This window comes from Martes martes, assembly GCF_963455335.1.
Source record: "Martes martes genome assembly, chromosome: 6".
NCBI lineage: Eukaryota > Metazoa > Chordata > Mammalia > Carnivora > Mustelidae > Martes > Martes martes.
The window spans coordinates 55,939,365-56,227,722 of NC_137893.1; the positions used below are offsets into that span (position 1 = coordinate 55,939,365).

A 288,358-nucleotide genomic window follows, 5' to 3' on the forward strand; every position below is an offset into this window, starting at 1 on the left:
TTTCCTCTTTGGTGAGGGCTCTTCAATGTTATTTGCCTATTTTCTAATTGTATCATTTGCTTACTGATGGATTTTGAGTTATTTATGTATTTTAGATACTGGTGCTTTGTCAGATACATGGTTTGTAGTTTGACTCTTCATACGATGTTCTGCAGAGCAGATTTTTAATTCTGATGAAGCCAACTTAGCAAATTTTCCTCTCATGGGGTTGTGATTTGGATATCAACTGTAAGTAAACCTCTTTGCCAAAAGTCCCAAAGATTTTGTCCTATGTTTTTTCTAAATGTTTTTTAGTTTTATGTTCCCAAGTTAAATTCGTTGTCTATTTTGGGTTAAATCTTGTCTGAGTCAATAGGTTTAGGTTGAGGTTCTTTTATATTTTTCTTCTCTCTCTCTCTTTTTCTTTTGCTTATGGAATTCCATTTGCTCTGGGGCCATTTTTTGCAAAGCTATCTTTCCTCCACTGACGTGTTGCATACTTTTGCACATTGGTCAAAAATCGGTAGGGTATATTTGTGTGGATCTCTTTCTGGATTCTCTACTCTGTTCCATTGATCTATTTTCTACGACGTTGACAATATTTCATTATTTTGGTCATGATAGCTAAGCAGTTTGCCTTAATATTGGTTATAGTAATTTCTCTCCTGTCACCATTGTTTTAGCTGCCCTAGGGCTTATGATCTAGAGAATTTTGGGCACATGAAGACAGAGATGCTTCCTTGACTGAGTACCAGCTGTAGCTGGGTCCCTCCCACCAGCTCCACTAAATGCCTCGTATCTAAGTGAAAAAGGGGAGTCACAGGCCCTGCTAGGAAGGACAATGTTTCCTTCAGCTGTTTATTTGTAGTGGGGCTTTCAGCTGGTTATCCTTGACAGTGGTGTCAGCTCACCTGTCTTTGTGAGAGAGATTCCTATTCTAACAAGGAGAAAAATGTGTTGCAGGAATTCTCTGACTTCAGTGCCTCCAGTTCTTGGTCACACAGCTTCAAAGGATGAAGAGGTGAACCAGAGGACGAGAGGTGGGCAATAGAGCAAGGTTTATTGAGCAAGAGCGCAAAGCTCCCAGAGACAAAGACTCCCGAGAGGGCTGTCCCTGGAGTGTCTACATTTAGGGGTTTTTATGAACTCTTTTGTGGAACTAGCTTAAGCAATCAGGGTGTGCTGAGTCTTGCCAATCAGGGCTCTGGTCACATGTCTGTATATCTATTAGGTTAATGTCTATGTGCTGATGGTCATTTTTTGCTGACATCTGGCATCTTATGCTTTAACTGTCCCTTGCCTGTGATAGGGACAAATGCTCTGTGGTTAATTGTCTTATTTTAGGACATTTTGCAGAAGTGACTTCTGCAAAGGCCGCAAAGCAGAATGCTAGAACGGTCCTGTCGAAGCTGCAAAACCAGATATCAGTGCTGTCTGGTCTTAGCTTCCTGACTCCATATTTTCTTGTTGAGGATCCCACCCTGACTATGGAACTGTCCAACTCACTCCTAACTAAATGTACCTAGGTGACTTTCCTCTTCTGGTAATTTGGTGATCAGCAAACAATGGGTCTGGGTGGTCTTTCTCTGTTGTGTGGGGAGCAGAAAGATGCCTGCTTCTGTACCATTTCTCCAGTATTAAAGCCCCAAATCAACTCACTTTCTCACCCATTGCCAGGGTCCCCTTTGGTTGTCTGGGGCATCATTTCTAGACTCTACAGTTGTGCTTAGTAGAGGATAAGGATAAGGTCAGAAGTCAGAATCTATCACACAGATATTTTAAAAAGCAATAGATAAGCAACTATGTTTTTCAATAAAGAAGATACTGGTATATCAAGAACAGCCCTTGACCCTTTATACAGAATTGAAGAGAAATTTCAGAGCCTGAAAAATGTGTGCCATATCCCCAATTAACTGATGTTCTTGTGCTTTATTAAAATGCTTAAACTTTTTTCTTTTCCTTTTTTTTTTTTCCTTTGACAAAAATAGAGTCTGGGCTAAATTCCAATCTGAATAAGTACACTGATCTTCCAAATTCCCTTGGCAGTGTAAATCACATGCAGTCTTCTTCATGTTCTGTCTTTAACTAGTGGAACAGGATGGCTGTGCACACTGAGATAGACGCTGAGTTCTACTGAGAGCTGCCTGGAGATGAAACACCTTTCGATGAATCCCCTCCCCCCCCACCCCAATTTACACCATCACCCAAGCCTGCAAACTGTGTACTTGAAGAAGCACTCTGCTTCTCTCCCTGATTGAAACATCCTTATTTTCCTTGCCATTGTTTTTGAATCTGTTTCATACTTTTGTGAAAATAAAGAGATCTGTTTGCTGGGGGAAAAAAATCATGTTGACATTTCATTTGGATGAGTGTACCAGCACCTGCCAATGAATCCGCACCTACCTCGGTCCTTTACCCTCCCACATGGTAGTTCTGATGTAGAAAATGTTGGGGTTCGGAGCCCACAGCCAAGAAAGAATTCTTGAGATGTTTTTGGGCCAAAATGGTGGTTTTATTAAAGCAAAGGGATAGGACTCCTCGGCGGAAAGAGCACCACTGGGGTTGTGAGGAAGGGCTGATGCTCTACCTTGCAGCTGGGGGAGGAAAGATGAAGGGAAGTTTCCAAAGGGACTTTCATATGCTAAAGAAGACTCCCGGATCCTGCAGGCCTCGCTACTGTCCAACTAAGGTTGTTCTTCCTTCTAGCAAAGCATTAACATGAAGACAGTTGGGAGTTTCCTGAAGGAAGCTTACACTCTGCCTGCCTCAAGGACTTGTCCATGGGCTGCAGGTATTAAGGACGTTTTGTTTTATCTACATTTCCTTCTGCCTTTTTTCCCCATAAGTAGAACTGAAGAAAGTATCTCCACCTTTCTTTCTCAACTGAACACCTTCCAGTTAAATCTCTTTGCACTTATGTCCTTAATGACTGCTGGCCAGAAGCTCTGACCCCATATGGTATTTTGTATTTAGATGCCACTCTATTTTTTTTTCCCAAAAGATAGAATCTTAAAAATATAGAATTCTCAAGATGTCCAACTCGATCTTTTTAAGGACAAATGTAAATCAAACAATTTACATTGTATTTAAGAACCTCCAGGGAAGTAAGTTTCATGATGTCTTTTGCAGATACATTCTAATATTGAATAGGTTTATTTCCAAGTAAATTTCTACAAGTAATGATGGGGTTTGGGAATACAGGTGAGGTTCAACGGGGTGAGGTCCAGAGCTGACAACTAAGAAGGAATTCTTGAGACATCTTTGGTGCAAAAATGTGGTTTATTAAAGCACAGGGACAGGACCCGTGGGCAGAAAGAGCTGCTGCGTGGTTTTGAGGGTTGGTTGATTATATACTTGGGAGTTGTGGGAGGTAAGGAAAAGGAAAGTCTCTTTTCTTTTGTTTTTAAGGGCGATTTCAAAAGAACTTTCATATGCTAAAGAGGACCTATAAGATACCAGAGACCTTGCCATTGCCAATTTAAGGTTGCTTTTCCTTCTAGCAAGGCATTAACATGAAGACAGTCTGGAGCTTCCTAGAGGAACATTACATGTTGCCCGCTTCAAGTATCTGTCAGTGGCTACAGGTTATATTAACACTTAAATGTATCTACATTTCCTCCTGGAATTAGGCCATTGATAGAAATGCTTTGTTCTTTGTGTGTGTGTGTGTGTGTGTGTGTGTGTATGTTTTGGTCACCTGATCTTTATTTTATGTATTTATTTATTTTATTTATTTCTTTTCAGCATAACAGAATTCATTGTTTATGCACCACACCCAGTGCTCCATGCAATCCGTGCCCTCCCTAATACCCACCACCTGGCTCCCCCAACCTCCCACTCCCCGCCCCTTCAAAACCCTCAGGTTGTTTTTCAGAGTCCATAGTCTCTCATGGTTCACCTCCCCTTCCAATTCCCCTCAACTCCCTTCTCCTCTCCATCTCCCCACGTTCTCCATGAAGTGCTTTCTTCTTGTAAATTGCTGAGACATTTGTAAACTGAGGAAGACTTGAATCGAGTCTCGCGGGATTGTGATCTCTGTAAGTTAACTATTTGTTTTTCCTTTCCTTAGCTTTAGGGCAGCCTAAGGAATGTCACTTAAATCCCATGGGGGTGTAGGGCATTGTGGGGTGTCAGCTTCTGCTTTGTCCTCATCTTGCCTTCTGTTTCCTCATCAGTATTATAGGCATTAATGCATTCTTCAAAGAAAAAGAATAATTTTCAGTACTATCCCTTATGCTAATGAAAAATTGAAAGTAAATTTGTAGAGCAGTAATCATTAGAATTTTATGGGCTGCAGACTCCTTTAATAATCTGATTAAAGCTATTTTTTTTTCACCAAAAGAAGATATATATAATTGCAGGAGGCTCACAGGTCACCTAAAGTCCACCCAAAGCCCCAGGTATAGAGCCTTCATTCTGAAATATGAGTAGTTTTTGATGAGGGAACAGAAGGCTGGCTGAAGACAAAGCAAAAGCTGACACCCTGCAACCTTCTCCCACCCCCACTCCTGGGTGGGACATATGTGCCATTCTTTAGGAATCTCCCAACTGTTTGTTGTTTTTTTTTTTTAAGATTTTATTTATTTATTTGACAGACAGAGATCACAAGTAGGCAGAGAGGCAGGCAGAGAGGGAGAGAGGAGGAAGCAGGCTCCCCACTGAGCAGAGAGCCCGGTGCAGGGCTTGATCCCAGGACCCTGAGATCATGACCTGAGCCGAAGGCAGAGGCTTAACCCACTGAGACACCCAGGAGCCTCAAACTTAAGAAGAAATGAAATCTCTGGAGATATTTTTGAGTAACTCATAGATTTGAAGAAAAACCCCAGACCAGAAATGACTTCAAGTCTTCAGCAGATACTAATGATGACTCAGTCATCATTAGTCTCATGATGACTCAGCTTCAGCTCTTTTGTTACTACTACCAAAACAGCAGCAGACAAGGATGCAGAGTAGGCAGAAACAGGAAATGCCCATTATAGAAGCCACAGACTTCTGAAAAGAATGGGAACGACTGCTTTATCTTCAATGCTATTTAATATTTTGATTATGACCACAATTATACTCTTATTTCTTACTAACTTATGCCTGCATGTAACATATGTATATGAATTTTGAGGAACTGGGATATGAAGCCTGGTCAACCTCCAAGAAGAACTTTCCAACAACCACTTCACATGTGCCCCAAGAGTATAACAGACAAGAAGATATTCTCAGAAGATGAAACCAGGGGCCATGGATATCAACTAAACAGACCAGTCTTTTTAGAGTACAAAGTCAGACCTGATCATGGACTTCCCCACTTCTTGAGGGGTGGGAAGGAGGCCTTCACCCTGTCTATACTGAGGAATTTCAGAGTTGCTGTGAAGCGCGTGCACGTGTGTGTGCACGTGTGTGTGTGTGTGTGTGTGTGTGTGTCTGTGTATCTTCCATTCTTCTCATTTCCGAATGAGAGTGCTGAGAGTCTGATCCACAGTTACATACCGGGTTTGTGTGAGAGCAATGGGTAAAAAAACAACAAAAAAGGGTGTTTCTCTGGCCAAAGACGAGAGTAAACACCAGGGACTATGGTTGCAGGATTGCAGGGTTCTTGTCTCACAGAGTTGAAGAATGAATCTCATGGACACAAAACGGTGAAGTGAAGTGAAAGCTTATTAAGTGAAGCTGAGAGTAGTAAAGAAAGCTCTGTAGAGTGAGAGGGGTCTGAATAGGTTGCCACTGAGGGCTTTTAGTGCCAGTCATTTATTGAGAACTGATTGGGAAGCTTGAGGCTTTTGAGATTCTAGTGCCCTCTTGGTTTGTTCCATTATCTCTTGTGCAGCTCTATCTCAGGGTCTCCACCTACCAGGAGCAGCTTCAGAGCCCAGTCAGGGGGTCGCCAGGAGCCTCCTATCTCTTCTGCCTATACCTGCCCCCCTTCCCTCCTCATGGGATAGGATCTGTGGGCAGAAAGAGCTGTAGTGGGATTGTGAGCAGTGACAGATTGTATACTTTTTAATTAGTGGGGGTAGGGATCTCACAACTCTCCAAGGAATGTGGAAGCAAGGCTTTTAGGACATCGAGGGGCCAACTGCTGCCAAGATAAGGTTCCTTTTAAACATTAAGGCACAAAAGCAGCCCCGAGTTCCTTGAGGACGGTCACACTCTGCATGTTTCAGGGATCTATCCCTCGGCAAAGCCAGCTGTAAGGAGATTTTAATTTAAGTTCCATTTCTTTTGCCTCTGTTTCCCAAATCACTAGTAACAGTTTGGAATATTTTTACTTTAATTGCATGAACATGATGAGCTCCCTGGTTGCATTAGTGGTACATAAATTAAGGTCCTATTTGGAAAATGAAGCTGTGTTGACTAAACTATGATACATATCTTCTGTGAATACTGCAGAATACCATTGTTGACAACCTGCCATCTGGTATTATCACAGTCTCTTAGGGGTGTGAATCTTTTTTCAGGTCCTATAAACTGTATTTTTCAATATTTTCACTTGAAGGCTAATCTGATACATTTTTGAAAACGGTCATAAGCATTGCTTTAGACCCATTTTAACATCAGCTTAATAGCCCACATAATGGGAAATAGTGTAGTTTATCTGATTATAATCTACTGAAAGCCCACTTTGTAAGGTTTTGTGCTATGACTTGTGGGTGATTAAAATGCATAATATATGACAATTACATTATAGTCCTTGCACAAGAAACATAAAAGCCATTGTACAACAGAGAGATGAAATCCTTACACAAAGTATTAGAAATGGCCTTAATGTGACAAGCTAGTTAAACAGTAGTGATGCAACAGAAGAAATAAAGCTTATCAGACAAATCTGAAGCATCCAAGTTCCTGAAGGCCAAGAGTTGTTGAAATCTGTAAATCATATATGAGTATCTCATGAGGAATTTTAACCTCCCTTCAGGACATTTTTTTTTTTTTTTTTGGTCATATCTGCAAACCACAAATGAAACTCTGGATTTCCCCCTGCTTTTTTCCTCTTTGTCTTTATAGAGCCAGAGATGATTTAAATGTTGATAAATGAAAAGCAAGAGTAAATACAAGCAGTCTGTATGAATCATAAATTGGAAAGCAGCTTTTGAATTCAAGTTAACTCTTTCATTTATTTAATTTATTTTAAGATTTTATTTATTTGAGAGTGGGGGGTGGGGAGCATAACAAAGAGAAAAGGGGCAGAGGGAGAGGGAGAAGCAGATTTCACACTGAACAGAGAGCCCAACACAGGACTCCGTCCCAGGACCCCGGGATCATGACTTGAGCCGAAGGCAGATGCCAGGCGTCCTCAAGTTGACCATTTTAAAAACTATTTCCACAGAGTCTTATTTTAATAGCTAATGATTCAGAAGATTTGCTCCAGAAATGATGGTCTTAGACAAAAGTTTAATATCTGCCAAAAGTTTAATGTTTTTCACACATTATGGTGTAAAATATGCCGACTTTGGGCACCTGCTACTCCAGAAGCAACTAAAGTTAAAAATCGGCAAAGTTCATGAAAAAATACAGGAAAACTTCAAAGTTCCTTCAGAAAAAATATACAGCAAAAATTTTTTTATACTATTAATTGTATAACAATTTAATCAGTAATTCTATCACTAATCAAATAGTCATTGGTGAGTTTGTATCTAATATGATTTTAACCATTCACACAACTTTAATCTTCCTGTTGAAAACAGCATGAAAATTTTCTATTCAAATCTGTAAAATACTATAGAGATGTTAACCAACTGAGCCCAGTTTCACCAATGAGCTATATTGATTTATATTATTCAACAGTTTAATAGCTAGCTAAGCCATTACTGTGTAACATATTAGTTTGGAATCTTTTTCACAAAGGCAAACATCATTTTTAATGAAGTTTCTTTGTATCTGTATAAATATATCAACCACCCACAGTTGAATGTGGAATGAAAAAGTTATCCATGTGCCATCTGAATTTCTGATTCTGAAATCAATGGTTTGATAAACATTGAAAATAAAGGGTGTCCTTATATTTTATGCCAGATGGGAAAAGGATTTACACATTAGGTAAGTGAATTTTTATAATCAATAAATAATTTATAAAATGATTAATTAATATAATTAATTATTAATTATAATTATATATTAATATATAATTACTATATTACTATATATTAATTATTAATTATTTTAATTAATGTAATTAATAAATAATTTATAAAATAAATTTTATAATTAATGAAACGTATTAAAAATGGTTGGTTTACATAAGATACCTAGGAATAAATCTAACCAAAGAGGCAAAGAATCTATACGCAGAAAACTATAAAGTACTCATGAAAGAAATTGAGGAAGACACAAAGAAATGGAAAAATATTCCATGCTCATGGATTGGAAGAACAAATATTGTGAAAATGTCTATTCTACCTAAAGCAATCTACACATTTAATGCAATCCCTATCAAAATCCCATCCATTTTTTTTAAAGAAATAGAACAAGTAATCCTAAAATTTATATGGAACCAGAAAAGACCTCGAATAGCCAAAGGAATATTGAAAAAGAAAGCCAAAGTCGGTGGCATCACAATTCCAGACTTCAAGCTCTACTACAAAGCTGTCATCATCAAGACAGTATGGTACTGGCACAAAAACAGACATATCGACCAATGGAACAGAATAGAGAGCCCAGAAATAGACCCTCAACTCTATGGTCAACTAATCTTCGACAAAGCAGGAAAGAATATCCAATGGAAAAAAGACAGCCTCTTCAACAAATGGTGCTGGGAAAATTGGACAGCCACATGCAGAAAAATGAAGCTGGACCATTTCCTTACACCACACACGAAAATAGACTCAAAATGGATGAAGGACCTCAATGTGCGAAAGGAATCTATCAAAATCCTTGAGGACAATGCAGGCAGCAACCTCTTTGACCTCAACCGCAGCAACTTCTTCCTAGGAACATCGCCAAAGGCAACAGAAACAAGAGCAAAAATGAACTATTGGGATTTCATCAAGATCAAAAGCTTTTGCACAGCCAAGGAAACAGTTAACAAAACCAAAAGACAACTGACAGAATGGGAGAAGATATTTACAAACGACATATCAGATAAAGGGCTAGTATCCAAAATCTATAAAGAGCTTATCAAACTCAATACCCAAAGAACAAATAATCCAGTCAAGAAATGGGCAGAGGACATGAACAGACATTTCTGCAAAGAAGACATCCAGATGGCCAACAGACACATGAAAAAATGCTCCACATCACTCGGCATCAGGGAAATACAAATCAAAACCACAACGAGATACCACCTCACACCAGTCAGAATGGCTAAAATTAACAAGTCAAGAAATGACAGATGCTGGCGAGGATGCGGAGAGAGGGGAACCCTCCTACACTGCTGGTGGGAATGCAAGCTGGTGCAACCACTCTGGAAAACAGTGTGGAGGTTCCTCAAAACACTGAAAATAGAGCTACCCTACGACCAGCAATTGCACTCCTGGGTATATATCCTAAAGATACAAACGTGGTGCTCCGAAGGGGCACGTGCACCCGAATGTTTATAGCAGCAATGTCCACAATAGCCAAACTTTGGAAAGAGCCTAGATGTCCATCAACAGGTGAATGGATAAAGAAGATGTGGTATATATACACAATGGAATACTATGCAGCCATCAAAAGACATGAAATCTTGCCATTTGCGATGACGTGGATGGAACTAGAGGGTATCATGCTCAGCGAAATAAGTCAATCGGAGAAAGACAACTATCATATGATCTCTTTGATATGAGGAAGTGGAGATGCAATGAGGGGGCTTGGGGGAAGGTAGGAAAAGAAAAAATGAAAAGATGGGATTGGGAGGGAGACAAACCATAAAAGACTCAATCTCAAGAAACAGACTGAGGGTTGCCAGGGGGAGGGGGGACGGGAGAGGGTGGTGGGGAAATGGACATTGGGGAGGGTATGTGCTATGATGAGTGCTGTGAAATGTGTAAACCTGGCGATTCACAGACCTGTACCCCTGGGGATAAAAATACATTATATGTTTATTAAAATAAAAAAATTTAAAAAAAATTAAAAAAATGGTTGGTTTATTTGGATAAACAGATTTTTAATTTATGGATTGAAATTATCATACAATGGCAATTTGTTATATAGGTTCACTTAAAAAATAAATCATACTGTGTGTTGATGCTGCCATCTGTGCCCATACCAAAAACAAGGATGTTTAGCCTAAGCATATGCAGTCTTCAATATGTAATGAAACTGTTCCATAAAAACACACCTGTGGTTGGAAACTATTTTATCTAAATTAAGATGAATAGAATTTGTTTTATAATTGATTAGACAAAAAATACTGTACCAGCTTAAAACAAACAAACATCAAAACAAAACATCCTTCATAATGTTAATTTCAGAAATGGGAAGGTCATTGAAACTTTTATTAACCTGTTATTAATGATCCCACTTGGGATATAGCTCAGGGCATGCAGTTTCTTCTCTGAGGCAAATTCCATTACTATAGGGCTCTTCTTTCCACTTCCCCCTCTACTTCTCTATTTTCCAAGAGGCAGTAGATAAAAGGGTTTCATTGAAATGAGTCAGAGACACAAGATAAACATAAGAATACCATGCAACATGTTTTTAATGTTTGAAAATAGTCTATATAAAACAGAGGGCTCAGAGACTAGAAATCTTTTTTGTTTTTGAAAGCTTGGTTTCTATTTTTTAAAAGATGTTATTTTTTTATTTTAGAGATAAAGAAAGTGCAGTGGTAGAAGGGCAAAAGGAGTCGGGGGCTGGGGGGGATTCTCAATCAGATTCTCAATCAGATTGAGCCCCCAGCAGGGGGCTCTATCTCACAACCCTGAGATCATGACCTGAGCCAAAACCAGAAGTCACACTCTTAAATTGATTGAGCCACCCAGCCGCCCTGAAAACTTGATTTCTAAAAGCCAGTTAAAAGTTTAGTGAGGTTGTCAGCAATTTTCTGATTCATTTAAATGAAGGCTGTCCTTTCTTACATTTCAGAAAACACTTTAGTGGACACTTTGATTTTGCAAAAGGGAAAGCCACAATCCTATTCTTCAGTGGAGGTGTTAGAGACACTGAGATGTTAAATTGCTCTTGTAATGATGTTTCATTATCACCAGAGTTGCACCCTGGGGATTATTACTCAGAAGCAAGCCTTTGACTGCAGAAGAAAAAGATTTTTCTCTGCTCTTACAAGACCCCTGAGAAAGGGGATGGAGAGTTGACCTTGAAGTACTTGGGAAGACATAAAGAGGTAGATGATAAGAGATGGAGAAAGAAACTGAAACTAAATGAGAAACCATAAATTTGCCAAAGACAATGTTCTGGGGACTGTAGGAAGTTGGTATACTTTATACACACACCTTGGTTAACTCAGTCAACACAACTGAGGGTCTTTATACTGCTATGCATTCTAATGGAGTTATTTATTAACTGTTATCCACAGACATTACTATCTTCAGCTTCTCAGTAATCTTTACTGTTCTTCTACATGGAGGTGATCTCAGTGGGGACAGTGGAAGCCCTCTAGAGAATATTTAGCAAAATGTAGGGGCAGTTTGGATTGGCCCAAGAATGGCAGAGAACTACTGCTATTTTTACTGGTTGAATGTCAAGGATGTTAGATATCCCCAATCTTCAAAAAAGTCACATGCAACAAAGAATTATCTTACCTCTCTATGATTTGAATGGCCCATCATTCATGTAGTCTGAAAGCAAATTAATGATTCAAGAACCTAACTCTGTAAGGTATTTAAAACAAAAGTATTTTTTTTCAAAGTTTTAAAGTTCAGTGAATGTTTCAAGGAATGCATCTACACTCAAGGCAGTGTAGGCAGATGAAACATTGTTATCTTTGAAAATTTACCAAGGTTGTTCACCATTTTGAAAAATGTATCACCAACGGCAACCCCATTCTAAACATTTGAGTGACAATTACAAACCACGCTTAAATCGGTCTGCATTTATTCGTACATACTGCATTGTCAGTGATTCCAAGTATAGGCATGAACATTGCACTTGGTGTTCTGTGTCCCATGTATTTCCAGTGTAGTCACTCCAAGCATTTATTTATATAATAACATTTATAGTATCTTTTTACAAAATATTTTGATTTTATTTTTCCTTTATTTTAAAGATCAGACACTATATTTCTTTTTATTAGAAAATACTTTGTTAAGTCTACCATCTTGCTACCTTTTTTCTATTCTTACCCATTTTTCTTGTACAGAAAAGTTTAGAAACAAAGCAAATATTCATCACAGGAGAATTAGTTGAATCAATGACAATGTATTTTTGCCATGAAATATTTCACAGTAATTAAAAAGAATGAATTACTTTTGTCTCAAAGAGATTTTGTATTGTTTGGTGTGAAAAATCAAAACACAGTCAAGAATGTATAATAAAATGCCATTTTGTAAAATAGGTCATGATATAAAATGTTGATGTACGATTATATCAGATGAGTGAAAAACAGAAATATTTATACCAGGTTGTTATGTATTATTTTGTGGGGTTGGAAGATCACAGGGTGATGAAAAAAAGGTTAGGCAAAGAATAATAGAGGAAAAGTGCATGTGTTTGCATATTTAAGTAAAATTATATATATATGTATATATAGAACTAAACATTTTAAAAAGATTTAAGTACACAAAAAAAGGAAAATCACTTATCAAAGAGGAATAGCTTTTTTAAAAAGGTCTTATTTATTTATTTGAGAGAGAGAGAGTGAGAGTGAGAGAAAGAGCATGAGAGGGGAGAAGGTCAGAGGGAGAAGCAGACTCCCCGCGGAGCTGGGAGCCTGATGTGGGACTGGATACCGGGACTCCCGGATCATGACCTGAGCCAAGGGCAGTGGCTTAACCAACTAAGCCAGCTAGGCACTCCCAGCTTTGACTGATTACAATGTATCACTGGAGTTTTTATCTCAGGAAGGCATGAACTGGAAATGTGCTTTTGGGAGAAGCCCATTTCCAGTTACATGTCTCAGTTAATCTACTGTAGTTTTCTAAAACTGGTGTCATAGAACATGCTCTGTGACTTACACAAAACAAAGTGCTGGGACTGATGACAAGGGATGTATTTGTGGTCACTGTCTTTGTGTCTGGGTGACCTGACTGTCAGGATTCTGAGTTCAAACACTTTGATTGAGCTTAACCCACAACAGCTCTCACCCAGTGAAGGACATTTCTGGAAGTTCAGCTTTTGGGGGGGGGGGGACACAAATCTGAAGCATATTTTAAAAATATTATAAAGTTACAATATTTTTTTATGGTTAGAAACAAAATTTCCTCTAAGGACCATAGTTATTTTTCTTATTGTTCAGTCTTCAAATGCAATCCTGTTAGCTCATTCATGATCTTGTTTAACTGCTTACCAAAAATGCAGCAATTCAGAGGGAAACACATCAATGTTACTGTATCTTAAATATTTTGAGGCACTTTTATTGAAATTAGAAAAATTGAAACTCTAATGGCTACTCAAATTAAAGTTTCCTGGGAGAAGCCAACAATTGAACATTAAAACGCAGGAAGGCATTCTAAGAAGGAAAACCTAAAACCTTGTCAGCAGGAAAGTTTATAGATCACAAAACAAGGAAAGAGAGAGACAGAGAGAGGAAGAAAAGAAGGGAGGAAAGAAAGGAGGAAGGAAAAGGGGGGTTTTCCTCTCCAGAAAAAGGCAAGTATTGGGCACCTGCTGGTTACTTCTTCTTTCCTTTCTTTTTTTTCTGTGTGTCTGGAGACCCCGTCTTCTCTGGCTCCACTGGACTTGTTGCCTCCTCCGCAGCCAGAGCTTCTAATCTTAGGCGCTCAGCTTCCAGCAACTTGTTTCTATACTCTTCCCGGATATCGAAGATCTTCTGTCGGGCTTCATCTAAAGAGTCCTATTCCAAAACAAAATCCTAAGCAATTAAGATTTACTAATAAAAGCTCATGGTCCCAGAAAAAAATTAAACAACAACAACAACAACAACAACAAAAAATCCCCTTATCCCTTCCTCATGCCAATAGATTTCTGTGGCAAATCACTGAAGAGAGACCAAAAAAAATTCGGTTATGGTCTCAAATGTTTATCAACACATGAAACATGAGAGAGCAACAAAGGGCACATGAGATTTTAACAAAATGGTGAATAAAAGCATCAGTAGGAGAAAGAGACAGAAAGGTGAAAAGACAGGCAAGAGTTCAAATATAATCTCTAGAAAACACACAGCTCAGAGCAACTCTCACCATAATTGTGCTAAGTAAGTTACTGTACTAGACCTGATGTACTGTACTAGTGAGTTACTTTTACTAGACCTGATGTACTGTACTAGTGAGTTACTTGTACTTGACCTGATGTACTGTACTAGTGAGTTACTTGTACTTGACCTGATGTACTGTACTAATGAGTTACTTTTACTAGACCTGATGTACTGTACTAGTGAGTTACTTTTACTAGACCTGATGTACTATACTAGTGAGTTACTTTTACTAGACCTGATGTACTACACTAGTGAGTTACTTTTACTAGACCTGATGTACTGTACTAGTGAGTTACTTGTACTTGACCTGATGTACTATACTAGTGAGTTACTTTTACTAGACCTGATGTACTATATTAGTAAGTTACTTGTACTAGACCTAATGAAATGTGTTTGACATGTATTTGAAGGACTTTCAAATACCATCACCCAGTTCACTGCTTATCTTTGTTATCGTCAGTTTGGCTCTCGTTCAAATTTAATTTTAAATGAGAGACCACATCTTGGTCCAATTCTTACTTACCCCTACCCTCTCCTCCTAGATCAACTGATTCACTTGGTTTTCTCCTACTTCACTAACTGCTCCTTGTCAGTTGCCTCTGCTGACGTCCCCTCTTCTCCTTTATTTCTTAATGAGGAAGTGGCCATGTCTTAAATCTTAGACTTCTTTCCTTGGTGGTTTTATCTAGCCCCATGGCTTTAAATTCCATTTCTACACTTATGGGTCCCCTACTTTTTTAATCTCCAGCCCAGATCTCGCTCCTAAATTCCAGAACCATATAGCTAACTTTTATTCAGGATCTCCACATGACTGTATTAGATATTTAAGAATGCCTTTTTTGGATACAATAGGTATATCCAAAAATGTCCCAAATTGAAATCCTTGTCTTTTCTTTCAAGCCATCAGATCCAACGGCAACTCAACCTGATCAGTTGTTTAGCCAAAAACCTTAGAGCATTTCTTGACTCTTTATTTTCTCTTATAGTATACCAGCAATCCATCAAGAAATCCTGATTCTGGTTTCAAAATATATATAATTAGATTTGTATTATAGTTTATATTTTCAAAAAGAAGGGTAATTTTCAAAGCTTAATGTCAGCTCCAGGCACCATCCTAAAAATGTTCACAAATAAAGCAGTGATATAACCAAGTCCCAATGTAGCTTTCCTAAGAAGCTTTGGCTTTCTCATTTCATTTGCATTTCTGATAGTATGAGCACAATCACGGTCCATCCTGTTGATTGTTTCCTGTTTCAAAAATGATATAATTTAAAAAAAAAGATTAATGAACTGATGCTAGCCAGAAGAGAAGCATCTAGAAATGACTGTTTTGTCTGCATTGCTAAATTCTTTGATAAATTTTCTGGTGGTAGAGATGGTGGTAGAGATTATGGAAGAGATGAATGTCAAAATGAGACTTTTTTTGAAGCTTTTGGTGAAAGAAAATTACTGTATCCACCACAATAAAATTGGCTTCGCTAAATCAATTGTGCAAGATGGTAGTAGTACCATATTAAAAAGAGAGAGAAAGTCATCTAAAGGATTTAGGATAAAGTAAGTTTAATATAGGTCAGTAATCTCTTGAGGATTGGTATCTTCTTCTCCCATCTGATAAGAAATGTGATACTGACAATGTTTCTATTAAGTTTGATTCAACCAAAACTAGGGTTTTTGTACCTCACACATCCTCTTCACATTCAAACTAAATTCTATAGAAGTTAAATTCTATAGAAGATAGATTTAAAGTGTGCACATATTTTATATAAACATATATGCTTATATATATTTTATATGATAAATAAATATTTATAATATTTATAAATAATATGTATAAAATAAACATACTTTTCCATATTAAATCAATAAACGAAAACACATATAGGGTGATTGCTTTAAAGAAAATAATAAGGCCAGGCATGGGCCTTCAGATATTGAGGGGTGCTAACTGTAAAAGGGTAGCCAGAGAAGATCTCTCTAATAAAGTGGCAATAGATACAAGATCTCAGAAAGTAAAGGTGTAAACCATTTGGCTCTCTAGAGGGAAGAATATTCCAGGACGAGGTTAAGAGCAAGTTAAAGGCCCCAGAGGTGGGAACATGTCTGGCTATTAGTGGAAAGGTGAAGTCAGTTTGGAAAAAAACAAAAGAAGCAAAGCAGATAGAATTATGGAGGAAAAAGATCAGAGAGGAAAGCGGGCACTAGATTATATAGATTATATAGAACTCTAGACACCATAATAAAGACTTCTTTTTCTTAATGAAATGTGAAGTCATTACAGGAGTGAAATTTTAGAGATGTACTATGTACTATGTACTATGCACTATGTACTATGCACTATGTACTATGATCACCACTAGTGCAACTCATAAAATATTTGCAGTTCTCCTCCAGGCATAAAGTAGCATAGCACTCTTAGTATTAGTCTTAGTTTCAGTCTGCTAGGGCTTTTGTTACAAAGTGCCACAAACTGGGTATCTTAAGGAACCGAAATTTATTGTTTCAGCATTAGTGATGCTAGAAATTTGAAATCAAGGTGTCCGCAAGGCTAAGTCCTTCACTGTCGTTTTATGTGACCATGTGACTAGCTTTGACCAGTGAAATGTGACTATGAAACATAAATGTGATGAGAAGGGCCCTCTGCTGACCTTCCCTGTACATGCAGCTAGAAGGAGAAATACTCTTCTATTGTTTTAATCCAGGAGTTGGTAAATGAAGGCCTGTGGAAAAATCTGGCTCATTGCCTATTTTACTAAATAAAGGTTTACTGGAACACACGTAGGCATTATCTTTGACTGAATTTGTATGAACAACAGCAGAGCTAAGTAGATACCACACATGACCTGCAAAGGCAAAAATATTTACTATCTGGTCCTTTACAGAAAACAAGTTTGCTAACCCCTGAATTAAGCCACTGAGACACTGATGCTGTTTGTTACCACAGGATAAAATCATTTTCCTGATGGTTACAATCATTTTGGTTTGAAGCAGTGACTCCATTGTAGAAGAACAAGATGGTAGCAGTGAGATCAGTCAGGAGGCTGCGGCGATAACTCTGAATAGAAGACACCAGTGGTTTGGACTAGGGTGGTAGGCATAGAGAGAAATAAAAGTGATTGAATTATAGATATATTTTCAAGGTGATGCTGACAAGTATTGATAATGGATTAGGTGAAAGAGGTGAGAGAAGTCAAGGATGTCGCTGAAATCTGTGCTCTGAGCATCTGAGAGAGTACAACTGCCCTTCCTGGGTGGGGAATATTGGTGCAGGTGATACGTTTGGGTTGATGTGAGAAAGAGGGCAAGAATGATAGAATCTGGATTGGCAGAGGTTGGCTGAAGACGCCTACTAGACAAGCAAGAGGATGTGCCAACTAGACATTATTCTAAGCCTTTCAGGGATTCCATGGAACAAATTGGGTTGATTATTTTGAGAGCTTTTCTGCTACCAGCTTAGAATTTGGCTGCCTTAAGTCTCTTAATACCATCTTCACCTAGCTCTCTTTACCTTCACACATATTTTGTTGTTGTCTTTCTCTCTCCTTCCTCCCATTTTTGCGGAGAGATCCTCAATACTGTATTTTGGAGGGTTTTAAGGAAATAAGTGAAATTTGGTGTGTTTCACCGATCCTCCATCTTTTCTGAGGAGTTGGGAACTAAACGCTTTCAAGACTGCTTTCCACCCAAGTCCTATATGATTCTATGATATCTTTTTAACATTATAAGAGAATGTGTCAATGGTACTCTGTGTGTTGAGACTCACCCGCATCTCCCCATACATCTCCAGGATTTTATCCTTTACTTTAAGCTGTTCCTCTTGGTCAATGTCTCGAACGCTGAGGACTCTGGTCCTATACTGGCGGAACTGATGAACCTCCTCTGCCTTTTGCATTGCCTGATGCTGGTTTAATTCCTCTGTTTGTAGCATAGGGTCATAGTCTATTGTTTTTCTATAAAAACATCAAAAGAGATGCATAACTCATTTTGGAATGCTGGAATTCAAATAATTTAAAATCATATGAGCAGTGAGGTGGTCTGAATCCAATCAAATGTTAGGAATAGAAAGGATGAACTTACTACTTTTTGATGGGCTATTCTCTGTTTGTTGAGTCACTAATATTTTAGGAAACAATTCTAGGAAAGTACAAGGAAAATCAGATGCTTCATCTGATGAAGTGTTCATGGAATTGGTGTTGAAAAGTATGAGGCTATTTGGAGGTTTTTCCTTTTTTAATTTATGCAGCTAAATAATGTTGAATATATTTTCAAACTTATAAGTATGCTTGAGTAACTCTCTCTCTCTGTTAATCCTACTGTCTGGTTCTTGATAAAATTAAATGTACTTAAATAATGCCAGCAGGCATAGTGGGAATTTTCTGCAGCTCAACTCACCTTAATCAACTTACAAATTAAATCTTTACAGAAAATATTCAAATGCTTTTATGATTGACTTAATCAAACATTTGTTAAATTTGAGGGGTAAAATCATGTACTCCTAAAAATTTGAATACACTGAAGTATATTAAGCATTTAAGTTCAAATTTTCAGTTGTTTAGCAACTGCTTATTCATGTATCCAAAATTCTGTGAACACAGATGCCTACATGAATCATGTTTATTAAAACTTACCGTACATACTGAGTTAAGTTTACACATTCTAGTGCTTTGCGAATAAGTCGTGGAGACATTTCCAAAATTGTTGGGGATCGTGAATGAGATCCTGTTAAAAAAATAAGTCCCAGGATTTCAAAAAAAGAATCAACACTGTCTATATGACTGTTATTTTAATTAAAAATAATATCTTCTGTTTAAAAAAACATTGATTGGACTTGTTAATATGATTTTAATGTGATTCAATGCAACTTTATTAAAATATATTTCGTATTTATCCTCTAGCTGGTGTTACTATACTTACAGTTACTTGAGGGAGATGGCAAAGTGAATATACTCTATAAGAAGAGTAACAGAATATTACCACGCTGGTAGTTAAATGGAGATGGAGACAAGAAGTAAAAATCATGCTGTATTTCATCATAAACAAATTAAATGACCCAATTTTAAAGTGCTTCATTTAGAGGTAAAAACCATCATAAACACCATCAGGGTGGGATATAAAAATAATTACAACACAGTAGTCTACTTTAAGAAACTTGCAGATCCAGTGGAGTAGGCAATATATAGCAGGCAAAACAGACAATCAAGTTAGCAGGAAATTTCTACTCCCGAAACGCATATGAACCCACAAGAACAAACTTAATAAGGAGATTTTAGAGACTAATATTAACCACTCAGACTTTACAGGACATTTAATTTCTTTTTAAAAAAATTATTGGAGTACGGGCACCTGGGTGGCTCAGTGGGTTGAAGCCTCTGCCTTCAGCTCAGGTCATGATCCCAGGGTCCTGGGATCGAGCCCCACATCTGGCTCTCTGCTCAGCAGGGAGCCTGCTTCCCCCTCTATCTCTGCCTGCCTCTCTGCCTGCTTGTGATCTCTCTCTGTGTCAAATAAATAAATAAAATCTTTAAAAAAATAATAAATAAAAAATAAAAAATTATTGGCATATAATTTACATGCCATAAATTCACCCATTTTAAAAGTGTAAGTTAATGCTTTTTCATATGTTTACAGAGTTGTGTGACCGGCACCAAAATCCAGTCTCAAAACATTTCCATTCTCCACGTAAAATCTCCTGTGCCTTCTACAGCCCTTCTTCATTCCGATCACAAGCCTAGGGCAGCCATTGATGTACTTTGTCCCTATAGATCTTTCTTGGATATTCCATATAACTAAGAGTGGTAAAATGACATCTAACTCTTTAAGAAACTGTCAAATCATAGTGTTTTGATTACTGTTAACTTTATAATAAATTCTGAAAACATGAAGTGAAGATCTTCCCCCTTGTTTCTTTATCAAAATTACTTTGGTCATTCCAGGTCTTTTGCATTTCCAAGTAAGTTTTGGGATCAGGTTGCTAAATTCTATAAAATGTCTACTAGAATTTTGATGGAGATTATACTGAATTTATAGATCAATTTGGGGAGAAATGCCATCTGACCAAATTGAGTCTTCTAGTCCAAAGCATGGACTGCCTCCTTTCTTTAGATTTTTAAAAATTTCCTTTAGTGACATTTTGTAGTTTTTGGTATACAGGTCTTACACTTTTATAAATTTATTTCCATACATTTATTACTGACATTACTGTGAATAAAATGGTCTTAATTTCCTTTTTTGATCACTCATTGATATTATGTAGAGATGAAAGTAATTTTTGTATATTAATCTTGTATCTTGTACTTTTTATTTAGTTATGTGCCTTCAGAGTTTTAACATGTCTTTTAATTAATTTTCGGTTTATTAGTGCTTTGGGGAAGAGGTTATGTTAAGTCCTCACTTTGCCATCAAGACATCTCACACCCACAGACTATTTAGTCTTACTTTTTACACGGGGTTGTGATCGCCTCCCACAATATTGGAAAGTGCTTAATTAGTAAGAATTTGTTAAAAGTGATCACTCATTCAGAAATTCAATCTAATATAAACCTTTAAAAAACATTTTAAACATGATGTACAAATTATTCATTTAAAAAAAAATACATGAAGACATGGTACATGTGAAATAAAAGAATATCCCAATTCAATTCTATGATGAAAACATCAATTCAATCATGTCTTTCATTTTATAATATAAAACATTCCTGAAGAATTAACATTTTATAATATGTTTTTCAGGAACCAGTAGCCAATAACTTTTCTTTTTTCATTGTGATGACTATAGGATCTTAGAGTTCTAAAGTTCATTTGCTTTTCTTATGAACATATCTACTTATGTTGGCTATATTTTTGGCATTTCAAACATGAGTTGATTTGATGAGACACTAACTCTGCTGACTTTGACTGGGAAGTAAATACTCACTGATTAATTAGATAGTTGTGTTTTCTTGCCTTCTGCCAGATAACATATATTTAAACAGAAGAGGGTGTGGGAAAGGGGCAGAGAAGTTTAACCTTCATGTTCTGGCTACTAAACTCTTTTGTGTCAGAATAGGGTCTGAGTGTATTATGACAGCCTTGTATGTTTCCAACAGACTAAGGGAGAAAACTTACTTCGTCATAGATAGTCTAAAAATCGCTGTTCAAGGCATAGTGATTGTGAAGCCTGTGGAAAAGATGTGGGAATAAAGACAAAGATCACCTGCAACGTTTGTAAAAAGCATTTTCTAGAGGCTCCCAGAGGTAAAGGGGAAGTGGAAAGCAATGTTTAGATTGTTGAACTTGACAATGGCTTAGGGGTGAAATCCATAGTAATATCATTTCCATGTGCCCTCTGGTACTATGAAGGAAATTGTTCTAAGTTACCTACTGTATGAAAATAGGAAGTAGCAAGAATAAGGTAGGTTTTTTTGTTTTGTTTTTAGAGATTTTATTTATTTATTAGAGAGAGAGAGAGAGAGAGAGCATGAGTGAGGTGAAGGGCAGAGGGAGAAGCAGACTCCATGCTGAGCAGGGAGCCCGATGTGGGACTAGATCCTAGAACTCTGGGGTCATGACCTGAGCCAAAGGCAGATCTTAACTAAACGAGCCATCCAGTCACCCAAGAATAACACAGTTTTGTGGGAATTACAAATTTCATTTGGAATAAAGAGACCAGATCATGCAAAGTTCTCCCAGGGTCTGTAATCTCTTACAGGTAATGCTTCTCCAAGAGCGAGGGCTAATATGGGGCACCAACAGCAGAGGTAAGAGCATCACATGGAGTTCCAGAGAACAGCTGGACAACCAGACCCATTGTTCTCAAGCAAGATTCCTTCTACAACCCCCGTACCCAAAGTCCATGGCCATGTTTCAGTGCTATAAGAGGTCCTGGAAACCAAACAGCACACCTTTTCTTAGAGGGAGAAGGGGTCGACTTTTCTTGATATTGTGTGAGTAAATTTATATTTTATTTTACATGTAATATAATATATATATAATATTATACATATATTATTTATATTCAATAAAAGTGATGATAAAACACATTTCAGAGTGTGTTGAAGACATTTTTGGTTGAGGACAGGCCACCTTGGCCTCAGTTCTCCATTTCCACTCACATTTACCTTTCCTTCCTGTTTCCTACCCCCTCCTTTCCATCCCAAAGTAGACTCTTACACAGTGCTGTGAACTTTAATAGAAAGGTCTAAAGACCGAAGGCCAAAAGTGTGAAGAAATGAAGAGCAGGAAAGCTGACACAGAAGCGGTCCCTCCCAACACACTGGTCTGGGGCTCTGCACAGAAAATGAATCTACACCATGATTAAGGGGACACACTGACCAAGGCTGGAGTGAAGAATCATGATTACATTCCATTTTTACAACTTAAAAAAATTATTTTGTTAGCATATAAACAAGTTGACCTCCAAATGTAATTAGATTTTCATTTCACAAGTCTTTAACCAAGTGTGAGGAAAAGTTTATGTTCCATTAGAGATCACAATATGTAGAATGAAAAGAACTAGGATTTGAGTCCTGATTCACACCACATTGTTTCAGCTTCCTGCCCTCACATGAGACATTTATCAATCAGTTAAATTTTGAGGCAGAGATAGCAGTATATGCTTTGTCTAGTTCACAGAGGCTCCAGTGAGATAATAGATACAAAACCACTCTACAAATTAAATATTAATATAGAATGATAGCTGTTATTCTAAATAAGTTTTAGTGTTACATCATGTATGTCATTATTTATTAAACGAGTGCCTACTTTCAAAATATTGGCTAAAAAATGGAATCTCCTACCGCAGTAAAAGAGCCCTTTGAATTTTGGAATTTTCCTCTTCCTTGTGGAACTCCTTCAAGGACATGGTTTAGCCATAAGCAGTTTTTAATTTAAAAATTCCCAGACTGGCTTAGCAATTTTGAGAAAAAAACCACTGTTGGTGTTCCTGAGGATGCGTCCTTTTGAAATATCTTTCTTACCTGCCTGGGTTCTGAACAAGTAGAGAAATAAAGATTAAGATTTTTGCTACTGATACAGGTATAATTGGAGAATGTAGCTTCATATGAGAGACAAACGGGCCACAGTCACAGAACGCGACAGCCAGCTGACGTCTGCCATTCACCTCACCACCATAGGTAGTGGTTCCAACTCAGGGACAAGCAAGGGACTCAGGATCCCCTATGGGCAGCCAGATTTATTGTTTCAACCACAGAGGACACTTAGTCCCTTAGCAATTTAGTCCCTTCATCCAGGAGTTGCTCAGAGGAAATCCTTCCTTAGGGAGACTGGCATGGAAAGACATATTTCTCTGTTAAAAACTTCCATAGAGGATTTACATTTATTTTAGTGAACAAATACGAGTCCCCACTATACAAAAATGAATGAAATCAGTGTGGCTTGTGCACCACTGAAAACTCTCCTCCAAAATTTTAGAATCCAAATATTTAAAATTTGTTATAAAAGGTAAAAAGAAAGTATACCATGAAGCCTATGATAGATTAAAAAAAAAAAAAAAAGGATCTGTGTTTGGTGACAATGGCATGTGTGGTCGCTGCAGTTTTATTTTTAGTGTTTGTAGGCACATGGAAGTGTACAAAAAATACACCTGCTATGTGTTTTTTGTTTTTTGTTTTGGTCCACTTCTACCTTTAAGTTAACTACTGAGCAATGAGGTCATTGAGCCAATTATCAACTCTGATAAGCAAAATGAAGACCTATGAATCCAAAATATGTATTTTTCTAGCTATATCCCTACACATAACATGTGTTTTGTCAGCGTCTTTCCAGAATTTTTACTGCCAAGAACATATTTTTCCTACAAACGAGAACACCACTTACTGATCTCCTTCCGCATGCTCTGCTCCTCCTTCCCTGCTGGGGACGTTCCTCCACTTTCGCTGCTCCCCGATTTGGAAAGATCCTTCAAGCCCTTCCCCATTTGCCACTTCTTCCACAGCATATTCCCTGACGATATGACATCTTTGTTATCGGAACTCACAGAACTCTTTGTGTCTGACTCTCTTGTGGCACTTGACAAAGTTTCAACTACAACACGACATGGGCGTTAGCCAAGATGAGCTTGTATTCTATAAAATCATATGCAGAAAGTAACGAGGGCTTGTGGGAACCAGGTTTGGAGCTGACTGGAAAGCTTTGCCACCTCTAACCAGAGCACTAGCAAAAATAATCACTGGTAGCCTCAGAAATTATTGTGGATGGCCCAGACCACCAATGTGTCTGGAAGCATACCTCAGGATACAAAGACATCACATAAAAATGGAGGCTTTGGGGAGGTGAGACATTGCAAGTGGAAATGGGATCTCTGAATGCTGGGACCACTGCTAGGGTGGGCCCTGGAGGAGGTAGCAACCTGCCTTGTATGGGAAATGTATGTGAATGGGGTTCTCTCTGGAGAGGAAGCCCTGTGTCTAGGCACTTGTCTAAAATCATCTTAAAATAGAGGTGAGAAGAGCTCTTGCTTGTGAAGTTTCAAAGCTGGGAAGTTTTTCCTTAATGCTACAATTCTACTCCCACTCTTCTAGATCTTTATGCCTGGGGGAGAAAAAACTGTGTAAAACCTATCACAACTTCCACATTATACAGACATTCTCCCCCCAACTTATCAATTGCAGATAATTTAATTAATGTTATATTCTGCTTTGAATAAAAGGTGATAATAGGTTAGTAATTGAAAGCATGGAGAAATGTTAAAATAAATACACATTTTAACATATTATTAAAATTGATGTACCCTTTGGACAAAATGGATAAAAAAATTAAAAATAAATTTATTTTAGGAAGCTTAACTTACATAAAATAAACAAATTTCTTCTAAAACACACCTTAATAATCTGACGAAAGAAGAGTTAGAAGAGCTTCATGGTGAGGGATGGAAAGTATATACTGTATTAGTCCAAATATATGAAGTTCAAGAACAGGCAAAATGGAAACAGGGTAATAGAGGTCAGACTAGTTGTTACTTTGAGGGAGAAAATGGCTGACAGAAGGGGAATGAGGAAGACTTTGGGGATGTTTAAGTGCTTTATATCTTGATAATGGTGGTTCCTGAGTGTGTACGGATATAAAAATTTGTCAAGTTGTACAGTGAATATTTGTGTCTTTACTGCGTGAATGTTGTAGGACAAGGTCAGCCTCCTCTGAGCCTTGCTCTCAACTAGGCCTCTCCTTGGTTTGTGAATTCTAGTTTAGGCAAAGAATATTGCTGGACTAATTTATCAAGAAATGCCCCCCATTCCCGCTTTGATATTCCAATCCAGCTCCTCTCTTCCCCCTACCCTCGATATCTAACCAAGTTTTCTGGGTAACTTTCCACCCACTCCGTACCTAGTCACTATAAAACCCCACTTGTCCCTGCTGTATTCAAAGCTGAATTCAATCTCTCTCTCTCCTACTGCAAGAGTCTTGACCCCTATTGCAATAGTCTTGAATAGTGTTCCTTGTCATTTTTAACAAGTGTCCTGTGCAACATTTTTCTTTTGCATATAACTTAATACATTTTTAAAAACAATAATAAACTCTAATAAAATAATAAAATTTAAAATAATGAGATGATAGAATCATAATAAAACCTATTCATTTTTGTATTCTCGATATGACATTAGACTTTAACACTTAGAAAAGTGAGTACTTTGGGAGTTAGAAATATTTCAAAACCTACTCTATCACTTTTTAGGTCTGTGACTTAGGAAGTTTGGTGACTCTCTGAGCATTGGTCTCTTTATCTGTACAAAGGAATAATAGTGTCTACCTCATAGCTGCCGTAGGTTAAAAGGAGATAAAAAGTTCTGTGAAGAGTACCCATCCCAGGAAACAAAATCAGGGTGATATTTGCTGTTTATACTCTTTATATAAAAAGTTAAGGGACATTTTCATTATAAAAATCATTGAATTGCATTCCTAAGAACATAAACATGGAAAAGCATGGTTGGGGATGTTAACGTCTTCAGCCTACCTGGGCATCCCAAGGAGGTTATAGATAGGGGCAGTGAAGGGTTAGTGAAGGTGCTCTGGCGTCATGGAGAGCTATCTGCAAGCTGGCCTGTCTCTGGGTATCTTGTGAATTTAGCAAATTGCAGAGTAAATCACTCTGGGCCTGTGTCCTTATTGGTAAGCCAGAAATCATATTATAGATTACAGATTATAGTGGATTCATGTGAGTGTTCCATGAAATAATTAGTATTTTCAGTTCTGGGCCCACAAGAATCACTCAATAAAAGCAGTTAGCTTTATCTTATTGTTATTATTCACAGCTATTGTTACTAGAAAGGTGCCAGATTAACAGTCGTGGGCCTGCCTTTAAGTTCACACACGGCTATCTTGACCTGGGCTTCACTCTTATTTCTGCTTTCATCTTTTCTTAAACGGAGAAAACCATATCTGCTTGGGGAGAAAGCAAACATCTGCTTGATTTAAAAAAAAAAAAAATCAGAATCTATTTTCCTATCCTGTAGAATCCTCTGTCTTTTAAGAGGTGCAAAGCACAGCTCCGTGCTCTGAGGGGGCTGGGGCAGGGCTCACTGACCTTCCTCCAGCGCTTTGGTTTGGCTCTCAGACACAGGCATGCTGTCCGCATCCGGTATTTTCTTAATGAACCGGCTGAGGTAATGCAGGCGAGCCTGGGAAGCCTGAAGAACAAACACCATCAATGAATGGCCCAGGCAACAACACTTCAAGGGTGCATGAAAGAAAGAGGAAAGTGAGAATAAATAGGGCAGTTTGAACTAGGCCAGCTCTTATTATCCAAAAAACTCAAATTCTAAGCCATCCATAATTCTGACAGTTCTTTCTGAGAGCTAACAAAGAAACAGTCTTAAAACGGATACACAAGGCATGCAGCCTTAGGTCCAGTTGCTCCCGAACCTTTTTCATCTGGCTTAATAACCCTGAGTAGGGACATGAAACACATATGAGTCATAATGGTTCACTACAGCGATGATTCTTACATAGAGTCGGGAGGGAGATGTGAAGTATGTATATTCCACAAGGGGCAGCACAGGCTTTTTATCCACGCAAGGCTGTTCAAAGTACATGAAAACCCATATTAAACATGCTTATGCTTTCTTACGTAGGAGTGTGAGGACAGACATGGATCCTGATGAGGGAACAGAAGGCAAGCTGAGGACAAAGCAGAACCTGACACCCCACACCTCCACACCCCCCCACCCCCGCCAATGGGATCTATGTGACATTCCTCAGGCACTTTCTGGCTGCCCTAAAACCAAGGAAAGGAAAAACAAATAGTTAATTGATCGAGATCACAATCCTGCAAGACCCAAGTCTCCCTCAGTTTACAAATGTGTCAGCAGTTTATAAGAACGAAGCACTTCTATCAATAGCCTAGCTTCCAGAAGGAAATGTAGATATGTGGTTATAAGCCTATTCACAGATACTTGAAGCAGGCAGAGTATAATGTTCCTCCAGGAAGCTTCCAACTATCTTCATGTTAATGCCTTGCTAGAGGGTAAAACAACCTAACTTGACAGTCGCAAGGCCTCTAGTATCCTGTGCGTCTTCTTTAACAACAAAAGTTCTTTCAGAAACCTCTCTTCTTCCTTACCTCTCCCAACCCCATAGTATACAGTCAGCCACCCCTCACAACCTTGGGCAGCAGCTCTTTCCGCCTATGGGTCCTGTCCCTGTGCTTCAATAAACCAACATTTTGCACCAAAGACGTCACAAGAATTCTTTCTTGGTCATTGGCTCCAGACCTCACCCCACTGAACCTCATGTATATTCCAAAACCACATCAATACAGCCCACACTGCGTAAAAGAACGAGGGAACCCACAGTTTGGGCCAATAAAGTGGCACCATCATGTGCTTGGCTTTTGTGAGTCATCCGGTATCAGCCATTCTGCACATTTCACAATGTGTTTAAATATGGTCTTAACATGTAGTTAGTGAGTGTCTAACAAAATTCCAGATACCGTTCCTAAAGGAAAGACTATGTGCTTTCACCGTCATGGCTCTCACTTCAAACCGGTGCCTAGGAATGGAGAGTTAAAGAACAACTTTTCCAACTCAAGTGACCTTGATAGCTCTTCCTGGCTCAGTCATCTCCCAGGCTTGCTTCATGGCTCGGATTTCGTCTGCTCGTTCTGTATCCTTTTTCACTTCAAAAAATTCTGCTTCATTGTGTTCTGTGACCAACCTCAAAATCCAGTAGGGTTTATTTGGGTCTTCTTGTTGAGGGTGAACAGTGGATATCTGATAAATAAAAACCTTCGGGTTAGGTATTGCCCTCCAGTCAAAAGGGTCTGGATTTTAGCTCGCGACCCATAATTTCACTATTAAGTATGTACCCAGGAGAAGTGAAAACACATGTTCACAAAAATACTTGGACAAAAAAATTCATTACAGCTTTATGCTCATAATAGCCAAAAAAAGGAGGAGACAATATAAATGTCTATCAATTGATGAATAGATAAACAAATTATCATATATTCATATCATTGAACACTACCTTAACAATAAAAAGTAATAAACTATTGAAGTATACCACAGTACAGATGGATCTTACAGATAGACATCATACTGAGATAAAGAAGCCGCGCGCAAAAGAATACAACTTGGGTGATTCATTTGTTTGAAATTCCAGAACAGGCAAAAACAGCTGCCTGGGGTGAGGTGTGAAGATGACAGAGTCCATTGCAAAGAGGTTTGAGGGAATCTCAAACCTTATGGAAATGATCTATACTTTATACCTTGATAGAGATGTAGATTACAGCATTGGATGCACTAGTCAAAATTCATTGAATTGTACAATTAATTTCACTGCATTTCACTAAACACAAATTTTATCTAAAATTGTAAAGAAAAAAATTCTAAATTACATTTAGAGTTATGTGGCACCTCTTTACAAAAATTAGGGTAGGGATAGTTGATCATGCCAGGTGTGGATACACTGGATAAATGAAAGTATCATTTTGATATCTTCTAGGATTATTTTCATTTTTATAAGCCATAAACTGGGAGCAGATTGATTTAGGACTTGAAATATCTGGATGAGTGACGTTCATTGGTGACAATCTGGTAGGGAGAGAGATTTGAATCTAATGTGGTTACTAGCACTTTACACATGATTGAGACAATTGTCAATTATTCATGTTGAATAATGCAGATGGGGAAGCAGGGATCGGTAGGGCCACTGAATAAAGTTGTTGTGGGCAGTTTGGTTTCAATGTTACCAAAAAGATCTCCTTGCTTTCTATAATATTCCTCTAATATTCTGATGAGAACTTAAATCTCACAATTGGAAATTCTTTTCTCTCTTACTTTTACAACACGGTACAAAAGATTTTATCATCTTTTATATTGTTTGATAAATGAGTTAATCAGAAACTCTGGGATCAGGAAAGGGAGTATGATGAAGGACTAGGGGGGCACTGTAAGAGTTTATGGATTGAGTTAAGCTTATCTGTTTTAAATTTCAATTTGTTTTAAATTTCAATAATTTATTTTGTTGATGGTAAGAATATTTTTTCAGTGCATTCAAATAATTGATTTCTTAACACTAAATGACAAACTGGAGCTACAGCTAGAAAAGTTAACACACAACATTATCTTGTTCAAGAGGAACAAAATACTTTCTTGAAACCACTTCACCTATATTTTCTAACAAAACAATGTTAAAATAACCTAATTTTAAAAAGAAAACTGTATCTGGTCCTTTCAAAAGTAATAATCCCTTGGTAGAGAAACTTCTCTTTTTCTGTATCCATTTAGATATTACAATAAAAGTAGCATTTGGATTGTAAAATGTAGCTAGTGAAAACATAAGTGATGTAAATTTAAGAAGAAATTAGCTTTTCCACATGAAATAAAATCAATGATCAAAGAAATTCAACATGATTATGGTAATTAAAGTAAAAATACAAAGTATAATATAATAGTTTTCAGTTTCTTTCCTTTTTTTTAATATATATATATTTTTTTTAATTTTCATAAACATATAATGTATTTTTATCCCCAGGGGTACAGGTCTGTGAATCGTCAGGTTTACACATTTCACAGCACTCATCATAGCCCACACCCTCCCCAATGTCCATTTCCCCACCACCCTCTCCCGTCCCCCCTCCCCCCCGCAACCCTCAGTCTGTTTCTTGAGATTGAGTCTTTTATGGTTTGTCTCCCTCCCAATCCCATCTTTTCATTTTTTCTTTTCCTACCTCCCCCCAAGCCCCCTCATTGCATCTCCACTTCCTCATATCAAAGAGATCATATGATAGTTGTCTTTCTCCGATTGACTTATTTCGCTGAGCATGATACCCTCTAGTTCCATCCACGTCATCGCAAATGGCAAGATTTCATGTCTTTTGATGGCTGCATAGTATTCCATTGTGTATATATACCACATCTTCTTTATCCATTCACCTGTTGATGGACATCTAGGCTCTTTCCAAAGTTTGGCTATTGTGGACATTGCTGCTATAAACATTCGGGTGCACGTGCCCCTTCGGAGCACCACGTTTGTATCTTTAGGATATATACCCAGGAGTGCAATTGCTGGGTCGTAGGGTAGCTCTATTTTCAGGTTTTTGAGGAACCTCCACACTGTTTTCCAGAGTGGTTGCACCAGCTTGCATTCCCACCAGCAGTGTAGGAGGGTTCCCCTCTCTCCGCATCCTCGCCAGCATCTGTCATTTCTTGACTTGTTAATTTTAGCCATTCTGACTGGTGTGAGGTGGTATCTCGTTGTGGTTTTGATTTGTATTTCCCTGATGCCGAGTGATGTGGAGCATTTTTTCATGTGTCTGTTGGCCATCTGGATGTCTTCTTTGCAGAAATGTCTGTTCATGTCCTCTGCCCATTTCTTGACTGGATTATTTGTTCTTTGGGTATTGAGTTTGATAAGCTCTTTATAGATTTTGGATACTAGCCCTTTATCTGATATGTCGTTTGCAAATATCTTCTCCCATTCTGTCAGTTGTCTTTTGGTTTTGTTAACTGTTTCCTTGGCTGTGCAAAAGCTTTTGATCTTGATGAAATCCCAATAGTTCATTTTTGCTCTTGTTTCTGTTGCCTTTGGCGATGTTCCTAGGAAGAAGTTGCTGCGGTTGAGGTCAAAGAGGTTGCTGCCTGCATTGTCCTCAAGGATTTTGATAGATTCCTTTCGCACATTGAGGTCCTTCATCCATTTTGAGTCTATTTTCGTGTGTGGTGTAAGGAAATGGTCCAGCTTCATTTTTCTGCATGTGGCTGTCCAATTTTCCCAGCACCATTTGTTGAAGAGGCTGTCTTTTTTCCATTGGATATTCTTTCCTGCTTTGTCGAAGATTAGTTGACCATAGAGTTGAGGGTCTATTTCTGGGCTCTCTATTCTGTTCCATTGGTCGATATGTCTGTTTTTGTGCCAGTACCATACTGTCTTGATGATGACAGCTTTGTAGTAGAGCTTGAAGTCTGGAATTGTGATGCCACCGACTTTGGCTTTCTTTTTCAATATTCCTTTGGCTATTCGAGGTCTTTTCTGGTTCCATATAAATTTTAGGATTACTTGTTCTATTTCTTTAAAAAAAATGGATGGGATTTTGATAGGGATTGCATTAAATGTGTAGATTGCTTTAGGTAGAATAGACATTTTCACAATATTTGTTCTTCCAATCCATGAGCATGGAATATTTTTCCATTTCTTTGTGTCTTCCTCAATTTCTTTCATGAGTACTTTATAGTTTTCTGCGTATAGATTCTTTGCCTCTTTGGTTAGATTTATTCCTAGGTATCTTATGGTTTTGGGTACGATTGTAAATGGGACTGACTCCTCAATTTCTCTTTCTTCTGTCTTGTTGTTAGTGTAAAGAAATGCGACTGATTTCTGTGCATTGACTTTATATCCTGACACTTTACTGAATTCCTGTATAAGTTCTAGCAGTTTTGGAGTGGAGCCTTTTGGGTTTTCCACATATAGTATCATATCATCTGCAAAGAGTGATAGTTTGACTTCTTCTTTGCCGATTTGGATGCCTTTAATTTCTTTTTGTTGTCTGATTGCTGAGGCTAGGACTTCTAGTACTATATTGAACAGCAGTGGTGATAACGAACATCCTTGCCGTGTTCCTGACCTTAGCGGAAAAGCTTTCAGTTTTTCTCCATTGAGAATGATATTTGCGTGGGTTTTTCATAGATGGCTTTGATAATATTGAGGTATGTGCCTTCTATCCCTACACTTTGAAGAGTTTTAATCAGGAAGGGATGCTGTACTTTGTCAAATGCTTTTTCAGCATCTATTGAGAGTATCATATGGTTCTTACTCTTTCTTTTATTAATGTATTGTATTACATTGATGGATTTGCGGATGTTGAACCAACCTTGCAGCCCTGGAATAAATCCCACTTGGTTGTGGTGAATAATCCTTTTAATGTACTGTTGGATCCTATTGGCCAGTATTTTGGTGAGAATTTTCGCATCTGTGTTCATCAAGGATATTGGTCTGTAATTCTCTTTTTTGGTGGGATCCTTGTCTGGTTTTGGGATCAAGGTGATGCTGGCCTCATAGAATGAGTTTGGAAGTTTTCCTTCCATTTCTATTTTCTGGAACAGTTTCAGGAGAATAGGAATTAATTCTTCTTTAAATGTTTGGTAGAATTCCCCTGGGAAGCCGTCTGGTCCTGGACTTTTGTTTGTTTCGAGATTTTTGATGACTGTTTCAATCTCCTTACTGGTTATGGGTCTGTTCAGGTTATCTATTTCTTCCTGGTTCAGTTGTGGTAGTTTATACATCTCTAGAAATGTATCCATTTCTTCCAGATTGTCAAATTTGTTGGCGTAGAGTTGCTCGTAGTATGTTCTCATAACTGTTTGTATTTCTTTGGTGTTGGTTGTGATCTCTCCTCTTTCATTCATGATTTTATTTATTTTCGTCCTTTCTCTTTTCTTTTTGATAAGTCTGGCCAGGGGCTTATCAATCTTATTAATTCTTTCAAAGAACCAGCTCCTAGTTTTGTTGATTTGTTCTATTGTTTTTTTTAGTTTCTATTTCATTGATTTCTGCTCTGATCTTTATGATTTCTCTTCTCCAGCTGGGTTTAGGCTTTCTTTGTTGTTCTCTCTCCAGCTCCTTTAGGTGTAGGGTTAGGTTGGGTATTTGAGACCTTTCTTGTTTCTTGAGAAAGGCTTGCACCGCTATATATTTTCCTCTCAGGACTGCCTTTGTTGTGTCCCACAGATTTTGAACTGTTGTGTTTTCATTATCATTTGTTTCCATGAATTTTTTCAATTCTTCTTTAATTTCCTGGTTGACCCATTCATTTTTTAGAAGGATGCTGTTTAGTCTCCATGTATTTGCGTTCTTTCCAAATTTCCTCTTCTGATTGAGTTCGAGCTTCAGAGCATTGTGGTCTGAAAATATGCAGGGAATGATCTCAATCTTTTGGTACCAACTGAGACCTGATTTATGACCCAGGATGTGGTCTATTCTGGAGAATGTTCCATGTGCACTAGAGAAGAATGTATATTCTGTTGCTTTGGGGTGGAATGTTCTGAATATATCTGTGATGTCCATCTGGTCCAGTGTGTCATTTAAGGCCTTTATTTCCTTGTTGATCTTTTGCTTAGATGATCTGTCCATTTCAGTGAGGGGAGTGTTAAAGTCCCCTGCTATTATTGTATTACTGTTGATGTATTTCTTTGATTTTGTTATTAATTGGTTTATATAGTGGGCTGCTCCCATGTTAGGGGCATAGATATTTAAGATTGTTAGATCTTCTTGTTGGACAGACCCTTTGAGTATGATACAGTGTCCTTCCTCATCTCTTATTATAGTCTTTGGCTTAAAATCTAATTGGTCTGGTATAAGGATTGCCACCCCAGCTTTCTTCTGATGTCCATTAGCATGGTACATTGTTTTCCACCCCCTCACTTTAAATCTGGAGGTGTCTTCGGGTCTAAAATGAGTTTCTCGTAGGCAGCATATTGATGGGTTTTGTTTTTTTATCCATTCTGATACCCTGTGTCTTTTGATTGGGGCATTTGGCCCATTAACATTCAGGGTAACTATTGAGAGATATGAATTTAGTGCCATTGTATTGCGTGTAAGGTGACTGTTACTGTATATTGTCTCTGTTTGTTTCTGATCTACTACTTTTAGGGTCTCTCTTTGCTTAGAGGAGCCCTTTCAATATTTCCTGTAGAGCTGGTTTGGTGTTTGCAAATTCTTTCAGCTTTTGTTTGTCCTGGAAGCTCTTTATCTCTCCTTCTATTTTCAATGATAGCCTAGCCGGATATAGTATTCTTGGCTGCATGTTTTTCTCATTTAGTGCTCTGAATATATCATGCCAGTTCTTTCTGGCCTGCCAGGTCTCTGTGGATAGGTCCGCTGCCAATCTAATGTTTTTACCCTTGTATGTTACAGACTTCTTTTCCCGGGCTGCTTTCAGGATTTTCTCTTTGTCGCTAAGACTTGTAAATTTTACTATCAGGTGACGAGGTGTGGACCTATTTTTATTGATTTTGAGGGGCGTTCTTAGCATCTCCTGGATTTTGATGTTTGTTCCCTTTGCCATATTAGGGAAATTCTCTCCAAATAATTGTCTCCAATATACCTTCCGCTCCCCTCTCTCTTTCTTCTTCTTCTGGAATCCCAATTATTCTAATGTTGTGTCGTCTTATGGTGTCACTTATCTCTCGAATTCTCTCCTCGTGGTCCAGTATTTGTTTGTCTCTCTTTTGCTCAGCTTCTTTATTCTCTGTCATTTGGTCTTCTATGTCACTAATTCTTTCTTCTGCCTCATTTATCCTGGCAGTGAGAGCTTCCATTTTTGATTGCACCTCATGAATAGCTTTTTTGATTTCAACTTGGTTAGATTTTAGTTCTTTTATTTCTCCAGAAAGGGCTTTTATCTCTCCAGAGAGGGTTTCTCTAATTTCTTCCATCCCTTTTTCGAGCCCGGCTAGAACCTTGAGAATTGTCATTCTGGACTCTAGATCTGTCATGTTACCAATGTCCGTATTGATTAGGTCTCCAGCCTTCGGTACGGCCTCTTGTTCTTTTTTTTGAGGTGAGTTTTTCCGCCTTGTCATTTTGTCCAGATAAGATTTGTTTTCTCCTGCTGTGGAATTCCGCTGTTCTTGGTGACTGAAGTTGGTTTTGGATGGGTTTCTTGTTGATCTTCTGGGGGAGGGGCCTGTTGTAGTGATTCTCAAGTGTCTTTGCCGCAGGCGGAACTGCACCGCCCTTGCCAGGGGCCGGGCTAAGTAATCCGCTCGGGTTTGCTTTCGGGAGCTTTTGTTCCCTGAGCGCTTTCCGTAGAGTTCTGGAGGACGGGAATGAAGATGGCGGCCTCCCAATCTCTCGGCCCGGAGGAGCCGAGAGCTTGGGGTTCCGCTCCTCAGTGCGCTCTCAGAGCAAAGCGCCCAACAGCCCTGCCTCCCTGGCTTGCGGTCGCGCCGCGAGGAAAGCAGTCAATTGCTGGAGCTGGAGAAAAGCGCCGGGTCGCTTTCATCTCTGTGGCCTCCGGCCGCGCTCCGAGCCCACCCAGCCTGCGACCGGCACAAGGTAACCCCGAGCTTAGAGCTCACTCCTCGGCTTTGTCGCTGTAGCTGGCTTCCCCGCTCTAATACCTGTGAGCTCTGTGGCACTCAGACACCCCCCAGTTCTTCTGTGACCCCACGGGACCTGGGGTTATGCTGACCCCGCCTGGGTTTCCCCCCAGTTTAGCCTCTGGAGCGATGTCTCCCAATGGAGCCGACTTTTAAAGGTCCTGATTTTGTGCTCCGTCACTCCGCCGCTTGCCGGGTGCCGGCCCCTCCCCCCGGGGTCTATCTTCCCGTCGCTTTGGATTCACTTCTCCGCAGGTCCTACCTTTCAGAAAGTGATCGATTTTTTGTTTCTGGAATTGTTGCTCTTCTTCTCTTCGATTTCCTGTTGGATTTGTAGGTGTTCACAATGGTTAGATAAGCTGTCTAGCTGATCTCCTGCTACCCAATGTCGTCTCAGCCTGCTACTTCTCCGCCATCTTGACTCCTCCCCCTAGTTTTCAGTTTCTTGTTTGGCACATGTATTAATACATTTTAAAACATGAAAAGATAAAACACCAAGGTCTACCAAACAACTGGCACAATATTAAGATTCCAAAACTTAGTTATTAATATCCTAAAAACCCAATTCCGATATGAATTCTGTAACCAAGAATACATTTGGTGCTATGTAAACTGATCCAAACACCATCTTTTTCAGTATTCCCCAGAATTCAGGAACATTTCAAAGTTAACTCAGGATGAATCCCACAATTCCTTATTAAATGGTGGATTTTCTGAACAAGCTTCTCATTTTTGATTGTATATGTGCACATTTGTCACAATTTCAAAAAGAATGGAAGGCCACCAAACATGTTAGTTTTTTTTTTTGTTTTTTTTTTTTTAATTCTATTTATTTATTTGACAGAGAAAGAGAGATCACAAGTAGGCAGAGAGGCAGGGGGAAGCAGGCTCCCCGCTGAGCAGAGAGCCCGACGCGGGGCTCGATCCCAGGACCCTGAGATCATGACCTGAGCCGAAGGCAGTGGCTTATCCCACTGAGCCACCCAGGTGCCCCAAACATGTTAGTTTTTAGTTTTATCCAGTCATTAATTTTCTGTAGAATTACTTTTTCTTGACTTAATATTTTTGCAGGATTTTTCATTTTTTCATTTCCTTATTTATTTTGTTATGTTAGTTACCATACAGTACATCATTAATTTTTGATGTAGTGTTCTGTGATTCATTATTTGCATATAACACCCACTGCTCCATGCAGTCTGTGCCCTCCTTAATACCCACCATCAGGCTAACCCATCTCCCTACACCCTCCCCTCTAAAACCCTCACTTTGTTCCTTGAAGTCCATAGTCTCTCATGGTTCATCCCCCACTCCGATTACCCCCCCTTCATTTTTCCCTTCCTTCTCCTAATGTCCTCCATGCTATTCTTTATTTTCCACAAATAAGTGAAACCATATGATAATTGACTTTATCTGCTTGATTTATTTACTTATCATAATCTCCAATCCCATCCATGTTGATGCAAAATTTGGTATTCATCCTTTCTGATGGCTGAGTAATAGTCCATTATATATAAGGACCACATCTTCTTTATCTATTCATCTGTTGAAGGGCATCTTGGTTCTTTCCACAGTTTGGCTGTTGTGGAAGTTGCTACTATGAACATTGGGATGCATATGGCCCTTTTTTTCACTACATCTATATCTTTGGGGTAAATCCCCAGTAGTGCAATTGCTGGGTCATAGGGTAGCACTATTTTTAATTTTTTGAGGAACCTCCACACTGTTTTCCAAAGTGGCTGTGTCAACTTGCATTTCCACCAACAGTGTAAAAGGGTTCATCTTTCTCCACAACCTTTCCAACATTTATTGTTTCTTGCCCTGTCAATTTTTGCCATTCTAACTGGTATAAGGTGATATCTCAATGTGGTTTTGATTTGAATTTTCCTGATGGCTAATGATGATGAATATTTTTTCATCTGTCTGTTAGCCATTAGTATGTATTCTTTTGAGAAGTGCCTGTTCATGTCTTCTACCCATTTTTTTGACTTGATTGTTTTTTGGATGCTGAGTTTGAGTTCTTTATAGTTCTGATATATATATCAGCCCTTTGTAGTGTCATTTGCAAATATCTTCTCCCATTCCATGGGTTGCCTCTGTTGTGTTGACTGTTTCCTTTGCTGTGCAAGGTTTTTATCTTGGTTTTTCATCAAGGTTTTTTGTTTCCCTTGTCTTTGGAGACTGTCTTGAAAGAATTTGCAGTGGCTAATGTCGAAGACGGTATTGCCTATGTTCTCCTCTAGAATTTTGATGGATTCCTCTCTCATATTGAGGTCTTTCATCCATTTTGAGTTTATCTTTGTGTATGGTGTAAGAGAATGGTGAAGTTTAATTTTTCTGTATATAGTTGCCCAATTTTCTCAGCACCATTTACTGAAGAAACTGTCTTTTTTTTTTCCCCCACTGTATGATTTTTTCCTGCTTTGTTGAAGATTATTTAACCATAGAGTTGAGGGTCCATATCTGGGCTCTCTCTTCTCTTCCATTGGTGTATGTTTTTGTGCCAGTATCATGCTGTCTTGGCGATCACAGATTGTAATACAGCTTGAAATCAGGCAACATGATGTCCCCAGCTTTGTTTTTCTTTTTCAACATTTCCTTAGCAATTTGGGTCTTTTCTATTCCATACAAATTTTAAGATTGTTTGTTCTAACAATTTGAAAAATGTCATTGGCATTTTGATCAGGATGGCACTGAAAGTATAGATGGCTCTAGGCAGTATAGACATTTTAACAATGTTTATTCTTCTGATCCATGAGCATGGAATGTTTTTGTGTCTTCAGTTTCTTTCATGAGTGTTCTGTAGTTCCCAGAGCATAGATCTTTTGCCTCTTTGGTTACGTATATTCCAAGGTATCTTATGGTTTTGGGTGCTATTGTAAATGGAATCAATTCTCTAATTTCTCTTTGTACAGTTACATTGTTAGTGTATATGAAAGCAACTGATTTCTGTTCATTGATTTTGTATCCTGCCACATTTCTGAATTTCTGAATTACTAGTAGTTTGGGTTGGAGTTTTTTGGGTTTTCCACATGAAGTATCATGTGATCTATGAAGAGAGAGAGTTTGACTTCTTTGCCATTTTGAACACCTTTTATTTTCTTGTTGTTGTTGTTGTCTGATTGCTGTTGCTAGGACTTCTAGTACTATGTTGAACAACTGTGGTGAGAGCGGGCATCCTTGTCATGTTCCTGATCTGAAGGGAAAGGGTCTCAGCTATCCCTTATTGGGAATGATATTTGCTGTGCATTTTGTCATAGATGGATTTTATGAAGTTGAGGAATGTTCCCTCTATCCCTATATTCTGAAGAGTTTTAATCAGAAAATGATGCTGTATTTTGTCAAATGCTTTTTCTGCATCAATTGAGAGGACCATGTGTTTCTTCTCTCTTCTCTTATTGATTTGTTCTATCACATTGATTGATTTGCAAATGTTGAACCACCTTGTATCCCATGGATAAGTCCCACCTGGTCATGGTGGATAATCTTTTTAATGCACTGTTGGATCCTATTAGCTAGGATCTTGTTGAGAATCTTGGCATCCATATTCATCAGGAATATTGGTCTGAAATTCTCCTTTCTGGCGGGGTCTTTGCCTGGTTTGGGGATCAGGGTAATGCTGGCTTCATAAAAAGAATCTGGAAGTCTTCCTTCAGTTTCTATTTTTTGAAACAGCTTCAGGAGAATAGGTATTAGTTCTTCTTTGAAAATTTGGTAGAATTCTCCAGGGAATCCATCAGGTCCTGGGCTCTCGTTCTTTGGGAGGTTTTTGATCACTGCTTTAATCTCGTTACTGATGTTAGTCTATTCAGGTTGTCAATTTCTTCCTGTTTCAGTCTTGGTAGTTTATAGGTTTCCAGGAATGAATCCATTTCTTCCAGGTTGCTTAATATTGGCATATAGCTGTTGATAATATTTTCTGATAATCATTTCTATTTCCTTGGTGTTAGTCATGATCTCTCCCTTTTCATTCATAATTTTATTAATTTGGGTCCTTTCTCTTTTCTTTTGGGTAAGTCTGGACAGTGGTTTGTCAATCTTATTAATTTTTTCAAAGAACCAGCTTCTAATTTTGTTGATGTGTTCTACTGTATTTCTGATTTCTAATTCATTGATCTCTGCTTTAATCTTTTTTTTTAAGATTTTATTTATTTATTTGACAGACAGAGATCACAGGAGGCAGAGGGGCAGGCAGAGAGAGAGGAGGAAGCAGACTCCCCACTGAGCAGAGAGCCCCATGTGGGGCTCGATCCTAGGACCCTGGGATCATGACCTGAGCCGAAGGCAGAGGCTTTAACCCAAGAGCCACCCAGGTGCCCCTGATTTAATCTTAATTATTTCCCTTCTTGTGTGTGGGTTAGGCTTAATTTGTTAATGATTCTCCAGTCTTTAAGGTGTAAAGACAGTTTGTGTGTTTGGGATTTTTCTGTTTTTTTGAGTGATGCTTGGATGACTATGTTTTCCCCCTTAGGACTGCCTTTGCTATAACCCATAGTTTTTGGACACATGTGTTTTTGTTCTCATTGGTTTCCATAAATTGTTGAATTTCTTCTTTGATTTACTAGTTGACCGAAACATTCTTGAGCAGGATGGTCTTTACCTTCCAAGTGTTTGAATTTCTTCCAAACTTTTTTCTTGTGATTGACTTATAGTTTGAAAGCATTGTGGTCTGAGAATATGCAGAAAATAATCTCAGTCTTTCGGTATCAGTTGAGACTGGATTTGTGATCCAGTATGTAGTCTATTCTGGAGAGAGTTCCATGTGTGCTCAAGAAGAATGAATATTCTGTTGTTTTAGGGTGGAATGTTCTGTACATATCTATGAGGTCCATCCAGTCCAGTGTGCCATTCAAAGCTCTTGTTTCTTTGTTGATTTTCTGCTTAGATGATTTGTCTATTACTGAGAGTGGAGTGTTAAGGTCTCCTACAATTAATGTATTATTATCAATATGTTTCTTTATTTTGGTTAACAGTTGGCTTATGTAGTTGGCTGCTCCTATGTTGGGGCATAGATATTTACAATTGTTAGATCTTCTTGTTAGATGGACCCTTTAAGAATGAAATAGTGTCCATCTGTATTTCTAACTCAGTCTTCAGCTTAAAATCTAATTTGTCTGACATGAGAATTGCTACCCCAGCTTTCTTTTGAGGTCCGTTGGCATGACAGATGGTCCTCCATCCCTTCACTTTCAGTCTGGATGTATCTTTAGGTTCAAAATGAGTCTCTTGTAAAAAGCATATGGATGGGTCCTGTCTTTTTATCCAATCTGCAACCTTGTGCCATTTTATGGGAGCATTTAAGCCATTCACATTGGGAGTGATTATTGAAAGATATGATTTTATTGTTAATCACGTTGCCTGTGAAGTCCTTGTTTCTATAGATTGTCTCTGTATATTTCTGTTCGATATCACTCTTGGGATCTTTTTCCTTTTATAGAACCTCCCTTAATATTTATTGCAGGGCCAGCTTAGTGGTAATATTGTTTCAGTTTCTGCTGCTCCTGGAAACTCCTTATCTCTCCATCCAATCTGAATGACAGTCTTGCTGGATAAAGAATTCTTGGCTGTATGTTCTTCTCATTTAGTTCCCTGAGTATGTCTTGCCAGTCTGGCTTGCCAGGTCTCTGTGGATAGGTCTGACACTATTCTGATGTTCCTCCCTCTGTATGTAAGGAATCTCTTCCCCCTAATTGCCCTTACAATGGTTTCCTTGGTTCTAAGATTTGCAAGATTTACTATTACATGCCAGGGCATTGGTCTGCTCCCCTTGATCTTGGGAGGGGTCCTCTCTGCCTCTAGGACACAAATGCTTGTTTCATTCCCCCGATTAGGACATTCTCAGCTACAATTTACTCAAATATATTTTCTAGTCCTCTCTCTCTCTCCACCCCCTCAGGGGTCCCAACAATTCTGACAATGGAATGTTTCATGGCATCATTTATTTCTCTAATTCTGTTTTCATGGATTTTAAACTGTTTGTTCTAGGCCTCCTCCTGTTTCTTCTTTTCCATCAGTTTGTCTTCTAGATTAGTAATTCATCCTTCTGCTTCATTTACCCTAGCTATTAGAGTATCTAGACTAGATTGGATCTAATTGATAGCATTTTTAAAGTTCTGCCAGATCAGTTCTCATTTCTGCCCTTAGAAAATCTATGTTGCCATTAATAGTTTTCTCCATCCTAGCTATTGTCTGTGTAACTGTTCCCCTGAATTCTATTTCTGACCTCTTGCTTATATATCCATTAGTTCTGTGACAGAAGTCATAGTCTCTGGTCTTTCCTATGTTGGGGGTTCCTCCTCTTAGTCATTCTGTTGAGGGGTGTTTGAAGGATTGTACAGAGTCCAAATTATTGACCACAAGCCAAGGAAGATGCACTTGTTTTATAGAGAGCTTAGGGTTGTCAGCCTCTTGTTCTTCCAGTCCGTCTTCTGGGGGAGGGGATTGCCATGCTGTTACTCAGGCAACCCTCTTTGGGTAGAATTGTTCTGCCCCCTGTGGAGGGGGAATGGGCTCAGTGAAAACCAGGTTTGGGGGACTTTTGCTCTCTGGTGGCTTTCTCTGGTAGCTTTTTGCATCCCCCACCCTGAGAGTCAGAGCAGAAGTGACTATACCCAAACCTCCGTCTCAGAACAGAGAGATTGCAGTCTGCCTCTCCATGAGCTCTCCAGGCTACACTGTCTCCACTTCTATCTGTGCTGCCAAAAACCACAGCATCCTGGTTGTGAGCCCCATAGCAGCTCTCTGAGCTCTTGCTTCCAGGTCCAGGCATGTCTCTGTCCTTTGTGCTTCTAAAACCTCCAGCCACCCTCAATTCGCAAGTGTGTCCCTGCAGCTCCAGGTTTCAGTCTAGGGTGCTGCCCTAAAGTCCTTTCCTCACTGCTACCAGTCTGTGAGTCTTTGCTCAGTCCCCAGTATGGGAGGCTTTTGTGCTCCAGTGGCACAGGATCCCAGAGGCTCCCTCCCCCTTGCATTTATCTTCCAATGTATGCCGGCAGAATCATGGATCCCTGCTTCCTACCTCAAGACCAACCACCCAAAATATTCTGTTTGTAGAGATCCAGATATATCTTCTTATATCACAAGCTGATTTCGTGGGTGTTCAGAATGGTCTGGTAGATATCCAGCACAATTCAGGGGACTGGTTAAAATAAGGTCTTCTACTCCTCTGCCATCTTTTTCTTTTCTTTTTTTAAATTTCTTTTTAGGTACCTCAACCCTTCCAACTTCAGCTTTTCATTTTGACTTTCATCTAGAGGTATGTTTTCACACATTATAGGACTAAATCTACAGTAGATATCAGGAAGTAATAAATCATCAAGTTCCGTATGGACTTCCATATCTATAGCAGTTTGTAACATTAGACAGTTTGGTTTTCAAACTTATGTATATCATGGTATCTCTCACATGTCTCTTATAATGTCCAGTGCCTAGGGATACTATGTACTTATGGGACATCTGGCCAAAGATGTTTATGCTCATGCAGTGCTAACACTTACGAGTTATTCAGAAGCAAACCACCTTGATGAAGATCGTTTCCCAAATGTACACTTTGCAAAGTAGCCTGGAGTAGCAGATGAGGTTCAAATGTCCTGCCACATTTTATACTGACAGTTTCCCAAATAGTGAGACTTGACTCTGAAGAAATGACCATAGTTTCTGAACACAAAAGCTTTTGGCATTTTTCCTCTGTTTATCATGGTACTTACTACAGCTACCACAACACAGCTGGGACTTCTTACTCATTCAATCATTAATTCATATCCCATTCTAACCTTAAGAGTACTTCCCCACGTTTGACTCATAAAATGCCTGGCTCCAACTCATTTTGACTGCTTTAACAATGACATTTTATAAAAAACATATGTGATGCTAATTTTTTATAAAGTTCCTCACATTCATCCAGGGCCCTATGAAACAACCCAAATATGCAAGCTCATATGGCCCTGTGCTTATACCTCCAATGCAGTCAAGATGCTGAGGAACTGGGTTCTAAGTAAGTTCAACTAATTTTCAAAGTATCTGAAGAGCAACCACATCCCCTTGCTCCTCTGCCATCAGCTGTGAGAATTTGGATACCTCTCTTTTCACTGGCTTCATGTAGCCAATTAAGGCCTGAAGAGCGCCATTCTTATATCAGTTGTAATAAATATAAATTAATTCTTTCTACAAAATCCTCTTCTTTTCCCTCAAGACATTCCAGTAGATAAAGAGTCAGCTCTTCAATCTATTAATGCAAAGCTTTGGGTCTGCTGTTCTTAATGTTTGAACTAAAGCTCAGGTTCTGTCATTAATATTCACCCTTGTACTCTTTTCTTGCTGAAGAGATAAATTCTTTCTCTCCTTTGCTTGTTTGTCTTTGCCATAGTCTGCTCAGCTTTGATCACCTGTTTTTATTCTTCTGACTCAATCATACTTTGATCTGGGGATAAGCCCACCAGTATAACTGGCTATTAGTCTTGTACACCTTCAATGGGATAAGAAAGTAAGTTTAGCAGTACTTTGTTTAGTTGAAACTGGAAGAATCTCAGCTGTCCCAGTGGGGCTTGCAGGCTTGTCCATAGCGTATAAAGAAAATATGAGCATAGCTTCTGTCAGTCAGGATGCTAGGATCTGGAGAACTGGATTTTTCTTCTTCAATGTGTTTATCTTTAATTTCTGACTTATCCTGGAAATGTTTATTTTCCTTTTTATGAGGCATTTTTTCCCTCACACCTGAGGTTTGAATTAGTGATTTGATAGAAATTGGAATGACTCTTCAAATTTTGTGGTAACAATATTTGTATAATAAAAGGCTTTACTTCTGCCTATCTTTGTCTTCATTCACACTATGACATCCCCTCACCAGAAGAGTATTTTTTGCTGATTGAACACTATATTTCTTCAGAGATTTGATGGTTTGTTTAATGTTTTTCTGTTTTAACCAGCCACTAACTGATTTTTTAAAATACTCTTAAACTTCTTTTACCTTGAGCTAAATGTGAAATCACTACATTCTGACAGATAAAAACAGCCTTCAAAACAAATTTCAAAGTATTTTTTAAAATAGGACATATGTGTGGCACCTGGGTGGCTCAGTCGGTTAAGCGTCCAACTTTTGATTTCAGTTCTGGTCATGACCTCAGGGTCCTGAGACTGAGTCTTACATGGGGCTCTGTATGCATCTGCTGGAGATTCTCTCCCTCTTCTTCTCCCACTGTCCCTTCCCTGACTTGTGCTCTCTCTCTCTCAAATAAGTAAATAAATCTTTACCAAAAAAAAAAAAAGTAAATAAAAATAGGACATAGGGATAATCACTTTTATAAGTCCTTTGGGAGCTGAAGTCCTACGTTTTAAAATTCCGATATGTAAACTATAGGTGTTTGAAGAATAACAGGATTTACCATAGAATCTGCTTTCGTATGAAAACCTCTTTGCAGACTGATGTGACTTACCCTCCAATAATCTTTGGGTGAGCACAAAAAAATGCAGCTTTTTCTCCCCTTCCAAGACTCTTGTTTCATGGGATGCAGGTTGCAACTTCTGCAGCCTTGGCAATTTGCCTCTTCCCAGCACTGACATTGACTAGGTCAGCCTGTACCAACTGAATTCCAACACAAGGGAAGAGCCCCCACCCAAGGGGCTACCCTTCCCCCCACCAATCAGTTCCATTCTATTCTCAGCAGAGGTCAGGTTAAGCTTCTTTATTTCACCATGTTTCCAAAGCAGACTCCAACTAGGAAATTAAACTTTGGTGGGGCACCAGAGTGGCTTGGTCTGTTAAGCACCCAACTCTTGGTTTCAGCTCAGACCCTATCTCAGGGTCGTGAAAAGAAGCCCAGCATCGGGCTCTGCACTCAGCATAGAGTCTGCTCAGGACTCTTTCTCCTTCTGTCCCTCCTCCCCACACATACATTCACATGCACTCTCTCTATCATATAAATAAATAAAATCTAGAGAGAAAAAGAAAGAGAGAAAAAAAAGACAGACAGACAGACAGACAGACATGGCAACGCAAGTGGACAGCTTTTCTACTACTGAAGTGTAGGACATGATCAGTGCCTCTTCCCCTAATTTGTTAATTTCCCTTTAAAGTCCTATACTAGTGGTACCACCATCCTATTCAGTTGATTCAGCTGTAAACCTGAAAGATATCTTTTATTTTTTCTTGCTCCTTATCACCCATTTGGGATTAATAACTACATAAACTACTTGTTCCCTTGATAGTTCTTTTTTGTCGTCTTCTTCCTTTCTAACCTGTACCTGATACAACTTGCCCTCTTTTGCCTGGACTACTGCAGTCCTTTCTTGAGTTATTCTCCCCATCCCCAGTCTTACCCCCCCTTAAATGTATACCTTTAAAAGCCACCAGCATATCTGAAATATAAATCTGATCATGTCAATACGTTTTTTTAACCTCCTGTCTCCCATCCCACCCCCAGCCTTGCTTAGCCTAAACAGTGATGACAAATGTTGGGAAGATTTTATCCTCATAGGAATTTTGAGTTCAGTGTTTTTAAATAACCTAAATTTGAGTATCTTTAGGCCTAATCTCACGCTCCTCAACTCTGCCCCCACATCCTCTTCTTTACCCCTATCATTGCAATTATCTAATTGGCCCTGAAGGAATTTGGAATGACCTCTGGGCTGTAGACAGAATCTCAGCCTCTTAATGAGGCTTAAAGGCCTTTCTCTTTCTGACTCTTATTTACCTCTCCAGCCCCATCTCTCATACTTCAGTGCTGGAAAAAGAAAAACAAAACAAAACAAAACAGAACCAGAAAAACAAAACACAGAGATTATGTTCATTTTCACCTTAGAATATCTTTGCTCATTGACTCAGGTCTGGATTTGGCTCCTCTAGGAGAAAGAGGGTAGAATAAGTACCTCTTCCTCCTACCACTTCACATGCAATATTTAACATTAAAACTCTGTTTACCTTCAGTCACCTCCATTAGACTGCAAGTTCTTTGAAGATAGGGACTGTATAATATTAATATTAGAAACCCAAGGCCCCCAAACAGTGTCTTATACACATACATGTCTTAAAAGTTTGATTAATTATTTTCGATACTGAACTGGGAAAAGCAGCTTGCAGAAGGTGTCCAAGCAATGTCCTTAAGGTTATCTAGATGGTTGCTAGAATCAAGGAGGTGGAATTTTTCAGTTTTGTCCTTGGGAGAGAGAGACAAGTGGGGAATCAATGGACATGCACTTATTAAATGACTCCAATAAGAAAAAGGAGCACACCCACCTGAGGCTCAAAGCGAGGGGCTTGTTTTTCTTTGGCTGTCTTGTCTTTCTCCGAAGACTTTTCCTTGCCTTTCCTTGTTTTAGAAGTTCCTGAAGATTTCTGCCCCTCACTAATAGTATGGGAATCTGGGCTTCCCAAGGTAACTAATTCCTCATGTTTCTCTCCATGAGCTAGAGAGACATAAAAATGGAAACCAGTGAATCACAACAATAAAATCATGTCATGCAGGAAAAGGGGAGCAAGTCAGTAAAAAGTTGTTAGTTGAAGAGGTTTGGATTTCTTTTATTTTTTAAAGAAATATTTTATAAAGATCTGTGTGACTCTCTTTTACAAAATTGAGAGATAATTCACATACCATACACCACTGAAGTGGAGAAATCAGTAGGTTTTGACATATTTGTAAGATTAGGCAAAAATTATCACTATCTAATGTGTTTCCAATCTGAATGCTTTCAGTACATTTTCTTACATAATTTCCTTGGCCAGGATCTCCACCACAGTACTGAATGTGTTCATCTCTGCTATCATATGTATTATTCTCTTCCCTCTGCTTCCTCAAAGGAGGATGTGAAGGGTTTTATGCCTTATGTTCTAGTCATTCTTTCTACATATCCAGTGTCAGAGGAACAGATAACATTTGTTGAATCCTTACTATGTTTCTTTCTTTTTTTAATTCTCAAAGTGCCCCAACAGAGCAGAAGCAAAAATTTGCTTACATTCCCCCAGCTGTTGGGAGTTGAGTTAGCATTCAAGGATGAGTTCAAAGGACATGTTAGCCCTTTCAAAACTGGAGTCTGTAAATCATCCCATTAGCAAAGTTAAATAGTAATTGTCAAGAATGGCTTTGTGCCAGTTATTAGCTACTTTCAAATTAAGGCAGATTATCCTGCATGACTGCAAAGGGACTATAAGTACCACAGTTTTACAAGGGGGCAACTTGTCTGTCAACAATCCCAGCTGCTGTGAAGTGTTGTACTAGGGAAAATCTTTGGTTATGAAATCAAATGACTTGGAGGTGAATCTTGGATCAGCCACTAAATAGGTTCACTTTGGCAGATTTATTACTTTCTTTTGATTTTGTTTTTTCCTCTGTATAATGGAGATGTTACTACCATGCCCGTGGGTTTACAAATAAACTATATAGGTCATTTAAAATAGGATTATACCTGGTATCATACACACTGGGTTTTAAGATATTAACAAATGTGAGCTGAAATTGAATCTCAAACAGCCCTAATAAGTATTTCTGGGCTCTCTTTTTCTCACTATCCATAGGTCTTAGAGTTTGAATTATATATGTAGGTGTATTTGATTCCCTTCAAATTAACATATTCTAATATTCAAGTTTACATATGTGAGCACATAGTGTGGTTCCAGGCATATAGCAGGGGCACATCATCTTCTTTCTTTACTTTATGAATATATAAAATAAAATAATTTCCTTATTCTTTAATGGCATACAGTATAGTAACCTTCTCTCCCATGCATTGCAAGTTCTCTAGAGGCCAGAATGTCATTATACACCTCATTTTGATCCCTAATCTCACCTAGTATAATTCTGAATTCATAGTATGTATTCATGATCAGATTGTTTAACTTCAGTATGTGAAGCTTTTTAGGGAAACTGTATGTGTTGAGAGCAGTAAGGTATCAGTAGGGTATAAGAATAAATATCCTACTAATTCAAAACCTGTGAAAAACGTGACCTCACATTGCATATTCATGTAATTAGAGGGGTTCTAGAGTAAATGACCATTGACATAAACTAATACACCCCTTGCAGAGAAGAAATGCTCAGGCAGTATCTGTTGAGGAAATGAACTTGAAAAGACCTTTAGCTTTATGACTTTAGTCGTAATAGTTTTCTTCTTATGTTACCTTACATTTATTCAGAATAGGAGACTGAAATCTTCAGTGAATAATAAGACATAAAAGTTACAGAAACATATTTTTATGACTAAAATTCAGATTTATGTATCCAGGAACTAAAAACTGAATGGGATTAAAACATTAACATAATTTCTAAACTAGAATAGTTGCTCAGGATAAGGTATACATTTACCAAGTGTGATTGTACTTAGTAAATGTAAACAGGAAAATCTTTAGATGATGGATAGATAGATAGATAGATAGATAGACAGATAATAGATAGATAGATGATAATCTCTTGGTTTCTTCAAAGACCATGAATTGGAAACACCATGCATACATTGTGCCTAAGAAAGAACAATATATCATTAATTAGAGCTAAGGAAATAGTGTTATAGTCATGCTAGTAAAATTGGGTGGCACTTTAAAACAAAGATTTTGAGAATGATAAGCAAAGTACATATGTGACTTTACAAATAGACTAGAACCTGAAAGGCCCAGATCAGTAACATAAAAATGTAACATATTGGCAAAAAGAAGTTAAAATAACAACACAGTTAATTATGTATGAGGTAGTTGGTATCACAAAGTGTTACTTGCTCCAGATCCTCCAATTTCTATTTCTTTAAGAAAAAGTCACCTGTCTCAGCAAGGAATTTTTACTCAAATTTAGGTATTAAAATACACTAAAGGTGGCACTGTTGTCTCATGTTAACCAGAGGACAAGCTTCCTAAACATTTATAACAGAAATATTCTGAGTTGAATGCAGTTATATTTTAGGCCTTACTTTTTTATTGTGAGTTGCAAAGATGTGAATTTTTAGAAAAAATTATATATTTTCTTTCTCATAGAAATTAAATGTTAAATTTAAATGAGTAAATGTGGTGATATTTCCACTGAATTCAGGATATGCATAAAATTTTAAATTAGGGCACCAATATACTAATGAAAAAAATTGATTAATTTCTTTTTGATCTAAAGTATTTATAATTGGAAAAAGTAAGCTAAGTTAATAAGTGAAGACATTAGGGAGTGCCTAGGTGGCTCAGTCAGTTAAGAATCTGCCTTTAGCTTGGGTCATGATCCCTGGATCCTGGGATTGAGCCCTCTGCCTCTGCCTCCCCACCCTCTCCTAGCTTATGCTCTCTTTCTTGCCCACTCTCCCTCTCTAAAACAAATAAATAAATAATCTTTTTTAAAACATTGAAGGTATTAGTCACGATTTTTCTAAAATACATCATACCCGGATGTCTGGGTGGCTTAGCTGTTAAGCTGCTGCCTTCAGCTCAGGTCATGATCCCAGGATTCTGGGATCCAGCCCCACATCAGGCTTCCTGCTCAGTGGGATATCTGCTTCTCTCTCTGCCTCTCCACCCCACTCCCTAGCTTGTGCTCTCTCACTCTCAAAAAAATAAAAAAATCTTAAAAAAAAAATACATCATACCCTTAAAATTGAAGTTTGTAGGTCTTAAATTATAAATATAATTGACACATGTAAGTTGACATTGATATGTTTTCATTTAAACAAGCTGGCTGCCTAAAAATTCACATTTATAAATGTGATACTGATTATTCTGAATTCAAAAGCTGCTTGATTTTCATAAGATTGACCAACATGTGCTTTTATAAGAGAAAAAAATTTCCTAGTTCATAATACAATTCAATTCTGAATTTATTTGCTGGATGCTTTCAGCAGCAAATGTATGATACAATGCAACATGTAATTTAATTTTGGTAGCTGCCCATTCACACATAAAATTGTCAAATGTTATGTCAAAAAAAGAAGATGCAATTATTCCCAGAGACTTCTTTTCTAGTTGGGTACCTAATAACGAGAATACCATTTTTGTGAGGGCTACTTGGTTCTAGAAACTTTACATACATTATCTTGAAACTTCACAACAACTTTGAAAGATAGGAGTTATTATTCTAATTTCTCAGGTGATAAATAACTGAGTTTTAGGTAGTCTAAGGAATTTTTGCTGCTATGCTGTATTTCTCCACTTAAGAGTAACTTCCTTTTCTTTTCCTTCTTTTTTTATTTTTATTTTTTATTGAGGTATGATTGACATAAAACACTATTAGTTTCAGGTAGACAACTTAATTTGATATTTGTACATGTTGCAAAATGATCACCACCGTAAGTCTAATAAATGTTAACTTACAAAAAACTTATATTTTATAATTTATATATTTATAATTTTGTAACATTACCCAACTCTATACTTTACATTATACTATTTCATGAATTATACTACTGTGTTTATTTCAGATATTAATTTTTTAGTTTCCTCTGGAATTTTAACATTTATCCATTAATATACCTAAATGCATTAAATATGGTAGTTTATCATATCGGTTTGTTTACAGAACCCAATTTGTGTTGGACAACTTAAGGTGAGAAACTTATTAGATCTTCAGGGAAAACATGGTAAGACCCTTTATGCGAACTTGTATGTTCAATAAAGAAATACAGACAGTTCCCTAAATAAAGACACTTATTGAGGACACAATAAAGGCTTGAAATTGGTACTACCATGTATTATTATTTTTTCCACCCAGACACCCTTAGTAGATAATTAACTACCATTCAAAATCACAGCTGTGCCAGTAACTAGCTGTGTGACCATGGGCAAGTTTCGTGAACAGTATGCTTCAGTGTTGTCATATGTAAAATGATAGTAGTGATAGCATCCACCTCATAGGTTTATTGTGAGGATTCCTTCATCAATTGACAGTTCCTACATCAATTCCACATAAAACCTTCACAAACTTCTGCCATAAATGTTACCCACTATAACCTCTATGAGCATTTGTACTGTGTCAATGTTACTAGTTAGGAAGTCTTTAAAGGACAAAATGGTAGAGTGGAAAGGTTCTGGGCTTTCGAGTAGGTCAGATGTAGGTGAAACTCTTTACTCTGCTTCTTCCAGCTGTGTAAATGTAGGCAAATTATTTACAGCATCTAAGCTTCATTTTCTCATGTGTAAAATCAAGATGGTAATAATTCTCTCTCAGACTTTTTCTTGAGAATGGAGGATAATATGTGAAAAAGACACAGTACAATAAGAGGCCCATAATGGCACTAAAAAAAAAATCATAATCATAATAATTGAAATTCTAGAGCCCTCCAGTGTTTTCTTTTTGCTTACAAAATGCAATTATATTCTTTTCGGTTTGTTTTGTTTCATTTTGACTAAAATAGTAGGCGCTCATTTAAAACTTCTGATTTATAAATTTTTTATTTTAAATTAAATTTTGCCATTAGATACTATTAATATAAATGAGACATAACTGTTTCAACATATTGGTATATACTCTACGTTTTTTTTCTGTGTGTACCCCTTTTGCTCTGGGACCCACTCATGTATTTTTAAAGAGTAGTGACAATGTAGGGTCACCGATGTCTAATAGTAGATGAACTGTTCATATTAACAATAAAGAATTTCCGTGAGCTAAGCACAGGAAAGCATTTCTGGATCTTTCTTCCCCACCCTTCCTGACCTAGGTGAAAAGGGGAATGGCCTTGAAGAGTGGGACACGCGCATAGGGCTTTCCTGGTCGCTCTGTTCCGCATATTCCTCTGACAGGAATTAGTATTTCTCCAGCCACACCTTACACTTGGTAGGAGGCCTTGTCAGTCAGGTGTGTCCGAAATAGGCTCCTGCAGATCTTTTGAGACACAGTCTTCTCGTCACTTTCACTTCCACAAAGTTCACTTCCCCTGCTTGGTATTCTTCAGGACTTCATCATACAAACTATTCAAACCCCATCCCTCCACACACACTCATCTCCACTTCAAAGTGTCATTTCTTCTTTTTCTAAAGATTTACATAAGTCTACATAATTCACACAACTTCCATATACTGGGAACAAATTTCTAATTATTGAAGAAAATACACACAGAAATTTTTAAAACCTGCATTTGACTAGATGAGCATATTTGAAGGTATTTTGTACCTTTTTAGATATTAGAAGTTCACCTTGGAGAGTTGGCAAGAAAACACCTCATTCACTATTCTAACAGCATTATTCAATGGGGTGCTACATTTCCTGAATGGCTTAAATGTTTTCACAAATATCTCCTTTATTAGTGTGCATTCTTCTACCTTGCTGGAACATTATTCAGAAACAGGTGTTCCCCACGAACAAGATCCCCACCTGGATTTAGAAATATTGTTTCTGTTGTTTCCTTTTCATGATTTAAACTGGGATTATTTATTCCCTGTCATGTGGGTGTGAGTTCACACCGATCATTGCTATAAACAATAGTTAACATGACTATTTTGAGCTTGTCAAGATAGGCATAACAGAATATTCAAATATAGAAATCAGAAGTATAAAGAGCTACAGACAACTCATGAAACAGCCCACACAGGCAAAACAAAAACAAAAACAAAAACCTAGGATTTGATTCTCATTCTCTGATCTGTTAAAATCCCTGATACCCCGAACGGTGATGTAAAATCTAGTAGTACTATACATTTTCCTTGAAAAACAAAAAAAGCAATAATATCTTTGCAGAACACACATCATACACACATGTCCACACAAAACAGTGCTGCTTCTCTATTATTTTGATTTATTTTTATAATTATGAGTATTTTATTTGCACATAAATCTTTAGCATAAAATATTTAATCCAATTCATATTAAGCAGATACTATCCACTTCTTTCGGGGGGGAGACAGAAAATCACCCAGTAATTTGCACTATCTGTTATTTCAAGCATATTTCTGTTGATTTATATTGGAAAAATATCTAGTTTTTTTTTTTTTAAGCACAGTACAAACTATAAGATTTTGATTTGGACTATAGAGAAAATGGAGATAATAATTAATTTAAGGGGCTTTTCAGCTTCCATATGCCATTTATTCATATCATAATTGCAGTCTTTTCTGGTAGACAAGAATTCTAAATTGAAGTCTTATCTGCTCTCTATTCCGGGTATTCTCAGTGGTGCTGGGCAGTGGGGTATTGCTTCTTGGAGGAGAGGTAGAGGCAGAAGGAAGAAATGTTTCAGCAAAACTCACATTCTGTGAATTTACCTAGGGGATGTGGGAAAGGATATCTGCCTTAGGGGATTTTATATACATCACTAGTAAGCAGTAACACAGTGCCTCATTCAAGAAATAAATTCTGAGCTCCAGGGCACTTGGCCTGGGTGAAACATACAGCACATATGAATAGCAAAGAGGTGGCAACAATGTGGTTCTGGTCTCACCACTTTCTCTACATGTGTCCATGCTAGACACTGATGAAAGGTCGCAACTCTTTCTCGCTGATCCCAAAACAGCCCAGAATCCTTTCAAGACCCCAGGCCAGGATGCCATTAGAAGTGAAATACTCCTGCTGTTTCTAGCATTGCACGCTCGTGCATTATTCAATAAACATTTACTAACAGCTTCTACCTGGTTCTAGAGATGCAATGATGAGGCTGAGGCAGAGTCCCTTTCCCAGTATGAGAGGGGCAGTGGGGAGGCAGACAAGTTCAAGATTCCCGTAGAATGCATGTTCTATGGATGCACACAATACAGTGGAAAGGAAATGGGGACTCTCAGTGTCGTTAGTTTTACAAATTTTCTTTGGCTTTGATGTCTTGCCCTAGAATTGTCCCTTCTTACAAAGATTTAGCTCAGCAATAATAGCTTTCTTTTAACTTTGGTGATAAACCTCTATCAAGCCTTTAAATGAACAGGTACATGCAGTTAGTATAAGCAAGCAAATGCGTGAACAGGGTTTTTGACAATTAGTAAATAATATCAATAACAATAATAAGAGTAGCTTAGATGTATCCTTTCTTTCACTTACTTGACAAATATCATGGAGTGATTACTGTGTGCATTGTCTGCACTATGGATAATGCAGGATTGAACAGGTAATAATCCATGGAACTCCCTGACCTCAAAGGTATCGTGTTCTTATAGGAAATACTGATGACCCTTGAATAATATGGATTTTGTTTTTGTTTTTTTTAAGATTTTATTTATTTATTTGTCAGAGAAAGAGATCACACAAAGCAGGGGGAGCACAGCCAAAGGGAGAAGCAGGCTCCCTGATGAGAAGGAGCCGGATGACCTGAGCTGAAGGCAGACCCTTAACCAACTGAGACACCAAGGCGATCTGAACAATATGGGTTTGAACTACGTGGGTCCACTTGTGAATATCTTTTTCTAATGCATTGAACTCCCTGCTCAGGAATTTTGAGAGTAGCTTGTATTTGAAAAAATAAACCTATATACTTTTTCACTTGGAGATTCTCCTCCTCTTAAATATTTTAAGAACTAACCTTTAGGGTTATACTATCTCAACAACTTAGACAAATATAATTTTATAACAGAAAAGTCTTCTATACACTTCTTAGATAATCATCAAGTAATTTTTACTAACTGGACTAAACACATTTAAACTAGGCCTAAATAACCATATATTTTTAGTTCTTACTAACCGGGCAGTAAAGATTTTGAGACATAATCAATTAATAAAGCAGAAAATGCCACCGGATATGAAATGTAAATTGTAAACAATAATGTTTTAATAATTACATGATTAATTTACTATTAAATATTTATATAAAATACAACGTATATGACTAACATTTAGGAGAGCATACCTTTGCTATCACTTTTTTCCAATTCTTTCAATGCTTGAACAAATGTCTGCTGACTTTCAGTGAGAGGCCAACTGTCGTACAATACCAAACACTGTATAATGTACTTGTTGACCTGTGAAATAAAACGCAATGTTTAAACACAAACAATAAGAATAAATAAAGCATATGCCTAATAAGCACATAATAAGTGCATAATTTTCTATATCACACAATCATAATTTGGTCAAATACTATCAGATGTTCTCCAAAATTTTGTAGTATCACAGTCTATAAAATTTATCCTCACATCCCCACCAACACCTGCGTTTGTATAGTCTAGTGTTTATAATTTTTGCATCCATGTTTAAAAATAAAACTTATTCACTTTATTTTTGTTCCTTGTCAGTTTGGGAGTCAGGATTACAGTAATCTCTTTAAAAGGATTGAAAAGTTTGTGTTGCTTTTCTGTTTTCTAGAACAACTTACTCCTTGAAAGTCAGTTAGATCTATTCTGTGAAGCAAGCTGGGCCTATGACTTTTGGAAAGGTAAAACTCTGATTATCATTTCAGTGTTATTCTTCTTCATTATTATTATTATTTCATATTGTCTATCTTCTCCTAAAGTGGTTTGCCAGTCCTCTCCCACCCCAGGCATTTGTTATGTCTTTTTTCCTGAAGTCTTAAATTCACCAGCATAGAGTTGTGCTTAATAGTTTAATTAAAAAAAAAAAAAAACCTGTTGATTGCATTTATACCTCCACCCTATTTTTGTTGTTCTGTATTTGATTTATTTACATTTTCTTTTTTTTTTTTTTTTCTTGCTTAGCTGGTCTTACAAGAAGCCTGTCCACTTAATCATCTTAAAAAAGCTTAGAGTTAATGCATCTTGCTAAATTTTGTTCTCTGTTTTACTAATTTCTACCTCACTTTTATTAAAACTTTTTCTTCTTTTTTCTTTGAGTTATTCTTTTGCTCTTTTTCTAAGTTTTTGTTTTGATAGCTTAGCTCATTTGTTTTTAACCATTCATACTTTCTGATGGATTAATTTGAAATTCAACATTCCACTGAATGCTATTTTAGATGTCATTATAAATTTTGGTTTGTATTTTTTAGTTGTTACTGTGTTCTTGGTATTCATGATTTCTTTTTTTGCTGTTCTTTGTAACTGAAGAACTATTTAGCATATTCTCTTTTGCTTCTACATTTATGGGATTTTTAGGTTGTTATTTACTAATTTCTATATCATTGTACTACGTTCAGATAACATCTATAAAATATAGTTTGGTTTTTATTGAGGCTTCACATGTGTACTATGAAAAAGTATATTCTCAATTTAGTAAGTAAGTGTTCTATATAAATATCTAAACAATAAATACTTAAATTTTTCAAATCCTAGTGATCATATGTATTTTTTCATCTCAATCTATTGGTTTCTGAGAGTTGTTTATTAAAGTCTTCAACTATTAACTAACTTTATTTTTCTCTGTAATTCTAAACAACTTTTACTTTTTATTCATTGAGTCTGGACAGTTAGGTTATGCTGTATTAGTTATGATCATATTTGCTTGTTATATTCTTCCTTTTATTTTTACACAGTATCCTTCAAGAATTCTGTGCCCTGAGATATTAATATATCATCACAGTTCTCTCAGTCCAACTTTAAATTTTCAGTTGCATTTTGTTTAAAAATTGTCACTTTAAGACTACTTATAGTTTAATCTTACTTTTTAATCTAACTTTAATTTTTTATTATTTTAATTGGTTAATATTTTGTGTTTATTGTCACTAGTCATACTAGGATTTACTTTTAGCCTCTTATTTTTATTTCTTTTTATTTATTTATTTGTTTTGTTTCTGATGGATACATCATTTTTTTCTGAAATAACATGAATTACCCTTTATTTTACATATACATATATATGTTTTTAACTTAAGATATATACAAATTAGTTTTTATTAATATGTGACCTTTTTCATAATTAGAGAGCCTCATAACTCATGTAACATTAGATATTTACATCTACATTTTAGAGTCAGTATACACACTAAACTTGCTATTTATTTTAATATCTTGGCACAGAGAAACTATTAAATAATGTTCAATCCCTTGATTCTGTTATACACTGGAGGCAATGAAGATAGAAAATATCATATACATATTGATAATGCTTAGGAAAGGAATCATCATTATATTTGTTAGATTTTTAGGAGTAATACTATATTACTCCTAAATGATAAGAGAATCACCAAAGGATTCTATACCTGCTGTGCAGTACTAGCATTTTCTTCTATGGTGGCCAAACTGACAGCTTCCTCCTCCAGAATGGGCTGCCCAGGGTCTACAATTGCACTTGCAGGTCTACCCTTATAGGATTTCTGACTTCCCTGGGTAGATTTCTTCTTGCTGTACAATTCTTGCTCCTTCTTGGATGCAGAGTGCATTAAAAGAACTTGTTTGCTAGCTGAAAAGGAGAGATTTATCACACTTAAGTTAAACTGTGTGAAATGCATAGTTATGACTGACTGTGTTCTTTAGGTATATCCTTTTATAAGACACTCAAAGGAACAGGTCAATTTGTTTTGTTTTAATGAGATAAAAAGCAATATCACAGACTCTTGGGAGATATTCTGGTCTTAAAGAAACGTAAATAATTGCCTGTGACTTGCATAGAACAATGCATATTCTGAGAAACCACTGATTGCTTAAAGAATGTACAACAATTCCACAATTTTTCATTCATTTTGTGTCACTTGAATGACACTAAACTAAGATACATTCTGACTTCTTCAGTATGTGTATGTTATTACACTTATGTAAGACTCCCATTTTCTTTTTCTCTATTCATTTTTTTTTAATTAAAAGATAATAAAACTACCATTTGGAGGGATAAAAATAGAAATGTGCCCAGTGTAATTAATTGATCAAACATATACTGAGAGAAGGTAAGTAAATGACAGAGAAAGTCCAGTTCTAACCATGACAAAATAATGGGTATTGGATTTACTCAAAGCCATGAAAGTATAAAATTGGGTAAAATGTATAAACAACTGTTTTCAGCCATTAAACAATGTGCAGCCCAGGACTGTAATCCTTGAAAGAAATGAAACATACGAGATCTGTCCACTTCCGCAGATTTCTGCCTGTGAGCACCTTCTAGACCGTTGCACAGAGAAGCAGAGTCCAAACAGTGAACAGCAGTATTGTCACATTCGGGAAGCAAGATTATAGTTTGAGGCTCCTGAGACAACTAAAATTTGTGAGGCAGGGTACCGGGGGCAGGGAGTATGGCTCCCAGAAATATACATAAGGTATCCACTTGGGTCTTTAACTGAATTCTAAACTTGATTTGTACAAATACCTAATGGTGCCTGGTAGACAACTCCCAGGAGATTGTGAGCTTAATGGAGATTCTGAAGTTTGTACAGTGTTGAAAGATATTGAAGTTCTGCCAAAGTATGAAAATTTAATGAAAACACAGGACATCAGTTGAGACTCAACAAAAGCTATTCTTTAAGCTAGTACAATGCTAACCCTAGAGTAATGGAAGCTCTAGACCCAATTTAAGAAAGCTTAGAACAAAGTCTTGAGAGGATTAAGTTAAGCTGTCAATAAACCGCTTCCTAGAGCAAAATTAAAAACTCTTTAAATGAAGAGAGCGTAATCTTGACTCTTAGCAATGTAGCTTGTACTATGTGCAGCACACAATCAGTCTGATATGTGAAGAAGCCAAAAATATGAACATAATTTGAGAAAAAGTTCAATAGAAATAATGACACAGATGTTGGAGTTAACAATAAAACAAAACAAAAAACTTTAACAACTGAAAACTTTAAAATAGCTATTAGAGATGTGTTTAAGGGTTTAAATGCTCCCATAAAATGACACAGGGTAGCAGATTGGATAAAACAACAGGACCCATGCATATGCTGTCTACAAGAGATCCATTTGGAACCTAAAGATACATCCAGACTGAAAGTGAAAGGATGAAGAAGCATGTTTCATGTCAATGGGCCTCAAAAGAAAGCTGGAGTAGCAATTCTCATATCAGATAAATTAGATTTTGAACTAAAGACTGTAGTCAGACATATAGGTGGGCATTATATCATTCTTAAAGGGTCTATCCACCAAGAAGATCTAACAATGGTAAATATTTATGCCCCCAATAGGGGAGAAGCCAAATACATAAGCCAACTGTTAACCAAGATAAAGAGTCATATTGGGGCACCTGGATGGCTCAGTGGGTTAAAGTCTCTGCCTTCAGCTCAGATCATAATCCCAGGGTCCTTGGATTAAGCCCCGCATCAGGCTCTCAGCGAGGAGCCTGCTTCCCCCTCTCTCTCTCTGCTTCCCTCTCTGCCTGCTTGTGATCTCTGTCTGTCAAATAAATAAATAAAATCTTTTTTTTAAAAAGGAAGTAAAAAGAGTCATATTGATATGAATGCATTAATAGTAGGGAATCTTAATATGCCACTCTCAGTAATAGATCATCCAAGCAGAAAATCAATAAAGAAACAAGAGCGTTGAATGGTGCATTGGACCAGATGGACCTCATAAACATATACAGAACATTCCATCCTAAAACAACAGAATATTCATTCTTTCCAAGCACACATGCAACTTTCTCCAGAAGAGACCACATACTTGGGCACAAATCAGGGCTCGACCGATACCAAAAGACTGAGGTTACTCCCTGCATATTCTCAGACCACAATGCTTTGAAACTGGAACTCAACCACAAGAAAAAGTTTGGAAGGAATTCAAACACCTGGAAACTAAAGACCACCCTGCTTAAGAATATTTGGATTAACCAGGAAATCAAAGAAGAACTTAAACAATTCATGGAAACCAATGAGAATGAAGACACTTCAGTCCAAAACCTATGGGATACAACAAAGGTGATCCTAAGGGGGATATACATAGCCATCCAAGTCTCCCTCAAAAAAATTGAAAAATCCAGAATATACCAGCTCTCCTTATACCTTAAAGAACTGGAGAATCAACAACAAATTAAGCCAACCCCACAAACGAGAAGGAAAATAAGATTAGACCAGAGATCAATGAGATAGAAACTAGGGATAAAATAGAACACATCAATAAAACTAGAAGCTAGTTTTTTGAAAGAATCAATAAGATTGATAAACCATTGGCCAAACTAATCCAAAAGAAAAGAAAAAGGCCCAAATTAACAAAATTATGAATGAAAAGGGAGAGATCACAACTAACACCAAGGAAATAGAAACAATTATCAGAAATTATTATCAACAGTTATATGCCAATAAGTTAAGCAACCTAGACAAAATGGATGCATTCATTGAAACCTATAAACTTCCGAAACTGAATCAGGAAGAAATTGACAATCTGAATAGACCAATATCTAGTAACAAGATTGAAGCAGTGATCAAAAACCTCCCAAAGAACAAGAAGCCAAAACCTGATGGATTCCCTGGAGAATTCGACCAAATATTCAAAGAAGAACTAATACCTATTCTCCTGGAGCTGTTTCAAAAAATAGAAACTGAAAGAAGACTTCCAGATTCTTTTTATGAAGCCAGCATTACCCTGATCCCCAAATCCGGCAAAGACCCCGCCAGAAAGGAGAATTTCAGACCAATATTCCTGATGAATATGGTTGCCAAGATTCTCAACAAGATCCTAGCTAATAGGATCCAACAGTGCATTAAAAAGATTATCCACCATGACCGTGTGGGATTTATCCATGGGATGCAACGGTGGTTCAACATTCACAAATTAATCAACGTGATAGAACAAATCAATAAGAGAAGAGAGAAGAAACACATGGTCCTCTCAATTGATGCAGAAAAAGCATTTGATAAGATACAGCATCCATTCCTGATTAAAACTCTTCAAGGTATAGGGATAGAGAGAACATTCCTGAACTTCATAAAATCTATGAACTCTATGAAAAACCCACAGTAAATATCATCCTCAATGGGGAAAAGCTGAAAGCCTTCCCTTTGAGATCAGAAACATGACAGGAATGTCCACTCTCACCAGTTGTTCAACATAGTACTAGCAACAGCAATCAGACAACAAAAAGAAATAAAAGGTATTCAAATTGGCAAAGAAGTCAAACTCTCCCTCTTTGCAGATGACATGATACTTTACACGGAAAACCCAAAAGACTCTACCCCAAAACTAATAGAACTCATACAGCAATTTGGTAATGTGGCAGGATAGAGAATCAATACACAGAAATAAGTTGCTTTCTTATACAATAACAATGAAAATATAGAAAGGGAAATTAGAGAATTGATTCCATTTACTATAGCACCAAGAATCATGAGCTACCTGGGAATAAACCTAACCAAAGAGGTAAAGGATCTGTATTTGAGGAACTACGAAACACTCATGAAAGAAACTGAAGAAGACACAAAAAGATAGAAGAGCATTCCATGTGCATGGATCAGAATAAACATTGATAAAATGTCTATACTGCCTAGAGCCATCTATACTTTCAATGCCACCCCAATCAAAATTCCACCAGTCTTTTTCAAAGAGCTGGAACAAACAATACTAAAATTTATATGGAACCAGAATAGACCCTGAATTGCTAAGGAAATGTTGAAAAAGAAAAACAAAACTGGGGGCATCACAGTGCCTGATTTCAAGCTTTACTACAAAGCTGTGCTCACCAAGACAGCATGGTACTGGCACAAAAACAGACACATAGACCAGTGGAACAGAGTAGAGAGCCCAGATATGGACCCTCAATGTTATGGTCAAATAATCTTCAACAAAGCAGGAAAAAATATACAGCGGAAAAAAGACAGTCTCTTCAATAAATGGTGTTGGGAAAATTGGACAGCTATGTATAAAAGAATGAAACTCAACCATTCTCTTGCACCATACAAAAGATAAACTTGAAATGGATAAAAGACCTCAACATGAGGCAGGAATCTATCAAAATCCTAGAGGAGAACATAGGCAGTAACCTCTTCAACATCGGCCACAGCAACTTCTTTCAAGACATGTCCTCAAAGGTAAAGGAAACAAAAGCGAAAATGAACTTTTGGGACTTCATCAAGATCAAAAGCTTCTGCACAGCTTTTGATATAGGAAATAGTCAACAAAACAAAGAGGCAACCCACAGAATGGGAGAAGATATTCACAAATGACACTACAGACAAAGGGCTAATATCCAAGATCATAAAGAACTCTTTATACTCAACACACACAAAACAGAAAATCACGTCAAAAAATGGGCAGAAGACATGAACAGACACTTCTCCAAAGAAGACATACAAATAGCTAACAGACACATGGAAAAAATATTCATCATCATTAGCCATCAGGAAAATTCGAATCAAAACTACATTGATACCACCTTACACCAGTTAGAATGGCCAAAACTAACAAGACAGTAAACAAGTATTGGAGAGGATGTGGAGAATGGGGAACCCTTTTACACTGTTGGTGGGAATGCAAGTTGGTGCAGCCACTTTGGGAAACAGAGTGGAGACTCCTTAAGAAATTAAAAATAGAGCTACCCTATGACCCTGTATTTGCACTACTGGGTATTTACCCCAAAGATACAGATGTAGTGAAAAGAAGGGCCATCTGTACCCCAATGTTCATAGCAGCAATGGCCACAGTCACCAAACTGTGGAAAGAGCCAAGAAGCCCTTCAACAGACGAATGTATAAAGAGGATGCGGTCCATATATACAATGGAGTATTATGCCTCCATCAGAAAGGATGAATACCCAACTTTAGTATCAACATGGATAGGACTGGAGGAGATTATGCTGAGTGAAATAAGTCAAGCAGAGAGAGTCAATTATCATATGGTTTCACTTGCTTGTGGAGCATAAGGAATAACACGGAGGACATTGGGAGAAGGAGAGAAGAAGGGAGTTGGGGGAAATTGAAGGGGGAGACAAACCATGAGAGACTGTGGACTCTGAGAAACAAACTGAGGGTTTTGGAAGGGAGGGGGTTGGGGGATTGGGTGACCTGGTGGTGGGTATTATGGAGGGCATGTATTGCATGGAGCACTGGGTGAGGTGCATAAACAACGAATTTGGGAACACATACACACACACACACACAAATTAAATTAAATTAAATTTTTAAAAATCATAATTATTATTATGGCAAAAAAAAGAAATGTGTTCAAGAGTTTAAGAGAAAAGATCAACATATTGAAAGAATTAATGGTGAATATCAACAGAAAAATGGAACAGAGAATCAAAAAATTCAAGATTGGACTATATCTGGTATCTGGAATGACACATTCCTGAATGCACTTTTTTTTAAAGAATTTATTTATTTATTTATTTATTTATTACTTAACAGAGAGCATAAGAGCACAAGCAGGCAGAGCAGCAGGGAGAGGGAGAGGGAGAAGCAGGCTCTCTGCTGAACAAGGATGTAGGCCTAGATCCTAGCATCCTAGGATCATGTCCTGAGCCAAAGGCAGACACTTAACAAACTGAGCTACCTAAGAGCCCCATTCCTGGATTGACTTTAAAAGCACATAGTTAAATCAGAAGAAAAGATTAGTAAACTTGAAGATAAGCAATCAAAACAATCTAAATAGAAGCATAGAGTGAAAAAAAAAATGAATTGGGGCTAACTGCCTCTAGTATTATATTGTAGTGGGTGGAATGTGATTCACCCAGAAAGATAGGTCTCTCCAGAATGTGACCTTATTTGACAGAAGGGTATATGCTATGATTAAGGTAAGGGTCCCAAGGTGAGATCAACTTGGATTAGTATGGGCCCTAAATCTAATGATGGGTGTCCTTAAAAGAGAATGAAAATGAGATGACAAAAGGCCACACAGAAAGAAGAAGGTTATGTGAAGACAGAAGCAGAGATTGCCAAAGGTGTGCCATCACAAACCAAGAAATGTGAAGAGCCACCAAAAAATGGAAGAGGTAAAGGAGGATTCTCTTGTAGAAACTTTGATGGGACAAGAGAATCCTCCTGGCCTTGACGACACCTTAATTTTGAGTCTGTGACTTCCAGAACTATAAGAGAATTAATTTTTGTTGGTTTAAGCCACTCAGTTTGGGGAAATTTGTTAGAGGAGCCTTAGGAAATTAATACAGATATCAAGTGATCTAAAGTACATGTATTCCTAGTCCTACATGGCACTAATATAAAAACAAAATATTTAGGTATGGACTTAAGAAAATATGTGTAAAGTCAATACATTGAAAGTATAGAACACTGTTGAGAGAAATTAAAGACCAAAATAGGTTGAGAGATATACTGTGTTCATGGGACCAGCAAACTCAGTTTATTCAGATGCCAATTCTCCCCAATTTCAACACAATCCCAATCAAAATCTAAAGCTACAATTTTCACGAAAAGGTGGTGTTGGACTAAGAGGAATATCGACTGATTGAATATCAGTTAATCAAAATAGAGTTCCAAAACAGACCCATGCACACATAGTCAACTGATTTTTGACAAAAGTGTCAAGGGAATTCAATGTGCAAAATAATGGCTTTCCAACATATAGTGTCAGAACAACTGGATATCTATATGGGAATAAATAGAACCAGATCCTCTACCTTACATTATATACAAACATTCAAGATGGCTCATAACATTAAACATAGATGTTGAGATTATTAAATGTATAGTATAAAATATGACATATAATATTTATGACCTTGGATTAAAGAAAGATTTCTGAGATAATACACAAGCTGCACTAGTAATTGTTTTCTAAATGATGACTGACTTCATCAAAATTAAAAGTTCTTAAAAAGTTACTGCTGGGGAACCTGGGTGGCTCAGTCAGTTAAAGGTCTGCCTTCGGCTCAGGTCATGAGTCCCAAGTCCTGCATCAGGCTCCCTGCTCGGTGGAGAGCCTGCTTCTCCCTCTCACTTTGCCCCACCCCCTCTCAATCTCTCTCTCTCTCTTGCTCTCACTCTATCTCAATTAAATAAATAAAATCTTTTTTTTAAAAAAAAAAGCTATTGCTAAGGAAATGAAAAGACAAGAGATCGTCTTTGCAAAGCAAATATTTGATGAAGATGTGTATCCAGAATATATTAAAAAAGACAACCCATTAAAAATATGGCCATAATGCATGAATAGATACTGCAATCAATGAGTTATACATATGGCCAATAAGCACACATATGGCCAATAAGCTCAACATCATTAGTCAGAAAATTTAAACCACAAAAGAAATAGCACTACATACCCACCAGGATGACTAAAATAAAAAAACATTGGCAATAAATGTTAGCAAAAATATGGAGAAACCAGAATTCATACACTTTGCTGATGGGAGTATAAAAGGATGGAGTCCCTTTGACAAATTTTTTGGCTAAGTCAAAAAAGATAAAATATACATATGTCAAGCCATGGCACGTTAATTCAACTCCTGACTATTGATTCAAGAAAAATGAAAATATTGTTAAAAAAACATATACAAGTATGTCTCTAACAGCTTTAATTATTATACCCTAAAACTGGAATAAACTCATATGCCCAATAAAAGAATAAATAAATAAAGTGTCATATTTCCATACAGTGGGATAATACTCTGCAATATAAACAGAAATACAGTAGCAACAATAGGAACGTATCTTAAAAACATTATCCTGAGCTTAAGATACCAGTGCCAAAAGAGTGTTTGTAGGATTTCATGGAGTTCTAGAACAGGTAAAATTAGTATACTGTGATGAAAATGTGAACAGTGGTTACCTCTTTGGGGAGGTGGGAATTGAATAGAAATGGTCTTGATAGATCTTGTGGGTAAACAGAAATGTCTATATCTTGTTAGAAGTGTGGGTCACACTAGTGTATGCACTTACCAAATTCATCAAATTAGATTTGTGCCTTTTCCTCTATATAAATTATACTTTGATTAGCAGTTAAGAATGAATGACACAAAGTCTCTACCCTTGTGAAGTAATTCCTTCATTACTTCCTTCAGACATTAAGTCATTCATTCAATCCATCTTTTAACCATGTATAAAAAAGAAGAAAATTTTCCTTAATACATGAGAATCTACAAATCAACCAGAAAAAAAAGTTAATTCCAACAGAAAAGCAAGCATAACACACAAAAAAATTTTGAAGGAGAAAATGTAAAAGGAATATAAATAAGATATATAAAATCATACATGCTCGAACATCACTAACTCTAAGTATAATATAAATCAATACTTTTAGCAGTCACATTGATAAAAGTCAAGAATACGATAACTTAGAATAAAGGATAAAATAAGGTCAGTTTAGGCAAACTCCATGGAGGACAATTTGACAATATATACCAAAATTAAACTGTACATACCCTTGACCCCAGAGTTCTACATCTAAGCATTTATCCAATATATATGCATATACAAGTTCAGACAAGAATATACATGAGTTTAAAAAAAACAAACAGCATTCTTTATATAAATATAAAATTAAAGTTATCACAAATAACTATCACTAGGTGACTGACTACATTAATTATAGTATATCATCAACAAAATTGAGCCTTATACAGCCATATGAAATAAAATATTTTACTATTCGTAATCCATAGTACTTTCTCAAAGACCCAATTTCTTAGATTGTAAAATCTGTGAAAAATTCCACATTTGATATTAACCCTATAGCATGAGTACTGGTATAAGATTTTATTCTTAAAAATTATATGAAATAGGGGTGCCTGGGTGGCTCAGTCATTAAGCGTCTGCCTTTGGCTCAGGTCGTAATCCCAGGGTCCTGGGATTGAGCCCCGCATCAGGCTCTCTGCTCAGCGGGAAGCCTGCTTCTCCCTCTCCCACACCCCCCTGCTTGTACCCCCTCTCTCACCGTGTCTCTTTCTGTCAAAAAATAAATAAATGAAATCTTTTAAAAAACTGTATGAAATATACTGACATTCTTTCAAATTCTCGTGAGATAAATCAAAACCTGAAGAGCCTGTATTTAAGATTTTGTTACTGGGTCACTTCAGAGCCTTCTAAATCTTTGCAATGGAGTTTATTTCTTCTTTAGTACAATAGAATGTTTGCTTACAGAATAAATATTATAGTCTGCCATATCCTATTCTCCTACAAATATTAGGTCACATACACACACACATTTTTTTTACATGTATATTGGTGGAGGTACTCCAGAAATACAGGTCATAAAGAATTCATAAATGAATATATTTCTAAGAGAAGCAGCTAAAAAATGTTTAAAAAGAAAAAGGAATTTCAGTGTCTGCTTATGTGGTTCATAAATGTGAATTAATAGCATCCCTTTAAAAATGATAACCTGTTTGAAATCTAAATCAAGAAATAATCTAACTCACAGTAACAATTCTATAAGTATCTATGGAGATATTTTAAAATCTAATCTGTGAAACATAAAGAGTCATGAGTGAATGGAAAGAAATAGTTTTTACTTGCATTTGAATTCAGTACTATAAAAGTGTCCATTCTCAAATTAATTAATCTACATAGTCAAGGCAATCAGAAGGAAAATGGTAGATTTTTACATGTTTGAAGGGAATCCAAAAAAATTATACTGAAGATCACAAATGTAAAAATAGAAATATCTTATAAAAGAAGAACAATCTTGGATAATGACTGTAATTTTGGATTAATTTCTGAATTCTGTTCCGATTACCCTTCTACTCCATTTCTGTCCCTTTCTTTGCCATAAGTAAACTCATAAAATTATTTAAATGGTTATGTATAATTTTCTTGGAAATAGTAACCTATGAAGTGAAATAATGATGACCTATGTGACAAACTATAAGCAGTGTTAGACTCTACTAATTTGAAGATTTTATTTATTTATTTGAGAGAGTGGGGAGAGAAAGAGAAAGAGCGCACAAAAGTATGAGCAATGGGGAGTGGCAGAGACAAAGGGAGAAGCAGGATCCCCCCTGAGCAGGGAAACTGACACAGGACTTGACCAAGGCCCCTGGGATCATGAGTTGAGCCAAAGGCAGATGCTTAACTGACTGAGCCACTCAGGCGCCCCTGACTGTACTATTTGAAACAAAGGATTTGCTGTTAACGAGTTATATAATGAAAAACAAAAACAAAAAAACATGAGGCCACAAATACCATAGGAGTGTTGGTATGCTATGCCTGCTAAAGTTTTGGAATTAAGGTATCCCTGCATGAAGCAAACTATGAAATCTGTGTAGAATAGATTAGGACAAAGAAAACAGAGTCAATTTAAAGAGTAAGAGCAGCATTTAGACTAGCAAAACTTAACAGTAGTTTGACAGTCTTAACATATCAAAGGAAAAGATATAAATGGAGTGCAGGCAGATTTGAATGAAAAACCACGTGTAGTAATGCCACTTGAGTACTGAAAACAACCCTGGGTATCTTCAGGGATGAAGGGCAAATGATGGGAGAAAAAGGAAACAGGATCAAAAGAATTGTTTAATTTGCAATTGTACTCAAGTTCAGTCTTACTAATCTAATACAGTGCATTTCCCACTTCCCTGTGCCATTATAGTGTGAGGTCTTTAATTCTCTGGTCCTCCAAATTCTTATTCATATTAGAAGGGAATATTCCTGGGCTACAATGACAACTCACATATTGTTTCTGGGCTTAATAAGAAAAAATAAAGAGAGCCCTGCTTTAGGGGCATCTATTCTAAAAAGGACAGAAAAGAAGAAGAAAAAAAGAAACATTCAAATATTAGAAGACAGGTAGAAAGTCATTTTTAGTAATTTGCTTATACCTTAAGATAATCAACATAAGCACTATTGGGAATGAGAGTTCAGGAAGGATATTGGCGACAAATTGTTATGCAAAAGTCAACTATAAGATGTAATCAATTATTTATGGATGCTGGGTTGGCTCAGTCAGGTAAATGTCTGACTCTTGATTTCAGCTCAGGTCATGATCTCAGGATTGTGGGACTGAGAACTATGTAGGGCTCTGCACCCAGCTGGGAGTCTGCTTGAGATTCTCTCTCTCTCTTTCCCTCTATCTGTCCCCCATATATGCAGTCTCTCTCTCTCAAATAAATAGTTATTTTTTTAAGATTTTATGTATTTATTTCAGAGAGAGAGAGAGAGCACAAGCAGGGTGAGGGATAGAGGGAGAAGCAGACTCCCCGCTGAGCAGGAACCCTGACACAGGGCTCCATCCTGGGATCCGGGATTATGACCTGAGCCAAAAGCAGCCATCCAACGGACTGCGCCACCTAGGTGCCTCAGATAAATAAACAAATCCTTAAAAAAAAAAAACAAAAATATAGTCAATTATTTTTAAAAACATAATGGCAGAATTCAGAGAAAGCACAAGGGACTTACTGTTCTCTTATTTATAATTTTCTGTTTCAAAATTTTCTACATTGGGCAATGTATTATTTTTATGGCCAGAATCATTACAAAAATAATTGAATACGTATCTCAGTATCTCTGTCTTCCATTATTTCAGAAACAATTTTATTTTATTAATTAATAGTTCTTATGACTTATATTGAAAGTAATGATTTTAAACGTTCTGTTAATTTTTATAGATAGAGTATTTCTTAAAGAATGAATTAGGGATAAAAGAACAGTGAAAACTCTCAAGATAATAAAAATGTTATTTCTTAATCAGAATTCTAAGAAGGTACATATAAGAAAGTCTTTAAAGTAGAATTATAACTATCTATTAATCTTCAGAGACTAATCTGACACACAAATGAAAGTTTTAAAAAATATTTTACTATTTAAAAAATAGTATCAAGTTTTACAGATATATTTACAAATATAAATAATAGCTTGTTTTCTATTTTACCTTAAATAAAATAATTTAAAATAAGTTGCATACACATAAATACTTATTTATAGATCTAAATAACACATTTAAAATATTTTATTTATTTATTTATTTATTTGACAGAGAGATCACAAGTAGGCAGAGAGGTGGGCAGAGAGAGAGGAAGGAAAGCAGGCTCCCTGCTGAGCAGAGAGCCCGACGCATGGCTTGATCCCAGGACCCTGGGATCATGACCCCAGCTGAAGGCAGAGGCTTTAATCCACTGAGCCACCCAGGTGACCCTAAATAACACATTTAAAAAGGCAAGAGACACACTTACACTGAGAGCTCACAACTTTTTCACTCCCCAAGAAGTTGATTGCTGGGATTATAGCATGGCCTTTCCCAGTGGAGCTGACAATAATTTCCTCATTTTCTAAGATCTGTAGCTTGATGAATACATCTGGTTTAGACGTGCGTACCTGTACTGTAACAGGATGCGGTAAAGCAACTTTAATGGAATACCTATAAAGAAAAACATTTGACTTACAAGCAGTTTGTTGATCTTTCCCTCATGTCAGTAGAAGAAACTGTATAATTTGCTAATACGGTAATCTAAAATAAATCCATTGTGTAAAATTGACCCAAATCCTGGAAACGTTATTGCTATTATAGACTGTGACAAAAGATCTCAATACGCTATGGTAAAATGAAATAGCATAGGACATTTATTATCATCAGATCCCAAGCAGGAAACGTAACTTTTTTTTAGATACGATAAACACTTATAAAACATGAAAGATCTGTGAACTACGGACACACCAAAACTTCCCATTATACCCTCCTCTCCAGTTGGATACCTGACAGCATCCTTCAAAGCTTCACTGTTTACCACATTTCCTTTAATTCATAAAAATACAGAGAAATCAAAATTAGTATCCACCACTTGTACTCTCAACCTTTACCATTACAAATTGGAAACCTTTTACAAAAAGACAAAACGTACAGTATAGCACCATCCCAACCCTTCTCTTGACACAACTGAAGACGTTTTGTTCTGTTTCATTTTTTATCTTGTTGGGGTTCTTTTTCCTAGTTTAGGTGAATCTTCACAAATGCTCAGGACCTTATAAACTCTCAACTGCTCTAGAAATTTGCTTTTCTAAATCTCGTCTTTCTCCTATATCTTAAATCTCCCCTTCTTTTTTTCTCCTTGTCATCAGTTTTTGTACATGTAAAGGTCTCACCCATCTTTTAACAAAAAACCAAAGCAAAACAAACCAAAAACACAAACAAACAAACCTTCAACCAACCCTGAGGTACAGCCTCTGCTGATTTTTTCACTCCTCCCCAGCTTGACATCAAAGGAGAGTTGTGATTGCCACTGTCCACAACCCCGTCTCTTCCTATTGGCTCACGATATTCTACTCAGTCCCCAATAGAAGTGCTAACCTCACTCTTGCAAATTTCAGCAGCTTGTCACCACCCTGTAGAAATTTCAGTTCTCATCTTTCTTGACTTCTCAGGAGAATTTGACAAGGTTGAGTCAACCCTCATTTACTCTTCTTCAAAAACTCTTCTCTTACAAGTGTAGCAACTTCTGTACCTCCTATTTGGGTGCTGTTGTTTTTTAGACTTCTCTCCCATTGACATTCCTATAAGTATCAGAGAATCTTAATGTTCTGTCCAAGTCTGACTGTTATGGGGCAAACTTCCCTGGGCATTTCCATGGACAGAAACAGAATAATAGTTTCCAGATTTGTGCCTCCAGCCCCACTCCTTATGCAATATCACTTGGACATTTCCCTGGCCTATCCATAATTAACATCTAAAAATGAACTAATTATCTTTCTATTGCCCAACCTGCAAATGGGGTTTTCTCCCTGTAACCACTATCTATGTAAAGGACATTTACTGTCCCCTGATCCCAAGTCAGTCCCCAGGAGTCCCAACCAATCAGGACTGTCAATTTGACTTCCTCATGTCTTAAAACCCTTTCTCTTCTCTCCAGATCCACTGTCACTGCCTAGTATGGTTTCATTTGTGCCCCACTATAAATGCTATGTTGGAGTCCAGGACCTGGAGTATCTGCAGTACCACACAGTGTCACCTTTTTTGGACATTTCTTTCTGAGGGAATCAAGTTCACATGAGGTCATTAGGGTGGGCCTTAATCCAATTTAACTGAGAGATGTCCTTACAAGACAGGAAATTTGGAAACAGAGACGCAGGGCGAATGCCAAGTAAAGATGAATACAAAGACCATGGTGATAAGTATATGTCAAAGAACACCAAGGATTATCAGAAACCTCCAGAGGCTGGGAGAAAGCATGGGATAGCTTGTCTCTCACAACACTCAGTAGGCACCATCCCTGCTGATACTTTGATTTAGGTCTTCTGGCATCCAAAACCGTGAGACTGTGAGACAATTGATTTTGGTTATTGAAGCCACCTACTTTGCCACTGTGGAATTTTGTCACGGCAGCGCTAGCAAACGACTCTGCTGACAGGCTCCTGGTTGTCATCAGAACACACCTGGGTTATTTCAAAGCTTCTTCTTGTCTGGTTCCTCTGTCTCCAGTTACGCTGCCCTTTGTCCATTCAACACACTGCAGTCTTTTGAACTTTTCGTTCTTCCATATTCTGTATTTTTTATGATTATATATAATTTCGCAATAATATGGTTCTAACAGCATTTCTGCCCTTAGAAATTATATTTATATATTTGTATATTTTTCAATCCATGCTTTGCAGGCATAATGTCTCAATGCAAGTCTATTGTGGCTATTTCTCTTAAAACTCCTCAAAGCATGTTTTGCCTCTCAGATAAAGTCTTGATCTCTTGCTTTATGAGGCTCTTCAGGAAAGGGTTCTGCCTGCCTCTCTGCCCTTACCCTTGCCAGAGGCCCCTAGAGCCCCACTTTGCAAACAAACGTCTTCAGTTCCCTGAAAAGGTCATACATTTCTTAATTTCTGAACTATCACATTTGCTCATGAAGCAGTTCCCGCCTCACTTTGCCCCCCACTAAGCTTCACAGCTTTAGGACCAGCTTCTAGGACTAACTTAGATGTTGGGTTAAATATCACTCATTGGCCTGTTAGTGGTCCTGCAGTGTGATACAGTGGCCTCCTGCCAGAGTAGTTAAACTATCTTATCACAGTTGTAATTTTTAATTGCTTATATGTTTCCCTCCTACTTTTTTCCTTTTTTCCCTTGCTTTCTTTCTAATAGCCAATGTGCAGATATATGACAAGAGGCAGACAAATTAAAAAGAGAGGAGAAGTGACTTGGGGGAAATCAGAGGAGACAAACCATGAGAGGCTGTGGGCTCTGAGAAACAAACTGAGGGTTTTTGAGGGGAGGAGAGTGGCGGTTGGGTGAGCGTGGTGGTGGGTATTGTGGAGGGCACATATTGCATGGAGCACTGGTTGTAGTGCATAAACAATGAACTTTGGAACACTGAGAAATAAAATAAAATAAAATAAAAAGAGAATTTTCTGCCCCAGCTATTAGCCCCAGTTCATATGTTTTCTTTCAGTATTTTCTCTAAACTTTTACCTACATGTAAAATATATAAACAAATATAAAAACAAAAACAAATGCTGGGTATATACTGTATATATTGTTCTATAATTTAATTTTACTACTGATTTTTTTTTAAGATTTTAATTATTTATTTGACAGAGAGAGACATAGAGAGAGAGAGGGAACACAAGCAGGGGGATTGGCAAAAGGAGAAACAGGCTTCCTGCTGAGCAGGGAGCCCAATGTGGGCCTTAATCCCAGGACCCTGGGATCATGACCTGAGAGGAAGTCAGCCACTTAATGACTGAGCCACCCATGCGCCTACTACTGGTTATTTTATAATACAAAAATACATGCTAGTTCTTTAAAAGACAAAAAGTTTTAAAACACAAATAAATAGGAGTTAGAGGGGGAAATTAGCCAGAATGCAGGAAATTATATTTGTACATATATTGTAAAATAGACTTAGGTGTTTCTTTAGTAAACAAATTTACCAATATACATGGAATCTTTAAAACATATAATCTCTTTAAAATAATAAATCTTTAGATAATAATCAAGAGTTACTTTAATATTTATAATAAAGTACACCTATCACATCTCTATTAATACTACAGAAAAAGTAGAAATGGAAAGTTTGTAACAAAAAATAATCAGTAAATTGTATTTTCCTACAAATGATTACCACGTAATCATGAAAGAGTTCACAAAATGCCTTAATGGCACTGGGAAATGTGCACACCATAATGTTAAGTAAAAAGGTCAGATTATAAAACTTTAATTATGTTATGATTTTAATAATGTTAATCTGTGACTAGAAAAAAACACCATAAGAAAATATAACAAGATACTAACAGTGATTGTTTCTAGGTTGTTTGATTACAGGTGACTTTTACTTCCTCAATAATATAGTCATATATTAATAGTTAAGTGTGGTCAAGCCCTGAGCCCTGGGCATATCTAGAGACCCAACCTCTGTAGACACAGCTGGTGAAGGACAACGTGTTAGCACCCAACTGGTGACAAAAAATGCCAATTTGGGACATTTCCCTTCTGTCATATACTTATACCTGAATAAAATTTTCTTATCATTAGGTATGTAGTAATCTCTGATTTCCTTTATGGTAAAAGTGTTGCATGGAGACTCTCGAGATAGGCATGGGAGTGGATTACAGGACCCAATGATGCGCAGTTTCCATCGTGAGGACTGTACGTATGTGTCACCAGTAAATGCTTCGGCCACAAATGTGTAGCCTTTCTAGAGGAAAGAGAATTAGACAGAAGTAAGGCTTACTGTTACTGATCTCTCAAAGGTACAACACATGGCTTCAGAGTAGTAAAATGCCTTATTATCTTGATATACATGAAGATCCCAAGAGCTCTTGATAAAAGAAAATCACTAGCATTACATTTTGGAAATTCCTCTTAGAGGATCTTACATGTTTTCATAGAAAATTAGTAACTCTAACACTTTTGTTTGTGCGGTTCTCAAGCAATAACACAAAATGTGTAACTCTGACATATGATTGTTAAATTTTCTTCCAATTCTGCCAATGTTGGCTAAGGTAGATTTTTATCATTGCATCACCCTACAGTAGCCCAATAACTTCCTAAGAAATGTCCCTGTTTTTTAAATACAAGATGAGGAAAACAGAAGCATTTATGGATATGTAGTTCCCCTGGGATGACAACTGACAGATAAAGCTATCAAGTTAACAACAGATCTGGTTCCAGGGAACCCAGATAGGAGTATGGAGATGAGCTCTTTAGGTTGGGGAAAAGAAGCAGCTAAATAACCTGGGATAATATCATAGTGGGTAATAACTTGGTTCTGTATAATTGGATATCCATCTGGCAAAAACATCAGTGAAGCAAGAGCATGATATCATAATGAGATACAAAAGTTCAAAGTAATTCTGAGTTTGTGATTCCAAACACTTCTAATAAGGAAGAAAAATATAGATTTGCATTCCAGTCAATTCTGATGCAAAGGAAACTCTCTGATGTGTTTAGATTTCCAAAAATAAAAAGTAAAAATATATAAGACAGAATGAATTCAACACATTGCAATAAACATCTAGGAATATTACCCAGAATTTCTACACTCATAATGAGATGAGAATTATAACACCAATAAAGACCTTTTAACATTATTTTTGGGGAAGGAAATAAAGGAAGATAAATTCATATATTCTAAAGTATTTTTACTTGTATAATCACAGATTTATTGCAATTCTCATTATTTTTTGAGCTTGTAGTACTAATTTGCATTCAGAAGCAAAATAAAAATGACATGACTCTGATTTTGTGTTTTTTCTAGGCTCAGAGAATAAGTTTGAGAGGGAAAAAAAGAGTTATAAAATGGTGGGATAGATATTGATAAGTGAAAGTCTAAAGCTAAACCAAGGATAGGGTTTTAAGAGAGAACCTGACTATTCTAAACAACTGCAAGGCTCCTGAGTAGCTTACTCCTGAATACTTACATATTTGCAAAAGACACATGTAATAAAAGACTGTTATTCAAAATATGGAAAAACTCCTAAAACTCAACAATAAGAAAACAAACAACCTAGTTAAAACTTTTAACAGATTTCTCACCAGAGAAGATATACAGATGGCAAATAGGCAGACAAAAAGATGCTTCATATTGTATATTATCAGAGAAACTCGCCAATGAGGATACAGAGCACCAGGAACTCTCATTCATTGCTGATTGGAATGAAAAATGGTACAGACAATTTGAAGGACAGTTTGGTGGTTTCTTACAAAACTACACATATTCTTATTATACAGTCCAGCAATAGTGCTCCTTGGTAGTTATGTCAAAAATTTATGTCCACACAAAAACTTGCACACAGACGTTTGTAGGTGCTTTGTTCATAATTACCATGACTTGGAAGCAACCAAGATGTCCTTCAGTAGGTGAATAGGCAGATGAACTTTGATACAAGCAGCAGTGGAGTATTATTATTAAAAAGAAATGAGCTATTAAGCCACAATAGGAAAAATCTTAAATGTATGTTTTTTAGTGAAAGAAACCAATCTGAAAAGATTACACGCTATATGATTCCAACTTTACCACATTCCGGAAAAGGCAAAATTATGGAGACACACAAATGGTCAGGGATTGGGGGAGGAGGAATACATAGGTGGATCACAGAGGATTTTTTTTTTTTTTACTTTTATAAGCACATTTCTTTTTTTTTTTTTTATTAACATATAATGTATTATTAGTCCCAGGGGTACAGGTCTGTGAATCACCAGGTTTACACACTTCACAGTACTCACCATAACACATACCTTTCCCAATATCCATAACCCAACCACCCTCTCCCTACCCCCCTACCCCCAGCAACCCTCAGTTTGTTTTGTGAGATTAAGAGTCCCCAGAGGATTTTTTAGGACTATGAAAACACTCTTTATGATACCATGATAACGGACACATGTCATTTTACAGCCATCCAAACCCATAGCATGTACACCACCAACAGTGAACCATAATAAAAACTAAGGACTTTCGGGGATTATAATGTTTCAAGGTAGGATGATCAATATAATAAGTGTGCCACTCTGGTGGGGCTTGTCGATAATGGGAGAGGCTGTGCACATGTGGGAGCAGGGTGTATATGGGAAATCTCTGTATTTTCCTCTCAGTTTTGCTGAGAAGCTAAAACTGCTCTCATTTATTGCTACTAAGAGTTGCAATGAAGTCTTAAAACCCTTTCAAGGCTTTTTTTTTTTTTTTAGAAGATTTTCTTTATTTGAGAGAGAGACAGAGAGCACAAACAGGGGGAGCAGCAGGCAGAGGGAGAGGGAGAAGCAGGCTCTCCACAGAGCAGGGAGCCCAACATGGGGCTGGCTCCCATGACTCTGGGATCATAACCTGAGCCAAAAGCAGAGGCTTAACTGACTGAGCCATCCAGGTGTACCAAAACCCTTCTAAGCCTTAAAAAAAATTTAAATTTCAATTTTAAAAAGCCTCTTAAGCAATTCAAAAGCGCAATTAGGTTTTTTGTGGAGTTAATGTTTTTAAAAATTTATCATTCATTCCTATAAACCAGTATTTATTAAATAAGTATGCCTTAATGTGTGCGAAGTAATACCCAGAATCATGCGCTGAAATGAACTTTGAAAATCAATTACAACCCTAGTTCAAAGAGAAAAATGAAAAGATTCAAAGCCATATAGGTAAAGAATGAAAGAATGAAATCAGAGCCAAAACAAATCTCCCAGTTTCCAGTGTGGGTGTATACGCCCTTTCGTTATGCTTCCCCTCTTAGAGGAAATAATCAAAAACACAAATTTGAGATACAAATAGAAAGGCAACATGATTTGAGAGGGATCATCAGAAATCAAGGTCTATCATGCTGCAGGAATAATGCGTCAAGTGTTTTTTAACACGTGTAGCCCTAGAAAAGACTGGGGGTAGTGGGTGACCAGGGCCCATGTAAGCACAATCTTCTGAAATATTTAGGGATGGAATTAAAAACCCAGTGGGAAACTGAGACAACCAGCTAATTTGATTCAAGAATTGGACTAAATGAGTCCACCTTCACCTCCATTTCCATTTTAAGGATTTGTATGATTTTGTGATTTTAATAGGAATTTCCAATGCTTTCCTTTTGTCATATTTTCTTCACAGAGAAAGAAAAAAAAGAGCTGAAAGATGAATGTTCTAGCACTCAAATTAAGTACCTTGGGCTGTCAAATAAATGGGACTTCTACAGAAGAAGACCAGGACCCTATTCCTCTGTTAAGTAGATTGAAAAGCACATCTGCTCTACCTGCTCCTGGAATCCTACTAAGGTGCTGGCTTCTCACTGCCAATCTAACATGTGGGGAGAATAAATTTTACACATACCTTATTCTTGGTATAATGATAAGGCACCACTCTTTGGAACACCTTTGGCACTTGTTCCATTGTGTCATTATTAACAATGTGGAGCATACAGACTGGAAGTGTAGTGTATACTTTGGGAACCAAAATCATATCTTGAGGAACCAAAAATGTTTCTCTGTAATTAAAAAGAATGAACTTCATCTTGACGTGAATCATACAGAAAGTTTGAAATTTGGTTTCAGGCAAGAAAGAAAAAAGTCTAAAATTTCAAATAACTACACAGTATACTATTGTCTTTTTTTAATTATTAATATACTATTTTGTAATGTAAATGCAAGCCCTTTAAGAAATCCCATTTTATAGGTAATTCATGACTTTTACCTAATATGATATTGCTTGAAAATTAAATAATTTCTTTCTATACTGGTAACACATCAATTTATTATGTTTATCATACTTGTAAAAATACTAATAAGCTTCACATTCTCCATATTTTATTTAAAGAAATATGGATAAAATTCCTGTAATATCTCATTTATGCATAACAGATGGGGAAGAAGTGTTAAGTTGTGAAAACAACCTGTAAATTCATACTTTCACTACTACCATAAATAAAACTCTACACATATGACTATTGCATGCTATTTAAAGATGACATCATATACAGATTTATGATAGACTCACCTGAATACTATAAACCAACTATTTGGTAGCTGGTCTGCATAAGTCACAGTATAGTCAGCAAAAACAATCTTAGTTTCTTCATCTTGATAGCATGGATAAGATTCAATAGACTTGCACTTGCTTTTAAACATTAGTCTAGAAATGTAAAAATAATTTAAGTTCCAATGACAAAGGCAACTTTTAAAATAAGTTTTTATTTATAAAAAAAGAAGTAGGCAAAATAACACAAGTATCACAGTCTGTTGTTGGCTGGATTGAGACCTTGATCAAAGGCTGTGGAGTTCATAGTGCATGGCACTCAGTTCAGGGAGCCCATTCCAGGTCAACCATGAAAGATGTCTCTCAAAGGTCTCTAAAGTTATCTGAAGTTCTTAATCAAAGGGGAACTTAATTCATGATCAAGAAAGTAATTACAGTTTAGAGGTGGGAAATCAGCACCAAAGCTCAAACTACAAGGGTAGGAAAACAGAAAGAAGCAAAGTAGCAATGAATCTGGGTGAGGGCCACTCAAGGTCTGGAATTGTCATCGGAATCGATAGTAGAATGAATTTTAAAGTAAGGAATGGATTTGTAAAAAAGAATTAAAACTAAAAACTAAGGCCATGATTGAGGGGAGAATGTCAGTTTTCCTTTTGCGTCATTTCTGGCCCATAAGAGAGTGGTAAGTGCAACTGGTTAAAAGAATTATGGGGTGAGATTTCTCCATGTTTGCCCCTGGAAGGCTGTGGCATATTTCAGAGCCTGATGGAAGTCATGTGAGAGACGCTCTAGGTTCTTTCCCTTCCATGGCCAGGAACTGGATCTAGCTTCATTAGCATCAGCAATCTAGGGTCTTTTGTATAATGTCTATGGGAATCAGCTGGGATGGAAGCCTTAATGGCCATAGAAAATTGTTCTGTACTAGAGGTCTAGACCGATCTAGAGGTGTTCCTGCCTTCCAGAAGGCAGATGGCTTGATTGTACCATCAGTGAGAAGCAAAGCTGTGGAGATTCTTATGGGGGATAGGATTCACATGCTTCATTTGATCATTGATCTTGATGATGGGAGGAAATTGACAGATTTATATTTGGGAGAGTTTTAAGCCTTTTAGGTAAGTTATGAGAACAAAGATTGACCACATATCCTGGTTTGCCCGGAGTGGTCCTGGTTTATACTCATAATCTTGTCATAGTTATTAATTATTTCCCTCTGTCCCTTTTGTAACTGTCCCTCTGTCCCAGTTCAAATGATAAGTAACCTGATCGCCCTAACTGAAAACTATAGTGTGGTGGTCTGTCAATGCAGGGCACCATTGCCAATCACATGGGGGCTGGCCTAATTCAAATGTGGGTGTTGGCTGAGCCAACACAACTGCTAAACAGGCCACTGAGGGAACTGACTGTAATGCGACCAGTTCCCATTCTAAGACAAGGGAGGGATTTAGAGGTATTCCAGTCATTGCTCCCATCATACATTCCATATTTTTTCATAAGCTTCGGGAAATTCCAGTGCATATTGGGCCATCAAAACTCTGATGCACTATATTGAATGACCCAGAGAAATATTCCTGACCGACTTGAAAGATTTTCTTTTAACTTTACATCCTAGCACAGAAAGAAAGTTATATCAGTAAACTGAGCCTTGCCCAAAGTTCACTTGGGAAAGTTCTATGCCTTAAGATCTGAGAGTGTTAAGGCTGGATTCCAGGACCTCAAAGTTCCCCATTTAGTGGTAATAATAAAGTAATATTTATAATTAATGCTCTGTAATGAGCATTCTGTAGTTTGTACTAAGTACTTTTCCTGTGTTACCTTAACTTATCTTTGTAGCCTTATAGAAGAATAGTACTGTGAGATAGATATTGTTTAGCCTATATTAAAATTATTTCCCTATATTAAATATTATTAATAAAAATATTTCATATTATTAATAAAATTTTAATTTTAACCTTAGAGAGGATAAAAGGCTTACCCCAGGTCACACACCTGATAATAAGTAGATTGGGAGTCTTATACTGAAAGATGTGTGCAAATCAGTCAGGCTGGATGATCAGTGTCCATGGGCCGGGATTAGGGTGAGGTGAGTAACACACTTACCTTAAGGGTTAGGCAAGTACTGTATAGATTTTGATTTTTCCCATGTTTAAAATTTTGATATTTGGTTCATCATGATTGTTTTCATTATTTTTAAGGTTATTTTACATTTTGATATATTTTCATATATAATTTTCTATTTGTCTGTTGCTTATAAGTAGAAATCCAATTGTTATTTTATATTGACCTTGTCTCCAGCAACTTTTCTTAATTCTCTCATTAACTCTAATAATTTTTCTGCAGATTTTAAAATATTTCCTACTTATATACTCATATTGTCTGTAAACAGTGGTGGTTTTATTTTTTCCCTTCAAATCCTAATGACTTTTATTTTGTTTTATTGACATTTTGTCCTCAGAATTATTCCGGGGTTATTGTGAATGGAAGTTATCAGGCAGACATTTTTGTCTTATTTCTAAACCCTAGAAAATGCTTTCAAAATTTCACCACTAATCATGTTTGTAGTTAAGTCTTGAAAATACCAGATACCAATAACATATTAATGAAAGACTTCTCTAAATTTTTCTTTTCTAAAAGTCCAAGTTTTCTAAAAACAAAAAGATAAATAAATAATTTTGAATTAATGTTAAATCCTATCAAATACTTTTTCCAAATCTATCAGGAGGATCAAATGATTTGTTGCTTTTCTGTTATTGTACTGACTTAAAATGATAAATCTTCTAACCTTAAACCAATATTATATCTCTGGGAATGAGAGGCCCATTGAATTATAAGGCATTTTCCTTTTTATTTAATTCTAATGTTGATTTTTGAATATTTTATTACATATTTTTTGCATCTGTTCAAAGGGTGATTGGTTTGCAATTTGAAGAAGGTGACTGGTTTGCAATTTCATTTTTTTACGGACCTTGTTGAATTTTTTAAATCAAGATTATGAATTGGTTAGTGTTTCTTCTTTTTCTGTTCTCTAGAAGGTTTGTGAGATTAATCTTATTTCTTCCTAAATTCACTAGCTGTTCATTAGTATATTGCTAGAAAGGGTATCATGCATTCCTCCTCTGTTAGCATTTCATCTAAATTATTCCTTTTACCATTTCTGCATAATGCTATAACCTTAGAACTCTTTAAAAACTTATACCTAACATCTACTTTTTTCATTGCTTTAGGTCATGAATTTACTCTTATATGTAGCTATTTGTTGATTGCCCTTTGAAGATAATATGCATTATTTTTCTGGCTGATTTGAAGGTTTTTCTTTTGGTCTTTTTTTTCAGTAGTTTGACTGCAGTGAGTCTAGGAATACTTTTCTTTGTAACCTTTCTGCATGGAGTCTGCTTGCAGTCTCCTGAAAACAAGAGTTGATACATTTTACCAGTTTTGGAAAGTTGTCAGTTACTATCTTTTTACAGTCCAGGGCTATAGTGATGATATTTGGACTTTTTGAGCATAGTCCATATGTCCCTTATGCTCCTTTCTTACTTCCCATTCATTTTCTCCTAGGCTTCAGTTGGGATGCTTTTCTATTGACTTATCTCCAAGTTCACCAATCTCTTCTTTGGTTCTGACTAATCTGCTGTTAAATCTACAAATAAATCTTTAATATAGTTCTTAAAATCATCATTTATGTAATTTCCATTTGACTCTGCTTTATTAATCTAAACTTTTGATCCAGTTTTTCTTATTCTTTATTTTCTTTGGCATTACCAATACAATCAGGTTTTGAGATTTTGCTTGCTAACTCCATCACCAGAGGCTTTGCTTCTTTTATATATGTCTGTATGTGCATAGATAGATAGATAGATAGATAGATATAGATATACACAGATATATATAAGTAATTTATAATTTATAATTTCTTAGTTTTGTTTAGGTTCTCCTGTTGCTCAGATATGGTTTGTGGCTACAATACAGTTTTGCTGAGGCTCAGTCTACTTCCAGTTTACCCCTGTTTCTAGAGGGTTACTGTTCAGAGATTTCAACTGACAGTTTTAATTATTTGCTGGAGTCCCCTCCCCTAGTAGGTCCTAAACTCTGACTGTGGTCACATCAGCACCATAAGACTTCAGGAAACTTTGCTCTGCTTCTCAGAGGTTTTCTGTTTAGAATCTTAGTTAAATATAGTTAAGATAAATCAAAAGCAACGAGTACCATAGAAATGCTTCAGATAAAATATTGTGGAAGTTCAGAAGTGGTTTCTCACTGTGGTGATTAGGAACACTCAATGCACATGGTAATACTTGAACAGGAACTTGAAGGATACCAAGATACTATAATAAGAAATTTCACTGTACTGCTTTACCTTAAGAGAGAAACTGCATACTGTTCTATATTTGGTTCCAATATACTCCAAACTTTTTGAAGAGTATCTGCAACACTGGCATTTTCTTTTGTATCTAAAAATAGTAATTAAAAATAGCAATATAAAAACGGCAAGATGCCTGAAAGATCATCTTGTTCAAAGCTCTCCTTTTACAGATAAAGAAGCTGAAATTCACAAGGTGGTATCCAAAGCCACAGGCTTTATTAGCAGCAAAAGTTTGCTAAAATATAAAACTATAAACTTCCAGTCAACAGCTCTGCTCATCAATTTGTGCTGTTTCCCTTCATCTTCAGTTTAAAAATCACAAAGTGTTCCTTGATCTAATTGAAGAGTCTCATCAAAGAGTTTATATCAGGAGATCTTTTGTCACCAAAAGTTCCTTATGAAAGTTTTTACGACAGAAAAAAATAATTCATCCGATTTTTCTAAAAAACAATGGCTAGTGGGATCCCACTAAAGCTCAATCCCATAATCCACATTTGTTTAGGAGTAAATGAAAATGGTAAGAAAAATGCAAATACATACTAGCTGGCTCAAATTTAACATGTCAGAAACTGACTTTTTCCCAAAATATCCTATTATAATTTCTTCATAACACTTACTAGCATCTGAAATTGATATCTTAATATATTTACTTGTCTATTGTATGTCTATCACCACTAGAACACAAGATTCATCAAAGCAGAAACTGTCAGTTTACCTGACTTCAATAGAGTCAAAAATTAGGACAGTGCTGTGCACACAATAAATATGCAGTGAGTGAAAGAAATGCATATATTATTAATTATTAAAACATTATTAAGTTGTTCAAGTTTTTAGGTCTCAAGAGAAAGAAAATAATTGTTTGAATATAATTTTTACAGCATATGTGGACCAAAAATATATTTTATTGTATATTTAATTTGATAAATCTATCTTTACTGTTTCTAATAGAATAATAGCAAAATCAAGCAACAGTAATATTTTTCTCTCACACAATTATACAATACAGTTAATTTATTTTACATTTGTGTATCTGTAGTTTTCCCTGCTGAGATGGACATTTTGATTATTCCCATTAAATACTTCAAATAGAGACACTTTACAACAAAATGTTTCAGTACATTCAAAGAATTCTATTGGATGGTGCATCTGGGTGTCTCAGTCAGTTAAGTGTCTGCCTTCAGCTCAAGTCATGATCTCAGAGTCCCCAGAAGGAGCCCAGAGTTGGGCTCCCTGCTCAAGGGGTTGTCTGCTCCTCCCTCTCCCTTTCCCCTGACTTGTGCATTTGCAAGCGCTCTCTCTCTCCTCTCAAATAAATAAAACCCTCAAAAAGAATTCTATTGGAGGTAAGACTTTTCTTATGAAACAAAAACTACAGAATGAAAATGATTAAATATAATTTTGCCTCTGCAGTGTTTTATTTTAAGCTGAAAAAAGCTAAAATAAAATAACCTTTTTCACAAAAAGTTTATTATGTATACCTAAATAATTTAATAGAATACCCAGATAATTTGATTTAACAGCTAGAATACACTGCAAGTGCATTCTGTGTACTCTAAATGTATGCCACGCAGACATATGAAAGCTTCCTTCATTCGGCTCATTCATTCACTTACCCATTCATTCATTTATTTCTTTGAAAAATGGTCTGGAAATATAAAAATATCCATGACTTAGCTGAAGCTGACTGCTGTAGCATTCTGCTAGGCATTGGAGATGTATGGAGGAAAAGATGGGCTCTCTGTGTTTCAAGACTCACAACAGACTGGGAAGACACAGCTGATCTTTCACTGACTCATTTATTCTTTCTTCTAGCACATATTTCCTTGGTGCTTAATCTGTGCCAGGTATTGTGGTAAATTCTGGGAGCTAGAGAGTAAGGGTGCTGACATGTATTCTGACCTCAAGGAATTTCAGTATTTATAGAGTTACAAAGAATTAGCCCAATAGTAAAGTAAGACAACCCCAAAATGTTTTTCCTTAGCACACAAATATTCATTCTTACATACACAAGTTTATTTTATAAATGACTGGAACATGATACCTGGTGTTCTAGCTCTCATAAGTAATCTGACATAAGTCCCTCTCCACATGGCTTGAATTTTAATCGCTGCTGCTACTTCCTCGGGAGAATATTCTTTATCACTCACTGGTAGAGAATATTTAACATCGACCCATTCCACTGGAAAGAGAAAAAAATTTTGGACTGAAGTTTAAGTTAAAGTATTTAATCCTTTCCCCAGTTTTCAATGCCTTTAACTACTAAAGTCCCCTGACATATAAAGTGCCACAATGATAGATTTATCTTTATAATTAATATTGTGCTCTGCAGGTGGCCCTTTTTTAGAATGTAAACACTCTGGAGAAGGGAAACACTACATATTGACCCATGAGTGAGCTACTATTAATTCTTCTGTGAAAACAGTGAGGGGTTTCTCTCAAAATTGAAAGAAATGTTAAAATTGCACGACTAGAGCATAGGGAGAGCGGGAAAGGAGAGTTACTTGGATCTGAAGATCTTCCCAGAATTCCTCAAATCATACCATAAATGTTAGCCACATTCATAGTCTTTCAGGGCAGAAACAAAGAGAACAGGGAAATTCTGGGCTTCCCTTTCTCTTCTATAAGCCTAGAAAGCCCTTTGCCAAACAAGTATCTAAACTATTCAGTACCTAAAGAAACCTCTTCTAAGGAGAAATTGAGTAACTCCAAATCCAAAACCATAGCACGAAATGCAAATTTAAAGTTGGGTGGAGGTTTTGTTAGCTGAGTTTTTTTCATTAAGCGCCATAAAGAAATATGAAAAACCTGAAAAAGATAAAATATGTTAGTACATTTTTTTAAACCAAGAAAATAACATTACCTGGCCAGAGAAGCTCTAAAGAACTTTAAATACTCTAAAAATAAAAATACATATTTCTCAGATGCACAATATAACAGATTTTGAAATCTCACTCACCCAGGAAGAGAGCAAAATTTACTTATCACCTTACCATTTCTAATTTAATAAAATTCAATCACTATAACATTTATAATGTACCCTCAATCAGAATATAACTGTTTAAAGAGATATAGTATAAGATGAAAAATATGGCCCATGTCCTTAATTAAGCAAATTAAATATTATATTTCATTTGTTCTAAAATGTCATCCACTGTAAGACACACTATTGTTTCATGTGTTACCAAAAAAGAAAATATGCTATTTGGATTTTTTATTACTTTCTTATTTTCATCTATGACTACTTACTTCCTACTGAAAAAGCTCTTTCAGATTTGTTTAGACAGAGCTTTTCCATCATTCATCACACTGAAACACACATGAAAAAATAAAATAAGCTGCCTAAGATTTGGTTAAGTATTTTGAAAACATTCATCTTCTATTAATCTTGCAAGTCACTTTTTAAAGATATTTAATATGTGTGTTTTCCTATATAATTTTGTCCTTTATGTTGTCAAGCTTTGAAGCACCACTGCCTAAAGTGCATTCTACTTTTGTCTGTCCCTGGGGTTTCATTCAAACCATCGACCCCCTTCAGTAAGTGCTGGTGCTGACTCATTCCTGATCCTACCAAAGAAGACCCACAGAAGGTTTTTAGATGATAACCAGAACACATATTCCTTCTTCCAATTTTATTTTCATAGTTTTTATCTTGAAATTCTGAGATTCCATTTACCCAGTCTTTCCACTGAGAATGCCAACCAAGGCCCAGCACCTTGCTGCTGGATTACTTTTAGCTACTTATTTGTCCACAGGGAGTAATGTGCTTGGTGGATTATATAAGGTGCCTGGGACACCATTTGAGATGATTTTTAGCCACATTCTCTTCTCCTTCTCTCTCTTTTCCCTGGGCCCCAGAGGTGGGGAGGGGTGTCAGTCTGGTGTGGGGAAAATCCCTCTGCTATCTTGTTTCTTTCAGAGGCTCTCTAATGTCATTTAATTCTCTTCCCACAAGGATTAGGCCTTCGTCAAACAATACACATACTTCTTTTGAAACAGTAACAGTATGAACCCTTATGAACATGTCCATGTGTGTGCAGAGAATTCTGAAGGCTACCTGGCCACCAATGATTATAAGGAACCACCAATTATAAGACACACTCTGATTTCCTTCTTATGTTAAAGTGTGAAAAGAAATGTGCGTCTTAGAATTGGTGAAATACAGTGCTCTTCAAAGACATATGATTATTGTACTTCCTGCTTAGTCCACATTTTCTGACTACTTCTCACCCCTCTCCATATGTTTAGAGACAGGGACTTAATCTCATAATCTATATTTGTAACTGCCCCATCAACTGACAATGGCAGATAAGCCTGCAAGAAACCATCTAACCCATGCTGAGCAAATCATTGCTCAATTCAATCATTTGGTTGAATAGTTTGAAATCAGAATCAAGACATTCTAAACTGGCCTCATATGGGAAAGTGATTCAAGTCAGGAGTCGGTTTTTCCATGATATGTATTTAGGAGTAGAGACAACATGTCTACAAGGAGAAAAACAAAATGAAGAGGATATGTTCCAAAGGCTGTCTATCCCCTCTTTGAAGTTCTCCACTGAGTCCTTCCTATCCTTGGGTGTCAAGACCTCCCTATATTCTTATAATCAATTAGCACATCTAACTCCTTGCTATGACTTAAATGAGTTAGATTTGATTTTTGTGCCATGCTAACAAAATGCTCTAAGTATTTCAGTGTCTAAGATAAAAATAAGAAAAATAACTGATTATATTAATCCTCCTACTCTCTTACACTTTAAGTGTTCAGTGTCCTTGATCATGTTGGTGTTCTACAGGATATCACTCTGGGTTCTGTGTGAATGTTGATGACAGCAGTGAACTCAGACCTAAGGGCAGGAAGGGGCCATTACTCTGACACCCTGATTAAGACACATACATGTTAGAAAGTAGGGAATAATCTTCTCACAGATTCATGGATTCACCATATCAGTGATTTCAGGGGTCTAGAGGATTAGGCATGCTGGGACATCCCTTCTAAGGTAAAGGATAAGACACTACATTAAGAAAGAGGCCAGTTCTTCATAGTCTTCTCTGGAATTGCTGATAAAATATTCTGCTTTGGGGAATATTATTCCAATCATTTACTGAGTGACTTAGAAGGCCTTCAGGTTTGAGCAGAATCCAAAGCAAAAGAAAGATCTCTAGGAGATTTGAGCACTGTGGGAAACAAAGAAAGATCACCTTGTCCAATTGTGGTATAAACATGCTAATGAAAGACCTCCCAGAAAACACACTAATGTTATTCACTAGTGAGAGGGTCCTTATCTGTGGAATAATTACCTGATCCATCTGGAATTGTTTATGGTAGACAAATTTGAAATTTATTGATTTATGGGATGTGGCTCTAAAAAAATGTCACACAACTATGTAATATAAAAGTGTAAAAGTATTCAAAAATTTAAAGTATTTCATTACCAAAATAGCTCCCTTTTGTGTAAGTGAAGCATGCGCAAAGGTCCTTTACATATTAGATCTGGCCTAGCGACAGCAGACTCATGCACAAGTAATGTGGGTGGCAGGGACAGGAACTACGAATGGTTCCAATAGTTTGGGCTCTCTTTTACCCAGGCTTAGCAATCTGTCAGTAGCAGAAACGTTAATACAAAATCATCTTCTGGGGATTCCAGTCAGCCATGTGGTGGCAAGTTTATTTCAGTGGGCTTTTATCAAGGAGGTACAGAAGCACCAAGGAATGTCCCAGCAAATTCAGACATAATTCTTCCTGTCCCCATTTGTCCTTCCTAGCATTGACACTTACCTCAAATATGAGTTTGCTTTCTCTTTCTTTGGGGCCTCTGTCCAAGGGGTTATGGAAAGTCTTATTTACAAACATTAGATCCAACCTAACATCCTCTTGGACCAAGATCATATTATACAGAGAAGATTTAACCACTGGAGAATGTCTCAGACCCAATGGGCCTAATATATACTGTAGAAGGAACTGACAAAATTCCTGGTAAATTGAAATGGCATATAAAAGTCTCAGCTAAGAGGCCATCCTAGGGATGACATCTTATAGAACTGACATGATATCTTCCAGGGCACGGTATACATGAACAGAACCAAAAACCAACATGTAGTGCTATATCTGTAAAAGCTAAGACATACAGGGCTCAAAAATTAGAAGTAAGATTGGCCTCTCTCACCATTATTTCCAGTGGTCCATTTACAATAATTAGTGTTCTCTGTCCCAATAGGCAGTTTGCTAAATTGGAGGACCTAATTCCTAGGGATGGAAGGCAACGGATGTTTCCATCAAGGAACACGGTATAATTTACAATAAACCTAAGTTATGATATAGGCCTGGTTGCTTTGAGCTTCTCATTTTGGTATGCAAATAGGAGAAAAGGAAAAAATATAATGTTGTGTGGGGAGAATTTACCCTGACTGTCATGAAGTGCTAGGGTTTCTACTCCATAATGGGGACAAGAAGAATTATGTTTGAATTCACTGGGACACTTCTTGGTGCTTCCGCAGTAAATGATTAATCACAGCCTGAAAAGAGTAAGGCAATCAAGGTCTTGGGCTCATCAGGATTAGAAGTCTAGGTCACCCACCAGGTAACAAGAACAGCTGAAGCTTTGGATGGAAGAAAGGAGAACTTTAGAATGGTTGGTAGAGGAGACAGATGTTGAATACCAACTATGGCTTCAGGGCCAGATGTAGCAATGGAGACCACAACTTTCTAGTCCTATGATGATTTAATTATTTGCTTATTTTTAAGGTTTGGGAATACTGCCTTAAGCCATCTAGAACCATCACCTTGAAGAGTGGATTGATAACAGAGTTCACTTAAGCGGGGAAATCAGATTGGTTGAAGAGTAAATCATGGCAGGTATTTCTCACAGATTATTCATGCTGTAGGTGAACAGTTCTCAATTAGGGGTGAACTGTGTCCCAGGTAGGGTTGCCAGATAGAATACAAGATACTATAAGGGCAAATACAAATTACAAAAGAAAGGCTTAATTCTCTCTGTGGAAAATAAAAGAAGAAACTCTTTCCTTCCCTTTTTCTTAGACACCTCTTTCAAAAACTTACTATTGCAAGTTCTTTCTTTTTCTCTGTGAAATGTATGTAAGTCTTTTTTAAAGGCTAAATTTTGAATATCACCTACTATAAGATATATATATTTTTTGTCAAATGGAAATTATCCTTCTAGAAACATCATAACTTGGATGTGCTTACCCTGAAGTGCTGTGTAGTTAATTCTTTATTGTGGAGGGGTACAGGGTAGTGAGCCGCTTGTAAATCCTTCGTAGCCACAGAGAGTTTACCCTTATCTTTGAAACTAGCAATCACATTTCCAACAGCTTTCAAAATCGTTAGAGACTGTTCTATAAATCGGTAGCTCTCCTGTGAAGACAAAGCATAGCAGCCAGCCTTACTTTCTTTTTCATTTTTATTTACGTGTAATTAAGCTTACACAAATTTAATTTCTGTTAGTATATTAAACCTCTTCTATATAGTTGATTCAATAGTTATTTATGAAGCCCTTGCTTGATCAAGGCATTTTCCTAGGGTCTATGATCTCAAAGATATAAAACAAGGGTTATAATTCCTGCTGTAGTGGGGACACATGGGAAGGACGCCTACCTCATACTGGGAGCCAGAGGAAATTTCTCCACAATATTGATACCTAGACTTAGTCCCAAGAACATCTAGGAATTACTTTGACACAATTGTGTGGGAATGGAAAACTGATGGGCAGAGAAGAGTTCAGGGAGAGAGTGATAAAGATTAAAAAGATAAGAGGGTGAAAAAGGTAAAAAGACAATAGGATGAACTGGCTCCCTCTTGCTTCTGGCTCCCTCCTGCTATTGACTCTGAGGAGAAAATAAAAGCAAAAAGGGGATAGGGATATGGAAAACAGTATGGAAGTTCCTCAAAAAATTTAAAATAGAACTATCATCTATTCTAGCAATCTTACTTTGGGTATATAGCCAAAGAAAATGAAAACAGGACATTGAAAACATATCTGCATCCCCATATTCATTGTAGCATTATACATATTAGTCAGGACATGGAAAGTGTCCATCAGTGGATAAATGGATAGAGAAGATGTAGTGTGTGTGTGTGTATAGATAGATGTGTGTGTATATATAAATAGAGATGTAGTGTGTGTATATATATTATATATCTATTACACATAACTATATATATGTTTAGCTGTAGTATATATGTGTAATATGTACACATATATATTTTATATATATACTTTATACACACACACACACACACACACACACACACACACACACGGAGACAACGGAATATTATTTAGCTGTGAGAAAGAAGGAAATCCTGCCATTTGTGACAACATGGATAGATAGACTTTGAAGGCATTATGCTAAGTGAAATAAACCAGACAGAGAAAAACAAATACTGCACAGTATCATTTATGTGTGGAATATTTAAAAACAAACTCAAAAACAGAGGGTAGAAAAGTGGTTGTCATGGGCTAGGGAGTGGGTAAAATGAGAGGTCCATGAAAGGATGCACACCTTCAACTACAAGATGAACAAGATCTGAAGATCTACATGTAAACCATAGTGACTATAGTTGATAACACTGTATTGTATAATCGGTATTTGTTAAGAGACCAGAACTCAAATGTCACCCCCCCCAAAAAAATGTTGTTAACAACAAAAAGATAAGTATGAGAGGTGATGCTTGTGTTAATTAACTAGATGGTGGGCATCCTTTCACAATGTTTATGTATATCACATGAACACAATGTACAGTTTGTATAACTTACAATTTTATTTGCCTATTTTACCTCAATAAAGCTGATGGAAAAAAGAAATTGGACGTCAAATTGCAAATCTGTAGGTCAAAATCAAAAAGAGAGTCAGTGTGGGGTGGGGGTGGGGGCGGAGAAAGAGGAGGAGAGAGAGAGAGAGAGAGGAAGAGAACCCTGAGAGGAAAAGGAGTTTACAGATTATTTTGATCAGTGTGTAGTGGGTAGTTGGTGGCTAGAGGAGGAGCTACCCAAAGCAGAGGGTGCTTTGAGACAGGATGAGGAGGGTGAAATTGTGAAGTGTTTCCGCTCCTTCCTAGGGTGCACCATGGTGCCATCATTGTTCCTTGGTTCCCTGCAGAAATTGTGAGGAATGGCCTAGCAGCTATGCCAGGACGGTACAGATCCCCTGCTGGGGTGAGTGGATGAAGACAGATGCAACTGAATTGCCCCCTTAATGCATTTGCCATTCTATTACCTTCTCCCCCAACCTCTGAAAGCCTAGAGAAAGCATCTTCTCAATGGTGTTTCTCCCTGAGGTGAAGCCATGACCAGAAAAATTGGTTAAAGGGCAGCACTGGGAGTGATCACGTATGGCTCTGAGGAGTTTCTGTCTCTCTGCTCTTGGACTAGTCTATCTCTTGTTTCTTCATTAGAACTGAAGAATAATAGGGCCTGGTTTTCAGGCCCAGCAATTTTTACAAGATGGAGGAACTGATAACCCCAGGAAAAGATGAGTTCATAGACTAAAATAACTAAACATTTATAAAGTTAAGTCACCTAAAGAAAGAGACAACCTGGATAATCCATACTACCTGAAGCAGAATCTTTTTTTTTTTTTAAAGAAAACAAAGAAAAAATGAAATAATTTAAAATAAGCAAGACAGGGGCACCTGGGTGGCTCAGTGGGTTGGGCCTATGCCTTCAGCTTGGGTCATGATTTCAGGGTCTTGGGATCGAGCCCAGCATCAGGCTCTCTGCTCAGCAGGGAGCCCACTTCCCACCCCACCCCTGGCCTGCCTCTCTGCCTACTTGTGATCTCTGTCTGTCAAATAAATAAATAAATAAATAAGATCTTAAAAAAAAAAAGAATTTAAAATAAACAAGATAAATATAATTAAGGGAATAAGAGACATGTACTTATAACATTGTAAGACATGTTGATCTTCCTTCTATTGAGCAGGAGGGAGAGGACAGGTGAGAAACAGCACAGCAGAGAGGGGGCAGCCATGGGCAATCCTATACAGCCACTGCCCAGAGAGGCAAGAATTCATGACTAAGCATATCTGGGCCACAGCAACATTAACATAAAAGAGCTGCTCCTGGGACGCCTGGGTGGCTCAGTTGGTTAAGCGGCTGCCTTTGGCTCGGGTCATGATCCCAGGGTCCTGGGATCGAGTCCCACATCGGGCTCCTTGCTCAGCAGGGAGCCTGCTTCTCCCTCTGCCTCTGCCTGCCTCTCTGTCTGCCTGTGCTCACTCTCTCTGAGAAAAAAATAAATAAAACTTTTAAAAAAAATAAATTAAAAAAAAAATAAAAGAGCTGCTCCTGAGGCATCTTGTTGCTACCTGGGTCCAGAAGTTTACTGAATGGCTGAGAAGATCCTGCTTCATTAATATGAGGAGGTGCTACATGGAGATGGGTTTGGTAGAGGGTGTAAAACTGAATTGTGCAGCAGGAATGCCCCACACAAATTGGGCCCCCAAAAGCAGCAGGCAACATATCTAAATAAGATGTCTTATGGGAATCATCTAAAACTAAGACAGGATCTCAGGGGAAATGCTGGGTTCATTTACAGTGTTTCTTCTTTCAGATGCTTCAGAACAGAGGAGTAAGAGAAACTAAGAAGAGGCCAAGAGAAGAAGAGATGAACAAGAATGACAGAATTATCCATGGATCCTCTCTCCCTGAATTCCAGAGTCAAACACTCCAAATTCCTTAGGTCAATGAAGGGGTACAAGGACCATATGATACCATAATTTTAAACTTTAATTAAAAGGTCTGCACTGACCCTCTATACATCCCAAACGACCAATATGCTATGGGATCTACCAAAAATGTGGATGTGACAGGGAATTCCACAGAGCAGAGGTGAAGGCAGTTGTTGGAGAAAAACTAAAATTATTTTATTTGTATCTCTACAGAGTTTAGACTATTTATTATACATAAATACATTTGAGAGGAGTTTCTTAATTCTTAATTCTTAGTTCTTAATTCTTAATTAACAGTTTTAAAAGGTAAAAAAAAAAAATGGGTGAGGAATATGATTTAGTTCCAAGTCTTTGGAAAAACACACACACACACACACACGCACGCACACAAAATCACGGTTGCTTAAACACTTACGGGCTCAAAGTGGGGTAGCACAACATCTTCATCTCCAACAACAAAAGTCACCATGCTGCAGATGTGTATGGAATGTCCTACTGGAGAGTATGCAGTGAAGAGTAGCATATGTCTCCTAAAGACAATGGAAAATATATAAGGACCAGTGGGCTCCTTTGTTGTAGTTCTAGCCTCTGTTAGTTGCTTGATGACACTCTGTGCTCAAATGAAGTCAAACATTAGTGAGAGTTGAATTTTTTAACACAGATGGGATAAAGACCTTTTAATTTTCATTCTGAAAGAATCATCAGAGGTCATGGGATATAATTGCATTAACTATATAGGACAGAAAGTAGTTACACTAAATGATGAACTTGACCACGAGGGAAATTTCTGCCATACACCGCAGTCACATCACAGGAGATGAGTCTCGATTTTTCCCTAACAATAATTCATGGTGCTTAAGGCTTTGTAGATTTCAGATTCATTTCATAGTCATTTCCTCACAAATGTGTCATTTCACCTATGTTGTTTGTGCCTCTCCTACCAGGTTGTGGTATCACTGAGAGCAGCGATGCTCATTTCTCCTCAGTTACTGAGCACTTGGAACATACTTAAAACACTCACGCTGATAGATTAGGTCCTGAGGGAAACACTTGGATATATATAAGAAGGTTCTTTATTAATTTCCTGTTTTTGGTTGTCGTGGTGGATGAGCACTCAGACAGAATAATGACTTCTGGGAAAGTCTCTCTATGACAAAGTTTTTAGGGTAGAAGTGAGAAACTCTGAAGTTCTAAAATTTATTATTTTCTAGGAATACTGGGTGCTTGCCACACATTATTTTAGCATTTGATTTTGCTGTGTAGGCTTTGCTTTTTCTATAAGAGCTGTTGCTTTTCACTGATCACATAGAATTAACATGATTGATCTTAGGAAATCCAGTAAAAATATTTATTTCATCTGAAATAGGAAGTAATGTTTTGAATTTTAGTTATCAAAATCAAGAAAGCTTCAACTCTGCATATTTTCTTTAAAATGGAAAATGTTATCTCAGTCAAATTTATCTTAATTAAAAATAAAACTATAGGTAAGATTAAAAGCAAACCACAGGTTAAAAATATAGAAACCATAGGGGAAAAAATGCTATGTTTGTCAATCTGTTTTTAAATAAAATCATAGTTCTTACCAAGGGATATAAGATTTACCAGAAAACAAAAAGGATTGTTTAATAAATGAATTTTAAGAAATGCTATTTTAAACCATATTCTTTCTTTTTTCTTTTTTTTTAAGATTTTATTTATTTATTTGGCAGAGAGAGAGACAGTGAGAGAGGGAACACAAGCCGGGAAAGTGGGGAGAAGCAGGCTTCCCGCAGAGCAGGAAGCCCAATGCCAGGCTTGATCCCAGGACCCTGGGATCATGACCTGAGCTGAAGGCAGATACTTAATGACTGAGCCACCCTCTGTGCCCCCAAACTATATTCTTCCTTAAGAAATTACCAGACTTTGACAATCATGAGTATTCCAAAAGGAGATTCACTGACCAGCATTTCTTCAATTTCTTTGTTCATGGAATTATTTTTCTCAAGAATCTTAGTGATAGCTCTGTTTCTTACAAAATCACTTCTGGAGACAATATTCTAGGTCCCATATTGTTTACTTATTTGGTAGCCAGTGGTTTACAAGGCTTCAAAAAATTCTTCATATGGGAAAAATGAAGTCATTCCATACCCAACAGGCAGGCGAACCACTGTAGCCTTAGTAGCATATGTATGAATCTTTGTAACAAGTTCCCGAGACTTCAGAGATTTCCAAGAAACTGATTCAGCTGTAAGCAGTCCAGGCTCTATTTGGGGGCTGTCTTTTGCTAAAGCTAGGAGGAGAGGAAAAATGTTAAAATTTGACTGTGACAGTTTAGCTGGCCTTTACAACATTAGTAACAATAACAATATCAGGAATTAGAGATTTTCTGAAAATATTCATAAAACCCAGAGAAAATACTCTGGGTAAATAACTACTGGAAATAACACTGGTGAGACTCAGGTCTTCCTCTCTGTCCGTTTTTCCTCCTCAGAATCATCTCTCACTAAAGAAACCAGGAGTGGGAGAGTTAACAAAAGTACAGACAAGACTATCCCATTTAATCATCTGTGGCAGAAATCACAATATCTCTCTAGATGCAGTTTTAAGGGGGAAAGACACCACATCTGGGAAAATAAAAGATTTTCCTAAGATAGTGGCAAAGCGAGATCAAAATATCCCATTGTTTAATCGAAGTTTTTAATTTTGATTCTTAGCTTTGACTATGTGTAGAAAAAGCAAATAATGGACAAAAATTTAATTTTCATATTAAGTGTTCCTCTTAAAATGAATAAAGAATATTAACTAATTTTCATCAGTATCTAAGGCCAAAAGACTTTTTAAATTAAAAAAAAAATGTAATTGAGACAACATCGACACAAGACATTTTATTAGTTTTAGGTGTATGATGTAATGATTGCTATTTGCATATATTGTGAAATAATTACCACGAAAATTTAGTTAACATCCATTACTACACACAATTACAATTTTTTTTCTTGTAATGAGAATCTTTGATTTACTCTCTTAGCAATTTTCAAATATACAATATAGTGTCGTTAACTATAGTCACTTTGGTGTACATTACATCTTCAGGAATTATATTTTTACCCTATTTATAAGCTGAGCATATAAGGGCAAAACATGACCTGAAACACCTCCACACACATCGAATTTCAACGTTTGAAGACATGGTGTGGCTTAGGAGTTATTAGGTAGTAGATATACTAAGCTTATACCACTGAAGTTTGGCAAATTTTTTCAACGAATACTTATTGCCTATGGCTACACTAGACACCATTCACAACACTGGGTATAACTGAGTGGAAAATCATAGTCCCTGCTGTCAAAGTTGGTAGGACATTTAATAGTCAGCATTCAGCAAATTTTTATTGTACCTCCACAGTGCCAGGTATTATAAATTTAAACTATAGATAATTTGATTTTGCTGTTTAGGCTTTGCTTTTTCTATAAGAGCCATAGCTTTTCATTGATCACATAGAATTGACATGACTGATATTGGGAAATCCAGTAAAAACAGTTATTTCATCTGAAATAGGAGGTACTACTTTGAATTTTATTTATCAAAATCAAGAAAACTTCCGATTATCCATGTTTTCCTTAGAAGGGAAAATGTGATCTGCTTAGCCAAGTTTATCTTAGTTAAAAATAAATGTACAGGTAAAATTAAAAACAAACCATAGGTAAAACTATGATTGGTAAGGGGGAAAAAAATGCTGTTTCCTAGCCTGTTTTTAAATAAACAGATTTAACTTTAACCTAACAGGACAGAGACTTGAAGAATGATGTTTTGTGCATATGTGCAAACATGCAAGGGGCTTGTCTCAGAGAGAAGCAATAATAGTCCCTCCATGAGAGCAGGAGGGAAGGTGACCAGTATTGTGAAGAGCTCATTATGGGAAGATGAGGTAGGTCATTCTTGATTTTTGTCTATCCCACCAGTGGAAATAGCAGTAAGGTCATTAGCTAAAAATGTACAAGGATGAGAGCAACTGTTGGAGAGATCTGGAGGTTTGAGACAGTCTTCCATGAGGACAAGAGTGGAGAACACATGAACCAGGGAAACATCGGCAGTGCTCAAGGGCCATTTTGAAGTCTGTGGCCCTCAGTTGAAAGTGAGGCTAGCTGATAGGATTATTTTTTTTCTCTAGTCACATTTAGCTGTTCTGATGTACACAGGTAAGATGCAGAGTTCATCTGTTGAATCAACCAATATCAGGGTTTTGCCAGGAAAGGAAGCTGAGAGGGAAAGAAGAGCAATCACACTGAGGTGTGTCCATGGCTACCATTACAACGGCTGGTCATGGACACTGGGGATGAGAGAAATAGGGACATGAGGAGAAAGAGGACAGAGAAAAGTAGGAGGGTCAGTAGATGGTGGTCCCGGAGGAGTCAAAGAATTATAAGAGTAAGGGTTTTAGGAAGAGTGAACTGGAGAGTCAGGTCCTGTAGTCAGAGCCTGAAATGGAGAAGTTTGAGATGACACAGTGATTGGCAGGTACCTTCTAGAATATAATTATGAAAACAAAGGCCAAAGTGGGATGGCATAAAAGAGCTTCAGAATTGTCAAATCAAAGAAAGACTGCATGTTTTTTAATAGATTTTAAAAGACTCAAGAATGATGACATGTGGAAGGGGGGAAAAAAAAAAAAGTAGGTATCAGGCCGAAGAGGGGAACACAGGACTAAGACAAGGAGAGGTGTAGGTGGCAAGAGTGAGCATAACCCACAACGTCTGAGCAGGAAGAGCCTCTTGAAAGGTGATGTAAGGAAGACTTTCTTAGAGACTCTGGAGAGGAAATAAGTTCCTGCATCTACAGCTTAAACATCTTGTATTTCCCCTGGACTGAATGAAAGTAAGCTGGGATTTAAGACTATAATTTACACTGAAAAAAATTTTTAAAAATTTAAAAAATTTAAAAAGACTGTAATTTTCTCAAAGCTCTCTTACCTCCAGATTCTCCCCATCGTACCAATGCAGAAAAGCAAACCAGCAGTTCAATAGGTTTTAGACTATCCACAAATAGATAGTAGGGCACACGTTCTTCTGAGAACTGCAAGAAATCAGATGAATCACTGAATTTAGTATTAGTCTATTAATGTTGTATTTGCCACTTGTAATAATCATACAATACCTAACATTTAGAGAGAACCTACTATGCCCTAGCCACCATGATAAATATTTCACAGCTTTCATGATACGAAGAAAATCACACTAGGTAAATGTTGGCAATAGTCTATGGAAGATGGGTCTGTAGGACCTGTGTTTAAGATTGGTTGTCCCATCACAGAGAGTCAAAACTCTTCTCCAAGAGCAAAGAAAATGGATATGCTTGTTCTAGAAATAACAAATGGAGGAGACAGGGCTGGAAGCTGAGCAGTGCTCAAAGAATATATATTTGTCCTTGATAATAGGCCACAGAGTAACCTTTGCAGAGAATGGAAATGTCTAATGGGTTCTATTAAGGTATTTTGTAGGGTGGTATGTGATATAAATGCTTTCATCCTTTTTTTACAGTATCTTCAGAAATACAACCATTGAACACCAATGTACCAGGCTGGGTTTTTGTTTTGAAGATGCAAGAGAGTACTGAGTAAAACCAGAACTTCCCTTGAAGGACAGCCACATAAGGGTTACATGAACATGAACTCAGTCCATCCTAAATGGGTACTATTATATGCATGATCGTGGATGGAGAAACTGAAACACAAAGAGAATAAGTAATTTGCCAAAGGTGGCAGAATTTGCAAATAGCAAAGCTGAAGAGTCGAAAGTAGGTCTTTCTACTGACCAGCTCCAGGACTGGTCTTTGAGACTATTGTACTTTTATTGCCTCTCAACTGACTGGTGCTTCAACATAATTCTGACTGATGGCATATAGTATATGTATACTGTATGTATACTGTATACTGTATGTATAGTAAGTGTGTTAAATTAATTTCATTGCTATTATAGATTTAAGCTTTCATTTTATTACACAATGATATTTAAATAAACAATTAAAGTATAAAAGAAAAATCTCTAGTGATACTGTGAAAAACACAACCTTGTTATTTAATCAAGTGTGACAAGATTGCTGGAAATGCTCGATACAACATGACCATGTTTTAAATGATTGCTTCCCCCGATATTTTTCAATAGTAAGCACTTGCCATTTATCTTCTTTGTTTCCTTCTGGCTGCCACACATTGGTTATAAAGGCAGTTGTTGCAAGTATTCACTCTCTAAAATTATGAAGGAAGCTTGGGTTTGCCAGCCTATCTGTGCATGCTGGAGGAGGAGTTTCCGCACAGAGCTTATTTGCTGCCCCACCTTTACATTGAGCACCAATGGAACATCTATAGAATGTGCTGGAAGGGGTCTCAGGCTCAGCTGGCAGTGCCTGTGGTCACTAAAATCAGGAATGCCTGGCCTTAGACCACAACCAATCCTTCCTTTCAGGTGATCCCAAAGGCTTTAAGTTTGGATTCCAAAGCCTTCTAAGAAAAAATTGTTGTTTTCTTATACCATTGATGTTAACAAAAAAATTCAGGAGAATGAAGAAGGGACTGAGAAATCTATATTTACATCACTTTGTAAAAATAGGATCAGAATAAAGAACAGTTGGCCATTGTGTTACACACACACACACACACACACACAGGCACGTGTGTTGGGATAGTGGTGTATAGCAAATGCATAACCAAACTGCCTTTAGTAACAATGACCGCCGACACTGATTATCCCTTGTTAACAATAGGCATTCTTCTAAGTGTTTTACATACATTCTCTCCATTATTTCCCAACCCTATCTATAAGGGCTCTTAATGCAATAATTTCATAGATGAGAAAATGGAGGCAAAAAGGAATGAACTTAGTCAGATCCCACCCCAAATGAAACATGAATTCAAAACCAGGCAGCCTCGTTCCAGGCCACCAACCTGGCAAACCTAGTGAGAGGGAAGAACTAGTGACAAAGCAGAGGCTTCACATCAGGCACAATTCTCAGGACGCTTGTGCCACTTACCAGGTGGGTGGTCTTGGGCAGTTTACTCAGCCTTGACCTGCCTCAGTTTCCTTCCCTGAAAAATGTTGATCATAATAGTCCTTTTCTAGGGTTTGCTATGCAGAGTTAATACAGTAAAGAACCTAGTGCAGGCCCAACAACAGAGTAAGCACCTCTAAATGACTTCATCTTATTATTGCCAACAGTGTGAATATGGAAATATGCTGCAGTGACCTGTAAACTGTATGTTATTCTCACCTCATACTCTGGATTCGGTTATTCCTGATTAGCAGTGTTTTTATCTTCAAAAAGTCAAAGCATTCCTCTGGGTGTCTTTATAGATAAACTCCAGAGCTAGGTTGACCATTTCTCCCTGCTACCTTCCCCCCAGGCACTACGAGGGACCCGATCCTTACTTTCAGAGCAGACATCCAGCTAAAGAGCACCTCATGAAAAATGCACAGAAGGTTTTTGCTGCCTGGATTTTCATCTAATATGAGTGCAATGAGAAAAGTCATCTCCAACACTTCTTTCTTCCCCCACCTCTGCACAGGCCTTATAGAGATGTGCCATTATCACTGGGGGCTTGAACGCTCCCCTACAAGCAACATAAGCGTTTCAGTACAAGCCAGTTTCCTAGACTATGTTTCATAGTTTTCTCCAAAATGCCACACGATATGAGATTTGTTAATTCAGTCATTAATTTTTTATTGAGTTTCTGCCTTATCCCAGGACCAGTGTTGTAATAATATACAAAAGGACAGAGTCCTTCTTAAGATGTTAACATCAAGCTGGTGGGTGGGAGGAGGAGCACAGAGAAGTAATCAGGCCATTGGGACAGAGAAGGGTAAGTACAGGTCACACAGAGTGCAGGGTACTTGACCTAGACTCTGTGGCCAAGGAAGAAAGTCTCACAGGGTCAAGGACATTGATGCTGTTATGAAAGACTTCTAGCATTAGCCAGATGAAGGCAATAAAGATGAAGGGGAATGGGCGCCACATAGACAGAAGAACATGGACAAAAAAAGCAGAAATGGTAGTAAAAATGTGCTTTTGTTTTAGGAATAGCGTGCAATTCAATAGACACTAATTGAAATCAAATATAGTGAATGTATTTGTGCTTCAGTTATTCATAAATCAAACATTTTTAATGTGAATTTACATAATAATGCAGCTCAGGATTGAACATAATCAGATGAATCGTACTTGGAGATACAAGGTAGCAGAATTTTGCTTATTGTCCGGATAAGAGATCAGTAGAAGACTCTAGGAATTGATTTTGTTAATATAATTACGAATTTGGAAATGCTTGATAGATTTCAAGGTATTTTGTACTAGCATGATTTAATCAAAATTTGCATAAAAGGAAAGGAGAAGAGATCATAATATATTTACCTTGAATTCTGTTTTTTGAAAGCTAAGACAATATGAATTGGGCTTGTGGAAAATATATATGTTCCTGAAAAACATTATTTATAACAGGTTACTGTCATCATATGCAATGAACTAGTACTACATGCTAAGTTTCATAGCATCAAATGATTACAGGCAGAACAAGGTAAAGACAGATGAAAATTTTAAAAAAACTTATATAACAACAACCCAGGAAAATAGTGGTTGCCAGGGGCTGAGGGTGGGGGAGATAAGAAGAGGTTGGTAAGTGGATACAAACGTTCAGTTATAAGATGAATAACATCTGAGGATCTACTGTATAACAAGGTGGCTGTTCTTGATAATACTGGATGGTATCACTGAAACTTGCTAGGAGAGAATAACTTAAATATTCCTGCCCCTCCCACCAATTGGCAAATGTGTGAGGTGTTGTATGTGTTAACTCGATGGGGAGAATCTTTCATAATGTATATTGATTCATCACCATGTACATTAAGATATAATAAATATACATTTATTATATTTAGATTTAGATATATTTAAGATATATATTTATATAAACATATATATTTAAGATATATAAATATCTTATAATTTTATTTATCAATTCTAGGTCAATAAAGCCAGGGGAAAAGAATAACAACTGCATTGAATTAGTTGTCCGAAGGAGACAAAAATGATCCCTCTCAGTAAATAAACTATCTTTAGCTTCATCAACAAATAAGTCTCTGAGGACGAGCAGACACTGGCCTGAGAGCTGTTTGGCTATTATTAATATTCTATGTGGACCATCAATTCACTTGCTTTTCTCTCTAACATTTTTACTGGGTATCATATCAATATCAGACTAATATTGGTTTAATTCTTTTGAATGATAGGTAAAAATTAACGACTTGTACATCCACTATATTTAATACACATTAAAAAAACTTATACTTACTGAAAACAAACACAGAAGTCTTCAAAATCCAACCATATTTCTTTAGAAACATTATTATTTATGGTTGCAAACTCCTCCTGTGATTTATCCTGTGTTGCTGTTGTCAGGCTGACCAAATCTCTTTCCAAACTTAATCCTTCCCCCTGATGGGTTGCATCATTCAATCCAAGGTCTATCAGTTCGTCTGTGCACAGCAGAAGACAAACGTGTCATTTGCACCTACATCATTAAATATTAAGTTATTGAGATATGGAAAATTATAGAGGACAATTTGCATACTGAATTCTACTTTTGAAAAAAAATGTTTCCTGAGGCAATCATTTACATGCAAGCCTCAAATTTGGGGAGGCTCCTGCAGAGACACATTTTCATACACCTAGGAGAATGTAATCCTAACTTAAACAAATAGCAGAGTGTTCAAAACTTTTGAAATCACTTTCACAAATTTGTGTGACCATTCTTCACAGATTATAAAGATACAGCAGAAATTATCTAGTTTAAGTATTTGACAACTGCTATAGGCAGACAAGTTTGTGTAAGAGAGGAAGAGGGAGGGGTAGCTTATGCATCAGAAGAAAGGAGAACAGAGAGCTATTGCAACAAATACATTTCAGAAGCCATTTAAATGCTCCCACATCATTAACAATTCTACATCTTATTTTATGTTGATCAAGTGATGTCATAAAGTTCTTATAGACTTCTTGAGTCAAAATGTTACATATGTACATGCCACATAACACTTCTTTAGATTTGAGGATTGGCCAAGTCTATATTTAGGAACTGAGGAATTGGTGATGGTTTCCTTGCTTTGATCATCAAGTGCATGTATGAAAACACATGAACTGTAGTCATGGGCCCTTTATCAGATATCTTTGATTTTGACTTTAAGAATGAATTTAACAACAACAACAACAAAGAATGAATTTAACAAGTGAGATTATCTGAGTTTTCTAGCGCAGAGCAGATTAAAGTTAACACATCAGAGGAGACACTGGAGACAGGCCACCAAGAGCCAGGAGAAGGGACCTCTAAGAGCTATCAAGAAGCAGAGATCCTTTTGTGTTTTGATGTTTGTGAAAGTCATGAGAAGATTATTAATTTACCTTTTCCAAGTATAGCTTGTGAAATAATATTACCCTGTGAAATGAAAGGAACACGTTAAGAATCCATTTATAAATTCAGCAAAACATGTTAGCTATTTAAAGAACCAATGCTTTTAAAAGAGTTAATACTGTCTTTTAATCATTGAAGAAATAAATTTCTGCAAATAGTTACTAAAACACGGTGAAGCAGAAACTTTGTTTTTAACCTCAAAGTTCAAAGATGTGAATTTAATTCAATAATTGCCTGAGGATTTAAGTTTGTGAAATTAAAACCCAGAATATGAGAGTTTATTAAATAATTGAGTCTTAAAATACAAGTTAAATTAAAACAATAATATCCTCAAGTAGTTATTCTGCTTGGTATGAAGCACCTGACGTGATTACAGATCAAATACAATGAAATGAGATTATAATTGGCAGCTAATGTATGGAAACTAGAAAGGTGTGTTTCAAATTATAAAAATGGTTCCTCCAAATTTAAACAGGGAAATGAAGTTGAATTCATTTGTGCAACTCCATTTCCTCTGTGACACAATTAAAATATGTATAAAAGGTTAAACGGTACAAAGTCATTCAGACATAATGGATGATGGCAACAATATTTTGGATGATGTAAAGAGATACAGGTGATAACAGAACAGAGCTACCTGAGAAGCAAGGGAGAAGCAAGCCCATCCATGCCTTAGGGCCCCAGAAATGATTAGTGGGCATCTGAGAAGGAGAGAATGCTATACAGCCTCATATCAAAATACAGGAATGGGTTAAATGACTATTTAAGGAAGAGACAAGTCCCCATTTTGCTATAATCCTTCATGATTTAACATCTAGCCTTCTTCTGCCTACATGGGACACTGGAAATTGCTTAACATGGAGAAATTTAATGAGCAATCTCCAGACCTGGGTTCGCAGGTACCGTGGGAAACAGAGCTACTCTAAAGAGAGGAGAGGAATTAAGTGAAAGTCCACGTGCTGAACTTTGAGACTCTTGGCTCCCCTGCGCTGCTTGGCTGTAAGAACACTGATGGATAAGTGTGTGCCAATCCCTGTGACCCATTCCACCCCAGGAAGGAGATTAGAAGACTCTTAACTGGAAAAACTGACCAAGGCCAAGGAAAAACCCCCAAGGAATCTACATTTGGAGCTAATCTCACCCCCAAATGAAGCTCATTTATCCCCCAATTATCCTAAATTAATTATCCTACTGGCTGACAAGCTCTAGCCATTCTATAAAGCCACCTCCAATCAGCAGCTAATTAATGTCATGAATTCCTTGGATATATATGTGCAACAAAGTATCACCAGACAATCGAGGAAGGAAACTTAGATCAAAGATAGAAACTAAAGTGTGTGGGTGGAGAGATTAATAGAAAACAAAAGCAATATATAGGGATACATTTTTAAAATTGGTAATATCAGAAAGATCAGAGAACATCCATCTACAAAATAAGAAACTTCTACAAAAAAATACAATGAAGAATGAGAGCTCTTAGAAACTAAAAACAGGAAAGTGAAATAAACTCAACAGAAAGTTTGGATGACAAGGTTGACACAAAGACAAAGAGACTAGAGCTATAAATCTTTTAGAAGAAAACAGGGGAAAAGCTTCATGACATTGGATTTGGTGATGATTTCTTGGATATGATACTAAACAACAGCAATAACAAATGTAAAAATAGATAAGCTGCACTACATCAAAATAAAAAACTGTGCATCAATACCATGAAGATGCAACCTGTGGAATGGGAGAGAATATCTGCAAATCATGTATCTGATAAAAGGGTAGCATCAACAATATATAAAGAACTTATACAAAGAACAACAAAAATCAAATAAACTAATTTTAAAATGGGCAAAGGACTTAAATATTTATACAAAGAAGATATACAAGTGACCAAAAAGCATATGAAAAGATGTTCAATATCACTAATCATTAGGGAAATGCAGATCAGAAGTATAATGAGTTATAACCTCACACCCGTTATGATGGCTACTATTATAAAAAAATAAAACAGGAGTGCATGTTGGTGAGGATGTGGAGCAATTGGAAGTCTTGTGCACTCCTAGTGAGACTGTAAAGTGAAAAACTGTATGGTAGCTCCCAAAAAATTAAAGTAGACTTATCATGTGATCCAACAATTCCACATCTGGATAAAAACCCAACAGAATTGAAGGCAGTATCTCAAGGTGATATTTTTACACCCATGGTCAGACCAGAATTATTGACCAAGTGTCCATTGATGGATGAATGAATAAACAAAGTGTGATATGTTGATAGATGATAGATAGACAGACAGACAGACAGACATGGGAATTTCTTTTCTTTATTGTCTCCACAGTAATAATCCTTATATAGCTAGAATATAGATTTAACAAAGATTTCTTAAGTAAACGAATCTGGAAGACAGGAAAGTGAAGGTTTGCCATTGTGAGAGAGGACAGCAGTGCTAAATACTTATCTTCCACAACGAGGGGTAATATCTAAACTGATAGAGAAGAAATAATAGAATCCATCATTGAATAAATATATAACTGTGTCTGCCATATGCCAAGCATTTTCACCAGTGCTGATAAAAAACAACAACAACAACAGCGTGTGTGCCTACTATTTAGAAATGTAGAGCTATGCACCAGAAGAAACACTAATAAAAGAGATTAACTCCAGGGAGGAAGACTAAGGGAATAAGGAGGAATAAGACAGATTGACTATTTTTATGGTGTTCCTGACTCTCTAAAACTACTGCTTGGAATAGCTTAAAACTAAAAAAAAAAACTTTTAAAAATGTTCAAATCTATTCATTCTCAATTGTTTGTCTGCTTTTCAACTAATACTAAAAAAAAAATTGCTCACTTAAATGCAATGGTGTGCCTCGCAAGGTATCTTATGCCATCTAGAGAGGTGAGTAGAAATGAACTAGGGTTCAGTCACCTAATGAAATATGATGCAACTTTAAGAATAGAGACACTCTTCATGTATAGATATGAAATTATCTCCAGTACTTATTAAGTAAAAACTCTTTTGTTAAATTTTGAATAGAAGAAGGGAGGTTATGGAATATTATCTGTGTGTTTCTCTGAATTTGCATAACAAAATGCAACAAGTGTCCTACAAAGTGCAGAGCAGTGAAAATGGAGAAGTATATTAATAGAAACAAGAGTTCTTCATCTATGCCTTATATTTTTATTTATTTTTTATTTTTTTAAAGATTTATTTATTGGAGAGAGAGAGAGCATGAGTGGGAGGAGCAGAGGGAGAGGGAGAAAGAATTCCAAGCAGACTCTGTGCTGAGCGTGGAACCTGACATGGGGCTCAATCTCACAGCCCTGAGATCATGACCTGAGCTAAAACCAAGAGTCAGATGCTTAACTGACTGTACAACCCAGAGGTCCCTTATATTTTTATTTTTGAACATGTGAATATATACCTATTAAAAAATAAATACCCTTTGACACTCACCACACTGGCAAAATTTGAAATATTAGGTAATACAAGTGTTGGCCATGATGCCTTACAAAGAAATTTCTTATCTAGAGATTGCAGAAGTGGATATTGATACAGCTGTATTGGAAAATTATTTAGCATTTTGTTATAATGTCAAATGGGTAAATGCCCTATGACCCATCAAATATGCTCCCAGATTCACATTCTGGACCAGGACTTCGTAGTCGAGTGTCCTTTGGGGTCCAGAGTTAAAATTTCAGGAATCCATGAACATGGAGAGTGTTGGGGTCTGTTATCAAAGGAACAAGACTGAGACGAAGTGAAAGTTATGCAAAGCCTTATTCTATGCCAAGCATTAGAAGTCAGACTGACCAGCCAGGGCCACCTCTGAAGAGAGCGACCCCCTCCCGATCTCACAGGCTGGTTTTATAGGGCATAACTGCAGACCCAAGGTACGTGGTTTCTATTGTTAAGGCGTTTACTCCTGGAATCGATACCCGGAACCATACCAGGAACTACGGGGGCATTTATTCCCAGAATGAAGTCCGTGGATGTAAACAACAATACGGCTACTTAGGCAATATGGAGTTGCTCTGTCTAAGCAGGCCCTAATAGTTAAACAGGTTTTAACATTAAATTGGCCCTAACAGAGAGTTGAAAAAAATTCATCTTCAGTCCAAGTTCAGCATTTTCTTCAGTTATCAGTTTATCAATGGAGGTAAGTAAGCCACAATATTATTAGCAATAACTGTGACTTTATGGAAGAAATCACACTATTTTACATATAATTACAGTTGTTGCAAATATCTTCAAATGTCACATGTGTTGATCACTACTCTGAAATTGCAATTATGGGGCCCATTGTTAGGTTTCAAGTAGTCATGTGTTACTCTCTACAGATACTTCCGTGACCTGCAGCTGGCCAACCATTTGGCAACTATACTTAGCAGTCATTCCTCCACCAAACAGTGACGTGATGTGTTCTCATGGTGCTAACCCAAACAGCTATTTTGTTTTCCACCGTTCCCTGTCATTGATACTCAACTAATACACAGATGCAGTTATTTTCATTGTGTGCTGAAGTTTTACAAAATTGGCAACAGAAGCCACAGCACATAAAAGGTTACAAACTCTGGAACTCTGGAAATGTTGGAGCATGTGTACAGGGACATACAAGAATGGTCATGGTACCGCTACTTACCATAGTAAGAAACAAGAAGCTCCCAATGTTCATAGTGGCAATGTCCACAATAGCCAAACTACAGAAAGAGCCAAAATGCCCACTCGCTGATGAATGGATAAAGAAGAGGTGGTATATATGTACAATGAAATATTACTCAGCTGTCAAAAAGAACGAAATCTTGGCATTTGCAGCAACATGGATGGAGCTAGGGTATATTACACTAAGCAAAATAGCCAAAGACAAATGCCATATGATTTCACTCATATGTGGAATTTAAGAAACAAAGCAGATGAGCTTATGGGAAAGGGGGAAAAAAAGAGAGAGAAGCAAACCATAAGAAACACTTAAAGACAGAGAACAAACCGAGGGTTGATGGACAGAGATGGGTGGGGGGTGAGCTGAATGGGTGATGGGCATGAAGGAGGGCACTTGTTTTCATGAGCGCTGGGTGTTACATGTAAGTGATGAATCACTAAATTCTACTCCAGCAACCAATATTACACTTTATGCTAACTAACTAGAATTTAAATAAAAATCTGAAAGAAGAAAAAAGAAACAAGCAACAATTACTATAGCCATTAACAATGTGGCGATTAAAAAAAAAAAAGGTAGTTTGGTTATATATTAGATATCTTCAACCAGTGAAATGAATGAACTGTGACATACAACAACAGGTAAAGCTCATAAACTATGCTAAGTGAAGGAAGTCCCAGAGGAATTAATGGGTCCATTTAAATAAAATTACATAACAATTAAACTAAGGTCATACTGTTTATAAAAGTATATACGTAATTGGCAAAATTAGAAGAGTATGGGTTTGGATGGCTGGGGACTCAGCTGGTCTGAGTCTGCCTTCAGCTTGGGTCATGATCTCAGGGTCCTGGGGTTGAGCCCTGCATCCAGCTCCCTGCTCAGCGGGAAGTCTGCTTCTCACTCTCCCTCTGTTGCTCCACCTAATTGTGCTTTACTGCTCATGTGCTCTCTCTCTCGCTCTCTCTCTCAAATACATAAAATCTTTTTTTTTTTTAAGATTTTATTTATTTATTTGACAGACAGAGATCACAAGTAGGCAGAGAGGCAGGCAGAGAAAGAGGAGGAAGCAGGCTCCCCACCGAGCAGAGAGCCCGATGCGGGGCTTGATCCCAGGACCCTGGAATCATGACCTGAGCTGAAGGCAGAGGCCTTAACCCACTGAGCCACCCAGATGCGCCACATAAAATCTTTATTAAAAAAAAAAAAAAAAAGGGAAGAAGAAGATTATGGGCTTGATAAACACCAAACTCTGAATAGAAGATAGGAGATGCGCAAGGGACTTCTTTTTTTTTTTTTTTTTAAGATTTTATTTATTTATTTGACAGACAGAGATCACAAGTAGGCAGAGAGAGAGGAGGAAGCAGGCTCCCTGCTGAGCAGAGAGCCTGATATGGGGCTTGATCCCAGGACCCTGGGATCATGACCTGAGCCGAAGGCAGAGGCTTTAACCCACTGAGCCACCCAGGTGCCCCACACAAGGGACTTCTATAAGGAATGAATATGTCACTTTATAATCTAAAAAGCTTATTTTCATAACATTCTTTAGTCTGTTCAATTGCATGTTATACAGTCTTTTGTGTATAATATATTTCACAAGTTAAGAAAAGATATTTTATAAGTAAGAATTGGGCTGATAATAAGAGTAACATAGTTAGTTACCTGAGAAACTGCTCCTGTCAATTGGCTTAAGTCTGGCTGGCTAATGGTGGCGGTTTCATCATTTTCGGTAATGGATGATAAATCAAATCTAGGAGGTACCCCTTTCTTAATAAAAGACTGTACAAAATGGCTAATAAAAAAAAGAAACTTTTGTTATCCTAATTTCTTATTTGAAGTTACTAATAAATAACTGTCATTTTTTAATTGAGGTATAACTCCCATATAACACTATATTAATTTCATGTGTACAACATGATGATTTGATATTTGTATATATTGTGAGATGATCACAAGTCTAGTTAACATTCATCGTCACACATAGTTGCAATCATTTTTCTTTGTCATGAGAACTCTTAGGATCTCCTCTCTTAGCAACTTCCAAATATACAATACAGCATTGTTACCTGCAGTCGTCGTGGGCATTATATCTCATGACTTGTGTATTTTATAACTGAAAGTTTGTACCTTTTGACCCCACTTTACCCATTTTATGTACCTCCTTCCTCTGGCAACCATCAATCTGTTCTCTGTATCTTGGGTGTTTGTGTTTGGTTTTGACTTTTTAGATTCCACATTTAAGTGAGATCATATGGCATTTGTCTTTCTCTGACTTATTTCACTTAGCAGAATGTCCTTAAGGTCTAGCCATGTTGTCACAAATGGCATGATTTTCTTCTTTTTTATAGCTGACTGATACTACGTTGTATATTAAATAACAGCAGTTTTGTCAAGAGTAGGAATTTCTGATTTTGTTCATTTTATCATCTCCTTTTATATCTAATAACAAATTCTATTTCCTGTTAAAAACACTGACTTGCCTTCTACACTACTGAAGAAATAGCCAATAGTCAATCCTTTGTTGTAAAACTTTTCTGGAATGCTATTTTAAAACTATGGTGGTCATCTTTAAATGTCGATGATCAGAATGTAGGAATTTGACATTTACACTTGATTTAACTCAGTATTAAAGTAATGTATCAGTGAAATGGGACTCAGAGTCAGAAATCTGAGTGAGTCTTGAACACTTGAGTTTATAACTGTGACATTCATACTAGCTACAGAAGTGTAGGATATTTTCTTTCAAGTTATTGCTGACATGACCTTGAATTGCCATTGTCATTCCTATGAGTTCACAAGCACAATAAAAAGACATTTGTTATGGTGAATACATTTTAGGTTATGTACTTCACAAAGATAAAATTAAGTTTCATGTATACAGATTTCCTATGCTTTCTTTTTTTTCCTTCACTTGTTTTCAGTGAAAAGTTCTTATTGGCCTCAAGCTAACCATGTCTGATTTACCTGAAACCGCCACTAGAGGGTAGCACAGACATATTTGTGAGGTTCTGATTCCCACTAGGCGGGGAGCCAAGAATGGGCAAATTTGGTATGTTGCTAACAGAGACAGAGTTCCAGGGAAAATCACTTGTGATAGCAGTCACTCTCAGGGACTTCCAAAAAAAGGGCTTGCACTCATGTTGACCTGAGAACTCTGACTGCACAGCAAAGTAGGACAAGGGACCTTTCTTTCATGTAGGATGAAATGTCATTCACATCTTTGTTTTTGGCTCTGCTGGATTGAATAAAGCCAGGAAACTCATAACGGATTCAAACAGTGACTAGTTGAATCCAATCAGGTGTCAGAGTCACTTAGATCTGGGTTTTAGACTTCTGTCCACCTTGACCAGATAATGAAGCTGAAAGAAAATATAAGAAAATCGAGTAAGGGAGTAACTCAGGGAATTCAGGCTATGAAACCAACCTATGCTTACCAACACAAAGATTGTAAAAGTCTGGGTCATGAGAAAATTTGTCCTGATAGTCTGCAGCTCCAGCTTTCAAAATCTACAAAATCTCTGATCAATATGCAATCTCAATCAGTTGAGAGATGATTAAATGTTACTTGGAATGGAAAAATCATTTAGTGGGTAATACTAAGTATAAAATTCAGAAAAATTATGAAACACTAACATTTTTATATTAAGTTCAGGAAAACTCTATGTAGATATGCTATTTTGTATTTGTAACATATGAAAGAACTTAACATGTTACATAATCCAACAAATTAGGCTTTAAAATGTATGACATATTTAATTTTAGCGTCATGATTAAGTTACGACATATAAGAAAATTTTGGTTTGTAAAAACTAATAGCATATATAGGAAAAATAAAGGTTCTCAAAATATCTGAGTTTGATTATTTGAACTTTAATAAAGATTTAAATACTCGGCAAGTTTTTATTTGCTATGACTTTTGTCTTTTAAAGTTCTTAGGGAGATAACAAAACATAGTGATGTAGCAAATGCCATCTAAAATATTTAAATAAATTTCAAAACTAAGTATATTTAAATCTTTTATGGAAATTCATAGATTTAAGTATAAAATAAGATTTCATGAAGAGTTGAAACAAAAGTTTGAAGAAAACTGGGTTTACAAATTTGTAACTGTAACAAATTTTTGAAATCAAAGTAGCAGCAAACCATGTTTTCAGTTGATAAATCTGTCCCTCAAGGCTTGACATTACTAACTGCCAAGGACTATCCAGAGGAGTGCTACCAAGGGATCCCTCCTAACCCCCTTCTCAATGGTCAGTTGTTGGTACACAGAACTGACAGGAGACTTGACAGTAACTGCTTTGAAGAATCTAATATTTTCAACTTAAATAGAGTTCATACCATGTCAATTAACTGGCTGTGATGTAAAGAGGCTCTAAAAGTAAAACAATGCAATGAACTGACTTCTGATCTCAAGTTTAACTACTCTTCTTCCTCTGTTTACATTCCTGTCATGGATCTCGCTACGTCCCAAGAAAGCTAACCCCTCACTCTTGGTCACTGTGTGACCTATAATATAAGCTATTCAAAATGTTTCATGAAGTTTTACTTAAGTTTAAAAGACATTCAACAATGGACCAAATCATAAGTGTAAAACTTGCTGAAAAATCTCAAAGGAAGCATGGCCATGTCACCATGATTCAGATCAAGAGATACTAATGTTGCCAGTGCCCCCTGAGCTGTGCCGAGTGTCTCCCAAGCACGGCCGGACCTCCTCGCCATCAAAAACCACCGTCATGACTTCCAAGACCATGGATTGCTTTTTATTTTTCTTTGCATAATGTCTGTTAGTAGGATAATTAAAAGCAACCCGTGTACCTTTTACACCACACTTCTTTGGTCTAATAATTTTGTGTGACATTCATCCATGTTGGTTTGTGAGGCAGGACTTTGACTTTATCCCTACATATCCTTATACCCTATCTGTCTTTGGTTCTACCCGGATGTGTCTAGTCGCAGGTTTTTTTGTGTTTATGTTGCTTGATGTCAGAACTTCCTGATTGATTCTTGACTTGATTTTATTTCTTTTTTACTTTAGGATATTTTGCCATTATATTTTTAGTTTGTCATTATTCTCCCATCTCTCTATTTCTGAGACCCACTGGCAAATATGTTGGTCTTTTTCAACTTGTCCCTTTAGTTTTTATTGTACTTTTCCTCATTTATTTATTAATGTTTAGTCTTAATCTTTCAGTCTGGATATTATCTCTGATCTGTTTTCCATTTTGCCAGTTGTCTTTTTTGCTGTGTCTAATCTGATGAAACACATCTGCTGATTCCTTACTTTCAGTTATTATTGTATCCTTTGAATTCTTGAATTCCTCGAATTCCTATTTTTTTAAACCATTTTACACATTATTATTTATCCTTATGCATTACAATGTTATTGATGGATAATTGAAGTACAGTTAGCTGCACAAGCTTAGACTATAAATTTGGTAATCTTCGACATCAGTATATATCCATGTGTTAGTTACTTAACACTGCATCACAAATTACCACTGTTTTAGTGGTGATAATCATATTCTCCCCTTATATCACTCACTAATTCTTCTCATTTATTGCTATTTGTGGACTTGCTGTTCACTTCTCTGAGCTCATTAGAAATTTTAGATTCAGGATGATAGTCTTTATTTTTATCCCTTTTGCCATATATAAATATTAGTATATTTGGATTTCTCTTCCTCCTCTTCCTCCTTTTACTTCTTGATTGTCTTTGTTGTTCTACTTAGTTTTTTTTTTTCCCCCTAAGACTGACACACTTCATCTCTCTGGTTTCCATGACAATCCTCTGCTCTTATGATTTTATGATTTCATTATCAGGTAATAACCAAAAGCATTTGTTAGTGTTAATGTTTAAGTAAAACAAAGTACTTTACTTTTCTAAAACAGTAGCCAAAGCTGTAAAGCCGGGTATAGTTAAGCTTTATTTTTACCTGTTCAGGATTTATCTTCTCTACTTATTACTGTGAAAAAAAAATCTAAGAATATTGTTTCCCTGTAATCAGCGCAGTGATACAAAGTTTAGTACATCTGTCACCAAAGCATACATTTCTAACCACACCATTCACAAAATACTTCATTTGTCAGCAAGATGTATTTGTGGGAAAGAATGTTACATACGTACGTTTCTGTTGGAATGGTAAATGGAGTCATCCTATAATTCAAGAACGGACTTGAAATTTCAAGAAATTGTTCGGGCTTCTCTGTTATTAATTCTAAAAGAAACAGGTAGTATGATGTACTTTTTTTAATCTTCTAAGATTAAATGCATAACTTAACATCTATTATAGTACTGATTATATTAATTATTTATCCAACAAATTTCAAAAGAGGGAAATAGGAATGTACTGGGATACGTGGGTTTTATATTGAAAGGCTTTATACGTCCTGCCAATATTAAATATTTAAAGTCTACTTCTCTATTGCTTTCCAGACTTAAACGTGAAGCAATCAAGTCTCAAGGGAGAAAGTTAACAATGTCTCCTTGTTATTACTAGAAATTCCTCCTTTTTTTTTTTTTAAAGATTTTATTTATTTATTTGACAGAGAGAGAGAGAGCATAAGCTGGGGGAGCAACAGGCAAAGGGAGAAACAGACTCTCACTGATCAAGGAGCCCAATGTGGGGCTTGATCCCAGGACCCTGGGATCATGACCTGAGCCAAAGTTAGACGCTTAACAGATTGAGCTACCCAAGCATCACTCACTGCTACTTCTTTAAACGTTTTACACTTAAAACTGTGTTATTTTAGTTGACCTCTGCAATATAATTGCTGAAACATGAAGAGGAAATGCAGACTAACACCTGGAGATGGTAGTAGAAGCACAGAAAATGTAACAAAGTGAAGGTCATGGGTAGAAGAGAAAGCAGTGGATCAAGAAAGACCTCGTGGAGACTCCTGAAGGAGCCTGAAATTGATTTACAAGGAAGAAACTCTCAATGCATATGGCACAGAGCCCAAGCATTCCATGGTGGTCACTGAAATTAAACATTAGAGATGATCGTTTTAACAAATGCTTCTCCAGCAGTGGAAAGGGTAACTATTGGAGAAAAAAAGTGAAGCTTTGATACAAGTACATAATTTTTTCTCCTTATTCCATGGTCACCACTAAAATGATCTCTCCCTCTCTCTCTCTCTCTTTCTCTCCCTGTTAATTTTCCCCTTAAATATTAAACCCAATACATAGAAGAAAGAAAGTTACAGGGTGCCTGGGTGGCTCAGTTTGTTGGGTGACTGCCTTCCGCTCAGGTCATGATCCCAGAGTTCCGGGATCCAGTCCCACATTGGGCTCCCAGCTCCATGGGGAGTTTGCTTCTCCCTCTGATCTTCTCCCCTCTCATGCTTTCTCTCACTCTCTCTCTCAAAAAATAAATCAAAATTTAAAGAAAGAAGAAGAAGAAGAAGAAGTTTACAGGGTGAGACTTGAGGTGGCATACCAGTTATGGAATTCCACCAATTTTAGATTTTTCTTCCCCAGCTTGCATCAGAGCCATCATTTACCTAAAATGACATTACAATCAGTAGTGAAATCAGGAAAGGTCTGTAGGGCCAATATTTTTCGCTTCATCCAACTATTCTTCAAGGCTCTGAATGAACAACTGTTTTCAGTGTGGCTCTACACACTAAGTAAAATATAGCATTTAAAAGCAAAAGACTTTCTTTCAGGTATCAGGTGAAAGCTGATCTTTGGTTCAGAAAGACAGAGAACAGGAAAGAGGAGGAAAGGGAGGGAGGAGGGGGTGTGGGAGGGAGGAATAAAAATTGGAAAGTTCTGTATCGCAAGCAGGCATCAACAGCTCACTGCAGAAGCTCAAAGGATGTAAAGAAATGGAATAATCAAGCAGGAAAGAGGGAGGCAGATAGGCCTAGTTAAAAAAAAAAAAAAGAAAGAAAGAAAGAACAAAAGAAAAGAAAAAAAAGAATTGACCGTTTCTTCTTCCCTCCAAACCAGATTATTTCTTTAGTCTCTGTTCTTTTCTGGCAAAGATAAAACACATTGTGCTAGAAAATCTTTGCTACCTGATGTACTGGTTGTATCATGTAAGGCAAAAAGCAAATGTGAGGAAATACATGGTTAACAGTTGTAATTTGTATTTTAAAAACATGTAAATTATGGTTGGAAGTAGGAGGCAGGGAACAGGTAAATATTCCAATCTCTGTGGCCATGGCAGATTTAGGGTTCTGAGTGCCACCCAGACTTCGGGATTACATCATAACCCAGGGATGGCCCTCTGGTCACCGGCAATGGGGAATCAACTCGTCTTGAACTGGTAGCTGGAGCCACAGGAAACACCACCAAGAGAAGGTATAAGCCTGACTGCAGGGCACCAAAGGCTTAAAGGATACTTCTGAGCTTCCCAGTGATGCCATTAGTAAGCGGGCACGAGGCTTTGCCTTCATTGTTCCTTAGGGTATAACAGACCTGTTAACGTGGCCCCTAACACAAAAACCTCTAGAATGTGATATCCCCATTGCTGGAGGAATGCAATTAGAAAACAATGAGCAATCAGCAAAGACAAAGGGAGAACATGCAAAAGCAAGGAGACAAACACAAAAGACATTTAAAAAAAAAAAAAAAAGCTTTTTTGAACAAAGACAATTAAAGCGATTAAAGTGTTTTGGAATAAGAAAGATGTACATATCCACAGGCACAGAGGCCTATATATAGATAAACAATCCATGACAGGTCAATTCTTTATCATCCTTTATGAGAAACTGCAAGTTCTAAATTAGGCACAGAAATGCAGTAGATGTAGCCTAAATTAAAATTGTGAGCTATTCTGCCAAGCCATAATTTTTAAATTATTATTTTTTTCCTTTTTTTAATCATATCTGCTCAGATTCATGCTTCCATGTTAAAATTGATTTTTTCTTTAAATGAATGCCCTCGCTCACATCATTTGCCATTCAAACTTGGTGCTCATGAAAAAAAAATAGAGTAAGAATGAAGACTTGGAGGGAAGAAACATTGAAGGATTTGGGATTGTGAAGAATTTAGATTGTGAAAAAGTTAGAAGTGAACTGAGAATAAGAGCCAGGTGGACACAGTCCCCTGTCCCTCTCACCCCCCACAGCGTCAGGAACCTCTTTATTTCTAGCCCAACATCCATTCAGGGTGGCTTAGAACAACATTCACATAGGAGCCAGTCGGGGGCAGAAGTTCCGTTCCTATATTCTAAACAAAGGTCAGCTTCTATTCTAAACATAAATCAGTTAATTCAAAAGTTATGTTCTACAGGGCACTCTAGAGTGATTTCACACCAGTGGCTTAAATATGCTCTTTACGTCTTTTCTATTATTTGCTACAAACCATTTTCTGTCACAATAATGACATTACCCTCACCCAAAGAACGGCCTGGATATAGCTGGTCAATTTATTTATTTTAAGGAAACCATTTTTTCTTTTTCTTTTTCTTTTTTTTTTTAAGATTTTATCCATCCATATAAGAGAGGGAGAGCACAAGCGGGGGCGGGGGGGGGGCAGCAGCAGGGGGAGAGGGAGAAACAGACTCCCCCGAGGAGGGACTCCGAACTCGGGGCTTGATCCCAGCACTCCGAGACCGTGACCTGAGCCAAAAGCAGATGCCCAACCAACTGAACCACCCATGTGCCCTGGCTGGTCAGTTTAGATGCAAACCAAACTGCTCAGCTTCTGACATGTAGATAATTGATCCTTTAAAGACATAAAATTTAGATATAAAATTGAAGGTAGGATTTAGGTATAATGTTAGGTGGTTTGTCTTGATATACATCTTTCATTACAAATGAAATTATTAGACCTTCATGCAGAGAAAGGCTTGTTAGAAAGATTTGCAGACAACAGGAACCATACCTTGAGCTTCATCTGTTATAACAGTTTCCTTTTTTTGACGAAAGAGTTTCCAGGCAGGTACAGGAGGTGATTTCGGAGGTGCTATGAGGGGGCAAGATCTAGTCCTGGTTACCAGCACGGGGTGGCTACAGATGTGCGAGAGGCCGTATTCTCTCAGCTTCTCCGCAGAACCAGCCTAAAGGGCAGAAGGCACATGTAAAGGGATACACGCAATTGCCTTGCGCATTTAAATAAACTACTTTTTTGTCGTTACAAGAATACAGTTACCACAGTAAAGTGGTAACAAAGGAAAAATAACCTATATTTCCACCTCCTAACATAAGCACTATTACCATTTGTATTTCTCTTCATGTTTTTATTTTTCTGAGGCCCCCATTTACTCTTATACAAAATGAGAGACTAGAGCTAGAAGCCACTTTTCAGTTCTAAAAGTTTAAGATCCTCTGAGATTGGGGAAAAAGAAATTTAGCACAACAGTTTTGGTCTAAAATAAATTAACCTTATTACTATGATCAGTTAAAGCTTTGATAAAAGTGCTTAAAATGTGAAGTTTTTGTTTGTTTTTTTAGTCACTGGCAACCGCTACATAGTATTAAAGAAAAAAAACCCACTGCACTTAGTAGGTCAGGTCAATGTGGTGATAGCTAGTTCCTTGTCTGTAGCTTACACCCTCATCCTCAAAAAGAGGCTCTCCCACAGGAAATCCCCATGATCTCTCCGGACAATGGAGCCAGTCATAGAAAGCCAGAGGAGAGAGGTTGTCCCAAATCCTGCCAAATCAAGTAATTCTCCAAGATGCTTCCCCTATGCAACCATTCAGATCTCCTAAAGCTGCTGTGTTGCTTTGGAACAATTCAGAATCATGTTTAAAGAGAACTTCAGTTACTCACTGATGGCTGAAATATGCCATAAGAAATCAAAAAGTCTGTGAGAGTTAAACTAATATATTCTGTAGCAAATTCTGGCATTCGCAGTCTAAATGTTGAAACATTTAAAGTAAAATAAAATAAGTACATTTAAGTCAGTTTTGCCAATAACTATTTTTCTTCCTAGTGATTTTGCATTATTGATTTCTCTGCAAATAGCAATGCTTGAAAATGTAAATTTATAAAACAATCATTTAAATGAGGACCAAAACCCATCAATTAGCCTGTTCCAAATTATTGCCTCAGCCAGAACATGTCTTGCCCTAGTGATTTGTTTCTCTATAGCTCAATCTATACTTCCGGGAGAAGCAAAATAAGTGGGGTGTCTGTGAGATAGAACAGTTCTTTCTGAATCCAGGGATTAACTAATGATTGTAACAATTAATTAATAATTAGAAAGAGCTTATTAGTGCACTGTTGAGTCCAGAAAAGCCACTTAAAAGTGCTAAAAATATGCCAAATATAGAGGAAAGTGATTCAACGTTTAAGGGGGGAAAAGGCCTAATTAAAAAGCAGAGGAGTGGCGTCTGGGTGGCTCAATTGGTTAAGCATTCCACTCTTAATCTCAGCTCAGGTCTTGATTTCAGGGTTGTGAATTCACATCCCATGTTGGGCTCCATACTGGGTGTGGAACCCACTTCAGAAAAAAAAAAAAAAAAAAGGCAGAGGAAATAGTTACATCTCCTTTATCCTTTTGGTGAATGTTAGCAATTTCTTGAAAAAAAAGTGGAAACCTCTGGTATTATAACGGCTTAAAAATATTTTCTCATAGATATTCTAAAGTCTAAACCTTTTTCTACAACTTTTACCCCGACAAGTTCAAAAGTTTCCCATCACTCAAAATGGGAATTTATGGGAGAATTTATTTATGTTATTCAATAAGCAATGCCTCGGGATAGTAACCAAAGAAAGAACACTATAAAATTTATACTTGAGGGGCACCTGGGTGGCTCAGGTATTAAGCATCTGCCTTCAGCCCCATGTGAGAATGCCTGCCTCTGTGAGAAGTCTACTTCTCCCTTCCCCACTCCCCCTGCTTGTGTTCCCTCTCTGGCTGTCTCTCTTAGTCAAATAAAATCTTTAAAAAAAATTTTTTTTACTTCATCTCCAAAATAGAAGCTCTGCTCAAAGTGGTATTTATAAACTGAATCATTTCCAGATACTTTATTATTCATTAAATTTGGTCTATACATCTCAAATCCTTCTTTTAATGCAACCAAATATTGTAGATTCTTTACTCTTTTTGGAGCCATAAAGCATCAGGAAATAAAGTTATTTAAAGCATTTGAAAATGTAAGGTCTCATGTCAAATAATTAAGTATAGTATTAACACCTATGGTATTGTTTGAATAATCCACAAAAATACTAGCTGGATTTAAGGAAAGTAAGCTGATTTCTCATACTTCATTTTATTTCTAACATATTTTAAGATACTTCTGAATGATGTAATAATTTATAATAATTTGGATAATAGTTATATTTTGATATTGAAAGACTTTGTTAAAGGACCTCATATTTTCTTAGATTAGAGTTAGGGGCAGAGAGAGATTTAGAATGGTAAATTTTCACTCAGATGAAACCCTGAGTAGGCACTCGAGAAATATTTTTTAATATTTCATGTATAGACTTATATTAGAATTTTCCTTGCCCACAAGACCCTTTCACCCCTCTGGCCCATCCCACCTCAAACATTCCTTTTTTTTCTAGCCCCAAGGTGGGGCTAGAACTCACAACCAACTGAGCCAGCCAGATACCTCAAATCATCTAAAAGTAGGAGTTTGAGCAAGTGGGTGGCTTTCTTAGAAATTGCAGATTACTTATTTAAATAAAACTAAAACTCTTTAGAATATCCAAAAGCAAGAAAATGGGGTAATTCATGCCATCTTATTCCTTTCCAAGTTTTCTTTCTCTTGTATTCTGGACCAATTCTATCAAGAAATGTGAAGTATTGCCTTTATTTTACTTATTGGTCTCATTGTCTTTGGGCTATAATTTTTAACGACGTACTGCATTTAACAAAACTCTATTAGAATTCTTTTTCTGTTGATTTTTCTTTAAAACATTGTATCTCATTATATTCTGATTTGGCCAGGAGAACTAGATTAACCTAATAGCTAATGGAAAAGAATCAGCAGGTAAGTTAGGGAGACCGTGAGGCTATAGCCAGTTTATTACAGCCTTGAAGTTGATTTATCAATATATATCAGTTTCAGGTATACAATACAGTGATTCAATAATTCACCCAGTTCTTATCACAAGTGTGCTCCTTAAGTCCTGTCATCTATTTCACCCAAGAAACAGACTCTTAACTATAGAGAACAAGCTGATGGTTACCAGATGGGAGGTGGGTGGGGAGATGGGTGAAATAGTTCATTTGATGTTATTACAGACATTGGGCTAATTCCTGAACCTCTGGGTCCTTTAAGCCATTTTCAACCCCCAGAGGAAGGATTTATAACACTTTGTAGGTCCCGACTCCCTCCCACATCTCGAGCTGCCTCTAGTTTTCTCCCCTTGCTATTTGCTCAATTTCTAGTACTTCTCTGAACCCAGTGAGCTCTCCTTTACCTCCAGACTTTCCAAAAGAAACATCTGCTTTGAGCACACTTTTTCCCATTTATTACGCTAACTTCCTCCTTTGGGAAGACTTCCTTAGTCAACCATTAGAAAGATGTGTTGCTGCCGTGTGCACCATATTCATTTTTCTGCTCACTGACTCATTCAGTTAGTCACTCATCCAACACACATTATTTGAACACTATTTCTATTATACGCCAGATACCTTGTATGATCTCTGTTGTACCAATTTTCTAACTTTATTACTCTTGTTGGCTTGTCTGTCTTCTTCATTAGACTCTGGGTTTTGTAAGGAGGGAATTTTGTTAGTCTTGCTTGTTACCAGGTCCTCAAAGACTTCATTGTTTAGCACGTAATAGGTAATCAATAGACGTGTGTTGAATTAACAACAAACATGGGTGATCTTTTTCGTCCTTTAAATTCAAAACTAACTTTGTGTTTAAATATTAATTTCTCAGTAGGACAGCCAAGAACTTTTATATTTTGTAGTTTTGATGAAGGAGCAGGAGGCTGGCTGAGGACAAAGCAAAAGCTGGCACCTTGCACCCCCTCTCCACCCGCTCCCCTTGGTAATATGCGTGACCTTCCTCAGGCACCCTCACTGCCCTAAAAGAAAAACAAATAGTTCACTTGCAGAGATCACAATCCTGCAAGGCAGGAGTCTCCCTTAGTTTACAAATGTCCTTGAGATTTACAACAAAGAAGTTACCTTATCAATAGCCCAATTTCCAGAGGCACGGAACTCAGTTCCTCAAGCCCTAACCTCACCCTCCCCTCCATAAAAACTGAAGGAGGCTGAGGCAGAAGGAAATATAAATAAAGTTAAATTTCTTCTAAACCCAAATCTCACTAACAAGGACGCTTGATAGCAAGAATGTGACATTCCACCAGGAAACTCCCAATTGTCTTCCTGCTAGTGCCTCATTAAAGGGAAAAACGGCCTTGGCTTAATAATAACCCGGCCTTCAATATCCTGACAGTCTCTTTACCCTGACAGCCCTTCTGAACACCCACTTTGTCCTCACCTACCCAACTCCTGTGTATATAAATCAGCCACGCCTCACATCCCCAAAGCAGCAGCTCTTTCTGCCCCTGGGTCCTGTCCCTGTGCTTTAATAAACCACCATTTTGCACCAAAGATGTCTCAAGAATTCTTTCTTGGTCATCGGCTCCAGAGCTCAGCTCACCGAACCTCACCTAGGTTCTAGAACTTCATCAGTTTTAAAAAGTGTTGGAGTACTTCCCATTAAGAGACCACGGCACTCCCCAAAGCACAGCTCTGGTCATTTTGCAGTCCATGGTGTTAAAACTCTGGAATACGTAAGACAACAGCTGGGCCAGTGCCACATAAACTTTTACTTTAAAACTGAGGCCTGAGATAGATGGCCAGCTCAAATCTGAATCCGGTGGGAGGTCAAGGAAGCACACTTGGATTTAGCCAATGACTAAAGTTAATTAACTTTGAATTAAAATTAGAGAAACTGCCACTGCCTCTACATTCGTAAAGGCACGTTGTGCCCTGTCATCTTGACAGTATTACCCCTGTTAAGTGACAGATTTTCTCATGAAGAAATGGTTTCTATTCAAAAAGGACAAAGGAGCAGGAAAAGGAAGAGAAGGTAGAAGAGGAGAAGCTGGAGGAAGGAGGAGGGAGAGAGAAGGAGTGATAGAACATTATGCTGCCTGGGCAAATGATCTAGAAGATAAATATACTGTGTAGTAAAGTGCAATGAGCAGCCACCTGGATGATTTACACTTCAACCAAACGGTCATTGAATTTTTACTATCTAGCTCTTTCTAACTAACCCACTGAACATTTATGTTTATATCACTACACCATCTAGTCTTCTCATGCTTTAAGTGAAGTGATTTCAGAGCACATGGAAATCTTTAACCAAAGTGCTGCATGTCTGGGAGTCCCCCAAGGGGTTAGGATTCGGTAAGCTCCAAATGCAATATTGTGTTTGTCTAAGCAGAGTGAAGAGCAAGTAATCTGGTGGACTTCACCCTTTCCAAAGGGAAGGAGAAAAATGGTTTTTATATCCAATCCAAGTCTGGTCGGTTGCACCCAAAGTGAAAGAGGCTCACCTGCTTGTATTAGAGTCTCATCCTGAGGGGCCAGTGTCTTATTTCATACACACACATGTAGGTGCCTGCTGGAACATTCTCCAGGAACCCGGGGGTGGGGGGGGGGAGCCAGCTTTGCACTCTCCCTTTGCCTGCTCCAGAACACCAGTATCTCCTGGAGGATGCTTTCCATAAGCCTCTGATGTCTGATCTTTGTAGCTGCCACCCAGGGAATGCCTCTTCACCGCCTGGCTCTGGAGGCCAGGGAACTAGCATTCCTGGTCCTATGGGACTATAAGAACTAGTGACACCCAGAAAGGAGCTCATATTCCCATCCAGTGCCTTGATTTTGTGACTGCTGCCAGGGGACACCTCTCCAACCAACGGAGCTTACGCTTGTGGCTTCCACCAGACTATAACCAATCGAGAAAGAGTTGTTAACCAGCTGCCACCCCTGGGGCACAACGAGAGGCAACAGATCCAGGAGGTCAGTCTTTCCATGGAGGAGGCCTATTAAGTAGTCCTCCTGGCTGCTGCCTGAGGGGCAGATTTCTAATTCAACACACATCATGGGACTGACAGTGATCCTTCCCAGAGACCTTGGAGGACAAGCACTATCTTTGTTCTTTCCCTCCACCACACTCCAGAGTCCCCGTGTCTCCTGCAGGGGGGATTTGCACAAGACTGGTGCTCTGCTTTTTATGGGTGGCACCCTGATTTTTGCAGCTACCACTTTAAGGAAGCCTCTTGATTGTCTGGCTCTGGTAGCAAGTGGTGGTTTGCATTCCTGGGTGCCACAGGACTGTGGCAAGTGGAAAGATAGTCTTTGGCAGGCTGTCACCCATGGGCACTGTGCAGGGGCAAATTGAGTCTGTAAAGCAGGACTCTTGGCTGGCCCTGGAGCCTCCCTGATGCAGGCTTCAGGGACATCAGGTTAGGCACACACCTAGTGAACTATGGAGCTGCCTGCTCTCAAGGAGCACAGGCTGTGGACACCGTCTTGGACACTCCCTCTGCCTTGTTGCCACTCACTGGGATCTCAGAAAAGGGCTTTTTGATCATTTGGAGCCCCAACTTTCTGTGGCTGCCAACCAGGGGACACCACCAGAGAGCGTGGCCACTTGCAAGCCCTAGGACTATGTATATTTACATACTTTTAAAAGCTGCTGCTTAGGGGTGCCTGGGTGGCTCAGTGGGTTGAAGCCTCTGCCTTCGGCTTGGGTCATGATCCCAGGGTCCTGGGATCGAGCCCCGCATCAGGCTCTCTGCTCGGTGGGGAGCCTGCTTCCTCCTCTCTGTCTGCCTCTCTGCCTACTTGTGACCTCTGTCTGTCGAATAAATAAATAAAATCTTAAAAAAAAAAAACTCAAAGGAAAAAAAAAAAGAAAAGATTTATTAAAAAAAAAAAAAAAAGCTGCTGCTTATAGGTCTGACTTCCAAATTGCCTGAATCTAAGTGCTAAGATCCTCCCCTTAGGGATGCTGACAGGTCTTAGCACATCCTCACTGATGGGAGGCTATTAAAAATATGATAGCTTCTACCCAGACAAGCACAAAGGTTTAAGTGACAACCAGAACTGAGGCAAGGTTGAATGACAAGCTTCGTCTACTGCGTGGAGCCACTCCTTCAAGACTGGGAGAGATGGTTGTTCATCACCTGTATAGAAGCTAATAGAATTAAGCAAGATAAAGAACAGAGGAATATGTTCCAAAAGGAGAGAGAGGGAGAACAAGATAAAAACTCAGAGAAAAACTTCAATAAAAGGGAGATAAGTAATTTGTCTGATAAAAAGTTTAGCATAGTTGTCATAAAAATGCTCATTGAATTGGGGAGAAAAATGGATGAACACAGTGGGAACTTCAACAAAAAGATGGAAATATAAGAATGTACCCAAGAGTAGTCAAAGGGCTGAAGTATACAGTAACTAAACTGAAAAATGCACTAGAAAAGTTCAGCAACAGACTAGAAGAAGTGGGAGAAAGAATAAGTCAGCTCAGAGACAAGGCAGTGGAACTCAAACTATTAGAGCAGCAAAATGAAAATGGAATGATGGAATATTAGTCAGCCATAAAAAGAATGAAATCTTTCCATTTGTGATAACATAGACAGACCTCAAGGGCATTATGCTGAGTGAAATAAGTCAGGGAAAGACAAATACCACATGATCTCTCATATGAGGAATCTGAAATAAAACAAAACAAAACAAGCTCACAGAAATAGAGAACAGATTGGTAGAGTTGTCAGAGGCAGAAGGTGGGGGGTGGGAGAAATGGGCAAATATATATTTACTTAAATATATATATATTTAAATATAAATACATGTTTACTTAATTTACTTAAATATATATACATGTTTAGAAACCTAAATATACCATACCACTACTAAATATTATGTGGTCAAATATTTAACATCATGGAAAAAATTAATGATAGAATGTAAAGTGAAAAACTGGCTTCCAAAATTTAATATATTCATAAAATTTAATTCCACTGTGTAAAACAGTATATACACATATTTATAAAGAATACATGCACAGAAGAAAAAAATCAAAGGGTATATCCCAAAATGTTAGCATTGCATATGTCTAGGTATTTATACTATGAATATTTTAATTCCAGTCCCTTTGTGTACATTTTCTAAATTTCCTCCAAATTGTTAGACTTACAAGAAAAATCAATTAACACTTTTTGTGTATATTATCTAAAGATTACAGGGAGGTTATAATAATAGTTTACCAACTGTGATTGTGAATTCATTTAAATCATCTTATGTTAAGAAAATATTTATGATCTGTCATGGAAAGGTAATTTATTATTTTTTAGATATGTTTATATGATTCTTACTGAAATATATAACTCATATGCCTTTTCTTTTGTTTAGAATGGAAAAAATGATACATTTTTTTAACAAGAAACTATTGCAATTATCTAAGATAATTTTGAATGTTCCAGGTCCCTGTGTTCAAGAGTCTGATATTTTAAAGATAAATAGACTGAAATCCAGGTATAGAATTTAATTAAATTCTGATATACCTTCTACAACAACAAATAATCTCTCTATTTCTCTCTCCCTCCCCACCGCCCTCTGTCTCTCTCTCATCCACCTACTCATACACACACACACACTCTATCACATACTCATACACACACACACACACACACACACACACACACACACCATAAACGGTACTGTGCTTCCTGGCCTTGAGCGCTTACCATTTTTTCTAATGAAAAGATCTTTTTTTCAAACAAATATAGGGGTGTAAACGTAGCATATACAACCATGTGTGGAGATTGTATTGCTGAAGAACCTGTAGAAAAAACATATACCATGTCATGGAAATTCTAGCCAAATGGGTCTGTCAGTAGATCATTCCAGATTGTTCAAATTCCTTAATGAGCACATCTTTGCATGAGAAAAATAGGCAAATGACTGTAAATGCATTTAATAAATGTTGAATGTCACATATGCATCTATTTTATAGAACATCTCATTAGTTTTGCTTTCATCATAATAGCATTTAATTGCTTAAGAAATCATTTTATGTCACTATAAAAAAGTTATCAAAAAACTCTAGCTATTAGTCAATGTCACTTATAATAGTCTACAAATGATTATATTCAAAAGGAATGATTTTAAAATTAAAATATTTTTAGCTTTCATAAATAAAACCTTATTTTGAATTTAAAGCAGGCTAGAACTTTCTATGTCATTTCGAGAAGAAAGAAAACAGATACATTTGGCCAGGAAGTTCCTATCTATCTATCTATATCTATCTATCTATCATCTATTTCCAGGATAGTTAGCATACAGTGTTGTATTAGTTTCAGGTGTACAATATGAGCTACTTAATATTTAATATTTCTGAGCATCACTTATTTTTTCACATATTTCTTAACAGACCTGAAATTACTATATCTGATTCAGTATGCGTTTCTTCTTTAAAGAGTCTGGCTAAAATGGTATAATTTATTTTCCTCTATTATCTTTATTTTTAATTAAAAAGTTTGTTTTATCCCTTTAAAAATTCAAGCACTAATATTGAACTGTATTGGATATTTATTAAAGAATAATATTTTTAGAGCCACAAAATACAAGTTAAATATGAACCAGGATCAATCTAGAAAAGATTAAAATGTAAAATATATGAAACTTATGGAAACATATTTTTACATTTTTTAAATTTACATATTTTAAATTTAAATTAAACTTTGTATATTTTTCATGGAGTAGAGACCTGAACCTAGGAATACACACACACACACACACACACACACACACACACACATATATAGTTTATTTATACAGAGGAAGGCATATACTAACATATATTTATATATACTAATATGTAATTATATTTTATATTTATATAGTTTATGTAAATATATATCTATATTTATGGATATTTTATAATGTGTCATATAATATAGATTGTATTTTATGCAGTATGTTTTATATATTATAATATGCTATATATAACAATATGTAACAGATTGTTATATGTTAATACATAACATATACATTTATTAGTATATGTACTCCTCCATGCAAACACTTCTGTGACTGTTGTACCATAAGAACTGGGACAACGGCTTCTGTGGCACATGCAAGCTTTGCCCCCACATGCATGTGTGTTGATTTGAGAGTTCAACAATTATGGGCAAACTCGAGCAAGCTTATTTAGATACGTCTAAACTGGCAATACACTTTTATATTCCAAAGTTGTATTTCAACTTTGTAAACTCCAAATTTTCCCAACATTTTAGGAGACAGCTAAAATAGCTATTATTCTAGAATACTGAAATCTTACAATCTGACAGAGACTGCAGTGAGTACTGTACATCTGATGAGGGTCTTGAAGCATGAAGTGACCATTTGAATTTTTCTTTTTCCTTTTCTTTTTCTCCATTTTTACTCTTTTTCTTCCCAACATCTTTTGCATCTGCTTTTTCTAACATATTAAAAATATATATGATAAATCTTTTAACTACAAAATCTCAAATTATATTGCTTATTCAGTTATTATGTTGAAAAGGTGGCCAAAACGATAATGTTATTTAAATGCAAAACAATAGCCACAAATTTCCCAAAACACTACTCACCTCTAATTAGAAACATCAAAATAAAACAATAGAAAACTTTGAAAATTGGCAATGTACTGCCAAAGACATGAAGAATTATTAGTTATTGACTATACATTATTTTGCTAAATGGAGATGATCATTTGAATATAATAAATATTATATCTAACAATATATAATTTTATATACTATATGTAATCTTAGGTTAGTTTTCTTATTTTAGAATGAGGCTAGTTTTCTCATTCCTCCTCCAGCGTCATAAGATGTATATCTACTGTTTTCTCACAGAAAATGCTCTTTCCACATTCCCTCATCTTCCTCAAGAAATCCTTCTCATCTTTGCAAACATAGCTCAAAATTCCTTAGGGAATTCTTCCCTGATGCCCTAGACTAAGTATGCACTCCCGTACTTTTCTGTATTTTCCTTCAAGGCTCATGTCTTAGTATATAGTAATGGTTTTTAGATTTAAAATTAATGTCAGTCTCTCTCACTAATCATAAGCACTAGGAGGTAAGTTCCACATCTGATTTTGTTCACCAGATTATTGTTAGTTCCTGGAACATTTATTGGAATTCTACTCAGAAAACAATATATCTGAATGGATGGATATACATATGTTAATTTGTGATACATGAAAAAAGGTTTCTAAGTTCAAACTAATTTGAGATATGCTAGGTAAAACAAATTTAATCAGCCTTCTTTTTCCTTTTTTCTTTCATAAACTAATGCACATTAGGTCATTTAAAGAAGGGCTTATGATAGGCAGATATCACTCATACACTTGATCTTGGTAAACTCTTGAGGAACATTTATAGCAATAACTTCTGTATGGTAAACGCTGGTAGATAAGATCTTGCTAAGGAAAAATTTGGGCAAAATATAAGATTTCATAAAACAAATATTTTAAAGATTATTATAGATGCTTTTGAGGTACAAAAATCTGAATACATCCTAGTATATTTAATTCTACTTTACTATAAAAGCATTATTATTCATATGCATAGTTATATGAAATATTTTAGAAAATATCAAATTATTATTCAATATATTTCTCACTTTAAGATCCTACACTTTATAAAATAACTTGACATTATTTTATTTTCAAATTTGAACTTCTACCTTACAACAAATGGTCAGCAAATCAAAACCCATACTGTGTCTATTTTGCATTTCCTTGGTGGAAGAAAAAAAGACAAAATAGGACAACTTTCCCCTTTGCAGTTTTTCTCCATTCCATTCTACATATAACATATAAGGAAGTGTGTCTGATGGAAATTGATGCTTAATGTGTCTTTCTATGTTAATACTACATTACTTCAGTATCATCAAAATATATAGTTGCCCTTGATTTTTAAAGAGAGCAAAATGTGGAATAATAACTAACATCTAGTAAACAACATTACTAGTTCTAAAATCCTAGAAAGATAAGATCCTAATTATTTTCACAACACAGCAGATGATAATGACAATAAATAATCATTAAATTCAGCAATGAATGTAAATTACTTATACACAATATCCATATTGAACACATGAATGACATTGTAATATGAAATGTCTTACCCCTTGGAGCTTTGTCACTTTTCTCAGGTACCTTTAGAGCTGTCGTTGAACCTTCAGGTTTGAATTCTTTGCTGTCCTTCACTGGTTCCTTTAACTTGGCATCTAACATAGCTATTTTGCTTTCAGAACTGGACTCAACTGACAGCTTAAATTCAGGCAATATTTCTTTCAAGAGCTCCCATACTTTGTCCATATATCCTGGGCTTAGATAAAACACATCAACATTAATTTCCAAATCAAAAAGAAATAGAAAATCTTAACAGACCAATTACTAGCAAAGGTATTGAATCAGCAATCAAAATAATCCACAAAAACAAAACTTCACTGGTGAATTCTACCAAACATTTAAAGAATAATTAATACCAATTCTTCTCAAACTCTTTGGAAAAATATAGAAGGAACACATTCTAATTCATTTTATAAAGCCATCATTACTTTGATACCAAAACCAGATAAAGATACCACAAGTAAAGGAAATTACTAACCAAAATCTCTGATGAGCAGAGATGCAAAAATCCTCAACAAAATATTAGCAAATATAATTCAATAACACATTAAATAAGTGGGATTAATTCCAGGGATGTAAGTAACTAAGATTCAACATTTGCAAATCTATGTGGTACACCACATTAAAAAGGAATGATAAAAATCATAAGGTCATCTCAATAGATGGAGAAAAAATACTGACAAAATTTAATATCCATTTATGATAAAAAAAACTTTCAGCAAAGTGGGTATAGAGAGAACATACTGCAACATAATTATCACCATATATGACTAGCCCACAGCTAATATCATACTCAGTCAACTGTGAAAATCTAAAATCTTTTCCTCAAGATTAGGAACAATACAAGGATGCCAACTCTCACCATTTTTATTCAATAGTATTGCAGTTCTTAACCAAAGCAAGTAGGCAAGAAAGAGAAATAAAAGGCATCCAAATTAGGTAGGAAGAAGTAAAATAGTCACTATTTGCAAATGATATAATATACACAGAAAACCCAAAAGATGCCACCAGAAACTATAAAGCCAATAAATGACTTCAGTCAGGTTGCAGGATACAAAATCAATATACAAAAATCTGTTGCACTCTATACACTAGATGAATCATCAGAAACACAAATAAAGAAAACAATCCCATTTACAATCTCATTGAAAGGAGTAAAATACCTAGAAATAAATTTAACCAAGGAGGTGAAAGACTTGTATACTTAAAACTATAGGACATTAATAAAAGAAATTGAAGATGACACAAACAAATGGAAAGACATTCTGTGTTCATTGACTGGAAGAATTAATATTGCAAAAATGTCCAGACTACCCAAAGTCATTGACAGATTCAATGCAATCCTTATCAAAATTCTAATGACATTTTTCAGAGAAATAGGAAAAACAATTATAAAATTTGTATTGAACCACAAAAAAACTCTTAATAGCCAAAGCTATTGTGAGAAAGAACAAAGCTGGAGGCCTCACACTTCTTGTTTTCAAACTATGTCACAAATCTATAATGATCAAACAATATGCTATTGACATACAGACAGTTAGATCAACGGATCACAATAGAGAACTAAGAAATAAGCCCATCTATATACAGTCAATGAACTTATGACAATGGAGTCAAGGACACACAGTGTGGAAAAGATAGCCTCTTCAAGAAATGGTGTTGGAAGAATTGGACAGCCATATGCAAAAGGATGAAACCAGACCACTATCTTACACTATACACAAAAATCAGTTCATAATGCATTAAAGACTTGAATGCATGGTTTTATATGGTTTTACCATAGAACTATAGAAAACATAGGTTTCTTGACATTGGTCTCATATTGTTTTTTGTTTGTTTGTTTGTTTTGGATTTGACTCCAAAGGCAAGGGCACAAATACAAAAATAAAAAGTAGGGCTATATCAAACTGAAAAGCTTCTACATCACAAAAGAAACCATCAACAAAACGAAAAGGCAACCTACTGAATGAAAGAAAATATTACCAAATTGTGTATCTGACAGGGAGTTAAAAATGTATGAAGTACTCATACAACTCAATAACAAACAAAACAAAATAAAATGAACCAAAAACACCAAACTCTCCAACTAATAAATGAGTAGAGGATCTGAAAAGACAGTTTTCAAAAAAAAACCCCATATGGATAATCGAAGATACATGAAAAGATATTCAACATCACTAATCATCAGGGAAATACAAATCAAAACCACAATGAGATTTTACTTCATAACTGTTAGAATGGCTGTTATCAAAAAACAAGAAATAACAAGTATGGCAAAGATGTGGAAAAAGAAACTTTATGCACTGTTGTAAATTGGTGCACCCACTATGGAAAACAGCATGGAGTGTCTTCAAAAAAGTTGAAAAAGAACTACCATGTGATCCAATTCCAATTCTGGAATTATCTGAATAAAAGGAAAATACCAGTATGAAGAGATATGTGCACACCTGTGTTTACTGCAGCGTTACTTACAAGAGCCAAGATATGGATAAGGAAGGTGTGGCATATTATATATATGTATTAATATTACTCACATTATATATATATATATTTATATTTATATTTATATATATAATGGAATATTATCAGCCATAAAAAAAGATTGAAATCTTCCCATTTGTGACAACATGGATGGATCTAGAGGGTATAATGCTAGATGTAAAAAGTCAAAGACAAATACCATATGATTTCATTTATATGTAGAATGTAAAAGACAAAACAAACAAAAGTATTTACCCCAAAGATACAGACATAGTCAAAAGAAGAGCCATCTGTACCTCAATGTTCCTAGCAGCAATGGCCACAGTTGCCAAACTGTGGAAAGAGCCAAGATGCCCTTCAACAGACGAACGGATAAAAAGGATATGGTCCATATATACTATGGAGCATTATGCCTCCATCAGAAAGGATGAATACCCAACTTCTGTATCAACATGGACAGGACTGGAGGAAATTATGCTGAGTGAAATAAGTCAAGCACAGAGGGTCAATTATCATATGGTTTCACTTACTTGTGGAGCATAAGGAATAACATGGAGGACATTGGGAGATGGAGAGAAGTGAGTTGGGAGAAATCGGAGGGGGAGACAAACCGTGAGATACTGTGGACTCTAAGAAACAAATTGAGGGTTTTGGAGGGGAGGGGGTTGGGGAAGTGGGTGATCCTGTTAGTGGGTATTAAGGAGGGCACATATTGCATGGAGCACTGAATGTGGTGCATAAACAATGAATCTTGGAACACTGAAAAAATAAAATTAAATTAAAAGAAAAAAAAAGAGTTCTTGAGCCAGAAACCTGAAAACAAACAAACAAAAGAAAACAGAAACAGACATACAGATACAGGAAATAAACCATTGGCTGTTTGAGGGGGAGGCATTGGGGTGAGGTGAAATTGGCGAAGGGATTAAGAGGTCCAAATTTCCAGTTATAAAATAAACAAGTCATGGTGATGCAACATATAGCATAGAAAATATAGTCAATAATATTGTCATAACTATATTGTAAGATGGTGATTAGACATCACGGGGATCATCTAGTAACATATAAAAATGTTGAATCACCATGATCAATGCCTGAAACTAACAAGATATCGTATGCCAATTATATGTCAGTTTTAAAAAGCGAGGTGACCAGTTGCTCTATTCCAGATGAACTATGCCAACATCAGAGAAGTGTGCCTAAGAAACTAATCATCGCTTCATTTGAAATCATCTTCTTATATCCAGAGACATATCATTGATTGTGTTTCTATTATTATATGGAGGGTCAAAAGGTTTTTTTCTTTCTTTTCAAAAGGTAAAACTGCACTAATTGAAGGAAAACATAAGAGACAAGGCCAATAAATGTATGTAGACCAGTGCTTCCCTTCGGTACTCCCACAGGAGAGTGGAAGGGAAGGTGTCTGTTGGAAATGCCACAGAACACTTTCATCCTAACTGATCTTCACATGGGAAAAAGTTCTAATAGTCAACACGAGCTTGGAACTTCAGCACTTTAATTCTCCTTGACCCCTGTAAAACCATGAACACTCCTGCAGGTCCCTCAGAGGCTTTCTCTTCACATTCTAATACTTCCTGGTAACAGAAACATCCCACTCCTGAATATATCATGTGGCACTGAGAATATTGTTCTCCTGCCCTTACTGGGCCTCTCCATCCTTTCCTTCAGACAAACCCAGTAAAGACTCAGACCAAGTGAGAACACTCTCCATGAAACCCTACTGACCCCTGCTTGCCTCCTTGGCTGATGGTAATCGCTTCCATATTTCAACCTAAACATTTCTTGACAATCATCTATGTAGTATTTCATGACATCCTTTTCATTTAATAGTACATAGGTATGCATAAATAAATTTTTCAATTTTATAGTATATTATAATTTAAAACTATATGAATAATGTGACAGAATACTCATGGGAAAAATTATAAATCATACATAGATCAAAGTATGTATTTTTTTTTTTACTTTTTAGTTGTATTTAGAAGAAAATTGATAAATTTGAATGCTTGGATCAGTCTCATGTATTCTTCTTAAGAATTTTCCCTGTTTTCAAAGTTTAACTATTAATTATTATACATATATCTAGATAATATTAAATAATCTAGTGATAGTCACTAGAGAGGGAAAGAAACTTACAGTAATTATGTGTCTATAGTACAGTAGCTACTTTTTCTATCATCTACTCACTTATCTTTGGAACAACCATCTTTACATATCCCCACTTTACAGATGAAGAAACTGGGGCCCAGAGAAATTACATTACTTGCAAAATTCACAAACTTGAAACTGAAGTGTCAGAACATAAATCTAGCTATATAGTTCTAACTCCAAAGCTCAAGATTTCCCCCTTTATATCATTTTCATAGAAATTGCATAGCAACCAGAAATTCATGCAAAGAGTATGTCTAAAACTTCTCAAAATTTTTATCATGAATTTTAAGGTAGTCTATGAAACACTTTTCAGTTTTCATGTATGATTCTGGCAAGGGATAATTCACAATTTCTAATTGACTAATTTTCTAGTTGTAAATTATTTTGATTTCCTATTTCTTCACCATCTTTCAAAAGACTTCTGAGGATTTCATGGCTTTGCTGTATTTACTCACTGTCACACAGGAAAAATTAAGGCACAATTATAGGCATTCCATCAATGCTGAAGATAAAAATTTAGAAAAGTCCAGTTTTAAACCTCATTTTAAACCTCCCTCCACTAACATTACCCATTGCATTTCAAGAAATATTCTCTTTGCTTAGATATCAGAAAAGGATTTTCCGTAAGAAGACCTATCTAGATCATTCCCTAAAAAACATGATCAGCTCTCCCTTCAGGAAAGCAGTCCCTTGAGGAAGGGGTCTACTTTTCTTTTCTTTCTTTCTTTTTTTCACCCTGCAGATAGGTTTATTTGAACCAAGCAACAGCTAGTTGAAAAGATGCTTCAGATGGTAGAATCCAAGTTACTGGGGACTGAATTCAATCTCCTCTAACCTGGATCCTTTGAGAATGGTACATTTCCAATAAAAATCAAAGATTGGAAATGATCCAATAACTATGCTATGGATTTGATTTTATAAAAACCAAACTACTCTGGGCTTTAGTTTCCGTATTTGTAATGACACATACCCAGCTGATGAGGCCATATGAATGATTAAATATTTTCAAGACTGTGGTTTTTAATTAGAGATACTATATTAAAGTACCTAATGCCTAGTAGGAGTTTCATTATTATTATTTCCTAATACGTGTGGCTAATTAAAAGTTGCCTTTATGTTTCTGTATTGAATAAGTGTAGTAACTGTATAAGTATAAATGAATGCATGTAAATAGTTTACCATAATAAAGAATTAACATTGTTTTCATATTTGTAATCCAGATATTTAAAGATTAAATTCACAGTTTTTTAAGGAAACAGAATTTATCCTGAAATTCTCAAGGAATTTTATAGAATACTATGAAGTAGTGTTTTCACAAACATTTTGTAAAATATGTCATTTCGTGACATTTTCTTAAAGATTAAGAATGTTTAATTCAAGAAACATTACATGGGAAGAAAGAAAAAAAAATATATGAAGAAGTTAATGGTAAAACCTACTGGAGAGAGATCACTTCTGGTAACCATCCTGTGAGTGCGTGGATAACAGTGAACTCCCCTAGTTCTCTCCTCTCTGCTATATGGATGCTAAAAAGGCAAATGCACAATAGCATAGTTAGTAGCAACGATAATAATAATAATAAACAATGATATAGCCATAAAAAATGTCGGGGTCATAGTGGTTACCTATTAGGATACAAGAAAATACTATTGCAAAAGCCAGATGATTTGTTTTGTTGAAGTGTTTAAAGAGATCCAAAGATAAAATTTCATGTTTATTTTAGAAACATGCTATAAACCTTATTTTAAAAAGATATAAGTTAATATTCATGTCATATACATAAAAGATATTCACATATATTATAAAATATGTAAACTTGGATTATATATATTTCATATATTCAGTATACTAACATGTTCTTTAAAAAATAGAAGTGTCTTTTATCCTTGTGATTTCAGTTTTTATTCTTTTTTTTTAAGATTTTATTTATTTATTTGACAGAGAGAGAGATCACAAGCAGGCAGAGAGCAAGGCAGAAAGAAAGGGGAAGCAGGCTTCCAGCTGAGCAGAGAGCCCGATGTGGGGCTCAATCCCAGGACTCCGGGATCATGACCTGAGCCGAAGGCAGAGGCTTAACCCACTGAGCCACCCAGGTGCCCCATAGATTATGAATTTTGATGTGTCTACATATGTCACAGATAACAAAAGTCTCTTGGGGTAGTTCACAGTCTAGTCTAAACTCCTCCGTGGATAATCCTACTTAGGAAACAACTGGCAAACCTCATAAAAATAATGTTCTGTCTTTTGCACAGCCCACAATGATACTGACATAATTACTGAACATTAATTTTTAATGTAGAAAGATAAAACTCATTTGAAAATAATTGCTATATACTATTAAACCTGAGGGAAAAATGTATAGACAAATATAAATTGTACCACACAGTTCAGGTATCCACTAGAATGCCTCAGAAATGTCTTAAATCTAGTCTGGTCCTTTATTTTCATGCTGGATTTATCTATTTTTAAAAATAACAATAATCCTATTTCTTAGGTTGCTATAAAATCCTATGGAACTGTAGCTTTAAGAAAGACAAATTGCCACTTCAATTTTCCAGGTCACAGTTTTAACACTTCACTGATATTAATTCAGCTCTAATTCTCAGAAATTCAAGTTAGGGAATTAGGGACGTGAGGAACATTATTTTCTTTCAAAACAAACAAACATAGCTGTCACCAGTATGAATACTTAGTACTATTCAGCTACCTAAAAAGATCTGGGCTGAGTTCTTTAAAAAAAAAAATCATTGAAATTAAGAGTTGTGAGCTGGGTGAAACAAATTCCAAACAGAAAATCAAGGGTTGGTGAGAGAAAAAAGAGATGACAAGGATGGCAGTAGGAGTGGCTGGTTTTGTTTTGTAGCCACGGGAAAGAGAAAGTAAGGGGAGCCAAAACAAAATCCACAAAAAGCAGAGCAGAGGTCTGATGACAGACAAGGTTATGTTTCCTGAAGGGGAGGAGTCTGAGATTTGAGCAAAGGGCTGAAGTGGTCTCTGTTAGAGCATGTGGGTGTTCCATTGAGAATGAGATGCTCTCACACCCTGTAGGAGGGTGAAGGGTATCAAATTCAAGCCAGTGCCATGTATGTGAGAATTCTCCCACTGAGCAATGATACAAAGTTGCCATGCCTTTGCAACACAAGCATCTAAACTATGTTTGCATGGCTAGGGTGGGGATGGATTGGACTAGGGTGTCTGTAGGTGGAAGCCAAGAGAATGAATGCGGCAGACGTGTCTCATACACGTTAACGCACAAGACACGCAGGAATGGAAGATGCAAGCAGATTTCACAAGAGTACTGAAGCAAATATGAGTACTTTTCATCACGAATGTATTAAAAGGGACCAATGCTACCAAAAACACGAGGAACATACTGACATCCCTCAGAAGAGTTCAGGTGTTCAAGATTAGTAAATTATTGCTGCACATACAGAACCTAACATTTGAACTGGACCCAGGATATATTATTTTGTATTTAGATGAACCAATATATCCCCCTACAAGCCAACTTTTTTCTCACACTAAGCCAAAATATTATTTCTCATGATCACTCGCCATTTGCAAGAAAGCATTGGATATAGAATAATTTTTGAATATTTTTTCTTGGGAGAATGCTATCTTATTGCTGGCTAACCCAATATTTCCAATTAGTGATTTTGGCATATTCATTTTTATATTAGAACATTTATATTGTTTTGAAAGAAAACTCCTTTACATTGATTTAAAAAAAATAAAGCTATGTGATATAGATGTATAGCTGTCTGTTGTCTTTTTGTTTCTATATGAGTGAGTGATTATTCTTCCTTCTACATACTCAACATTTGCCAGCTTAATGATAGCTTTACACAGAAGCATTGGCCAGAGTTCAAATTCACAGGTTGTGGCTGGAAGCAACAGATTGTTGTCTTCATCAAAAGGCAGAAAGTCATCAATAGTTATCTTTCTCCAGCAACCCTAAACAGGAGAAAAAAAGGAATGCATCAGTGACTAACATTATTTTCTCTCATCCATTATTGTACAACACTGATGTGACTTTTCAGTGTTTTTTAATTTTACCTTAGCTTCTTACTTCTAAAGCCTAGCATACTGGTTGGTCTTCAATACTACCATGGCTGGGAATTTGAGTTGATTATTTTATGTAATGTCAGCACATCCCTCTCTATATCAACAGATATGTTGATATCATCATGTCAAATATGTCACAATTTCTGAGGTCTTTTTTTAAAATTATTTTATTTATTTATTTGACAGAGAGAGAGAGAGAAAGAGAGGGAACACAAGCAGGGAGGAGTGGGACAGGGAGAAGCACGCTTCCCGAGAAGGGAGCCCAAAGTGGGGCTTGATCCTAGACCCTGGGATCATGACCTGAGCCAAACAAAGGCAGATGCTTAATGACTAAGCCACTCAGGCGCCCCTTTCTGAAGTCTCATAAACATATTCTTGGGTACCCTATCCTACATAATGCAGTAAATTAAAGAGTTTCCAATAGCAGAACCAAAACATTATACAGCCATAGATAAGTTTGGCCATAATTAAATAACTCAATATAGTCATAACACAAATCACCCAAATATAAGTAATTATTGATTATCCTACTAGAGTCAGTTGATATTAAACTTCTAATTACCAGATTGCTTCTGCTCCTAATTAAAGATCTAATTCTTAACATGAAGTTGATTAATACTTTCTTTAATAAAATCACGATATATTTTCCTGTATACATATGACTTCACAATTAAAAGTTTAAGACAAATGATAACATTAGTGATTATGAAGTCAAAAAACTATATATTTTTTTTAGATTTTGGTTTTACATGTGAAATTTCATCATGGATTTATTCTTTTGCCCAAGAAATATTTTCAGCAGTGGTGTGACCACTGTGAACATAAAAATCTGGAAAACATCTGGCCTAAACCATTGCATTGCTTCGAGTCTAGTGAGGGAAGACATATACGCAAACAATATCAAACATAATAGTTCAAAGTGTTCTAGGACCAGAAAAGAAGGTGTGACAAATATAGATTGTGGAAGTCTTCACAAGAAGTTAACATCTCAACTGAAGATTCAAAGAACAGTCCACTTTTCACAAGTAGATAGGAGCAATAGGGTGAAACATGGTCTCTTTGCATGGCACATGTAAGTCTGAACTCATATTGCCTGCCTTAGTGGTTGCATGTCTTTCTTTCTTCCCTAAGAGTTGAGGTAGGGCAAGACAGGATTAAACACTGGATTTTAGCCACTCTCTCTTCTAATTTCATATGATATGACCCAAAAGAATACCCAGTGAGATAAGTCAGACACAAAGGACAGATATTGTATACTTCTACTTATATGACATACCTGGAAAAAAGCAAATTTGCAGACAAAAGGCATGATAGAGGTTACCAGGGACTGGGTAAAGAGGAGGATGAAAAATTACTGTTTAATAGGTATAGAGTTTCTGTTTGGGATGATGAAAAAGTTGTAGAAGGAGATAGTCTTGATGGTTGTACAACCTTGCAAAATATATAATGCCTCTGAATTGTATATTCAAATTGTACAGTTAAATGCTAAATATTACATCATGTATATTTTACCACAATAAAAAACTAATAATAGCAGTTCCCTTTCTACACTTTAATTTTCAAAAAAAATTTTGAAGGAACCAACTGAATCCCTATGAAGGAAAAGTTTTAAGCCAACATAGGAACTTAACTTAAACCAGTTCAACAAATGTCATCTGCTTCCAGCTAATCAATAACATATCTCAATTGAGAATGCTTTGATTGCTAAATACCATTGAGCTGTAGTCTAAATAGATGTATTACATGGTATGTGATTGCATCTCAAAACAGCTATTATGAAAAATAACTGGGAAATGCATTCAGTATTATATATCTAAAACATAATTTAACTAGATGTCACAATTTTCTTAGGAATTTTTTTGATTCCTTGATATTAATGCATTGGTTGGGTTGCTTCCTTAAAGTTTATGAAGAAATTAAATATTATATATATAGGGGCACCTGGGTGGTCCAGTTGTTAAGGGTTTGCCTTCAGCTCAGGTCATGATCTAAGGGTTCTGGGAACCCAGCTGGTGGGGCTCAGCAGGGAGTCTGCTTGTCTCTCTCCCTCTGCCCCACCCCCTCACTTATGCTCACTCTCTCTCTCAAATAAATACTTTAAAAAATATATTACATGGGGCGCCTGGGTGGCTCAGTGGGTTAAAGCCTATGCTTTCAGCTCAGGTCATGGTCTCAGGGACCTGGGATGGAGCCCTGCATCGGGCTCTCTGCTCAGCAGGGAGCCTGCTTCTCCCTTTCCCTCTGCCTGCCTCTCTGCCTACTTGTGATCTCTGTCCGTCAAATAAATAAATAAACTCTTAAAAAAAATTAAGAATATATTACATATAAATATATAATATATAAAAGCATATAATGTAAATATATATAAGATGCCATCATAGAACATTGAGTTTACTTATTTGAGTCCTTCTCATAGAACACTGAAACATTTTTACAACTTTTTTTTTAACTGCATGTAAAAGATGAATATTGGGCAGTTTTTACTGAGATTACTGTGTTAGTACCACATAATTTTAAATGACTATCAAAATATCTAATTACTTTACATGCTTATGAAGAAGGATGCCTCCTTTATTAGTATAAATATAAATTACAAAAAGTTATTTTAGAATGCAGTCATATTGGAATCTTAATATCTTCCTAGGTCAAGATAACTAAATACCTACATAAATTTATATCCTCTTCCTCCTATGACTATGCTAAAGGGATAATAAAAAATGCATTTTAATTAACCACATCAATCACAATTCCAAAAGATCAGGGACAGAGATTTGAGCAAGTAACTTGAATGAGCATAATTAGAGCTGGGACTGCACTTCCCCACCTTCACGAGGGTAACAGGTGGTGCCCCACCCATACAGCGCCTGAAGGTGGAACTCTGACTTCCTTGCCTGTCCTGAAGTAAACAAGGTGGTCTCTCTCCCCCATGGAGTCAGGGGGCAGAATTAGGACTTCCGTCTTCCTTCTGCAGTAAGGAGGAAGTGCTTTCTGCGTTAGTAGAGCCTGTTGGAAGAACTCTTATTTCCCCACTCTGCCCATGCAGGAATGAGGCAGTACACTTCTCCCTCCTCTGGTGGTGCTCAGGATACTGTGGGATGGAGTCTTATCATCTGGATAACAAACAAGAGTGGCAGAGCCAAGTAACATTGCATAGCCTTTATAAACTAAAGTAACATTTGAAACACAGCCCAGGGAAGTGAGCCAGGATGTGTACTCTGAATCTAAACAGGTTGAGCACGTGCTAAATAAAAAATTTAATTAGAAAACAGTCATAAAATAGAACACTAAAAATGTCCAGGAAACTATCCAAAATTACTCATCATGCAAAAACCAGGAAAATCTAAATTTCAATGAGAAAACACAGTCAACAGACCACAATGCCAAAAGGACAGGGAATTTGGAATTTTTAGTTAAGAAATTTAAAGCCAATGTCATAAAAATGCTCCAGGAAGCAATTATGAATACTCTTGAAACAAATACAAATAGAACATCTCAGCAAAGAAGTAAAAAAATGTGAAAGAGGAAACAACCAGAAATATTGAACTTAAACAAAACATAGGGAAAGGTCAATAACCAGATGCAAATAGCAAAGAAATTAGTGAACTAGAAGTTAGTTCAATAGAAATTATGAACAACAAGGGAAAGTAGATTTTTTTAAATGACATGAACCTCAAAGATCTGTGAGACAAGAGAAAAAGATATAACTAGTGTGTCATCGGAGTCCCCAGAAATGAGGAAAAAGTATGTGGGGCTGAAAAACATTTAAATGAATAATGGCTGAAAACTTTCCAAATTTGTCATAAGACACGACTCAACAATTTCAGGTAACTCAGAATATCCCAAAGGGGATAATTCCAAAGAAATCTATGACCAGACACATCAAATTCAAACTTCTGAAAATTCGAGACAAAGAAAAAAGCCTTAAAATGGCTAGTGAGAAAAGAACACCCGGTTGTTCCTCAGAAACCACAGAAGCCAGAAGAAAATAGCCAACTAGTTGTCAATGTTGAGGGAAAAAAAAGCCTGCCAACTCACAACGTTGTATTGAGTGAAAATACCTATAGGAATAAGGGTGAAATAAAACATTTTCAGACAAGGGGCACCTGGGTGGCCCATTCAGTTAAGTGTCTGACTCTTAGTGTCAGCTCAGGTCTTGATCTCAGGGTTGTGAGATTGAGCCCCAAGTCATGCTCTGTGTTCAGTGTGAAGTCGGCTTGAGCCTCACTCTCCTTTTTCCTCTGGCCCACTCTCTGCACTCTCTTTCACTGAAATAAATAAATGAACCTTTAAAAAAGTTTTTTTTCCAGGGGCGCCTGGGTGGCTCAGGCCACTGAGTTAAGCCTCTGTCTTCGGCTCCGGTCATGATCCCAGAGTCCTGGGATCGAGCCCCGCATCAGGCTCTCTGCTCAGCAGGGAGCCTGCTTCCTCCTCTCTCTCTGCCTGCTTCTCTGCCTACTTGTGATCTCTGTCTGTCAAATAAAGAAATAAAATCTTTAAAAAAAAAAATTTTTTTTTTCCAGACCAGAAAAGGTTAAGATAATTTATCACCAGAAGACTGGCCCCAAAAAAGAATGGTAAAAGGAAATTCTTTAAAAAAAAAAAAAAAAAAAGGAAATGGAAGAAATCTTAGGACATCAGTAATGAATAAAGAGCAAAGAAAAATATAAACATATGTATAGCTATAAATAAAGTATAAGCTATGTATGGCTATACAATAATACAAAATGGTTATAAAGTATTCTTTGCTTCTTGAGCTTTAAAAATTATATTTGACATTTAAAAACAATACTTATGAGCAGGTTCTGATTATGTATAAAGAAAATATCTAGACAGCTATGCTATAAAGGGAGGGGGATAAAGGGGCCCAAATGGTGGTTAAGTATTTATGTTCCAATATAAGTGGCAAAATGCTGCTATTACTAGACTGTGAAAAGCTAAGCATGTATATTTTAATCCCTAGAGCAACTACTAGACAAAAAAGTAATACATAGAGACATACTAAACACCAGAAATAACTCAAAATGGAATCCCAAAGAATGTTCAAGAAACACACAGAAAAAAGGAAACAGATACAAAAAAAATAAATAAATAACAGAAGTAACAGAGTATACAAGTAATAAAATAACAGACTTAAATCCCAATTATATCAAATGCAAATTGCACAGAAATTAAAATGTAAGAGTAGCTTGGATATACTTATAAAAATTAAGAGTTTGTATATAATTAAATAATTCCACATGTAGAAATCCCAGAAAAAAATAGGCATATAAATGGGCAAAATGTATACACAAAGATGCTATTTTACAGAATTGTATTGGTAAAACACTGGTCATAATCTAAATGTCAAGATGAAATTAACAAAATATGTATGGTTATTGTTACATTTGAACAAAGGAGTACAAGGTAGATCAGTGTATATATTAGCATAAATAATGCCTAGAGTTAGGGAAAAATTACATTACAGAACAGGAAGTACCATACCATCCCACTACTACCATAAATTATATGTAGTAGGCTTACATATATTTATAAGAAAAATGTTTAGGAAGATACACATAAGTCATTTATTATGATTGTCTACATAGGCAGAACAATAATGAATTTTCATTCTCTACTTTGAACATTTTAATAATGTTTGAACTTGTTTTACTGAAAGCATTTACAATGTTAATAATAATGAAATAACAAAAACATTTCTATTTTGTAAAATGTAATTTAATGATGGAAAAATAATTCGTCATGGTATATATCTTGAAAACACTGTTGCTCAAGCTTAAAAAACAAAAATGTCACTGGCTGGGAGAGAGTGTGTTTCAAATGCTGCAGTGCATGATTTGGCCAGAGACTCCTCTCAGGGGGTCGGGGCTGGGGCTCGGGAAGCAAAAGAGGTAGTGTTGGCACTGTTGGTTTTCTGCACCTTACTGTCTAAGAAACTCTGAATTTGACAATAATTTTGTCCTTCAGAAGTGTAAGGGTCTATCAGAAACAAAAGCTAATACTTTGTTTTATATATCAATAGATTGATGGCGACTGGAGAAAATGATTGGTCCCAATGTGTGTGTTTTCCCTGTTTATTGAGAGGCAGATGAAAGCCCTGGGACACTCCCAGCAAAGCAGCCGAGAGCAATACGTGTTGTGAGTGGAAAGTGCTCACTTCATTGCTTCTGTCAAGGGGCCAGAGGAATGCTGAAAACAGAAGGAACATGACCCAGCTGCACGTGGCCCCAGTAGTGTACCATCACTTCCAGGGAGAGGAAGAGAGGACCTTCTCTGTCTTATAACATTGTTCCTTGTGCTCCTCAACAAATATTTGTCTGGCGGGTGTCGAAGAACTTTGATTCCGGTCCTTAGAATCCAAACTGGAAATAGTAGAAATACTTCTATGGGGGGAAATGATATGCTGGTGTAAAACTCTGCACCTTAAGTGTCAGGCAGAGAGTTTCTGACAGGAGGGTTTGCTTCAAAGAATGATTACAATAAATGCTTGGAGGGGCAGCAGGAAAGGGGAAGGAGATTCATGTGCAATAAAGCAGAGAAGGAAAACCAGTGCCCAATAACAAAAAGGTAAGCAAGCATCAATAAATTGAAGACAAAAAAGAAAAAAAGAAAAAGAGAGCAAGGGGAGGAAGACTCAAAGTGTAGGAGAGGTGACAGGGGAAGGAAAAGAGTGTAGAACCGAGATGCGTCCATCTCCTTATACCAAATCAAGCAGTAGAAGGTAACAGAACTTACTGCTATGAATATGTTTCTCAAATATTTGAAGTGAAAAACAAAGAATAGACATATAAATACTGAACTAGAATTAGAAGGAAAAAGTCAAAAATTAAATTGTGTATATCTAGAAAGAGATTTTTAAGAAGAAAAAAAATGTTTATCTTGTCAGAAAGAATTTACTCTAATTCTTTACTACAACTGCCATGCACACAGATGTTGACTCAGCCCTGCCACTGGGAATTAGGTAGAAACAAGTAAAAATATTTGGCCCTAGCCCTGAGAGAACAAATTTCTACCAACCAGAAAACAAGGTACCATCTCCCTATCGCATGAATGCAGCCTCTGAGACAGCAAAGTCCTTGTTTTTTGCCCTGTAAAAATTGCAGCTATCTATTTATTATCACTGCAATCAGTATTTGATATCCTTTCAAGGACTACAATTCCAATTTTAAAGAATAGACCAACATAGGGAAAAACTAGCAGGAGAGTAGAGTGACCTGGCTTGTGTATTTCGCTTACAAAAGGAACTGAAGGTAATATTTGCAGGTTACATGATGCTATACACAGAAAATCTTAAAGACTTCACTACAAAACTATTGGAATAAGTGAATTCAGTAAACTTGCAGATACAAAATTAATATATAAAAATCAGTGCCTTTCTATACACTAATAATGAAGTAGCAGATAGAGAAATTAAGACAACAATCCCATTTACAATTATACCCAAAAGAACAAAGTACCTAGGAATAAACTTAACGAGGGAGGTGAAAGACCTGTACTCTGAAAACTTTAAAATACTGATGAAAGAAATTGAAGATGATGCAAACAAATGGAAAGATAATCCATGCTCATGGATTAGAAGAATAATTTTGTTAAAATTTCCTTCTTGCCCAAAGCAATCTATAGATTCAATGCAAATTCAAAATACCAACAACACTTTTCACAGAACTAGAATAAATAAGATTAAAATTTGTATGGGCCCACAGACGACCCCAAGTAACCCCAAGCAATCTTGAGAAAGAAGAACAAATCTGGAGGTATCACAATCTCAGATTTCAGATATACCACAATCCTTCGTAGTCAAAACAGTATGGTACTGGCACAAAAGTAGACATGTAGATCAATGAAATAGAACAGAGAGCCCAGAAATATACCCATACTTATATGGTCAGTTAATCTATGACAAAGGAGGAGGCAAAAATACATGATGGGGAAAGGACAGTGTCTTCAATAAATGGTGCTGGGGAAACTGGACAGCTACATGCAAAAGAATGACTTGGGACCACTTTCTTACACCGTACACAAAAACAAACTCTAAATGGAAGAAAGACCTCAAAATGGATTAAATGTGAGACCTGAATTTATAAAACTCCCAGAAGAAAACATAGTAATTTCTTTGACATCAGCTGTAGAAACATTTTTCTAGATATGCCTTCTAAGGCAAGGAAAACAAAAGCAAAAATGAACTACTGGGACTACACCAAAATACAAAGCTTTGCACAGCAGACAAAGCCATGAAAAGGGCAACATAGTGAGTAGGAGAAGATAGTTACAAATGATATCTACAGTAAGGAGCTATTATCCAAAATAAATAAAGAATTTATACGAGTCAGCACCAAAAAACAAATACCCCAATTAATAAGTTGACCGGAAATCTAAATAGACATTTTCCCAAAGAAGACATACAGGTTAACAGACACATGAAAAGATGCTCGACATCACTCATCACCAGGGAAACGCAAACCAGAACTGCAATGAGATATCACTTACAGGTGGCAGAATGGGTAGAATAAAAAAGACAAGAAATAACATGTGTTGAAGAGGATATTAGAGGAAAAGAAACCCTTGTACACTGTTGGTAGGAATGTAAATTGGTGCAGCCTCTGTGGAAAACAGTATGGAGTTTCCTCAAAAAATAGAAATGCTACATGATCCAGGAATTCCACTACTAGAAAAACAAAGAAAACCAAAGCACTAATTTGAAAAAATATATGCACTCCTATGTTTATTGCAGCATTATTTACGATAGCCAAGATATGGAAGCAACCTGGTGTCCACTGATACATGAATAGAAAAAGATGCGGGATACACACACACACACACATACACACACAATGGAATATTACTCAGCCATAAAGAAGAATGAGATCTTGCCCTTGGTGACAACATGGATGGACCTAGAGGGTAGTAGCATGCTAAGTGAAATAAGTCAGTCAGAGAAAGACAAATACCATATGATTTCACTTATACATAGAAGCAAAAAACAAAACAAAACAAAACAAATGAATAAAATAACAAGCAAAAAGCAGAAAGAGACCCATAAATGCAGAGAACAAACTGGTGGTTGCTAGGGTGGAGGAAGTGAGAGTATGGGAGGTTGGGCAAAATGGGTGAAGGGGAGTGGGAAATACAGGCTTCCAGTTATGGAAAGAATAAGTCATGGGAATAAAAGATATAGCATGGGGAATATAGTCAATGGCAGTATGACAGTTGAAAAGTGACAGATGGTAGCTACACTTGTGGTGAGCATAGCCTAAGGTATAAACTTAGTGAATTGCTATGTTATATACCTGACACTAATGTAACTTGTGTGTCTTCTGTACTTTAGTAATAAAAAAAAAAAAAACCCTGTAGGTTGGACCAATATATGAATATAAGAGGTATACATTCAAGCAAAATGCCTGAATGAAGAAAGCATCTAGAGGGCTATAGCTTCTTGTATATTTTTACATACACTGATGAATTCACTAAGAGGATGGGATATGGAGTACTCCATAATCAAGTGCTCTGGAAAAAAATGAAGCAGGGACTGGTGAGATAAGGTATTAGGGTTTCAGATAAGGTATAGAGTAAAGGCCTCAGAGTGAGTGTTTTTAACACTAAACCGAGAGGATATGCAGACACTGGCTGTTGTGTTCTAAAACAAAACGGTATTATCCAAGTATTCCATATGTAAACAAATTACATTCATATAATAATCATATATAAAGGAAAATAGACCTCAGTATTTAAAATGACCCAAATTTTATAGCATATATATTCTAAATGAATAAAATTCTGGAATGCACATTCCAGCTGAATGAAAGATGAATGAAAATAAAATGCTCAAGAGAGAAGTTGAGCAGGATGATAAACACTAAACCCTTTTATAGAGGAAATACAGGATACTTTATTATAAATGTGTTCAGAGATAAATACCAACAAAAACGTTTATTCAAAAAGCATATATTTAAGAAAATATTGAAGCAAAAGAATATTAGGTGGATTTTGTTCTAAAAAATTAAACAATAAATTCGTGACAACTAAAGCAATATGGTATTTAAAAAGGACAAGAAAAGGGGCACTTGGGTGGCTCAATCGGTCAGTGTCCAACTCTGATTTCAGCTCAGATCAACAAATTGTCTACAAAAATAATTCATATGGAACAAGTTCTATCTCAGTGCTCAACAGCTTAGCAGCAGGCCCCACAAGCCATTCCTCAGGAGAGACCAGTGAGAAACTAGAAGAAGCCACTGGACATCAGGACCTTCCTTTCTCCAGGGCTACCCTTTCTAGACTGCTTCAATGATTGGTTCAGAATGAAATTTCAAATTGGAGCAAATATTTTTGTTTTAATTCTGAATCCAAGTGGATTTGGGCTTATGAGGAATCAGTACAATTAAAGAAAAATAAATCACAGTTTCTTTGTCAAATGAACTGTAGTGTTAATAAACATTGACCTCTGTCCAGAAGGAAATTTGCAAAGAAGGAAGGATGTCAGGAAGCAGAGAAAGAGAAACTAATGGGCTTGGTCTAATATTCTACTGATGCTGCTTTGTAATACTTAATAATTTTGAACTTGCTCCTACCTCAAGTGTAAGCAAATGTGTGGAAAATGGGGAAGGAGGCAAATCCCCTGACATTTGACCTCCGTGGTTGCCTTCTTTCTGTAATCCCTCACCCATATTCATGGGGCATCCACCTTCTTAACACCACAGCCTCACTCTCACTCCTTGGTGCACATTAAAACTTTGAACTCTTGTCTACCAAGTTTGCCTCCTGCTTGGTAAATAAGGAAGACAAAGACATTTAGGAAGTCATTTTCTCTCCTCACAAAGTTTTGACTTTCAAAGTCTATTGTCTTGCAGTAAACATCAAAACACCAAGAATCCTATTTTAGAGATCAGAGGCTAATGCCACCTTCTTTACTCTTACCTTCCTGCTGTAATGATCCTATTAATTCCTAAGCATTGGCCTTTCAGCATCCCCCATCCCAGGAAAGATTGGCCCAGGCTCCCCGGGTAAAGTCACGTTCTTTAGAAATATAGAATGGAATGATTAACTTTTCATACTTCTCCACATCCTCAAATGTTCAAGAACATTCTTCCTTAGTGACTAGGACCACCTTCATGGGTGTACAACCTGTACAGTCACAAGGAACCTCACGCTTAGAAGGACCCTATGCTCTTTTTTTTAAAGTACTTCTGTCACCACATTGACATTCTTAATAATTTTCATTTTAACAAGGGACTCTGTAAAACATGTAGCTGGCCCTGCCTGTGAGTCTGGGCCTTTAGAAAGAAGCCACCAACAAAAACTCAAAGGTGTTTCATAACCTAGTGTTGCTGAATGTGGTGTGAGCCTACTTTGCCTTATTAACTAGGGGATTTTTAATTCTCTATTTCTACTATCCCATTTGCTCCTTTTCAGGCAGAAGCAAAAACGTCTTGTCAAGCCAAGATTTGTTAACTTGAGTACAAATCTCAAATTTAGGGCAAAGCCTGGGTGGGACCATGCCCCTCAGGAGCAGCAAATACCAGGAGAGAAAGAATGGACCATGCTCAAGCACTCCCTCTGCTCAAGACCCCATCCACAATCACAGACAAAGGAGGAAGGAAGAGAGCCCCATGCATCCACCTGTCCACCCAGGCCACCTGCCTGATAGGACAGAGATAGCAGAGGACCACCCTTCCATCATCCAAGCAACTGCAATATAAAAAGCATGTGGGATTGGGGTCTTAGGACAAACAACGATGTTTGTTACTGACCCCAAATTACACACGTAGGGCATATCTTCCCAGTGTCTGCACAATTGATGTCCTGTATCTTGTAATAGCCTAGGTAATAGCGTGTAAGACAAATATATTTCAATATGAAGGACAGACGAATTTCAATGCACGTGAATGTGAACTAACTTACCATCCAATAAAGTTTCACGATATACTTCCCATAGTTATTGAATAAAGGCATGTGACCTTTCACAGCCTTGCACAGAGAATAGATGTGTTCCCAGGGCTTCCAGATGAGAGGAGGAGGATCCCCTGCATTCCCTTTAAAATAATTGTTCAAAGTAGCTCCATTGAATATCTTCCACACTGCATAGATTTCGCTGATAATCCATCTCATCAGCTAGAGACAAAAGCCATTCGTGTTAATCAGTTGTTCCTCAATTGTTGGTACTGTAATTTAGGTGGGAAACCAGTCAAAATCTATTTCCAATCTACTTTTTCATATTAAATTCTACCTGTAATGTGCTTCACATTTTGATTTCTGATCTACAGATTAAAGTCATAGCTCTTGCCTTTGTTGTCAGGAAATATAGTCACAATACATGCTAAAAAGACTTAATATTAAACACACTCAGCTAAGAGCTGTCTTCCAGAGTAAACTACTAGTGGTTTGACATTGACCTCCTTTTGACATTGACCTTCATTTCAACTGTGTGTGTGTGTGTGTGTGTGTGTGTGTGTGTGTGTGACACAGAGAGAGAGAGAGAGAGAGAGAGAAAGAATGAATGCTCCTGAGAGCAGTGATATTATTTTGGGATTAACTTTTTATAAACGATTAAGCTACCCCTCTGTAAACGTTGAGAAGTTTGCAAAGAAAATTATCTCTTCTATGTCAATAGGGTCAGCCAGACAAGGAATGAGATATGAGAAAGAAAATTGCACACACATTTAAATATCTTCTAAGTCTCATATTTCATATGCCAATCTGCGGGGGAGAAGGGCTCTGAACAAAATTCCCACTTGCAGAGTTTTCAATGGGCAACAAGGCACAGTGGGGAGTTGAGCTTCGCAGTGGAAACAGACCAGGATTTGAATCTTCCTTCAGATCCTTCTGCTCTGGGGAACGTCATTTCACCATCTTTAAATTGCAATTTATATAATGCTGTCTGTAAAATGCAGATTATGCTATCTATTTTTCAGCATTTTATAGGGAATAGAAACAATGTATAGAAAAACATCTCTGGGTCACAGTGGTTGTTAAGTAAAGACATTACCCTAGTAGCATGGGATTTTCTGAAATAATCGTCTTGCATTTAACTGCCTGGTTTATAAGAAGATTAAATACTTGAGACTAACCTTATAAGATTCATGTTTTCCTTAATTTACATTATCTAGGACATTTCTTCAAGTTTAGTTTAGTTGAAAAAGAAAGTAAATCAAGTATCTTCCTGAATGTATACCTGGGAATTTTGCTAGAATATTTTATACTTCCCTCAAAAATGAAAAGCTGAAGTCTATGCATGCTTTGGGTTATAAAATAAGCATATTTTAGGCTAAAATATAAAGTATAAAACACTTTAGAGATAACATTATACTACTCAGTACAACCTGGTTGAAGAAAGAAATGTTTTGACTTTAATCTTGGTCAAGATATTTAAGATTAAAAAAAAAAAGATATTTAAGATAAGATGGGCGCCTGGGTGGCTCAGTGGGTTAAGCCTCTGCCTTTGGCTCAGGTCATGATCTCAGGGTCCTGGGATTGAGTCCTGCATCAGGCTCTCTGCTCAGCAGGGAGCCTGCTTCCCTCTCTCTTTTTTTTCTCTCTCTGCCTACCTCTCTACCTACTTGTGATCTCTCTCTATCAAATAAATAAATAAAAATCTTAAAAAAAAAGATATTTAAGATAAGAAAGGCAAAGTGTTTGAATCAATAATGACTATTTTTTTTTAAAGATTTTAGTTATTTATTTGACAGACAGAGATCACAAGTAGGCAGAGAGGCAGGCAGAGAGAGAAGGGGACGCAGGCTCCCTGCAGAGCAGAGAGCCCGATGTGGGGCTCAATCCCAGGACCCTGGGAATCATGACCTGAGCTGAAGACAGAGGCTTTAACCCACTGAGCCACCCAGGCGCTCCAATAATGACTATTAATTCTGACTGGCACAGAATTTTTTTCTGGGAGAAAATAATTTTAAATATTATTAATATTTAATATTAAATTAAATTAAATTAAATTAAATATTAAAAATCTGATATAATTGCCTTAGGGAAGTGGAACAGAGTCTGCTTCTGATGGAAAAAACCCAGGGTGGAGAGATGGGGGTGTTTAGGTGAGATTTTCCCTGTATTAGCAAGTCAAACAACATCAGGACGCCCTGCCCTTGAGCACTATGTAGAGCAAGTTCCAAGCAACTTCATGTCCATCGCTAGGCACTTGCACTAAGAGGAGAAAGCCCAGATCATGAGATCCCAGCTACCGTGGGTTTATGGGCAAGAGAGTAGGGGCACAGCAAAGCTAATGCTAACATTTTCCCACCATCTACTCATTAAACTTAACTGAAGAGGCTTCTCTTCCTCTTTGAATGTCTGGTGTATAAAATACAGAGTTACACCAAATCTAGAGGTGAGCAAGGGAGAACTGAAATTGACGGTCTGGGAATTGTTTTAAGCAGGTCTGGAAAATGAAGCCTGAAATCAGGCTTCTGTTAAAACTTCCTTACATACCTCACTGCAGAGTAAATGTTCATTTGCTGAAAACAAATCAAACAGGATTTCATTTCTCACAACTACTGGAGCCTGAAATTAAAAATATATGTAAAAAGAGATATTCCTCCTTAGGAAAAATAAAGGAAATGTTTCATGCAATATAAACAAGTCAAACCTGATCTCATTTCTCACAACCAGAGGAATTAAAAGAAAAAAAAATAAGTAAAGCTCTCCATAAGATAACCCTTTTAGAGCTATCGGTACCATTCACTTCATAATGTAATGCCTATCAAACACAGTATTTTCATATACAAATGAAATGTTATAAGATATAATATATGCAGATGATCTCAGCATGCATACACACACAGTCTGAGAGTTTAAAAAATGACTTAAAATTTAAATTAACCTTTCAAGTTAAACCCGAAGCTTAGTTAACACATGCTAGCAGGAAAAATATCTTCATCCCTTTGATAAAACATACTAGGTATGACAGCTTTTTAAAATCTTGCCAAATTTCAAATCCTCTTATCTTTAAAAAAAATCATATGGTGGTCATTATTTAATTGGTATATATCTAAAGATACTTTTGTATGTTTAGATCACTAAGGAATAAACATAATAAGGGAAAATATGATTTATAATAGTTTTTAAAAATTTGTTATAATTCATATCAAGCTTATATACTTAACATATCAAATTAACATAAATATGGTTTTGACTAATAAAAGATTTTCATGGAAACTAATGTCATCAACTACTCTCAATCACATATAATGAGCATCTTGAAAACTCAATAAAATATTTCTTTATGTCTGAGAAAAATTAACCCAAACTACCTTGAAGGCCTGAATTGACTCTTAGTTTATAATTTATGATCGTAATAAGTTCGATATATATTACATAAAATATTTTATACAAAAATGTATATTTTAAATTCTGTTTTGGCTAATTGTGCTTCTAAAATGGCCACACTCTTCGCCCAGTAACAACATACATTAAAATTGATTATAGATTAAATATTGAATAACTAAAATTTGAGGTGTGAGACTTAATAGCTGCCTGCCAATTAATATAAGATAGAAACTGATGGTGTGTAAAAGACAGCAAATATTAAGGTAGACGTCTCTACGGAGGTCTGGATTCCCTACACCTGTACTTGAGACAGAATCCATCTTCAGACACTTTACATCTGCTCAATATCATCATTACTCAAGGAACTAAACCATCCACACCTCAGAAATATACAAATATAGAGATATAGAAATATACAAAACTGATCATTCCCTCAGTGGTCAGAGCTTGTTAACCTCCTCAGCTGTATAGCCCATGTTGATTGTGATATCTTAAATCCAGGCTTTTAAGTTTGTTCATAATTTAGCTTCTCTCTGACTTTAATCGTGTCCTCCGACTTCGTATTTGGCTTAGAGTAGAATAGAGTCAATCTCATGTAGGAAGGTCGTTATTGTTTTGCTAAATTTTTGTCTGAGCTCTCTGTATGCCCACAGTTAATGAGTTTCCATGTAAAATATATTTACCACTGTGGATCTAGACTTTAAAACTTAAAAAACATTATTCTAAGACTATCCTAGCTAGCTAGACTTTCAGCTGTGGCTATTCTGGTCCACACTTCAAGAGGAGTTCATGCACAAGATCAAGAGGAAGAGGTCAGCACAGAACAGAGGTGTTGAGATGGGCAGCAACATTTACGATAAATGTAGGGAGAAGTGTTACCACCAACAACGGATGAATTCACTTATAATACAAGTGTTACCTCTCAGAACTAAGGTATGTTAAAAAGAAAAAGGTGGTGTAAAATTTTTCTACTTATTCACATTTGAAACACTCTCACTTTAGGGACTTAATCCTTTATTTGCATGGAATGTAAACCCTGAACTTCCACTGCTCAGAGCCTGAATATTATGAATAATACACTATTATTAAGTGCACTATATTAACACCAAAGAACTTACATTCTTCATACCAGTATTGTCTAACATTATAAGTAATTTAAACGCATGGTTCATGGACATTTGATTTACTTAAAATATCTTACAAGTAGGCATTCAATAAATATTCTGTTGAAATATATCTTATTCTTTTATTTTACTAAATATCTTTGTAATTAGGATTATCTGAACTTCCCGGCTAGTAACAGCGATTGGAAATATGGTGGATAAATTGTATTTTCTTGCAATAGTAGTGGTGCTTATAAAGGCTAAAAATTTTAGGAATAAAATCACTTTGTGTGAAACTGTGATTCAGTGGATTTCATAATCAATGGAAGAATCAGCTCCTTTACAACCATTTGATTAACGCTAAATAACTCTTTTAGCCTACTGGTTTTCCGTGCATTAAATGAAAATTCTAGGAGAGTCATAAACTAAAAAAAGGAGTTAGTGATAATTAGACCCTTGGAAACAGCAAATATGTTCAAACTAACATGGCTGTTAAGAAGGCAGACCAGTGGATCCAAAGTTTTCATGTACATAATGCTATTTTAAAGGATGGCTTCTCTGGTGATGTCCCAGTCAACGTGACTCAAGTGACTGGGCGTCAAATCCAGAAATGAAGATGGCCCTTGGGAAATGCTTCAGGAACACCTGGAACACAGAGAGCCGAGTGCCAGTCTCCTGGGCTAGAAAATTAACGCTAATAAACACTAGAGTAGACAGACCTTCAGGCCACATAAGTTCCTGCTAAGCAGCAGTAAAGGGTAATTCTGTCAGTCAGAAGTTAAGGAATAACTTCCCGCTTTTAGGCTCTTCTTTGATATCATGTAAAAAAGAAAAAAAAACTCAAGACTTCACACAAAATTTCAATATGCTCTTGGGAGCCAGTACAGGTGATAGTAAACTATGCCGATAAACATTGATCTCTCTTAAATGCCAAAAAGTCATTCTTTTTTCTTGCTAAATACCATGGGGAAAATTTACCCTACATTGTTTTAAAAATGAGAATTTTCATAACTAGGATATTATAGCCCACAGTTAACATGCATTTTGTTCGATAGCAAAAATGTTTCTTACCCGATTAATTAAAAAATCCTGTGGACGTTTCCAGGAATAAATTTTCAACGATGGTGGTAATTCAATCTTTCCTTCGGGGTCTTCAAAAAAATGCTGTATAAAAAAACATATATTGAGTTTTTTGTCTCCATATGATTCTAAAAAAATGAAACCAACTCAATGTTAATAAAAATTAGTAAGTTCATAGATTCAATCAATAATATGCATTTATAGAGCTATTTGTATAATTGCTCTCAGAAGTAGCTAACGGAGTATTTGGTGGATACAGAAGTTAATAATACTGTATTTAATGAACAAAACCTCAATTGTTGAATAACATTTTATTGCAGAGGAAGCAATCAAAACAAGCATGAGCTGCTTTGGAATGTGAGGTAGGTATGGTAGGAAAGCAATTTGGATGGCCACATATGGACATATTTTGCACTGAAAATATTGTTGTTTTTACTTGAGAAGAGATGCTTTGGAATGTGAGGTAGGTATGGTAGGAAAGCAATTTGGATGGCCACATATGGACATATTTTGCACTGAAAATATTGTTGTTTTTACTTGAGAAGAGAAGATTAAAAAATCATGAATATGATTGTATGCCAATGAAATTTTTGAATCTTGGATCTTTCATTTATTAATTTTTAAAATTAAACATGTTATTTTGAGATAATTATAGATTCACAACTCATGCTGTGAAATAATAAAGAGAGTTCCTGTGTTCTCTTTACTCGGTTTCTCCAGTGGGAAATCTTCCAAAACCAGAGTGCAATGTCATAACCAGGATACCGACGTTGACACACTCTTGGTATACTACAGTTCCAGCAGCACAAGGATCCTTCCTAGGCCCTTTTATGGCCATGCCCACCCTCCCACCCCCTTACCACCTGTTTAATCCCTACCACCTGGCAATCATTAATCTGGTCTCTTTTTGTCATTTCAATAATGTTATGAGGAGCACCTGGGTGACTCAGTTGGTTAAGCTCTGACTCTTGGTTTCAGCTCAGGTCATGATCTTGGGGTCGTGAGATCAAGTCCTGCTTTGGGCTCTGTGCTCAGCAGGGAATCTGCTTGAGATTCTCACTCCTTCTCCCTCTGCCCCTTTCTCTGATCTCACATGCATGCACTCTCTTTCAAATAAACAAATAATAAATCTTCAAAAAAAAATAATGTTATATGAATGGAGTCGTATAGCATGTAACATTGTGGATTGGCTTTTTTCCCTCTCCGCCTAATTCCCAGGATATTCAATTCATTCAAGCTGTTGCATGTATCAATAGTTTGTTTTGTTTATGGCTGAGCAATATTTAATGATATGGATATTTGTTTTTTTGACCATCTGTCCATTGAAGGACATCTGGGATGTTTCTAATTTGGGTCTATACTTATAAAGCTGCTATAAATTTTTGCATATAGCTTACAGGTTTTTATATGAACGTAAGTTTCCATTTCTCAGAGGTAAATGCCCAGGAATGCAATTAATTTATTAATTTTTGAGCCCTTAGAATGGGTCAATTAGTGAGCTCTGGGGGAAGAATGATATCCAAATATCTACTCTCGAATGCTAGCAATATAGTAAATTAGATTTCAAGTAGTTACTATGTAAAAGTTCTCACAGATCACAAAATAGTTAAGTTGTGGGGGTGAGCCTTACAGAAAATGAAAAGTGCTGGGAGTACAAAAACAATGCTGTAGGAATATAAACTATCTGTATTGAAAAAAAAGGAATACTAAATTTCATCTGAGTTAATAGTGACAGGGGAAAGTAAATACTATTTTGTGATTTTTATGGTAATCACATTTTTATCCTAATGCTAGTGTGCCCTGAGAAATGGGTTATATTTGAGGCACTGTCTGAGCTTTTACACAAAATGTCTATGTGTATCTGGAGCATATTTAAGATTCTGAAATACTTTGAATGAAGACAAGGGCAATCCCAATATCTAGTCAAAATGATCCAAGAATGAGTCCCTGAACAATAGACTGACGTTTCCAAGAGACACACTAGACTTCTGGGGTTGCCTCATGTTGTTTTGTTTTGTTTTGTTTTCCTCCCTTACAAATAATTCAGTTATTTTGAAGTCCCTTATCTGACAATTCTAAAATCAGTGTCACTCGTGGATCTATTTCTATTATTTAATTTTTCCTCTTGTTTTTCAGCCACTTTGTCCTAATTCTTTTCATGTGTGATAAAAGTGGGTTGTATGATAAATGTTGCATATAAAAATGTATATGGGTCCTAAATAATGACACCTTCCTCCAGAGAGGAGGATTTCATTCCTTTCTGGCAGGCAAAGTACAAAATGAACTTGACCCCATCAACACTGGGTCTCAGGGTTTGACTGGGCTGGTGTAGGCTTGGTTCACCCTTACTCAACACAGAATGCTAGAGCCATGTTTGGGTACTCACAGAAAAGCTGGAGTGTCTGAGTCCCTTCACCTTGGTATACCCTAAATTCCAATCTCTTGCCATAGCATCATGAAATATTTTCTGTCATTTAACTTCCAAACTGTTGTTTTTTACTCATTTGCTCAGCAGCAAAATCTTCACACGTATAGCTTAGGATTTGGTTAAATGTCTTGAAATAAAATTATATGGGAAATATTCAGATTGTAGTTCTGTAATTACCTCTGGGATTTGGGTTCTAGTTTTGGCTGCTTTCGCAGGCCCAGTCAATATCCTCTCTCTCTTCAGCCCAGAAAAACTGGCATAAACCCCAGCCACTACTTTCTGTTTGGCCTTTCATTGTCATGCCTTGAATTATTAAATGTCTTTAAGGAGAGGGGCACCTGGGTGGCTCAGTGGGTTAAAGCCTCTGCCTTGGCTCAGGTCGTGATCCCGGGGTCCTGGGATCGAGCCCCGCGTCGGGTTCTCTGCTCAGTGGGGACAGTGGGGAGCCTGCTTCTTCCTCTCTCTCTCTGCCTGCCTCTCTGCCTACTTGTGATCTCTGTCTGTCAAATAAATAAATAAAATCTTAAAAAAAAAATGTCTTTAAGGAGAGAAAAAAAAAAGGTAAATGGGAGTTTACCATATCATAAATATCATTATCTGGTATGATTACCTTTTCTCCATGTTAAGTTAGTGGTAAATGGTAATCTTTCTATGTCATTTTGCCTTAGGTGTATTTCTTACATGCACCTTACAATGCTTCATTATATATATCTCAGTTTGGTTCACCCACCGTGTCTTTTTGTTGCTGTCACTTAGCTGAAGAATTGAGACTTGACTCTGGAATTATAGAGAAGGGTTAGTTTATCTGATGCTGATTTCCTGATCACTAGCCTCACCTCTAAAGAAGAGACTTTCTATAAAATTCCAAGGATACTTGCTATAGTCAGATGCTTAAGGTAATTGACCCTGGCAAACTGTGGAAGTTGCAAATGTGACATGCTTGGGGTGTCCACCACTCACTCCCGTGAGGGACTGTCACTTCACAGCCTTGAATGTTGAGGTTGTAGAACAGAACTGGGAGTGGGAAGCAAGATTGTATCCCATATGGTATCTGTGCTGTTGTTCTTAAACCAGGGTTTGACCTGATACTCTTCTGCCTTGTGAAGATGGCAGAGGCAGAATGGAATGTTGGCTCAGGTTCTGAAGTGTCACACGCCATTAGAATAAGTCCCAATTCACCACAGGAGGAGGGCTGGTGCTGCCCTAGTCATGCAGTTTTATACATGGTCCAAGGACCACAGAATCATTGTTGGAGTCTGATGTTCACTTAGCAACATTCCTATATGTTGCCCTCAAATGAAATGGGCATCAAGTATCCAGCACACATGTTACTTTTCCAGTCTCAATGGTTTTCCTCCAATAAATGTTCTTTCAACAGATGTGCCCTTGTTTCAATAACATTGGTAAGTTCCAGAATTTGATGCCTAACCTCCCAGAGGTCTGCAGGATTTCTTCATAGTCATCTGGTAAAGGCTTACTTGCACTTCAAGGGCCCTAACATGTTACAGTTTATATCTTATTTATATCTTATTTCCTATTTCAGTTTTCAGGCACAGCTGCTCTTCACCCTGTTATCCTCCACACTCTATAATGGCTTGTCTTTAGGTGTTTTCTAGAGCTCAGTGCTTAGCTGAGGATTTGTACAGTCTATCTTCCTGATGTATATTCACACTCAACCCCCATTAGTTGTAAATTTCTGTTAAAAATATGTGGACTATGACCATTGTCATTTGAACCCACAGAGTTCAAAAGCCGTGTCCATCTAAAAGTTCCACCATCACCCTAGGTATGGTGAAAAGAATGTATTCCCTCATATGTTCCTAATCTGAAATTGCTCAGGTACTAACAGAATCAGCAATTAGTTACATTTGTTATCATTTGTAAACAAATTACTGTAATGAATTATGCAGTTTATACTTCTGCATTTTGTGAACAAAATATAATTGCTAATAAGAACCATTCCAGAGTTCTCAATGCAAATAAACACCCCAGAGTTCATCATGGTCATTCTGGCAATTTTGTTTGTGTTTTGAAACTGCATTGTGTTTCATAAACATTTTTGTTAAATGAATTGTTGCACCAAATAAATGGGTCATATATTTTTTAAATTTTTTTAAAAGATTTTCTTTATTTATTTGAGAGAGAGAGCACGTGCACCAGCAGGGGGAGCGGCAGACAGAGGGAAAAGCGGTCTCCCCGCTGAGCAGTGAGCAGGGTGCCTGATGTTGGGCTCCATCTGAGGGACCTGGGGATCATGACCTAAGCCGAAGGAAGACACTTAACCGACTGAGCCACCCAGATGCCCCAAAGGGTCATATTTAAAATGCAACCCAGGGGCGCCTGGGTGGCTCAGTGGGTTAAAGCCGCTGCCTTCGGCTCAGGTCATGATCCCAGCGTCCTGGGATCGAGCCCCGCATTGGGCTCTCCGGTCACCAGGGAGCCCGCTTCCTCCCTTCTCTCTCTGCCTGCCTCTCTGCCTACTTGTGATCTCGCTGTCAAAATAAATAAATAAAATCTTTAAAAAAATAAATAAATAAAATGCAACCCAGACTCATACCCTCAAAAAGAAGTCTTTAGAAATAGAGTAAACATTTTTAAATAGGCAAAAGAATCTAAGATAATAGAGTTGGAAAATGTAGGAACACCATTCTCAGCTCCAATCCCAGGGATACATCATGTTTCAATGGCCATAGATAAACAAAGAATACCTGAGATCCTTCCCCAAATATCTTCAGGGGGGGATATTAAGAGATTCAACCCTTATCTCATAGTAAAATCTTAAAAAAAAAAAAATCTCCTATCATCACCAGATAATAGCTCACAGGTCTGCAGGGCTTTCATTTTCTAAACTACTCTAAATGTGTTGTTCCCAACCCTGTCCAAAATCTACTATCTGACTTGTTCTATCAATTTCCCCTTTATTTCATTATGACCCTCTGATCATCTCTCTCCTTTCACTTACTCAAATGGAATTAGCAAAGCCCAGGTCTAAGGCTTGGAAAGACAGGCAGGATGGAGGGAGACAGGTGGACAAGGACAAAATTCCTCTCTTAAAGGGAGCCTCTGGAGAAGAATGAGCACTCTCCCATTTTAACAAATCTTATGCTACTATAAAATTAAGACTAAAATGAGCTCTAGTCACATTCAAGCGGACTTACAAATAGAGGGCTTTTGCCTGTTTTGTCCTTTTCTTTTCCACCTTTGCCTGCGTCCCACTTCTCTGCATTGATGTCAGCCTCGCTCCATTCCGGCCAGATTGGGAATTTCCCCTTCTTCTGCTCAACGGAACTAGGTTGCGCATTACTGCCCAAGTAGTACAGACTAGAAACAGAGCAGGGAGGTGGGTTAGTTTTAAGTCAAATCTCTGAGGTAAAATATTGGGTTCATTGCATGGTATAAGTTTAATGGTCTTGTCAGCAGTCATGTTTTTTTTTTCTTGTTTTTTTTTAAAGATTTTATTTATTTACTTGACAGACAGAGATCACAAGTAGGCAGAGAGGCAGCCAGAGAGAGACGAAGGGAAGCAGGCTCCCCGCTGAGCAGAGAGCCTGATGCAGGGCTCGATCCCAGAACCCTGGGATCATGACCTGAGCCAAAGGCAGAGGCTTTAACCCACTGAGCCACCCACGCACCCTGTCAGCAGTCATGTTAAAGACATTTTTCAATAGTTGTTACCTGTAGCCAGACAGCTTCCACAGGTTAGGGTTCAAAAAAACTAAAATACCTGAAGAGATTATTCTGTAAACAAATTCTGAGCCTTAGGTCCTACTTACTAATGCAGGACATTCATCATAAACACATAAAATGCCATGAAGGGGAATATTTATATACAATTCACACTTAAAATCCTTTGCACGTATAATATTAATGGCTTTCTGAAGATCATTACAAATATAATTTTGATTTTTCCCTGTATAAGTGTGCTATGTGATCATTATTTTTAAATAAGGTTTTTTAGGGGCGCCTGGGTGGCTCAGTGGGTTAAGGCCTCTGCTTTCGGCTCGGGTCATGATCCCAGGGTCTTAGGATCGAGCCCCGCGTCGGGCTCTCTGCTTGGCAGGGAGCCTGCTTCCCTTCCTCTCTCTCTGCCTGCCTCTCTGCCTACTTGTAATCTCTCCCTGTCAAATAAAAACAAATAAAATCTTTAAAAATAAAATAAAATAAAATAAAGTTTTTTAAAGATTAGGTAAGTAGGAAAGACATTCCCCTTCCATTCTACAAACCACATTGTTAACAACTGTCCAAAGAGATACATTTCTTCTTCAAAAATAACATCATTCAGCACATCTCTTTATAGACTGTTTATTTCCATTTATCAGTATATTATAAATAGTTCTTATGTCGATGAGAATTTATCTAAATACAAATTTGATGATTGCATACTGTTCCACTGTATAAATATACTTCCTTTTGTCTAAGTTTCTTTATCTAAAAACTTGAAGGTTTTGATTTAAAATTTTTTTCACTATTACATATTTTTTAAACATTTTATTTATTTATTTGACACAGAGAGAGAGGGAGAGAAACCACAAGCAGGAGGAGAGGCAGAGGGACAGGGAGAAGCAGGCTCCCCACCTGAGCAGTAAGTCCAACACGGGGCTCGATCCCAGGACCCCGGGATCAAAATCTGAGCTAAAGGCATACTCTTAACTAACTGAGCCACCAAGGTACCCCTTTTTTCACTATTATAAACAAGATTTTAGAGGCTTTCCTTATTCCCAAATCTTTGCATTCCTTATTAATTCTTTTCTTAGAATAGATTTTAATAAGAGAACATAAAGTACCCAAATATATGCATATTTAAAGTTTGTGATATATTTTCACTAATTATCTACAGAGAAGTTGGACTTGTTTTATATACTCATTATTATGTTGCAATTTTATATCTCTAAAGCCTGACTTTTACCTTTTCTTTATTATTGTAACCTTTAAAGTCTAAAATACGTGTCTCATTTAATTTTTCAAGTTTTACCTATGAATGACTACAACCCTGCTCTAAACCCTTGGATAGGCAGTTAACAAACCAGACAAAAATCTCTACCCTCATAGAGTTCATATTCTAGTGGGTAGAAACATAAAATCACAGCATAAATTAAAATATATAGTGCATTAGAAAGTGAAAAAATTAGGGGGAATTATTAAATAGGAAGGGGGAACTGAAGAGTTAAGGTACACAATTTTAATATAGTGGCTAAGGAAAGCACTCCACCACAGGGTAATAGTTCACTCAACAGGGAAAGAACGTGAAGGATCGAGCTGTGTGGATCCGGGGAAGACCGTTCTGGAGACAGGAAACGGCAAGTACAAGCAGCAAGGCAGAGTCTTCCAGACGCGGAGCGCATCCTGGCTTATCTGAAGAATAAAGAGATCAGCGGGGCTGAAGGAAAGTAAAAGGAGATCATTTCAGAGATGCAACAGGAGATGCAGAGATTATAAAGGTGGTGTAAGCCAAAGGAAGGACATTGATTTCCCCAGGTGAGAAAGGAAGGCAAAGGAGAGTTTTGAGCAGGGAAGTATATACTCATTCATGGCTGCTGCTCTGTTGAGAAAAGGGCAAAGGGAACAAGAGAGAGAATTTAGAAGGCGCTGAAATAGCAGGTGAGAGCGGATGGTGATTTGGACCAGGTGGCTGGCGGTGAGGTGGCAAGAGAGAGGCCCCAGTTTTTAAGAGAAAGCCCATAGATTGAACTGATGTTTCCTGCAAGACAGAAGACTATGGGTTTGGGCAAAACAGAGGTAAGGGGTAAAACAGCATTTCACTTCTAAATGAGCTGTGTTTATCACATGTTTGTGGTGATGTTGAATAGTTAGTTAGACATAGGATTCTAAGGCTTTGGGAGAAAGAATCAGTCTAAAAGTGAACATTGGAGTCATCAGCATTTAGATGATATCTGAAGTCTTAAGACTTCAGGCTATTAAGACTCGGGCTATTCAAGACACCTAACAACTGGTGAGCAATTGACCAATCCTTAAAGCCTCGTTATGCTAGACATTATTTACTTTAAGTCTCGGGGTCAGGAGTATGATGTCCTCAGGGTGGGTGAGGAGCTCAGGGTAAGCAGAAGACAGAAATGTCTAGGGCTCAGGGTTATTGGTAATGTTATTGTTAAGGTTATTCCACAATCAATATTAAAATATTTCAGTATTCTGACTATTATCAGTACAGCTGTATACCTGCTCTGATACTCCATGTGAAAAGTCAGAAAGAGTAGGAAGAAAACTGAGAAAAGCAGTCTGTGAGTGTGGGCGACAGAATAATGCATCCTCCCCCTCCCCCACCTCTCATTCCTCCCCCAGCCATGTCCACACCCGAATTTCTGAACTGGAGATAGGTTACCTTTCCTGGCAAGAGAGGGTTTGTAGACAACTTTAAGTATTTGAGATGGGAAGTTATCCTGGTATCTGCATGGGTTCAATGCAGTCACATGTGTCCTCAAAAGTGAAAGGAGACAGAAGTCGTCAGAGGGAAACTCCGGAAGAATGAATAGAAAAATGAAAACTGTTGGCTGTGAAGACAGAAGGAGGAGGCCACATGCCCAAGAGAGTGAGCAGCTTCTTGAAGCTGAAAAAGGCAAGGAAATGGATTCTCTCTGCGAGCCTCTAGAGAGGAAGGCAGCCCTGCTGGTACTTTCATGTTAGCTCAGTGAGACCCATTTTGGACTTCAGACCCCGAGAATTGCACAATAATAGTTTTGTACTGTTTAAGCCACTAAGTTTGTGGTATTTTATTATAGCAGCATTAAGAAACAGAGACAGAAATAAAACAGTAGAGGGTTATGCCTTAAAAGTCAAGTAAAAGGTTTTTTTTTAAGTAAGAGAATGCACAGCAGATCCAAATGATGCTAATAGAGCAACAGAATGAAATATGAACAAATAAATGTTGAATTTAGCAACAAGAAGGTGAAAGGTCTCTCTCAAATTTCACCTTCTGGGGCAGGGGGTGGGAGGGACTTTCTCAAACATCCTATCTAGAATAGCAACCCCTCTGCCTCCTTTCATATTGCTTCATTTTTATAGCACTTGGTGGTTCTCTCACTAATCCTTTGGTGCTTGTGTGTTTCCACTGGTAGGCTTTGTAAGTTTCACAGGGGTAGGATCCATGGGTTTTTTGTTCACTCCTTCTATCTCCAGCAGTTGAAACAGTCCCTGGATAACATAAGAAATCTGTCTTCCTCTCTGCCATCTACTTACGTGAAATCAAAGAATGAATGTCTTGACATACTACTTCTATCATTTCTAATTAAGACTGTTTCAAGGTTTTATGAATAGGTAGAGGTTGATCAGATGGCTCACCAGTCCTGTTCCTCATTTCTTATATTTCCCAGTCCTTTGCAGTTTGGCTGGTACTTTGTGGTGGTGTTTTGGACAATAGCATGTATGGGGAGATATGTTGTATGCTACCTCCAGGCTCATAAAACATCCTATGGCATACTTGTCCACATGCTCAATCCTTCAGAGAAGATCTTGGGAAATGGTAATTCGTGGGGTTTTGGAATATAGGTGAGGTTCAGTAGGGTGAGGTCTGGAGCTGATGACCAAGAAAGAATTCTTGAGACATCTTTGGTGCAAAATGGTGGTTTTATGAAAGCACTGGGACAGGACCCGTGGGCAGAAAGAGCTGTTGCACCAGGGTTGTGAGGTGTGGCTGCTTATATACTTGGGAGTTGGGGGAGGTAGGGAAGATGGGGGTTTCAAAAGGATTTTCATATGTTAAAGAAGACTCACAGGATAACTGAGGACTTGCCATTGTCAAGTTAAGGTTGTTTTCCCCCCCTCTAGCAAGGCATTAATGTTAGGATAGTTGGAAGCTTCCTGGAGGAACACTACACTCTGCCTGCTTCAAGTATCTGTCAATGGGCTGCAGGTTATAAGAACGTTTAACTGTATCTACATTTCCTTCTTCTTTCAAAGCTAGGTTATTGATAGAAGTGCTTTGTTCTTATAGATTGCTAAAACATTTGTAAACCAAGGGAGACTTGCCGGATTGTGATCTCTATAAGTTAATTATTTGTTTTTTCCTTTCCATAGCTTTAGGGAGCCAAGAGTGCATGAGGAATGTCACATAGATACCATCTGGGACTTGGGGGGTGTTGTGGGGTGTCAGCTTCTGCTTTGTCCTCAGCTTGCCTTCTGTTCCCTCATCAGTAATGCCACAAGATGGAAGGAGTCAAAAATCCTTATTTAGCACATGCAAGGCCACTCCTAAACTCCTGATCAAACTCTAATATAAATGAGAAATATCCTTTGCTGTGTGATCTGGGGTTTGTGTGGTATTGTAGCTAACATTGATTACTTCCTACTAGCTTCTTTGATATTGTAGCTAGCATTGATTGTTAACATTGACAAATATAAAGGGTATAATTATTTCTTTAGGGTTTGGATTTCTTCTTTTATGACTTTTAGCATTATAAATCATTATATCATTACACATGGTAATTTACTTATACATTACTTTTTATTATCTTAAGTCTTTGACACTTGATTCTTTTTTCTTGTTGTGATTTTTGTCAGTTTTTGTTTGTTTGTTTTTTGTTTTTTGTTTGTTTGTTTGTTTTTGGTATATTCTCATGTTTTAGGACACTTTTATTATGAGCCCATCCTTATCAGGGTGTTCTTTTTCTCCAATCCCCTTTCCCCAAGGCAATCCTGTATTGAAAGAATGTTTTTTCAGTGTTAATATGGAATTTTCTTCTTTCAGAAATCCCAAATAAAGAAGGCATCCAGGAACCCATAGGTACTTTAAAATCAGATCTCAAACCTACATAAGTCTCAATCCCAAGATTTCCATTTCTCAAGGAAGATTTTTTTATTTTCCAGCCAGACACTAAGCATAGAAAAGCTAACTGTCTTATAATCTAAGATTATAAGGCAGATTTTTCTTATTTACCTTTTTAAAAAGAATTAAACTTTTGGAAAGTCATGCCTGTATCCAAGGTTGGAGCACTCCCTTTCTTCATTTGTCCTATATATGTTAAGACAAAAGAGTCTACTTTTGTAAGACTGCTAAACCTTTCCCAGGGAAGCTATAGTCTCAGCTTAGAGTTAAAACATTCTGACTTTCAGTTTCCTCCTCATTTCTGGATCCTGAAGATTTTTTATTTCTTTAAGTAGGCATTTGTAAGTATTAGGTTTTTTTGTTTTGTTTTGTTTTTTTTATCTTGATCCACTATCTTGCTGGAAAAGAAAGTCTAAGAATATATCCATTGTAAAGGAGGATTTCTAAGAAGCATCTAAGAAAAGATGACAGAAAGATGATTAGAATAGTTTTCAGGAAGAAAGGGAAATTTTTCAAAATATTAATAGGAAAATAAAGGCATAAAATAGTACACTAGAGTACCTCTGCTTTATTCAGGTTTGGTAAACTGTAGAGATAAAAAGAAATTCATGACTATGTCCAACAAAATCATAAAATTTAACTCATGCAGGAAGCTCAGTCTCCTTAAAAGCTGTTTTTGTAAGGGGAGGAGCTAATTTCTTAAAAAAATAAAGGCTCTGCTGAGATTATGTTTTGCTCTCCTCTTCATTCTGTCAAGTGTAAGTAAATGTTCTGGCTTCCTCCCTTAAACTATTAAGCTCTATCACTAATTGGTCTACTTCTCTTGTAAACATATCAAATTTGATTCTATTTGTGTTGAAGATCACTTTAAAAATACTCTCATTTGAGGCATTTCATACCAGCTCAATAGCTCACCTACAGTATTACACACACAATATAAACAATAGTAAAATATAGCCCCATGTCAAATATACAGTAGATTTGATTCAAATATGTTACTTTTGAAACAGTCAGCACAGTCTGCCTTTGACAGTCACTACCAGAATGTACCTGCTACTAGGGGATAGCTGAGACCCTCAGACACTCAAAGCACAGTATTCCTGGTCTCATCAATTCTGAGAACAAGCTAATCTTTAAATACAGAAGTAGCTCAGAACTTTTGAAGTAATACTGGGAGATAAATATTGCCAAATTCTAGGAAACTCATAGGTGCAAAGAAATCAAACCTGACACGCTAAAATATCAGGGGTACCCAGAGTTATTTTATTCGCATAGCAACATACCCAAGTACTGGCAATCCATTAAAATTACAAGCTGTATAAGAGATTTGAAAGATAAACATATCCTCAAAATATATGACTAAATACTCCCTTCTACCCAGTGAGTCTAAATATGCTATTGAGATAGAGGAAGTCTCACCCACACTTATAGGAGAGGCTAGAAATCTGTAGACAAAGCATATTTATGGAAATTTATTATTTTTAAAAAACTTAATGTCAATGAGGAATGTTTATAACATCAAGCCTCTACATTCAAAATGCCAAACGATATTTTAAAGGAAACTGATGGTTGGAGGGAGAAAAAAAATTCCACAGAGCCAGACAACGGGCTGATTTCCAGAGTAGATACATAAAATATAAAGAAGCTCCTGGGGAAAAGAGAAGCAACAGCAGAAAGGAAGCAAATTTATAACAGCAGGTCAAGTTGGACAGAATAGTCTGACATAAAAATGACATATTAAATAAGCAATAGGTTTAGAGTTGTTAAGATGATTATATATAAAATACATATAGATATCATATATATGGGAGTTAATATATCTTTAATTACATATATATTTGTGACTGAAATGAACTGATCATGATTAAAAGACATTGAAAAATGGGAATGAGTGTTTGCAGAGGCAGGAAGGTGGTGGGCAAAATGGGTAAAGGTGGTCAAGATGTATAAACTTCCAATTATAAAATAACTAAGTCATGCAGAATGTAATGTACAGCATGACGACTATAGCTAATAATACCGTATTGCATATTTGAAAGTTGGTAAGGGAGTAGATCTTAAAAATTCTCATCAGAAGAAAAAAAAATTTGTTAATTACGTGTGGTGATAGATGTTAACCAGACTTAACTGTGGTGATCATTTCTCAATATCTACAAATATCAAATCATTATGTGGTACACCTGAGCTAATATAATATTATATGTAAATTATATCTCAGTTTAAAAAAGAAGTCGATGCACTAATTAGAAAGAACCTGTAGGGGTGCATAGGGAGTTGAGATTGTGCAATCTATAAGTAGGTTCTTGAATAAGATTCGAGCAGTGGTGGTCCAAGCTTAAAAATCTCTAAGTCCATTTTGGAAAAGAAGCTAAGTTTACCCTGTAAGTGTCAAGAGATCAGAAATAGGATTCATGAATGATCACGTGGCTAGAGCTACTCATGAGCTTCTAACTTTGGACTTGGGCTGGTATAACTCTTCCTATAGTTTATGGCATAACAGGCAATGTGCCACTTTCCTATGATTCTATGAGGAAATAGGTTGGCTATAGAAAAAAAAAAATGGGAATGAGCAGGTGGTATCAGGGGTAGCACTTCCCACATGGGAGAATAGCCTTCAACCTCCCAATGCTAAGACTTGGGTGGGAGCAGGGTAATATAAAAATGCACCTACTAATCAGAAAAATTTTATATTGTGTGTGTGCTAGAACAGTGTGCTAGAGACCCTCTATTGGTCCCTTAATCAATTAGTAACTAAATTATGAACAGGTCATGAGATTTCCAGAGAGGTCAGAGTTCAAAAGGAGAGAGATATTCCTTGGAAACCTCAAAAAAGCGGCTATTTGTCAACTGATAAGGAAGTATTTCGATATTGTAACAACTGCCTTATCCTTTTCAGTAGTGTATCACAACTGGATGTCGCAATGGGTAGGGAGTGACTTATTCTGGAAAACCATCCCAAAAACATGGCAAAGAACAGTATACATGAGTTTAAAATACCTATAAAATGTGAACTGAAAAACTAACACTAGTAATGAAAAAAGAAATTTAAAATTACAAAGGACAGTCAGTAAATAAATTAAAAAAAAAAAAGAAATCACACCCAAGAAAAGAGAATAATGTAGCAAATTTAAGAGATATTTAAATGTTTAGAATCACTGAAAAGATAAAGGAGGGAAAGTTCTGCTTTGCAGCAAGCACAGAAAGATATTCAGCAAACAAACAAAAAACAAGATCAATATGAACAAAGACATATTGATTGGAAAACTGTAGCAATGACAACATCAGCTGTTGAAAGAATAGACTAAATAAAGCCAAAGAAAGGAGAGGACTAGTGATTTAGAAGTGAGAATTTTTAAAATCAAGTGTTTGACACAGACTGTTAACTATAGAGAACAAAGTGATGGTTACCAGAGGGGAGGTAGATGGGTGGAGGGATGGGTGAAATAGGTGACAGGGCACAAGGAGGGCACTTGTTGTGAAGAGCACAGGGTGCTCTATGGAAGTGTGGAATCTCTATACTGTACACCTGAAATGAATATTACACTGTATGTTAACTAAATAGAATTCAAATAAAAGCTTCAAAAATAAAATAAAACAAAACAAAACAAAACAAAATAAAATGTTTGCATAGATAGAAAATGTGAACTAAGGATGTGGATAGATTGAAGAACTCCAGGGTATGCCTAAAAGAAGGTGCAGACAGATAAAATAGTTAGGATGGGTGTAGGGAGAAATATCTGGAAATAGGACTGCTGAAAAATCTTCAGAATTGATGGAAGATATGTCTTCACATGGAAAAAAATACATCAAGCAATAACATAAGATAAATGGAAGGTCAGGGGGTTCAAATCTGCCTCTAGATATATCAACTAACATTGTAGATAAATGATGAAGATGAAAATCTATCTACATAAAGAGATATCTATCTACACAAAGAAATAAATATAAAAACTATCAAATTGACAGCGATCACAGTCACAGTAAAATAAGGAAGTGGTATCATCAGAGCTGAGGTAAAATAACTGTCAATCTTAAAATTAAGATCCAATTAAACTCTTATTAAAAGCGAGGTAGAAACATTCATCTTAAATTATCTAAAAATATTTAAAATTGTGAATTTACCATAATAGATTCCTATAAAAATATTTACTGAAGGATTTATCTCAGGAAAACAGGAAATGAACCCAGATTGAAAGTGTAGGCTACAAATAGCAATGGCAAACAAATGAGTCAATATATTTTGGCAAAATTAAAAAAAAAATTTCCTACTAACAAATAATGATTACAATAATTTTGAGTTTTTAAAAACTATCAAAAATAAGTGAGATGGGAAAGGGAATTCTGATGGGCACAGTGTGCCTGTTTTTTCCTTAGGAATAATGGTAACTGTAGGCTATATAGGAAAGTATTTGAAGATAAATCTGTTTTTATTTTTTTTTAAGATTTTATTTATTTATTTGACAGACAGATCACAAGTAGGCATAGAGGCAGGCAGAGAGAAGGGAGGAAGCAGGCTCCTCCCTGAGCAGAGAGCCCGATGCGGGGCTCGATCCCAGGACACCGGGACCATGACCTGAGCCGAAGGCAGCAGCCCCAACCCACTGAGCCACCCAGGTGCCCCGATAAATCTGTTTTTTAAATAAGGATTGTCTTAGTCAGTTTGGGCTACTCTAACATAATACCATGGATTGCATGACTTATAAACAACAGAAATTTATTCCTCACAGTCCTGGAGGCCAGAAGTCTGACATCAAGATGCCAGTATGATCAAGTTCTAATGAGAGACGTTCTCTGGGTTGCAGATGGCCAAGTCCTCATTGTGTCCTCACATGGTGGAAAGAGAGCTAGATAGCTCTTTGTCCTCTTCTTCCTTTTTTTTTTTTTTTTTTTTTTAGATCTATTTATTTATTTGAGAGAGAGAGCATGCATGAGTTGGGGGATAGGCAGAGGGAGAGAGAGAATCCTGGAGACTCCCCACTCCCACATAGGGCTCCATCCCACAACCCAAGAGATCATGACCTGAGCCAAAACCAACAGTCAGATGCTTAACCAACTGAGCCACCCAGCTACCCCTCTCTCTGTCCTCTTCTTAAAAAGATGCTAATCCTATTCATGAGAGTATCACACTCATGACCTCATTACCTCTCAAATGCCCATATCCAACATCATTACATTTGGATTAGGATTTCAATATACAAATTTTAGGGTTAACAAATATTCAAGCCATTGCAAAGACCCTTCAAGAAATAAAATTTAAAACTTCCAAACTGAGGAAGAACAGAAAGAGTGGACCTGACTAGAAAACAACTCAGTATAAACTCTGCCTTTAGGTAGATGGGAAATTGAGAATGCAGAATTCTTTTAATAAAGATGAATCAACCAATCTGTCTGGAGACTAAAACATTTTAGAAAAATGCTGTTTCAGAATGAGAAGGGCATCTCACTCACCCAACAGTTCACTTATTTTTAACTAACATTTATTGAACACCTGCTCTGTGACAAGCTCTGTGCTTGATGATAGGGTTACAGACTCATAAATACATGTCTCTAATCTTGAGTTTATTTTAGAATTCAAACAGGTAAACAGATGATGTCAATATAATGTGGTATAAACAGAGATGGAAGCATTCGCAGATGGCATTGTGCCCAACGTAAGGCAATTAGGAAAAACTCTCAGAGATAAATAGCATCTAAGCTGTTCTGAAAGATAACGAGAAATTTTCCAGGTTGTAAAAGCAGAAAGGGCATCAGTAAGAAAAGAGAAGAGCATAAGAGACAGTACAGAGGCAAGAAACAGCAGAGTGGGTGCAGGGAACTATGAGCTTTTCAGCACTGCATGAGCATATAGTATAAAGCAGTGGGGAAATTAGGTTGGGAAGCAATACAAGGTAAACAGCAAGATAAACACTTTGCCCATTGTACAAAGATGAACATTTTATTCTTAGATATATAGTATGTAACGTTTACCCATAATGGACCATCAGTTTTAAAATAGAAAGCTTGAGGAACTCTGAAGTTTCAATACAACTCAAAAACGAGCACAAGGATAATTATTATGAAAATGTGATTAAAAATGATCCCCATCACATCTGTAAGTTGCATTCTTTTAATTAAAATTCTTATAACAAGATGTCTCTATTATATCAAAAACCAGTATTTTAGAAGACAATATATACTGGCAATTACATATAATTTAGGATTTCACTTTTGGGGAAAGAATTGTACCCATACCTGCAATAGACTATTTGTGGATATATATTTGTAAATACTGCTTCAAACCTTCCCATCTTAATGTTTAGAAATAAAATGTAAAATTTAGGTAATAAACCTAAGAGATATCATGTTCATTTCAGTTGCAATAATGGGGACTGAATTTATCCTCCCACCTAAGGCAACCAAAACCTGAGCAAAACACATGAAACTGGTTTTCAAGGCAGACATCAAGTGGTGAAGGATGGTGCTTCTCAAAAAATAGGAACCAAATGAGGTAAGCCTTATAACTGTCTCAGTTTATGGCTGTGAGAGAATTTGGGGCTGCAGTGCAAGAAGAGGTCATCCGGGCATATCATAGCAGATTCCTTGAGTAGAGGAACGGGAGGTGAGAGTCTGGAGGAGACCAGAGCCGCTAGAGTTTGCAAGACAGAGACTAGAACAGAGAGCTTCACAGAAAGAACTACTGAGATCTTCAGAGGGTCACCCATTCCATATATATTTTAGTATGAGTTTTTCCATTTCTGCAAAAAACAAAAATCACTGATATTTTAATAGGAATTGCATTTAATCTGTAGATTGCTTTGGATAGTAATGACATTAAAATGTCATTAAGAATTTCAATCCATGAACATGGGAAGTGTTTCCATTTTTTTATGCCTTTAATTTCTTTTAGCAATGTTGTTTAGTTTTTATTGTATAGGTCTTTCACCTCCTTTGTTGGTTTAATTCCTAAGTATTTTATTCTTCTTGGGGCTATTGTAAATATTGTTTTTGTCATTTTCTTCTCAGATTGTTCATTGTCCATGTATAGAAATGCAACAGATTTTCTTGTGCTGTGAACTTTGTAGCCTGCCACTTTGATGAATTTATTGTACTAACAGGTTTTTTGTGGCATCTTTAGCATTTCCTACATGTAAGATCATATCATTTGCAAACAGAATTCTACTTTCTCCTTTACAATTTAAATTGTTTTCTTTTCTTGCCTAATTGTTCTGGCTAGTACTTCTAGTCCTATGTTGAACAGAAATGGTGAAGGTGAGCACACTTGTCTTGTTCCTTATCTCAGAAGAAATGCTTTTAGCTTTTCATCATTGAATGTGATATCCTCCATGGACTTTTCATGTATGGCTTTATTATGTTGAGGTACTTTCCTTCTATTCCTGGCTTTTTGAGTGTTTTTATCATGAAAGGGCACTGAATTTCGTCAAATGCTTTTTCTGAATTAATTGAGATAATTGTGAGGGTTTTATCTTTATTCTGTTTACATGGTGTATCATATTGATTTATTTTCATATGTTAAACCATTCTTGCATTCCAAGAATAAATCCCACTTGGCTGTGGTGTATATTCTTTTACTACCTCTCTGAATTCTGTTTGCAATGATTTTGTTGATGATCTTTGCCTCAATGTCTTTAAAAGCTTTTGGTCTCTATCTGGCTTTGTTATCAGGGTAATGCTGGCCTCATGGCATGAATTAGAAAATATTCCCGCCTCTTCAATTTTTCATAAAAGTTTGGGAAGGATTGGTATTAAATCTTCTTTCAGTGTTTGGTGGAATTCATTAGTGCATCCATCAGGTCCAAAGCCTTTCATCTTGAGAGATATTGATATTTGATTACTGATTAAGTTTCCTTAGTAGTTACAAGCTTATTTTGATTTTCTGTTTTTTCATGAGTTATTCTGGTAGGTTTTGCAGTTTTAGGAATTTGTCCACTTCGTCTGGGTTATCTAATTTGTGGGCATGCAGTTGTTCATAGAACTCTTGTTTTCCTTTTTAATTTGTATAGAACTGGTAGTAATGTCCCCACTTTCATTTCTGATTTTAGTAATTTGAGTTTTTCCTCTTTTTTTTTTATTCAACCTAGCTAAACATTTGTCGATTTAGTTGATTTATTCAAAGAACCTATTTGGGGTTTATTGATTTTGTTTATTGTTTTTCTATTTTCTATTTCATTTATTTATTCTCTAATCTTTATTATTCCTTTCTTTCTACTTACTTTGGGTTTTGTGGATGATAACAATAGAATTAGCTCTGTGTGAGTCCTCCAATCCTTTTGAGTACTTTTTTCTTTGACCTTGGGTAGTTTCTCATACACATGAGATTTTTTTTTAAAATGATTGAAATACCTGAAATGGAAACTAAAGTGTTTGAGAAAAAATACTAATGAAATTGAAGACTAAAGAACTTAAAACAATAGCAATAGAAATAACCCAAAATGAAACATAAAGAAGAATTGAAAATGAACAGAGCATCAGTGAATTCTAGGACAATTTCAAACAATCTGGGGATTATTTGTGTCCTCAAAGGAGGGCTAGGAGGAAGAAAAAAATATTTGAAGAAATTATGGTCAAAACTTTTAAAAATTAAATGCAAACTACAAATCCACGAGTTCAGGAATTTCAATTAGCCCTAAACTCAAAAAACATTAAGAATATCATGCTTTGGGAACCTGGGTGGCTCAGTGGGTTAAAGCCTCTGCTTTTGGCTCGGGTCATGATCCCGGAGTCCTGGGATCGAGTCCCACATCGGGCTCTCTGCTCGGCAGGGAGTCTGCTTGCTTCCTCCTCTCTCTCTGCCTGCCTCTCTGCCTACTTGTGATCTCTGTCTGTCAAATAAATAAATAAAAAAACTTTAAAAAAAAAAAAGAATATCATGCTTAAGTACAACATAAGCAAATGACTCAAAAGTTCTGTTGAAAAAAATGCTAATAACTGCAGGAAAAATAAGAAAGACACATATTACATGCAGAGGAACAAAGAACAAGGAAAACAGCAAATTTCTCTTAAAAACAATGCAAGTGAATGGGGAATGTCTTTTAAAAATTAAAAGGAAAAAAATCTCCCAAGCTAGAATTATACACCTAGCAAAAATATTTCTAAAAAGTGAAAATGACATAAACACTTTTTTCCTGACATAAATAGCTGAAAGCATTCATCAGCAGAAAATCCTTAGCACAATAAAAAAATAAAAGAAGGCCTTTAAGTGGAAGAAAAAAAAAATACCAGATAGAAAATCAATAAGGTTGCAGAAGATACAGTATATAGAACACTATCCAATACAGAACAATATCCCTTAAAATTGACCTAATTGACATTTATAGAATATTTCATCACAATAAGATGCACATTCTTTTCAAGAACACACATTATATTTATGAAGATAGACCACAATCTAAGATATAGAATGTCTCAACAAATTTAAAAGAATTCAAATTATAAAAAGTATCTTCTCTAACCAATGGAATTACATTAGAAATCCCAGAAAAAAATCTGGAAAATTCTAAGATATAAATATAACTGAAATAAAACACTTATGATTAACCGATGTGTTAAAGGAGAAATCTAAAAGGGAGTTAGAAAGTATTTGAACTGAATAAAAATGGAGAAAACATTAAAATTTACAGGATCCTACTGAAGCAGTACATAAGGGAGAAATAATAGCCAAAAAAAACCTATATGAGGAAAGAGTCAAAGTCTCAATATATTCAGTTTCTACCTAAAACTGGTAAAATCTAAACTAAATAAAGCAAGAAAATTAAGATTACATCAAATCAATAGAAATAGAAAAATGATAGAGAAAAATCAATGAATCCAAAATCCAGTTCTTTGAGATCAACAAAATTTATCAAACTCTGGTCAGATTGATCAGAATATAAGACAAAAGACTCAAACTACCAATATCAGAAGCCAAAGTGGGGCCATCACTACTGATTCTAGACATTAAAAGGAGAATAAAGAAATACTACAAACAACTCTAAGTCCATATATTCAATAACTTAGATGAAATGGAACAATTTCTTGAAGGACATAAATTAAGAATAACTCACAGGTTGGATTGGAGATAATGAATATCCCTGTGTCTATTAAAGAAAGTGAATTTATCATTAAAAACTTCCCTACAAAGAAAGGTCCAGGTCCAAATGGCTTCATTGGTGAAGTCTACTAAATATTCAATGAAGAAATAATACCAATTCTACACTACCTGCTAGAAACAACATGGAAGAATATGAAAGTAAAATAAATATAATGAATGAAAGAAACCACACAGAGAGTTTACATGATTCCATTTATATAAAACTCTAGGAAAATTAAAACTAATCTATAGTAACAGAACACAAAAGAGTGGTTCCCTGGAGATTGGGGTGAGGAAGGGACAGAAGGTAGGGATCACCAAGAAATCATGAAAACCTTTTTGTAAGGTAAATCTGTTCGTTGCCTTAATCATGTTGATGTTTTCATGTGTGTAGATGTACTTCAGAACTTATCAAAACATATCCTTTAAATACATGGAATTTTCTGTATGTCAGATTTACATGAATAAACCTGTTTTTAGGGGTGCCTGGCTGGCTCAGTTAGGTGTCTGCCTTTGGCTCAGGTCATGATCCCAGGCTCCTGGGATCAACCTTGTGTCAGCATTCCTGCTCAGTGGGGAGTCTGTTTCTGCCTCTTTCTCTGCCCCTCCCCCCACTTGTGCTCTCTCCCTCTCCCAAATAAATAAATAAAATCTTTTTAAAAAAGTTTTAAAAAATAAACCTGTTTTTAAAAAAGAAAGAAAAAGAGGGGTGCCTGGGTGGCTCAGTGTGTTAAACATCCAAATCTTGATCTTGGCTCAGATGTTGATCTCAGAAATAAAAAGAAAACAAGCCTGGGGATTATAAAAGGCAAATTAAGGAAATTCCAAACAACATACTGTGATAGCAATATTATCCATTCCTAAAGTCATAATACATAGTAAAATTAAATCCATATTGTATGACATATTTGATTACTGAGTTATATGCAATAAAATATATTTTGTCTATATATTTTGTCTTTCATATATACCTATTCCTGATAAATTAAATACCCTGAATAATTTGGAATTGGGAAGAAGTCAAAACTATCTTTATATATAATGAAAGCAATCCATAATTGTATTAAAATGTATTTTATAATCCAATTATTCATAAAACATGAATAAATAATTTTTAACACTTAAAAACACATCACATACCTTGCAAAGATGACAAAATGATTTTTTAAAAATTCTTAAATCAATTAAGAAGATTAAATAATACAATAGAAAATGTCTAAGAGTTGAAAATCTTCAAAGAAAACTTTAGCTGGTACAAAGTCATTAGAGACTTCTAAGCAAAAAAAAAGAAAGAAAGAAAGACAGAAAATCAGAAGCTGATTTACATATACACAGTCCTATATGCGCTTTAATTAGATTATTTTCACTGTGGGGATTAAAACTTCAATAAAAGGAGGGTCTGGAAATTTGCCATTTTTTTCTTCAAGCATGCTGTTCAGAGTTAAGACACAATATTAGTCATAGTGGGAAGCTGTTTATTTGTCCACTGTGCAATCAGCAGGCCTTCTTAAGTAGTGTCAGCTAATACCCTGAAGGAATTAGAATATGAACACAATTACACAACTGACTTAATTTGGGTTGGGACATTCTGAGCCATACTCTTTAAAAACCTCACATATGCAAGGAAACAAATTGCAATCATAAAAAATTTTCAATTAAAAACAGTTAAAGCCAGGTTGTCGTGCTGACCTTTTATCCTCTTGGTTTTATTAAAATTATTTAATTGGATACTTAATTTTTAAAGTTCATCATTTTTTTCCAATGCATTGTGCTTGAGTAAATATGAAGATCAGTTAAGACTCGGTTTCTGTTCTCAAATAACTTAAAATTAGTGAGCATCAATATACACAGTAAGAAAACCGCAAAGGCAAAAGTGAAAAGGCTTGAAAAAAAAGTTAAAAACTAAGTGCTTTATCTGCACAGAAGAGGGGGAAGATGATTTCTAACTTAGCCAATCCATGATGGCTGCAAGGAAAAGCAGGTCTTAAGATATTCATAGAATGGCGGGGTAAGGCCAAAGCCACTATAAGCAGAGAAAAGAGGATGGGGAAAGGCACAGAGGCAGAATAGTGGGAGAATGTCCATCATGTGTTAGCGTCTGGCTGGTAACAGAGACTAGGAAGCAGTCGGAGTGGGCTATGGCCCTGCCCGCTCGTTCCATGCCTTCTCTCTCCTTCTTTTCCTTCCTCCCCTCCCTCTTTCTTTGTCAAGCAGCAACATCCTGCTAGTGGAACAGAGTGTTGAGAAGATTATTAACAGTACTGCATAGAAAGAAGATTGGGAACAGATTGAAGAAAGCAAGGAAGTTGGGATGCTTTCTCAACGGTTCCACCTGGAGTTATCAAAAGGCCCAAACTAGAAAATGACAGGGGAGAAAAGGAAGGCTGAGCCAGTCTAGAGAAGCAATTTGAATGTAAAATCAAAAGAACAAAGAGACGAACTGGATGCTGGACAGGGGAAAGTCAACCATGACTGAACTTTGGAGTCCGAGAGTGTCAGCACGGATGGTAGTCAGATTCTTGAAAATGAACCACACGGGAAATACGTACATTGAAGAGAAAAAATATGATCCCCATTTTGGACATATTTAACCCAGAGCAATAGACCACCTCCGAGTGGATTTGTGCACTTGAACCTGAGCTCAATTACATGAAAAGGACCACAGATGCTAATTTAGTCCACTTTAATCAGGAATGACTGTTTTAGATAATCAAAAAGGAGACAAATGGGTGAGAGGAGAGGTGAGTGAGACCACTGCAGAATGACTTCATGCAGGGGACAGAAGAAAGCAAGCAAGGCAGGGGCAGGCCAGAGAGAAGAGAGAGCTCCAGGAAAGGGCAAGAGAGGTGAGATTCAGCTGGAGTGACCGATGCTCCCCTGGGAGGCAGCTAAACCCTCTGGAAAGACAGGAGGAGTAACGAGAGCCGAAGAAGAGGCAGCTGCATCTGCTTTTCCAGTCCCAAGTCAAAGAACACGAGGACCTTATGCTTCTGCTGCTTTCCCAGGATCTGACACCTTCCAGCAGCAAAGCTGATATTTATAAAGAGCACATGGTGTTTTTCTTTCACTCTAACTCCAGCTGGCTTCCTCATGACCTCATTCTTTGTTGGTGGTGCAAACCAGTCCTTAATTTCTCCTAGACTTTGACCCAAGGTGTAGCAAACATGGGGCTAATTCATTCATTATAATGGTATGTAGAAAGGGCCTTGTTGACAGTGTGTGCAATACAGCCTTCACCTTTGACCTTGACCTTACCTGGTTAAACTCTCACTGTGTTTCTGGCTCATACCTGGGACCAAAGCAAGCAAAACAGCTCATTGTTCCTGCTTCCTCTCCTTTTGCCTCTGGATCTACAAGGTTTTACAAGCTGGAGACTTTCACACTAATTTATAACTAACCTCGAGGGTAGAAAGGGCGCAGTGATTTTTTTTTTAAGAACTACAACTGGAGTAATATATGTAATTCTGATATTCATCCTATGGCAAAAAAGTAAATACAAAGTATTTGGACCACAGCATTTGTTTTGACACCAGCAAAAACAAAAAACAGACAAACAAAAAAACCCATTCAAAATAGAAGTAAATGTTCACTATAAACATGTAGCATATGTGAATTCAGCCCTACAAATTAGCAGAGGTGTAGCCCCAGAATTTAGAATGAGTTACCCTGAACCTATCCTGGGGAGGAATGTTAAAACAATTTCAAAGCACCTACTTGGATACTTCTTATGACAATATACGCGCATCTTCTTTGTTGAGGGTAAAAGTGGTAGTAATATTTCTATTTAATTTTTCACATTACACAAAACATATCAAATTATATAGCTCATATCAAAGATTTATTTTTAATCTGTCTTAAATACACTTTTTAGCCATTTCATCTCACACCAAGTAGTATAATCAGTTTATAGATTATTTAATCCCTTGAATTATATAACCTGTGACCTGGAAATGTCAAAGAAATATTAAAGTCAATGAAAATATTTTTAAATACTCACCTTTGATAAAGGCAACATTAGCTTGCACATCTAGAGGCATTAGCAACAATGCTACTAGTTTCAACATATGCATCTGATTATGTTTTTAGGGAACAATGAAATACAAATTCATGAGTTTATAAACTTACATCTTTTTAAGGTAGCATCTACTTCTCTAATAATGTTACCAAATCAACTTTAGAGGGAACCATTTCTTCTCCAAAACTAAACAAATTAAAAATTGGGTGATCCTAAAAAATAAATAAATAAATAAATTTCCCTGCCAGCGATAATTCTTAAACCACGAAAAATCTTAATAAATTTTTAAATGTACAGATTAGGTTTATTTTTTTTTAAGATTTTATTTATTTGCCAGAGAGAGAGAGAGAGAGTACATACAAGCAGGCAGAGAGGCAGCGAGAGAAGAAGTCTCCCTGCAGAGCAAGGAGCCCGATGCAGGACTTGATCCCAGGACCCTGGGATCATGACCCGAGCTGAAGGCAGCAGCTTAACCAATTGAGCCACCCAGGCGTCCCAGATTAGGTTTATTTTAAAAAGAGAACCAACGGTATTCCCCAAGACAAATGTGGTACTTCTATCCTCATTAAGCAGAACTTTGGGGCTGAGATTTTATATTTAAAGATAGGAAACAGACATTTATATAATGCCCTAGTGTGTGCCAAGAGTTACCCTGCATTCTGGGGTATGTCCAACAGGCCATCTTCCTTTCTCTCGCAGTCTCAATCTGGTTCTGACCCAGAGGGTTTTTATGGCCAAGCAGCCCCACCAGGGTTCCAGTTCAACTCAAATAAATTATACACATTTGTTAAACACACACCGTACCAGGCCCTGAGAGAATACAGATAAGCCAGATAAACCAGGCAAGGCCTTCAGAAATTTGCCACTGAATTTTATTTACACTTTTCTCTTTCAGACAGGGTGGCATCATTTCCTGGACATCACAACAAGTATTACCACCGCAACTGAAGATCAGAAATTTGGCTTTTGTAGTCTTCGACAACAAAATTGTCTTACAGATCAGCTCTGCACCCATCTTTATAAATGTCTTTCATTACCATTGACAGTTCCCCTTTAAAAATATCCCTCACTGGGACACCTGGGTGGCTTGGTCAGTTAAGTGTCTGCTTTGGGCTCAGATCATGATCTCAGGATCCTGGGATGGAGCCCCATATGAACTCCCTCCTTGGTCAGGAATCTGCTTCTCCCTCTCCCTCTGCCCTTCCCCCCTGCTCATGCTCTCTCTCTCTCTCAAATAGATAAATAAAGTCTTTAAAAATAAAAAATAAAAAATAAATAAAAATGTCCCTCGCTAGTTGCTGGAGGGGAGGCGGGTGGGTGAAAGGGATAACTGGGTGATGGGTACTAAGGCAGGCACTTGATGCAATGAGCACTGGGTGTTATATGCAACTGATGAATCACTAAATTCTACCTCTGAAACTAATTTTAAAAAAATGTCCCTCACTGTCATTGAGAGTTCCCCTTTCATAATGTCCCTCACCGCCATGGAGAGCTCTCCAAATCAGGCATTCCCCATTATCTCAGACCACCAATCATTTCTTGCTATTATGATTCTTAATCCAACATATAGTCCATGCAGACAAGTGTCGAATTATTCCTCATAAATCAATATTTTAATATAGAAAAACATCCGTGTTTTCCCTCATACTTCAAATCCCTTAATTAAGTTTAAATCCCTGAATCCGTCCCTCTCATTCTGCTGCATATTCATTTTAGATGCTTTAGGGGCCAGTCCATTCAGACGCAGACACTCTACGCCAGCCATCTGGTTGGCTTTCTGTGCCATTTACAGGCCCATAGCCTGCACTGACCATCTTGCTAACTTGTGCCTTCTGAATTGGGGATTGGCTGGTAGAGGAGTGAGGACAGACCACCTCTGTTTGCAAGTGATCTTCCTCTCCTCTTCCCTATAGACCCCTCATTGTAGGACTCTCATGATGTCTCTCATCTAATTCCATGCCAACATATGGCCTCTTGCATTATTCCCAACAAGTACCCCGACCAATGTGGAATCACCATATACCTCCTAGTTACTTCGGTGTGAGTCTTAGGGGATATTTTTTCTTCCTAGATCACATATCCCTGGAGAGAAGATACCATGTTTCACAATTCCTTGTCCTCTCAGACCTACAAGTGAGTTGGGCATGAGAAGTACTCATTGAACTCTTGTGAAATTGACATAAAGAAAAAGCTTTGCTCTAAGGAAGCTTCTGTCACAGGAAGTAACCTTTAAAATTTGTTTATTGACCTTAGTTGTTGGGGTCAATAGAGGTCATCTGGGAAAATCACAAAACGCATTGTGAGTCCTGGGTTGTTTTGTCCTCCTCTGGCTCTCTTACCTTTGCCTTCTTCTGTGGAGCTATGAGGACTGGACATGGTGCCATAGGCACCTTTCCACTCTCTCATGGGGAATTTCTTTCCTGATCCCTGAAGGTGGAGGAACATATTACCTACCAACCACTATGGCATGTTTTCATTTAATCTGCTCTCCCTCTTGAACCTCTAATGACCAAGAACCCACTTAATTTAATCCTCAGTAAGATATTTATTCTTCTATTTTATGTTGCTTTTATAACATTGATCACAATTAGTCCTGTTTTCAAATTTTCCTATGGACTGATACGTTGTTCTTTTTTGAGAAGTCTACAAAATATTTAGATGTGCATTTCAGTCAGTAAGGATAGACTACTGAGCATTATGAAATAGTTTTCATTCTGTTTTGGAAAGAGGGTTAATGATATTTCATCATCATTAAGAATCTGGAAGGTTGCATAATCCTTGCTAGTTTAACAGATTATCTATTTGTTTGAGCTTAGTTTGAAGGTGCTATTGGAAGTGAAACAAAACTTTGTTTAGTATAAACACCAAATTGTGTCTCCACCTCAAACTGCCCATTACAGTTCCAAAGAGTTTGGTGTTTACAAACGTAAGCTTCAACACTTCTAATAACTGCTAATATTTAAAAGGCATACTTTCTTTTCTTTCTTTTAAGTTAGCCATGATAACACAAAGGCTTATATTCAGTACTTCCAAGAAAATCAAAGTTTTGACTTAAAGTGTCACTACAAACCCTTCTAATAGCATCTAACTAATGAAAGTATATTTGCCATGCCTATCAGTTTTCAAATTGATTAAGTTAGACTGGTTTATAATTTTTAATTATCATTAGATATTTGATACTGAAAGTTATAATTTGTGACAGTTGTTATGACAGTTATTGCTCCTAAACATAGAATTTTTAAAAGATAACTTCTACTGGAAAAATGAATTAAATCAAAGTGTTAAATACTTAATTGTAACAAAATTCCCTCACCCATTGTGGACACAGTAGAGCTTTTTTTTTTTTTTTTAATCTGATGAAGTCATGGAAGTTTAGAGCTGGAGGGGAAAATAAAACAGAAAAGGGAGGACAGAAGATGTTGGATCTGGGGCAATTTTAATTAGGTGGTTCTTCATTTAAAGAAGAAAAACACTGAATGTCAGAATAGAAAAATGACATGTCCAATGTCACAGAAAATTTGTGCCAGAGTGAACCCTATAACAGAAATTCCATCCTTCCTGAGACAGGAAAATAGACCAAATGATAGTAAGTGAATCTAATGTAAGGACTGACAACTCAATTCCCTGGCATAACATTGCTTGGTGATTCAAAGTCATACTGACATGTGAATTTGGTCAGAGCTGGATGTAGATGACTCTGCTTTCTCAGTTGTAAGTTCTCAGTTTTTGTACTTTGCCATCTCAGCAAAACAGATTAAAAAGAGAAGGAGAACCAGGATTTAATCTAATTCAGGAGGAATGGAAACCAAGCTAGGTCACTAAACTGTGAGCTCATTTAATCAACAAGTGGAAATGGTCAGTATTAGCCACCACACTAGGTGAGAGCCAGACATGGTATTTGTCTCCATTAGGACAAATAATTTGAGGGAATAAAAAAGGTATGCTAGAGATTGCTATTTTCAAAGCTCTGAAGACCCTTTCTCTCCTTTCCATGTCTAGGACCATGTTAGAGTTGGTTGCATTTATTGGATGTGTTACCATAAGGTACAGTAAAATGATGTAGAAAAGCTTACTATAAATATCCCCAGACTATTTCAAATGACAATTACACTAAAGCCTTGATAGACTTTGTTCCCTAGGTCCCAGGCAGGGTGACACCTTATCTTTTGATGATGAGTTAGCCTGATATCTATGATTGAATTTCCAGAAAAATTTTGAAGGGAGACTTGAGTTATAATAAACTTCACATTTTATTATATTATGTACAGCAAAATCTAATGATTTGATGTTTAATGCTCAACAGTTTCTAGCAAAGCCTAGATTTTGTGTAACTATTTGCCTTTACACTTGTATTTTCATAAATTGACATATACAGTTTTATTGATGCAGTTCAACTCAAATATTTTCTGGAAGAAATAAACACATTAGAAATAACATTATCATCTCAAAAAGAAATGGGAACTGCTTGCAAGGAAAGAGTTAGAATCTTACCAGCAAGCACCTTGCCTCTCTCATGTGACACAACCATCACTGGCCCAGGCCATGTACTATGATTTATGGTATCTGGTTTGGTCAGTTTCCCCCTCCCCCCCATGAGAGTTAACAATCTCATCTCTTTCAGGACATAAACTCTTTAAAGTCAAATATTTTCCCCAAAACTCCTTGAGAGTTGTCAGCCATCAAAATTCATTAATTATAACCATCATTGACTAAGGGGTTTTTTTTATATATTCAAAAATTCCATTGCAACCCTGTTATAATCTTATTTAATTAGTCATTCACTCATTACATAAGCATTTTTGAGTGTCTGCTATGTACAAGGCAAGAATCACTTGAAATACTAAGGAGTCAATAGTATATAAAATAAAAAAAAGGAAGCTCTGCCCTTGTGGAACTTACATTCTATCAGGAAGATATATAAATAAACATAATTTTTAAAAAGCAAAATATATAGGTATGTTAAATGAATAAAAATTTCAAGAAAAATAAAGCAGCAAAATAGGGAGGGCAAGAAAATGGAGGCTATGATTTTAAACCAGTTGGCCCAAGAAGCTGACACAAGAAAATGACATTTAGGTACACACCTAAAGGTGGTGAGGGAGAAAACCACATAGAAATCTGGGGAGAAGAGCTTTCCCACAGTAGAAATAGCAAGTGCAAAGATCCTGAGATAGGAACAACACAGGTGTTCCAGGGAGTGGAGAGGAGACTAGTACGTGAACAGAGGAGTGGTAAAGTTAGAAAAGTAATAGGGGTCTGATACTATAGGGCCTTGTAAGACTTGGACCTAGAAGAATGGAAATCATTGGTAAATGTTAAAATGACCTGATTTATAAGATCTTGTTAAAATCACTTATATATGTAATATAGTATCTGAAATTTAAGTTAATAAAATGAATGGATTATCTGCCAGATAGCTGAAAGCCTGCTTAGGAGGGAAGACAGAACTGGGAACTAGAGAATCAGGAACAAGGGGATGTGTGTAGGAAAGGAGTTACATTAGTAACATGAAACATATATTTATATAGTTTTAACTTTTTTTTTTAAAGATTTTATTTATTTATTTATTTGACAGAGAGAGAGATCACAAGTAGGTAGAGAGGCAGGTAGAGAGGCAGGCAGCGAGAGGGGGAAGCAGGCTCCCCTCTGAGCAGAGAGCCTGACAGGGGTCTGATCCTAGCACGGAAATCATGACCTGAGCCAAAGGCAGAGAGACCCAACCCACTGAGCCTCCCAGGCGTCCGTAGGTTTGACGTTTTAAAACCATTTTACTTCTGATGTAAAATGGGGCCCATAGAAGCTAGGGAATCGCCATTAAGCACTGAGTTCAAATCTCTTGGTCTCTCTCTCTGTCTGTGTCTCTGTCATCATTGGGGCCAGGAAGATGTGACCCTAACGGGACATCCTTTGAGTGATGCCTTTTTCGTCAGGCAGCTGCACCCCAGGATGTGCCTGGGTGGGCTATGAAGGAGGGGAGGGGCGGGAAGAGTGGGAGTTTCACGGAGGGAAACCAAAAGTGCCACTGGGCACCTGAGGCAGAGAAACCAGGGGCTCTGGGAAGGGGGAGGGTGGAGGTAGGCATGAGGAAGGAATGGGAGCATGAATCTCCCAGAGAAGACAGAGGAGCTGCGAGTAGGCCGGCCCCACTCCCGCCCACTCTCCTGCTGCAGGAGAGCAGCCCCAGGACCAGGCTAGGCCAGGGTGGGACGGGCAGGCAGAGGTCCCTTACTCTTTAGATTTATCCGATCCGTGCGCCGAGTTGATACGATGCACCTCTTTCTTTTTGGTTTGTTTGGAAGCCATGGTAGAGGCAGACTCGGGAACCAAGTGGCGACTGAGCTCTGAGCGAGGAGCTGGCACCGGGGCCGCTCCGCGTCTGCGGTTGCCAAGGAGACGGCGGCTTCGCGGTCGCAGCAGAAGGGCGGGTCCCCCTCGGCTCTGGCACGACCAGGGACGCTGGCGCGGTGAGCTCAGGTCTCCACCTCCAGGTGGCCTAGGGGTGGGGTGACTGGGGGGGAATCCGGGGGACCTTGGCATGGATTTGACGTTAGGGGTGATGGGCAGCTCTTATAAACCGCAGCTCTATCAGGTCCGCTCTACCTGGCTTTGCTCTTTGGAACCACAGACATACTCTTCTCTTTTGGATTTTCAATTATTTGAAGACGGTTTATTATGCGATGTCGCCTCTCCTCTGGTCTTCTCTCCGCTGAGCAAGCTCTTTCAGTTGCAACTAAGGACACATTATGGACGCTCCGAATTGCTAATGGCTTGAAAAGGGCGGTCCAGGAGAATAGGGTGGGTGCAGGGGGATCCCTGTAGGGAAGATGAGATCATGACACCCTTAGTTGCTCAAATTTAGCTAATAATGATTGAAGTCTGTGATGGAAAAGCCCAGTGTCTCCGTTGTTCATATAAAAGAATAAATCCCAGTCATAGAATAGAGAGGACGTTGATACACTCACTTGGGAAGGCATTGGAGGAGAAGGAACAGATCCAAGCAAACCAAGACCCATTAAAGCGCAAACCTAATGCTCTGCCCATCCATAGTGGTATTTACTAGTTGCCTTTGGCAAGCTTTTCCTTTTGAGCCTCATTTACTCATTTGTAAACAGGAGATGCTAATATCTAACTCAAAAAAATAAAAACACTTATGTAAAATGCTTGGCGTACGATGAACACACGGCAAATAGGGGGCCCCTGCTTCAAGGAGCGGGCAGATGCCATGAATGAATGAAATCTAGCCATGTTTAGACTGGAAATGCTTTAAAACTTATTATAATAAAGCAAAATACTGTGTGGGCCAAAAAACCTCACTACAGTGAGGTCTGGCCATGCACAAGCCTGAGGTTTAGAACCCCTATGAAGTTCCTTGGCGGCTCCCGTGAGCCTAGAAATAATTAACTATCTTTAAATAATCCCCTTTAAATAATCTTGGGACTGAGCATTGCTCAGAGGCCCAATTCCACAGGGGAAAACCAGCCTCCTATAAAGCAAATCTTTCAGCTCTTTCGACAAATGAATGCCCAGCCTTCTGCACTCAGCATAGCCTTTGCTTGGCACACTGTCCCAATCTTATTGTTTTGGGGCATTACGCAAATGACAATCGATTGGACAGCAACATCATTGTATTTCTATATGCAAGATAAATAACTTCAGAGTCTGTAGTGTTAATGTTGTGACTGAAGAAGTACCCTACAAACATCTTCTATATATGTGAAGACAAAAAAAGGCATCTTGAGGGCTTGGCCTCATTTATCCCAGGATTGAAATTTCCAGAGAACTCCTGAATGAAAATACAGGACCAAACTTTGAGAAAATATTGTTGAATACCAGATCTTATCAAAGTAATCAAATGCATACCCAGAAGCATATACAAAGACTATTGAGTATAAACAGCACAATTTTAAGCAACCAACCCACGAACAGGTGAGTTTCACCTTGAGCCAAGGTCATCCCTGAACTCATTGTTAAAGAACCTTAGAAAAGAAAAGTCTTAGAAATCAAATCCTCTTCGGCCCACCCATATGTTATAGATGAAAACCTCCAGACCAAGAAAAGTATCTTGCCAAAAGTTTCACAGCTACTGGTGTAGTCTGGATTAGAGGCACTAAAGGGAGGAGCACTGGTCTAAGCCAAACATACCAGTACTCCCACTCAGAAACTGCTTTCTCTTCTATTAAATTAGGACAAAGATAAGGGAGTTGACATAAGAATGAAATGAATGAATGAATAAAAAAAATTTTTTCGAAAATATAAAGTCCTTAATTGATTCTTAGTCCAGTGTTCTTTCTCCTTTATTAATGCTATGTATGCAGCACCCATAAACAGAATTTCTCTTCTTTCTGGAACTAAAGGCTGGTCAGGCCATTATTCTAAGCAGCAAACATGCTCCCCTATAAGCCATAAAATGGTATTTGTATGTCAGTGCAAAAAAAGGACAATCGGCCCTACATGTATCTTTTAAGAAAAACATTTGTGTTGTGTATAGATGTAATCATGGCCAATGCCGTTTTGAAATACCAGTAATAATTGTGATTTATTGCATTCCTTCTACATGCCTGACTTAGGGAGGGGTGCTAGCTCCTTAGGGCATGCATAAGCTTTAGAGGGAAACATGAATTTTAATGCTGACTCTTATTAGTTGAGTTACCTTGGGTAAGTTATTCATACCCTCTGGATTCCATTCTCTTTGTGAAAAGGGAAAGATAATACTTAGCTCAAATGTTGTGTTTGGGGACATCATAAACACTCAAATAATGATAGCTAATATCATATTTCACAAGTAAAGAAGCTATAGTACAGAGAGATAAAGAGGTTTGCGGGGACATGGGGCAGCGGGCAGAGCAGGCTGAGCCAAATTCCACAGCCTTTGCTCTCGGCAATATCCTAGGCTAACTAACCTTGTTGCAATCTTTCAGAGTCACAAATCCAGATGATTGCCCTGAAACGCAGCTCATGGATTTCTAAGTTCTCTGGCTGTTGAATAACTTTCGAAGGCTGAGAAACAGGGCTTACCTGTTCTTAGAGCTACTACCCACAGTGCAGCCTCTCTCCGATCTATACTTACTTTTTGAGGAAGAGTTTTTTGGCTTCAGGCAGCAGGAACACTCCCGGGCTCCACAGGGAAGTCGTTAGAAACACTCACTTCCCCATGCCTGCGGAAACAGAACAGGCAGGGCTCTCTCTTTGGACTAGTTGGGGATCTGCTGAAATGGGGAAGTGAACTTTGGTAATCACTTCTCCGCCCACCACTGGGAGCTCCAGATGACTGGAACTAGGCGGGGTCCGGCAAAGAGAGGGGCAGCATTCCTGTTTCTTAAAGCCTTAGCTCTGGGCGCCTTTAGACACTCAGTCCAGTGGCCAGAAACAGTTAACATCCATGTGCTTTTCAGCCCTGTCTTTGCAGTCAGGTCAGGTGTAAGTCCCCTAGAATTTAAACAGTCAGATGAGAAGGTGTAAATTCTACACGTTCTGCTTCTGGTTCCCGTGACTTGACCTTTCAAATTTTGTCCTTCGAGTGCCATTCTTCTGTACGGTTGACTTCATTTTCCTTTATTTGCCACAGAGCTTTATGCGTCCTAAAATTCGAACAATATTCTGCTTTCTTTTTATCCTTCCTTATGCCCTTATGCCCTGGCCCTTCTCACGTGCTAGCCTCCAAGGGCACGAGAGCAGGACCTGTTTGAGTTCTCACCAAATTCGGTTCAAAGTTGCAAACTCCCTCAACATCTCATCATCGGAGCTCACACCTACTGAGAACTCGCTGTCTGTTTGGCACTCTACAAAGCTCTTTTCCTGCATTAACTCACATAATTCCTAGAAACAACCTAGGAATTTGTTAATATTACAATCTCTTTTTTGTGTAAACAAGGAAACAGCAGAAAGTTTAAGTTAAATTACTGTTTCAGACAGGATTCTCACCCACGCAGTCTAGCACCGGACCAATGCTCTTTACAATCCCATTAATCTGCCTCGAACTCAGTATCACAGCCCTATGAGGTGTACAATCAGCCCATTTTATAGAGAAGAAAAGTGAGCTTTTGGCCAAAGTCCAAAGCACAGAGGGAGTGGAGCCACAGTGTAAATGTGAAGAGTGCACACTATTACATCATGTTGTATTGTATTGTATCGTATTGTATTTCTTTACTGTGGTAAGAACACTTAATACAAGATATTAACATATTTCTGAATATACAATACGGTGTTGATCATTGTACACACAATGCTGTACCACAGATCCCTAGAACTTTATTCATCTTGCAAAACTAAAACTTTATACTTGTGGTCGCTTTTCAGCCCTCTGCTACACCGCCCACTTGGGAGGGAGTATAGAGGAATGGATACTCTATGTCATGGAAAATATTAAAAATTGCAACTTAGATTCAGTCTTGTCCCCTAATGTTCTGCCTCTCTGGACCCCACTAGTTATGGAGGATTGGAACCTTGCAGATATGAAGCCAAATGTCCCTGCTCAAGATAGTCTCATTAGTCTGGGTAGATATTAACTTATAGTTTTAATTATCTTTGAGAGTAGGGATTCTTAACAAAAATGGGAGACTAAGGAAATAAGATATTTTCATGATAGTGGCTGAAAAACAATTTCCATTTGGGTTAGTTGTTTAAATATGAAGCAATAGTTTTCCAGGGTGTAATGAAACACTTCATGGGGTTGCATAGGAACCTGAAGTTGGACAATATTGCAGTCACCTCCCCTATGACAGCGGTTATGTCACTCAGCCCAAGGTCATGACTTCTCCTGGACAGCTGCCTGCATCTCATTAGTGCATATAAGGGAGGGGATAAAACCTCCACAATCCTGAAAGTTTCTTCTCTTTCCAGAGCTCCCTTGCTACCGGTGGAGACTTTGATCACAACGACACTGCACTCTATCCTCTGTCCGATCCTGCTTGCCTTCCATTTAGAGATATTACCCAAAACACTCACTAGTAAACATCAACCATTCAAATCTCTGAGTGCTGGAGTTCATTTCCTGAAAACGGACGCAGCGCTGTTGATCTCAGGCATGATTCTAGGAAGCGGACTCTCAAAGGAGAATTAGAAAAGTTTCTGCTCCCAAACAAAAGGCAGTAACAGGAACTGCATTTACTTTCTCGGGCGCAATAACTAACCCACTGAATGAGATAGATGAAGACATTGGCAATGAAGGGCAGTGTTTCCCCAAGAGGTAGAAAACAAAAAAGACAGGCTTTATAATGGTCCTAGCTTACCGTGAGGCTCTGACATGGTGGGGCGGGGCGGTGGGGGGTGGTGAACACTGGCAGAGGCCGATGGTGCCCCTGATTTGGGGAGACAGAGCTTGAATCCAGGGAAGCTTTGTGGCTAACGTTTCCAACTCAGAGTATGTGGAGGAGTGAGCTATACAGAGAGGAGAAACTTGAGGGCAGGCCCTCAGTGTCTGTCTGAGTGCCAATCTGCACAAGCACGTGAAAAAAAGTCCTGAGGCCACAGTAAAACCATGGGAGACGATTACAAGGAGCAACTTTCTTTGAGTTCACATAGGGCCTATCCCCACCAGCATGACTGGAGACACCTCACAATTCACAGGAAATGGGCCTTGGCATTTTGCCTCAGTAGGGATGAAAATTTCACTCTGTACTAACACTTCATTGTCGCATCTAACAAACCTTAGAAGCAGAACCTGAAATGATCACGCTGTTTCCATGTAAGTTAACAGATTCCCTGAACAGATCTTAAGAATGTTCAGAGGTAAGGGGCGCCTGGGTGGCTCAGTGGGTTAAAGCCTCTGCCTTCGGCTCAGGTCATGATCCCAAGGTCCTGGGATCGAGCCCCGCATCCGGCTCTCTGCTCGGCGGGGAGCCTGCTTCCCCCTTCTCTCTGCCTGCTTCTCTGCCTACTTGTGACCTCTCTCTCTGAAAGTAAAATAAATAAAATCTTAAAAAAAAAAAAAAAGAATGTTCAGAGGTAGTAGTAAAATAGCCAACACCCAACAGGTGGAATTCAAAATTACTGGTACCCAATAAAGATTACCAGGTTTGAAAAGAAGCATGAAAATATGTCCTGTTAAAAGGAGGAAAAGACCAACCAATTGAAAAGGAATGAGAAAAAAAGAACGGATGATGGAATTAAGCAGGATATTAAAATAGTTATTTTAACTGTGTTCCATGTGTTCAAGAAGTTAGCAGGAAAATTGAATTTGTTACGTTCAGCTGAAGAACATCTAAAACTGCCAATATAATGTTCATGTTGAAAAACTGTATATGGGATGGGATTGATGGCAGATTAGACACTGCAGAAGAACAGTGACTTAGTGAATTAGTGAATTTGAAGGCACAGCAATACAATCAATCCAAAGTGAAACACAGAGGAAAAAGACAAGAAGGAGGAGGAGGAGGAAGAGGAAGAGGAGGAGGAGGATGAAAGTACAGGGAGCTGTGAAACAATCTCAAAGAGACTAATACACGTGCAGTAAAAGTCCCTGAATGGGCAGGGAGGGTAGGCAGGTGGGTAAAGAAATACAGAAACCCCAAATGGAAAAATAATGATTGAAAGTTTTCCAAATTATGTTAAGTCCATAAATTCTAGGAACTCAATAAACCCCAAACCCAATAAACGTGAAAACATCTATACCCAGAGACGTCATGATCCCACAGTTAAAGGGAAGATTTTAATTTGGAAACTGGGAGCTGACCAGCCGGTAAGGAGGAGCCCATCACAGGTGACAGATGGAACAACAGCACGACATAGGTTTGACCGCAGCCGTGGTAAACTAGAACAGCGCGTTTGTGGAAGAAAACGCACCAGCAGGTATTTCTCAGGCCTATGAGAGGTTCAGGAAATAGTTATTGGAAGAACTAAAAAACTGGAAGGCTGTTGCCATCTTACAATATGAAATATAATTATAATATAGTATAAATGTTTTAATATATCCATCTATTAAATTGTCACCTATGATACTTCTGGGTCAATTTCAGTTAATTTAATTTTCCCCTCTTAATGGGGTCTATTGTTCTCCTTATTTGCTCCATTTTTTATTAGTTACAAGACATTGTGAATTTTACCATGTAGGATGCTGGCAGCATATACTATAATATTTGTTTCTTTTGTAACTTTAACTTAATTGTGTTTATCTGGAAGTTTACTTTACTTGGAGATTTAACTTTATGCCTTGGGTATTTCTAAGTAAATCATAAGATTTGGTTTCTGTTCCTGAAGGAATTGATCTTATGGAACAAACAGAAACCGGAACAAATACTTACAAAATGATGCAATGAGTTCAATGGGAAAGATGTGAGTCAGACACAAAGGAAGCCTCAAGTACAGATATCCAAGGGGGTGTCCTCATCACGGGTGACCAGTGACAAGCATCTATTGAAAGTCGCTGACACATGGGCATAGGCACAGAAGAGATAAAAGGTGACAGCGAGAGTGACAATTCAGATCTGGGTCATGGAGCAGCCCTGGGCGACTTGCTGCAGCCAGAAGTTGTGGATGGTGAGAGGTGGCGCTTTGAGAGCCTGGGAAGAGCAAACAAAGTGATGAAAGGACACTTGTGCAGAGAAAGGCCACGAAGTTAATTTAAAGGACTGTGGACAGAGAGTAGAGTGTGAGTTTATTAGTGGGTAGTAATCTGATCTTCAACCAAACTCCATCACATACTAGAAGGCAGGTTATTTAGACTCTCTGAACCTCATTGTATTTGTCACCCCGCCCCCCAAAAGGTTATAAATGGATTATTGGGATGATTGATTGAGATTCATATGTTAGAAACAACAAAACAAAGTTTAGTATCGTCATTCTCCTATGAAGCACCATTATTTATCTCTGTGACAGTTCTAAAGTAGTGGCCAAAACTACAATTGCAAAGAAGGGACTAACAGAATTTTGTGTTAGGGTGACCTATGAGAACTTTAAACAACTTCCAAAATTTAGGGGAGGGTAAAAAATAAATTAGATTTAAGTATAATTTTAAGAATATGAGAGTTTCAAGGGAAAAAGCAAGGCTTCCTGATTATAATAATGTATTTGCACACAAAAAACTCCACATTATATACCTGAGGAAGAGAGTCCTTCTCTCTTTCAATTTAATTTTAGTAATTTTTTTAAAGATTTGTTTTTTATTTCACAGAGAGAGAGAGTGAGAGAGAGAATCCTCAAACAGACTTCGCTGCTGAATGTAGAGTTCAATGCGGGGCTCAATCCCAGGACCCTGAGGTCATGACCTGAGCAAAAATCAAGAACTGGACGCTTAGCCGAATGAGCCATGCAGGCACCCCTCTAGTAATTCTTTTTTTTTAATTTTATAAGATTTTATTTATTTATTTGACAGAGATAGAGAGAATACAAGTAGGCAGAGAGGCAGGCAGAGAGAGAGCGAGAAGCAGGCTCCCCGCCAAGCAGGAGCCCCATGCGGCTCAATCCTAGGACCCTGGGATCATGACCTCAGCTGAAGGCAGACGCTTACGAAATTGAGCCACCCAGGCCTAACCACCCCCCCCAGTAATTCTTTACATTCATGAAGCTCATTCAGTTTTCCACACATTTATGTCTCATGCGTATTGTATGAATGCTATTTATACAAGAAAAGTTAACGTTTATAAATATATCATAGTGTTTAAAAATACACACCTTTAAATTAATCAGAAGTGTGGTGCAGGGATAAAATACCCCTTTATTCTAAAAGTATTGATTTGGGGAGTGCCTGGGTGGCTCAGTCAAGCATCTGCCTTTGGCTAGGGTCATGATCCTGGGGTCCTGGGATCAAGCCTTGTATCAGGTTCCCTGCTCTGCGGGGAGCCTGCCTCGCCCACTCCCCCTATTTGTGTTCCTACTCTTGCTGTCTCTCTCTCTGTGTCAAATAAATAAATAAAGTGTTTAAATAAAAATAAAAATAAAAGTACAACTTTGGAATCATAAAATATAAAGACAAGTAAATATACCTCTAATCTCATCTTCCAAAAATGACCACAGATTTGATGTATAGAGCCTTCCCATTTTTACACAAATCATAAACATGAAATGGTGATTATACTACTTGGTTTTTTCACTTCTCTATGTTGCCCACATTTACCATTGTTATTTAAGAATTTTCTACCTCATGATGTTTCATAACTCTGCAGTAAACCATCATATCAGTACACTTAACCATTGTCTTATTGTTGGACTTTAGGTTATTTCTTCTATTTATTTAATGTGGCTACCAGACTGATGAAACTCAATGCAGTCAAAACTAACAAGAGAGAGGACTCAGGCCTTATCTCCAGGGCCAGTTCTGAGTGGTTTGGGTTAGTCATTTCACCTCTCAGAGTTTCCAGTTTTCTCACTTAGAAAATGTTCAGGCTGAATCTAGATGCCAGCACTTCCAGGATGCGAGAACACTTGGGTGGGGAAGGTCTTAGATTGGGTGCTGAGGTGGCGAACACTCAACAATGGGAAGGTAGCATAAGGACCTATAGTTTGTGGCAGAACTAAAACAGCAAGAAGTGAGTAGTGGCCCTGGAAAAAGTGGGAAAGCATCAAAATACCCCTGCTTCCACCAGCTGTTTCCTCTGAGAACTAAAGAGGACTGACATCCAACCTTGCCATCTCTTCGAGACTCCAAATATGCAGGGGTCTGTTGGAGGGTGATGCTTACAGGTGTGCTTGGCATTTTACCCTGTTTGCATTTGTGCCTATTTTCAGCATCATAAACAAGTTTTTGAAAAACACGGTCTACAAATAGACGTTAAAGAGAATGCATTTGAAATAAGTTTGCTTTATCAGAGAGTCTTTTTTTGTTGTTGAATGGAGCTGAAGACTGGAAGAGAAAGAAGAGCACTGGATAATAAAAACTTTGTCAAGCAATAGAGTCACTCATTCTCTCATTCCACAAATATTTATTGAACATCTACTATGTTCCAGCCCCAGTTCCCAGGGATGGAGAGCTATAGGGAGGATACAAAACAGACAATGCCCTAGACCTCTTGAGCTTACATTCTAGGAGAGAGAGACAGACGACATACACACAAAATACTGTATGTTGTTCCAGTGTGTCAGATGAGGCTAATTACTAAGCAGGAAAAGGAATTAGGGTAAAGAAAATAGGAAATGTGGGAACGAGGAGGAAGTTGCTATTTCGTATCAAGGGTGCAGCAGTGACCACTCTGTTACTGTGCCTCTGAAGAGAGACCTGAAGTGTGTAAAAGATTGAACCATTCCTTCCTCCTAGGGAAAGCTGATTCCAGGAAAGTCAATAGCGGGTTATCTTTTGAGGTAGGAGGGTATATGGTGTGTTCTATTGCCACCGATGAGTAGAACAAACAGAACAAGGAGAAAAGTAGTAAAAGATGGAAGTCAGACAGTGACTACACTCAGTGGAGGTGCTCAGTGAGTCACGTATGGAATTGTTGAATCAATATGTTGTACAACTGAAACTAATATAATGTTGCATGGCAATCGTACTTCAACAATAAAAACACTTCATCAAATTTACACTTCAGAAATATGAAACAAGATGAAACCAGAGAGGGAGACACACCATAAGAGACTCTTAATCTTAGGAAACAAACTGAGGGCTGCTGGAGAGGATGGGGGTAGGAGAGATGGGGGTGGCTGGGTGATGGACATTGGGGAAGGTATGTGCTATGTTAAGTGCTGTGAATTGTGTAAGACTGATGATTCACAGACCTGTACCTCTGAAACAAATAATACATCATATTTTAATATAAAAGAAAAAGTCAGACATTAGAATGGCAGATCCTATGGACCCCTATCAGGAACATGGTTGTTATTCTGAGTGACATGAAAACAATTTGAGGATTTGGGACAGAGAGGTTACATGATCTGACGATTTAGGTTTTAAAGTTATCTTTTGGGATGCTTTGCTGAAAGTAGGCATGGTGAGTATGGAAGGGTTGCGGGGGGGCAAAAGCTGGGGAAAAGCAGTTAAAATGCTACAGCTGGGATTCAGAGAGATAAAATATTGTCCATAATAGGGAAAAAGTGTAGGAGAGTGAGACTGGTCTGATCCTGGGTGCATTTCAATGGATAACCAAGAAGGTATACAGGGTATGAGATAAAAGGGAAATCAAGGATGGCAGCAAGGATTTTTACCTGAGCAACTAAAAGCAGCTGTCCACTGAGAAGAGAAAAATTGTGGGAACAGAAGGTTTGGGGAGAAAATTTGGAATTCGGGTTTGAACGAGTTCATTTTTAGATTTCTACTAGAAGCATAAGCAGAGAATTCACAGAGAGCTGAATATGAGTCTGGAGTTTAGGGGACAGATGTAGGCTATAGATAGAAACTTGGGGGTCATAATCATAAAATGAATTCCCTAAATAACTTCACCTATACTGTAAAATATGTTTTAGCATTATAAGAATATATGGAAAAATTCAGTTAGGTCCGAAAATGATTAATATGATTTTACAATTGAGTCTTTCTGCAAGTAAAGTTATTCTGGTTATTATTTTTCAATCAATCCATCCTACTTAGACAAAATTTCACTTTAGAACAATGTCTTTTATTGCTTTAGCTGACTACTCTAACTTACAAAGAACATTGCTCTACTGTTCTCCCTCTACACAAAGCAGCTGTTGACTTAAATGAAATTTGGATCAGGTTTCACAAGCAATCATTACATGTATAGCCAGAATGGTCTTAATCACCTCATTCCATGTAGGACTTCATTTTACAGAAGTGGGGGGGGGGAGTTCAAAAGCAAAGTCATTCAGCTTGTATACTTACTAATTATTTACTTAACACAACAAATATTTACTGAGTGTGAGGTGCCGGTGATGCTCTAGGGGCTGAGGTAAAACACTCAACAATAAAAATACTCTGTCACATGGAATTTATAGTCTCTTTGGGGGAGCTGGAAAACAAACCTACAAATCTATAATACAACACACAAATGAAAAGTGCCATGAAGAAAAATGAATCATGATAAAGGTAGGGTGATAACTAATTTAATGTTCAAATTGGGACACATTTTATAATAAAAACATTTGAAAACTAAGTGGGATGCCAGGGCAGCAGACATAAGCTGGAGTGTCCAGCCTGGGCAAATGAAAATGTGAGTCACCCAGATACATTGGTTTGGGGGTGCAGAAGGGGTGAGTCGGGTTTATTTCAAATACAGTAGTCAGGGTTCAGGTGATATGATGACATCTAAGGAGAGACCTGAAAACCATGAAGGAGAGAGACATGGATGCATCTGGAGTAGACAACTGCAGGCAAAGGAACAACAATGAAAAGTCTCTGGAGGAGAGAGGCATCTAGAGAAAGAGCAAGGGGGTCAGTTGGACAGAGAACAAGGAAAACAATGGTAGGTGTTGAGGCAGGATGGTGTAGAAATTTCTGGTTATTAAAATAATTTTAATGTTTATTATGTTTCATAGAAGAAGCCTTTGTTGGTTATGAAATGGGGAGTAATACTGAATTTCCATTTTAATAAAAATAATTGGCTGCTCTATCGACAATAGTTTGAAGTGGTGACAGAGGATTAAAAATAATACCATTTATGATGCCAGCATGAAAAATTGCTTAGTAATAAATTTAACAAGATCCATACAAGGCTTTTACCCAAATATTTTATTGTTAAAATTAAAGAAGACCTAAATAAGTGGAGAAATACATCATATTCCTAGATTAGAAGGCTTAAATTGTAATAATGTCAATTTCTCCAAAATTCTCTAGATTTGATGCATTTCCAATCAAAACTCATGCAGGTTATTTTTTGTACTGATTTTAATATAGAACTATCAATGGCTTAGAATAATTTTTTTAAATGTTTAAATAGAACAAATTTGAAAGATTTGTGTTATTTTAAGAATTACCATAAATCCATGATAATTACTGATATGGAATAAGAAAAGATAATCAATTAAAATAGGAAGCCCCGAAATAGAGACTTATACAATGAAATGTACTAAATTTATTTTTACAAAGGCACCAGTGAAATTTAATATGAAAAAGATTATATGTGTTTTTCAGCATGTAGTACCAGAAGAACTGGATGTCTTCATGAAAAAAAAAATGCAGTTTGAACAATACCTCACTCCGTATACAAGAATTAACTCAAGATAGCATGCGGATCTCATCCTAGAGAGATCTAGAGGGTATGATGCTTAGTGAATAAGTCAGTCAGAGAAAGACAAATACCATATGATTTCACTCCTATGAGGAATTTAATAAAAAAGAAAACTAACAAAGAAGAAAGAGACAAACAAACAAAAAACCAGACTCAACTATAGAGAACAAACTGACAGTTACCAGAGGAGAGGTGGGGAGGGAGGGGTTGGAAAAAATAGGTGAAGAGGATCATGGTGAGCACCAAGTAAAGCATGGAATTGTTGAATCACTATATTGTATACGTAAAAGTAGTATGACACCCTATTTTAACTATACTGGAATTAAAATTTTAAAAATCAATCTAAAAATCTCATTAAAATATTGGAGAATATCTTTGCAAACTTGGGAGGTATTCAAAAATTTCCTAGAACACACAAAATCATAATAAAAAGTTTGATGAACTGAACTTCATTAAAAATGTCTGTTCAAAATAGTTATTGTTAAGAAAATTAAAAAGCAAACCTCAATGTAATAAAATCACTGCAATATATTTATACACAAAGAATTCATATTTACAATATACAAATTTGTAAAGTTCAATAACAAAAAGACAACAAACAATAAAAATCAGCACAAAACTTGGACATTCACAAAATGGGGTATATGAATGGCCCATAAGCGTAGTCATTAGGGTAATACAAATTGAAATCCAAAGATATGAGTAGATACAGACCTACTGTACTGCTGAAAGTTTAAAATATGACTAATAATAACATATTAGATTATTCCATGCAAACCTAGTTAAACTGAGGACTACGTTTCCCCGAATTTCATTTTCTTTTTTAGATTTGGCCAAAAGAGGAACTTGTGTACTATTTAAAGCCTATAAGGAAGCAGTGATCATTATTCTCATTACTCTCTATCGGTGTCAGATTTAGTGTCAAACAGGTACAAATGTGTCCCCGGGTCACAGTATGATCTCATTTTGCCAAGCTGTTTAACTCTCCTTCCAGGCAGAACAAAAGCAGCCCCAGTCAACCATCAGATGCTTGGTGGGGGGGTGCTTGGCCATGGACCTACAAAGATGGTAGCTACATAAAGGCAACAACTTCCCATAAATCTTACCACGAACTTCCTCTTCTTAATCCTTGTACAGTGGCTGGATATGCTGAGTTTCTCAGATTTGCCTGCAAGCTCTAACTGGTCTACCTGCAGCAGTACGGTAGGCCGTCTCATTAGTAACTCCTTCTGATCCTCCAGCAGCCTTCCATTTACTTCATCTTTGTATAAAATCTAATTCCTATAACAAAACCCTTATTTCATAACTTTCTGTGGCTACTGGGACATTAGCAAACATCAACCAAGCAGAGGATTGGAAAATGAAAGTGTATTGGAGCTTATCTTCTCTTATTGATTGTGTAACCCCATTGCCATGTGGATAAGTCCTGGCTAGTTTCTAACACCCATGGGCAAGTCATGCCTGTTATCCCAGTCGACAATGAAGCAACCATCAAATACGCAAGTGAGGCTATCCTAGGCCATCGAGTTCCAATGAGCTGGCTCAAATCAGTGTTGTTTAATGGCTCTAAGTTATGTGGACATTTGTTATGAAGGAAAAACTAACTAATTTGCATATCAAATGTTGAGAGGATGACAAAGCAACAACCAATTTCACTGATGCTAGGAAAACTATTTGGCAGTTTCTTATAAAGGTAAACACATACCTACCTCAATATCCAGCAATTCCAGTCTTAGGTATTTACCTAAGAGATATGAAAACACAGCTTCACACAAAGATTTGTACAAGAAATTTACAGCGGTGTTATTCATGACCGTAGCAGTTGGAAATAACCTAAAAGTCCATCAACAGGAGAATAAACAAAATGTGATGTATTCACTAATACCATTCAGGATTTAAAAAGATTGAACTACAGGTACATACACGGAATAAATCATTTAAAAAATTAGGTTTAAGAGTTAAGCAAGGCACAACAGTGTTTACTATGTAATTCCACGTACATAAAATTCTAGGAGAAATACATAATATGTAAGAAGAGGACGGGAGTAATAATATTTGTGAAGGTGTGATTATAATGTCAAGTCGTGGTATCGAAGCTGGATGGGCAGAGAAACTGAGAACACAGGCGCTGGTGGTCAGTAAATCTCAGGATTATAACGTATAGGTCCCGGATGGGTTAAAATGAGATAAAAAGAAAGAAGGCTTGGGTAGAGGTTTAAACGCTTGAAATTATCATTCTCTGTCTACAATTTTTTTCTCTTCTCTCCCCAATATTTCTATCATGTTTTATGTTTCAACTAATTATCAGTTAACTTCAGAGGCCTTTGTGAGCAAAGCAGGCAAAGATACCACAATCTGAAAAAAAGATCAACTCTGAAACTCAGAGAAGTATAATAAAATAGTTGCCAGAAATGACAGAAAAAAAAATACACAACTACTAGAAGCAGAATTATCATGACTAACAATGAAAGAATTTCAGTGTTAAAAAAAACTTTTCAGTCCTTAAATAGACTCACATACTTGTAAGATCACTTGATTTTGAAGAACAGTTCTTCCAGATAAACAGATAAACAGGGCAAAGACAGTTATTATTTTTTTCCTGATTTAGGTATTGAGGGGAAATTGTGTTAGCCGCTTTCTCAAAATTATACAGATGGCTAGTTTTTCCTCAAACCATCCCAGAAGACAGGTCTCATTCTACGTGTACTTTCTTTCTTAGTGGACTACAGTGGAAAATGTGTCTTGTAAATCCACAAAAGCATGTACTGACATTTAACTCAAGTCAGGATTCAGAGGCAAAATCTAAAACCTAAAAGGAACAAACTAACTCAATTTTATACCACTGATTCATTCTGACCAAATTCGGATGACAGACTCAGAAACCAAACTCAAAAATTAGCTCAACACATAGAGATTTCAATGTACCGTTTACTGAATCTGAAGTTTTCTTTCAGGATAACTAGGTTGATTATCTCTTGAGGTGGTTTGCTTTTGTTTTGTTTTATTTTAATCTCTTTTAAAACATATCAAATCAACATAAAAGTTCCATCTAAAATTTGTTAACATCCTTCTGCTCTCATCTCATCTTATTAAAATGAAACAAGTGAACAAACTTAACTAAGGTAAAGTTCTGAATAAAAGCTTTGTCTGCAGGCCTCAACTTTAGAGAAGAGGTAGCACTTTTGATGTGTTAAGTTGGAGGTACTGAGAGGTCTTTCACAGACTCTTTGTCTAGGACCCAGTGGGATATAAAGCTTGGTTTTAGAAAAGAGATCAGGTCTGAAGGCAGCCTACTGAGTTGCTGAAATTCCCTTGAGGAAGTTCTGAGACCATCAGATTATAAACACAGTTGTTGACATAGATCAAATTTACTCATTTTTTTACTATGCCCTCTGTAAACCTAAGTTTTGACACAACTTAACATACATCTTTATGTACATGATTGCTTCGATTATCTTTTGGTGTGTGACAAACCAGCCAAAAGGTAATACTTTAAAACAGCCACATTATTACTCCTCACAGTTCTCTGTATTGATTGAGATCACCCTGGTGGTTCTGGTTCTGCGATGTCACTTGGGGCCACAGTTGTTGGGTGGCTCTCTTGAGCTGAAACAACCAAATGGCTCACTCACATGGCTCTCAGTTGATACTTGCCGGAAACTGGAGCTTGACCACAACATCTCACATGACCCTTCATGGGGCTTGGGCCTTTCACAGGATGGCAGTTAGGTTCTGAGAGGGAGAATTTCAGGAGTCAGTATTCCCAGAGGTCAGACGCAAAACCTGCCTGTCAGTCCTCAAAGGGTTCGAACTAGCATGGTGTCACTTCAGCATAATCTACTGCCGAAGCAGTCACAGAGCCAGACTAGATTGAGACTGGGGAAAAATGAACTCCACTTCTCCAAGGAAAGAGTTACAAAGAAATGGTGGCCATCTTTACTCCACCAAATCTCTTGTCAAGAAATAAATCTATGGGGACACCTGCGTGGCTCAGTCAGTTAAGTGTCTGCCTTCGGCTCAGGTCATGATCTCAGGGTCTCGGGATCAAGCCCCACTTTGGGCTCCCTGCTCATCAGGGAGACTGCTTCTCCCTCTCCGTCTGCTGCTCCTCTTGCTTGTGCTCTCTCTCTCTCTCTCTCTCTCTTTTTTCCTTTAAAAAAAAAGAAAGAAAGAAATCTATGGATCACATAAAAGTTTGTTTTTTGTTTTTTGGTTTTTTTTTGGAAAACATTTTATATGTGTTTCATCTCTGCATGTTTGTCCCAGTGATATGGTAGCTATGTGGCAAATAATGCCACAGTCATAATCAGATTGCTGTCTGCATTCTGCGCTTTTCTTTATAAGGGATTGTCTACTTCTTTCTGTTGGGTACAACTTTAAAGGCACAACTTCAGCAACCATATTTCTTCCTTCATGTAGGTACTTTCTCCCCATTTTCTTATGTGAAATTAAAGTCAGAGCTGTCTTTAAAGTCAGAATGTCTTTCAGATCATGAAGCAGTATCTTTCTATCACCAGGTCACGGTTCCCCTCTCCAATCATCAGCTACATCCCACACAGAGCATTACATGTGAACTTGCATGACCTCTTTCATTATTTATTCCCAATTTCTACCCTCTGCATGGTAAAATTATAACTGAGTGGGAAGCAATTTCTGTTCAGTTCAAGAATCTGTTGAAATCATTCAAGAAACTTGCCCATAGCAACAGAAAGAAGCCACAGTGTCATACTTGCAATTTAATACTAAACTCTGCAAATGACCCAGATTCTTTTTTCTTTCTTATAAAGATGAGTAGTTCAAGTGTCAGAACAGGTATGTTCCTATATGAGCAAATTCAACATACAGTTGTAAGTTGCAAATTTAATTTGAGATTTAGTGTTTTCCCTTTCATTAACATAAGCTCTTGTTGGAAAATTTGTTTGACATGTTCATTTGTTTAGCACATAAGAATTTACTTATTATATTACCCAACCCCTATCCTATGACTCTATGTAATGTAGTGAGTTTTTAAATCAGGAGGTGCAAATCCTTCTTTGAGATTATTTTGACTATTTGGTGTCCCATGCATTTCCATATAATTTTAGGATCAGTTTATCCTTTTCTGTGAAAAAGTAACTGCGCTCTGATAAGGATTGCATTTAATCTGTAAGTCATGTTGAGGACTATTGTCGTTTTAACATTGTTAGGTCTTCCAATCAGGGTGTCTTTCTATTTATTTAGATCTTTCATTTCTTTCAATAATGTTTCATGGTTTCAGTGTATAAATCTTACACTTCCTTGATTAAATTTATTTAGGTATTTTATTAATAGTACCATAAATGGAATTACTTTTTAATTTCAGATTGTTCATCACTACTGCATAGAAATACAACTAATTTTTATAGTTTGTACATCAATCCTGTAGATTGCCACTTTGCTGTACTAGCTTATTAAAAACTAAACTTACTAGTTTTTTAGTGGGTTCTTTAGGATTTTCTATATGTAAGATAATAGTTTTTTACAAATAGAGATAATTTTACCTCCTTTTTTCCAATATGGATACCTTTTAATTCTTTTTCTTGACTAATTGCCCTGGCTAGACCCTCCAGTACAGTATTGAGTAGAAGTGGCAAGAGCAGTCATCTTTGTTTTGTATCTGAAAGCTTTTAGTTTTCCCCACGAAATACCATGTTTCCTCCAACCTCTATAGAAAACAATATGGAGCCCTCAAAAAAACCCTAAAAATAGATCTATCATATGATTCAGCAATTCCACTTCTGGGTATTTACCCAAAGGAAATGAAAACAGACTTTTGACAAGATATATGCACCCCCATGTTTATCACAGCATTATTCACAATAGCCAAGGTATGGAAACAACCCAAAAGCCAACAACTGATTAATGGATAAAAAAGATGTGATCCATATACATAATGGACTATTATGTAGCCATGAAAAAGGAGGCTATCCAAGCATTTGCAGGATGGACCTTGAGCACATTATGCTAAGTCAAGCAAGTCAGATGGAGAAAGATAACTACTGTGTGATATCACCTATATGTAGAATTTAAATCTGTCAAACTTGTAAAAAAAAAAAAATACAGACAGTAAAATCATGGTTACCTGGATGATATTTAAGGGTACAAGCTTATAAGAACTAATAAGCTGTACAGATCTAATGTCTAGTATATGGAATATAGTCAAAAATATTATATTATGTGGTCAATATTGTTATATTATGTGGTCAAATTGGCAACCACACTATAATCTATAAATGCACCATAGTAACACACAGTACAAGAAGAAAAAAAGCATGATGTTTACTGTGGATTTTCAATAGATGGCCTTTATCAGATTGAGAAAGTTCCCTTCTATTCTGAATTTGTTGGGTGTACTTATTAAGAAATGGCATTGGATTTTGTCAAATGCTTTTTCTCCATATATTTAGATGATCATGTATCTTTGTTTATTTTATTAATATGATGTATTATATTTATTTTTGTAGGTTGAACCAATCTTGCATTTCTGGGGCAAATCCCACTTTTTGTGGTGTATAATTACTTTTATATACTGCTGGCTTTAGTTTGCTAATTTTTTTTTTTTTGAGAATTTGTGCATCACTATTCATAGGGTTTAGGGTCTGTGATTTTCACTTTTTGTGATGCCTTTTTCTGCCTTTAATATTGATGTAATATTAGCTGCCTAGAATAAGTTGGGAAGTGTTCCCTTTCCTCTGTTTTTCAGAAGAGTTAGTGAAAAATTGGCAATTATTCTTTAAAGGTTTGGTAGAATTCACCAGTAAAGCCATCTGGTCCTATGCTTTTCTTTTTGGAAGTTGATTACTCAATCTCTCTACTTGTTGTAAGTCTACTCAGATTTTATATTTCTGGTTTAGTTTAGATTAATGCCAACTTGATATCAATAATATGTAAAAATTTTGCTCCTGTATTTCTCCACCCTTCACCTTTAGTGCTGATGTTGTCAGACATTACAACTTTATACATTATATGTCAGTTAATACAGATTTGTAATTATTGAATTATGTAGCTGTCTTTAAAATCAGAAAAAAAAATGAATCACAAACAAGAAACGTATTTATATGCTTTTACACTTACCTAGGAAGTTAGTGTTCTCTATTTCTTCATGTGCATTACTGTGTATTGTCTTTTTGTTTCCTCCTTAATGACTCTAGCAAACAAATGACCAGCATTTGTTATGGGATAGGTCTGCTAATCACAAACTCACAGTTTTATTTATTTCCAGAATGTGTAAATTTCTCCTTCAGTGTTGAAGGTTAATCTTGTCAGATGTAGCATTCTTGGGTGAAAGTTTTTTCTTTCAATACTTTATATGCCATCCCATTGCTTTCTGGCATCCATGGCTTCTAATAAGAAACCACTGTGAATCTTATGGAAGGTCCCTTGTGAAATCACCTCTTTTACTGCTTTCAAGATTCTCTTTTCGCTATAAGCCTTTCGTTAATATTCATGGTCCCCCCCCCCAAAAAAAGTAAATTCTCATAGTTTTAGCAGTTCTTTGTTCCTTTTATGGAGGGGCAGAACTTGGGAGTTCCTTACTGGGCTGTTTTTGCTGACTACACCTTTTTAATATTAGTGTTTAGTATTTCACTAATTACCATTGACCTAAATGTAAGTTCTTACTGTTTTTACTTAGATTTTTGAAACAGTTTTCTTAACGGACCTCTCTGGTCCCAATTACAACTCCCTCTGATCCAGCCACAGCACTCCTCGATCTGTAGGATGATAGCATAATTCCTTAGTATGGCGGGGGCGGGGCGGGGTGGGGGGAGGGACCCTTGCTCCTCCTGATTCCTCCCTGTCACCCCCATGAACCCTTTATTATTCCACCCTGGGTAGTCCTCAGGTGTCCCACTTTCTCTGCCTCTCCAACTGTGCTATTGGAGTGCTATTGCCTGGAATTTTAATTCTTCCCTTTTCCTCCACTACTCACACCTATGAGATGTCTCCCACAAAAGGCTTTCTACCCACACAGGATACCCTTCCTGGATATCCAGACAGGTTTTTACCCCTATCATGTACCTGCCTCATGGGATAGTTATAAAGATTAAATACATTAGCACATATAAGGTGTGTATATAAAGAATTGTAGAAATATATATCATTTTTCTCATCACACTGTTGTTGTTGGCTTACTTGTCTACCCACACTAGGCAGTTAGCAGCATGAGGGACAAGACTCTATTATTTCTTGGTATTCCAGTTCCTAGCACTGAGTTTGACTCAAACTTTTTTTCATATATTTTAACTTTTCTTCTCACATTTTAAGATCCTTGAAATCAAGATGTACCTTATAATTGATGAAGTCTTATAGTTACTGTCAGCTACACGGGAGACATAAAGTGATTGCCATTTCCTTAACATAAGAGAATATGTTCACAGTCACCTGTGGATTCCTCACTCATATCCAGGTTCCATGGGTTGTTGCTACTAAGTGTGCTGAATTTAAGTTCTATTTAATACGTCTTCAAAAAGGTTATAGCATATTTTGCTTTGAAATAAAAGGTTAATGTGTGTGCAAAAACAACAGGGCATAAGATTGATGTTGATCAAACAATATTTGTCATTTGAGAAATAACAACTTTTTTTTCTTTTTTCTTTTTATTATTGTACCTAAGAAAGGAAGACCCTTATAAAGAGCTAAAACTGTTGTATCTTGTTACTAAAATACATTTAAAAAGATTGCCTATATAACTGAAGCCTCAGAACAGTAGAAATTCCAAGATAGTAAGAAGCTGAGGTGATCAATTTTTGAAGGATTATCATTAAGACATCAAACATCAATTTGTCAGAAACATTGTTATCCTAAATTTTTATTCACGTGCAATTTGGTAGAGGATAATACAGCATAGTGTGTATATTATCCTATGATTTGCAAAGTTGTATTTTTTCAGTTGTACATGGAGTGATGTGTTTTGTATCTCACCTTTGATGAGATACTACAATAGCTACAATTGTTTCACAACAACGGCAATAGTTGTAATCATTTACTAGATTTGTCAGTGAGTGAGTTACTCAGAATTGACTGCCGCATACTGAGTCGTCTTTGACAAATGTCTTAATCTATTTGAGTCTTCGCATTCTCACCTGTAAGGATGTTTGATGTTATCTATCTTACTAATCCATAATGATTATACACACACAAATACACACATTTAAAATAAAAGTAGTGCCTGCCGTGTAGGAAGTGCTGAGTGTTTGTTTCCTTCCTTCTGATAATGCAGTAACCTTCCGCCGTGAAATCACGCCTCGGTGACACCCACCGGTTTATTCACCATGGTGAGTTATTATTGATTTATGTACGTAGCTATACAGTTGCTGTTGTTGTTTTTTAAGGTATTTATTTATTTATTTATTTAACCCAGAGAGAGAAGGAACACAAACAGGGGGAGTAGGAGGCAGAGGGAGAGGGAGAAGCAGCCTCCCTGCTGAGCAGGGAGCCCCATGTGGGGCTCGATGTGGGGTTGAATCTCAGGACCCTGGGATCATGACCTGAGCCAAAGGCAGACGCTTAACGACTGAGCCACCCAAGTGCCCCACCTAGCTACACAGTTTTTGAATTAAGTAAAATTTACCTGACATCTGAATTTCTAAATCATTCAGAGCTGTATCACACCAATAAAGGGGAGGACAACTAATTATTTTTATAATTATTAATTTTTATAATTATTAATTTTTATAATTATTATTAATTATTTTTTCGTCATTTGACACTGTTTGTCTTATAAGTTCTTCAGAAGCAGTAAAGTGTTCTTTCATCTTTCCAGCATGGTTTGGATAGAGTCCTGACCGGAACATGGCATTACCTGACAGCTGGTACTTGTTTGTTGCTTTTCCAACGTGGGGATGGGGCTCAGCGTTGTTTGTTCCCCCTGCATAAGAACTGACAGAGAAGACGCCAAGCATCTTCTCAGAGCAGAAGAAACTATTTTCACTTCATAGAGCAGTAAGTTAGCATTTGAATAACAGGATCATAATCTAGAAAACAGTTATTAGAGTGTCCGTGTGTCATAACAGATTTCTTGGAAAAAAGTATGCAGAGTCACTGGCAATAGAGAAGCCATCGTAGGGGAACATCTTATTTAAAGCAGGTTAAATAACCTTTTCAAGTGCTCACCAGAGTTTATGGCATATAGTCACAAGGACAACCACGGTCACAACTGAGCTCTCATTGTTAAATCAAGGACATACCACACGTTGCATAATAAAGCTTTTACTTCTACAATGCCAAATGGACTATAGTTCCTTTAGCACCTAATTTTCAAAGGACTTCGGATAACTTATGAAATTGCTATGTTCCTATGCAAAGCATTTGTACCTTTTCTGTACCCACGTTTTATCTGATTATGAAAGGAATACCACAACACCACTCTGCTTCTAATCTGTTCTTTCTACTAGTTTTGCTTTCATTAAAATTGCTGCAATGAACATCCTCACAACATGAATTACATTTACAAATGTTCAGGCATACCTGTAGAATAAATGTCTACTTACAAACAGGATGCAACACATTTATAATTTTCATGGTTATTGTCCATTTGACCTTCATACAAGTTTTGTCAAGTTCCACCCCCTTCAGCAACATGAGATGCTGTTTTACTACACTTGACTCATTTTAGCAAATACATTTTTGGCCAACCTAATAGATGAAAAATGGTATCTCAGGGTAGTTTTGAATTTGCATTTTTGTGAGTGTGTTTGAGCATCTTTTCATCTGTTTAATAGTCATTTGTATTTTCTTTTTGGTGAACTGTTTCTGCTTATTCTTTGGTCATTTTTCTATTTGGCTGCTGAGTTTGTTTGTTTGTTTGTTTTGACTTGTAAGAGTTCTTTAGAAATCAAGGGCAATAGCAGTGTAACCATTACTTGGGTTAATTTTCCAGGATGATCATTTGAGTTTACTTATGGTGAGTTTTGGCAATGTATTTATTTATTTTCTGTAGTTGAATATATCAGAGTTTATGGTCTTTGTGTCATCCTTAGAAAGGTTCCTCTAATTTCAAGATATTTTAAAAATCCCATGTTTTACCTTAGTGATTATTAAATTTAAATGTTCACATATCTGAAATTCATTTGAATAAATAATGAGAAGTAAGGAGTCAACATTTTTCCCTGTATGACCACTCTCTTTTCTCAACATATCTTAATAAAATAATCAGATTTTGTTTGCTGGTTTCAAATAACACCTCTTTCATATTCTACACTTCCAAATGCTCTTACATTCATTTTTGGACTTTTTGACTCTTTGATCAGTCTGGCTATTCTTAAGCTAATACCAAATTGTTTTACAATTTAGAGGTATACAGAACACTTATTTCAGCAGGATATTGAATGACCCAAGCTTACATAATCATCACAGAAGGAACTTTTTGGCGTACAAGAGCAAATAAAAAATTCCATCAAAAATTTAATGGTCACAGTTATTAAAAAATATTTTAGCAGCCAAATTTAGAAGTTAAACATAAAAGTTTAGATAGGTTCCTTGTCAAGGTCAGTATTTTCCCTGGGGTTGAATGATAAAATGCTCTCATAGCAAATATTGCATAAGAAATAGATGCACTCTTTCGTGTACTCATTGGTTACTTCATTAACAGGTTCCAGCAAACTAATTATATTTTGTGCAAGCAACCATAGATGATCAACAGAACTTAGATCACTTAATAATTAAAGATCTTTTTGTAGTTTTTACTCAGATTCCCTTTTACATGTAATGGCTTCTGTTCTACATGTTTAAACATCTATGTTCAGAACAGACAGTTCCAAAATGAAGAGTACTAACTAAATCTTTCATAGTCTACAACATACCTGTTCTGTTGTCAACTTTGTCACTTTTCTTTATAGTTTTCTACTCTCTAAACATATCTTCATTCCCTTTTACTGCATTGATTTCAGAGTGAGACCTAGAAATCTCTCTGCAATTAAATAAAAAAGCATTATTGAATATATTATTAATCTGTCATGCTGTCAAACTTATTATTCCCCCATGTCCAAATGCCTGAAATGTATCAGAAGAGTACACTTAACAACATTGACATAAAAAAAGTTTTTTTGAACAGCAAAATGTAATACAGAAAAAAAAATGTCTTTTAGTAACGACTTCTAAAATGAATTTTTACTACAATCCATAACTTGAGAAAACCAGAAAATTCTTCCCTACATGTATTGAAAATTGTTGGAAACTCACAGCAATCTTCTCAGTGATATTGTTCGTTAAATTCTTAGTTGCTATAGACCCCAAACCAGGTAACTGTTTCATTTGAACACCCTAAACAAGTCTTTTGAAGTCTGAACGGCAGAAGGAAATGTGTTTCGAATATTTTGTTTTACTCTAAGACTTTTTTCTTATTTTTACTTAGATTGATCATAATGTCTGGCTTAAGGATAATCTAACACAGATGTTGTACATGATTTTGAGGTTTTTGTCACCTCAATTACACAAGAAGAAAAATTAACAGTCTGGTTTTAATTTATCTTAACTGGATTTAAAGATTTCTCACGAGGAACTTTTTCTTGAAGGACCCTTGTCCGAAAGGGAATCAACTAAACTGAAATGCAGCTCTTAAAGGATAGTTAATTAATGTTATGAACGTAACCATCTGGTTAAACAATTCTGCAATGATCAGAAGCCTATAGGTTAGAAATCTCTTCTATTACTAACAGCAATGTCTAGGGTCCAAATGTGAAATTGTGAGACAAAGGAGGGTTTGAATAGCATTAAGTTCCTGTAGCTTTAAGAAAGGATACAAGACAGGTAACCACACAGAGTGCTTACAAAGTCATGACCAACTCCCAGCTTCCAACTTGTAACTCCCAGGAAGCTGTCACTATCCAGTCACTCCGCAGGGTCGTAAGAGAGGAGAGGAGGTGAACCTGCTCCATCTTATCTCAGAAAACCCTTCAGCCTTGATCCCTGTGTAGTCACGCAGCCCTCTCTGAAATTACTTCATTAGGTCTCATCTTTCCCTGTGGCTTAATACTGGTTACTCTTTATGAAGGCTACTGACGATGAAGTCTACTTGCTTGATCTCCTAGATGATCCTCAGTTTGATTCTGATTTATCTTGGATCCAGTGGAGGTAAACACTCTAATAATTCTTTGAGTTAGTGTTTCAAGGAGGATTTGATCAAGAGTAAAATGATCAGGGGTCACCAAGCCTGGACAAAAAGCTACCAAAGCAGCTTCCAATAATCTACTGAGTCTTATACTAAATTTGTATAAACATTAATAATTTTTTGCCATATATTACATTTCTCCAAGTACTCATTACTTCAAAAAGGACATGACCTTGTTATCTAAATATACCCTCTGAATATTGGTATTAACTGTCAATCTACTTCTATATTTAAAGACATTTATTAATAATTATTTTTCCATGTAAAATTGTTTTCACAATCACTACTTATGAAATGTGTAAGCACGATAAAATGGAAGCTAGTACATGCTAAAAAGGGAAGCTGAATAAAAACCACAGAAAAATTCTAAATTGTTGAGTATCTTAAGTTTTACTAATAACCAATGACTGCTTGCAGAGAATATAATTAGTTTGCTGGAAACTGTGGAAGAAGTAGCAGAACTAATATGCTAGAGAATGTATTTTATACATGATATTTACCAATCATTTAATATTTCAACTTCAGGGAAAATACTGTTTTTCAAAATAATAAAATTGTCTCAATTTTTATCTGCATCTCGGGTATTTTGGATCCTCACCAATGTTAGCATTTTCCTTGGATGTAAGTTTCTGGGCACAATGGATAAACTTAAAAAAAAAATCACATTCAGGAAATAACCACTTACCCCAATGCTTACAAATCACCATCAGCTTTTATAAAATTCCTTTACAGCATTTACAGAAGAATTACGTTGTTTGTTTTCATGGCAAATTTCATTAATAGCTTTCCTAACAGTCTTAATAGTGAACAACTTTATAAACCCCTATTGAGCATCCTACCTGGATCTTTATTGTGCTGTTGGTTTCATTTGCTAATTATTCATGTGGGCTTTTTGCATCGTTACAAGGTTGGGGCTAGTTCGCTATTTTTATGCAGTTTTGTCAGGTTTCAGTATACATATCATGCTGACGTCCTTTATTATGCTTTTAAATCCTAGAAAAATTTTATGGTTTGATCGTTTTTTTCACTATAAAGGGTTCTTTTTTCCCCCAGCAAATAACATTTCTTTTCTGCTTAAGAATTTCAATATTTAGGTAATCATCAACTCTGCAACAGTGAGATGTTTCAAGCCTAGGATGGTAATGAGACACCAGCTAGGCTGAGGCCATAGAATTTACAGAGTTTGCTTCTCTTTCCCCTCATTATGGAAAGTCCACTGCCTTCCTCTGCCTCCAATATAATAATACAAGCGTGGGTGTGCAGGCGGTCAATGTTTCTTGGAGCCCTTGGGACTCACTTGCTTTTCATCCCCCAAATTACTCACCTCACAGCACCTCTCAGATCCCTAATTGCTAATAACTAGTCTTGTTGTGATTATAAGATGACAGACGCTATCCATGAACTGTCTGGGAAGTGACCATTATCGGCAGTGCAACTTGTCGAGCAATGAGATACCTCTTACACTTCAAGCTAACTTCCTTAAAATGGAGACTTTCCTGTGCTCCACATTTGAAACCATTTACATGGTATTGAGAAGATCAGTTCCTTAGATGTTTTTATTGAGTTCCCTGTATCCCATCTAGATCTGGTGCATTTTTGGTGACAGTGGTTACGAAGAGGGTTGAGCTCAGTAAAGGTTTGATATTTGACCACTTATATCTCAAATATAAAAATTAGATTATCTTTCTCCCTGAGGCAGTTTAGGAAATGTATGTTTTCCTTTGAATTCATTTGCGTAGTGTTGAACAAAAGTTTCAATTGGGATTTTTTAACTTTCTCACATAAATGTGATTATTTTCTTTTCACTGTAATTTTCAAATTTACCTATTTCATCTTCACCCGCCAAAAAACTTCATAATAATATGTTTTCTAGTAAACAAACTTCTGCTGCTAGCATTAATTCCTCCCTTCACTGGTCTAAATTCTTGCGTTGGCAGTTTATTCCATTCACTTGTATTTCTTAATTATTTAGAAGTAAGCATTTTGGTTTTGGCATTGCTATCTGCAGCTCAGTGGTTTCTATCAATGGTATTTTTGTCATATTGATTTTCCAGACATTCTATAATTTTAGATTAGAGTTTCTCTTTGGCCTAAAATACATGTCCAGGTTAGTTTGTCTTTAGTTGTCTTGGTTGGGTACCTTCTGCTATTTTCTGATCTTATTGCTTTGTGATGAATGTTGTCAACCCTATTTTTAAGGCATTTGAGGTTTTGTTATAGCTAATCCAGGTGACTGGTGGTTGATTTTTCCACCATTACTGGAAAACAAGGTATTTCCTTGGGCAGTGGGGGCAGGAGAAGTGTGTATGTGTGTGTGTGTTTGCAGAGAATCTACCTTATATTATCTCACATTTGATTGAGGAAACCCCAACCGAAATCTTGTACTACAGTATTTTTCCCCTGACCTGGAAACAGAGCTGATGTTGGGGTGTGTATTCCTTTCCTACAGTTATCATAACAAAGTGCCCCAAACTAAGTGGCTTAAAATAGCAGGAATGAATTGTTCTGTAGTTCTGGAGGCCAGAAGTCTGCAATCAAGGTGTCAACAGGGAGGGCCATTCTCTCTCAGAAGCCTGTAGAAGAATCCTTCCTGGACTCTTCTTCCTTTCTGGTGGTTTGCTGGTAAACTGTGCTGTTCCTTGACTTACAGACCCATCACTCCAATCCCTTGTCTTCACATGGCATTCTCCCTGTGTGTGACTTCACAAGACCATCCTCCCATGAGGACAGAGTCACATTGTTTTAGGAGCCCCTCTTACTCCAGTGTGACCTCATCTTAACTCATTGCATCTGCTACCATCCTATTTCCAAATAAGGTCACGTTTTGGGGTGCTGGGGGGTAGTACTTCAACATACTGTTAAGGGAGACACAATTTGACCCTTAACAGGGTGTATCTGCCCTGAGTTCCTGATTCTGACCTATCTCTTATATTGAATAATTGTTTCATTAAAAAAAAAAATATTGGAGGGGCGCCTGGGTGGCTCAGTGGGTTAAAGCCTCTGCTTTCGGCTCAGGTCATGATCCCAGGGTCCTGGGATCGAGCCCCGCATCGGGCTCTCTGCTCAGCAGGGAGCCTGCTTTCTCCTCTCTCTCTGCCTGCTTCTCTGCCTACTTGTGATCTCTCTCTCTGTCAAATAAATAAATAAAAAATCTTTTTAAAAAATATTGGAAATGTTGTTGTTTATATAGCTGCTCCTTGGTAAAATTTTTTAGCTAAGGGTTTGTCACTTTTGGTTCCTGTACCTATCTTTTTTTTTTCCCCCCCTGATAGCTTTGTATAAATTCTGACCTGGCTATAAAGGTGAAACATAGTTAGCTAAGAATGTCATTTCTTTTAAAATGCAAGTGTGTTGTTATACAACAAAATGATTTTTAAGAAGCAAATGACCATTTTTGTTAAATAGGACAATGATTATGAATTTAGTGTCTAAAACCTCATCTTTACTTCAAACTCATTTTTTAAAAGAGGTAATGTTAATTTTCTAATATCTAGGACATACACTAATGCTGCCCTGGAAATAATAAACTCCAGCATTTTCAAGTGACTTCCAAAGCCAATGTTAGAACAGTTAGCCAACCAGGATATATTGGACATTTTATTTAAAACTTGGGGCTGATAAAAGAATGAAAATCACATGTAAGGACCTGGTGGGAGTTGGATAAAACTTCTCTAAATAGCAGACTGAGTGGGTAGAGAAGCTCGTAGGTAATTCCATTAGACAGACCTACTTCATTTTCTTACCAAGTTTGCCATTAGCCTTGGTTTGAAAAGAATAAAAAGGCCTCAAAAGTATACTTGTAAATATGTCATTTAGTAAAGGTTAAAAGACAGACTCACTCTTTTATAATGTGCAGTTCCAAAAATAACTGAAGAGTCATTTGGAGGCATCTCCAACTGTTAAGGGGAAAATAAAAAGTCTCCCCTTTCCTTCCCCTTCCCTATCTGTTGACTTAATATATGACATGGGGTATTAAAGAAAGGAGAAAATCTTTACTTGTCGCCCTTCAATCCTAAGCACAGGATTTTGGTGCTGACATTTCAATGGTGGTTCACGCCTGCACATATCCACCACTTTGAGTAAAAGGTCAGTTATCAAATCAGAACCTTGTGTCCACGATTCAGAATGGTCTTAAATCATAATGAGTCCAAGAAATAAGGTACAGGAGTGGATTTCATGTACTCACAATTCAGCTGAGTTTGATTCAGCCTACAGTGATCGTAAAATTTACATGAAGAAAATTCTTCTTTAGGGTCTGAGTTGTAAAATGTCTTAAAAGCCTGCTACAGGGGCGCCTGGGTGGCTCAGTGGGTTAAGCCTCTGCCTTCGGCTCAGGTCATGATCTCAGGGTCCTAGGATGGAGCCCCGCATCGGGCTCTCTGCTCAGCATGGAGCCTGCTTCCCCCCGCCCCTCCTGCTACCTCTCTGCCTACTTGTGATCTCTGTCAAATAAATAAATAAAATCTTAAAAAAAAAAAAAAAGCCTGCTACAGAGTAAAGTATTTGCTTTATGTTTCCTTTACAGTTAAAGAGAAATGTATGGTAAGACATAATCACACACACATTTAAAATATCAGAGCATAGTATTTTCAACAGAACATCAATTTAACATTCTGTCTTCATCTTAAACTGTCACAGGTCTTTAAATGTTGGAACAGAAGCTGATTTCCAGGTAGCAATGACTATTATTTTAAAACACGATGTGCTTAACATTGAGTATACCTGAGGAATGGCTTACTTTTCTACCCTGTCATCAGTTCCTGTTCTAAGCATAATTCATTTTGGTTTAGTGTCCACTATACAAACTATACATGATTAGCAACATGTATGGAATTTATAATGAAATCATCTTCTTGTTAAATAGGATTGGATAGAAATATGCTCAAGTAGTACCACAAAAACAGTCAAGAGAAAAAGTATATATCTGATTTTTCAAAGGTGTTATGCTATGAAAAGTTAGATTCCACTCCCAGCTATTAAAATGGTTCCAAATCAAACCAGAATGAAAGTACTAGTACTAGTACTTTGCTAAAATTTCCAAAAAAGAAAAGTTTTTGGAGGTTGCTTCAGTTTTGTTATCAATAAAAGAAAAGAAATCCACAAAATTTCATCTTTAAATCACAGATGAAGTAGTTTGTTGAATTGAAATTGGAGCCAGGTTATTATAAGACTTCCCTTAGAGCAATTACTGTATTCCTTTAAAGCTCTCAAATCACAATTTAGCAACATGACTAAAGCGATACTAGAGACTCAAAAGCAGAGTTTTCATAAAGGGAGGAAAATGGCAGCTATACATTTAGTAGGGTTCCAAAAAATCGGCAAAATAATCATACCACTCGAAGATAGCATTACCGGTTAACTTAGAATGCACGTAAAACTTATTTAAATTATGATATATAAACGTTTAAACCTCTAGAGCAGGCTTGGCAGTAAGATCGAAAGATAACAGGTTTGGTTTGAGAAATGCTAACAGATGGGTGGGGCAATACCACATGGTCGGTATTCAGGTGATTTCGGGGAGGCAGTAGATTCAATTACTGAAATGTACACAGTCCCAGCAGTATTTTATATGCAACTCGTACCTTATTGTCTACATTCCTACCTCCCCTCCCAACACACACACACACACACACACACACGTGTGCACGCGCGATTTGGAGAATCAGAAATAAGAACGCAAGCTTCATATATTCATATGACATATTCATAATATACCTAAGATCCCAGAATGGCAAAATTATAGACAATGCTATTAAGTGCAGTAAAAAGTAAAGATAATTCAAAGTGTTTATTATTTTTCTAAGTATTATGTTCCAAATGGGAACGCTGCTTGATTTCAGTGACAGTGTAGGAAACTTACTGACCACAGTAAAATAAATTGCACCATAAAAATGTGAACATTAACTAAAAACCTCAAGTCAGCCTTAACCGACACCCACAGTTCTGGCCCTTACAATCAGGTACTTGTTATTAAACTTTTTGAATGGCTCACACAGCCTTTAAATTCTTAATACTTTCTTAAAAATATTACTAAACTGCTTCACAGTATCTCCTTGTATGAGTATACAATTTTCCATTTTTCCCCTGTAGATGAGCATGTAGATTATTATTATTATTTTTTTTTTTTTTTGCATGCATACCTCCATACATATCCCAACAATGCTGCGGTGAGCAGATTTCTCTGTATTCCTTATACACAAGCAAATGTTTACCCAGGCTGGACAGTAAAGACAAATACAAATTAAAAAGAAGAAGCTTAAGTCTCCTCATTGAAGTTAAGGGAAGAAACTCTTCCATCCATGCCCCTTCCCTGTTTTCTCAGTGTTTACATTTGATAACTTGTTTTTTTTTAACATCTTAATTTTATTTTTTTCATGTTCCAAGATTCACTGTTTATGCACCACACCCAGTGCTCCATGTAATACGTGCCCTCCTTAATACCCACCACCAGGCTCACCCCTTCCTACCCCTCCCCTCCAAAACCCTCAGTTTGTTTCTCACAGTCTCTCATGGTTTGTCTCCCCCTCTAATTTCCCCCAACTTACTTCTCCTCTCCATCTCCCAATGTCTTCCGTGTTATTCCTTATACTCCACAAGTAAGTGAAACTATATGATAATTGACTTTCTCTGCTTGACTTATTCCACTCAGCATAATCTCCCCCAGTCCCGTCCATGTTGATATAAAAGTTGGGTATTCATCCTTTCTGATGGAGGCATAGTACTCCATTGTATATACGGACCATGTCTTCTCTATCCATTCGTCTTGTAAGTTCTTTCTCTGTCTCTTTGATATGTATGTAAATCTGTTTTAAAGCTAAAGAAGACTCTCTCCAGGCTTTCTCAAGGACATCTTTGGGAGCCATCTCTTTGAAATATTATGAGGAGAGACAGAGTCCCTATCACTCAATTTCTATGGAAGGGGAGAAATCTCACACCAACTTGTACAACCACCTCTTGCCATGAAGATATAAAAAGTGATTTCTCCCTTGGAAAAAGCCAATTAGCTAATACTCCAACTATTAAGTGCATTTAGGATGTACCCTGTGTGACAAAAGGTGATACCAAGTCCTCTTAACTTCTGGTACACCTCATTTACCTTGAGAACAAGCATGATGGGGGCGGGGGGAGTTGTATCTGCTGAGCTATGCAAAAGGGCCTTTATAATCTCTTAGCTACTGCCCCTGAGGCAATCATTCTGGCTTCGTGCTTATTCAATAAACATTGCTTTCTCTCTCTTCTACTTTTGTGGAGCCGTCTTCTGAGTGGGAGGATAGTTTGTTATTTCCCCAACAATAGCAGTTTGGCTTCTCAGCAAGATGTGGGCAGAGTGTCAAGTGCACAGCAATACTGGAGGGAAATGGAGAGATACCTACCAAACTTGGTGGAATGGCAGATAGTGAACACTGATTTTCCTGTGTGTTCACCAACATCAGGGATACAATCAAATTTACACATTTCTTGTGGAATCTGATAACATCTTATTTTTTACGTTTCCTGGTTACCAAGATTTAGCACACCAAGATTTAATACAGGAATTGCTTCTTCCAAAAATGCTGGTTTTATATTCTTTGCCCATTTTTACTGTCTTAGTTTTTTATTATCCTGCTTCATTGACCCTCACCCAATTAAATGGGTTGCATACATTTTCTTTTGTCTGTTGCTTGTTATAATTTTACTTATATCCTCTTCTTAGATATGATGTTGATGCAACCAATGTATCTATTTTTTTTCCTCTTTGGCTTTAAGCATTTGGGGATTTAAAAAGGAATTTCTCAGACTGATGTCAAAATTTTTTCCACACATGGCAAAGTTTTGTTAGTTGTATTTCTTGTTTTTACATTTAGGTTATTAATTTCCAGACTTATCATTTTGAGGAATAGCACAATAGAGATAGGACTTATTTTTTTTCCAGATGGCTAACTGTACAAAGTTACTTGGAATTAGTCCAGCCTGTCAGAATCCTTAAGCCTCTATTTTTTTTTTCAGTGGGATGAAAGCAGATTTATACTGCTTGTCCACTGCTTAAGCCATTCAGACTTTTTAATAACACTGATATATAAATGGAAATAAAAGTGCTATATATTAAAAATGTTCATGGTTTGGGCAGTGTCATAGATTTCAAACTCAGTAACAGTTTAACTGTTGCTGCTTACTATAAGGGATTTCAGAAGGAATATCACCAGCTTTTTAAAAAAGATTTATTTATTTACTTTAGAGAAAGAGAGAAGGGACAGGAGAGGGAGAGAGAGAATCTCAAGTAGACTCCCCACTGAGCACAGAGCCTGATGCGGGGCTCAATTTCACCACCCTGAGACCATGACCTGAGCCAAAACCAAGAGTCAGTCAGATGCTTAACCGACTGAGCCACTCAGGCACCCCTCACCAGATTTTTTAAAAAAGGAAATTTCTAAGCCCCATCCCCAGAAAAATATTTAAGTAAGTCTGAAGTGAGGCTCAGGAATTTTAATAAGCAATTAAGTTAATAAGGAAGTCAAAGTATTCTCTTCCCCCCTTTAGCCATTTGTGTAACATACCCTAAATTCAATTTTATGTTACAAAAGCAAATTGTGGTGAGAATTTAGGAGTAAAGCAAAATACTCAGTTTTACTTCTAAAGTGTAAGAAATGATAAATAGAATAAATTATCTCATACTGACAAACAGAACCCTCAGTGTTTATAGAAAAACCATTATCTAAGGGACTCTCAATCTTTAAAATTATCCTCAAAGAGGGGAACAAATGTGGTAAAGATAGGCACAGAGAGTGCAATACCCCTGATTTTGCTCAATTTAAACACAATGAATTTCTTGTAAAAATGAAAGCCAATATGTACAAAAAGAAAATTCCAAGAAGAATTGCTGCTTTCAGTGACCACCCAGAGTAAGCTTTAGGTTTCTAACATTTAGGTTTTGGCACCAACTTTTCATACTACTTACACAACTGGACTTTGGAATCAATATAGATTAAGAAGTTGTACTTTGGGGCACCTGGGTGGCTCAGTGGGTTAAGCCTCTGCCTTCAGGTCAGGTCATGATCTCAAGGTCCTGGGATCGAGCCCCACATTGTACTCCCTGCTCCTCACAGTCCTCTCCATCTCTACTGCTATCCCTGTCTTTCTTTCTCAAATAAATAAAATCTTAAAAAACAACAACAAAAAAAAAGTGCTTTGTACCTAAACCAGAAAAAATTTTAGAATATGACACATATGTTTCTTAGAAAGCAAGATTAAATGTAATGTTTTTTTTAAAAATTAAGAGGGGCTATATTAACTAAGTGGTAAGTAATATTTAAATAAGGGGATTCTTTATGTCCCTTAACTTCAGAAAATCTGATTCTATAAAGGATACATGTCCCAAAAGATCAAAGGGTTTATTTACTTAAACGAAGAACATATAAATATGTTTGTGATTCCTAGGCAAAGCTTACATTTAACCAGAAAAGCAAGCTGTATTTTATGGCCCAAGATAACTATTTATCCCCAGAACACACCTGTCAGAGCAAACACAATTCTTGCTAGTTCTTTCCCCCTGCTCTCAATAAATGCATGGATTTTTCCTCCCCACATTCACAATATTGTGTAAGACAATTTAATCAATGCCTCATTTTGCATTAGCTCTGGGTTATGTCACAAACACTTTGAAAACTCCTTTGAAAGAAATAGGTTGGACCTTTCAGATGATAGCAAGTCCCTTAAAAACAAAAGGAAAAAGTGAATAGACACCAAGTTTTGTAAGGCAGAAAAGTATACCCCATTTACCTTCTCATAATCACATTAATTCACAAAAACAAGGTTTCAGTCAAAATATTTATTCTTTTCCTTAACTGGGTTAAATGGTAATACAAATATTATGAGGCTGCCTTAAGTTTCTCATGTATCCCATAATAGATGAAAATGTCCCAAACTTTACAGAAAACCACACATGACCTACTCTCTTTCATAATTCATAATACAGAACCTCAGCTTTCATGGTACATGTTTTGAAGTGACTCCTCTCTATGACCATTACTAATACAGATTTTAAAAAGACTAGCTCCAGTTGGAGATAACTGCAACAGTAATACCAGCCAGGCTCTAAGGTAAAAAAATAAACAACCAGAAGGAAGAGGGAAAAAAAACCAAAAACCAAAAAACAGAACAAAAGACTGGAGAGAGAGAAGGAATGTTTGTTTATATCGTTTCCAACTGGCAGCGACCAGAGCCAGAATGCTGGCCATGCCGAGTCCTTAGCAAGGGCACGCTACCCTGGCTAGGGCTCATGAAATTATAATATTTAAGGATAACAATTTTACACGAAGTACCAAAGTTTTAAGTAGGAAAAGACAGAAAGACGGAGAGAGAGAAAGAGAAAGAAAGGAAGGAAGGAAGAAAAAAGAAAGAAAGGCTGCAAAGCAGGAACTTCAAGCCTTCTGTGACCATCAGAGCCTGCAGCCTCCAGAGCCCGGAGAGTGAGACCAGGATGTGGAGACAAGACAGAGCCCCACAGCCTTGCTCTAAGAGTTTAGGTCAGGTTTCTCACCTCAGCACTCCTGCCACAAGGCACAACTTGGAATTCGGTAAAGGGGTGGTGGTGGGGGGGGAGCATCATTTAAAAAGATGTTACAGAGGATGTAAACATTATCCTTGAACTTATGGTAACCACCAGAGAAGCCCTGTGTGGGCGCAGGCTCCCAGGGGTGCTGTCACTGTCGTTCAGAACAGGGAGAAAGATTTATCCAACCTGAGGAAAAACCAGAGCATTCCTTTAAAGTGCAGCCGTGGGAAGACTCACAGGACAGCACATCCGCCACCTTATCCATACTCAAGCCTGGCTCCAGCCCCGGCAGGCTGCATCTGCTCGTGGGACAGAAGCAGAAGCCATGTCAGCAACACTGGGACTTGCTCTCTGCGGTCAAGGTCTCCTGATCCAGTTTAACTTTGTCCCTGTCGTTTTCTTCATTAGGAAAGCTTTGGTGGTTTGCAAGAATATTCTCCACGAGGAAACGGGCTGCTTCATCGATGTTTATGTTATCCTATAATGCAGAAATGATGACCAGGATGAATTCCAAGGATTCATGCTTAGAAGAAAGCATGAAGAGTAGTAATGGTACAAGCACAGTTTGTCAGAGGGGGCAGTTTGTTAAAGGGGACATCAGAATACACAGGCTACCATCTTCGCCCTCACTCCAGGGTATATGCACCCTCAGAGTTTAATGCCATTCAGTAAAGTGAATATAGAACTTTCTTCTTTTCACAAAGGATTCCCCTTCCTGATGTTCCTGTTTCAAACTTTTTGTCCCTGAGGTTCAGTGAACTATCTTAATGGTTGAAAAGGAATCGTCATCCCTTGCTGGGTTGCCACTCCCATAAATGAAAGCACTAAGACAAAAAAGTTCCTGCCTTTGAACATTTAAGGTCAAGCATTCAGGATACATTATTATGAAGAGGAATGTCAATGGGCTCACACATTAAAATATGATAAATGCATCATGTCATTTCCCCTCTCTGAGTACAGATTATTACTTCTAGTTGTCATGCGTAAATTAATTTCCTTAGGGTCTGAAACAATGTTGTAGGTGTGATGTCCATTAAAAAATACCCTAAGGAGTCACTAGCTACCACAACATTTGTGTAACAGATTCAGCTGTCATTAAATACACGAGTAACACATAGCAAAATCTGGGCTTTTTTTTTTTTTAATATTTAACTTTTCATTTCTAAATAATTTTGGACTGACAAAAACATTGCAAAAATAGCAAAAATTCCTACATACCTTTCACTCATATTCCTAAAGTATTAACATCTTGGATAACCAGATTTCCAGATAAAATCAGGAAATTCGATAATAGTGTCAGCACTGATTATGAACCTTATTCAAATGTTCCCATTGTCTCAGTGTCCTATGTGTGATCCAGGTGACTGGCTATATTTCATGCTCATGTCTTCTTGGTCTCCTTTAACCTGGGAGAGTTCAGTCACCTCACCTTTCATGACCTTGACACTCTTGGAGTGTACTGGCCAGAGAATACCCCTCAATTTGGGCTTGTTTGATGTTTCCATATCATTAAACTCAAGTTATACATTTTTGACAGGAGTAAGTGATGTGTCTCTCTCAGCATCCGAGAGGCACACTTGCTTAAAGTCATGTCTGTCAGGCTTCTCCACTGAATAGTCACTATTTCTCTTTTGTACTTAGTAAGCTCAAATTTGGAAATACCCTATTTTTCATCATAGTTTTTCCCATTAACTTCAACATCAATTTATTCTTCCCTAAAACAGCTATTTCCATGGTGGTTAAAGGTGACTGACTGTATCCATCATTCCTTTTTTAATTATTAGGTGGAATTCTACTGTTACAAAGAGTTTTTCGTTGGTTTACTCTTATCGTGGATTATTACTTTATTCCTTTATTCTATGGAATAGATCCACTGCAATAGTCATTTACTTTGCTGCTTAAATTGTCTTGGATTTTTGGAGCTCCTATTACGTAGGGTCTTGTTTCTTTTTGACCAGTCTCCATCATTTTGTGTTTCCTTAGTTTCCAGCACCACAAAATATCTCTGTCGTATTTTTTCTCTCCTTGTCCCACCAATCCTGGAAGCAATAATTTCTCCATAAATTTTTCTCCAAAAAAATTTTACAGGAGAACAGTATTTAAAAAACAAGTTCTGGGGGCGCCTGGGAGGCTCAGTTGGTTAACTGTCTGACTCTTATTTTGGCTCAAGGTCATGATCTCAGGGCGGTGAGATCGAGCCCCACATCGGGTTCTATGCTCAGTGGGGAGTCTGCTGGAGACTCTCTCCCTCTGCCCCTTCCCCAGCTCATGCTATCTCTAAAATAAATAAAGTCTTGTAAAAAATATTAAAAAATAAAGAACAAATTCTGGGGACTAGGAAGCTCATTGGATCTGTGGTATCATTGCTCCTAAGCAAGGAGAACTAGTAAATACACATATGCCTCCACAGACACATAGACATCAATTTCTACATTTATCTACATTTATCTATTTATAAATGTGTTATCTACTATTATTATCTATTTATTATCTATTTATACATATGTGTGTATATAGACACATATGTATACACATATATACACGTGTCTATAGACACATACAAACACAGAAACATACATATTTCTACATGCATATAAATCATTAAGTTCATATCGATCTCTCCAATTTCAATCTAACAACATTAGGTTTATTCTAGCTGTCTCCCTTATCTGTTGTACTTTCTCAGACAGTGAGAAACCTACACTTGGACTATCCATTCAGGTATCTGTTCCAGCACCTTTTTTTTTTTTTAACCTCCACTCCCAAGATAAGTATTAACTTTAATTAAAGTATTGATCCTGGAATGTCCAAATGTCATTTAGCCCCGACCATTCCCATTATCTCAAAGAATTATAATGCTCTCTAACTGCATTTAGTAGCAATTGATTAGGAACTGAAATTCCCATATTGTAATTAGTAACACATTTTCGTATAGGAAATCCATTATTTGCCATAAAGGTGAAAGATGAAGTTCATGAATTCAAGACTGTCTTTTGGCTGTGTTCCCATTAAAATTCAGATCACTGCAATTCAAGCAGAAATCAGCTGTCAAGTCAGCTGCCGGCCGGCTCAGAAATACAGGCATTAGTGACACTAGGGCAGTACTTTAAGTCTTAACTACAATTTTAACCTAAATTTCATATTACTGTTATCCTCTTGGAAATCCCTGGTTTACTACTAAGGACATTCTGCAAAAGGTGTTGCTAATGTATTTGTAGGAAAGCACAGAACAGACCTGAAACATCTATTAATCAATGTTTTCTTTCTCCACTCCACAGGTAACCGTGTCTATAAATGTAACAACGCGGATGACTTACAGTCCCAAGCTACACACCACATAACACTATTGTTTCTGGGGATGAATTTGGATTTATTACCTGAATAATTAATTCAAATAAAACTTGGAGAAGAAATTTTATCTGTAATACATGCATCTCTTCCTATAAATCCCATGTTCTAATAAACATTGCACATACCACCGATTATTGCCTAACAAAGCTGGGAAGTCAAGCGAATCACCTGACAGACCCGCCAAAGATAAGAGACCAAACATGTGGCTTCCAGGACATGTGCCTCCGTGAGAAAAGCCTCCCCTTCTGCCATTTCTTCCTGCCTGGATAAGTGCTCACGAAGCAACTTTCTTCTGACACCACCTTTTATGCATGAAACTAAATCTTAAGAGTCTAGAATGTATTTATTTAAACAAATAGCCTTTAGCTTAAGAGTAAAAACTTCTGGTTCCAGCAGACACTAGTTTTTCGGATGATGACAACATCACTCAGGGATCTCCAGAGCAGCTTTTCTGTGCAGGCTCTCATAGCTTTGCTTTCCTTATCCTGATCATCGGTGGCATCAAATGATCTTCTACTTTCGGGGTGGATTTCTGGTAAAACTAAAAGTAACCTAGTGGTAAGTAGGTAATCTGACCAGTAGGTAAATCTGGTCACATTTGTTAAGAGGAAAGGCTTTTTAAAAAATATATACATACAAGAAATCCATAGAGGGCATACCAAATGCTGGGACTGTGTTAAGATACACAGTCTTATGGTTTCGACTTTGTCATTACAGAATTTCTCCAACATTTCATCATTCTGACATCAGTCCAATAGTTATTGACCTCTAATGTGAAATTTCCAATGCATGTAAACAAACTCCCTCCCCACTTAATATTCTGTGCTTGCGATTTTCACTTTTACTTTCCTGTATATCTAGGCTGGCAAGATTTTTAACAACTTAAGTGTTTTTGTTTTTCTTCATAAAACACTGTATCCCATAATAGATGAAAGAAAAAATTCTCCCTCCACTCTTCATGACACATGTCACAAGTGCTGATACTTGCCTCTTGTTCAAATTCTTTCACATTTCTTTCAAATTTCTATACACAATCTGAAACTCTTCAAACACCATCTGAATACATCTCTGACATTTTCAGTGTCCATTTTTGTTAGTACTGCACATGACCTACACATTGACCAGTGTCATCTATGTCCCTAGATTTCGTGAAGCCTTCAGTAAAAATCAAAAATGCTTGTGCTTGACAAGCATGAACTCCATGAACTCCAGTTGCAGAAGTGCTTTATTTAAAGGCCCTTATTTAAAGGCTCAAACTCAGAGAATATCATTGTTCTTTGCTCTAAATAATAGCTAATTTTTATTTTGATGGAAAACCTTCTATTCTATTCTATTCACTTCCACATCAGCCAATTTTGAAAGCATTCCTGCTGCCCGCTCAAAGAAGTTATAACAAATCCATGCTACACTTTGCTTTTTTCTAGGCTTCCAAAAACTGCACACATAAACTCATCTAAATATTTTATAGTTACAGCTCAGATTTACAAGGGAAGAGCAGAGCAGATAAAAACACAAAGCAGACCTCACCTTTGCAGAAGTTTCAAACCATCCAGTGAAACCATGTTCTTTGCAGAATTGGTCCATCTGGGGAGGATTCTGGCCACCATCCTTTTTTTGGTCACATTTATTAGCTAAGAGGACAGCAGGAATAGGGCTGCCATTTGGAAGGTGGACTTTACTATCCAGATCACTTTTCCATTTTAAGACGGCCTCAAATGTGGAACCTCTCGATATATCAAAGACTACAAAAGCACCAACAGCTTCTTTGTAGTATACCCGGGTCATGTTGCCAAATCGCTCCTGCCCTAAAAATAAATATAATAAGAGATTAAGATCTCATCATTCAGCAGAGTCTATATTTAGATATAACCCCTCTGACCCTAAGAATAGTGCTATAAACACATGTCTCCCTTTCCAAAGCAAGGAAAACTGGTGGGATAAAGGACATACAGAAGCACATGGCTGATCATGGGGTCTGAGTACACAGTTAACTAGCTTTATGCTCTGCACGTGTCCGACACATGCTCCATAACCATCCAGACAGATGACAGTGCTTAAAGCTACAGAGCCATCCTTCCCCCGATCCCCCTGCCGCCCTTCCTCTGGTCTAAGAGAAGAGGTACTAGAGGAAAAAAGAAAACTGGTAGTGGAGGGGGAGAAGAGACGAGAATAGAAGAAAATGAAGCTTGCAGGAAGGAGATAAGTATGTGGGTAAAATGCAGTCAAAAGACTAGGACTGGCTATGAGATAAAGGAGCTTATCCTTCCTCCCCATCTCTAGCCCACACCCACTTTTGTCTCTGCATGCAAGATTGCTCTCCTCTAAGAAGGCAGATACATGCAAACCTACTAACAAAAAGTGGCCCATGTGGCCATGTGATTAAAAGAAGGAACAACTATAGAGCTCTTCAACTATCATACTTTTAAAATAACTTAACATGTTAAATACTTTGGGGAACATTCTACTGCTTCACGTATCTCCTTTCTGTCTGGTATTGCTCTTTGACACAGGAGGGACCCTAATCTTCAGTTGACAGAAGAAAAACCATGCTGAGAGCTGAGAACTGCAGGATGACAGTGGCCCTGACGACATACTGCGGGACCAGAACCCAGGTCTCCTGGCTCCCACACACCCACGTTAATACGATGCCAGACATTCTGGACTATCCTGCAGTCGCCTTGACTTCTAAGGTGTTTACTTTCCATTCTGTCAAGTTACAGACTACAGTGCTCAGGAAAAATGGCAATCAGTGCAAATCTAAGACAGGTAACTGACCAATGATAAAAACAAAACTGACAGGACCCTTTCCTGTTAAAACACATGATGAAAAACACACTTTATCTACATGTCATTGATAGTAACAAACGCAAAGCTCCCCACAAAAAAATTCCTTCTTCTCCAAATTTTACTATAGCATCATACAATTTTAGATATCGCTTAGTGAGATAATGGAAGAAGAACACAAAAGGCAAATGTAAATGGATACGCTTTAAGTTCATCTTGGGGGCGCCTTAGTGGCTCAGTCATTAAGCATCTACCTTCCGCTAAGGTCATGATCCCAGGGTCCTGGGATCGAGCCTGGTGTTGGGTTCCCTGCTCAGCGGGAAGCTGCCTCTCCCACTTCCCCTGCTTGTGTTCCCTCTCTCACTATGTCTCTCTCTGTCAAATAAATACATAAAATCTTAAAAAAAAAAAAAAGTTCATTTGGTTTGTGACAACCCATCATTTGGGCTTATCTGAAGCCATACAATGATGGCCCAGATGTCTGAACTTCAAGGTAACAAATGGCCACATATGAAACCCCACTATCATGTTCATGTTTTATCGGTAAGTTAAATCTGACCAGCTAATTATATAACTTATTTGATCACAATGCTGACATTTATAAGAAGTTAACATTGTACCACTTTCCTTAAACATACACTTTATAATCACACACAGCAAATTCATAGAGGATGTACCAACTGGTCAAAGTATCACTATTCTGCAGAAAGACTAGGTAGATTGCATTAAAGTTGTTCTGACTTCAATTTTAACTAGAGAGCACATACTACTGACTTTTATTTCTATGAATCTTAATTATTAAGTAAAAAATGACTATAGCAACAAGATAGTCCAGATTATAAGATTATTTCACAGCTATAAGAAAGTACTCTTTTGGAATATCCCTTCAATTTAGAAAAGAGGGTAGGGTGTCAAACTAGTAAAAGTACAGAAATCCAGACGTTATGAAGAACAATTAAGCTTAATGACTGCTGTTTTGTTTACTGAATCATTTCTAAATCCCTAAAAATACTTCTTTCAACCAATCATACTAAATCATATTCAAATTTGTCCTCATATAAACTTCTTGGTAAAACATAAGAAAATCAGAAACATGTATGACAAGAATTTTTGAGGCGGACCCTGTGGCTTAGAAACCTCAAGTTATTTTCCCTAGGTTCCGAGGTTAGCACTCAAAACTCTCAGATGGTCTCAGACTGCTCTGTAACAACCACACCATAGGGCAACTCAAAATAGTGTCAATTACACTATTGAGCAAATGAAAAGGAAAGGTATAGCCTGGGAGAAAAAAGATAATTCTCTATCTAGTAAAGGACTTATACGCAGAATATATAAAGAACTCTCAAAACTCCAAAGTAAGAAGATAAAAAAATCTAATTAATAAAGTAAGCAAAAGACTGGAATAGACACTTTATCAAAGAACGTATACAATGACAACCAAGTAGAGGTAAAGACGCCCAGCATCATTAATTATTGGAGAAATGCAAATTTAAATCACAAAGAGCTGCCGCTTCATGCCTACAAGAATGGCTAAAATAAAAAGTCTGATTATACCCAGTACTGGCGAAGATGTGGAGCAATCAGTTCTCATGCACTGCTAGTAGGAATAAGAATTTAAAATAGTACATCCACTTTGGTAGACAATTTGATAGTTTTCAAAAATTTAGACATGGGGGGCGCCTGGGTGGCTCAGTGGGTTAAGCCTCTGCCTTCGGCTCAGGACATGATCTCAGGGTCCTGGGATCGAGCCCCGCATTGGGCTCTCTGCTCAGTGGGGAGCCTGCTTTCCCCTCTTTCTCTGGTGCCTCTCTACCTACTTGTGATCTCTCTCTCTCTCTCTCTCTGTCAAATAAATAAATAAAATCTTTAAAAAAAATTTTTTTAAATAAATAAAAAAATAAAAATTTAGACATGTATCTACTATACAACCAACACATTCTACTCCTAGGTATCTGCCCAAACAAAATGAAAGCCCATGTCTACACAAAGTCATCTTCATGAATGCTCATTGATGTTTTATTTTTACAGCCAAAATAGTAATGAATAAAGTATGGTATATCCATACAATGAATATAACAATAGAAAGGAAAGGAACAGACTATGGATACAAGTAACAAAACAGACGACTCTCAAAGTAATGATGCTGAGTAGAAGCAGCCAGAACACAGAGGGAATGGGTAATACTCCATGAATACACTTATATCAAATCCTCAAAAATAAAAACTGTAGTGACTTAGTAAGAGGAAGCACATCAATGATTGTCCTCAGCAAGGCAGAGAGAGGAGTTACAAGGGGAAAGAGGAGGGGCACCTGGGTGAGGGAAAGTGGGGGGCACCTGTCTTTGTTAAGCATCTGCCTTGGGATCAAGCCCCATGCGGAGCCCCACTCCCCCTGCTTGTATTCCCCCTCTCGTTCTCTCTTTCTCTGTCAAATAAATAAAATCTTTTTAAAAAGGGGGGGGTGGCAAGAGGAAATACATTTGGTGTGATGGAAATGTTTGCAATCTTGATTATACTGATGTTTCACTAGTGTTTACATATGGCAAAACATCAAATTGTACAGTTTGTTGCATGTCAATCATATATCAATAAACTAATAAAAAATAATACCTACCTCGGAGGCTCACTGGGAAGGTTTAATGTAAAATGCCTGCCTCGGAGTCTTTTAGGGCAGAGTGCAACAAACTATAATTCATGGTCAAATACAGCTAAAGTTTTATCGGAATCTTGCCACCTATCTGTTTATGGGTTTCTACATCTGTTTTCATTCTACCATAGCAGAATTGAGAAGTTGCAACAAGGAGTGAATGGCCCACAAAACCTAAAGTATTTGCTACTTCTGTTCTAGGGGGTGAGGGATGGTCTATACCTTGAACTAGAAGTGCTAAATAAAAATTCATGACAGCATGTACTTGAACTATAATTTACATGCACAGACCTTAAGTTCAAAAAGCAAAATGTCAGGGCCATAGTAAGCACAGTGTAAATGTTAGCTAGTATTATTATTAAGTGCTCAATAAAGGTATTACATGATAAAAGCCTGAGCATCCTCTTTAAAATGGTGCAATTAAACACAGCAAAGCCTTAAACTAGTTATATGTCGTAAACTGTAGTGGTGAAAACAGTTGGCAAAGGAAAATGAACTTGAGGAAAATGCAAGTATACTAGAGAATCAAAATATCAAGCACAAAATGTCAAGAAACCCCAGGCAAGTAACTTTCTCTGCCAAAATAAGTGAAGTGTCTTCAGAGATCTTTAGGGATCTTCTAAGCCCTCCCAGCTCTCCCTTCTGATGTTTTAAGTTTCTCTGTGATAACCTTAATGTTGTAATGATTTTCTAAAGATTCTGCAATCGCTGAATCCAGACAGCAGTGGAGATTGAATGTAAATAATCCAGCATCGAAAGGCCAAGCCATACACAGCATACTTTCCAACAGAACAGTACAGTATACTTCTTATTTTACTGAGTTGATCATCTCCTTTTTTAAAAATTCTGAAGTAATCCATTACCACTTCAGAGATATTCCTGAACTGGTCAAAACAAGTAAAAAAAAAAAAAAAACACACATTTCTAAAATGCATTAAGTATAATTACAGAATAGAGAAAGATACAATGAATTTATTTAAGATAATAATCTTAACATAAAATTAAGAGCTGTTGTAAAAAACAAAAACAAAAACAAAAAAAAAACAACCAACAACAACAACAAAAAAAACCCTAACAAGGTAAAACCTAGATTTAACTACGTTGGTTTCAAAGGTTGGAATGCATAGATATGCCAAGCTCTTCCAACTGTTAAACTGAAAAATAAAGGAAACTGCTACTAGAGTAAGAGTTGCATCCCATAACTTTGTTATTATTACTCTCTGGGTAATTTTATATATTCCCTTATTATTGCCTAAAAGAAAGAACTATAGTGGAAAACAAAAATACTGTTCACAAATATTCCATTCTCTTCCACTTCTAGATGCATGAAGGATCACATTCTCCTGGCCCCACTAAATTAGGAGTGGCTATGAACTAGTCTTGGCCCATGAAATGTAAACAGAAGTGTCATTTCTAAGCAGAATCACTTGGGTGACAGTGTCCTTGTCCTGCTGCAGCAGGCTGGAACGCTAATATTGAAAAGACAGTATCAAGAGATAGTAGAGCCTCTATTAGCCTGAGTCCACGTAGCTCCAATGCAAAACTGCCCTCTCATCCCTCCCTCCGCCACACCCCAACCTCCACCCTCACTATGGACATATAGAAAGAGTGAGGGATGATTATTTTAAACCACTCCCTGTCCCTCTGCTCCCCCACCCCGCTCAGGCACACATGCTCTCTGATAAGTAAATAAATAATCTTTAAAATAGAGAGAGAATGATGCATTCTACTACTTCCCTTTCACAATGCTTTGGGAGTTAGCTCTAGGTTTAAAAAAAGGGCTAAAGACAAAACTAATGGAAAAGACTTTCACATTCACATTAGAATTGCACAGGAATTCTGTAGGATCCCAGAATTTTTTTTTTCTTAATTTTAGACAAAAAAAAAAAACAAAAACAAAGAATACTCTCTGGGAAGTAGCCAATCAACCATTCTAAGTTCAGTCCAAGAAAACTTTATTATTCTTGGATTTTACTTTACACAAACATGCAAATAAAATGCAGGGAATTCCTACCATGGTGAATGCTCCTGGGTTATGTTCCCCTACAGGAGAAGACGGGGGTAGAGAAGTCTGCAGTTATTAAATACAAAGACAGATGCATGGGTTTTGTTCACATGAGTGTGAAACACATGAGTGCTAGTGAGTGTGTGTGTGTAGAGTTAAAGTTTATGGCAATATAAAAATTCAGCAGGACCTGGGAGATATTCCTAAACAGCAAGTAGCTCAGACAGCTCAGACAGTGGGGAGATTCTAAGCAACACCACCTCTTTAACCAGTGCCGTAGTCATTTCTGACTGGAGGAGGAACCACTTCCATGCCTTCCTGACCATCACTTAGATGGACAACACTGTAACTGAAAGGTGAGGCCCCATATCATCTCGTCCAACCTCTCTTGTTTTATAGATGAAAAAATAAAATCCTAAGGAGGGGAAACTACTCCAATTTCCAAATTATTTGTTATCTGATGTGCTGTCCAATTTGTTAGCCAAAGACTTTCTGGAGTACACGTTGCTCCTATGTCCCATGTTTCCAAACAGACCCAAGGCAGTCCCATGGGCTGAGGGTGACTCTCCTCAAGGACAGCACAGCCCTACTGCACAAGGTAAACCCTTTCTCTAAGTCTCCTAGGGCTTTACCATAGCAGCTATGGGCCATGCTCCGGCGCTGAGTGCTTTAGTTACCCCAGTATTAGGGGCAGCCTGTTTATCCATACTGCTGTGGGCAGACTGCCAAAATACTCCAAATGACTCTAAGATGTTTTATCTTTTAAAAAAGGTCTGTTACCCTCCTTTTCTAGAAGAGGGAACCTTTATTATAACTAGACACCATGGCAATGAAAATGAAGAAAAGCACAGTGCTAGTCATCTAGGCTCAAAGATATTTAAAGATGTGCAACTTATCTACCCAAAGTGGATGAAGCTTAAGGAACATACGGTGGCAAAAAGATGAAAATGCTTATATAATATTTGGGAATATCCAACACTAATGACCTGAAAAGGAGCTGAGGTAACATATTTCCAAAAATACATAATTGAATTAAGGAAAAGAAAACCACAAAACAATTTGGCTTCTTTCTTTATTTGTAAATTTTCAAAAGAAAAGTATTTCCTCTCAATGTTTGAAAAGGAAAGGACCACATTCTGAATGGTCATCAGAAACAGAGGCCAGAGATATTTTCTTTTGTGATTTTAATTACTCCCTTTGTTTAGTTTTTTTAAAGTTCATCTCAATATTTTATGTTCATGACCTCATTTGATAAATAACCTAAATATTTCCTTGCATTATTTGAAATTCAAAATATAAATTTCACCAGGAAACACAGATCCATATAATGAGACAACTGGAGTTTAGTATTCCAAGTAGAAATGCTCGCCGTTTCCCACCCACTGAGATTCACTGAGCTACATATTCTTATTCAAGGTGAGCCAGTAGAAAAGTATAGTTTCTAATCAGTAGAACTAAGCTCTTTAAATTTAAACTCCTTTAAAAAATCCTTAAATCTCATTGTGCATGTTAGAGATGAGGCACGGTCTAACAAACTTGTGTTAGAAGGCCAACAGATCAAGACCCAGTCAAATTTCATTTAAGTCCAGTCATCAGAGGCACCTGGGTGGCTCTAGTCGGTTAAACATCTGCCTTCGGCTCAGGTCATGATCCCAGGGTCCTGGGATTGAGCCCCATGTCTGGCTCCCTGCTTGGCAGAAAGCCTACTTCTCCCTCTTCCTCTGCTGCTCCCCCTGCCTGCGTGAGTTCTCTCTCTCTCTCTCTCTCCTTCTGTGTCAAAAAAATAAATAAAATCTTTAAATAAATAAATAAATAAAGTAGCCTCCTCCGGTTACTATTTAAAAAAAAAAAAAAAGAATCTGCATTTTAAGCACCTCAGGTTAATCTGATGGAAAAATTTCCCTATAATCACACTAAAACACACACACGCGCGCGCGCGCACACACACACACACACACACACACACTATATATTTAGCTTAATTTCAAGAAGTAATCAGAAATCACTGCAGAAGATGCTTAAGGAAAATATCTGGACAGAAGTGAGTGGAAAGAATGGGGAAAAAGAGAATGCCAGGCCATCTGCCAATTAGAGATCCTCAAACTAAACCCCTACTGTCTATTTTTATGTGGCTCATCTTTCTCAAAGGGACAGTGAAGAAATTACATGTGTCTAGCCTCCTTGTTTACAAAATGCACTTTTGAAAACATAATTGAGTGGAATTCTAAAGCACTTTTATCTTGGTCTTTTACCTCACCCTGCAGAATTCCACCATCCCCCTCCATTTATGTGTCTGCACTGTTCTCCCCCCAGAAGATCTCTGCAACCACAACACAACCCAAACTTGTCCACTAAGCCCACTCGCTACTACTTAAGTGTCGATTAAGTGTGAAATCATCACCAGTTTAAGGATATGCTATCCTCAGGCTACACATCTAAGGCCTTCAAAGTTTTCTTCTTTGGAAGAGCACTTTCATCTCTCAATCTTTTCTAACAAATGCCTAGAAATATGTATCAATCATGTTTTTTAATTTTCTATATTTTATAATGCTGACATCTTGGGGCCTTGGGGACCAGGGGAGGGACTGCCCCTTCCAGCTAGCTAGTTCTTAGAGACAACAAAGGACTTGCTGAAAGCACATCTTTGATAAGAAAACCAAACCAGAAGTCCTCACCACCCATCTGCCTCCTTTTTTAGGCTCCTGCAGACTAGGACACTATTCTCCTGCCCTAAATCACCCATGGCCAGGTACTAAAACAATCAGGGACCACCCCTATAGCCCAACTTCACTCAAATATTCCAAACTAACCAATCCTAAACTTGCTCAGCTTGCCTATGTTGCCTTGGCCATTTCTTCCTGCAAAAACTACAATAAAGTCTCTAGCCCACGTTCTTCCCTTGCTCCTTGTGCCTCTGGACCAACCCTGGTGCTTTCCCATGTGGTCCTGCATAGGGCAGCATGCTCCCTTCTCCTGGAACTATGAATAACAAACCATCTTTTCAATGGTGATGATCTTCTGATGTGTTGGGCTTACCACACCTGATAAAAACAAAATTCTGGGTATGCTTTAAAATAGAATAAGAATCACTGAAATTTCCACATCAGAAGCTTAAGAAAGTCAGAAGGTCAAGAAAACATATACATAATGGATAAAATTTCTCCTAGAATACATTGGAAAGTAACACTGCGTCTCTGCAATAATGCATGGCTGACAGGTTTGATCAGTGAGATCACAGAGTAGACTATGCAAACATCTTTAATTATCACCTTGCTTTTCCAGAGTGCGCTCTACACATATTTATCAATAAAAAGGCTTTGTTGTCTTCAGAAAGTCCACACTGTGGAAAGTCTTTCAAAATGCCCCCCCCCATGATGGAGCCGATCAAAAAGTATACAAACTGGGGGCGCCTGGGTGGCTCAGTGGGTTAAAGCCTCTGCCTTCAGCTCAGGTCATGGTCTCAGGGGCCGGGGATCGAGCCCCACATCGGGCTCTCTGCTCAGCGGGGAGCCTGCTTCCTCCCTCTCTCTCTGCCTACTTGTGATCTGTCTGTCAAATAAATAAATAAAATCTTTAAAAAAAAATAAAAGTATACACACTGGACATTCTGTGTCAAGAAGAGTATAACTGGAAATTCTGGACTGATAACATAAAGAGATGGAATTATTAGAATGGGTATATGAGAGGAGTCATATGAGCTACTGTAAGAATGACCAGAACATTTGCAAATTTAGACAAGAGTCTGTTAGACTGTTGGACAACAATCTTCAGACTGTTTTGACACCAGTGAACCAAAAATCCGCTACACTATTTAAAGCTAGTTTTCATATTTCATATTTCAGAGTCATGAGATATGTCTCTGTACAGTGCCACTGATTATCTGTGTTTTCTTGGTCAACTTACTACACGTCTCTGTATTTAGACTATGGGATCTCTAAAAGCCTCCAACACCTTCAATTCAAACAACAGAATGATTAGGAAAACAGTTGGGGGAAAAAGGTCATGTTTTAGTAGTTTTTATCAATGTCTCCCTCTCTCTACTGCTAACCTGGGCACTTTTCCGCCTATGTGGGAAACTGAGGCAACTGAGAATAGTAACATAATAATTAAAAAAAAAAAAAGAGGAAAGAAAGGCAATAAGCATATCATTTTCAGGAGAATTTTCACATGCAATAACAGAAATATGCTGTTACGCTCAGCCTGCCTGGGCAACTGTGGGTTCAAAGTTCAGATTGGGGCCCCCAAAGATGTCTCCAGAGTCATGAATTAAGGAAGATTTAAAGATGTAAAATGAGACAGTAGACTTCGCCTGTAATTCAGCACAGCAGTTGAGACTGTGTAAGGCTGAGGATGGCAAGATCATACAAAAGTCAGATATAATGAAGATTTTTTAAAAAAATTCCTTTAAATGAGTTAAGTAATTGGAAAGTTATTGTAATAGTCAGTGTTTAAGACAGAGACTACAAATAACTATAGACTAATTCCTCAGAGCACTGCTTCTTCACATTTAGAAGAAACCTGAACATTAGTAATTCTTGACTAATAGATACTTTGAAGGTCAAGAAAGCATCTGAGATAATATTCCAGATTCTTGTTCATGAGGGTTAAAGGAAAGTTATGAAAGCAGGCAAGAGGAGGCCATGAGGTACAGGGACTGCCAATGTGAAAGACGGATCCATGTTCTAATTTAGGATGGGAATCAAAAAAATAAAAAGTGAATCTAAGTATGGTTTAAATAACTTATAATGTCTTCCAACCACACATTTTATGCTCTAGGTAAATAACATTTACAGGAACTTCTGAGTAAAATGTTCCTGATCTGTTCTTGGGCCCAAAGGAGGGTTATCCATTCAGATTTTTATACAGAAATACTGATTCTAAAAAGTGAAATGTGGCCAAAAAAAAAAAAAAATGCCACTTTGGCATAAGGATCATTTTGAACTAAAGGCACTTGAAAAAGATCAGGTGTAAGAAGAGTGCTCTAATCTTCCCCTTTTTCTACCTGAAAGTAGATAAGAATACTCCCATGTGAGAGATATCCTCTTTTCTAGGAAAAAAGAAATATTCTTATCACCAGGGATGGGAGTCAAAGCTGAGAGAAGTCTTTACAAACAGCCCTTATAAAATAATTCTTATTTTCCTTTAGCCTGCCCATATTAGTTATTTTTCCATAATTCCCTCTCTTCGTTCAACCTGGTATAAAACCATTTAGGTTTTGCCACTTCTTTGGGTGTTCACTTTCCTATGAGGGCTCCTGTGTCACAGAAAACTTATGTGAAACAAATTTCTGCTGCTAATTTGTCTAGCATCGATTTAATTTTCAGGCCTTGCTGAAAACTCTAAAAAGGCAGGGATAAAATTATGCCTCCCCTGCAAAAGTAAATTACTTCAGCAAATACAGGAAGACTACATTGTATTAGATCCAAATGGACAAACCGGTTTCTTTCTTTTAAAGATTTAGTCTAGACCAGCCATTCAACCTACCTGGAAAATCCTATAGTTGCTAATAAAGTTATCATAAGTTGTAATCAAATACCACTTCATATGCACTATATATGAAAGTGCAGATCAGATCCCGCTCTAGGAAATACCCTAGTGTGCTGTGACATGGCAAAATGCACCAAGAAGGTTGAAATCACTGGTAAATATGGGGCCCGTCAGGAATATCGTGAGGATAATTGAAATGGTAGTAGCTCCACCATTTAATACATTGCTGGCCTATGAAAAAAATGGGTTAATTTATGTAACAACAACAAAAGGAAGCTCAGAGACATCTCTTGCTTCATCTTAAATTTTAGTAGTATTTATTAAACTTACTAAAATTTTTTTGACGACTTCGGTAACTTAGTGTATTTCAGTTAATGTGTTAAGAGCAATCTCAAAACACGTATGAAGGAAGAGACAGTGGTCTAACACAAAAATTGGATTGCATCTGGATTTTAAAGCTACACTCATTTCTTGCGATAAGAAAGCATTCCAAAGGCCTGCACCCAAGAGACACTGTGGTTCCTGATTTGAAGAGTTGAGCTGAAACTGCTTGGCCACATTTATGGGAAATGTCTGGACGACTCTCACCTGTTATATCTGCCAAAGTTTCCAAGTATAGAGAGACTCAATGTTATCCCTTTGCCAACTTTCTCATCTCTAAAGCCATGACCAAAAAACTAGTAACAGCACCACACCTTAAGTTAGTCATATCAACTGGCCAGTTCTACCTACTGTTTTGCAATCAAGGAATATCTCTATCCTTTGAGAATTCAATATGATTCAATGTTGTTTAGCCCTGGGGAACTTTCTGGAGTGGCCTTCGATTTGCCTTCATTACATCATTATGACTTAATTCAAATGGCATCAGCTAGGATTCACTAACAGGTCAAATATTCAAATCAAAAGTACTTAATGATGTAGCTCCCTAAACCTCAAGTGAAAGCCAAATTATTTTTGTGGAAGCTTCCTTATATATTAAGACCCATCTCTGAAAATCTTATTTGTAAATTGAGCTTAGTAATTTCTAATTACCTCATTAGTTTACCTCAAATCTTGTTAACATCTGGTGCGTACCTGCTGAATGGTATCTCGCATCCAGGAATCCCTTTTGGAGATCTTTAAATCTTGCTTTCCTTCCTGGCAAAGCTCAACCTCTGGATATAGGCAAAGCACATTTCATCTATTCCACTATGTACCAGAGTCTGACAAGACCGACTCTCCCCCTGGCTGCATAGGTCTGTTCAAGGTGGACAAAAAAGGGGAAGAGGTGATACCCCAGGAGAAAATTACTCATGATTTTGCTTTCCCAAGTCTTTAAATATACACATTTTTGCATGAAGCTTAAAAACACAAATGTGCCAATAAAATCTTTCATTTACCTGCAGTGAGGCCCAGTGATAATTTAATAGCTAAACATGATACTATTTTACAAGAAGAATAAAGCAAAGTCAATAACCCTCCTAGGTGGGGGTTTAAAATCTTTGTGGAAATCTACAGCTACACTGAAGATTCCTGGAGAATGACTATCACATGGCAAGGCAACCTTTAGAATTTACGACCTTGTCAAAAAGCAATACTAGTATTCATACGCGTTCTGTGAAACACAGGAAGTATTTCGAAAGAAGCCTCTAGCTTCAAAAGATGACTTTTCAAACGAACTTTTGGTTTTCTGTAACCAAAAGGAAAAAAAAAAAAAAAGCTGAGCCCAGAGCTGATCATCCCTTGTTCTCTGAGGAACTGACATACATAAATTTATTCTCATATCTAAGGCAGAGAAGTCTGTTCTTAAATTAGTGTGTATATGGGTGATAATTCTTCAATACTTTCTCATATGGGATAAGCTGTTGATGAAAAGAGCACCACCTAGCAGACAGACCTATGTCGCCGTACCCCACCCCCACCCCCCACCCTGCTACGGCTGGGTGACCAAAACTTCTACGGTTGATGCATCTGTAGGATGAAGGATGGTCTCTCCAGCTCTGAACATTCTCCCATAAAAATTCTCTACCGCAGACTGAGCTTCCTACCAGCAATGACTGAACAGGGTAACTTTTGGTATCACTTCCATATTTAAGTTTTCCAAAGTTAACATCTTCTTAAATGCCCACCCCCCACCCACCCTACCCGAGAGAGTTCAAGTTTTCATAAATTAAAGCAAGGAGAGTAAGTATCCTCTCCAAGAGGGATATTATGCTCCTAAATGACAATTGAAAGCAAATGACAGAGAAACAATATACTGGGGTGTGGGGTTGAGAGGGGGCCGGGAGTGGGGAGAGATGTCGGTTTAGGGAGGGAGGAAGGATGCAAGAGCAGCCTCCCCAAATCTTCACATGCAGAGGACAGGCATGACCTGGGAGAGCACCCTGTCTCAAGAATGCAGCTTCACTCACAAAGAAGGTCGTGATGAAAAACATTCTAAAAAGGAACCTCGTTGCTAGTGTTGGCTGTGTCACTAAGTAGTGACAGTAAGTACTGACTTTGGGTAAACCATTCAACTTCAGGGCTCATCTCTGAGATGTTAAAGCCGGTTGCGAGGAGCCCACCCTCCCCCTAACTCTTCCTGGTGTATTATAAGCTTGTCAACTTTCAGAGTTCAACTTCTGGAAAAAAGTCCCCAGGGTTGTCCCACCTCCCCTCAGGTGAGAGAGAACTGGAGTGGAGGCCTCCTCTCTGAGACCTCTTAAAAACGAGATGCTTTCTACAGACTTAGTAGAGGCATCTAACCAGGGTGAGTTATGTATGCATTTATCTATCTTATCCTGCTTTTAAATCCCTCAACTACTACTACTGCTCGTTCCATGGTCCAGAGGTTCACCCAGCCACGGCCCTTTCCTTGTCCCTGGCGGCATGAGTCTCTTCCATACCTCCGGGGCGGGCCAGTGCAGGCTGAGGACAGAGAAAGAGGGCAGGAGACTGAGCGGAGCCCAGTGGCCGCCGGCTCTCGACGGAGGCCACCGCCCGCCGCTTACCCGCGATGTCCCAGAGCTGCAGGCGCACCAGCGTCCGGTTGTCCCAGTTGAGGACCTTGAGGGCGAAGTCTACCCCAATGGTGGCCCGGTAGTGCTGGGAGAAGAGCTGGTGGACGTAGCGCTTGATAATGCTGGTCTTGCCCACGCCGAGCTCGCCGATGACCAGCACCTTAAAGAGGTGCTCGCGGGTATCGGGCGCGGCCGCCCCCGCCGCCCCCTGGCCCGGGTCCCCGGGTCCCCCGCCCGCCATGAGCGCCCCCGGCCCCGCTCGAGCAGGCCGGCCACCCCCCGCGAGCTCGGGCTCCGCGCCGGGGCCCCCGCCCTGTCGCGCCGTCCCCGCGCGCCCTCGGAGCCCCCGTCGGCCGTCGCAACGTCCCCGAGGCCGGCCGCCCTGCACCCGGGCCGCCGCCTGACGGGTCACAGGACCCGGAACCGGCCGCCGCGGCGGCCGCGCGGGGCGGGGAGAGGGCCGGGGGGCTGGCCTGCGGGGGAGGACCCGGCGAGGAGGCCGCTTCCCGCCGCCGCCGCCTGCGCTCCGGGCGGGCCGGCTGGAGTTCGGCACTTCCTCCGCCGGGGCGTCCCCTCCTCGTCGGGGGACGCGGAGGCCGGCCGCCCCCTGCTGGCCCCGGGGAGCGGGCCCGCAGCCGCGGGGACCCGAGCCGCGCCAGGTGGGCCTGAAAAAGTGCCGAGGCCGAGCGCGGAAGGGCGGGCTTGGTGGTCCCGGGGCGCGGCGCTGGCCTGGGGTGAAACCTCCGTCCTGCTTCTGCCCCGAGAGGGTTTAACCCCGGGAGATTTCTGCCTCTGATATCTTTCTCGCGGCCCACTTTTGAAGAGAAAGGGGATGGCAGATTGACTCTGAACTTGACAAAGGACTGATAACGCTTCAGTATTAAGTGAAGGACTGGGTCTGAGGAAAAAGACGTAGAATCGTTAAAACAATCTTATCGAAGTCTTCCACCTAGTAGAGGCTCTGAGATAAATCCCAGGAATTGACTGAAAAGTAGTAGGTAGTTTTGAGGGGTTTTATTTTAAAGAACAAAGGTAGGAAGCCTTGCCTCGCTTGCCGTGTTTTTAAAATCGAGGATAACCTCCCCCATAATTAGGAACACCTGGAGCTGATAGACTCTGGTAGCGTCCTTAAATAAACTATGAGGCTGTTCGCTCTGCTATCATCTGACAATCTTTGAAAAATGTTTTTCAGAGGTGGAGGCGTTTTAAAATTTAGACGTCAAGGTGGGAGTAAAACCTTTACTAAAATAGCTATTGAAAAAGCATGGATATGTCTTTAAACAAGTTTTATGGCCTACCAGCATATGGCTTTTATGTTCGCCCATCTAGAGTCCTTTCAATATGTCTCCAGCTTGGGGAGAGAGGAAATCCTCTATTTATTGCCCTAAGTGTAGCATATTGTCCCATAGATACATATTACCATGGATTTTTCCGGGTTCCTTCTTTTCCGACTCTCCTAGGTTTCCACTGACATTAGAAATAGAATCGTGGTGCTAAAAATCATAAGCAACAAATGGTTTAAAGTTAAAAATGGTCACAGCTAAAAGGATAATGGCTTGAATCCAGTGGTTCTCAAACCTGAGTGTTGAAACATCACCAGGCCTAACCCCAGAGGGGTTCTGATCCCCCAGAACTGGGGGGTGAGGGGGGAAATGGAGCCAGATTAGTTGCATAAGGGACAAGTGCCCAGTTGATGCTGATGCCTCAGGTCTAGGGGCACAGTGATTTACATCAGTGCTTGTTTCTCAAACTTAAAAGTTCATATGAACCATCTAGGATCTTAGGAAAGCAAGTTCTGACTGAGTATATGCAGGGTGGGGCCTGAGATTCAGGATTTGAAATAAGTTCCCAGGTGATGCAAATGGTGTTAGTGTACCACACTTCTGTTAGGAAAGGTTTAGATTAGAATTCTAATTAGGAGTTCCCATATTTGCTGTGTATTCGGCTCACCTGAAGTTACGGACTGAATGTAATCCCCAAAACTCGAGTGTTGAAATCCTAACCCCCAATATGATGGTATTGGGATGTGGGCCAGAAGTGATGGGGGCATGAATGTAGAGCTCTCATGAATGAGATTAGTGCCTTTTTAAAAGAGACTTCTGAAAGCTCTCTCCCCTTCCACCCTGTGAGGACACAGCAAGAAAACAGAAGCCTGTAAACCAGGAAGTGGGTCTCAACAGAAACCGAATTTGCTGACACTTTGAACTTGGACTTCTTGGATTCCAGAACTGTGAGAAATAAATGTCTGTTGTTTCAGCTACTCAGTCTAGGGTAATTTGTTATAGTAATTATTACAGTAATTTGTTATATCAGCCCAAACTAAGAGCTCTGGGGAGCCAGCTATCTAACTTTCTCAGGCGTTCCATTTTAATCTTCCTGAAGGAAAGCCCAGGAAGGTATATTTAAAAACAAGCAAACAAACAAAGGCAAAAAAGCTAGGTGAGCATGACCCACACTTGATATTACAGAACCACTGATTTAAGTAATGCCAAGTAATGTAAGTAAGCACTGAGTAACGTCTGCCTATGCAGCCCCAGTTAGAAAAGGCTGGGAGTTGGGTCTGGTGAATGCACAAGTCTTCAAAATCATGGGCTGATATTTCAATGGGGAAGCAAGTGTTTATCTGTATATAAAATGAAGAGAAAATAATACAAGTAATCTGAGACATGTGACTGACTAATTGACGCTTTAACATTTCCATTTGCCGCACATAGGAATGGCCTGCTCAGAAAATCCCCTTGTGATGCTCCCCAGTGCATTCATCACACCTTTCATCCTTGCTGTGCTCTCTACCTGGAATAGGTCTCAGACCATTACCTTTGTTTTGTTTTGTTTTGTTTTAAAGATTTTATTTATTTGACAGACAGAGATCACAAGTAGGCAGAGAGGCAGGCAGAGAGAGAGAGAGGAAAGCAGGCTCCCCGCGGAGCAGAGAGCCCAATGCGGGGCTCGATCCCAGGACCCTGAGATCACCACCTGAGCCGAAGACAGAGGCTTTAACCCACTGAGCCACCCAGGCACCCCAGACCATTACCTTTGAATTAAATGTAATTCCAGTAAAAATCCCAAGGCTCTTCCCTGTAAACCCGTCCTCAGCATTCAAGTGCTGGATCAAGGGATTACCTACCCTTTTCACTCTGAATTTCCCTGGCAGATTTACGCATTCATTTGTTAGAAAGCTTATGATTGTGCCAAGGAATGTTCTAGATAGTTCAAGTAAAGTGATGAGACTAGACAAGATTCTTGCTCTCAAAGACTTTATAGTGTAGTAGAAACAAGGCAGAATATTAAAAAGCAATCAAGTAAATGGGATAGTTTCAGATAGATATAGATTTTACGAAGAAAATTAAATGGGAAAATGCCACTAGTTAATGAACACTGAGTGAAGAATAAAAGCTACACTAATCAGCAGGCCTATCCTAAAGAAAATATTGAGAGTAGGTATCAAGTGCCATTTGTTCCCCACATGAGTAACCCGTTGACCCAGAAATGTTTACCTCCTTGGTCTTAATTCAGGTGCTTATATGAGAATGGTCTATTTTTCACTCTCTCTTTCCTCCCACTGGTTTGTGTGTCTGCACTTGTACCAATTCTTACCTGCCCTAAATACAGTAGCTTTCTATAAATTTTCTTTTCAGGCAAATCAGATCCTCTCACTGTGTAATTCTTTTTCAAGTTTGTTATAGCCATTCTTGTTCCTTTGCATTTCCATATAAATCTTAGTATTGACATACCAATTTTCCAAAAATGTACCTGCTGAGATTTTTATTGGAATTACATTTAATTCAAAGAATAATTTGAGAAGAATTGAAAGCACTGAGTCTTCAAAAATATTGATGTGGTGTATTTATCATTTATGTAGATCTTAATATCTTTCAAGAACATGAACAGATCTTGAATTTTTTATAGTTGATATATAAGAATAAAAATAAAATTGATTTGTGTAGAATGAATTTAGTTTCAGTGACTATGATAATTCTCAAAGTTAACTTATAGAGTTGCATTTTTATGTATAGAAATGTATTGGTTTTGGGACGCCTGGGTGGCTCAGTTGGTTAAGCGGCTGCCTTCGGCTCAGGTCATGATCCCAGCGTCCTGGGATCGAGTCCCACATCGGGCTCCTTGCTCCGCAGGGAGCCTGCTTCTCCCTCTGCCACTCTGTCTCCCTGTGCTCACTCTCTCTCTCTCTCTCTCTGACAAATAAATAAATAAATTCTTTAAAAAAAAATGTATTGGGTTTTTTTTTCTTTCCAATCCTGATACATTTTATTCCCTTTTTTTTTCTTTCTCTTTAATTCATTTTTCCTATTTCATTTCACTGGCTAAGACTTCCAACATAATTTTGAATAAAATTGAAGATAGTAGGCAACCCAATTTTCAACACAGTCCCATTAATTTCTTTTAATGGCCTTTTTGTTTTAGAATAGTATTAGATTTACAGAAAAGTTAAAAGAGTACAGAGAGTTCCTATATACCTCATACCTTGTTTCCCTTTTTGCAAATATCTTATATTAGCTACGGTACATTTGTCATAATTAGTGAGCCAACATTTATACAAGTAATTAAGTCCCTGCTTTATTCAGATGTCCTAGTTTGACCTAATACAGATGTCCGTCCTTTGACCTAAGGGCATTGACCTAATGCCTTCTTTCTATTCCAGGATCCCATCCAGGGTACCCTATTACATTTAATTAATATACCCCCTTAGGCTCCTTTTGACTACGCAGGTTTCTCAGACTTTCTGTGTTTCTTATGACCTTAACAATTTTGAGGAGTACTGGTTAGGTATTTTGTAGAATGTGCCTTAATTGGGTTTGTCTGATGTGTTCCTCATGTTTACAGTTATAGGTTTCGGGGAGGAAGACCACACACGGAGCACATTCTACTCTCATGTCACCTCGAAGGCATATACTGTCACTATGATTGACGTTCGTCCTGAACACTTGGCTGAGGTAATCTTTGTCAGATTTCTCCACTGTAAAGCTGTTTGTTCCCCACCCCCATCCCTTTCCATAGGGTTTTTCTGGAATGAAATCAGTGTGAACAGCCAGCGCTTAAGGAGTGGAGAGTATGCGCCATGTCCCTGAGGGTACAGTTGTTACATAAATACTTCGGAATTCTTCTGCATGGTAGATTTGTCTCCTTTCTCTCATTTATTTATTCTATCACTTCTTTATATCAGTTTATCTGGATTGATATTGGGATAATTCTAAACTTACAGAATGGGATAGGAAGTGTTCCCTATGCTTCTATTTTCTGTCAGAGATTGTGAAGACTTGGTCTTATTTTTTCCTTAGACATTTAGTAGAATTCACAGTGAAATTATATGTCTGTGCTCTAGTTTGGGGAAGCTTATAAACTAATGATTCAGTTTCTTTAATAGATAGATATTCAGGTTATTCAATTCTCCCAGTGTGAGAGTTGGTATAAGGAAGTGGTCCATTTCATCTAAGTTATCAAATTTGCATCCCTAAAGTTGTTTATAATATTCCTTTGTTATTCTTTTCATGGGCTCTGTAGTGATAGTCATGACTCCTTTTTTTCATTTATCATATCAGTCATTTGCCCATTTTTTCCTTGCTTAGCAAAACTAAATGTATGGATTTTATTTGTTTTAAAAAAGCAGCTTTAGATTTTTAAGTCTTCTCCATTGATTTAATTGTTTTCCACTATAATTTTTATAATTTTTTTTTTCTGTTTATTTTAGGCTACTTTACCTAGTTTGCTAAAGTAGAAGATTAGGTTTTATTTATTTTTTTAAGATTTTGCTTATTTATTTGACACACAGAGATCACAAGTAGGCAGAGAGGCAGGCAGAGAGAGAGAGGGAAGCAGGCTCCCCGCTGAGCAGAGAGCCTGGTGCGGGGCTCGATCCCAGGGACCTGAGATCATGACCTGAGCCGAAGGCAGGGTCTTAACCCACTGAGCTACCCAGGTGCCCCAGAAGATTAAGTTTTAGATCTTTCTTCTTTTCAAACATGAATTTTATGCTATATATTTACTTCTAGGGGCTCCTTTCACTGCATTCCACAATTTGGTAAATTGTAGTTTCTTTTATTTAGTTCACAATATTTTTAAATTTAACTTGATACTTCTTCTTTGGCCCACATATTGTTAGGAATTATGTTAATTTCCAAATAGTTTGGGATTCCCTGGCTATGTTTATGTTACTTGTCTCTAGTTTAATCCTATGTAGGGACATATAATTGAATGATTTCTGTCCAATATGGCAGCCACTGGCCACATGTAGCAATTTCCATTTCAATTAATTAAAATTAAAGTTTAAAAGGATTCCCTCAGTCCCAGGAGCTATATTTTAAGTGCTCAATAGCCACATGCATTCAGTGGCTACTGTATTGTTTTGAAACAGATAAAAAACATTTCTATCATTGAAGAGATTTTCTTCTCCCACCTTTATGGAGATAAAGTTAACATATAACATTGTGCAAGTTTAAGATGTACAATGTGCTGAGTTGATAAACTTATATATTGAAAGAGGATTACCACTGTGGTATTAATTAACATCTCCATCACATCTCATAATTACTATTTCTTTTTTGTGGTGAGGACATTTAAGATTCACTCTCTAAGCAACTTGCAAGTATATAATACAGTATTGTTAATTATAGTTATCATGCTGTATACTAGATCCCCAGAACTTCTTCATCTTATAATTGGAAGTTTATACCCTTTAACCAATATGTCCCCAGACCCCTCACTAGCCCCTCATAACTATCATCTACTATGTTTCTGAGAGTATGGCTTTTTTAGATTTCATATATAAATGATACCGTGTAATATTTATCTTTTTCTGTCTAATTTCACATAACATAATGCCCTGAAGATCCATCCATACTGTTTCAAATGGCATGATTTCCTTCTTTCCTGTGGCTGTGTAATATTCATGTGTGTGTGCATGTGCACGTGCTCATGCACGTGTCATATTGTTTTTGTCCATTCATCCATTGGACAGTGTTGTCCAATGTTGGAAACAACACTTCGGTTGTTTCCACATCTTGGCTTTTGTGGATAGTACTGCAATAAACATGGGAATGCAGACATTTTTTTGCTATCCTGTTTTCATTTCCTTTAGAAATACACACTGAAGTGGAATTGCTAGATCATATGGTAGTTCTATTTCAGACAGCACTGTTATAGAACATGACAAAAGAGGACATCTTTATGATTTTAGGATAACTTAGGATTTTTTAAACAGTCATAAAAATAGTGATAATTATAAAGGAAATTATGCTGAGTTAAACTACATAAACCTTTAAAAATTTAACCTTAAATAAGCCAGTAAGAGAGCAAAAGATAAGTTAACAGAGTAGGGAAATCCATTTGCTACACAGTAAAAACAAAGTGCTCAAATTTGAAATATGTAAATAATTTATAAAATTCAATAAGAAAATACATATGACAGAGTAGAAGAATGGGAGAAAAAGAGTTGAAAAGATACTTCAGGGGATCCAAATAACCAACAAACATATGCAAATGCATCAGTCATCAGGAAAACGATCATTTAAACCACAAATCAATATCTTTTCACACCTCCTAGATTGGCTAAAATTAAAAAGTGCTGACAATACCAATTGTTGGCAAGGGCAGAGAATCCAGAGCTCACATGAATTACAGTTGAGAGTGTAAACTTGTACAATCATTTGGAGAACTTTTGTCCACTGAAGATGAAGGTTAACATTTCTACTCATAGGTATATACTTGCGTGTACTGAAAACCATGCATTAAAATGTTATATAATAGGATCACATTTAATCAACAATAGATTAGAGAAATAAAATTTTTTAAAGATTTCATTTGGGGCGCCTGGGTGGCTCAGATGGTTAAGCATATGCCTTCTGTTCAGGTTATGATCCCAGGGTCCTGGGATCAAGTCCCACATCAACAGGGAGTCTGCTTCTCCCTCTCCCCCTGCTCATGCTCTCTCTCTGTCTCAAATGAATGAATAAAATCTTTATTAAAAAATTTTTAAAAGATTTTATATGAGAGAGAGCACATGTGCAAGAGAGAGCATGAGTGGGGGGTGGGGGACAGAGGAAGAGGGAAAAGCTGACTCCCCGCTGAGCAGGGAGCCTGACACAGGGCTCAATCCCAGGACGCAGGGATCATGACCTGAGCTGAAGGCAGGTGCTTAGCCCACTGAGCAACACTGGTGCCCCTAGAGAAATTTTTGTGTAGTAACACAATACATTATGCAGCAGTTACAATTATCAACAGTAGCTCTATTCTATAGCATGGACTAATGTCACAGATATGTTGAGGAAAACTGCTTCTCCCTCTCCCCCTATCCCTCCCCACACTCACGCTGTCTCTGAAATATATAAGTAAATCTTGGGGGAAGAAACCTAGCAGATGCAGGGAAAGCTCTTTACCTTTCTCACAATAGCCTAAAAGGAATTTAGATATAGAACCTGCTCCAGGAAGAGAGCTATCACCAGAGATAACTACATTATCCTATGAACTAGGTATAACAGCCAGGGAGAGACCTAGAAAGGTCTATTTTGTTCAGACCTCTGTGTCCCATTGTTTCTGAATGGCCCAGCAAACATCTGTTTACCAAACATTTACTCTTTTTCATCTTTCTATGAATTGCAGTCCTTCCCTGTGAAGGCCCAGACCCCTGGCCCGTTTTCCTTAGTTCCAAATGACATGTATACCTCATTTTGTCTGACTATCTTTGGAATTTCCATGTCTTCATGGATTCCCCATCCATACAAGATTGAATTTGATTTTCTACTGATTTTTCTACTGTCTCGTATCAATTTGATTCTTAGTCTGGCTAAAAGGACCTTGAAGGGGACAGGAATTCTTGCTTCCTGTTTATGTAGATATAAAAACACACATATTTCTAATTTCTGATCTCTAGATCTAGAGAGGAATTCCCTTAATTTAGGGAAATAATTTGTACCATGATCATAGATGCTGGCAAGTCTAAAATATGCAGGGTAGGCTCGCAGGGTAGAGACTGGGAAAGAAGGTTGCTGCTCGAGTCTGAAGGCCAGCTGCCGGTGGAATTCCCTTCTCAGGGAATTCAGGCTTTTTCTTAAGACTTTCAGCTGATTGGATGAGGCTCACCTACCTTATGGAGAGTAATCTGCTTTACTCAAAGTCTGATTTTAACATTCATCTCATCCAAAGAAATACCTTCACCGCAGCATCCAAGACATGTTTGACTGATATCTGGATATTGTAACTTAGGCAAGTTGACTCAAAAAATTAACCATCACACCTAATAATCCAATATCAATGCTAAAAGCAAAAACAAAACCCAATCTTTTACAAATATGCACTAGAAGTCATGTACAAAAATAGGTATTGCATCGTTGAGTGTGATAGGGAAAAGCAAAAACAAGAAGAATGAATAAATAAGCTATGATTTATTTAGATGGTGAGATAAGATACAGGAGATAAAAACAAATGGAATTCTACATGGATACATAAAGACACCTCAAAAATATAATGTTGAGTGAAAAAAGTAGGTTTTAAAATTATTTTTATGGTGCAAAGTCTTATGGCATAGGCATGGAGAACAATTTGCTGTTGCCTTTTAGTTTCCCACTTGCTCTGTGAGTTTCTTCTCCTTCCTCTCACCTCCCCTTTCTCCTTCCATTGTTTCCTTTACTTCCCAAATGAACTACTTACTTTTGAAACATTTCCTTTGAGGCAGCTTCTGAGGAAATCCAAACTAAGGCATGCAGTACATGTAATTCCAATGTGCAGGAACTATATGCATGCAAAGGTCCTTTATGAAAACCTCAGACCTTCAAGGGGTCTTGTTTTTTCCTGAAAATAGTAATGTTTCTTTTTACTTTTTCTGCTTTATGTTTCTGCTTTCTGCTTATGTCCTCAGGGTCTCAAAAAGACCTGTAAAATCTCCCCCAAGACAGTCAAGTATATCAGGTAAACTATTAGGCTACTGGCTCCATTATTTTCCATTAAGATATTCCTCCTGAAGACTTTCATTGCCTTTCTCTAATTTGGACTGAAAGTTTGGTTGGCTACACAGCTATTTTGGAACTTTCCTTTGCCATTATTCTGAATTCTTTCTTCACTTCTCATATGTTGGAGGTCTCACTGCGTTGATCTCAAGTCTACCTCATCTTACTGATATTCCTTAATAACTTTCTGAAAAAAAGTGTTTTGAAAGTAAATAATTTTGAGTGCCTACATGCCTGAAAATACTATTACTTTACCCTCCTATTTGATTTAATGTTTGAATCATTACATGACTCTAGATTAGAATCTTTACTTTCTCAATTTTATTTTTTTAAAGGTTTTATTTATTTATTTCAGAGAGAGCACAGGCAGGAGAGGGGAAAGGACAGAGGCAGAGAGAGATGCGGGAGAAGCAGGTTCCCTGCTGAGCAGGGAGCCTGATTGCAGGTGAGGGGACTTGATTCCAGGACACTGGGATCCTAACCTGAGCTGAAGGCAGCCCTTAAACAACTGAGCCACCCAGGTGTCCCAGCCTTCTCAACTTTAATTTCAAAGGCTTTTGTTTACTGAATTCTTGCTTTCTGCATTGTTCTGTTAAGATCAATGCCATTGTGATTAATTTTTTTTTATATGTAACCTCTTTATTTTGACTGGGAATTTTAATTTACTTTATCAGTGATATTCTGAAATTTCTTCAGATCTGCCTTGGTGTAGATCTATTTGTATATTGGGCCCTTTCGATATGGAAATTTATGTCACTCAGTCTGAGGCATTTTTCATATATTGTGTTTTTTCTACATTTTCCCCTTAAATTTTTTTGGTTCTCTCTTCATGAAATTTCTGTTATGTAGCTGTTTAAACTCTTGGATTGAGTCATTTTTGTTTGTCTTCACTTTTATATTTTTGTCTTATATTAGTACTGCAATAATGTCGTATAACAAACTTCTCTAGAGCTCAGTGTCACACAAAAGCAAGTTTTTTGTTTGTTTGTTTGTTTGTTTTTGTCCTCACTGGTCTATAGTTGGCTGGGGCTCTGCAAGGTTTGGCTGGAGTCACCTGGTCTTGGCAAATCACGGTTTTCTGCTCCAGGCATTTCTCATCTTCCTTGGACCAGTGGCTTCTCAAATGGCAGATGTTCAAGAAGGTAAATAGAAATTCATGTGCCACTTAAGACTTTGGTTTGGAAACAACACACTGTTACTTCTACACACATACTTTTGGCCTTGTAGCTCTAACTCAACATCAATGGAGGAGGAAAATATCATCTATTCTGTGAAGGAAAGGAGGAAATATTTTCTGAAAAATAATTTATCTCACATAGATTTCATTTTTAGTGAAGTTTTTCTTTCTTAATGATTTCCTGTTCAATTTTTGCAATTATATTTTTTATTTCCAAGAATTCTTTTTGCTCTTTATTCTTATTTTCTAACAGCACCATTTTATTTTGAATGAAAGAAAAATTTTCTCATATCTATCTGAAAAATTAATTTTTTCCTTCTATTTCTCAAATTTTTTGTTTTGCTTCCTAAATTTCTTTTGGAGTGTTTTTTTAATTTTTATTATGTCTCTGTTGTACATATTGGAGGTTATACTTACATATCTAGTGATACTTCATTGATTCAAGAATGAGACATTATCATTAAATGGAATTCTTTGAGCATGAAGACAGATTATTGACTGGTAAGTTTCACTGTAGGATAATCCGATGGGAGAAGCAACTGCTTTGTTGCTCCTCTCCATATCAGTGTCTGCCAAACTTTTCTGTTTGGCTGCTCAAGTTTTCCAGAAAATAATTTTCAGTCTCTTTTCTGAGAGATATAAGCCTCATTGCTAATTAGAGAGCATAGAAGTCTCAGTGTTCAGCCTGCACATGTTCACTCACTCCCCTCTTTCCAGGATGGCACTTTGCCCTTCATTACACCATGCGGGACATCCTCTCCAGCGTAATTCCTCCTTATAATGAACCTTAGGTATTCTATAAACATGTAAAGGGTTACCTGTCCTACAAAACTGCACAGAGGATCTCATCCAGTAATTGAACTTTGAAATGACATTAAACTAACTTTAAACTGCTCAGAGTCTACCTTACAACTCTATCATTGCCCTCCAAAGAATCTTTCTCTCCAGTTCCTAAATTTTTCCAGGTCCGCCTTGTGGATTACGTTGTCTCACCTAAGCACCTCTCTTGCAAATACCTAGATCTCTGCATTCTCAGCTGTGTTATGTCAGTTACCATGCTCTGTATGCTTTCCATTTTCAAAATACCCGTAGCTGTTTCTCATTCCCTGTTGTCTCCTTTCTCAATCTGTTTGATTTGGGGGTTTTCTAAACTTCTAAAATTCATCTGTTGTCATGTTACTGGACTTTTGGGAGCAAACGGAGATAAACACAGGCCTTCAATATGCCTTGTTTAACCAGAATTCAAACCAAATCGTGCCTTAACCCTGTTTAAAAATCATCAGTGGTTCCACACAAAATTCAACTGGCAGTCTAAAGCTTGTCAGATGACATTTGCTGCTTCTCAACATTTCCACTTCTACTCATACTATCTCTGTTGCTCCTTACTAAAATTCATCTGTTTTCCTAAGATGCCATGTTCTCTTTTATCTTAGGGCATTTTCTCTGAATTCCTCTTCCTCTCCCTTCCTTTGTTTAGCTCCTCACAGCCCTCACCGTTCAGCTCAAACATCACCTGCCCTTTTCCCTTCCCTCCAGCTGGGATGGGTACCCGTTATTTCTTCGCAATAGCATCCGGTGTTACGCTAGTCACTTGGGCCCTGAGTTACAATGTAAGTTTACTACTTTATGTCCCACTCTGCCTTATGAAGTCTAATCAGGGACTTGGTCTTCTCATTATAAGAACATCAACATTGAGTATCTATGTAGCCGGTACTCATTAAAATTTGATGAGTGAATATCAAATGAGCACTAGACTCTAATCAAAGACCCGAGTTCACATCCCAGTTTCCTCCATTGACCAACTCTGTGATCTTTGAATAGGTAAAGAGCATATTAGAGGATATAGTGAGGTCAGTTTCCGGCTCTGCCATTTCTTCTGTGATCTCAGGAGATCATCACCTCTCCAATCCCCATTTTCTCAGCTTTAAATGGAGTTCAAATACATGAAATGTTGGCTGCACAAAGTGATACATAGATAATATTCATAAATATGAAGTTCATTTTATAAATGCATAAAATATGCTAAAAATCAATCATGCTTTAAGAAGTTATTGAATACCTAGTACTGTGTTCCCAGGCATGTTCTTTGCTGTGTATGTGTAAGTGGCTTTTCTCTGTGTCCTTATGTTTAAATTATCAGCCCCTCATTTTTCTTGTGTCTATAATAATACCATATAATGTGATTAAGAGCAAAAGTACAAAGAGTCCTATTATTAACATAATTTTAAGTAATTATAAATTATAAAGTATTTTTAAAGTACCAGACAATTAAATTTTGTAGTATTTTCCCATAGGTTAAGTATTTCTTGCTTAACCATTATAGTTTTAATTCCATGTTCATTTTTATATAATTTTCAACAGTTAATGTAGAACAGCTTGGCAAAATATAAATGAAATTCTAGCCAATTTGGACAATTCTCTTTATTGCCTTCTGTTTCTACATTGTGCGGGATAATCTGATATTCATGAGATCAAAGAGCCAAATAAAATTATAACATGTCATTTTGTAGGAGATTGTATTTTGTGTTGCAGACTCAGTGTGGAGACCCCACTATTATATGGGAGCAGGATATACTTTTAACTATTTCTTCACAGAGCTAATTGACACCATCTTCCAGAAAATGCACAGTAATCAATTTTATGACTGATTTCTCTATTGAATTGAAAATCCTCTTTGAATCCACTAAAGGCCATTTTAAAATAAATTTATCTACTTTTTTAATTTGCAATATGATTTTCATGTCTTAACTAGTCATTACAATGTTTATTTGATTGCCTGGAAATTTTAAAAGGAAATGAAAAAGATTGGACAAAGAACATTTAACAAAGGCCTCTTTTCTCTGAACCATTTAAGAACATCATTTGTGAAGATTTATTTATAAATCTTAACATTTAAAAAAAGTTCAAATGTCTTAATGGGAATGTTTTCACAGTTTGATAGGGATTTTTTTTTTTTTTGGCTAGGGATTTTTTAAAAGAGAGGAGTTGAAAGGCACGCGTCAACATAGATTATATCATACTTTTAATCTGTTTCATGTTCAGTTGGTAAAGCATATCGCCCCTTAAAGAATATGACTGCTTGTCTAGTTAAAGTATGTAACACTTTGAGGAAATTGTGTGCGGATACTAGTTCAGAGTCACTGTAGGCAATGTAAATCTACCTTATTTGAACGCTTGCTCTGTGGCAAATAGTATTTTAAGTCCTATACCTGTATTACCTTTAATGGGACAGCCCTATAATATGGGTACTTTTCCTACTCCTAGTTTACAGATGAGGGAAAGGATCCCAGATGACACAGACAGGAGGTGGTAGTCCCAGGCACGATCCCAGACATCTGTTTCTGGAATCACTGCTCTTCACGCCACAGTGCTGCTGATTCCGGCACTCATTCCTGCTACCTTGAGCCAGGTAGTAGGTTCAAGGCCAAGTAGACCATTCTCTGTCATTCAGGTAAAACAATCTGTGGATTGGAACTTTTGGCCGCAAGGGGGCAAGCTTTGCAAATTCAATCCTGCCGAACAGTGATAGAAAAAGTGCTGAACTATTTTACCTAGGAGTTTCCTTGTAGCAAAGACCATCAAGTCTCAGCAGTGGGTTGTCCAATGTATGTGGTTAGGGCCTTTTGAGTCAGAGAGACTATCAAGAGGGTTTCAAGCTTTGCTACATACTAATTAAATATGTACTAGGGGTTAAAGAATGATATATAACAAAATGACTTCATCAAAATTTCCAGACTCTGGCTCTTTGAAAACAAAACCATAAGGCCAGAATCAGCATAGTTGTATAGTTGGATAGAAATACTCTGAAAAGTAAGATACAGGTCAATAATTTCCTTTTCCTATCTCCCATCAATTCTACATTAACATATTTGTTGAGGCCTGTTCCATTCTAGGAACTGTTCAAGTTGAGTAAAGAATATCAATGCAACCAATATTGCTTTCATTTTCATCAGTGTGGTGATCAAGTAAGTCTAAGTTAAACTTCATTAACAAAACACCCTCAAACCTCAGTGGCTTAATCTAGAACACTTTTATTTTTTGCTCATGGAGAATCTGATGTAGATCTGGGCCAGGCTCTGGGCAGCTCTCCGCTTCATGATGCTTGGGATCCAGGCTGCTCCCATATCATGGTGTCGCCCTCTCAGCTGCTGCCTCTATAATGACTAAACCAGGGCAAGAGAGAACGAAACAGTCTTGAACCAGCTAGTAAATGCTTTGGTCCTGATGTGACACACTTTGCTTCTGTTTAAAAGGCATTGGTGAGTGCTGGTCATGAAAGCCTGACTGTATATATGGGGATTAGAAGAACAGAAAATAGAAGTCTACCATGTGCCCAGAAGGAGAGGACACCAGAAGTTTCTCGCATATGTACATTACAGTTACTGAAAGGCTAGACAGAGAGAAAGCAAACGCATTTCTATTGGGAGAGATAAGGAGTTATTCCAGTAGTTGAAGTGCATTCACATGAGGGTCCCTATGGATGTATGAAAAACTAAAACTCAGATAACTGTCTGGTGGCAAATATATTAAAGGAAGTGTTTTTACCCATCATATGTTTTAAGCTTGAACCAGGGTTGAACCTTGGTGTTACTGATGATTTTTGTTGTAGGGAGCTCTTTAGGGCTCTGTACGATATTTAGCTGCGTCTCTGGTCCCTCCCCGCTGGATGCCAATTGCCAACACCCCCTCTACACCCAGATGTGACAACCAAATACGCCTCCAGACATTGCCACATACATGTCTCTGAGAACCACTGGTTTGAAACATCCTCCTTCAACACCAAACCTTTGAGTTAACACAGTAACATCTGCACGCATATACGCTTTACACTCTATAAAACACTACATGGCCTCATCTCAATTAGTAAAGTAATTAGAAGAGAATGGTGTATTATATTTAACACAAGGACACAAGCTGAAAAAGGTGAAATACTTTGTCCATATCCCAAGGTGAGTATATGGCAGGAAGACGACTCTTTCTAATCCTCTCACTCCAGACTCATAAATATGCATAAGTGTTTATTGAGTCCCTCCTGTTGGACAGGAGCTGTTATCGCCATAGAGGATAAAGAGATAAAAGGTCCAGTTCCTGCTCTCAGGAGACTCACAGTCGAGTGGATAAAAGAAGCAAATTAACGTAAAATTACACTGGCGGTAATTAAGTTCTTCAAGAAAGGCTCCCAGTGCTTCCGGGGGAGGCTCTTCACCCACAGGACCACCAGAGAAGCAGTAGAGACCCTGCAAGAGAAAGGAAGAAATGATAGAAGGCAACGGAACAAAGAGAATGTTGAATTTCATTTCTGACTAACCACAGAGAAAAGGCACTGAAATATAGAGGACTGCTGAGCACATCAAGAAGAGAGGAAAGCGCCATAGTCTGACCTGTGAGAGGGGAGAATTGTGAAAAATGCTGCTAAGCCCCAAACCTGCAGGCAGGTGTTGTCTGAAGAGTTGCCAGACACTCAGACGCCCTTCTCTTCACAGTGTTCTCCGATGTTGATTGAAACGAATCCCACTGAGCACTACAGGAAAGCATTAAAAATTAAAAAACAAAAACAAAAACAAACAAACAAAAAAACCCTCGACCTCTATGTCCCTGAAGCAGAAGAAAAGTGAATGAGTATGATTAGGTTTAGAGAAGGGATCTTTCGGGACACCTGGGTGGCTCAGTAGGTTAAGCAACAACTCTTGATTCGGCTCAGGTCATGATCTCAGGGTCACGATCTCAGGGTCATGAGATGCAGCCCCGCATTGGGTTCTGTACTAGACATGAAGCCTACTTAAAATTCTCTCTCCCTTTCCCTCTGCCCCTCCCCCCACTTTCTCACTCTCTCAAAAAAAAAAAAAACAAAACACCTTTTCTTAATGAAGATTTTATTTATCTGAGAGAGAACATGAAGGAGAGTGAGCATAAACAGCAGGGAGGGGCAGAGGCAGAGAGAGAAGCAGGCTCCCCACTGAGCAGGGAGCCCGATTTAGGGTTCAATCTCAGGACCCAGGGACATGACCTGAGCAGAAGGCAGATGCTTAACCAACTGAGCCACCCAGGTTTCCCTAAAATAAAGTAAAATTTAAAGAAGGGATGCGGGTGCCTGGGGGGCTCAGTTGGTTGAGCGACTGCCTTCAGCCTCAGGTCATGATCCTGGAGACCCAGGATCGAGTCCCGCATTGGACTCCCTGCTGAGCAGGGAGTCCACTTCTCCCTCTGACCCTCTCCCAGATCATGCACTCTCTCTCTGTCCCTCTCTCAAGTAAATAAATAAAATCTTTAAAAAAAATAAAAAATAAAGAAGGAATCGTTCATATAATGACAGACAATATAATTTCTGAAAGTGTGGTCTGCTGGAGGCTCACTGAGCAATTCATTCACCCAAGGGTTGAACTATGGTCACTTGAAACAAACTTGTTTTGCCTCTTGTGCTGACTGTGTCTTAGTACTTAAGTTTTCAGTTTAAGAAAGATTTTAAAAATGTGGAGATTCACTAGCATACGTGTGATTGTCTATCAACGTATAATTTAACAGTTTGGCCAATTAAATGACAACATACTACATAAAGTGTACCAGACGGCCTTGGTGCATTCATCTCCTGCCTATGACACTGGGGGTTGTTACTGATGATGTTTTAAATTCCTTGTTTGGAAATCAGAGAAGGTGCAAAGGTTATTTTCTCACATGGAAGCATCTAAGCCCTTCAGTGCTCTTTTCTCTTCAGTCTGAATCAGTTCGCCTCTCACTTAGCCTTGACCTATATTGTGCTTGTCCTTTGGTCATCCACCTGCGCAACTAGCAAATCGTGACTCACCCCTTTTCCTGCCCTGCTGTTATCTCACTAGGTCAGCCTCACTGTTACCCTCTGGGCAGGTCCTGCCTGCCCCTTGTGTGAAATCCCACTTCTTTTCCTGATCTGAGGCATTGAAATGGGTCCCTTCTTTCTGCATATGGCATCTTCTGCATGGATCACTGCTGGCAGTTTTAGCAGTCCTTGTGTTGTCTGAGGTCGAAAATTCCTCACTGGGACTCATCCCCACTCAGTTTCCCTTTGTGCCCCCTGCAGAGATAAACAGTGGGAGGGGCAGCATCTGTCAACTCAATTTGACAAATCTTGCAAGAGTAAAATTGAAGAGATCTATGGGCAGGAAGAGCAGTTTAGAGAGATGGAGAATTAGGGGAAAGAGCTGGGGGTGGGGAGGAAGTTTCAGTGTCTTTGTTACTTGGGTAGGGAGGGGGTACAAATATGTAGTGCGGGAGGGACAGTCTCCTCTGGGCCGAATCCCCTGGAGGTTTGCCCATGGGTGCCTGAAAGTCCTTGGGGGACAGGTTCCCTCTTCATCCAGAAAAGGGAGCTACGGGAAGGGAGATGGCAATGAAAGGGTACAGTTTATGGACACAGGATTGGAAAAGCATCCTTCTCTAAGAAGAGGAAAGTGGGAAGAGGGCAAGGGAAGTGGCATCAGGAACAGTAAAAATAACCTGGGAAGGCAAAGGGCGCTCAGTGAGCAATGGCGTCTCTGGCATAGCTCTGTTAGTGTCCAAAAGGTTTATTACAGTAACCTGGTTAGGAGCAGAGCCCAGGGCAGAAGTCTCAACTTGGCCACTTCTAGCCAAGCTAGCTTGGAAAATTGACTTACATTCTCCAAGCCTCTTTAAGTTGTTCCTGTAGAAGTTTCATGAGCATCTACTGAGATGACATGCATGCCATTGTGCGAGGCCTGGCACCAGGGTGGTTTTGGGGGTGGTACTCAGTAATTGAGGAGCTCCTCCTGTCTGTCAAAATGAAGGGGGTGGGCAGATGATTGTGGGGTGGAGCTGGGGAGGCTTGAATAGTAAATAAAAGCACAGATTCTGAGTCAGACAAAACTAGATTCCAGTCTACGTTGATTTAGATCTAGACTTAAGATTCAGACCTGCACCTTGCAAGCTTGCTATCTTGATGACTCTAGGTAATCTTTATGACCCTCAGCTTTCTCATCTTTAAATGAAGCTTAATAAAACAAATCTCAAAGAGGCACTTTCTAAGGATTAAGGTGAGGATTAGACATAGTATAGACATACATAACATAGTTTCTGGCATAGACTAAATCCAATAAATTCTAACCAATGTTATCAGGACTCCAGCAATTATGTTGGCTTTTCATTTTTGACTGAGCATTCCCAGGGTGATGGTCTATGAAATAATTTATTTCCACAAAAATGTATTACATTCTTACAATGGTCAAGACCCTGGGATAGACACTAAGGGCAAGGCAGTTATTTAGAAATAATAAAATCTAACACCTGTCTTCAAAGTGGTCACAGTCTGATGGACTGAGCAGACATATACATATTAGCAGCAAAATGGTCCAGTTGCCAAGTGGGGAAGAAGGAGTTAATTCTTATTGTAAAGATCCAGAGTCCCCAGGAAGCTGATCTTGAAGGATGAGGATTTCAAAGGCAGAGAATTGGAGGAAGGATGCCGTAGGGAGTTGGAATAACTGTGCAGAAAGACTAAATATGAAAATGCTTGATGTATTTAGAGAGTAATTTGGGGTCTGTGTGGTGTAGGTTGCTATAAATAATTATAACCTGATACTGGATTTTGGTTTTTCCTTTTTTAATGATGGAACTATTCCTTATTCATCAGGCCCTCATAGTGCCTTGCACAAGGTAAGCTTCAGTGAAATAAATTAAATTGAAGATGCTTTCTCATTAGATTCTAATTTCCTGAATATCCCAAGGTTTATTGCTTTTTTTTTGCATGATAAGTTTATTTTGTAGAGCCAGTCCAATTAATATGCTTAGGTGTCTCTGCTGACAGTGTTTCAGAAATAATAATAGCATGACTTTTAAAATTTTCATAGCAATTTTCATGGCTTTAAATAATTCATCCTTCATACAAGATTCTGTAAAACTATGTAGCAATTTAGCCACCGCCAGTTTTTGATTCTGGCTGATAATTATGAGGTTCCTTTCTGTCAAGTAGTAGCAACAAAGAAAAGCCCTCCTCTGCCTCGTTGAGTGAAAGGACATGGAGGTGGAGGTCCAGAGAATGGGTCGTTTCTCCAGGAAAGGAGGCAGCTGGCCCAAAGACACACCAGTGCTAAACAGGAATGAGCAGAAGACTGGTGAGCAATGTGGTCATCAAATGCACTCAGCTGTTCTAGCCACTTCTGACCTACGTATTAGTGAAGAGAGAGGAGGAGGAAGGAGAGAAGGTATTGCAGAGGCAAGAACACTCTTCAGAATCAGACGTATTACTGGAAGGATCGAGTCCTCAAAGGTGTTTGAAGTACATTCTGTTTCCGTAAGAACATAAGTAAAGCAGGATTCTGAAATTCAAAGGATGATTGTTTCAATGTTTGTATTGCTCATGAAATGCTGTATTGTCAGCCGAACTTGAATTTATCTAGCTCGTTCTTACATCACCGGGTTTTTTCTCCCTACAGGACCTTCCCTCGACCCCACACTCTCCTCCAGCTACAACCACCTTGCTCCTTCTCCTTCTCCCCCTGCTCCCATTTACAGAAAAAAATGTACAGAAGTTATCTATACTCACTCAGTTCTCCTCATTCTCCATTGTAGGGATAGCAGTAATCTCCCTGGGACGAGGGTAGCGTCACCCCTGAGCTTTGCTTACCGGGCCCCTGGTTGCTTCTGCACAGAGGAAGACTCCCACCATCAACACATGATCTCCCCCCCCCCCCAGCCCCTCTCTACTTCTCCTCCTTCCTCTTTGGCCGTTCTTTCTCAGACTTCCTTTGTGATTCTCCATTATCCTCAATACAATGAGATGGTCGTATTCCCAAAGATCCCAGTTTTCTTCTTATATTATTTGATGGTTAAAATCACCCCATCTTATGCTTTTATATATTATGTGTATTTTGTTGATTTCCAAATGCCCACCCCTGACCTGTGCTCTGAACTTTAGACTGTTAATGCCCACCACCTACTTACCACAGCTTAAACCAGACTCTCAATTACCACCCCAGAACTCGTTGTCCCAAAGTTTTCACCATCTCAACAAGTGTCATCTCCACATTGTTGTTTAGGCCCCAAGTCCTAGAGCCATCCTTGAATCTGTTCTTTCTCTCACTCCCCATCTAATCCAGCCATTCTCTTCACTCCATATTATAAAAATATTTTTAAAAATATATTTAAAATTGACTGCTGTGTATCTGGTACTGATATAAAATCTGTAGATACAGAGAGAATAAAGCAGACAAAATCTCTGCCCTCAGGTTCTGGTGACTTTTTTTTTTTTTTAAGATTTTATTTATTTATTTGAGAGAGAGCATGAAAGCATGAGCAGCAGGGAGGGGCACAGGGAGAAGTAGGCTCTCCACTGAAGCAGGAGTCCAACACGGGGCTCCATCCCAGGACCCCAGGACCACAACCTGAGCGGAAGGCAGACGCTTAGCCAACTGAGCCACCCAGGTGCCCTTTAAAACAGATTGACAATCAAGCCACCTTTCACCTCCTACATATGACTGCTGTTACCACTTGAGACAACACCACCCATCTGTCACCAAATTATGGTAGGAGCCTCAGGCTTCCACTCCATGTCCCCACCATCTCTTCTCATAGCAGCTGGAGTGATCATTTGAAGATATAACTCAGACCATGTTCTTTCTCTGCACATAACCCTCCAATGGCTCCCTTGGGAGCCAAAGCCCACCAATGAACAAAATCCAGAGTCCATAACAAAACCCACAAGGCTCTCTATGGTCTTGGCCCTGCTGTTGCTCCAATACCCACTAGCATCCTGTTCTCTCTGACTTTGATATAGCCACACCAGCCCCCTTGCTTTTCCCCCTTGAACACCTTAAGCAACTCACAACACAGGACCTTAGTTCTTGGGGCTTGGCATAGTCCCACACTTGAGATCTCTAAAATATCACCTAACTGCAGAGGCTTTCCCTGATCTTCAGTATACTATAGCATGGTTATCTCCATCACTCTCTCTTCCCCTTCCGTGTTTTAGATACGCATGTCTGTATGTACATCTTGTCAGTCTCCTCCATCTAGAATGTAAGCTTTGGAAGGCTAGGACATTGTTTGGCTCACTGCTATACCTCCATTTCCTGCAGCAGTGCCTGGAAAAGATCATGCACTCAATAAATATTTATCAAATTATCTTCAATCCTGACATTCTATAATCTGTTAATTTACAAGTACATTGATAATTCTTTGGATGAGTCAGCTTATTTGTGTGAGTCAGCTTATACTATGTCCCAGTTATGCTTGGGAGCAGGGAACCTGAGCTTCCCTGTGACCACATTAACATTCTGTTCTATCCAAATTAAGTGTAAACTTTCAAGTCTAAAAATTAAGTATCCCGTCTTTTTGTTGTGACTTGTTTTCTACATTTGCTAAAGTGTTAAATAGAAAGCCTGCTGTAAATAGGTGGTTACAAAGCCCCTGGGAGGTGGTACAAGTCATTAGCATTCAGTGGTTTATGGCTCTCTGTGTCAAATTAATCACCTCAAAATTAAGCGTGTGGATAAACTATGAAGCCAGGTGAACTATGAAGAAGGAAATAAATACATGCACTTTCATCCTTAGATAGTGGACTTTGTAGGACACCATTTCAATCCAGCAGAAGGCTAGAGCAGTTGAGAAATCATTGTTTAAAGGAGTCCATGTGGGGCACCTGGATGGCTCAGTGGGTTAAAGCCTCTGCCTTCAGCCCAGGTCATGATCTCAGGGTCCTGGGATTGAGCCCCACATAGGGCTCTGCTCAGCAGGGAGCCCGCTTCCCCCACCCCCCACCTGCCCCACCTGCTTGTGATCTCTGTCAAATAAATAAATAAGTCTTTAAAAAAATAAAGGAGTCCATGTGCAGATACTCTCAGAAAAAAAAAAAAATTACTTGGCGGGGCTGAAAAAAATAATAATTGAAATTTAAGAAAAGGTATCCATGCCATACGAGCATTGGTTGTTTATTCAGCTCCCACTAACTGACCTGACCTCACATCCGCTCCAGCCACATGGAATCTTTTATCATTTTGTGTCATTTTTGATACATTTGAACATGTACATGAACTTGGTCTGCCTCCTATGCTTGTCTGCCTTTGCCCTATCACCTAGGTCTTGCCAATTCTGGCTGTATGATCCAGTTCCAATATTGCCTTCTTGGTGAACTCTTTTCTGAGTTCTTTGTAGACTTAGTTGCTTTTTCTTCTCTGTTATATCCGTTGTATATCTGTCTACACAGAATCTGACTGCATTAACTTTCTTGTGACTTTACCTCATTTCTGTTTGCTTCTTGAGGATCAGAAATATCTTCATTGTCGTTATACCTCCAGCATCTAACCTAATGTCTTCTAATAGTGGATTATCTTCTCATAACTTGGCTGAAATTTAAAAACTAGTCTTAAGTATTATGAATTCTTACAAAAATCTTAGAATCTTAGATATTGCAAACTTGTTCATATGAAACAGGATACATTGAGTAATCTCTTTTCCTATCTCAGACGCACAGACTACTGTAGTACAACCTTTTGTGTGTGTGTTAGTGCATCCTTTAGTACCTTGAATCTTGATGAGACAGGAATTGCAGGACATAAAAACACTAAAAGAAAAATCTAGAAGGCTACACTCTCCCTTTATTCCCCTGTAACCACCATGCTAAACACCACACAGCTGGTCCTGGCAATGTTTGCAGCCCCCTGCGGCAGGTGACATTCTTCTGCCGCCTCTGCTTCTGCTTCTGCTTCCACTTCCGGGACTCAGGGTGCGTGATGCTGCTTTGGAAAACACGGAGTTGTTTTGTCGTCATTCTGTAGTTTAAGCCCACAGGGAAGCCCGCTAAGGGTTCCAGCAAAGATAGGGTGTTCTCCTCACTTCTATTTATGCTCCCCTCGGTAGAAGCTGGGCATCCCTGATGGCATGCAATTATAATTTCTGCTTGCCTTATTTGAACTACAAAGAAACAAGCTTTTTAATATTTATAAAAATATAAAACATCAGCAGGCATGCTCTCTCCACAAAGGATCTTTACACGGCTTTGCGACATTCCTTTGGCTTCCCTCACTGCGGATGGGTAGTCCAGCTCCCCAAGGGGGCGCATGGACAGTACCTGTTAACCTCCTGTGTTCCTGTGGAAGGGAAATCATTGTAGGGCCTGTTGGGGTCTCGGGTCCCATGGAGGGTGTTTCCCACAGTACCTTCCTGCTAGGACACCTGTTAAATATTGATAGAATTGAATTATTGTTCTCTTCATACCCTCACTCTCTCTGCTTCTCAGCTTACCACACTGTACAGTTCAGGTGCTTAAACATGTTTGTAGCATAAAATTGGTTTAGCCTCTTTAAAAGAGCTGTGGAAATTAATACTAGAATTTACATTTGCTGCATCTGACTTACTTTCTTCCTTCCTTCCTGCTTCCGTCCCTTCCTTCCTTCCTTCCTTCTTCAATCCGTTTAGGCATAATAGATCACTTAAGGTGTGACTTGATTTGTATTTGTATTTCAGTCTAAGCAAAAAATAATCCATTCCTTCCCCTGCAGATCAGTTCCCCTAGAAGCCAATGACATGTCTCAGGGACACTGAGAATCCTCCTCTAGAGACCCATGTTTTTTTGCCAGAATATCAGGGTATTTATTTTGATAAACTTTTGGCCTTTTTATTTTGTCCTTATGTCCAGAGCAGATATAATTGTTTGGAGCCAGACTCCAAATCTTCAGTCTAGAGGTTAGGTGAAATAAGACAATTCTTATCTCATGGGCCATAATTTTAGGGTGAGCTAGGTTGTTTTGTTTGTTTGTTTGTTTGTTTTTGACAGACAGAGATCACAAGTAGGCAGAGAGGCAGGCAGAGAGAGAGGAGGAAGCAGGCTCCCTGCTGAGCAGAGAGCCCGATGCAGGGCTCTATCCCAGGATGCTGGGATCATGACCTGAGCCGAAGGCAGAGGCTTTAACCCACTGAGCCACCCAGGTGCCCCAAGCTAGGTTATTTTTAAATGAAAAAATCTCACTGGATTCACCACTGAACAGAATTTAATATCGTTGCTTTAGACAGGTGCTCCAGATTAGGTCAGAGTTAGCCCGTCTCTTGTTACCAGAATTCATGAGAAAGTCTTCTTTGACTGTATAGAAAAGTCATTTCCCCAAAACTTAACTCTCAACAGTGCTTTATCAACTGTCTGTACCCCTAATTCTACTGCTGAAATGAGACTGTAGAGGTGACTACATTTGGATGAGGCCACCAAAATCTGTCAGTGACTTATTGCTCTGTGATGTTCTTTGAAACTCTCACTTGATGCTTTGAGAGAAGAACATCCCATTTGTCACTTTATTACCAGTGGATCATTGATTTAAAAATCAATCTTCAGTGTTTGGGGAAATGTGGATCTCTCCCTCTCTATAAATAATAATAATGATGATAACAATGTTGGACAGGTGATTCATGAGTATCATTTGAAGTTAAAGGCAGAGTTCCTACAGTTATATCAAATTTGAGTCTTAATACAATACAAAAATGAATTAATAAATTCTTGTAGGATTTTCTGGGACAGCTGCCTTAATAACCACAGCAGAGTTTTGGTTAGAAAGCTATAAAGCATAAGATCACAACTGATTTATGGAATAGGTATGGGAGATACTTATTTTTCTGTTTTAAAGTCTGAAGACAACTGCCCTCAAAGTCAATGTTGTTCACTTGGGTGGAAAGAACTGTTGTTGTTGGTTTTTTTTTCCCCCCTGTACTTTATCTGAACTATAAAAATTAAATTAACTTTTTATGGAGATTAATTTTCAAAATCATCTGAATTACATCAACTTCAAAAATCTTTTCATAGGGATGCCTGGATGGCTCAGTTGTTAAGTGTCTGCCTTGGGCTGGGGTCATGATCCTAGGGTCCTGGGATGGAGCCCAGTGTCAGGCTCCCTGCTCAGTGGGGAGCCTGCTTCTCCTTCTCCTGCTCCCTGTGCTTGCATTCTGTCTCTCACTGTTTCTCTCTCTGTCAAATAAATAAGTAAAATCTTTAAAAAAACTCATTTCCTATAGTATCATCTGAATTAGTTGCTTTGGCAGAATTTAGAAATTGACACCAATTCACCCTTACCTTGAGGATCTAACATCTCATGCCGTTTGCCAAACTAATCCCATCTATTTTAAGTGATTTATGATGGTTAGTCCTCTTTATTTAGAGTTTAATTTATAATTAGCCACAAGGAACATAAGGGACATACTAGAGTTTTTCAACTTTCCCGGTGTGATGAAAAGCCCAGGGCTTTGTTTCATGGGTCTGTGCTAAAAAGAACCGAAACCGGGGTGTGTCTAGATTGTTCCTGCTTCTCAGAAGGTGGCAATGTGTTTTAAGGCACTGATGTCATCAAATTATTCAAATTGGAATGAAACCTTTTGCAATTAATGTATTTGTCCTATTTACAGGAGTCAATTGTGGTTTAATTAGTAGGGTCATGTAAAATTCCCCTGGATATCATTTTTTTTTTAAATTTTAAGAATCATTTCACATTGCTCTTTCTTAAATTATCCAAGAACAACTCTCAGAGAATGTCTTCAATATCGATGAATGTTTCTGAAACTCCTCCATTTTGCCTGTGGGAGCAGACAAAACGAGAGCAACTGGACAGGCCCCGAGTGTTTTCTGATATCAGCTCTTGCAGGCTTTCTTTCCCTCTCTCCCTCGCTGATTCTTCTTCAAATCTCAGCTGGAAGCATTCTCCTCCCTCTCCTATGGCTCGTGCAGAGTATTACTCATTATTTGTCTCGGGAGTCATACTATTTTTAGTAGCTCAGTCAGGGGTTTAGGTATATAGTTTGAACAAATGCTATAATTCAAATAAAGAAAACCCTAAAGCTCCCAGGTTCCTGACTCTGACAGGGCAGCAGAGACAGGTGAGCAGGAAGTCAATTCAGTCTCACCATCATTTGCAACATATGGCATGAAGAGCTTCTGTATCATTTTACCAGACCTCGAATATGTCTCTTCCTAAGAGTGTTCCGGCACAGAACCCCTCATCCCATTTTTCTTAGGGGAGGTGGGCCACGCCTCCCACACTGTACCCTCAGAAGAGAAAGATTTGCAATATAGGGGTTTTCTCCCACAACTGCTTTCCAAGTACTCTGGCAGGTATAGCAGCAATGGATTTTTGCCTTTTAAGCAGCCTTTTGTCAGAGGGAGTATCATAGAGTCAGCAGAACCTTCTTTTTCTTGCTTTTTCTTTTAAAATAGAAGCACTTTCTCTGGAAACTTATAATCTATTGCAGGGATTCTCTTCAAATCTCCAATTTAAGAAAAAAGATAGCAATTTGAGCAGAGGCAATGGTGGGGGGTGGGACGGGCGGCAAGGAGACCACTGCTAGTCCTTTAGGGAAGGAGGATAAACAGGTGATCTGCAGCCAGAACATAGAGGCTCTCCACAATCTGACACACATTGGCTGTTGTATTTGCTGGGGAAAAGACTGTTATGAACAGAGTGTTATGTCTCCCCAGTATTTCATATATTGAAACCTAACCCCCAATGTCATGAGTTAGGAGGCTTGGCCTTTGGGAGGTGATTAGTGCCCTTATAAAAGAGGACCCAGAGAGCTCTCTCACCTATTCATACAGAGACATAGAGAGAAGACATTTATCTGTGAATGAGGAAGTGGGCTCTCACCAGGTACCAAATCTGCAGACACCCTGATCTTGAACTTACCAGACTGCGGAAGTGCGAGAAATAAACTTCTTTTGTTTGAAAGCCACACACTCTTTGGCACTTTGTTGCAGCAAACTGAACTGACTAAGGTAGAAATTATTTCAAGTACTGCAGAGTCTCAGGATTATTCCCAGAGCTACTGTATGTTTTGATACCAGCATGACAGTGGGTAAAACCCCTTCTCCATTTCCCTCTCCCTCTCTGTGTAAATACACCCACCCACCCACACTCTAAAACAGGGCTTTCTATTCAGAAACTCTTGTCTTTAAGATGAACCCTTTGATTATAGGCAAAATGCAACCAAATTTCTTCAACATTTTCCCCTATGTGTGTGATTAAGACACGCTTCCTTTAGGGACTCTTGCTGAGAGGAATCCTCTTTATTTCCCAGCCATTTAATTATGCCTGAACTTTCTGTAACAGCCAAACTAGCCACGGTTTGGTAGTGTGGTCACATGAAAACTTTAATGCAGAATAAGATTGTTTCTCCTCATACCTCAATCATATTGGTTAGACCACAGAAATGAGAGACTGTTATACAACCTCAAGTCAGATTTAAATAAAGAATATGTCAATATGCCATCTGAACAACTAGCATGGGTTCTAAAGAAAAGGCAGGAAAGTGTTAAGTTCCTCATTCCACTTCAGATGTTTCCGGTTGAAAAATTTATTTATTTATTTATTTATATATTTATTTAAAGATTTTATTTATTTCGTTGACAGACAGAGATCACAAGTGTGGGGGGAGGGGAGCAGGCTCCCTGCTGAGCAGATGGCCCAATGTGGGGCTCGATCCCAGGACCCTGAGATCATGACCTGAGCCAAAGGCAGAAGCTCTAACTCACTGAGCCACCCAGGCACCCCCCCAAAAATAATTTAATAAGAAAAAAATCTCTTAGTTTTTCTACTTACTACAAATGATCAAATAGAGCTATTCGGATTAGGAAGTGAGCTGAAGGATAGGATGCAATTTTGAAGATATGTTGATAATTACCTCCCTTTTTAGTAAATATTAAAGTTAGTCTAACACCTAGATGTTCACCTTACCATTTTCCAGCATGATTTTTTCTTCTAATTATTACATTGAATCATTGGTTTCTCCTCCTCCTTTACTTATTCCTCTATAGATTTCTTTGGAAAACAACAATGGATGGTATAATCATTCCTCTTGCTAATTATTTCAGAAGAAAATGGAAATAATTATGTTTCATAAAAAAAGAATACTGGATACTCTCCTGGAACATGTTAAATGTTGAGGCCAATTATAACTAAATACTTCATGTGGGCAAGTAGCAACACCGGAGAATTGTTAAAGTTTTTACAAAGCATAACACAAAAATTAGAGTAATGTATTTAAAATTAAAATATTTCAAATTGTGGGCATATTTGGGTATGTGTACACACAACTGTATTTTCAAAAGATCTAGGCAATGTATATTCAGTTAAGTCTACTCTTCACTGAGCAGTTAGCATGGTATACATTTTTAGGGGTTATAATGATTATTTTGACCATTAATATTTTTTTACCTACACTCTCTAGTAATGTCTATTTTTTGAAGCTATATCTAGCATTAAATTTTCATATCAACATTTGCCACTTTAAATTAAATATGGATAAATTCTTCATAGACAAACATTTATCAAGTGCTTCTTCTGTGCCAAATATATCACTTCTCAAATAAAAAATGATTTAAGGAACTGGGAATGCCTAGCCTATAACAGACAAGATTGATGCAGACCTCTCTCTATAACTTAGTTATAGAGACAATATTTGAAAAACTGCAGAGAAGAGATTTGGTTTACACAGTATAGCTTCAAAGACAATAATATTCATTTTTATTTAGCAGACATTTATGAGAAACTTCCATGTGCCAGTCACTGTCAAAGATGTTGGAGATACCAAAGCAAATATTTCTCTACTTTCAAGAAGCAAACTCTCTATTGAAGGCCAAATAGGTCAAAGCTTCAGGGAAGACAATTCCTATCTACCACAAAAATTCCCTAACAATTAGAACTATCCACAAATATAACACAGAGTCTAAGACCTCTCATCACTAATTTTAACTGTGATCCTCCAAGGATGGTGTATAGCAGAGGCAGAGTCCAAGGCAATGGACTTAGTAGCCATAATGCTAGACATGAGTGAGTGAAAAAACATCATTAAGATGTAGTCATTAGGCCATGGTCAGTAGTGGAAAAGCAAATGGGCACTGGGAGCTATGTAAGGAGAAACCCAGAAGCTGAGTCAGCAATAGAGCTGGAGATGAGTCAGAGGTAGAGCCCTAGCAGTTCAGAGCCCATGATGAAAGTTACTGGCAAGCATGACCACCTTTGATGCCTCTAGGAGATGCAGTTTTAGTGTGAAGAAAAGAAAAAAAAAATCTGCAGAGTCACTGAAAAAGGGCCATGAAAATGCCAAAGTTAATAGGGTAGTCATATTTAACAAATAAAATATTGGTTTCCCAGTTAAGTTTGAATTTCAGAGTGAATATATATATATATATATATATATATATATATCCCATGCAATTTCTGGGATTTACTTATACTACCATTTTTTTTCATTGTTTATCTGAAATTCAAAGTTAAAGTTAAGGTCAAAGTTAAAGTTAACTGGGAAAAATGTATTTTATCTGGCAACTTTAACCAAGTCAGCATCAGCCAGGACTGTATAAAGAGGATCCACTCATAGGATTGAGTTAGATTTATTCACTCAACAGGATTAATGAGATACCTAACATTTGCCAGACATTCTGCTTAACATTGGGAGTACAAGAATAAGTACAAGAAAAAAAAAAAAGAATAAGTACAAGAATAAGACTATTGTATCTAAGTGCTGTGGGGGAGGAAGCATAGGGTGTTATGCACACACTAGGAAGATCAACTCTTTCCAGAAGGGTCGGAACATCTTCCCCAAACATATGGCTAAATCCAAACCTGAAACATTAGTAGTTGTTGGTCAGAAGAAGGAGCAGGGTAAGTGTTACTGGTAGAGGAAATAGCAAATGTAAGAGACTGGGCAGGGATCATTCAAGAAGATGCAAATTGTTCACTGAGACTGGAGTTTGGAGTTACAAAAGATGTGTCTCAAGCAAGAACTAGATTATGAAAGGCCTTAGAAGCAGGAAATCTGGAGGCTGTCTTAAGGGAAATGGAAATCTCCAGAAAGCTCAACAGGCCAAGGATAGATATGGAGAGGATCATGTGATCAAATTTGCATAAGAAATATGAGTAGGTCATCAGGATGGTGACATAGAACATCCCCCATTTCAGTACCTTCTCACAAGACCAACTAGCAACTATCATAAACAAGTACCATTGTGAATATCCCAGAACTCAGGGCTGAAGCACCTCTCCCTGGACCACAGGGACCTGGACGGACCATATTAGAAGAGTAAGAGGAGTGGCTACACCCTGACCAGACAGCCACTTCCCCTGGCTGGCACAGAATGGCACCAAGAGGACCCCTTTGGACCTGTGGTTTCTCCAGGGGGAAACAGAAAGTCCAGGGTAGCCATCCATTTCCTCCAGCATAGAGGGACACTACATGGAAGGTCCACTGGGGTCTTGCATCAAAGGGATTTCAGGAGAATCAATAGGGTTTAGTCACTGGAGGTTAAATTGGGATGGAGAAGTAGAGTTGGCCTTACGACCACCATAAAATTGAAATAGTACTACTGTATGATCCAGCAATTCCACTTCTGGGTATACATCTGAAAGAAATGAAATCACTATCTTGAAGATGTACCTACACTCTTATGTTCATTGCACCATTATTCACAATAGCCAAGACATTGGAAACTTAAGTGTCCATTGATGGACAAATGGATCGAAAAAATGTGGAAAATATGATATATATATATGTTCATATTCTTGCTATTTTCAACAACATAGATGCATCTGGAGGACGTTGTGCTAAGTGAAATGTCAGGCAAAGAAAGACAAATATGTGATCCTATTTATATACGGAATCTAAAAAACTGAATTCAGGGGTGCCTGGGTGACTCCGTTGTTTAAATACCTGCTTTCAGCTCAGGTCTTGATCTCAGGGTCCTGGGATTGAGCCCCGAGTCCAGCTCCCTGCTCAGCAGAGAATCTGCTTTCCCTCTCCCTCTACCCCCCCCCCAGCTCATGCTCTCTCTCCCTCTCTCATGCTGTCTCTGTATCTCTCACGCTCTCTCTGTCCTTCTCTCAAATATATAAAATATTAAAAAACTGAACTAATAGATATAGAAAACAGATTGTCAGTTGCCATAAGTGGTGGGTTGTGTGTGGGGATGGGAATTGGGTGAAGGGGGTCAAAAGGGTACAAACTTCCAGTTTTAAGATAAATAAGTTTTAAGAATGCAAGGTACAGTATGATGACTATAGTTAGTACTACTGTATTGTATATTTGAAAATTACTATGAAAATAGATCTTAAAAGTTCTCACCACAAGAAAAAATATATATAACTATGTAAGGTGATGGATATGTTACCTAAATTATCATGATAATCATTTCATAATATATACATATATCAAATCATCTGTTGTGCATCTTAAACTTATATAATGTGATATGTTAATGATATCTCAATAAAATGGAAAAAGATACAAGCAGTGGAAGAACACAGAAATCATAAGTTCTAGAAATATTTAGGAAAAGCTGAGTGTACAGGATAAGTGTCTGGGTGTGTGTGTGAAGAGACAATAAGGAATCTAGTGTAATTTTATTTTTTACTCTATTTTTAATTTTTCTCTCTGTGTCACCAGATAGTTGATAATGGTGATTCCAGAGGCTTTGAAAGGAAATATTAGAGGAAAATGATCTCATTTTGAATGAAAAGCACACAGACTTTGAGGTCCTATAACTACAAAGGTCTCATATGCAATTGTATTTACTGTCCTGGAGCTTAGCAGGAAGCTGTATCTTCAAGACACAGATTTGGGGGCACCTGGGTAGCTCAGTGGGTTAAAGCCTTTGCCTTCGGCTCAGGTCATGATCTCAGGGTCCTGGGATCGAGCCCCACATCAGGCTCTCTGCTCAGGGGGGAGCCTGCTTCCCTCTCTCTCTCTCTCTGCCTGCCTCTCTGCCTGCTTGTGATCTCTCTCTGTCAAATAAATAAATAAAAATCTTAAAAAAAAAAAAAAAAGACACAGATTTGGTAACTAGAAACATGGGGATCGCAATTGAAGTTAGAGGAAGAGAACACCCAAAGAAGTTGGCAGAAGAGAGGTTTTAGGGCAAAGCCCTGTGGGACATCAACAATTACAACAGAGACAAAATTGAGACCCTGAAATGTTAATCACTTGTGTGACAGTGACAGTTCATATGTTGGGTTTTATTTTTTTTAATCTACCCTAGGCCTCAGTTTTGTCATTTATATACTGGATATACATTTATATCATTATCATACCACAGTAATAGACACAGGTAGGTAGTCAATGAAGTTAGCATTATGGTCTGTACATAGCTATTATCTTACCTGCTTACCTGTGTCATGTACAAAGTTCAGTTTGTTTTACAGTGGTTCTTAACATTTTGTTTTAATTGAGCCCTTATGAAAACCTGATGCAAGTGTCCTCTCTCCTTCCTGAAAAATGCATATTAAAAATGCAAATCAAATATCGACATGCAATTTCAAGGGGCTAGTGGATCCCCAGAACCCATCCATAACCCCATCTCTATAGCCTTATCTGAAGGAGTGAGACATCCAGAATGCGTGTACAGTATTATTACCTTGGTTCTGGGACCTCAAGCTTAAATTCATCCCAGTTTTGCAGACTCTAGCAGAGCCCAGGAGTTCTTACATTTAAGACAGAAGTAGGTACTCTTTTCTCTGTGGACATATACAGAGTGAGAATAGTCGAGGCATGAACACTTTCTACCACTTTTTTTCCAACCACCTCATTTAGTAACCAGACAAAGGACATATTGCCTTTTGATTTCTAGCACCATCTATAATGTGACTTCAACCTCTTGGGCTCCAATAGCAGCAGTCCACTATTCATCCATGAGTGAGTCTATTGGCTTTTCTCTCCCTTGTTTTTCTTTCCTTCCCCAGCTATCTTTTATCCTTTTCCCTTTTATTCCAGAATTTTTTGGTACTTTCCTTGAACTGAACACCATATGGAAGAGAAATGTAGTTTAGGTTCTCTGTATCTTTATTGAATACATTTTATATTCCCTATCTGGATTTTTAAGTAGTCATACCTTTTTGGCTCTCACTTAGACTCCTTCTTCCCCCACTAAAACGAGTCTTACTAATTAATAAAAAAGTTCTTACTTCAGTTTTATACCCTGAATATTCCCTTAAATACTCTTAAAATCTTCTACTGAATAATCTCTTTAAGAATAGATCTTATTCTGCACACTATCTTGTTCTGTGTGTTTTTTGTTTTCTAATTTTTTAAATTATATTTTATTTTATGTTTTTGGTTTTGACATTCCAAATTGAAATGAATTTGCTGGGGCTGATTCTTTCTAATGGTAGCCACAGTATTTTTCAAAGACAAATGTCCCTCAGTATTTCCTTCTTTTATGACTCTATTTTAGAAGTTGGTGGCTGGGGTCTCATAGCTCTTTCCAGATTGTATTTTTCATCTATCAGTAAAGCCAATAAATTTTTTAAATTCTTTTTTTAGATTTTATTTATTTATCTGACAGGAAGAGAGATCACAAGTAGGCAGAGAAGCAGGCAGAGAGAGAGGGGGGAAAGCAGGCTCCCTTCTGAGCAGAGAGCCCAATGCAGGGGCTCGATCCCAGGACCCTGAGATCATGACCTGAGCTGAAGGCAGAGGCTTAACGCACCGAGCCACTCAGGTTCCCCAAAGCCACTATCTTTATGGCATATGGTAAGGAATGACCTTGAGTTTTTTAAATAGATGAAGTGCAATCTCCATTTATAAAATTACATTAACACGTCTGCATATTTTTAAGCCTGTTGACTTTGCTTCTGTCATCAGAAGTCATGTTCGGGGAACAATAAAGACTGTCATTTTAAACTGTGTATACACAAATCACTGGTAGTGTGCATCAAGCCATCTGCTCTGCCCAGGGCTTTTATTTTCCTTTTTCTTTTTCTATGCATATCTTGTTCTACGCATAACTGTGGAAAGACTTTAAAATGATAGTGTTTCATGCTACACATTTCCTGTGCTACAATCTTCATTACCTTGTCTTATGAAGAGATTACATCTGATAAAGTAGGTGCAAAGTCCCAGCATTAGACTGGTCCTTCCCCTTCCACATATCACTTGCTATTTAAACCGGTAGATCTTCGAATGTTATCTTCTGGATATCTTCAAATGCAATCTCTTCTGGAGCATAATTGTAATTTCAATGAATCTGATTACTATTTGAAATCTGTGTGTACTAATACATTCAAAGCTTGATTATTTCAATCAGTTGGGTTATTCCGTTGCTGCTTCATGAAGGGTCAAGAAACAGCAAAGTAATTTTAACAAGTTTTGATTCTGAATGGAAATGAGTACCTAGCTTCATTGTATACACTTTCCCTTGAGCCCCAAAATCTTCTTCCACTCTTCTCCTTATCCTGATTATTGGTCAGAATTAGATAATTTGTGTGCTGCGAAAATACAACCACTACCTTTGCATAGTAAGATCACATTTATTCTTGACATGACATCAACATTCTTTGATAGTAAAAAGCAAGGTTTTTCTTCTTTCAAATTCTTGAAGAGTAATTCTGTTTACAACTGAGTCATCTTCTGAAATGTCTCCTGCTGACATCGCAGATGGAAAGAAATGTATCAGAAAGGACCCTTCTTCTTATAACACTCTGTTAACTCATTTGTATATGTCAAATTAATATCCAAAGAGGATTGTGTAGTGCTACCATCTCAAAATGAGGGCAGTCAAAAAGCTCTATTCTTTTGTTACCAGACTTTGAAGAAAATCCCACATCTATCACCCAGCTATTAACATAGAAGCAGTTTTATTTCAAATGATGAATATAAGAAAAGTTATAACGGAATCCATGTTTGCCATATGAAGCAGATATAGCAATGCCAGCAACGTTCAGAATTCATAGATGGGAATTTCTAGACGTTTCCAAAGCCAGTGAATCCTTCAATACCTGTAATGAAGACATGGGGAGGTCATTTGGAATGTTAATGTCAGGGATCACTTGAAACTATGGAACCTGATGTCTGCTGGTGCATGGCTCTTCCTGTCTTCAAATGCCCTAACTTCTTTCTCTTCCTTACTTCCCATATCGGTCAAAACCACTTCCCTAGGATGGACAGTAATATATTAACTTAGCTATACTAATATGTCATGAATCAGAAGATTTAACCTAACCTAGGTTTGTTTGCATCATAGAAAAGGAGTTCCTATCACTTAAAGAAATTTTCAAGGAGAGCCCTGAAATGAAACTTACGTTCACTTTCAATCTACCAACCATTCATGTCATGGCAATTGGTATGTCCATATAAAGGACTTTCAATGAACAGAATAAAAGGCAACAGGCATAATGTTTCCAAGTAGGGCACAATTGTTGGTGCTTTCTTTTGATCTAAAAAAAAAAAGTCCTTGGCATGTAAATAAATGAGTCACTTGTAAACCTGAAGTTTCTGGAGATTATAGTACTGTACTTGCTATGATTTGGTTATTACAAACTTCTTAGAGAAATCACTACCATTTCGGAGGATTAGAAGGAGTCATTTCAGGGTGCCTAGGTGGCTCAGTCGGTTAAGCCTTTAGCTCTGGTCATGATGCCGTGGTTCTGGGATCGAAGTCCTCATCAGACTCCCTGCTCCTTAGGGAGCCTGTTTTCCCTCCCCCTCTGCCTGCTGTTCCCCCTGTTTGTGTGCTCTCTCTGTCTGTCAAATAAATAAAATAAAGTCTTTTTTAAAAAAAGGTACTATTTCCGTCTTCTGACTACTCCATGTATTATGACAATGGAGAAAAGGAAACTAACATGTTAGATATTTTATATGTATTTCCTCTAGTCCTTACACAAACCACGTAAGGTAGATTCTATGATACCTCATTTTATAGACAAAGTGAGTTTCGAGAAATAAAATAAGTTGCTCAAAATTCTTTAAAGACAAAAACCAACACAAATCTCTGAGTTGCCACAGCCTAAGCCGATCTTGCTTGAAATGCTCAAATCAATAGAATTGGATTTTATCTTCTCATTGGCTTATAAAATGTTGTATATTGATGTGACTTTTTTGACACACTAGTCCATTCCCCTCACTTGACAGACAAGACTGGAGGCAGAAGAATGTCAAGAACCCAGATTGTTTTTTATGGCCAATCCGTGGCAAAGATGCTCATGTCTCTCTATTTCTTTATGAGAGCCCAGGAACTCCGAGAACTATGAGAACCTAAAATTTCAGAGTCTAATTAAGAAATCTGAGACAATTTGAAGTAACAGATTTTTGGTCTCCATTCACTCCCATGGAGCCAGACTACCTGGTTCATGTCCTGGTTCCATTATTTATTGTTGTGTGACTTTGGGCAAGTTACTTTATTTCTCTATGCCTCAGTTTCCCTATTTGTGAAATGGGAATAAGAATAATAGTAAGCTGGAGAGGGTTTTTGTAAGGATTGTAAGGTATGAATCTACCAAGAATTGAAACGTACAATAGAATTGGTAGACAAGGACATTAAAACAAATATATTTTCAGTATTCAAAATGTTAAGTAGAGACAAGATGACTAAATGAAGCATAAGTATTCTGAGACAGAAAAGGACATTAGGTAAAAACTAAGACAATCTGAATAAAGTATGGACTATAGTTATATAGTTTTATAATTTTATAATTATGTATCAATATTGCCTCGCAATTATAACAAATGTATCATACATGTGAAAGATGTTAGTAGTAAGGGAAACTGGGTGCGATGTACATGAGAACTTTATGTATGCTCTCCCTTTTTTTTTTTTTTTTTTTTAAAGATTTATTTTTTTATTTATTTGTCAGAGAGAGAGAGAGAGAGAGAGAGAGAGGAGCGAGAGTGAGCACAAGCAGACAGAGTGGCAGGCAGAGGGAGAAGCAGGCTCCCTGCCGAGCAAGGAGCCCGATGCGGGACTCGATCCCAGGACGCTGGGATCACGACCTGAGCCGAAGGCAGCTGCCCAACCAACTGAGCCACCCAGGCGTCCCTGCTCTCCCTTTTTTAAAAAAATCTAAAACCAGGGCACCTGCGTGGCTCAGTCGTTAAGCGGCTGCCTTTGGTTCGGGTCATGATCCCAGGGTCCTTGGGTTGAGGTCCACATCAGGTTCCCTGCTCAGCGGGAAGCCTGCTTCTCCTCTCCCTCTCCCTCTGCTTGTGTTCCCTCTCTCTGTGTCTCTCTCTGTCAAATAAATAAATAAAATCTTTAAAAAAATCTGAAACCATTTCTAAAGAAAAGTTCATTTTTTATGAGATTTTTAAAATGAAAAATAAATTTCAAAAATTCACATTTCCTCCTCTCACTTCTCCTTTATGTTCCCCTGCCCCCCTACCAGAGGGACTGGGAGAAACAGGTTCTATTTCTTCATGGTGTTAGAGGAAAGACTGATCCTCATGCTGCTGTCTCTGCTGTTTCTTGAACCTCCTGTTAAGCCAGAGTAATTCAATCTTTCATCCTGCTCTCTTTCAGTGCTCCTCCTAAAGTTAAAGGTGTCTGACTGAAGATTGTGTGGCTCCTTTATAAAGGAGCTCTAAACACAACATGTTTGTTTGTACTATCAATTCTGCTCTGCGGAGGCCATCCCTAGATAGGTGCTTGAGGCTCCCAGAATATCAGACATGCATAAGACATCAAGTCCCTTTCTTTGTTTTGGCTTTTTCTTTAGTGCATGTTTCTTCTTCTTTTTAAAATTCACACTGAATCCATTTGTTCTGACAGCAGCCCTGCTGGTGGTGGCAGTGGAGTGGAGTGTGGGAAAGCTGGGGAGAAACTAATCTATGAGCATCCAAACCCTGTCTCACCCCTTCCAAACTCCCCTCCTTCCTAACACAAATGGAGTGTGAATTCTATTACATTTAATTTTTTGTATTCTATGTTGGGAGCAAAACTATTTCTTCCTATTGTGTAAGGGAACCTATTAAAAGATACAAAATCCTTTTACTTTTTTCTGATGAATTTTGGTTTTAAAGACTATTGTCATCGTAAGGATTCAAATGCAGTAGTATACACATTGACCACTTGATTTTATTTCATTTTTGTTTTTATTTGAAAAAATTTTGAGTATAATTGACAATGTTACATGAATTTCAGGTGTACAACATAGTTATTCAACTTTTCTAAACGTTATGCTACATTCACCACAAGTGTAGTTACCTTCTTTCACTGTATACCAGTATTACAATATCATTGACTATATTCCTTATGTGTGCCTTTATTACCACAACTTACTCATTCCATAGTAGAATCTTGTATCTCCCACTCCTCTTCACCCATTTTGCCCATATGCCCACTCCCCTCCCCTCTGAAAACCATCAGTTTGTTCTCTGTATTTGTAAGAATGACCACTTGATTTTAAACTCTCCCTACACTATTCATCCCGGAAAAGTTCAAGTTGCATGATTTAGCGTTAATGATTAAGCCGCTGCTGGAAAGGAAAAACAAAAACAAAAACAAAACAGCACTTTGATATTCACCTTCCCTTGCCCCACCAAAATACATTTGGATGAATTCTAGAATGTATGATAAAAGGAAATGCTATTGTACTGTTAAAAATTATATCTTGAGGGACGTCTGGGTGGCTCAGTCAGTAAGTGTCTACCTTTGGCTCGGGACATGATCCCAGGGCCTGGGATCCAGCCCCTCACCAGGCTCCCTGCTCAGCTGGGAGCCTGCTTCTCTCCTTGCTTGTGCTCCCTCTCTCTGTCAAATGAATAAATAAAATCTTTTTAAAAAACTATGTCTGAAACTTAACAATACAATACTTTGGAGGATTAAATAATGCACATGCTCTTAGAAAGTTTTATAAACACTGGTAATTTTATTATACATATTTATATTATAATGAATCAGTTGATGATTCATTTAAATAAAGCCATGTTTTATGTAAGACATAATTCAAGATCTCTCGTTAAAGAAGAGACGGGTGAAGTAGTCCTCCAGACATTCCTCAAAGACTTTGGTTTTATACTTGGAAGGCTCGTTGCCTCAACAATATGATAATGGCAGAAATGATTTTCACCTATTTGCAGAATCAACCCAACCAGATGAACCTAACTACTGGCAAATTTGTGCTTTCAAGATCAGTCTATTTGTCTTCTCATCACCTAAGAAATTACATAGATTAGGCATTTATGTGGTACACTGCTACGGTACTTCTGAAATTTTGTATTTAAGAAGCTTTTCTTTTCTTTTCTTTTCTTTTTTTTCAGACAATGAAAAGAAATGTGTTTTTCAGTCTGCTTCTGTCTTCTAAGCTCCAGCCCTTGGGGTGCCTGATTAGATATGTTTATTCGGCTGTCTGATTGTAAACGTCACACACACACACACACACACACACACACACAATCTCTTCCCCAGTAACTTCAGATGACTATTTTCAGCACATGTCATGGTCTTTGACAATGAGGTGACTTTCTCACATCATTGTCTCTCTCTAAGTTTTCTTACTAGAATCCCACTCACTTACTGATAATAGACTTTCATCCTCCTTTAAGATTTCGTTCTGGCGAACCTTCCTTTATCTCCCTATTCTGACATCCTAATTACTTTTGTACATACCTCTCCCAAGGCATGTGAAATCCTGGAAAGTAGAAGCCCCGACTTATTTGCCTGTGAATAGACTGCTATGCTAGATTGGCAAATGTGTGTGGGGGAGCATGCGTGTAGGAGTGTGTGTGTGTGTGTGTGTGTGTGTGTGTGTGTGTGTGTTGAGAGGTTGATGTGTTCGAGATGCTTGCTGGCTAGGACTGGGAAAAATGAGTAGGAATAAGAAGGCAAAAGAGATCCATTTCTCTGTATAATAGAGTAACAAGTATTGGGGGATCGTTCTCCAGGTTGTTAGAGAAAACGTTTGCATGATCTTTGAGTAGTTTTGGGAGAAGGAAAGCAACTGGAGCATAGCAGGAAATCAGGTCCAGGGAGAATGACTAGAAAGGTCACACTTTTTCTGAACAATGGTGTCTAATACTTATTTTTAAATATTTTTCTGTGTAATGCTACCAAAATTCTTCAGTGTAACTTATGTTGATGGTGTCTTAGGAAAAGAGGAAAAGCCTAGACTGATTTGGAGTAAATCTCTGCAAACAGAAAGGAAAAGAGATGCAGTGACATGCTGAGAGGCTTACTGAAAATACACCATGGACAGTAAAAAGTGTGTATGAAGTGTCCAAGAGAATGCGAAGATTCCTGAAAGTCTCTGGGAATTTTAAGGAGCATGCTGGAGTTCTTACAACAGTTGAGATGAAGTATCGAATAATTTTATGGAGCACTAAAGGAAAAGACTGAGAATGCTGGAGGATTTGGGAAGATTCTCATTATACAAAGTTTAAACAACTTTACACTAAAATTAGAAAATATTAAATTAAATTCAATTTTTATGATGCTAAAATATGCTTTGCAAACTGCAATTTTTCTCTTTGTTTATGAAAGGAGAGGTTACTTCCATTTTTTGGAGGTTGACATCTCCAAAATAGCCCTCAGTAATAGAAAGGAACAAGTCTTACTCAAGCATTCACTATAATATGGGAGGGTTTTCTGGTCTACATATTCAGGACACCTGAATCTCTAATGAGTATACTTACTAATTAGCACTATTGAGGGGGTATGATGACCAGGAAATCATTACTCAATAATGAGCATATCACAAGACGACAAGAACTAAATAATGTTCACTAAATATTTATCTTAAATACGTATGTGTGTTTATAAATGTGAATCAATATTCATTTATGTATACATCTGAATATATATTTGGATTATGTGTCTGAATATATTCAAATATAGTGTATAGGTATGTGTATATTTTTTCTCAAAGAATTTCAGATCTTTAAAAAAAAGAAATGCTCTAGGATAATGTTAGTATTGAATAATAACCCCCAAGAGACTTTACCAGGATTAGCTAGAATAAATCTGTCTTCTAGATCCTTTTCAGTTTTTCTTTTTCATCATCTTATATGTTTATGAGAGTTCCAATTTCTCAGTATCATCAGACATTTTTGTTTTAGGCGTTCTGGTAGGCGTGTAGAGATAGTTCTTTGTGGTTTTAATTTGCATTTCCATGATGACTAATAAAGTTGAATACTTTTTTCTATGTTTAACGGCCAAATGGATAGCTACTTTTGTGCAATATCTGTTCAAATTTTTTGCCATTATTTTCCTCCCAAATTGTGTGCTTTTTGCTGTTGTTTTTTGTGTGCTTTTTGCTGTAGTTTAAATACAAAGATCCTTCCTTAGTTGTATATATTACCTCAAAAGTACTTTATCTGATACTATCTATGAGCTTTAATTTGGTTACTGTTTGCATGTCTTATATTTTACTGTTCTTTTATTTTTAAGTTTTATATGGTCTTATGTTTATATCGTCTTTTAATTACAGTATTTAGATAATTTCCTTGTAATTTAAATACTGATAGAGTTGAGATTAAATCCACTACCTTAATACTTATTATGTATTCTCTCTCTTATTTTTTCTCCTTTAACAATGTCCTAATGATACACCTGGCTGTATTTTTCTTTGTTTCTATCCTACTTGGAGAATACTGATTTTCTTTGATTAATGGGTCCATGTCATTGATCAGATCTGAAAAAAATTTGCCTTTACTTTCTCAAATACTGTTCTGTTTTGTCCTCTCCTCTCCTTATGTGACTCTAGTTACATATGTGGTTTTATGTTTCCTGTTTATTTTTTCCTTTTTTTCTCTGTTTGCATATTTTCTATTAATTTTTCTTGACTCAGCTAATCCTGTTTTGTGCTGTACCCTTTTTGAATTTAAACTATCCATGTGAATCTGAATTGTAGGTATAATATTCTTATTTCTAAAATACCCAATGATTTTCTATAGCTTCTAAATTTGTGCTGAAATTCTCCATTTTCTTTATTTTCCTAACAGATTAATCATAGTTATTTTGGAATTCTTATCTGTTAATTCCAATATTATGATCATACTCTGGGTCTGCTTCTACTGACTTTTTTTTTTTTCTTTACTGTCAGTTTTCTGGCAACTCAATAACTAATAATTATATGCTAAAGATTGGGAAAGATGTAGTGTAGAGTTTATGGATTGTGTTGTATTCTTCCAAAGAAGGTTAGGTTTTGTTGCTCAGGCAGTTTAACTATTGATAAGTCATCTTTTACGCATCTGTTGATGCCTGATTTTAGACTTTGTTAGAACATGTCTATTTTAATTATGCCTCTACTTGTAGGGTCTGAATTGTACTCTATATACATGCATTTTCTGGAGTCTCATTTAAAAGCCCATAGTGTTTTCCATGGTCTCTATTGTGGTTATGCTGAACACCTACCTCTTCTCCATACCTAATGACATCTGAAGTCTTCACTCAGCTCTTTAGTTTCCCAGTGGCCTTTCTCTGCCATGCCTTCGAGAGTCTTACTACATATATATGCCCAGCTTATGAATTATCCAGGGACCTAAGAGAAAATTATTTTTAAAGATTTATTTATTTATTTTAGAAAGATGAAGGAGGAGCAGAGGGGGAGAAAGATTGAGAATCTCAAGCAGACTCCCTGTTGAGATTCCCAACATGGGGCTTGATCCCACAACCCTGAGATCATGACCTGAGCCAAAATCAAGAGTAAGATGCCCCAAGAAGAAATTTAATTAAGATTTTTGTGGCTATGTCTGTGAAGTTTTAACCTGTCCAATATTATGACCCACAAATCCCAATTGCCTTATCATCCCCAAATTTCAACCTCTCTTTTCTTCTGCCCACCTATATAACCACTTTTTATT

General features: G+C 37.5%; 2 protein-coding genes and 1 pseudogene across 3 annotated transcripts; all 3 read right to left on the reverse strand.

Moving 5' to 3' along the window:
- Positions 1–13,396: 13,396 nt before the first annotated feature.
- Positions 13,397–203,018, reverse strand: ADGB (androglobin). Its single transcript, XM_080806887.1, has 38 exons — positions 202,910–203,018; positions 191,822–191,909; positions 188,984–189,567; positions 163,056–163,218; positions 157,461–157,553; positions 154,450–154,521; positions 151,918–152,127; positions 139,775–139,914; positions 137,400–137,486; positions 131,304–131,506; positions 129,469–129,609; positions 127,874–127,968; positions 119,088–119,262; positions 115,380–115,470; positions 110,918–111,047; positions 104,604–104,637; positions 103,501–103,684; positions 102,564–102,627; positions 99,134–99,236; positions 96,314–96,455; positions 94,602–94,716; positions 90,704–90,871; positions 86,172–86,307; positions 85,544–85,681; positions 83,497–83,590; positions 79,164–79,298; positions 78,501–78,654; positions 74,710–74,897; positions 70,455–70,639; positions 57,694–57,893; positions 55,453–55,564; positions 46,970–47,139; positions 28,237–28,413; positions 26,730–26,832; positions 24,026–24,232; positions 18,841–18,931; positions 17,976–18,162; positions 13,397–13,855 (listed from the first exon to the last, which is right to left on the reverse strand). Exons 3-38 carry the CDS (start codon positions 189,289–189,291, stop codon positions 13,673–13,675), a joined length of 5,178 nt encoding a protein of 1,725 aa, XP_080663013.1. The 5' UTR covers positions 189,292–189,567; positions 191,822–191,909; positions 202,910–203,018; the 3' UTR covers positions 13,397–13,672.
- On the reverse strand, positions 42,897–44,559 carry LOC308345103 (calcium-independent phospholipase A2-gamma-like; annotated as a pseudogene). The gene has a single exon. The product of its transcript is annotated as a calcium-independent phospholipase A2-gamma-like (transcript).
- A 21,701-nt stretch (positions 203,019–224,719) lies between the features above and the next one.
- RAB32 (RAB32, member RAS oncogene family) lies at positions 224,720–245,140 on the reverse strand. The gene is made up of 3 exons (XM_080805669.1): positions 244,703–245,140; positions 230,339–230,616; positions 224,720–225,938 (listed from the first exon to the last, which is right to left on the reverse strand). Exons 1-3 carry the CDS (start codon positions 244,950–244,952, stop codon positions 225,789–225,791), a joined length of 678 nt encoding a protein of 225 aa, XP_080661795.1. The 5' UTR covers positions 244,953–245,140; the 3' UTR covers positions 224,720–225,788.
- Between the last annotated feature and the right edge of the window lie 43,218 nt (positions 245,141–288,358).

Excerpts from the sequence above, each read along its gene's own strand:
- ADGB (XM_080806887.1), bottom strand. The coding sequence starts at position 189,291 with ATGCCAAGGTCCCCCGGATTCCCCCCCAGTCACCCCACCCCTAGGCCA. Across the intron at positions 154,522-157,460 it reads AGGATTTTTTAATTAATCGG|GCTCCAGTAGTTGTGAGAAA; the intron begins GTAAGAAACATT and ends TTTTAATTTCAG. Across the intron at positions 74,898-78,500 it reads ATCATTATACCAAGAATAAG|AAAGGCTACACATTTGTGGC; the intron begins GTATGTGTAAAA and ends TCTTTCCTCTAG.
- RAB32 (XM_080805669.1), bottom strand. The coding sequence starts at position 244,952 with ATGGCGGGCGGGGGACCCGGGGACCCGGGCCAGGGGGCGGCGGGGGCG. Across the intron at positions 230,617-244,702 it reads GCAGCTCTGGGACATCGCGG|GGCAGGAGCGATTTGGCAAC; the intron begins GTAAGCGGCGGG and ends ATTTATTTTTAG. Across the intron at positions 225,939-230,338 it reads GGTTTGAAACTTCTGCAAAG|GATAACATAAACATCGATGA; the intron begins GTGAGGTCTGCT and ends TCTGCATTATAG.